Here is a 251,192-nt window from a genome sequence, read left to right on the forward strand (position 1 = left end):
AAAACACCGGAGCTGAGAAAGTTGGGTTTTTATTATCACATTTGAAAATGTCTGCTTTTGAGAAAAAAAAAAAAAGCAAAGGAATGCTGGTGTGAAGCCCTTCTCGCGAACAGTAATTTCACGACTCAGTAGTAGCGATCAACAGGAACGCATGTTTCAGTTTCCACAGAAAATGTTTGAGGCCAAGAAAAAATGTAAACTCTCTAGAGCAAGACTATTTCCTCTTTCTTCACTTTCTGCAGAGATAAACTCGATATTGATTCATTTTGAACAGTACATGCAGGAAACCTAATGAATTCTTGTGCACGTAAATAAAAACTGTTATAGTAATTTTTTACTTTATGTTCTTCTCTAATCACTTCTCTTTTATTTGTAACTACAAGTGGAATAATTCTCATTCTGTAAAGGCAAGAATTAATTACTGTAATTACTCCCAATGTGGATAAAATATGTAATGGGTAACAGTAAGTTGTGTGTGGGCTAATAAATATATTGAGAAGATGGCAATGGTAAATTAGGACCTTTGGAGATACATAAATAATGTCAGACGAGAATCCTCCCTTCGTCTGATAAGCCTGGCAGGAGGGATGCATTTCTCCTTGACAAGGAGCCAAACTCTGCAGCCAAAGCAAAAAATACATTCCAGAGAAAAATGTAGACTGAAGAGTTAATGAACTGAGAATATCTTTCAGCAGTCTGCATGGCTGCATGACGAAGAAAACCAAAATAAACAAGAACACTCCACACTTTTAGTGGAAGAGGAATATTCAGATTTTTATACAAAAAATCTCAGCTACCACTTTCCCTGGCTGCTGTAATTTGGCTTAACTTTATTACATTGTATAACTATGTAGATTTGATTAATGTTGTCATGAAAGCCAGATAATTTGTTGTTTAGAGTTTTATATATGACAAAAAAGGCTTCCAGAATAGGTTGTCAGAAAATTTAGGCTTTTAATTGCGTTTTAAAGTAATATTTCAAACTAATTCTAACTGTTCTTTTTGTCAGATTTGAATGTCTTACAAAGATAACCGAAGCAAATACAGAAATAAGAAATTGAAGAAAAGAAGAAGAGTCTTCGACATCAGACTCAAAAGGGATACAAGACTTTGAGACTCCAGTGAATCATGGTGAAAGATATTATCTAAAAATGGCGGACAATGATGCCCAGCTCTTTCATTTACACTCTGAATGAGTGTTTGCTGCTGATGTATATTTCTGACCACGTTATAATAACTTAAAATAGCAAATAAGGTAAATTTGTTCCAGGGACTGTGTATAAAGAGTGACATCTGCTGGCCAGAAATCAGTATTGCAGTTCTGTTGCTCGAAGGGAAATTTGAATCATGGAAAATTAAAATGCATCACATGTGCAATAATATTTCATCATTTAACTCAGAATAATATACATTTAAACTGGTAAAACATTTTCAAAAAAGATTAATTGGTCAAATAATTGAAAGGAAATAGAGAAATCTATTTCTGTTTTGTTTGCTAATCATAAAAAGATGCCTTCCTAAGATTTATTAGGAGCATTTTAAGCAATCTATAATGGGTTAGTTTTATTAAAAATGGATTTGTAACTTACTCACCAATTCAATTCAGTTAAAAAAGACTTTATTGATTGCAAAGGGAACTTTGGGATGAGTAAAGTCATATTAATTCAAATTCTTCGAAAAGGTTTTGTAGATTGTTACGGCTTTTGGCAGGACGGATCTTTTGCAGCAGTCTGTATTACAGTGAATCTGGAGAGGCCTCTGACTGAAGACACTGTTTTCCCATGATAAATAAAATCCAAAATTGTTCTCTGTTTTACCAGTGTGTTCATATTAGTTGGTGGAAATCATAAAGTTGCAGACTTTAAAGTAGCCGCCTCAAACCACAGACGGGTTTGAGACGGTGAATGTTCTTCAGCGTTTAAGTGCTTCAAGAAACTTCAGTAATTAGTCTTTAGCTGTATGCTGTTTAAGTAGTTGAGTCAGATATGTTGGATTAAGGACACATCGCCCTCGAGGAATAAAGATTAAGACACAAGTTTCAATTAAATTAACTTAAAATCTTTTACAATACCTTGTGAAACATTTTAATGCTTTTATTATGATTTTATGTCAAATGTTAAATAAACTCCAGGGAATCACATAAGTTTAACTGGCTGGTATAATAAGGATACATTAGATGATCCACTGGAAGGTGACTGGAGACACAGTGGAGTAAATAAGTGTTTTCCGCTTCCTAAAGGATGAATATGTGGAAAAGTTCCACATTCCCTTGTTAAATATGGTGATTCAAGAGGATCGTCCTGTACGCATCTCAAATACATGTCCAGCACAAACCTGCTTGCTGCATGATACTTTCTCTCTCTCTCTCTCTCTATCGTTGAGAAAATAACCATCTGGCTGTAGGTTGACCACTGCTCTGTGTTTGATCCAGCATTTATTGACATCCTCAAGGTCAGCCATGGCAGCTGACTGCTTCCCACACCGGTGTTGTCAGGTTCACACAGCCCTTTTCTTCTGATCTCTGCTTAGGCATGGATTTATTTATGGGCTTAGATAAATGGTAATAAGAGTTTGTGGATAAGAATTGTGCTCACGCTGCGATTCGTCTTATCTAGACGCTGTAATACAAAGTGGAATATTATGCAAGATATTCAGATAATTTTATTACACCTCAAGAGATAACACAAGTTACATGAGTGCAGGATTTGTACCATTCACAGCCCCCAGTAAAAACACATGTAGGTTAAACGGGACCCTGGGGGCTGCAGAGTGGCGATAGTAGAAGAGAAGCAAGTAAAGTTATTTGGGTTAATGTGTAATTTTGGCGGAGCCAGTCTTGATAATAGATTGGTAGGAGGGTAATGTACAGCCCAGGTGTTGCTGCTCAGTCAGTTCATCAGCCTCACAGCTCGCTGGCTCTCATCTGCACAAGATGAGAGCCTTCATGAGGATCAGCAGCGCTGGACGACTGCAGGTCTGATCTTTAGATTTTATGCTTGTTTTCAGAAAATCTTATGCTTGGGTAAAGCAATGACTTTGTTACTCCTCAGGTGACGGCATGCCAGAGCCGATGCGTCTCTGACCCCCGGGTTCAGTAACTGGAATCTGTCCCTGCAGGGTGAAAGCGTGCAGGGCCTGGCTGGTTACTGCACCCAGGGGCCAGGCTAATCTTCACAGGACAGACTCCCTTCAAATTCTGACTAACTGGATTTTGCAGGATTCACCATCTACCTTAAAAGCTTTGGTCTGTCCCACTTGCTGCCGAGCTGCAGTGGTTCTGCTTATTTTCTGTCGATAAAGAAAACACTGTCAAGTAAAATATATTCAAAATGAGCAGAGTACAATAAAACAAAACAACTAATACATAAAAACAATATACCGAGTACCGCTTCAAGCTATGGTAGAAACAAAGAAAAGAAGATTAACAAATGTTTCTCTCCCAGGACCAGATGTTAATTTTGATAAATTGCAATCTGCATTTGACCAAAAGTGGCTTTGCGTGTGTGCTACAGTTTATGCTAGACAACTTGACATCACATTCATCTGACCACTAGGTGGAAGAATGCGACCATTATTAAGGCTGCTGTCAAACACAACACCCACTAAGTGCACTTAGAAAACAGTCCGGGCACCTGGGAATTTAGCAACCAGCTTTTCTACCAGCACACAGGAAGTGTGCCTCCGTTGAGACATTTCATGCTGTTCTTATGACTTCTCTATCCTCAGAGCTACAGAAGAGAAGTAGGAGTATCTGTGTGGGCAGAAACCTGAGGGTGAAAGCCCACAGGCATTCCCACCACTGACCTTTAAGACGGATCACTGTAGTGAGATGATGCATTTTACAGCCCTCTGCTGCTGATTAAAAGTAAAGAAAACCGACTGCAGATAATGAATGTGCATAGTTCAAGGATAAACAAGGTTACATGTGGGAGTAGGAGAACGCTTAATGTTTTTGATCACTGCTATGTAAAAAAATGCTCAACTTGCTCTCTGACATGAAATCACAATCTGTTCTTAATGTAACCAAAACACACTGCCTGGAGTCATAATTTGTAAAAACTGAATCATGAGGATGGTCTAGAGCGCCTCACCTCTAACCTTTAAGTCACATTTCTAAGATCCCAGGAGGCTAAAGTGCTAGGAAGCATCGTTTTTTTAACAACCATCCTGCCTCGCTTCGATCATTGTGATGTTTACATAAATGCACCCACCGCCTGTTTTTACATATGTTGGATGCTGTCAATCATGGTGCATTAAAGTTGTAAGGCTTTTTTACTCACTGTAATTTATATTTTTTGGTAATGCATTGGTGCATTTTTATCTATAAAGCTACCCCAGTCACAGGCTACACTTTCAGCTCTCCTTCGGTTTTCCATTAGTAAAGGTCAGAACTTGGAAAAAAAAAAGAAAAAAAAAAAAGAAGCATTTTCTCACTCTGCTGCTTTAATGTGAAACACTAAAGCAGGATCTGAAACTATCCACTTTGATTCCTTTGGAACAACTCAAATTTCTTAAGACAAAAAGAGAAATCTTCTCATGAAAGCTACTCTTGTTTTTACCTAATTTAATTTAACGTTTTTATCAAAGAAGGTCTCTCTTGTAAATGAGAGCTTGGATCTCAATGAGATACCGTGTATAAGTAAATAAAAACACACATTCAGAAAACAGCAGTGCACAACTCACAGAGCCCATTTATCAAGTCTACATGGTGAAATAATTTTGATTCCTTTCCCCCTTGGGGGCTGTTGATTCTGGTGTAAATGCTCTTCGCAGCTGTTCGGTTTTCACACCGCTGCAGCTGTGGGAAATGTTTATCCCTTTTCAGCTGCAGCAGATTGAAGGCAGCCTTCACCAGCCTGCTCAAGTGTGACCATGCTTTTTCCACCAGTCTCGGGAAGAATGCCACCTTAAACTTTTAACATCTTAAATCGCACCACACACTTATTTAATGAAAATAAGATTTTTAAAAATTATTTTGTAAGCTTCCCCTTTGTCCATTATGTATTTCTGGTACAGTACAGCCTTCATGGTTAAGATGTGCAAAAATTGTCAAACTAAATTTACTATTCACCACAGTTGCAAAAATAAAAAAAGACAGAAAAATACAACTTTTGAACTAAGTATCTTTAATTATTTGGGTAAAAATACAGCAATTTCACACACACACAAAAAAACGTGGCTGCAGTTGCACTCGTACAACTTGTGTTATATAAACATAAATTTTTCTAATTTTTTTCTGTTAACTTGGGGTATAAATACATTTTCTACGTCACTTTTCTAAATGAGCAATCCAAGAGAACATATTCCAACAAGAAAGATGTGTAACACTCATGTCATGAATTGGTTACAACAACAAAAAAACCTGACCTGCATACATTTATTTGGACACCTGAATATAAATTACTTTTTTTTTGTTTTCCTAGGTATTCTGGTTTTTGGATGTGATACTTTCTTTGTTTTTAAAATAATAATAATAATGGTTCATTTGTATTAACTTCTGGATAAATTGTTGCCACTTCTTTCTTAGATATTTTTTTGTTTGTTTTTATATAGTTTATTTTCTTCCAGTTTCTTTTTAAAGTCTATTTGGCAGTTAGACCTCAGTCACATGAAATAAATATAGATTTTGCTATAATTGTGTTTTTTTTCTCTCGAGATTTGGTTTGTCTCATATTTTCTAGTAAGAGCAACAATTAAAACATTTAAAATAAATTTAACTGTTAAGGGAAGATGACCCATTTGGTGGTAAAAAGGTTCACTAGCAGAGAAGCATAGCAATAAAAAGGGATTTATTTTCAGGCTTTGCAACCAGGTATGTCAGTGAATGTGTCAGTGAAATGATTTCCCATCCTAAATTCATGAGTAAACTGTTAAAATGCTGTAAAATGTGGTACTGAACATTGAAATGTTCCATGTATCTCTACATTGTACACACTAGCTAGCTAGCTAGCTAGCAGTCCCGTGGTACCTCTTTAAATAGCTTCCGCCTTCCTCTGAGGAATGTGTTCCAGATAATGAAAGAGGTTCGGTGGCTCAGGGTTGTTTAGTCTGTACCAGGGCCGTCCACCTCCAGTCCTCAAGGCCCTAAAACACTGAGTCAAGGCCTAGTTTTACGTACCTGCTGCAACACAGCTCCTTATCGGACTGCCTTCTCACGGAGCTGGTAACGAGCTTTCATTTGATTCAGGTGAACCAAGGTAATATAAACGATCACTGGTTTAGTTACAACTGTTAGCTACGTAATAAAATCTCTTTTTTGTTTTAAAGGACATGTGTTAAAGTTAGGAAGTTTACACTAGACAGAGGCATAAATACATGACATTAGAGTTTGTGTAAACTTTCAAACTACAAAAAGTATGTCAAATGTTTCATGTAGTGTAGCATAATTCAAGTTTACATATTAGCCAGCTGACTTTATGCTAGCCACCAGATAGTGAAAGCAGCTCGTCTTCTTCCAAGTATTAAACAATAGAAAGAAAATATCTATACATTGATTTCATAGAAAAATGTATTAGATAATTTGTAGATGGGGTATTTCTGATTGAAAATTTAAAAAAATATACTTAAATATTGCCTCCAACAATAATATTAAAAACCAAATACTCCCAAACTAGACATAATTAGTAATAACTTAGAACTGCTTTGTACACTTTTCAGAATTTGAAGGATAAACTATTTTTAAAGGTGCCATGTTTAAGATGTTAACTGAAATAGTAATGGGAATGAGCAGACGTTATACCGCATTGCATTGTGGGATTGCTGATGTCTTAGTTTCAGCTCTGCTAAACAGGAGTCCATAGGCAGCAGTCAGAGAGCCAGACAGTGCCTGGATAAAAATAAATGGATGAAGGGGAGACTTGAAGGAAGGTGGTTGTATTTATCCTAGGGGAGACTATGGGCTGTAATCATGACAAAATTAGACTTTAAAAAGGTTTTTGGGTCCAGGATTTTCCTCCTGCAGTTTTTGGTTCTGTTGACATTCTTAAGGGATTTGTCTATTAATATATAAAAAATGAGTTAATATAACTCATGGAGGGCTGATGTACACCCGTCTTTGTCCCTTTCAAATTTAGTGGATTGTCAAAATACCTGTAGGACACAAACTGGCCAAAGTCCTGGCATCTGTAATAATTTTGTGGAAGAGTATCTATTTTGCTAGCAAGGCTGAAAAATGAACAAAAATCATTTATAAACAACAATTATCCATGATTCTCTTCATTTCTCTGGAATCTCACTGAAAATGTCCTTTTGTTAATGCAATCTTATTCTCTAAACTGGTTTGTATTTTTGTTTCTGTGGTGTACAGTCATGACAGTTTGCAACAAATATGTCGAAATGTTTCCTTCAAACAACACACATAGAAATATTTCATATTTATTTGTAGATTTTATGGGACAAACTACGGTGATTTTTTTTTCCAGAGGCTACACATCTATAAAAAAAAATCTAATTTACACTTATTAGATATGTTTTAGTTTAAACAGAGGGGAAATTTACACTGAATATCAGGAAAGAGAGAAATTATGCCATAAATACACTATAAAAATAAAAAAAAGGAAATGTGGAGATCAGTCAGTCCTGGTGAATAGTCAGCCCCAGCACATTCAGGTCTGTGTCATTTCTAACAATAAACATCCTGGAAACGTCCAGCAGCCCGAGCCAGTCCAGAAAACTCTGTGCTTTAGTGTTGCCACCTCGCCCCCTCCACCAAACGCCACCGGCAGCTGAGTGTGACTGCAGGATGGGGGTGGAGATCGACTCTCGCAGCCCTAAATAGCACCTTCACAACCTGTCTAAAAATAACAGCAAGAGCAAGACAGGAGGCAGAAACAAGACATGGGGTCTGCTCACGTACAGGCCCTGTGCAGAGCAAAGAGAAGTTTCTGTGGGTTTAGGTTTGCATTTCAGCAGCGCGGCAGGGATTTCACTAGTACATGGCATCCTCGTAAATGTCCGTCCGCAGGCAGAAGAGTATCCCTCCGCCCAGCATGAAGATGGTGGCTCCCCAGCCGAGTCCGTAGCCCCAGTTGAACTCGTGGTAGGTCTGTAGAACCGTCCCGTCAATAAACTTGATTGGGTAGAGCACCAGGGCACAGGCCTGCAAAACAACTGCAACCAGAGACGATCATGAGATTACGCTCGTTAATAAACAAAGATTTTACAAGCAGCCCTTCACGTTGCATTACTCGCATAAACTGAAATGTCTGAGCTGATCGTAAAAGTGTTTTGTTAGTTTTTTTTTGTACCGTAAAATAAGAAACTTATTCACCCTTAATTGTTAATAATAAGTAACACATTGTTATTTAGTAGGATAAACATCCTACAGCCAATTAGTAGGCCACAACTGCACTTTCTGTGCTTTATAAAATCAAAACTAGTGAAGCTAACTGCTTCTTGCAGCAGGATCTGCACCAGACAGTATTATATGAAACAGACAAAATTCAAAACCTAAACACAAACATTTTCTATTTTCTATAAAAATGGTTTGAGAATCAAACTTTTTTTTTTCTGAATTTGACAAATTTTTGTGTTGCCAAGCTAACATGTAGCAACAAAAATGTCTTCCTAACCATATATATTATTGGGGTATTGAATATTCTAACCAGAAAAACAAGACTCATTGTTATGAGTCAACGCCTGCAATGTGATGGGATTACACAGGGAAATGCAAACAATAGCACATTCACAGCAGCATAGATTAGGAGTCAAACTGTTCAAAGTGTGTTAGAGAAAACGGAAAACATGAAAAAACCAACAACGGTTGTTCCACGCAATGTAGAGTTCCCACATATGTGGTTTAAAATAGGGGGAAATTTTCCTTAAAGTGCTCTGCTAACAGCATCAAAAATTTTAAAAATAAGCTTGTGAGCAAAATTGGTCAATTTTCTGCTCCACTGGCCATGATTGGTGGTTGAAAACCTTTTTTTTTCCCAGTCAGTGAACACTGACTGGTTGTGTGTGGAGGATGTTGGAGGAGGAATCAAACTCCAACTTGGGCTTTTTCAAAAAAACAGTAAGGAATGAAATCAGAGGAAGCACAGCGACGTAAAAGGATATTTAAAAGGAAACAGTGTTATGTAAGATGAGTCGAGACGTTTCTGTGATTCATTAAGCAGAAAACGAACCTTAGTCAAAGGATCTACATTCTTTAGAAACAACAGAAAGCTGATTTATTAATACTAATAATAATTAATTACTAATTACTGACATTTCAAAAACAGTTTTAAGCAGCCATTTCCACACTCAATCTAGAATATGTGCTCCACTTTTTCTGTTTCACTGAAGTCTTTCATTTGGCTTATTCAGATATTTGCCTAATTTGTTTGATAGTTTTCCTTTCTCTCTGCCTTTATGCCTTTTTTCCAAATTCAAAATCTAACATTGGTTATGGATTAATCCTTCTTTTTTTGAAGTTTTTTTTCCTCCCGTCTTTCAAACTAAAACTCTGTAACATGTTAGCGCCGTTAGCAGTGGGAAGCCATTCGATGTATAACAATTCTTGGTTTAAACAAGGAAATGTGATATTAATGAACCTGAACATGAAAGCGAACACTAACAGCTTCCAGGATGAAATGATGATTAAAAGTTGGCAGTTTGACTTTAAACGGGACCCGATGATAAAACCGGTCGGATGTTTTTCTGCATTTTCAAAATAAACTGAACATAACATGCTTATACAATGAATGATTGATTAATGATTATTAACTTATTTGTTCTGATGCTTGAAATGATCATATTCTGATGTACTAAATATTTAGTTTACCTTAAGTCTTTTTTTCTTTTACATTTTGTCTCAGAAACTTCAATGTATTTTATTGAGTTTCATGGAAAACCAACACAAAGTAACTCACGACTATTAAAAAAATGATCCTTGGTTTTCTGCATTATATATGAAAAAATTAAGAAACGCTGAATAGTGCGGCCTGAATTTGGATTCATCGCCACAATTCAATACTGTGTAGATTATTCATTTACCGCTGTCAGTCCCATGTAGTTTGTCTTCAACAACTCTCCGTATTTAAAACCACAAATTTCACACACGGTCCTTAATATTCATTCATTAATGTAATGTACCATTACCATGTACCTTGTTCTCTGATGTAAAATGAACTTAATAATAAAAAACATGAATATTAATGCAAATTTTAACCCGTTCTTATCCGTAAAATATCAAAGACAGTCAAGATTCTCGTTATTTTCTTATGGTTTTAAAAACTGCAGCTCATGATTCATTTTGTCCACTAACCTTCTCAAACAATTATACATTTGTTAACAATTCTAGGATTACTGTACACAGGTGTAAAAAATGCTTCTAGTGGCAGCTGGTTTTATTTCGGGTTAAAAGAAATCTGATTTTAATATATGGTAAGAATAAAAGAAAATACAATCATAAATCAATTCCCTTCTGCTTCACTAATATGCAAAGCTTCACCTTGGTTTGTTACCTAAAAACCCAATAAAACAGGGCTCTAATGTGAAAAAAGATGCCAATACTTGCAAGGCACAAAGCAAAAAAGGCCTTAAGAATTAGTTAGGTGTATTGTGAGTTATTACTACTCATACCTTACAACTTCACAGATAAAAAAGGTTTTCTAAAGACGGTGGATTCTGCGGGTTTCTCAGTGGAAAGTGAGGCCTGGTTGAAGTGGCTTCTCCCCGACAGCGACAGACGTTTAGCGCAGATGTTAGCACCCACAACATAAGGCTCCTTCAGCTCTTTCACGCAAAAGAAGTGCGAAGAGTCGCAAACATCATTCTCTTAATCTCCGCCTCGCATGTGGACGAAGGTTTTTGCGGTAACGTCTTGAATCATCCTTTCCTCCCCACCATTCACACCCAAAATAATTCGCACTACGCTCGCTCCTTCGCATGCACGCTGCGCGACACTTGAGGACTTTAAAGGTGTTTCCACCTTTCCTTCCTACAGGACGCAGCCCTGGGTGTTTGGGTGGAGACCCGGGCCGTGTTCACTGAGGCCCGACGGAGTGAGCTGAGGTCATATTTCTGGAAAGAAAATAAATACCAGAGAGTCACAGTCCTCCTGCCAAGAGGCTTTTAACAATCCAGCCCTTCTGCTGAGGACTCCTGAGTCTGTGTGGAGACATTTTCTCTCCAGGCTCTTAAGGCAATTACACACAGGAAGGAATAACACGGCATTCCCACGCTTGGCAGTAAATGTGTAACAGGGAAAGCCACAGCCACTGACAGGACTACAGTGCTCCTTTGTAGCAGCTGTTTGCAGAGAGGGAACAATACAAAGCTTCCTTTTCAATGCCAGTCAGTGTTAGAAAGTTACATTTTGCTCAGTTTTACAGTGGCTTGAGAAAGTCTGCTTTCCTTTGACCACTTTCACATTTTGGAGGCCCGTCGCGATAAACAATAAATCAACGAATTGCATAATATATTTGAACAAGCTCAATAATTTCCATTTGCATGATTTATCGTTTTTCCTCTTTCTACCAAAAAAAGGATGATAAAAGCATTAATTCTGGCTCTTTTTTAGAATGATTAATTTATTCCATTTCTTGTTTTGGATATTTAAAATGTCTTCCAGTTCCAGTGTTAAATATTCTTTAGAATTTAAAGTTTATTCATCTTTGAGAATGTGTTATTGCATTATTTCGCTATTGCCTTTACGTTACTTGAAAACGGTATAAAAAAAATCAATATTATCGTTTATTGCAATAACAATTTATTGTCCAGCAAATTCTTATTGTGACATTTATTGAGTATTTTATTTATTAGTAGTGAATAATTGTAAACCAGAATGTAGATGATTTGTGGTTTTAAAAAATGTTTTGCAAGTAAAAATCGGAGAAGTTTGACATGAATCTGTATGAAATCTCCCTAGATCCACTAGATCCACATTTTGCTGGACTTTTGAGGGAATCACAGCTGCAAGTCTTTTTGTTTTTGGGGATGCTTCTCTTTGCACATCTGGAAACTGAGAATTTTGCTCATTATTTCTTGCAAAATAGATCATTGGATTGTAAAAAAAATAAAATAAAAATCTGCAACTCTTGTCACAAGATTTCAATTTGATTTAAGTCTGGACTTTGACTGGGTCATTCTGAATACGGGTTACTTACCCTGTCGTTGTAGTTGTATATTTGGAAATGCTGTCATTTTGAGAGATAAGCTTTTTGCCCAGCCTCAAGTGTATTATGGCAAACAGGTTGGCACAGTTAAACTAATCCATTGAATATGAAAGATATTATAGGGTTCCTACAAATTTTCATGAATAAATTCTACACCTTTGCAAACGTATACTTCTAAATTTATCATAAATTTGATTATTTGTAAATTACTCTAAGAAATTAGCTTCATTTCAAATATAGTTTGTACTAGTTCAATAAGCAAGTTGAGGTTAGACTAAATGTAGACTATTTAAAACATGATTTGTGAACTTTGGTACCTTTTCCTAAATTCCTTACCATCCACTGCTTTTGGAGCAACAGCCTAGATAAAAAATTACATTTCTGAGCTATGACTAATTTTATTTCATCAATTAAAAGCTAGTGGCCATTAGCGCGTACTAATAGTTAAAAAGAACAAACGGAAATCCTTTCTTTGCCAGTAACAACAACCATGTTTTCCCAAACATTACCCAACTGAAGTGGTTTTGAGTCTTACTGGCAAAAGCAGTAACTCTTGAGTAAGAGATGCTTGGAAGCCTAAACACTCATTAACTAGGATCAGTTGTGGGTCTAGCCCATCAATTAGATTTCATTTATTTAGAAACCACCCTGTCTTTCTTTTTTTTAGAACAATTGTTTTAAAACCTGCTTTCTCCAAGTTTCCTGCATGTGTTGCCACGGTTACGGCCATTGTTTACTCTCCAAGATGACCACTGGGTACTTGTTGTGATGCCATTGCAAACACCCCATTAATTGTGGTTGATCAAAAGGAAACCAAGCTCGTTCGGGCAGCAAAAGCTGTTTTTTTCCCCCTCCATATTTATGCTGATCATGTTTCTTCACAGTTGTAGTTTGTTTCAAACTGTGCCAAATGTTTCTGATGAGTGATGGTCTGAGCTCAGGATCCAGAGCGTTTCAGTGCAGACTCGTGTTGTAATATGTGAAATATGTGGCGCGAAAGCCTGGAACGGCAGAAATTTGATCTCAGCCTCTGAGCTCAGATCACTGTGAAAGTTCAGTGACCAAATGTTTTCATAGTAAAGTCAAAGAAACCCATTTAATTTTTAAAACGTTGCCTAATTATTTCAGTTTGAATTCTCTACAGGTTTTGTACAAACACCACGCTGGAGTCCATGCTGGCTGCAAAAACATTTTGAAAGACAAACAGCCAGGAGCGTCACGATGGCCCCTTCGGTCCAGCTCGCTAATTAGGCTAAGTGTTAACAGGTCAGTAAACAACCTCGGAGTAATGTCATAAGTGTAAAATTGCCAAGAATTTGGGAATTTCATCATCAGAAGAAGTGGAGAAAGCTGTGATATCTCTGTATGCATGGTGGAAAGCTGAAAAATGGTTTTATGTTTGCATCATAAACACCGTGGAACAAGGCAGGAAGCTCAAGGGGACGTTTAGAAAAAACCTTTTCACCGCCTTCACACTCGTAATTAAAAGAACAGAAACATTTTCAACAAATAAAAATCTGAGAAGGATGGCCTCCACTTGTATTCAGCTCCCTTTAATCAGATGCCCATAAATAAAATGAAGCTCAACCACGGCATACGTGTAATTTAATCTCACTATAAATCCAGCTGTTGTGTGAAGGCCTCAGAGGTTTGCTAGAGAACATTAGCGACCAAACGGCATCATAAAGACCAGGGAACAAAGCAGGAAGCTCAAGGGGACGTTTGAATCAGGGCTAGGATATAAAACATCCCAAGCTTAGAAAAGCTTTCAGAGAACCTAATTTATCTGAAAATGGAAAGAGTTTGCCACTGTTGCATATGAGCTGCTCACCTAATCTAACAGGCTTATCCCATGGTTACTTTAGAAGAAATCTGCAGCTCAGATAGAAGAATTGGTTGTCATGGCAGCCATATTTGATACACAGCTAATATGTAGAAGAAAGAGGTTCAGGAGAGCAAATATTTCACTTACGAGAAGATGTTTCTCCCATATTATAAGCTAATTTATCTGCCAATAGAACAAGTACTTTTTCATCAATATTAAAACATTATTTACTTAAAACAAGTCTCTATATCTTGCTACGTTACTCGTAAGTTAGTTTTGTCTTATTTCAGTTTTACTAAGATATTTGCACTAGAAACTAGACCAAAACTACTTGGTAGCATTTTGTGTTTTTGCAGTGTAGAAATGGGGGAATTAATAGACTTTTGACTCTGGACTTAATTTAGCACATAATAAACGTGTCATAAAGTCTCCATGCTGAGAAGCATAAAGGTTTCTTCACACTCTGAAACCGTTGAGGTTTATTTGTAGTGTGCTGGACGTCTGTTTCTTGTATAATTTGACTTTATTTTGGAAGCTGCCATTGCTTGAAGTCAGTGTGAGTAACGTGCTGTGATAGTGAGTGGTTGGGGTTTCACTACTGCTAAGCTAAATGAGGCTTGAGTTATGACTCAGTCATTACAGTCTCTATATTCTTCATGGAAGAATGTGTCTTCATGATTCTTCCTAATTACACGTTTCAGATTTAGATCCTCCCTCCTCCGCTACGGAGTTTGGTTTGGCCCAAGAGATCTTTCCACAAAGCAGGACTCCATCTTATGAGGCAATGCTGGCTGAGCGGTCTCTAATGACTCCCCCCGCCCCGTCTCAATGTGACTTTACTTTAGCTGGTAAGGTTGAAAATTCTGCGGCTGCCGTTTCTTGGCTCAAGCAGCAGCAGCAACTCTCCAGACTGAACCTTGCAAAAATATGAGCTCAACCACCAAACCTCATTCTGACGGTTTTCTTCTTTCCATTTCTGCATCGCCTCTGTTTAACGGGAGCATAGAAAAGAAAACGTGCGAGCATGGAAACTATTGTGGCGAATGCAAATCAGTTTGGCCCTTCCATCCCCAAACGCGCTCACTCAAAGGGAGTCGTAAAGGCCGACCCACCTGCAGTGAAGAGGAACACCGCCACGATGCGGTAGTGCTGCCTCTTCGTACCCCAGCAGAGGGAAATGAGGGCCACCAGGAACGCCACCAGAGTCGCGACGGCGCCGGCCCCCAGGAGCACCAGGGTGGCGATCTGCCAGTCTGCAGGGCAGGAAACAGGCAGGTTAGAGAGCAGCATCCCACTCCGACAACAAAAAACACCTGATTCAGAGCGCAGCGCGGCTGAATTGAAGCGTTGTGTCGAACAGCACAAAGGAAGTGCTAATCCTACACAGAACCGAACAGAGCAGAACAGACTCAAGCCTGCAGGAGAGAATCAGGAACATGAGTAACAAGCCGCAAACACAATGCATTACTGTGGAGAGAAGGTAATGATACAGGGTTCTCAACATTTTACTTCAATGCAATTAAAATATTAGGAAAACAGGATATTGGGTTTATTTGAAGGGGTGGGCATAAGACTGATATGAGACTGTCATAAACATGACAAAACCTGTCATGGACATGAAGGAGTCTTTATGAATGCTTATGCCTGTTGTCATGAAGTGTCATTTGGTAAATAGTGACAGACTTTTAATGCAGGTTTTAATGGAACAGCAGTGCTTTTAGGAAAATTTTACGCTTCTATTTTCGCCGTAGAAGTCTGAATATGTATGTAGCAGAAATCTCTGGAGAAAAATCTCCACTGCTGTTCTTCATCCAGCCAGGTAGAGTCCAAATGTTTCCTCTAGCAGGAGGAATGTGAACAGTTTGCTGAAGCTTGTTTAGCTCTGAACCTGTGGAGGATTGTGTATGGGCGGGTGCACAAAAAGAATTGTATCTTTTGAGATGGCTCTGAAGGGGTGAACGTGGGAAAGTTTCACGTCTGTGAAAACGTAGCACAACTGTAACTACCACATGGAAATCAGCAAGTTTAGGACTTTCTACTTGAAGATTTTGGTTCTCTAGTGTCTGGAAATCCTTGGTGACTTTTAAAACAAAATTTCAACGTCTGCTCCACACCAACTGCTGTTGCTCCTTTCAGAAAAGTACAACTCAGACATTCTTTCCATCGTAACATATTTTTCCTGAGAATCCCTCCACAACCGCAGGCGGATGAAGCTGCACGTTTACCCTATTTTTCTTCTCTTTTTATTTTAAGACTGGGCCATAACAATCTAACCAAGCCTTGTGCTCTGACCCAAACCATAAAAGGATAAGTTGACTTGTTTTTACATCCTCCTGTTGTCCTCCAAAGGAACATTTTATCACTGCTCTCTGAACGTAGTTTGCTGAAACTCCAGAAGATATTTTTTCAGCATCTTTACTCTATTAAGTGGTTACATATTTGCTCAGACACACGGAGAAACGATGTTCTCACATTACAAGTATGTCTCTCTAGTCCTTTCTAACATTGTTTTTAATCAACCCAGTCACCTGCATGCTATTTCCTTTAGGACAACAACGTCACTCCAAAAATAAATAAGTCAAAGAACCTTTGAGTGAGCACGAGGACATGTGGATGATCACCCTTTGTTGCCTTTTGCAGATCTCCACCTTTGACCCCACTCCACTGTTGTTTTAATGAGCTCAAAGCAGCGGGCCCGCCTCCTATTCACCCCAACACATTCCACAGGGTGAGAGGGAAATCAGCCGCCACAGGCTGCAGGTCCCCGTTTGTTTCTGGAGAGGATTGTGAGATAAACTGGTGCTGGATGTTGACTTAGCAAGTCCAGGTTTGGGCCCTCTGAAGCCAAAAAGGAGGAGGATGTGGAATGTGATAATTTAAACGGTTTTAAAGCCTTCTGGTTGTTGGAGTTTAATGTGCCAGCGATGCTTATGGTGGAGTTTGTTTGTTTTTTGTTTTTTTAAAGGAATTCAATGTAAAATCAGTTAGTTATTTTACATTGTTTGTCTAATCTGTGGCTGTCCAGTCAGAATTAAAAAAAAACAACAATCAGCTTGATTAACTTGGAAATGGTGGAAAACTTTTAGATTTAAAATAAGGATCTATATTCTCCAGGGAGTACACACCAAGACAGCAGCTAAAGCTAATCATGCTAGTTACTAACATCAGATGCTGAATACAGTTTATGTCAATTTCAAATCCTTTTGTCTTACCTTTTTAAGTTTGTTTTTTTGCCTGTCACAAAGCAAAAGTTCAATTCAACCTTTACTGTCTCTTCCTAAAACCAGATAAAGCAAATTTCACCTGGCCAGACGAGCTCTTAGAAAGCAACTTAGTAGATTTCTGAGAGAAACAGCAAAGATGCTACTTGAGTTAAGACCTTTCCTTCTAACTTAACACTGAAATGTTTGGAAGAAATATTTACTTTTCTTAAAACTACACCAATAAGCTGACAGGGATTTCTTTTTCAAAATAAAAAAGGTGAGATTAACTATTTGTTTAGTAAATAACATCACACCAAATGCCTGCCTAAATGAGCAGCAAAGAGTTCACACCTTTTCCCATCAAACAACATTATTCAGGTCCTGCCCTAAAGTTTTTGGAGGCTTTTGCGCCAAAAATCTGATTATATCAGAAGCTCCAAGCCAGACCAGAAAATTAAAGACAACAACCTCCGTAAAATAACCCAGCAGGCGCGAGAAACAAACAACAAACAAAAGCCTCTTCCTCCTCCTCTTCCTCCTCCTCTTCCTACCAGATGTGAGGGTGGAGAAGCAGCTCCACGCAGCCTCCTCCGCCGCTTGCCGAGCCTCGGACTGGGAGCAGGACTCCCAGAGAGACAGGGAGAAATGCTCGGCGGTGACCCAGGCTGGGCTCAGCAGAGCCACCACGTCCAGGCACAGCGCCAGGAAGACGCAGAGCAGGGCGATCAGCTTGAAGGGCCGGAACACGTACACGTCGTCCACAGACATCTTCTCAGTCCCCGTCAGCAGCAGCTCTCCGGAGGTCGATGCGCTTCTTCTCCTACCATAACCCCCTCACTGCTTTGTCTGAGACCAGCTGGGAAAGTTGCCTGGGACACTTCCGGTTGCATGGGCTTTTCACAATAAACGTTCTCGTGGATCACGTGAATAAGAGTTTTTGTTTGTTTTTATTACAGCCGCCTCCGCTGAACAGTGGTGATGTTTTATTAATTTGTGAAATGATCGAATGATTTATGAATCATTTAGTAAGTAATTACAACTAAATGAAAAATATTTACTACTTCTAGATAATACTACTATTACTTCTAATAATAATAATACAAAATATTGTATTTGTAACATTTTCATCTGCTTTGTCAAATTTAGCACATAAGTAGAAATATTTGTAATTTAAAAAATGTAAGATCAAATTAAACAATTAATTAAATAACCAATAACTTATTGAACTACAGCCAGTATTCCTGCAAGAGACAAAATATCAACAATAATGATATTATTTTTATTATATTTATTTAAACCTGTCCAGTAAAAATGAAATCAGTAATCCAGAAATAATCCTGATGTTTTTCCAAAACAACTTTCCAGCATCAGTCATTCCAAATAACTTTGACTGAAATTAACGAAAAAGGTAATAAAAAATTATGCCAAATTGCATCTGTGCTAACTTAATGTAAAGAAAAAATAAAAATGCGAGTGATAAAAAGCAGAATCCTCAACACTAACCCTAAGGCATTGCGGTTGTAATATAATTTGATGGGTTTTTTTATTTGTTTTTTATTTAATTTTTTTTTCATTATGACAACAACGGCGCCATGACAAGCATTATGATGACGTGCTGAAGAAGGCGTGTCGGAAAGAGAAAACACTGTAGGCACAATTTCAAGGCGTCAAATTAAGAAGTAAAATTTCTTTAATTTCTTCTATTTGACATGTAAATATATTTCAAATCTATATGTAAAAGTGAAGCACGTTTAACAAATGAAGGTAACAAATAGTTACTTGACTGTGCTGTAAAACTGGACTTCACTGTCCACTTTTAAAGCTCGTCTTAAAACCCATCTATTTTACTTGGCTTTCAACTCCAGCAGGATTTGGTTTTAAATTGTATGTTTGTTTGTTTTTAAACTGTAAGAGTTTTTATTTTTTTATTATGTTGTGTTTTAATGTACAGCACTTTGTATCAGCTGTGGTTGTTTTAAAGTGCATTATAAATAAAGTTGGTATGGTATGGTATATGCCTGGAAAATGCATAACACCCATTTAAGGAACTTCCAAGCAGATTTTCAGTCAATAATTTAATTTTTATACAACTCACTAAATCAGAAACACATAGTCAGAGTAACCTCTACCATTTATTGTTAAATGACAAAAACATGAGCACCTTCTGTCTTCGGACAGGTTGAAAAAAAAAAGCTATTGGCTTTTTTCTTTAAATAAATAAATAAATAAATAAATAAACATCCAGCATGAATCCATCATTCTTGTTCGACTCTGAACTCCCTCTCGATGCAGCTGCTCTGCACCGCTGACAGCGTCCAGCAGAGGGCAGCCTTGTAACATTTTTTCACGCCTTTTCTTTTAGCAAACATAATTTACTAATTTACTAAAGCACCGGTTCTCATGGTCAGTGGTTGCTGAAAAATGTTAAGAAACTTCAGCAGGATATATATACACTACTACAAAAGCAGAACATAAGTCTTTTAAATTTAATGATTAAAAAAACAGATTCATGGTGGAAATGCACCCATATTCAGGCATAGGAGAGGGAGCCTTAATACGACATTTTATTTGAAAAACCTATAGAGAAAGAAGATCATGGTTGAGAGTCATAATTTTTATGAAATTAATGTCATGTTTTATATATATATTTGCTGCACCATAGTAGATTTGGATTGCATGAAAATGCATCAAAACTTTCTTCATTAAAACTGTCTTGGTGTTTTTGGCAAATATGCACAGAAGCAAGTTTAAAACAATATGATGATCTCTGATAATCTAAGGAGTCTGCATGGTTCTTACCTGATGAGAAGCTCAGAAATGTATTCAGGATTCCAGGTGATTTCTCCTGGTAGTTCAGTAATTGTTGATAATTATGGAGTTGAACAAAAACAAAAGTCTAAAATGTCACCTAATTTACTAGTACTAGAGTTTATATTACACCTTATTTGTACCGGTTGTTGCTCTAAATCAGGGGTCCCCAAACTTTTTCCTGCGAGGGGCCACATAGCTGTTCCTTTCTGTGGTCGGGGGCCGGTCTTAGTTTTTGCAGTAAAAAAAAACAAAGAAATTCTTGTCGACGGGGGGGGGTTGTTCTGTATTCGAAACTGTCGAGCGGGGGGGGGGGGGGGGGGGTTGGGTTCTGTATTTGAAACTGTCGAGCGGGGGGGGGGGGAAGACGACGACACATTCGCGCTTTTGGATAGATTTTTACCCAGAATGCAAATGGAAAAAACCGTGAGTGAAACGGTGACTGACGAGTATATATTCCATTGAGGGAAAGTAAGTTTCACATTTGCTCAAAAGCCCCCTGGTGGTTGAAGAAAAATCCACATATAAACCGGAAAATACAATATATGAAAAAAAACACTGAATGCTCTCTGGTATGAGCAGGCGGGCTGGATCCGGCATTGTTCAGGGGGCCGGACCAAATGACGTGGCGGGCCGAATCCGGCCCGCGGGCCGTAATTTGGGGACCCCTGCTCTAAATCCTGTTTTAGGGATTCAAGTTCTTTTCATAACTGAAAAAGAAAAGTGGACAAAGATCAAAAACTGCAGAAGTACAAAGAGAAGCAGAGGCCAGGAGCTGTGATGCTTTCTTGGGCTTCACTTTTGTTCTTGTTGTGCCCTCATGATGTCCCCAGTGCTTCTATAAAAGCTCCTTACTCTGTTTTCTATTCTTAGTCAAGGCAAGTCAATACCTCCCAGTATATCCACTCTGCTTGTGGGCAGGCAAGCAAACGGTGGCAGGATCTCTGTTTGCTTGTCTTGCTACCTTTTGTACTCATTATTCTTGATTCAGTTGCTTACACCTCGACCATAAAGCACAGCAGAAGACATTACACTCGACATTTAGGAGTTTCGTTGACCTGAAAGATTTAAACAGCAGTTGGGCAACACATACATAAAATACCTGTAACATAAAGGTACTGTCTGCTGAGATTTTTATGAGATTTCTTTTCTGTACTAAGCCACTAAACTTTTAGGGACTAATATTTACTTTCAGTCTCACTGTCACGAACACTCGTCTTCTTTTCAGTTTTGCTTGCAGGTTTAGACAAATCTCTGCTGCTGTTTCCTGTTTTTCTGCTGCTACAGAAAGGGACCAGAAGCTCCAGACTTTGTGCCCCATACCAAACAAAGAGACTCTGAGTCCTACAGCCTTGTTGTCGAGTTTTTCTTTCTTTCTTTTTTTTAAATCCTCCCCTATCATTTGGAGCCTGGATTACAGGTTTTCAGCGTATCTGACATAATGAGAGTTTCAGACTAATACCACCCTTCTCCATCCTAATACTGCTGCCAAGCTGCCAGCAGGGCATCTGAGTAGGGGGGGATCTGGCGTTAAGTGTATCCATGAGCAGCGCGTCGCCGGTTTATTTTGAAAGCCCCTCCTCCCTGACAGAGCGGACAGAGTGCCCTGTCATCCTCCTCCAAAAGCCCCTCATTAGAAAATCTGCAGAGCAGACAAAGCTACTTGAGACAGCAAAATGGTCGCTGCCCACATGGAGATTTAAATGAGCCATAAAGAGAACACAGGTCTTGTATTATGTTTTTTTGGATTGTCTTCTGGGCCACCCTCCTACAAAACCCCTGCCAATCTGAGGCACACTGAAATCATGAAGATAAATTTGCCCAGACTCCCACATGCTGCCACGTGTATCCCTGAGATAACTGTATGAATAAACAAATGTATAAAAGACAAAGAAGAAACCAGGAAGGAAGAGGAGAACTGGAATGTGAGAGTCGACATGTTTTAAGGTGGCAGGTTTACATTGTGTCTCTGATGGGGACCAGGCTTCACTATGAACGACTCATCACCTGATGCCATCCATTGTTACTCATCATGGATTTCCTGAAGTGGCTGATTACATGACAGTAAGCCTCTCAAGCCTTTTTTTTTCTGCCTGTGAATGAGCTTCCATGGTAACTGGTAAGGCCTTGTTTAATGATGGCAGCACATTTTAACACATCACTGTCCTGCTCATCTCTTAACATTGAATCACGAGGAGCCATGCTGCTATCTGGCTCTACAAACATATGTCCTTTTAAAAAAATACATATATAAAAATAGGTATTTCAAACTTCCTGTAACTCAGGATGATGTGCTGCCCTGATTTATTACTTGTCTTCCAATTAAACATCAATTTCATAAATCTTAGGTAAGACGTAATTGTAACCACTTACAGGAAAAAGTGCATACATTTTCCATTTACACACAGTAAATGTTCTGCCTGGTACTTCATTTATTTTTGGGCATAGATGCAAACAAAACCAAATGGATTTTGCTCGGAAAATGTTTATCAACAATATCTTTACATGTCCAAAACAATCCACTGCTTCAGGTGGAGATCATATCACACTTCTTATTGTATCACAAATCAGACATTATTATTGTTTTTAAAGCAGTTTGTTGTTTTTATATCAAATCAGTGTTGATAAACTCTGCATACATCTAAAATAGTTGTTTCTCGTATTGTACAGTCTAAACATAAGTTTGTTTTTGTTGTTTTTACTAATTGTTTTAGTTATTAAAAGTTGAAGTCTACACTCGCTTCAAAAATTTGGTTGTTGTATTTTTGTTGCTAAACAAAATGAAACTGTTTCATTTGACCTTTTATTTATTTTTTTAATTTAATCAATTACTACTAATCATCATTTATCAATAAGCTTTGAATTTCCACATTTTTATTCGCTGATCTTACAGTGGTGAGAGTTGGTTGTCCTGGATGTCCTACAAGGACAAGGATGCGTTTCAATTAATAAACCTATTTAGATAAATAAAGACATGCTTTAACAGACATGCAATATTTTATAGCCTCTCAACAGGATATGCCACCCTGGGCAGTGAGCCATATCTCCCAAGTCAAGAACCATAAGTTCATTGGAGTCCACTTTCAAAGTTTTATTTATTTTTATTTTCAGAGCCCAATGATTTATATATCTTGTACTCTAAATGTATTATTTGTTTCCGTCACATATGGATAGTGAGTTTAAAACATTTCACAGTAACATCTCACAGCAGCTGGGTTTGAAGTGCCTTGCTCAGGGTCATGTTGACATTTTTCGCAGAGGGTCGGCGACTTTGTGTCTCCTTGTCTTCCAGGACTCAGAATTAGCAGCTTAAAGGGGATTAAATTTGGTCTTGTTAAAGTTTTAAATCCTAACTTGTGACTTTGCTCAAAACGCTGGAGTTACGTCCCAAGAGCAACGGCGTAACTTTGATCAGAGCTGCTGGGATGAAGGAGTTTCTCACAGCATCCTGTCTGAGACCAGAGAGTCATGCTGAGATTTTGACAGGCAATTTATTTGAAACGAGAGTAAATGTTGCCATGATAAGGAATAGATTTTTCTCTGCTCCCACTTCACATATGGACTTTTTTCTGTTTGTCTATCCCAATAAATGACTGAAGTTTCATAAAGTGTAAAACAAATAAAAAATCAAGTGGTAATAAAACTTTTATTTTTCTTTCTTCACTTCAAAAACCATGACTATACTTACTTAAAATGCTCCTTTACAGTGAACAAAAGTGTCTGCATTGGTGGTTCGTTCTAATTTCATCTACGCCAAAACAAAAATTTAAATCTTGTTTATGTTATGTCCTCCAAATGAAACGGCAACAGATTTGTTTGTGAGAAACTCGACTGTTGCTGTTGCAGACGGGCGTCCATGTTGGCGTCGCTCTGCAGTCCCACTGTGTTTCTGGACGTCCACCTGTCTCTCAGTGGCGAGGCCACTTTGGGCCTGTCTGCCAGCTTGTGGACATCTGCTTACTTTCTCCTCCATCAGTCGCCATGGCTGCAGCTCCCCCCAGTCCTCAGAGCATCCACCACAGCCCCTCCCCGTGCCGTCCGGCCCTCCCCGCCCTTCTCTCGTGTTTCCCCAGACACCAGCTGTGAACCACTTATGCTTATCCCGCCTGCAGCCCACCTTATGCAGCTCGCCCCCAAAGAGGCGAGCGTGGACCCGGACCGCAAACGTTTTATTCAAATATGCACCCTGAGATCTGTTTCCTGTGGAAGTAACAGATAACTCAGGTTTAAATTACTGCTTCAGTTTGTCCTTCTGCTGCTACGATAGAATGACCTTTAGCTTTGACCTTTTGCTTATCGCCAACAGGATTATATTCTCTATCGAAATGCTTCTGTCGAGCAGCGTTTCAATAGCGTTACATGGATGTCTGCTGCAATACCTTCGATTCCTGTGCGCTCATTAAATGATATTGGTAGGGTCAAACTCCCTGAGTTAAAATGTCGGCTACATGCTGTCTCAGCGTCAGATAACTGGGTTCACGGTTGACCTGGATTGCTAATTTTAACGGATTAAATGTTATTATTGTTCTCTGTTTCTATTCTTCTTCAGTAGACAGAAGCAATTGATGCGATTTGTTTAAAATCCTTCTCTTTCCCTATTGAAGCATTTGTTTGAGCGTCTGTTTTACGTATTTATTGATTTATTGATTGGTTTTGAGTGGCTTTCCTTTGTTTACAGCCTCACCTTCATTTGTTGTAGGTTTAGGTGTTAAAAACTGTTTTGTTTCAGTTGCAAATGAAATGAAGCTGAAGCAGCGGTGACTTCTGTACCTTCTTAGATTTTCTTAATTACATAACAAGCTTGTACTTTAGCGTTTCCGTCTTTTTTCTTTCCTTGTTTTTTAAGTCCCGCTTAGTTGCAGCTCAAACCAAGTTTGGTTCTACTGGAGGCTTCTTCCTGTTAAAGGCGATTAATCTCCACATGCCTGCTCAAATTGAGGGATTTTGCAATCGAATGTGTTTTCTTTGATAACTTCTTAATTAAAGTACAAATATTGTCCATTATCTGCATCAACTTTGTAGCATTGTCATTTTACCTTGGGAAAAGCGTGAAGGCTTACATGGAAAAAATGAGTGGGCTAAGTATTAATCCTTGGGGCATGCCATAAAAGATGAGAGAATCAGTTGACACATGATATGTTCAGCCAGATGAACCTGTGGAAAACTGTTTTTGGGGAGTTGGTCTGAGTCAGCAGCTCAGTGTTACTCAGCGGTGATGATTCTGCTGTGAAGCCAGGAGGATTTACTCACCAGGCTTTTCATTTACATAAAAAATGATGATGTGTTTCCTCATAACAAAGACTGACAAGCAACAAGGAAACATAGAATCAGATTCTGGAAATTTCTGGAGCTTTTTTCCCTTCCAGGAGTCTCCAGGAAACGCAGCGCCCAGCTGAGAGCCCAAACAACAAGATCTGCTTTCTTCCCGCTTGATGCCTCCAGCCCCACAAGCTTCACCCAACTTCAGCTCGCAGAGGGAGGTGTGTAGCAGCCCGTGATCAGAGTGAATTAGAGCTATGTGTGACATGCAAAGGAGAGGCTGCAGAATGTGACAACAGCTGAGTTATAAAGTGAAGCTTTCCCGCCTGAGGGGAGAGCAGACGATGACAAAGAGGCCCCAGCCTGCTGCTGTGAACAGTCAGCTTCTTTTGTAGCCTCTTTAAAACTCAGACCTGCATGTGGGCTGTAAGTTAAAGCTACGGGACTCAGGCATGTTAAAGGAGAAAGGTTAATTAATGACGAATTATGATTACCGTCCTACAAATCAGATTGGCTCTCGACAAAACGACAAAAATCCTCACATCTGCAGTGGAGGACATCTCAGAGGTAATGTTGTAAAGCATAAAATTAGCAACTGCTGTCAATTTTAATGAAAAAATTTGGATTTCGATATGAAATGACTTCAGAAAAAGCAAAATTTCACCAATTTTAGCAAATAAACATAGCTTGTTATTGAAAATTTTGAAATTTTTAAAAGGTTTCTCAAAACTCAGTAAACACCACATACCTAATGTACGTTAATCTGAGTTTAAAAACAAAAACGTGGTTTATTTTTCATTCACTCAAATATCTTCCTCAGAATAAGAGAACCTTTTTTTTCCTTTCATGATCTTCAGGTTTTCACATTGTGCTGTTTCAGCCCCACAAATCATTTTTAGGCAATAACTTTCCTGACACAAGAGTTCATTTGTTTTGCTTTGTTTGGCTCACTGTTGCACTTCTTGCCACATTTCAGCCCATATTAGGTAAGCACTGTAAAGCGAACATCTCACCTTTCTTCCCCCGTGTGACTGACTGTGGAGCACAAACAGATCTGAGGTGATACCGCTCTCACATTGCCAGCACACACTTCTTTCTCTCTTTCTTCCTTTCTTTCTTTCTTTCTTTCTTTCTTTCTTTCTTTCTTTCTTGCTCTGTTTTTACAAGCCTAAGAGGGATTCCAGCAGAATATCTCTTGCAGTCCTCCTGAGCTGTGAAACACACAAAACAAATCAAAAATCCATAAACATATCAAAGAAACCTAAATTCAGAATTTACAGGAGAAACAGAAAACACTTAAATTTTAGAAAACAAGACAATAAATGAGGTTCTGTCAATTTGTTTTGCTTTTGCTTACGTCTTTTCATAAACTATAGTCGGGTATGTTTTTATTTAACATGTTTCTAAATAAAGTTCTGTTTTCCACTGACTTGGTTTTAGTTTTTATTGATTAATTTCAAATGTATTTTCACGTCTACAATGTTTACAGTTTTGTTTGACCTGATATCTTATTTCTGGCCAATGTCAGAGTCTTTTAATCCTCATGGTATTGTGGCTTTGTTTCAAACCTCATATCCACCATGAATTAAACCCAACCCTCGGTAAAATGTGAACAAACCTTAATAATATCATGATCGCACATTGAACATAAAGTACATTTATTCACAGGTGATAAATCTCTTTTTCCTGTCGACCTTTGCTGCGTTGGCTTTTTGCTCTTTTTGCACAGCACTCTGTCTTGTTATATCACATTTCACAGGTTTGGAGCTCACAGACAGATGGGATTTTTTTACACATTTTGTTCTGGACTCTTGCTTATTCTCTCTTCCCATCGGCTCACTTCACCGGTTTTTAAGTAAGATTTAGATCTGGTGACTGAAATGGCTAATTATGAATCCAGCCTTCCTACGCAATTCTTGATTCTCATCTCCCTCCTGTGCTTCGTCTGGAATTTATCCCATTGATCTCGATCAGGATGGATTTTCATCTCGACCAATCAGCGATCAGAGTTTCTGCGCCGTTTTTGAGTAGACAAAGTGGACGAAGTTGTTCAGTCCGTGTTTTCCACTCTTCCAGAAATTGAGTGATTAAAGTCAGGGCAGTATTCTCTATGTAGATATGGTTTAGCTGAGAAGAGTTTGTCTGACTTATAAACTTTAACACAGCTATACCTTAGTTGAATAACATGTTCTTTTGCCTTTCCAGGAAATTATTTCTTAATAACCTGAAATTAAAGGTTGACTTTTAATTTCGGTGTCTGGTTATGTTATGGCTTCTTATACATCTTTTTCTGAGATGCCTATAATTGCCGAGAGTTATGTATAATTCTCTTCATGTGGTTACCTTTGTGAGGATATTTTATAGCCTCATCTATACATGATATCACTTTGATGCGTCTTTTGTATTAACTCTTTCATATAGCCAAGCATAAACACTCAATCAGCCCTTCCATTGGGGAACTGGTTGTCTTTTCCCATCATTAATATTTCATTATACTAGTTGTTTCTGCAAGCAAACATAAACTCACCAAAGGCAAAACACAATAAGGTCCAGCTGAAGCCATGGGAAACATTTTCAGACTACAGAGCCCATGTTTTTGTGAAAAGCAACAATAAGAAAGCGGGCAGACTGTGTACCAGGAACAACTTTGAGGTCCTTCACAAGCTTTTGCCGGTAGAGGACACAAGTCATACGGACCAGTGAGAATGAAACGGCTCTTTAGTGCAACAAGAAAAGGGATGGGCACAAGAGATGAGGTAATCCGGCTTTCATGTGCTCCCAACAAAGAGCTCCGACAACGCTGTATCTATGTGTGGTTTTTATTTAAAGGGACGCACTACAGCTTCTCATCAGTCTGGTGAGTTAGCATGAAATCAGAATCTGAAATCCAAGAGGAAACGATGATTTAAGTAGCTGGTCTCTGCGGCGGACGGCTACGTAAAGGCTATTTATGTGTGTGTGGGTGTTGATAGGTGCATGAAAATAGGTCTGTCACAATAACAAATTCTGCTGGATGATAAATTGTCCCAGAAGATATTGCAATTAACAGGAATTTTTTTTAAGACAGTTTCCAAGTAATGTAATGGTATGATATAATAGAATTTAAACGTCCACATTTTAAATATCCACAATAAATAAACAAATCCACCAATAAAATGAATTATGAAGTCTTTGTAAACAAAATTGTCCTTCAAAATAAGAGTTGAGACCAAAACACATTTGTTGAGACTTTTGTCATCCAGAGTTTGAGAGAGAAAAGAGAAAAACGGCAAAATACACAAATTAAAATTAAGCTTGTTTTAATTTATCATGTAATTAACTAATTAATTGATTTATTGCTTATTGTGATAGGCCTACATATAAGTCACTAATTTTGACTTTAGTGTGTCACTTGATCCATGTGATTATTAAAGTGGACATCATGCATCACTGATTACATTTTAACTTTTTTTTTTTTTTTTTTACCAATAGTAACAAAACTACATTTTTCAAAAGTTACTTTTTTAGGTGTAGCCAATTATTTATGCTTAGGATACAACTTTCAGTTTTCGAGTAGTTCAGTCTTTTATGTTCTAAGAGATTCTGTATAGAAATATCTTTTTCTCGCTGTCTGACGTCAAATAAGACAGAATCTGTCCTCATTAGGTCAGATGCAATTACCAAAATTATTTCTGTTTGTTCAGTGATGGAATACGAGACAAACGTTTCAATGTAAAGTATGCGTTTTCACTCCAGAACAAAAGCAAGAGCTTTTAGAGAGCCGGCTGATCGAGGCTGGTGAAAATGTGCCACAACCCAAAGTGAAACCAGTTCTGTACCAAGACAAACAGCGAAGAAGCTTTACTCCAAAACCAAAAGTAAAAACCACACTAAAGATTGAATATGCACTCGGAAACGCTTCCGTTTTTGGTGACCATGTTCTGGGAATTGGAGAAACTAAATACAAGTTTTTGGCCCTAATGATCATTTTCATACTTGGAGAAAAAAGGCAACGCCTGCAAATCTTCCTAATTAGGAAATATGGAAGTGGCAGCATCAGGAGGTGGTGAGAAGGAACCTGTTTAAGTGAATGAGCCTTATCTGTCATTTTTCTAGTTGTACTTACAGATCTTTATTTATCTATTGATAAAAACAAAATTTTTGTTGTTTCTGTAGAAATGCTGTTAAAGATCAGAGATACTTTTTTTTATTGCACTGAATATTAGAAAATGGTAAAACATGTGAACCACAATTATCATTTTATAACTTTGTACTCGTAAGACCAAAATTATTCATACTCCTGGCAGGTATGCATTTGAAGTAACCAGACACACAATTTTCTGAGTCGGAGAAGGACATGAATAATTCATGATCTGGCACTTTAGAATAAAATTTAGATTTAAAAAAGTGCTAAAACCTGCTCCTATGTACACTGCTTTAGTTTATTTTGAAAACTAATATCTCATTTACTATCAGAAACAAACTTATTGGTCTAAATAACAATAAAAAAAAACATAATGTGAAATCTAAATCTACCAGTTGTGGGAATAATTTTGGGCTACAAATATTTTTTATGAGTGGGAAACTATTTGAAAATAATTTTTAAAAACTAGTCATTATTTTTCATGCAAATATAAATGAAAAAAAACCCCAAGAAATAATAATAATAATAATAATAATAATAATAATAATAATAATAATAATAATAATAATAATAATAATAATAATAACACTGCATAAAAGCCACTTTCATCTCCCAACCAGAACTGAACAAAACCTCTAATCCATGCAGGACTTTCCTGGTCAGACCGGCTACACCTCGAGCGACCCCTGACCTGAGCTCCACCCACTCCAGCCCACGCTCACTCGCACCTTTATTTCCACGGTGGGCGGCACCGCAGCTCTTTAGGACCCAGTGGCTGCTCCGGAGAGGCAGGCAGTGGGGCTCGGCTCAGACTGAAGCAGACAAAGGCAAAGCGGAGAGACGGCGTGCCGCTATCCTGCTGCATCGACTCGCAACACCCTCACATCCAGCTCCCCTCCCTCTCACACACACTCACACACACACACACACCCTTCCTTCCTTCACTCCAGCTGCGACGCAGGTGAGTCCGCCACCGGCTACTGGGGATTATGATGCTCTGATTTATTGAATGAGAAAACGTTAAATGGGGATGTTTTTTTTATTTATTTTTTTTACTTTGACTGGGACAAGTTGAGGTGTCATTGCAGCGGAGTGTGTTTGGAGTAGGTGACTTTCGGCTTCGCCTCGGAGCAGGTGGATTTGAGTAGGTGTGCGCACACCCAGCCCCCTCTTCATCCAGCCGGCGAGAAACTCACATTTTTCAAAGCTGCGGTTCTCTGCCATGTGGCCGGGCTCATTCATCATACATGAGACCAGAAACTTTTCTCTTTATTCCCGCTTTGCGCTTAAAAATAATCTCAGTGGTGGATTAGTTTTGGAAATTAGTTTCTTTGGAGAAAAGCCAGTGGATTGTCTGGGTAAACGTGTGTGTGTGTGGGTGGGTGTGTGTGTGTGTGTGTGTGTGTGTGGTCAGTGGGTGTTGTGTGGGTGGTTCAGCCAGGAACACAGAACCAGCCAAAAATATCAATGACATTCTGCAGTGTTACTGCAGTGCTGATGAGGATGGCGAGTCTGGCTTTCATTTTGGTTAAAAAAAAAAAGGGGGGGGAGGGGACAGAGATTTATTTCACTTTATTAAACTGTGTAATTGAATTATTTGTCTTTTAATGGTGATCATGTAGTTTAAGATGAAGAAAATCAGATTTTTCTTTCCTCTGAGAGGAGGATGCACTGGGTGAACCTGAGCCGGCTGCAGCAGCAGTGATGGTGATGTCACTCTGAAGCCAGGCTCCCTCCTTCAGACAATGGCCTGTCCTGGTTGAGTCTCCTCTGGGGAAGGGTCACTGTTGGCCCTGCCTATTAGTGCAGCAGATGGCCCCGAAACCTGGCCTTTGTCAGCTGAGGAGCATCCCCTTCCCCAGAGGTCCCACCCCTGTCACAGCGGTCCTGTCATAAAAGACGCTAGTCAGCAAGTCAGCCATGTGGTTAGCATGACTGGAGCGACCCTGCCACATGGTGACTGCATTTGTTCTTCTGAAAGTCCGAGGAGTGCTGAGGTGTTAAACGGAGACGGATTACAGTCAGAGCCGGCAAAAGATTATTTAGGACCCTGAGCAGAATTTGACATGGAGCCCCCTGTTGCACCGCATGTGGTTTTTGTGAATTGCTTTTCTAACATCTAACATTTGGTTTGGTATTGTTCAGAATTTAAACCAAAAAATTATTTGCCAATTTACTCATGTTTTTCAAATCTTCAATATTTTAAAGTAGATTGAAAGATAAAATTTTTTGAAAATTCAGTTTTTTTAATTTTATTTTTTATTTTAAATCTTCCATCAGTTTTAAAATTCTTTGTAAGATCTTTCTGAGGTAGAGATGATCAAATGTAATCCAGATTCCTTTAATAAAAATGGTAAACTGGCCCTTTAATTTAGAACAGAATTAAATGCTGTGATCATAAAACTATATTTTCTCACAGGGCACCAATTCCCCATCAATCGCACAGAAGAATGAAATTGACAAATGACTTTTCTTTGTAACAAACTCAAAAATGTTTCAAAATTATAAGCATGAAAAAAGCCAATTTAAGAGGATTATAGGTTTTGAAACATAAGGTTTCGTCTCGACAAATATCACTACAAAATTGAAGTTTTACAGTTTTCAGTGGATGAACTCACAGGCTCGCAGGGCCCCCTGCTGGCCTGGAGGCCCCAAGTTGCAGCATTTCTTCAATCTTTTGTCAGCTTTGGTTATGTTTAATACATCTTTGATTTAGTATTTGTCAACAACAAATTAAGAAGATTTAGAAAAGAACAAATGAGTAAAAAAATTTTTCCAAAAAATAAAAAAAAGTGTGATAATTTTTAGAATAGTGAAGACACGTTTGTGTTTTAATAATTTTGTGTGAAAAACTGCAGAAGGAACATGGACTAAAGCTTTACAATGTTTGATGTTTAGTTTTGACTTGCTCATCTGGTAAAACTCAACTCTGAAACAAACGGGAACCTAAAAAGAAAAAAAAAAACATTTTAAATCTTTGGTCTTTCTTCAAAATACAGATCTATTCACATGCAAAACTGAGCGTTTGGTGTTTTGGTTCACCGAAGACAACATGCTAAAGTTAACGAAAGCCAGTTTTTTGACTTCATATTGCTTCCTGTCAGGTTCTGTTGGGTCATAATGACCTGTAAGAGATACATGAGAGATTGTATTTCTAAAGTTAATCCCGGCTTAAAGGTTTTAAAAAGAAAAATAAACAGAAGCAGATGAAATCGTTGATGCGCATCGTTCATCTTTGCGCAGCCAACTTCCTCCTTCATGTGGTGGTAAGAGGGGGGCTGTGGGTGTTCATGGGTGTGCACCATTGTTTGATCATATAAACATGTGAATTCAAAAAAGAAGAAGTTACTTTTTTTGTTAGGAAATCTCTCACATTTAGAGATTTTGTTTTAGAAAGGCTTCCCCTGGCTGCTGCACAGGGGGATTATTGTTTTACTGCTTTAACAGGTGTTACAGGTTCTTAAGAGAGTTAGTTCTGGCTTTTTATGACTCGGATCATGTAGCATAATGTTGCAAAGAAAAATCTTTTAATGCCACAGTTTGTGCTCTTAAATATTTGATACAGCTTGGAGATTCCAGGTGTGTGTGTGTGTGTGTGCGTGGGTGTGCGCGCGCACGTGTGTATGCTGAGCCGTAACTGATATGCAACATCCATCTAAGTGGGTATCTTAAAAGGAGGCACACTGAATTGGTGATCATATCTTGTTAAAATCACATTTTAGCAGTTTAGAAACCCTCAAAAGAAGTAATTTCTGGATTTTGTTCTCTGAACATCCTTTTTTTGTGCGTGTTTATTATAAGTCTGATGGCGATGGGGTTTTAATTCCCGTTGAAATTTTTAGCAGATTTGAGCAGTGAGAGACGGGTTGGGATGTCCTGGTCCTTGTTGATCGGTTTCAGGTGTTTCCCTGCTTGTCCACGCTTGATTTAAAGGGTTCTGCAGAAATGTGTGCACACAGTGGAGCCAATCTAAGCATCAGACAGGACGGGCTCTCATCACGTCAATCGATGCTTGTTCTACCAGCCAGAAGGAAGCATGACCACTCTGATCATTGACTGATGTGTACAGGGTTTGTTTGCCAGCAGGATCTAAAGGATTATAGTTTCAAATAAAAATTATGGTCTAAATAATGAAAATCTGTGACTCTGCAGAGTATGCTTATTAGGTGGGAGATTGCACCTTGCTGTTTATATTTTGATGTTTCTTGTTAGTTTTTGGTGTGATGAGCTTGAATTGCTGTCATTGAAGGAGAGACAATAATTCAGTTATTTACTGCATCTAAAACATGTAAAACACAGAACCTTAAGATATGTAACACCATCATGTGGGGGTGAAAAATGAACCAGCCTGCTGTAACTTGGCCATCCTCACAGAATCTATCTAGTACTGAATATTTTCTGGTCTTTTTGGAAAAAGCTGACACGGCAAACCGTAAAAGTAAAATACAGTTTTAAGCCACATGTGTAAAATTTGCTTTATGCTCATTTTACTTGGTTCAACTATAAAATCTTTCATTTTAATGTTTGTATGCCCTGTTAGAAAAGTTATATAAAACACAGGTGTAGTTGGCAAAAGCTCCACAGACAGGAGTTGAATAAAATGGATGACAACCTGTTATGATCTGTAAATGTTTTCACTGATTATTGTTTTCTTTTTTAATCATCCTTATCATAAGATCTTTGCTTGAGTGAGACATTTATTTGGATAAAGATGTTTGTCATTTAAGAGGCTTAATTATGTTTCATATTTATTGTTCTGGCATCAAACACTTGTATAAATCAGTGGTGTAATTCAGCCTGTGTTAAATTTCAATAAATGTACTTGCAGTATGATGTATCACATTTTACTGTCTTCTGTAAAAGTGTCAGCTCATTTGAAAATTAATGACAGCAATGAATCTGCAGGGGAGCTGAAGTTCATAAAAGGTTCCTTAACATTAAGTGTCAGGAAGAAAAAAAAAAACTTCTGGTTGTTTTTAACATTTTATGATTTAATAAATGTTTTCAGTTGATGAAAAGAACATGATGGCCAGTTTCAGCACCAAGACTTTTTCACCACAAAGTTAAGTTTGCAGATTAGACTTTGCTGAAACATGTGAGGCCTGAAGGTGATCAAAAAGCTCACAAAGCTGAAAATGCACCAGTCAGGATTTCGGAGCCCAATTCAGGACCACAGTGTTTGTATTTTTACATTTATTTATTCATTTTCTTCAGTTTAAGAGGTACAAGAAGATGTGAGCGAGACACAAATGTTTTTTTTTTCTATCCTTGCTGTTATTTATGGTTATCAATGATGTTGTGTTAGGGGTCCATTTTTTTTTTTCAAAACAATGGCAAAATGTTTAGAATTGACATTTAAAATAGTGTTTTTAGCACTTTATTTTAGGTCTCGGTGTGTTTTCCCTACTATGAAACACTTCTAAATCCAGGATGTTTCATAGAAGAGTTTGGGAGATCAAAAGGTTAAAATAAATCAACTTTGCTGTTCTCTGTTCAGCCTTCCTGTTATCAGCTGGAATCTCGCTCTCTTAACGGTCTGCAGGCATGAATTGATGTAATAGAAAATGGTTTCCTTTAAATGATTTGTCTTTTCGTTTCATTTTAAACACTGAAAAGCCTTCTTACCTCAGTATGAATGTTGACAGCATTGTTCCAGTTTGTAATCTGAATTATTTCCTCAGATTAATCTTTTTGTTTTGTTAGTTTGGTGTTAAAAGAACTAAAAAACATACTCTTCCACTGTGCCGCTATTTTTCTTAAGATGGCATTTTTGTCTTTCTTGAAGATTATGTCATAGAAGAATCTTTTTACTAGGAGTAATTTCAGAAATGCATGTCCATCCTTGTAACTTTTTATTAACTTCTTGCTGCCATCAAATGTAAGATGAAGCCACTAGAGTCATTTAAAGTTAATCATGCGAACAGGAAACGGTTCAACCACATGATCTTTTGAAGTGGTTCGGTTCAGTTACTAGCAGGACTTTCATTCTCGTACATGAAACCAATTTGCTCCTGCTTCAAGACTAATGATCTATACCAACCCTTTACAAATGCCCACAGTGATTAAGATACCAACAATATTCTATGAATGGATCTTATTGTGATAATTTGTTGTCTTCGGGTCTCCAGGACTGATTTCCCCCCCCTGAACATCACATCATCCACGACCACCGCCGCCATCATGGAGCTGGACTTCGGGCATTTTGACGAGAGAGACAAGGCGTCCCGCAACCCGCGGAGTGGGAGGATGAACGGACTGCCCAGCCCCACGCACAGCGCCCACTGCAGCTTCTACCGCACACGCACCCTGCAGGCTCTCACCAACGAGAAGAAGGCCAAGAAAGTGCGCTTCTACCGCAACGGGGACAGATACTTCAAGGGCATTGTGTACGCCGTGGCCAACGACCGGTTTCGCACCTTCGATTCTCTTCTGGCCGACCTTACGCGCTCCCTCTCTGACCACATCAATTTGCCGCAGGGGGTTCGTTTCATCTTCACCATTGATGGATTGCGCAAGATCGCGTCTCTGGACGAGCTGGAGGAAGGTATGTTTATTCTTAGCTTAACGCAATGAGAAATTTATATCGCTTTGTCTGTTTTGGTTGTAATTTGGTACCCAGCAGTTCTATTTTCAGAGGGATTTTTTTGATTTTTAGCTGATTTAATTGTGTAATTCACCGTAGTGTATGGGCATAACCATAGAAGAGGAATATGGGACAGGAAAGCTGGTGAGAGTTTACTGGAGCAAGGATGGAGCGACATACAGGGCAGAACTGAAAGAAAACCTGCTAAGGGCATGAAAGGCGTGAGAGAGGGCCGACAAAGGCTTTGTGTGTTAAAATGGACTAGTCAAAGCAAAGTCCAGAAGAATATCGAAATGGTGTGACCTGCTGTTCAGATATTATCTGAGTCTGAGCTATTTTGGAAAGAAAAGGGGCAAAAAAAATCCCCCAGATGTTTACTTTTTTAAAAACTTAGAACAAAATAACGCATCCATTTCTGCTTCATAAATATCCACTACAAGTTTGGTTTTTATACGACTTTCTAATACATTGAAACAACTTTAAATGCATTTCAAGCTCAATGCTTCTGCAAGGTGAGAAACCAAGAAATGTGTAGTGACGAATGTTAGTCGTGTTTTCCATCCGTTCTAAACTTTAAATTTACAGGCTTGCATTCTTGTGGTCTGTGACATCAGTTTGAATGTAGCCGCGTTGGTGACTCGCAGATTCTTTCACAATGAAACTGCTGACTGGAGCCTGACTGCTTTGCACATGAGCATAAACAAATACAACTTCAACGGCATCGGCTGCCGGACGCAGATTTGTCTCTGCTTCTTTTAACGTTTCTCTGTCTGGTCATGCAGAGCCTTGTGGCATATGATGATGATCAACACACCATTACCACTTTATCATCTGTTTAATTGAATTATGTTTTTTTTCCAAGAAGAAACTGATTTTATTTCTAATATGTTTTATACTTTACATCGTGTGACTTTTCTAAAAGTAGGAGCTGAATTTGGTTTAGTATATTCAAAATGAGGCGGTCGTGTTGAGCGGCTTACAGTTTGCTGCATGTGTGGCTCGTCTGCAGCGCGTCGGCTGGAGGGGCCATTTCATTGTGCTTCCTCTTTGTAGAATATAATTAATTACTCGGCCTCCTCTGCACAGAGTAATCTAGTTTTCTGCTCTTTGTCTTAGCTTGAGTTTCCCCACATATAATGTAATTGATTCCTAATTGATTCCTTCCTAATTGGTTTCCCTTTTTTCCTGTATCATTGTCCTACTGAAATATTTTTTTGCGTAAAGATACCAGATGGGACTGTAAGAAAAAAAAAGTTCCATCTGACCATTAAATGCTGCTTGCTTGAAATTTGTGTAATTAAACAAAGTGACTTATGTGCACTTCTGGATTTTTGTGTGGCGATGTTGTGATAAGAAATTTGTGAGCGTCTGTTTTTTACTTTGACCAGTTAGTCTTGGTTTTTATTCTTTAGAGCTGTAATAAAACATAAGAACAGCATTCAAATGATATTTTTGTAATTTACATTAGCAGCTCAGTTATTGCCACACAATGTGAGAGATTATTTAGAGAGGCAACATTATCATGGAGGGGACATTTTAGACTTGCTTTACCAGCTTTTACTGGCATTGTGTGCACTGGTAGCGTTTCTAAAACTGCATCCTGAGATCACTGATCCTTGGTTTAACTAAGATTTCAAATGGGCTGCTAATAAATCCAAATCCAAGATATTGCAAGACAAATTGAGAGCTCATAAAGGTAAAATAGAGAAACTTTGCTGTAATGCCTTTAGCCTTTCTGTTTTCCGCTGAAAGTCTTGATCTCTAGTGAACCACAGACATGATTTGACATAAAAAATAGTTTCCTTTCTGAATGCTTTTTAATATGTTCCCACTGATTCTGAAATGGCAAAGTCTTCATTCAGTAATGGCATTTTTAGTGAGTCTGAATATCTGCTGAGTGTTTGCATGAGACGATCTTTATCGCTCTGCTTGTTTTCTACGATGTATTTTTGCAACGCTGACTTGCTTTTATTTCTAGTGACAGATGAATGATTGGAAACATGTCTGTAACAGTGAGCAGCTGTTAGTTTAGGTTATTTGATATAATCAAGACTCCAAAAAGCTCCCATTCGTCTCACATTTCAGTGTCACTGCACTGAACTGGATCAAACTCAACAAAGAGATCATTCCAGTTTTGAAAGTGTGAATGCAGAAAGCAGGCTTTTATTTACATCCTGACCAGTTACTTGCTGTCTAGTCTGACTTGAGGTTTATATTTGGCTCCAAAAGTATTTCACATGCACAGCGAGGGCAGATGGGGCCCAAAAGAAGATTTTGCCAACTAAAACAAGCTTTTAGTAGCTGCTGCTGTGAATTGCAGGCGCAATTGAAATCTCAAACAAATCCTTTCTTCTGAACTTGTTCAAAACATGAAAGCTTGAAACCCAAGAAGTTATTTCAGTAATGTGCTTCAACATGATGAATATCGACTTCCGCAGTTTCTGTAAATGAAGTCCGAGCAGGAAGCGGGAAATTTTTTGTCGTGTTGCTGCACATCTGAATTTAGGTGAGCCAAATATGCATATGGAAAATTGATTATATTTCAAGCTGCTGAGGTATCAAGTACTGAACATTTGTTTAGATTTAGGTGGAGTCCCTTCCTATGAGGAAAGATGAAATAAAAGTGGTGCGGAGTTGTCAAAGCGTGACAAAAATGGAAACGAGTAGTAAAGCTGTGGGAGAGTTTCACATTGGCTCACCTACACAGCGTAGGGAAATGAATCCTTCATCTGATTAAAAAAATGCCATCATGTCGATTTATCTGAATAACCAAATTATATTAAATATAAACCTTTGCTCTTAAATTTTTTTTAAAGGAAAGCAGGAATTAAATTGTTTTGGGAATAAAACTTCCTGCTTTAAAAAAATAATTCATGAACAAACACAGTTTCTGTGGTATTCATTTGTAAATCCCTTAAAATAAATCCACACTGGGAATATTAGAAATATATTTAACCTTTTAACTCAACTACATCTATATAATGGTGGAATAAAAATCTAAAAGATTTGTTTTAGTGAAGTAGTCGGGCAATTTTCAATGCTTCTCCAGCAAGTCACATCGATGCACTACAGACAATTAGTATTGAAAGGTTCCTAGAAAATGAAAGCATAAATTTAAAAAAGTGACTAAAATTGAGAGTAAAGATCTTGTTTTTAAATAGTTTGCTTGGAGCTTACAGATTAAGATTTTGCTACTGGAAAAGATTTTTAAAAGGCTTTTTACTAATTTTTTATTTGGGTGTTCATATATAACATTCTTACTGAGTAAGAATGTTTTTAGGAAGGAATTAGGACTATTGCCTTAAAAGTTGATGCACCAGTATGAGTTTTGTGATGACAAATCATAAAACTCCTATTGGTGCCTCCTTATTGCTATGAAATCAGAATAGAAATCAACATAGAGGACTGAAAAAGGAAACCCTGATTTACTGCAAAAAAAAAATGGTTTCTTTAAAATTAAATGGATGCAGATTTATTAAATTATGTAATTCCTCCTGGATGGCTCATTGGCTTCTCAGGTGTCAAATAGCTGAGCAAGCCTCAATACACTAACCCAATATTCTCCTTTCCCTCGCCAGGCGAAAGCTACGTTTGCGCATCCGAGAACTTCTACAAGAAAGTCGATTACACAAAGAACGTCAATCCCAACTGGTCTGTGAACGTCAAGGCCTCCGCCAGCCAGAAGAACATGCAGTCCCTGGCTGCCAAGGCCGCCGGCGATCCCAGAGAGGGCAAAGACTTTGTCCGGCCGAAGCTGGTCACGGTGATGCGCAGCGGCGTGAAACCCCGCAAGGCCGTGCGCGTCCTCCTCAACAAGAAGACCGCGCACTCCTTCGAGCAGGTGCTGACCGACATCACGGAGGCCATCAAGCTTGAAAGCGGAGTGGTCAAGAGGATCTACACGCTGGATGGCAAGCAGGTGCGTCACGCCTTCAGCAGGGGCTGCTTGCTTATTCAGAGAAATGGTTTGCATCGTGCTCTTTTCCCTGCAAATCTGAGCTGATTGGGAAGCGAGATTAAAGTCGGGGGGGGGGGGAGAAACTGCCACCTCCTAAAATTCAAATGCGAGAATCTGCAGAGGCGTTCGTCGCTGATGAGGAATGGAGCTGCTATGGTGGAGTATGTAAACAAAGGGAAATGTGTGGTCAGAGCTGGGGACAGTTTACCTTTCATTCACCTGCGTTCAGCCAGGCACAGACAGGCGTAGAGATTAAAGGGCTCCATAGGACGGGCAGACTGTTTGCTCATAACCTCGGTCAATATTGACCCGGTGACTACATGAGAATGCAGAGTGGCTATGAGAGCAACCTTTGTGAGCTTTACATCCCATTGTCTGCAGTTTTTGTTCTGACTTTTGGTTTCTAGCCGTTTCCTCTCCTGTCTTGTGGTTCAGGACATCATCAGGTCTTTTGTTCTGGTTTCATTTTAGGCCATCTGTCATTGAAGGTCCTGGGGTGTTCTGTCATCTTCCCACAGCAGCAGCGTACAAAAGACCAACCCTTTCATTGTTGTCTCAGCATATTGTCCCCACTGTCCCTTTATACGTGTGCATGGAAATGCACATGCTGACCTACTGAAAGGAAGTAAGGAGAGCGGGTCTGGGCCAACATTTTGTAGTTAAAGGGTCTTGCATAAAAAGTCCTGTGAACTTTTTAACATTTTGTCACATCACAGCCATGAGCCGCACTGTTTTACTGGGAGTTTAAGTAATAGATCAGCACAAAGTGTTTCATTCCTCTGTTTGTGTTCAAAAGCCGCTCAACTGGAAACAATATTTCACTGGTGTGTAGTTTAATAAAACCAACCTTGGAGAACAAGCGAAAAGGTTTGGGGGGAAAAGTTCTGAGAAGCTTTGAATATCCCACAGATCCGCTTAACGAACGATCACTAAAGTGACAAAGCTGGTGAGAGTTGATGGGAAAGCAACTACAGTGAAATGCAGGACAGCACTGAGGCTGCAGAAGACTTCAGGCATTCAAAGATGGAAACGGATGCTTTACATTATCAGGTTAAGCTAAAAGTTAAAATGTGTCGTTTGATTAATCAGAAGCATGAGAATAATTTACATTTTTCTAAAAGGAAAACGAAGTCTGTTCTGGTTTTGAATAAAATATGAAAAATATTGGCATGCACAGGAAGTGCACAGCTTCTGAATGTTTTTATGTTTTGATGCGATTGTGAGGCTGAGATAGCTACACCCTTACTGAACAATAATAACAGTTTCTTATGTAGCATTTAATCTGCTGAATGTTTATTGGCTTGAAGTTGCCAGAAACAAAATGCGGATCAGATTTTCCCACCAGTTTTAACCAGATCTGGCTGAAGGTTGTGAATTAGCAGAATGCAATAAATGTATTTATTTCACAGTTTTACATTAAATCTTTGTTTTAGGACTAACTAGCTTAATCAAATGTTCTCCAATCTGCTGTGAATTTCTACAAATGAGCCGAGACGGAGATGAGGTGGATGTGAACATCTGCTGCTCTGATGCAGCTACACGATCTTCTGCAGCTTTACTTTAGGTTGGATCACGTTTTGGTTGCTGCTCTGCTGTCCTTTTTCCTCCTTCCTTTTGAATTAAAGCCAGAAACACGTGTTCAGGAGCAGGGGAGGCGTTGTGAAATGATAGATGGGAGGGATTTGATTTTAATGCTCTCTCCCAGGGGTGCAGTCTGGCTGCATGAGGCCTTGCAGTGGCTTTCTTTGGAGATTCTAATTACTTCCTGTCATCGGATGGTAATTCCTGGTCATGCATTTTTGATAATGTGATGCCACTTTGAATTAAGCATATTGATTATGATGTCACGTTATTGGCGTCCGTCAGAATCGCTCCCAGTCGATGTTTGGTTTGACTTCAGGATTCGTCGGGTGCAGAAATGAAGGAATGTTGTGCCGGTTTTCGCAGCGCCTTTTGTCTGCAGAGCCACACTGCAGCTGCTGTGTGGTGAAGGTGATATGGTGGAGAGCTCGAATTGATGCAGTGCTCACCCCTCCCTAACTCTGCGCCGATCCTCCTCTTTTTTTTTTTTTTTTTTTTCCTCCCCTCCGTTTGGTTGCTAGGAGACCACATCCCAGGCACAAAGAGAGCCCAGCTGGTGTGGACCGGTCTGTCGGATCCCACATCCTGCAGCGGGTGGGAGAGCTTCATCGCCATCAATGCGAGTCTTTGGCGTTTTAAAAGAAAGAAGGAGGAAAAACGTGTGTCATGTTTACCTGCATACATTCCATCAGTTGAGGCTTGAATTTGTGATGCAAGCACTGAAGGGTTTTTATTTTCTTTTTTAAAGTGTCCAAGAATGCACTTCTACTTGCATTCCTGCGATGGCGACTCATCATGAATGGCGTTCCTCTTTTTCCTTGTGTTGTGTGGACTCCGCTGACTGCCAGCCCTCCTTTCTCTGCCAGAGTTGAGGACAAAATCACTGCCATTTTCCTCTCAAATGTCGGTGCTTCTTTGCTCAATCAACTCAATAGAGGGAAGGGTGGGGCCGCTAGATTCAGGGAGCAATTTGGGATCATTTTATTTTCACTGATGGGGCATAATTACTCAGGCTCTTTAAAAAAAAAAAAAGAAAAGTGTAAAAATCTGCTCCTCCTGCAGCTAAAGGCCACCTATTAAATTGCAGGGAGCCATTTTATATTCATTCCTCATCAATGAATGCATCTGGAGTGATACGAAAATGGGAACAACGTGAAAGAAAGTGGGAAACAAAATGCTCCAGTAGATTTAAACTCTAATCATTTCAAACCAGGTTTAGAAGTTGAGCTTTTTAGTAAGAAAAAGCAGAATTTGAGAAGTGTCATGTAAGCACAAACTCTGTCAGACAATAAAGGATTTGCAAAATTTCAGTGTTGATTAGATTGGTGCAAAAAATTTTTTTTTTAGTAGCTGCAGATTCTTTCGGGGCTTTTAGTGTCTTAAATGCATCCATTAACAGACGAGAAAAGCCATCTTTCCCCCCTGTTATCAGGGCTCTCGCAGTCTGCCTGCCTCTCACTGTGCTGTGGAAGCGGTTGTCATGGCAATGAGCTTCCCCGTGATGGATTCAGCTTGTGACAATGGCTGTGATACGCTGAGTGGGCTCTTTACATAGTCTTACCTGCCCTGCCCCCCTTAATCTGTCAGGAGCCCGCTACCTCCACGTCTTACTCACTCGCCCACCCACGAACGAACAGAGGCGACGTGGAAAGAGACGGGTGTGGTTCCCCCCCGCTGGAGTCCTGAAGCTTTCCCCACGCAGGCCTGTCCAGCAGCTCTGATTTCCTCCATGAACATCAACAAGCGAGCATGACCTGGAGCGAAGAGGAAGAGGAGGAAGCTCGATTTAATAAAGCTGAGGCCACATCAGTCAGCCAAATGGCTGCTTCCCTGGGGCTGGGGCGGGGTGGCCTGTAACCAGCATCGGGCACCAGCTGTGCACCATGACTGTGCAGATAACTCGCCTCCCTGTAAGTGGCTCATCTGTGCTCCAAATGCATCTGGAACAAACCTACTGAAATGCTGTGCTGCTGCTTGGGGGTCAAGTAGAGGGCAGAGATCTGGTCCAGATTAATCTCATCAGCGGTTTCCATCAAAAGATGTCAATCAGAATGTGTTCAGTTGTCCCCTACTTTGATTTTGATAAACTGGATTGACAAAAGAGCTGGTGCTGTCTGTAAAGTCCTGAAAATGACAAAAGATGTCTGGAAGAATATTCAACTCTGCATGTTTTGTTTTGGTTTTGTTTATGCCCAGGTAATGGATTAAAATTAAGGACCATCTCCTTCACACTCCTTTTATCGCTTCTTCAAACATAAGTTAGTTATGCCAAGACGGCAAAACGGACAATTATTTATCACTTTTCTGATTCACCTTGGATTTTCATGAAATGAAAATGACAAAAGAAGCATCCGTATAAAATGCTGCCATTCGCTGTTCGATGTGGGTTTTATGGAGGCACAACTGGAAGGAAGCAACTCTTCAAAGTCCCTAGAGGAAGTTGCTCTTGTTGGATGAGACCAAAACGGAGCATGGTATCCCAAACACGCCATCCGTATGGTGAAACATGGTGATGCGATTGCCTTTTCTTCATCCAACAAAGGTACTGGGGTTTGAAGGTACTTGGTCCAGCCTGACGGCAACCCGATGCATCCAGTCAGAGCTACAATGGAGGAACGGTGCAGACCAGGGTTTCTCTAATCTGATGTCCTCTAGGTGTGTCACTGGTCCAACACACCTGGATCAAATGGCTGAATTACATCCTCAGTTTATTCAGGGTCTCCTGATTCCTGATCATTCCCTGATCATTCGAGTCAAGGCTGTCATTACAGTCAAATGTTGTATCATGGGGAATCAAAGCCTCCATTTTGTTTTTCTTGTATATGTAAAAGGGAAAAAAAGAAATAATTTTCTTTCCTATTTAAAACAATGTTCTACTTTCGGCCCATCATATAAAATCCTTTTGCTGCAGTTTGTAACCGTGATGTGACATTTGAGGAACTGTAAGGAGCAGCGTGTTTGTAATTTATTTGATTTATAGTCCATCCTGTGTGGTTTGAAACCAGACAAGTGTAAAATCAATTAGATAAACTCTGCTGGTTAACAATTTGCTGACTCATTGGGGCATTAGGGGGAAGTCCATCACTCAGATGTTAAATGGCTGCATGGAGATCAATTGATATGGCTGGAGATGAGATCTAATCATCTCAGTATTTTGTTTGGGGTGTGCGTCCTAAAAGGATGATCAGAAGTATTAATCAGCTGTTGGAAGCAAAAGTGCCATTAAAGTCACAGGTTTCCACATTAGATGTCTTATTGATGCCATTTATTCATATGCAACAAACAAAAATGCACTTATTCTTCCTGCATGTCGTTTGAAATGGCAACAAATCTTTAATTCGCTCAGGATCAGTTTCATCATCTCGGCAACCTTTAGCCGAATAAAGGTTGAATAATTCAGTAACGGTAGGCGGATCGCTGTGCGTCTGATGGAGGGGCTGCTGGTTTTCATTGGGTCATGTGGTTCTGACAGCTGGTGAGGCTCAGATTAAGGATGGGCTCGGTGAGACGGAGGGTGGAGGGCACCCAGAGTCTGGACAGAGCCAGAAAAAAATTAAATCCCAAACCCCCTGCCTTAGACAAACACACCGGTGGGGTTAACGGATATGTTGACACTAATGTGTGCATCGTCTGTGTAACCTACTGGTGGATATGGCTGACAATATTCATAAGAGAGGACGCTTCTTAAATTAGACCAACATTTTCCACATGGTATTTCCTGTCACATGTCGGGTTCTGGCAATTTCTCCCAATCATATTCAAAACAGGTTTAACTATACTTGCAAATTATAGTTAAAAATAACCTGCATTTCTTGAATGTTGCATGGACTAGAGTAATGCCTTCTAATTTAATTTACGGTAGCACTTTATTTGAAGAGGTGTGCATAAGACTGGCATGACTGGCATGAACATGAACGAGTCTTTAAGAATGTCTGACTGTTGTCATTTGGTAAATAATGACTCTAGTAATGCAAAGTTGCATTAAAAGTCAATTAAAAGTGTAATTTACTTCATAACAGTCATAAATATTCATAGACTCCTTATTGTTTATGACGGTCTCGTGTCAGTCTTATTCTCCCCTTCAAATAAAGTGTTTACTCAGAATTAACTTTAAAAAATGTATTTCTCCTGCTATGATTTAATGTGGGACAGTTTACTGAAGTGATGCACCTTGTTGTAAAATATCTTAATCATATTACAAGTAGACGAAACTCTAAAGATTATAAACTGCAGCAGCCAACATAGTCTCTCTTTACCATGAAGTTTACTGGAATAGTGAAGGGGGGAAAATGTTTCTTTGGAAAATTCATGACTAGAGCCAAAAATCAAACCCCTTTAACACACGAGTTCATCTATGGTCTGACCTACAGTCACAATATTTTAACCTCAACTGGAAGTATGACAGCATCTGAAACTATAGATTTGATACTTGATTAGCAGAAAACGATCGCTGGTTGGTTGGATGACTGGATGGTTTCTTGTAGCCTTTAATTTATGTATTTGGCTAAAACCCTGTGATATGAAAGGCTCTGTGACTGTAATCTGTTTTGTTTCTGTTGGAGCTATAATGCAGGTAATTTGTAAACCTTTTGGCATTGAGGTTCCTTTCTGCAACGTTTCAAACATTGAACAAAAACTCATTTTGAAGCTGCAATTACAGTTTGGAAAGTTGGTTTATGAACAACCCTGATTTAAAAAAAAAAGTGCCGGCGTTGCAATGGAAATTATTTGTACAATTGGTTTCTACAAACTTTATTTCTTTCTAACTTCCTGCTAAGACGTCTGAACGTCGGTTCCTGGGTTTTGGTTCCAACGTATGAACCAAATTCAAGGCGGGATGTTTATGCTGAAGATTAAACGGATTGGTGAACAACTTAAACTTCGTTTGAGTGGAGATTTAGTTAATGAAGACGGTGCATGTTTGGATTAGATCTCAATCCTTTTAATCAGCTCTATTATTAAAGCTATTAAAACGAGCTGCTGTCTGCCCTCCGGCCCGTTTCCTTCTCCTCCCCTTCGCCCCTGGGAGGGGGAGAGCTCTTCTTCATGCCTCCATTTTAGGACGACCAGGTGTTTCTGTTGCCACACGATGCTAACCCCATCGCTGGTAACCTGCATCTAATCTCCTTACACTGAAATCACTGGATAACACTAATGTGTTGCCTGTGATTTGGGGTTGGCAGAAAACCCAATTAGCGTTTGATCCCTGGAGTCAAAGCAGCGTCTCGGTCTCCCAGCGTGGATCTGTATCCGGGGAGTTTATTGTGGGGGTGAGGAGTTTTTTTTTTGTACAGCTGTTAAATGCCACGCCAACAAGTCACCACCGCCACCACACACTTTTAGCTTGTCTTGCAGGACTGAGATTCAACATGGCAGCTGGTGGGGTGGAGTGCTCTCAAATTATCTGTAGCTCATAGTTTAGGTCCGCATCACAAAGGGAAACCATCTCGACTGGGCCTGGCATCCACTCAGACTCGTAGCCGTGATTCAGTTACATTATCGCTGCTCAATATGTCTTTATCTCGTAAGTTGGTATTTCAACAGGTATTGAATATCGACAGAGTTGCTCCAGTGAGAATAAAGCAGCTTTTTGATTGAACGGCTCCAACAGGCATGTTGGGCTGTATAATGGAGAGTGGAGGAGAAGGTGTGGCCCACAGACATCTGTCCACTAAGGAGGCCATATTGTTTCAGCAGCTGCTGATTGAATAGACCCAGGGGAAGGAAGCAGAGGCATTTAAACATTATAGAAAAGGTGAAGCCTTATCAGCTTTGTTTGTTTTGTTTTTTTTGTGCGTTTTGTTACATGAACAGAATGCGGCTAACGGCATGAAATGCAATGAGAACTGAAGCTTCTGCTCACAGGTTTTTACTTGAATATTTTCACATGGATGGACACTTTTTGTATTTTTACAATTTAAATTTATTGCAACATAATTAAATCCCACAATATAAAATGTATATTTTTCATAAAAACAAGATTTTGTGATCAAATGTTCTTAGATAAATGTAAACAAACATTTTGGGATTAATTATTTCAAATTTTATGACTGATAATTTATTGTACATGTTGATGATGGACGTATAAATTTAAATATTTTATTGATACTACTGTTGGGGCTCTACTGATCAAGTTTTCAGCATCATCCGAGGAATAAGACGAGTTCTCCACCTCTGTTATCTTTAGCAATTCAATTCCAATTCATTTTAACAGAGGAATGGGCTCTGGATATTATATAATGAGAACAAATTTGCATGTTTTGACCAAACATTTAATTTTGCTTCATAAATTGTTTTCTATCAAAATCTTTTCCAAACTATATTTCCAGAAAGGAATTTTTCCAAATGTTTTACAAAGTTTTTTTTGCTTTTTTCCCCTCAAGGCAAAGTTTCACAGTTCACATTTATGAATCTCGAGTTTAGCAGCATATTCTGTTTGAAAATGTTTGCAAATTTAAATGTAATCCTGAACATGCACTGTTAAAAGTTGCTGAAGGAATATCTTTAACTCTATTAAATGCGTAATTATGAATATTTGAGTTGACTCTAAGCTGGAGCTCATTTAGCCAGATGGATGCAGTCGTCTGCTTTGTGATTTCAAAAGGCAGTATGGATGTTGACTTAAAATATATCCAATAAAAACTCTGATTTTTGGGATTATCATTATGGTATTGTGAGAAATTGACATGTATTGTGGTATTTAGGTTTGTCAATGCGTCTTTTGTTTCGTTTTTCTTTTTGATGGTTTCCAAGACGCCCATCTAATGTCGTATCTTGTTCCTGTTTTCATTCCACTTGAGCTATCCAAAGCCTTCATGAGCCGTGTTTCTATCAGCATTTTTTAACACGAATTTTGAAGTGTTGCATTTGAAAGGTTGACGGAAACGGCAAAATTCAAAATAACCTAAAAGAAAAGGGAAAACAAAAAAAAGGATTTTAACACACTTGCGTAGTTTTTGGCTTTTCTGAAGGAGTTAATGCAGTAAAGGGGAGATGAAAACGCATTTGCTGAATAAATTGGATGTAGGACACTCTTTCATACATTGACGGTTCTGTTCTAGAGGCACAAAACTTGGAGAAATTTATAAGTCTAAACCTTTCAACCCGGAGGGGACGACTCTCCATTTTTCTGAGATGTGATCTGTACTAGTTGCAACCTTTGCATCTTGTTTATCAAAGCCATTTGTAGCATTAACGTCTGAAATTATCCCGCTCCATCTACTTGTTTCTAACCAGTAGATGGAAAGAAACCTAATTTGCATTTATTTTCTTCATTTCTTGTTTCTCAACTACCGTTTCCTCCCTTCAAAGGTTACCTGCCTTCAAGACTTCTTTGGTGATGATGATGTCTTCATTGCATGTGGACCAGAGAAATTTCGCTACGCACAGGACGATTTCTCGCTGGATGAGAACGGTGAGCCTTAGTCCAACAGGGATGTCGTTTATAATGCACTTTATTACCAAAGTTATTCACTTGACACACCATAACATATGGATTTTGTGTGCCATGACAGACATAATCCATAAAGTTTAATATTAACTCACTCTTTGAAGCTGAAAAAAATCTCCAACTCTTCTAGGAATGTTTCCCACAAGGTTTGAGTATGCTAACGGAAATCTTTTATTATTCTTGATAACAAGTCCCATAGGGTGCTGCAATAATCTATATTATCGTTTTAAGACTTTTTAAGGAATATCAATTGCATAATAAATCAAGAACACGTTCTCAAACATCAATAAACTTTAAATTCAAATGAACATTTAACCCTGGAACTGAAAGATATTTTAAATATCCCAGATAATTAAAACAAAACAGCAGAAATTACAAAATGAATTATGAAGTTTCTGTGAACAAAATTGACGCACAAGACTGAAGACTTTTGTCGTCCAGTTTTTTGGTAGCTAAAGGGAAAACAATAAATCATGCAAATGGAAATGATTGAATTTCTTAATTTTTAATGCAATTAATTGATCGCTTATTGCAACTGGCCTAATCGTGTCACATCACCAGTCCTGAATTTGATAAACTGCTGTTAGCAAACCATTTTCTGCCCGTCTACAGCTTGGATGTATTATCTGAAAATTTGAATTCAATCATTTCGGTGATTGATTGAATACTTTTGGCGGTATAGACCAGGTTCAGACGGTTGCATCAATCTTTTTCTCTCCCAACAGAAATGAATTCGGCGTTGGCAGGAAGTAAACAACAATCGATGCAGTAAATCGAGTTGGGGAAGATATCAAACGCGCTCAGAAGTATATTGGTCAGCTCAGTGAGGTTTATAAGCTAATGCCTTGGTCAGCGTGGTCGCTGATATTCAAAGCTAGGTGAGCGAAAAATGAGGGATACTGACGAAGAGGCGGAGAAAGATGGAGCTGAAGCAGAGCTTTATCAGCAGCGAGCAGCTTGGAGGGAAGCGGGCAGAAGTCAGAGAGCCATTAATCTGTCCAGTGACGGGTTTAGGCCAGCTGATCTGTCGGTGCTGATACCGCTGTGAAGTCGAGGAGAGGAAAAGGTAAAGCCAGTCGTCTTGCTGAGTGTCTCGCCTCCCTGCAGACCTGAAAGACCTATTTTTAAAGTCCCTGTTCTACATAAACTCCCCTCCTGGAAACGTGTGGTCTCTTCCTCCGAACACAGCGGTGCTGCAGAGCTGACTTCTTATGTTTTCCTCCATCCCTTCGCTTTGCCATGGAGATTCCAGTAATGATCTGTGTCCTTAATGTTCTACAAACTCCCCCGTGGACCTGAGCTAAATTGTTTCATTTAGTCTCTAACCTTAGGCCAATGCTGCAGAAAATGAATGGGGGTCTGCAGCATGCCGACATCACCGAGTCGGCCTCAGAGGAGCCAGGCGGGATGGGGGGGGGGGTTGTCTGCTGTGTATCACGTGGACATTAAGTCTGCAGACATCATAAATCTTCCACACGAAGACAAATGAAAATGCTTACATTCTCTGCATTAAAGGAGTCTAGGTTCTTGTCTGAGGAAAACCTGGAATGATTTGGTTTTTTTTGTTTTCTGACTTTTTAATGTCAAAAATAAACCCACACCTCACATTTAGTGGGGTAGAGCAGAACGTATTTGCACCCCGTTCACTTTTGTACGTCACAAACTAATTAAAAGTTGATTCTTACAAAAAGAAAATCCATGCAGATTAGCTCATAAGTGAAAACATGTTTCCATCTTCGTTTGGTACATTTACATTTCTGATTGTAAATCAAAAGTGCAACAGGCAGATGTGTGTCCATTTGTTGTTCACAGTTGAACTCGGGTGAATCCCATCAATGAAACGTTCAGTTGATTGCGTGTAATTTAGAATGAAACGAAGCACTCCACTCTGTATTGGCGCAGAAACCAAAAGTTCTCTGCTCTGAAGAAGATCAAGCGGTTTTCTTCACTATTCAAACGCATTGTTTAAAAGAAACATTAAACATTAAATGCAAACGTAATTTCAAATTTAATTTTCTTCAAATCTAATCTTCGTGATCAGTGATCAGGTCGTCGGTACCTCAGTCTTTGATTAAAAGCTGCTTTTAACAAACATGTTTAGAACCATCAGTTTTAGCATATTTTAGATTCCCATGTAGTTTTTTGAGTCAATGAGCAGAAGCTGAATTTTACCTCCACTTGTTCAGTTCTGGTCCAGTGATCCGAGAGGTCAAGGTTCAAACTTAATCAACTCAAATATATTTTGATGCAATATAAGAAATTTAAATTCAAAATAGTTTTCAAACAAACCTTTCATAATGAGGTGAACAATGAAACCAAAATACAAACTTTGTGACCTTAACTCCAAACGCCATCATTACTGTGAAGCATAGTGGTGGCAGTGCCATGATGTGGGGATGTTTTTCTATGACAAGATTTAAAATCTATTTGAGTAATTTTGTAACAAAAAAGTGAGGCAGTGCGAATAATTTCTGGTGGAGCCGTTTATGCAGCTGCAGCATTTGCAGAACCAGGAATGTGATCCGACTCTGGGCTATTTTGGGAGACAGACTGCCAGTCTGAAGTACTGTCAAAGGAGCGCTGGTGACACACTTGCCAAACAATAGCGCACCAGTTTTTACGTCTGTATCCAGCAGCGTGTGAAGGTGAAGAGAAAGAAGACAGATATGGTGCGATCCCAGGAGATGGAGGGAGGACAGAACGTATAATTAGCATCAGAGGAGGGAAGGAGCGCAGAGGAGGGGGAGGGAAGGAGGAGAGGAGAGAGACTGACGGTATAAACAGAATGGAAGATGCTCTGAGGGAGGAGCAGGAATGTCTGCAGCCTGTCTGCTCTGATTATTACACTGACCCAGAATACCAAAATGTACAAAAAAAAAAATCCTGGAATGTATTCTGTTTTTTACATATCTGAGGGACGACGCTACGATCCGACACCCTGACCAATCTTCAACCTCAGTCATTCAGTTTTTATTAGAGTTTTGATTTTCCTTTTCATCTGTCCCGTAGAATGCCGGCTGATGAAGGGGGCCAAGGCCCAGCGCGGTTCCGTAAAGAGTCCCGGTCCGATCAAGCGCTGCAAATCTCCTGCTGACTCCAGTGAGTAACCGCCACCCGACGCCGCCTTTCCTGACCGCGCCCCGCAATGAGCGCAGTCGAAGATCGGCAGAAAAACAATGAGGCAGCCTGCGGTGTTGTAAATGAACTAACATAACAACATGTGACAGCAGAGGGATTTAACTGACCTCTGACCTTATTCCAAGAGGCGTGGTGAGCATGTCAGATCAATAATGTATGAGGGAAAGGTGGCTTGCATCCAATGAGCAAATATCCAAGATGATTGGGTTTTAATGCATTTGTTGTGCTTGAAGATAAGTCTTCCTTTATCTGCAGGAAGGGAATCAGGCTCGACTGATGGATTAAACTACAGGATCAAAAAATCTGCTCCTTTATCTTGGATCGCAGGACTGGATTTAAAAAAAAACGCCCAGTTTAAATCCAGCCTTTGCTTATAAGTAATGATCTAGGATTTAGTATAATTGTGTTTAACATGCTCCTATTGAATAAGAGGGGGAAAAAGCATGAATAAATCAAGAAAAGTAAACAAAGACAACATGAACAGCTGTCAGCTGTTTGTTGGACAGACGGGTTAATATTTAATAGTGTCCACTGAAACCCCGGGCGACTGGCTTATTAATTGTTTATTAGCATTTATTGTGAAAAAGGGCCTTGATAAAACAGGATTGTGCATCTGTCTGAAGACATCAACATCTTTCTGTTGGGATAAATAAATAAAAAGTACAGCAGTGGTCAGAACTGAACGTACGCTTTATATTTATCATTCAAAATTTACCCGATTTATATAGACTTACAACTTGGAACAGATTTTTTATTTATTTATTTTTTTTTGGAATGACTTTAAGAAAATTTTTGCTAAATGTTCAGAAATTCTTGAAAACTGGAGGATCTCTTTTTTTTTTTTGACTCGGACGTGGATTGTCTCCTTTACCCATTCTTAAACCAGTTTCATGTTTAACTTCACAGTCCTGTTGGAAGACCAATCCCTGTCCTAGAGCCAACATCTGGTTCAAAGTTATGGATTTGAAGGTTGTCATCCTTTATCATCCCAACCATTTTATGGAGTATATTGACAACTATATAGAGATTCTCCTCGTCATTCTCTGCGTTTAATGACTGTAAAACCTTCACACATGGATAATTTGGGTAGATTTGGAAAGCTTTAGCCTCACTGAATCCTCGGTTGTTCTTGAACCGTTTCTTGCTATCTCAGGGTAAAAATTTAGTTCGGAAACGACAGAAAAATGATCCCAAACGCACATCAGGCTGGTTTTGTAAAACGTTTTAAGTCTAACATTAGTGATTTGTCATAGAATTTCTCTATGCACATTTAGAAGTGTATGGCTGTGAAACCTCTCCGTTTCAAAGTTCTGTGAGGCTTACAAATATTAAAATGTAAAGTCAAACTTTATTTGCCTTTGTGGAGAAAACATTACTGTGTCTCCTCTGCAGGCGACTGTCTGGTCTCTCTCTTGGCTTTTTGTCCCGTCTCTGTGGGAGAGCTGCCCATCTCTCGCAAACCAATTTTTAGGTTTTCCGAGGTAGAAGGGCTTTTGGAGTGAGTTTAACTTTTTACTTGCCCACTCTCCGTGTAGCCGAGCCTTTAAATGAAGCCAACGGGGGGGGAGAAAAGAGGAGCTTTATCCACTGTTTGTTTTCAACTCCATGGCTCAGACTCAAGCTGGCCATCTGCTTCGGCCTTTTCATCTCTTACAGACAAAACTCTTTTAAGGCACTTACAACACACAGCTACATCACCTCACACCACTCTCAGATCTAAACAGAGGTTCCTAGCAACGATTCAGGACACAGACTGCGAGAGTAAAATGTCGCCAAACTAAAGCGGCGGACTCGTCAGGCTCCCGGCGGGCCTTTAGACGAGAGCCAGGGGAGCCTATCGTTCAGCGCTGACTTTTATGGAGAGCAATGAAAAAAAAGCGGTTTGGATTGGTCTTGCACGCTATCTAATCCACAGTTCTCTCTTTTTTTTGCCCCCCTCCCCGTCTTTTCTTTCTGTCTGCTCCGTCGGATCCCTCAGCCAATGGGACCGGCTCCAGCAGCCAAATCTCCACCCCGATATCCAAGCATTCCCCCACCTCCACCCCCACCAGTCCGGGCCTGAACAACAAGCAGAAGGTAACGAAACCTTTCCAGTTTTAATCAGACTTTATATGAAAGACCAACACAGAGTGCTGTAGTGCATTTATGTGAAGAGGAAGGAGAATCACACATTTTTAATGATGAAATGACATTTAAGTTTGTGATTTCTGACAAAATGTGAGACTTTATTTCTTTTTTTGAAGAAGCTCCATCTTTTTATTTGCCGACGTCTCGACGCCGAGCTCACAGGTAACCATGCTGCGCTCTGCTTCCAGGATCTCTACCTGCCCTTATCTCTGGAAGATGAGGACTCTCTGGGCGAATCGATGTAACTTCCTTCCTGCAGCCAGCCTTCGTTTTGGCCTGAAACACAGAAGTTTTACACGTCTGCTGCTTTCCACCTTCACTCACAGTGCCACCAGTCGAAGAGAACCGCTCTTTGTTTCGCTCTCTCTCTCTCTCTCATTTGGGCCTTTGACACCATTTGCTGCTTGAGAATAACAATCGGTTGTTAAACTCGGTCTCATCGGTTCACTAATGTTCAGACACGATAACCACTTGTTTGCCGTTTATGGATTTTCATCAGAATAAGTTATTTTAGAGATGTCCACCAGGGGTACACATTTTTAAATTTCCACTCAAGCAGCAAATGGGGGAATTTTCAGCCACACGTTGAACAACTTTTTTTTATCCACTTTACAGTTTTGTGACTGTCCTCCTGTCCCTCCGTCCAACCGTTGAAGGTGTGAATGTTACTGGTTCCTTGTCTGAGGAGGAGGGTCTGTTAATGAGGGTCTTTCTAAACCTGCTGTAAATACTGTGTACAGCCATCCGTCCACCATAACCTCTCTGCTCAGTGTCTGTTGCTGTGCTTCCATTTTGTCACTACGATGTTCAACCTTCACTCAACATGTAACAGGGTCACGGGATTGGGTTGTTGGGATTAGAGGGATTATCCGTCAGAAATGTTTTAAAGTAAATAAAGTATAATTTCAGAAAGCGGTAAGCACTGAGGCTTCATACAGTGTGCAATAGAAATTTATTGGCATGAATTTTGCCCAGTCGGACCGAACGGGAAGATGTAAAGGCGTCGTCTCCTACATCTCAAAATGTTCATGCTTCATCTGCTTTGACCTTTAGACGGTAGGCTATAAGTGGTTCGTACCCTCCGTGTTTTTCACAAGATGCAGTGCATGATATTGTATGAAACGTTTTTAAAAAGCTGATTTCTTTGTTTTTTTGAAGGACCTAATGGTACATAAAAACAACCAAAGCAAAATCAAGTAGGCCCAGAATGCAGCTTTTATATCCTGAGCTGATTAATTCCCCTTTAAGCCACTTTATCACCTCCTTTTTGGTTCGACCGCAACTTCTGGTGATTATTAACAATAAATGGTGTCCGGTAGAAATATCAACACTTGGACTTTTTCCACTTTTTGTCATGTTGCAGCCACAAACTTGAATAATGCGACTTTTGGAACCAATGACAGGTTTTCTGCCCTCCATTAAGTCCATCCATCCCCACAGCCTGATGCTGCCGCTACCATGTTTGATGGTGGTGGTGCCTTCACAGACCCGCTGGGTTAAAACGGATTAAATTACTCATGGTTAGACTCTAGTTTACTAATTGGATCACACTTCGAAGCACCTGGTTGCACTGTTTTAGTAGCATCACTGTACACGTTCACGCCGCACATTTAAGATTTTAGTTTGTAAAAATGTTAAATATCAACTTGAAACTTGCGGTTTATAGTTTCCTTTCGCTTCACAAATATGCGGCGCGACTTTGTCTTGGCCCAACAGAAAGAAAGTTTCAGTTTTGTGGTTGCTGCGTGTCAGAATGCAGGAAGATTTGAGCATCAAAACCGGTGGGGGCTGGGGGAATAAATCTCAAAGCCAAAGTGTTTTGACCAAGAACAAACAAAACAGGAGGAAAAGTAAAGTTTTGATGGTATTGAAATACTCTGGAGCGAGCACACATGGAGCTGATGCATGTCGCATTGAAATAATAAATCATCTTCATCTAAGGCAGGTCGTTGCATTACGGCGCTAAAGCAGTAGTGGGATTTCTCCTCTTTTTGCATGGCTCGGCATAGTTCAGGGATCGTGGGAGGGTGGTGAAAATATGTTTGTCTAAATTTCATGTGTGGGCTTAAAAGTTTTATAAAGCTTATTAATTTGTATTAAAGGTACCTGTGTAGGATTCCTCATTTCCTTAGTTTAAACTTGCTCTGAACAAGTTTTCCCACGCTTCTGTGTGCAATTTTGTATCTCCATATTCCTATTTCTGTCGTTGCGACTTCTTACGGTGCGCCCACTCTAAGGTGGAGATGTGAGTTTTACTTGGCAGGGAATCAAGCCTGAGACGTCTCTGAATCGAATGACTGAAGCACAAAAGCAGGGAGCCACTAATTCATTTACGACGACAGATTTTTACCGGCCGGCCTCTCAAAACGCTTAACCACCGATTCTCAATAGTCATAAAATGCTGCACATGTAGCATATTTTCGATTAAGTACTATGCATTTGGATTCAACAGTTGCTGACGTTATTCTCTTTGGTAGAAATTGCCTTTTTATTAAAATAAGAAGTGTGATTAGAAAGGAGCCTAAAGTGAGCCTTTTTTTTTTTTTTTTTTTTTTTTTTTTCATTGTGATGAATCGTCTGTCTGGAAGTCCTGTCTTTAGATGTGACGCTGCGTCCGCCTGCTTGATGATCTTTGGTCAATGTTTTTTCTCGTCAGCCTCAACGCTGAACACAAGCCATCACAATCTGGTGCTGTGAACTCCACCTTTCTCCAGCAGGGAGCGCTGTTACGCCAGCACAACAGCTAAAGTCAGCAGCAGGGGATGCGTCCCTTTGACTCCTATTTTGTACCAATAAAAGGAAAAAAAACAAAATAAAAATAATTTCCTGTTGCTTCTGTTAAACCTCACCCGCTAATATTCTAGTTTCCTTACAACTTTTTACATCTCAACATATTTAAGCAGAAAATGTTTGTCTCGAATGAAGCGGCTGACACCATTGAAGATGACTGGTGTGATTTATCACCATCAGTGGTGCCTTTTTCTTTTTTTTTCTAGATAAATGTCTTTTGATAAAAACAATAAATGGAACGTAAAAAGGCTTGTTCTTTAGAAGCTATTTGTAATACATTTTTTAAATGTCTTAAACAAAGAGGCCTCCTACCACACTTTGTTTTGTAGAGATACAGGACACTTTGCCATGGTGTAAATACACTTCTTTCCTCTTCTTTCATAATGTATGCCTTTCGGATCAAATTACTTTCTTTCTCTCTCTAAAATTTACACTGTTGTTTTTAGTGGTATTTTGCAATGTTACCGTGGCTTGTTTCAGTGCTTCATTCAATGTATTAACTGGTATCCTTTTGCAAATAAAACATTGGTATTTCACGTCGTGTTTTCTGTCGTTTACCCAATAAACATCTTTTAATTCCATTTTTTTAATTAAAATGCTTGAGGTGAATCTGCAGTGGGATGATTACGCTCGGTCTTGGTGTCCAATTGTGTAAATGTTGAGTCTGAATATTTGATTTTAAAGTAAACACTGGTAAGAAATGGGGCTCAAATGTTAAGTACTGCATCTAAAAGGAAAATATTTAAATGTTTTTTTTCTTAAGTAATTGTTTAGTGGTTATATGTGATAAATATCGAAATCAAAAATGCAAACTTATTTAAAACAAAAAGTATGCTAGTGGTCAAATCCTGGTGCAAAGGTTTTATATGGGTAACTATTTAAAATGTATTTTTCTTCCTCCACACGAACTTTCAGTGGGAAGTCTCTATAATAACATGTTTAGCTTTAAATCTGTAGTTGTATCATTTTGTCAGATGTTGCAACAGTGAGTCGCCCCCTGCTGGCTCTTTCATAAAAGTTCGGTTTAGGCACAGCAGCTTGAAAAGATTGAAACTTCTGTCCTCTGACAACATAATCTGCATATTTAAGTTGTGTTCAGTTCAAGTCACTGCGTTACAAAATTTGCTTCCAACGCTTATCAATAAAAATTAAAGATACAAATTTGCAGAAGACCTGGCAAGGTCAATTAAAAGCAAAGTGTTAGCTTGGTTGCTCTGCATTTAGCTCCATTGTGATAATGAAATACAATTCTTCCTTCACCGTGTGACTTTATTTTGTTTTTTCATTCATGTAATCAGTTTAACCTGCCCGTCATGGCAGAATTCAGCCATTCAGGCTCCATTAGCCCCCTCTTGTGGCCAACTGCTGAAGTGGCATCTATTCAGGGGAGGGTGGAGCTCACCTATGGTTGCATTGTCAACTAGTAAATTACAAATCCAGTTGTTTCAGCATTTCTACGAACTTATTAAATATATAAAAAGGTCATTATTGTTAGAAGCAGCTCCAGTGAAAAGTGGGAGTCAAATCTAGTGACACAAAATCTGACCAAAGTGCCAATTTTGTCAAAAATGTGGAAGAAAGGGCTGAGGAGTTTGGCAAGATGGCGACTATTTGCTTATCAGTTTCTGAATCATTTAAAACATTAACGAAGTCAGACTAGCTTGTAAGATAAATTAACAGGATTTAATTTTATGATAAATATATTTTGGCAGAGACCAGCAGTATTTGATTTGTAATTTCAAAACATACAAAAGAGAGAAAAGAACATAAGCTACTACATCAACATGCTGTAAAAATATAAGTTAACCTATTCAAGAAATATGTGGTTAGCAAAAGTCAGGTGTAAAAATTAAATTGTTTCGATAGATATATTATAAATTTCAAAATCCCTCTGAGGTCATAGAACAAAGCTGGGCTCCAGCTACTGTTCTAAGCACTTTGGGTTAAACATCCACAGATGGGACTGCCCTATCGAGCGAGTCTCTTGGACCCATGCGGCTCCTCCAGAGTTATTCTTTTCTTCCTACTCCGAAGCAGAAAACACCAGTAAACAACGTTGCAGATTTTGATTTCAGGGGTACGGATACTTTCTGGTCCACTGTAAGACATGTGGACCAGAACGGGACTTCTCCGATTGCCTCATCATTGCTGAGTGTGACTATCAGCCTGTCGAGATGGAAAACAGTTTCCTTCTTGAGAACCATCTCGTTTTCCCTGAAATGCTCCCTCAGAGTACACTGCCGCCTTTGTTCAGGTCATCTGGTGAATTGTTTTCTCCTGAGGTGTAATCAGCGCTTCCAGCATTCTATCACAGGAAGTACATTCGTCACATCATGCATCGTGAATGCTTTCTTCCTGTCTAAACATAACGATGTCCTCTCTAAAGTCTGCTCGTGACAAAACTCTTCACTCGTATCTTCAACAGTTGATCCCCTGAATAAATCCCCTCATCATTGTTGGCCCTTTGGAAAAGAAGTCAGCCTCTTAGAAGCTGGAATTAGCCTGAGCAGATCTGATGAGGGTGAGGGAGTCACAGTGCCTCTGTGTTCCCTAACAGAGAAGCACAGATCACTGGGCGCCTGCCAGTTTGCTTCATTCCCACAGCTCACAGCTTATTAGCTATGTTTATTCAACGGTGCAGACCACTGGTGCAAAAAACATCTGAAAAACTGATTTAACACAGACAGGACACCACATAAAACGCATTTGTGAGGCTGATGTTATTACCAGAGTTTTGTGTGTTTTCAGACACGCTGAGCAGGTTTCTACTGGTTTTTACCTTCAGGGGGTGCTTAGTTTCGGTCGCCCCTTCCTTAAATACTTTCAGAGATCCAATCAGCCGTTTTCCTAAAGTGACACACTCTCCTATGCAGCGATGTAGCCGTCAGGCCAGTTTTCTGACCCTGCTGTTGGGAACTCCTCACAGCAGCAGAGCAGGAAATCTCATTTCATTCAGAGCGAGGTGTGGCAGACAGCTGTTTTGTGTTGTGGCTCCTGAAGCTGAAGCGTGGACTGACTTGTAAACACCTGACCTGGAGTTTGAGGGAAGATTGAAAGAATTTGGGTTCATCCTCACAAGAATAAGACTTTCTGGTTGGTAAGTGTTGCTTTTGAAATGTTTCTGTTCTTCATTTGTAACTTTTAAGAACATGTTACATAACTTTGGCTTAAAAAACTGACCACATCATGTTGAATTGTCTCATTTTGCTCCTTTCTGAACTTCAGTTTGATCTTTACTTTAAGTACGTTTTACGTTTTATTGCTCTGGTTGAAGTAAACATGAACATGTCTTTAAACCTATAGCTTCCCCTGATCTTCATGTTGGTTCATGTACGTCCCGTAAACACTGGGAAGTGCAGGTGGCGTCACCTGTAACAACCGGACAAAAAACAAACTTAATTTCCCGAGACTCATTTTCTGCTTTAATATTCCAATAAAGAAAATTAAAATCTTATAATTAAAAAAAGTGAGAAGAAATTCTCAGCCCATACTAACTAATCACTCATTAAGCCGACTCACCGTTCAGGTCAGCGGTAAGTGCAAAACAGTCGAACGTACAACAGAAAACAGAACTGGGGTGGGGCACTGAGACGTGTGGAAATAGGTCAGTATTGTGTGGGAGGGCGAGTCAGAGACAGGTACGTACACGACCAGGAAACTTCCTTATTCTGGAGAACGAAAGTCTGAGCTGCGGATATCACAAAGGTACCGTCACTGGATATCCTCTCGTTTCTACCCTTATATCTATTTGCAGAGAAGTTCAACCTTAGAGTTGGTTTTGTAATTTCAGATGATCTCTTTCAAAAGCTCTTCATGCATTTTGTGCTTCTCTGGCTTTTCTGCATATTTGGTGTTTATTGCTTCCTGTTGGATGCGTGCTGTTGTGTGATTCTTGCCCATGACTGAAGTATCAAGATTCTTATCTAAATAATTAGTCTGGCCAGTACTGTGTAAACGGAGCACTGAGGGGTCAGTGTGGTGGGAAAACAAGCTTAAGTGTTCCTCCCTAAAGAATCAAGCTACGTCTCTCATCACGACTCCCGTCATCACTTGACTTTTTCTCTTCAACAAGGTTTAATAAGGTGCTTTTCTGCTAGAGCCTCAACCAAACCACTGATCCAAGACCTGTGAGAAGTTTACATGACTCTCATGTTCATTTTCATGATGCATTTTAAATGTCATCACCAGGTTGGTGATGCAACATATGACATAAAATAACTGGTTGGACAACCTTGAATTCATCACGTCTCCACTCCCTCCTCAAAAACTGTAACTATTATACAAACAGGCTCAAATGTAAACATGTAGTCCACAAATATTTGATTCATGTGAAGCAGTTGCTTTTTATGAGTCACCAAGAAGCTTCTGGAATCATTTTCACTGGATATTCAATCACTCATAAATACTGGAGTAAATTTAAAATTGTTTGGGTTCCTTCCATCATTCCTCATGATCACAGCAGCTAATTTTAAATAACTTGCCATCATTAAATCTTAATATTAGCCAGGTGATTTTTCACAGGCATTTAGAACCATTATCCTGTTGCTTCGTCCATCCAGATATTAATTTTGAAGCATTGCTTTTTCTTTCTTATTCTATCCTCGCCGTGCATCCATTGGCAACAAGGTTAGCTCCACCATCTTTGTTGCGTTATTAGATCTAAAAACCTTTTTACTGCTCCTAAAGTATTTTTTTTTAAACGGAGGTAATGTTTTTGAAATGTTTTTAACCTTGAAATGTTTTTAACATGAAGTAATAACCACAGAGTCTAATTTGGTCCTTTATGTTGCTTTTCAAGTTTTTTCAGATTCCAGAAAATGCAAAATGCTACTTAGTTGAAAAAGACCTTTGATGTAGTCCTCTGTCCTGAGCCAAAATGTGGCAACAAACTACCCAAAATGTAGATTTTTAAATCCCAGTGATCGTAAAGGTTAGTATTTTGGTTTAGCAACTTTTATCTCTCAAACAACAGTGATTTAAAGTTCATGTCACATGGGAGAGTACGTGTTTGGGTTTCAAGAGTTTGCAAATTCATGCCAAAACATTTTCTTACTAGATTATGGTCGCATTTTTTTAAAGTCTTAAAATATTTGCACTTCAAACATAAACTCAATGAATTATGCTATGAGTACATATAAATAGTCCTGAAGTTCTAGACACATAGATTTAGTTTTGTTTCTGTATTATCTGTCACTTTGACTTAGCTATTCTAGGTGCTGGTTTTTTCTTTATTGGTTTTTTTTTGAGCAAAACTTTAATTTTTTGATCAAATTTCTTCTATGTAACACATTTGGTTTCTTCCATAACACTTGGAAAGAGCAAAATCCCAATTTAAAAACATCTATTTGAAAATATTTATATCCCGGAGCTAGTAAAGGTGAATGTGTCAAATCTTTTGCAATATCATAACATTTTTCATCCGTCCAGACAAACTTGATGAGTCCTCTGAGACTCACTCAGGGTCATGGGTCAGTCTGGAGCATTACAGCAATCCCACCAAGACTAAATTATTTCTGATTCCTCCCATATAAAGACCAGAATCCTCTGCTGTCTCATCTGCAGCTGTGAGGCCTCAGCATCTCCACCATGCCTGTTGCTTACAAGGATCAGCTCTACGCTGAACTGAAAAAGCAACACCACCACAACAGGACGCTGTTTGAAGACCCAGAGTTCCCAGCCACCAAGTCATCGCTTTATTTCCACAAACCCCCTCCTGGAGTTGTGCAGTGGAAACGACCCGGGGTGAGTTTATTCCATGTCAGGAATGTTAAAAGTGCCTTATGTCTCTATAAATTATCTTTTTTTCCCTTGTATTATTAAATTAATGTCTTTGATCGTCTCTGAATGGTCCTGAATGCAGACTCTTAATTTGAACAAATGAAATATTAATAGTGTTTTATGTCAAGTAAATGTCTAACTCGCATAAATTTTGCCACTTTATTGCTTGCCAGTTACTTTTAGGATTTATTTTAAAATCTGTGCTTAACTATGTTCAAGCCATGCACGTAATTTCAAAGAAGAAAAAAAAATTACAAATGTGCTACAAAACGTTTACAAATAAAATCTTACAAGTCTAGCATGTGTTTGATCGAGCCTTCATTTTCAAAACGTTCTACAACCATCAAAAAAAAAAAAAGATCCAGAGGTACGAATACTTCTTCTAAACCCTGTAAACAGATTGTTTTAATTTGTTGATTTTTATTATTTGGGCATTTGTAAAGTCTTGGAAAGTTGTGGTCATCCATGTATTTCTTTATAAAAGCCACCATCTTTTTGATATTTTAGGAAATATGTGAAAACCCACATCTCTTTGTAGAGGGCATCAGCTCTCATGACTTGAACCAGGGGATTGTGGGAAACTGCTGGTTTGTTGCTGCCTGCTCCTGCCTGGCTTTAAAACCAGACCTCTGGGAGAAGGTGAGTTTACTTTAAAAAAAAAAAAAAAAAAAAAAAAATATATATATATATATATATATATATATATATATATATATATATATATATATATATATATATATATATATTTTTTTTTTTTAGCACTTCAAAATATCAACATGAGAATATTGTTAGAATTAATAAAACGGCCAAGAGTCTGACAAGACAATAACTTGCTGAAATAATTTGAAAACTATGTGAGTGATCTGTTCCAACAACAATGCAGCTGGTTCAGTTTCATTCCTTAAAAATATTTCAACACAACTTCTGTTACTGCAAAGCAGACACAGGTTACCCATAATGCTGTACTTCAAATATATATGTAAATGAGACGTTTGGTAAATTTATTGTCTTTGTATGTTTCCAGGTTATTCCTGACTGGAAGGAGCAGGAGTGGGACTCAAACTATGCTGGGATTTTCCACTTCCGGTTCTGGATTTTCGGTCAGTGGACAGACGTGGTGATAGACGACCGACTGCCGACAATCAACGGACAACTCATCTACTGTCAGTCAAAACAAAACAATGAGTTCTGGAGCGCCCTGCTGGAGAAAGCCTACGCCAAGTCAGTAAACCAAATCTGTTCCTCAGCAACCTGTACATTCACTGGCAGCCCTGATAAAACTGCATGAAAAGCCTTAAAAGAATTCATGCTCTCAACATTGGCCGAATATTTTGAAGATGATCTCTTCTTGTTCTAACATGTTTGCACAAAACCGCACAAAGCAAGGTCTATAAAGACATATGAGTGAGTCTGGTGTGGAAGAGCTTGACTGGCCTGCGCATAGTCTTCAATCTGATGGGACATAATTCAGATGGAAATCAGGCCCGACTGCCCAACAACAGTGTCTGACCTCACAAATACACCTCAGAAAGAGTGGTAAAATAACAAACTCCAAATTGTTGTTGAAAGTGTTCACAGAAGAAAAGGTCACAGAGCAAAATATGGGCAAACATCATGTATAAACTTTATGTATTTAAAACAGGATGTCACTAAAGGTTGCATATGTGAAGGGAGATGAGTAAATACTTCCGGAAATATAGTGGAAATGTTTATCTTCTGATAAAGGGGATACATTTGTTTCCAAAACTCATTGTTAGAGAACAAAGACTTTTACACAAAGCCTTTGTTTCATCTGCGAGGATGTGGTTTTTATTCATCGTACGGTGAAACAAAATGTTTGTGTTATCTAAAAGTGTCTTCTTTGAAATAGAAAACAGAAACAGGACCTGAATATAACTGCAGTCATCTCTTAATCTGCTAAAACCTGTGTTGAAATTAAGGATCATCAACAACTGTTGCTAATTTTGAGTATTGTCTAACATCACATGAATATTTTAAGTTGCCAAACTATCTTAACTGCCTATCAACTCTTCAAATGCTCCTCCTCCCACCGTGTCCAGGCTCTTTGGCTGCTATGAGTCCCTGGCTGGAGGCAACACTGGAGATGCTGTGGTGGATTTCAGTGGAGCCGTGGCGGAAGCCATCGACCTGCAGAAAGAGAAATACTACGCGGATCAAACCAAAGAAGATAAATTTTTTGAGGCTCTTCTCAAGGTGTGGAATCGTGGAGGAATCATCAGCTCCTCCATCAAGGTAAGTGACCATCTGCTCCTGCAAGTTTTCTCTGTTTACGCCTCTCCAGAGTCTCTGACTACGTCAAAATTAAAACATTTTCTTTGAAATGTCACAGCCGCAGGGATTTGGGCTTGAGTCGAAGACGGATAACGGTCTGGTGCGAGGCCATGCGTACTCGGTAACTGACGTGAAACGAGTGCGTTTGGGTCACGGGCTGCTGGCCTACTTCAGGAATGAAACCATTCCACTCATCCGCCTGAGAAACCCCTGGGGTAAAACTGAGTGGACAGGAGCGTGGAGTGACAGGTGAGGAGGGGTCATGAGGGGAGTCATTTTCCTGTCACTGGGTCAGAAAGACATTACAACTGGCATGGCCCCAAAACTGTCTTTATAAATCAATTTATTAACTGAAAAAGATGCCACACAGAAAAAGCAAGACAATCGATTTCATTGTTCCAGTTTGCTAAAATATAACTTGGGTTTAAGTCTGAAAAATCTACTATACAGCTGAGGTCAAGGATGGCACAAAATGGTCTCACATCAACCAGCTCCAAATCCAAACAAGATTAACAACATTTTTTCAGGCTTAAATATTAATCTAAAAAAACTACTTTGGTGTTAACAATTAGTTCAAGCAATAAAATGAAAGTCTTATGTGTGATTTAAATGAAAAAAAGGAAAGCTCTCAAAAGGCATCATTAATATCTGTAGATTTTTATGGCACAATCAGAATCTACAACATATTTTATTGGGATATTGTTTTATACGAAGCCTAAAAGTGTTGTTTGCATTTGTTTTCGGCCTTTTTTCATCTGAAACCTCTACATGGCTTCAGCATAATCTAATTAGTAAATATAGTTCACTTTTAATCTCAGGATCTTTACAGCTGTTCTGTGAAGGCCTCAGAGGTTGGTTAAGTAGCAATATTTGTTCCTCTCTTTGTAAGTTAAAGAACAAATATTTCAGGCTCTTAACTATTTTACTGCTGTTAACATGAAACATATTGAACTACAAATGCATTTAGCTTAACTTTCTTTAGGTACCTTTCTCTCACCTTTGTTCTCAACAAACATGTAAACATATGAAAACTATGCATTATTTTCTTCCCATGTCAGGATCATGTATGTGAAACAGTTGTTTTCTAAAGTAGAATATTCTCTGTATACTTTGAAAGGCTCCTGCTAAATAACCACCTTAATGGCTTTGATGTTTGTCAGTTCTGAAGAATGGTCAAAGGTCGGTGACACAGAAAGAGGCAACCTCGGCATCACAGTGACAGACGATGGAGAGTTTTGGTGGGTCGGGGTCTCTGATTACACTCTGATTACATTTTAATTTGATTCCTAACTGTTCAGTATCGATGCGCTCTCTGTTTGGATCAACAGGATGTCATTCACAGACTGGTGCAAGAACTTCACTGATGCAGACGTTTGTCGCATAATAAACACCTCACTGATCAGCATCCATAAGACCTGGAATAAGGAAGTGAACTTTGGGAAATGGACTCGAAACAGCGACCCCCTGCTGAACCGCTGCGGTGGCTGTACCAACCACAGGCAGACATTTCTGCAGAACCCACAGGTGCTGACGGCTCTGGAGACACCCTGTCCCTCCATCTCTGAGAGTCTGTCTATACGTAATAAAAACAAATAACTAACAACTACAAACTAATGCATTTCCCCTTCTCTTCCAGTACTTGTTTGATGTCACCAAAGAATCTGACGAGGTCCTGATCTCACTGCAGCAGAAAGACAGAAAGATCTACAGGAAAGAAGGTCAAGGAGACAATCTAAGCATCGGCTTCAACATCTTAAAGGTAACACAAATCATCCATACAACTCTCTATTGTACAAAAAACAAGGACTCTGAGATTAATGAGGCAAAAACACAAGTTCACGGTGGTCATTGCAGTAGCAAGCTGTTTTTTCATATGTGTGGTATTGATTATATATTTGTATGTAAGGGAATTCAAGTGTGCTACTCAATGTACTGCCACCAAGTAGTGAGGTTATAATAAAATAATAATAATAATAATAATAATAATAATAATAATAATAATAATAATAATAATAATAATAATAATAATAATAATAACAACAGTAATAGTAATCATTTTATTGAGATGGACATCACATCAAATTTGGACCATCACTGTCACTACTAATTTCTTCAAAATACTTGAGCAGCAAGAAATAGAATAATAGTAATTGTACAGTTTATATAAAAAGTTATGTAAAAATCATTACAATATAAAAACAGTTAATATTTGGGGAAAACATGTTAATTTCATGTTTCTTATTATAAAAGAATTTGGTTTGGCTGCAGTCCTTTCCTACTTCATTAAACTATCAACAGATGAGTGTTTCATTTAGCTCCTATCTGAACCCAAGCAGACCTTTTAGCCAGAGGCTGAACACATCAGTTTCAAACTGAGAGGCAAAATGCAGCCAAAAACCTTGATGATGATTTTATTTTTCCTCTGCAGAAGTTGCAGACAGGTCTGGTTCCTCGGTTCAAGCCTGGTGTGTTGCACACGGGATATTTATATCTCTGGTGAAAGTTTACTTTCTGATAAAGTATTAACTTTCCTCATCATGTTGAATTGTCTCATTTAAATGAGGCCATGTGTCCACACATGTCTAAACTGATGGCATGTTTCCTCACAAGGGTCTTTAATGCCAGAGACCTGGAAACTTTCAAACGCACCACAGATTCTGTTATCACTCTGTTATAGGTGCTGCTGAAATGTGACATGAAGGGCTTGTGATAAAAACAGAAGAGTTGTGTGAACATGATATGTTAAAATACCAGCAGCACACTAAATTGAAACTTTGATTTGTGATGATTTTATCAGTGATTTGTCATGTTTCATCTGACAGAGTCAAGTTGGTGTTTTACTTTTGCCTATTACATTTAAAGAGCATTTCCTGTTTGAGATAAGCTTTGCATTTTTTCAGTCTAACCCTCTGCACTTACAGTACAACCACTTTCTGAGCTTCACGTAACTGCAATACACGTCCCCACCACTAAGAGGCGGTCATGCCTCAAAGTCCTGTAAAAAAATGTGGAGGTTTCTTTGCAAAGCAAATATCTATAAACACTTATAAGGCGTAGTGTCCTTTTCAAACGCCTATTTATTCTGATGTTATGTAACAGATCAACACAAAGTAGTGCATAAACACCCACTATGTGTCTTTCTTTCAGCATTTGTTTTTACACATAAAACTTTGATTTATTTTTAACCCATTTTAGTACAAACATGCTCTCAGACTGACTACAGGCTTGTAAAAAATATAGTTTTTCACAGTACATCAACTAAATATATAGAAATATGCTAAATCTGCAGTGACGAATGTACAACCGGGAATTACTTTGCAGGTGGAGGTGAACAGGAAGTATCGGCTGCACGACTTGGTGACGCAGCAACTTCTGCATACCTCCACCTACATCGACGCTCGGTCGGTGTTCATGAGATGTGAGCTGCCACAGGGCCGATATGTCGTCATCCCGACCACCTTCAAGCCTTTCACAGAAGGAGAGTTCATGCTCCGGCTTTACACGGATGTGGACAACGGCTGCCGGTAAGAAACTGATGGCACAGAAAATTCAAATGATTTAAACTAACCTTTGGGTGAACCTGTGGAAATCTAACATTTTGTCTCTGGTAAACCATCATGTATTTCAAAGCCTTGAGGGGGAAAAAAAACAACTATTTTAAAATGCTGATGTGGACCCTGAATGATGGATTATATTTTGTAGAAGCAATCAGATTTGTGTTTTGGGGAATAACTGAGCTTTTTCTGGCCTAAGATTATGTTTTGATTAACTTTATTTATATTTCTCCATTTCTCCATTCTTTGTTTTGGCAGCTCAAACAAGGGAGCATTGAGATCTGCCTGGTCTAAAACATCAAATATGTTTTAGTCAGACTGGCTGCCTTTTGATTGAAGTCAGAATATTAAGAAACATGTTTTCTATCCATGTCTTCCCTCAGGGAGCTAGTGAAGGACAAACCACAGCCTAAATGTTGGACTCCGCTCTGTGGATATCCTCAACTTGTTACTCACATATATGTGGACAGAGCTGAGATCGGTCAGCAAGGAGACCAGGCGGAGGGTAAGAGAATGTTTTCTCAAACGAGTCCTGTTCATTTATAATTCACAGAAATAAAACTAAATCCATCTTTTAGGCATAAACCCATATGTGATCATTTCCTGCGAGAGCCAATCAGTGAGGTCCACCACCAAGAAGAACTCTTTGACGCCGGTTTTTGAATTCAGCGCCATTTTCTACAGGAAGAAGGTCGCAGAGCCTCTAACAGTGCAGGTAAGTTGAAAAATCAGTGACAGTGATTAGTCTCAGGGCTGGTATTTACTGCCAAGGCTTACAGTTGTGTTTTTTAGTCATTTACTGTTTTTAGGGATGAAAAAACATCAGAAGGCAGAAAAAAAGACTTTAAATGAAAACAAAGCAGAGTCAGGATTTCTCTGAACAACATAAATGATTGGCTTTCCCTATACATATTTAAATAAACTAAATGCTTAAAAGCACATGTACACAAGTACTGGCAAGCCTGGCAACCCCACAAATAGGTGTTAAATTTATGTAACAATAATGCTTCCACATCACGGTGGTAAAATATTTATTACATATTCAAAAAACTGTAGACCAGGGTAGAAGGGCTAAACATGCAACACCTGTACAACAGCACAGTATGTAAAGTGCTTTTAATTACACGTAATTAAAAAACACTAAATTAATTGCAGCCTGGGCAAAAATTTCTATTCTAACACATCAAATCACCTCCTGTGTTATTTGATGTTGAACCTGTCTGGTCTTTTCCAGTTGTGGAGCGATGACCTTGGATCGGACAAATTTTTAGGCCAAGTCATGCTGTCCGGGAGGCCTGAGGACGTCTCTCACCCTCAGCAGCTCCAGCTGAAGAACAAAGGCAGTAAGAAGGCGGACAATATGCCTGGCAAAATCGCCTTGAGGCTCGTCACTTCAAACGAGCTGACGGCCTTCTAATGAGACATTTGAAACATACAGTATTAAGTGTCATCGATGAACTGAAACAGCTTGAACACCGTCCATTATTATTTTTAGAAAGTTAGGAGGAAAGCAAGATGATTTTGACCAGATTGTGGGTTCATTTTGACTTCTTTTTAGAAACATGACTTGACTACTATTTTTATATTTGTGTGTTTGGGAAAGTATTTTTTCATGAAACAATGAGTAAAACTGAAGTAACACTATGGAGCCTGTCAGTGAACATGACAGGATTATTCTAGCTTGGCCTTTGCCTTCCTGTGCCATTTTACTTGATTTAAATCTCACCTATAGCTCAGTCTGGGCTTTCTGCCATTTACTTGGATTCCCTCTGCAAGAATTTCTACTGGGCTATTACGTTGTGAATGATTATGTCAATTTTTAGTCTGCCTGTAGTTTTAGTAATGAGGAAGTGAATGAAATGTTTCAGATTGTGTTGGCCACGTTTCCAAATATTTAATTAGCATTAGCAGCCGCCTCTATCGGATCAATACCAATAAAAGGATAAAAAGTATTAAAATAATTTACTGTCTTTCTAATGGTTGCTTCTGATAAATCAAGTTTCTCCTCAACTTTTTACATCTCGACATATAAAGCCAAAAATGTTTATCTTGAATGAAGCGACTGCCACCATTGACAATGATTGGTGTGATTTATAACCATTAGCATTGCCTTTTTTTCTAGATAAATGTCTTTTGATAAATACAGTAAATTGAATGTAAAAGTACATTTTACATTCTATTGGTAATATGTTTTTTAATGTCTTAAATGAGGAAGCCTCCTGTCACTTTGTTTTGTAGAGATATAGTTTACCATGACGTAAAAAATGTCCTCTTCTTTCATGGTTTTCAGATTAAACAACTTTTTTCTTTTTCTCTAAAACTTACACTGTTATTTGAGTGGTGTTTTGCATTGTTACCCTGGTTTGTTTAAGTGCTGTATTTACATTTTAACACCATTTTATGCTACAGTTTATTTTTAAGTTTTTTCCTTAAGGTGGACTTTCACAAGCAGGCCTTGTTTAAATCATTACTCACCCGTTTTGTATGTACAAATGTGTCTGACACAGCATTCACACTCATCCTCATGGGCTTTATCGTTGATGTCTCTGTTGTTTCCCGCTAATAATCTTCCAGACCTGATTTAGGACTCCATAGAAAAATATCTTGCCCGAAGCCTTTGCCTCACTGTTGGCTGATAAGGCAGAAATGACTCAAAAAATGTATTGGGTAACACACTGAGTTTTATTATCTGTGCCATTATTTACTGTTTGTTTGTCGACATGCACGCGGAGCCTTTTTATTTATTTTTTTTTCTTTCAATTTTTTTCCGCACAAGTTCTTCTACTTCTACAGAAAAATATTTTGTAGCACTGTAAGTCGCCCCCTGCTGGCTATTTCACAAAATGCCGGTTTAGATGGAAAATTATGAAAATTAAGCTTCTGTCCTGGTAAAACTCAGTCGGAATATATTTAATTCCGACTGACCACTTAAAACTTAAAACTGACCACTTATTAAAAACACAGTTTTAATAAAAAGAAGGAAAATTCATCTTTTGATCCTTCTTAGTCATAGCATTCATAACAACACTCGTCTTAGGATTAAACATGACCCTAAAAAGAGGATCATGTCCAGTTGCTGTGGTGTCAAACTGGACACATAACACACACCCTGTGTAACAAGCCGACACTGTAGGGTTAAATTGCAAAGCAGCAACAAGTACAGCCTTCTTTCACTGTGTAACTTTATTAATTTTTTTCCTGCCTCTCACAGTTTGCATTGGTGAATTTCTCACAACAGAATTTAAATTCTCAAAAGTACTTGCATTCATTGTGTCACTGGCGCACATAAAAAAGCATGTTCTTATATCTTTCAACAAGTTTACTTTTTTCTACATTTTAATTGCTTTTGTCATGTTGATCAAACTGTATCATGCTGTTGAATAGTCTCGACCTGCACAATTTAAGGATAATTTCTTGTAAAAATGCAAAATGCTTGAACAAGTTATCACAATATGTCAATCGTATTGATTTTTTTTCTAAATCTGTGCTGAACTGCACTGCATGTTCAGTTTTCCTTGAGGAGATTGTCTTACCTATGTCCCTTTTGCTACTTTAGTTTTCTTTCTGTTTCCATAGTTTACATCAAAATATCCCTCCAGAGCACACCGCTATTGACAACATGACTAGTCAATTTGATTCTTATCTGAACTCAATGAAAGAAGAACTTGTAATTCTGAGACACTCTCATGTTCCTTGATTCACATATTTAATTTTGAGAGAAGAACTAAGGATATTGAGAAAGAAACTGATCCGTGGTGGTTAGCCTGACCAGATCTCTTCAGGTGGGAGTCACAGTGAAGTTCAGATTGATGGCGCCTGCCCGTTTGTTTCATTCCTACAGTTCAATTTATCAGTGGTGCAAAAAAAGATGAAATTTTTTTTTAAAATGATTTAACATAGTCAAATTTGTGATGCTAATATTATGATTAGAAGATTGAGTTCTGTGTGTTTCTAAACAAGACCAGCAGGTTCCTACCGGTTTTACCTTCAGGGGAGGCGGCAGTGTTTATTTTCTGTTTCCCCTTCCTTAAATACTTTCAGAGATCCAATCAGCCATTTTACATGACATACTCCTACACACTGGTATAAACGCCAGGCCAGTTTTCTGACCCTGCTTTTGGGAACTGATCACAGTAGCAGAGCAGGAAATCTCATTTCATTCAGAGCGAGGCGTGATAGACAGCTGTTTTGTGTTGTGGCTGTGGACTGACATGTAAACACCTGACGTGGAGTTTGAGGGAAGATCGATAGAATCTAAGTTCATCTTCACAAGAATAAGACTTTCTGGTTGGTAAGTGTTGCTTTTGAAATGTTTCTGTTCTTAATTTGTAACTTTAAAGAGCATGTTACACAACCATAAAGAGCAGCGTTTACCGTTTTCTAAACTTCAATCTTTACTTTAAGTACATTTTACTTTCTGTTTCTCTTGTTGTAATAAACATGAACACGTCTTTAAACAAATAGTTTTCCCTGATCTTTATGTTGGTTCACGTACATCCTGGAAACACTGGGAAGTGTAGGTGGCGTCACCTGTAACAGCCAGATAAAAAATAAACTTAATTTCCTGAGACTCATTTTCAATATTGTCTGCTTTAATATTCCAATAAAGAGAAGAAAATGTAAATCTTGACATAAAAATGGTAAACCCAAGGTAAGTGACAATAAACTCTCAATCAATACTGAATGATCAGTTATCAAGTCACCTCACCATTCAGGTATGGAGGTAAAATGTCAGCGATAAGCACATCCAGCGTAATACTTGTGAAGTAGAACCAGCAAAGGTGAAGGTGTCAAATCTTTTCCAATATCATAAATAAAATTTTTCATCTGTCCAGACAAACTCAATGAGTCCACTCAGACTCACTTAGGGTCATGGGTCAGTCTGGAGCAGTACAGCAATCCCACCAAGACTAAATCATTTCTGATTCCTCCCAAATAAAGACCAGAATCCTCTGCTGTCTCATCTGCAGCTGTGAGGCCTCAGCATCTCCACCATGTCTGTCGCTTACAAGGATCAGCTCTACGCTGAGCTGAAGAAGCAGCACAACCAGAACGGGACGCTGTTTGAAGACCCAGAGTTCCCAGCCACCAATTCATCGCTTTATTACACCAAAACCCCTCCTGAAGGTTTGCAGTGGAAACGACCCGGGGTGAGTTTATTACACTCTAGAAATGTTGGAAGTGTTTTATATCTCCATAGATTGTCTTTTTTTTTTTTTACCTTGTTCTAACAAAATATTGTTAGACGATCAAAAACAAAGTATTGTTCTTGATCGTTTCCTATGTTTTTGATGTATTTTGCCTTCTTGTATGAATACTTTCTACAAGTACATTACTTATAGCTGTAATGACAGCTATAAGTCTCTGGGGATTGTCTCCCATGAATCCTACAAAAAATACCCCATACTTTTCCAGATTAAACTTTCCAAAGTTCTCAAGTCCTGTAAGAAAGGAAGGAGAAATAAAGGACAGAAGGATGCTAGGTTGCAAGGACAAGTAGGAGGCATAATAGGAAGGGATGAACAAAAGAAGGAAGAACTGCTAAATACAAAATATAGATTAATTTCTGGAAATACAAACGTCTGCAAGTGTCATTGATTTCTTTTCCTATACTTATGGACAGTCGTAAAATACTGAAATGAAATGTCATACTTTTGCAGACTGTATAGGACATCTTGCTACAGATTCTTAGATGAATTAAGGTCTGGACTTTGATTGAGTCATTGTGAATATATTTTTTTTATCTAAATCTGTCGTCTGGCTGTTTCTTTATCCCAGCCAGCCTGACCAGCTTCTCTGTCCTGCTTAAGATAAACATCCAGTCAGCATGTTGCTACTTCTACCATACTTTACAGTTAGTGGTGGGTTGTAAACCATGTATGATATTTTTTCCCACTTAAAAATCATTTAAATCCCAGTCAAATACTCCTAATTTTGTGGTTGGAATGTGACAAAACGTAAAAAGATCCAAGGGTATGAATACTTCTTCAAAACCCTGTAAATAGATTGTTTTTAGTTGCTGATTTTTATTATTTGGTGATTTATAAAGTTTTGGAAAGTTGTGGTCATCCATTATTTAACAGTTATCAAGGTTGTCATTGATGTATTTATTTAAAAGGTATATAAATCTTTCAATATTTTAGGAAATATGTGAAAACCCACACCTCTTTGTTGAGGGCATCAGCTCTCATGACTTGAACCAGGGAACACAGGGAAATTGCTGGATGGTTGCTGCCTGCGCCTCTCTGGCGTTAAGACGAGATCTCTGGGAGAAGGTGAGTTTACTTAAAATAATTTGTTAAAAGTCTGTTTTAGCACTTCAAAATATTTATATCAGACTATTGTTGTAATTAATAAATCAATAAAGTGTCTGACAAGAAAGTAACTTGATAAAATAACTTATTTGTTTAGGTTTATACACAGATAATTAGAAAATTATACAATCTATTGTATTTTCAACAATCTGCTTAGATTTTTTTTTTTTTTTTGAAAAATATTAAATAGTTTGACTTTAAAACTTGCACATGAAGTGAGACTGGTAGTCTTTGTGGGACTTTGGTAACAATTTGTCCCCAAAACTGTGGTATGCAGTCTTCATTTTGAGAAGTTGACAGAAACGTAACACCAAAGAAGTCCAAGTAGCTTTCAGCAGTGGAATAAGTGGAAGAGAGAAAACTATGTGAATGATCTGTTCCAACAACAATGCTTCTGATTCAGTTTCATTCCTTCATAATATTTCAACACAACTTCTGTTACTGTAAACCATACACTGGTTACCCTTATGACTGCCCATTCTCTAATCCAATATTTAAATTGCTTACTACCATCATACTACGTAAAGATGTCATTCAGGTAAACTGTGACACACTCAGAAAATGTGTTGTCTTTGCATGTTTCCAGGTTATTCCTGACTGGAAGGAGCAGGAGTGGGACTCAAACTACGCTGGGATTTTCCACTTCCGGTTCTGGATCTTTGGTCAGTGGACAGACGTGGTGATAGACGACCGACTGCCGACAGACAAACACGGACGACTCATCAACTGTCATTCAAAACAAAACAATGAGTTCTGGAGCGCCCTGCTGGAGAAAGCCTACGCCAAGTCAGTAAACCAAATCTGTTCTGCAGTATCCTGTACATTCACTGGCAGCCCTGACAAAGCTGCATAAAAAGCATTAAAATATTTGGTAACACTTTATTTGAAGGGGGTTGAATAAGACTGTCATGACACTGTCATAAACATGACATAACACCTGTCATGAACATGAATAAGCCTTCATGAATATTCATGACTGTTGTCATAAAGTGTCATTCAGTAAATTATGACACTTTTAATACAAAGTTGACATTTTTCAAAATGTCTTTGTTGTGACAACTTGACATTAACCAAGAAATCATTACTGATATAAATTTGTTATAAAAGTATTACTGATTGCACTTTTAAAATTAGGTAACTTTATGTTATTAAAGATAAAGTTTAAACAGTTATGATTTCTTGGTTAATGTCAAGTTAATGTCTTGGTTCTATAGTGTCACTAAAAAGCTGTGAAAAATCCAAATTTTAAGCTGAGTACATTTATTTGGTTTGATTAAGAAGTATGCTACTTTTTTTTAACTTGTTCAGTAGTCCATAACTTCATGCAAAGACAAGAGAACATGTCATCTAAACAATACTGTTGTGGCTTATCTTCATTCATTATTTTGCTGAAAGTATTCACTCATTCATTAAATCCAGACACACTTCTAGAAACATTTGTGAATGAATAGATCAGTACTAGGAGCTCAGAGTGGCATCATGACACGATGTCACCTGTGCAAAACCTCGATCTAACTCTGCAATCAGCTGTTGGTTTGTTTCTAAGAAATTAGAAACCACAGCAGCTCAGCCACCAAGTGGTAGGCCATGTGAAATCACGGAGTGGAGTCACTTGATCCAGAGGAACCTGCTGCGCAGAGGTCACACCTTTCTGAGTCAACAGCTACAGATATCCACTTCATGTGGTCATCAGATTAGCTTAGGGACAATGTGTAAAGAGTTTCAAATGGTTTCCAATGTTTACCACCTGCATCCAACAATTGCAACAGCAAACACAATGCAAAGTGTTGGATGCAATGGTCTATACCAGGGGTGTCCAAAGTCGGTCCTGGAGGGCCGGCATCCTGCATGTTTTAGTTCTCTCCCTGGTTTAACGCACCTGGATCAAATGATGGTTCATTAGAAGGCCTAAGGAGAACATTGACATGCTAAAAAGGTTGTTACTAGCACCAGGGAGAGAACACAATGGAATCATCAGCTCCTCCATCAATGTGAGTGACCATCTTTTCCTGCAAGTTTCTTCTGTTTATGTTTCCTCAGAGTCTCTGACTACGTCAAAATGAAACATTTTCTTTGAAATTTCACAGACACAGGAATTTGAACTTGAGTCAAGGACAGATAACGGTCTGGTGCGAGGCCATGCGTACTCGGTAACTGATGTGAAACGAGTGAGTTTGGGTCACGGGCTGCGGACCTACTTCAAGAATGAAACCATTCCACTCATCCGCCTGAGAAATCCCTGGGGTGATTCTGAGTGGACAGGAGCGTGGAGTGACAGGTCAGGAGGGGTCATGTGGTAGTCATTTTCCTACCAGTGAGTTAGGTTTAGCTAGCCCCAATCTTTCAGAGCTTTATTCTTACAAAATAATTTGAAAAGTTGGTATAGTGCATGTTGTACAGTTGCAATCTGGTAGACAAGAATGTCCTTAGTTTAATGTGGCATTTCCATGTTAAAGATTAAGCAGTAGTATTTCCAGAATACTAAAGATATTCAGCGGCTTATATGACAATTAGTTTTACAGTGGAATAAGTGTAAGCAAGAAACTATTTGAGCAATCTGTCAACAACAATGCAACCAATCCAGTTACATTTCTTAGGAATTCTAACTCTTAGAGATTGTGTTAGGAATAATCTAACACAATCTCTGTCACTTGGAAGGAATCACAGATTATGATGTATTTACTCTGTAAAGACACAAATATGAAAGCTATGCATTATTTCTTCCATGTTACAGGGTGACACATGTGAAACAGTTGTTGTCTAAAGTAGAAAGCTTGGAACATTCTCTGTATCTTTTGAAAGTTTCCTGGTAAATAACCACCTTTTTGGCTGTGATTGTTGTTTGTCAGTTCTGAAGAATGGTCAAAGGTCGGTGACACAGAAAGAGGCAACCTCGGCATCACAGTGGCGGACGATGGAGAGTTTTGGTGGGTCGGGGTCTCTGATTACACTCTGATTACATTTAATTTGATTCCTAACTGTTCAGTATTGATGCGCTCTCTGTTTGGATCAACAGGATGTCATTCACAGACTGGTGCAAGAACTTCACTGATGTGGATATTTGCCATCTAATGAACACCTCACTGATCAGCATCCATAAGAACTGGAATAAGGAAGTGAACTTTGGGAAATGGACTCAAAACAGCAACCCCCTGCTGAACCGCTGTGGTGGCTGTACCAACCACAGGGAGACATTTCTGCAGAACCCACAGGTGCTGACGGCTCTGGAGACTCTGTTCCTCCATCTCTGACAGCCTATAGATGATGATAAATAACTAATGCATTTCCCCTTCTCTTCCAGTACTTGTTTGATGTCACCAAAGAATCTGACGAGGTCCTGATTTCACTGCAGCAGAAAGACAGAAGGATCTACAGGAAAGAAGGTCAAGGAGAAAATCTAATCATCGGCTTCACAATCTTAAAGGTAACACAAATCATCCATACAACTCTCTATTGTACAAAAACAAGGACTCTGCTGTTGGTTAAACTACATGCACAGAAATAAACTACATTTGCACTGACAAATGTACAATCTGGAATTCCTTTGCAGGTGGAGGTGAACCGGAAGTATCGTCTGCACAAATATGTGATGCAACAAGAAATGAATGAGTTCAACCACACCAACAGTCGGACAGTGTTCAACAGAATTGAGCTGCCACAGGGCCGATACGTCCTCATCCCGACCACCTACGAGCCTTTCATAGAAGGAGAGTTCATGCTCCGGATTTACACGGACGTGGACTCCGGCTGCCGGTAAGAAACTGATGGCACAGAAAATTCAAATGATTTAAACTAACCTGTGGAAATCTAACATTTTGTCTCTGGTAAACCATCATGTATTTCAAAGCCTTGAGGGAAAACAAAAAATTTTAAAAAGCTGATGAGGACGCTGAATGATGGCTTATATTTTATAGAAGCAATCAGATTTGTGTTTTGGAGAGTAGAGATATTGTCATAAAATCTTCATTGAGATCTGCCTGGTCTAAAACATCAAATATGTTTTAGTCAGACTGGCTGCCTTTTGATTGAGGTCAGAATATTAAGAAACATGTTTTCTATCCATGTCTTCCCTCAGGGAGCTGGTGAAGGACAAACCACAGATTAAATGTTGGACTCCGCTTTTTGGATATCCTCAACTTGTTACTCACATATATGTGGACAGAGCTGAGATCGGTCAGCAAGGAGACCAGGCGGAGGGTAAGACGATGTTTTTTCAAACGAGTCCTGCTCATTTATAATTCACAGAAATAAAACTAAATGCATCTTTTAGGCATAAACCCATATGTGATAATTTCCTGCGAGAGCCAATCAGTGAAGTCCACCAAGAAGAACTCTTTGACGCCGGTTTTTGAATTTAGCGCCATTTTCTACAGGAAGAAGGTCGCAGAGCCTCTAACAGTGCAGGTAAGTTGAAAGATCAGTGACACTGATTCGTCTCAGATGGATTGGTGGGGCTGAGGAAAAAAAAGACTTTAAATGAAAACAAAACAGTCAGATTTCTCTAAACAACATAAATCGTAACTTGTAAGGCTGTCTATATTGTCATTTAAATAAACTAAATGCTAATGGAACTTTTGTAAGGAAAATTAAAACATGTGTACAAAAGTATTGACAAGCCTGGCAAAGATGTGTAAAACCCCCAGAAATAGGTATTTGGTTTATGTAACAATAATGCTTCCAGCACATCACGGTGGTAAAATAATATATAGTTATTATATATTCAAAAAAACTGTAGACCAGGGAAGGAAGGGCTAAACATGCAACACCTGTACTACAGCACAGTATATCACTTTTACACGTAATTAAAAAACACTGTACATTAATTGCAGCCTGGGCAAAAGTTTCTATTCTAACACATCAAATCACCTCCTGTGTTATTTGCTACTGAACCCGTCTGGTATTTTCCAGTTGTGGAGCGATGACCTTGGATCGGACAAATTTTTGGGAGAAGTCTTGCTGTACGGGAGGCCTGATGACGTGTCTCACACTCAGCACCTCCAGCTGAAGAATAAAGGCAGTAAGAAGGCCAACAATATGCCCGGCAAAATCATCCTAATGATTGAGACTTCAAACGAGCTGACGGCCTTCTAATGAGTCGGCGCCTTCTTCAATATTTGACCCTTTCATGCATGAATGATGATCCTTTGCATCAGAATTTTTTTCTATTTTTTTTATTTTTATTTTCTTAAGGCATAAAAAATGGTAGGAAAAAATTTTTTGTAAAAAAAAAATTTTTTTTTTTTTTTTATTTATTTTTTTTTTAGGTGATCAATTATAATTTTCTCCAAATACAAAGTTGTTATTTGAAAAATACAACAGCAGTATTATTCTTAAGGGGCTATCGGATGTCACAATATTTTTTTTTACCTGCAGGAGTCGGCTATAGCAGAAGGAGGGACCGGGTCGGTTGGCATGCTTTTTTTGTCTGTCGGCCATATTGGATTTTACAAAAATAATTTCTTACATTTGCAGCTGATGGCCAGTAGTTGATAGTGTATTTTATGAAACATTAGTGTCCACTTCAGTGGTCTGTGTGCATTTATAACATAAATCCACAAGAAGCACAAGAAAATGGCTTTTATATAGCTGTCCACTGCAGTGACCACTATGCATGAAAGGGTTAAAACATATAGTATCTTTGTGTGTTGTCAATGAACCAAAACAGCTCAAGCACTGCTCATGTTGAGTTAATTTTTAGAAAATTAGAAGGAAACAAGATGCTTCTGACCAGATTTTGGGTTAATCTTTGATTTCTTATTATTCTTATTATACTTGGGGGACCTACCTTTTAATATCAGAGCAAGATGTAGAGAAACTGTGGAGAAAGATGAAGTACCACCTTCTGTATAGAATCAGACATGGAAAATCAACATTTAGCTTTATATTGTGCAAATCCAGAACTCAACCCAGAACAACTGGAATTAACATTTAGTTTTATACTTCACTAATCTTACCAAACGTGGAGAACCAACATCTGTTTTTATCAGAACAAGAATCCAGAGAAACTGCTAGTTTATATAGACGACTTCTTCTTACTCTTATTAAACAGGGGACCTATATGTAGTTTTATACTTTTTAACTTTTGTCTTTTGGTTTTGTTGTTGGTGTTTCCTTCCAATTCAGCTTGAACTGCCTTGTTGCTGAAAATGTGATTTAAAAATTACTTTACCTTCTTTTTATAAACATGTTCTAGTTTGACTGCTATGTATTTTTGTTTTTGGAAATTAATTTCTTCATGAAACTATACTGTGAGCAAAATTGAAGTAACTGTCAGTGACTGTTACATGCCTGCCAGGCTGTTTGCTTCTCTTTTCCCTCCCCCTTTGTCTTTTCACGGGTACTAGGGAAAGCTGGTGTCAATCTCCCCTGATTGATCCTCGTCAACCATGGGCCAATCAGCATCCAGGGTGGCCTTATTTAAGCAGCCCAGCTGGGGAGAACTGCCTTTGTTACCTGACGCATGTCTTGTTGCTCTTTGTGTGAAGGTTTGTGGTGGGAGTTCGAGGGCGAGGTAAGTTTGGGGTACCCTGTACATTTCATCACGTAGGTGTTTTTTCTGTTAGATACACTAGGTAAGTAGGTGGGTGCCACCCATGTAAAGTTTTGGTGGAAACTTTTGTTAGATTAGATAGGCAGGGTTTTTGTTTTCTTTTTTCTTTAGCACAGACGGTAGTTAGGCCCTGTTTTGTTTTATTTTCTTTGATTTGGCACCACCTAACCGCCCCTTTCTCCCCCACAATTTGTGTGAGCCTTCTGGGATTTTTGTTATCAATAAATCCCTCCTTTTTACAACATTCACCTGGACTCTGTCAAATTTTTGTGGCTGTCGTGTTACTCCCCTCCTCACAAAGGGGGAGACCGTAACAGTGACATTAAAACTTGATGCAAATACGCCATTATTCATAAAAAAAATTATCACGCATCATCGGTTGTGTAGCTTTTACCAACAAAGCAGGTGGTGCTTTGTTGGTAAAATTATGCAGGCATGACAACTTAAAAATAAATGTATTCTCCAGACTCTTGTTTTTCCTCTTCTTTTTATTTTCAGTCCAGTTCCCAAACTGCAATATTTTGTATTTTTACACTCAAGACACAGCCATGCACGATTCAAAGTTCAAAAAGTCTATTGCTTCAACCACAGTTAAAAATAGTTTATCCAAAACCTCATTTCTCTCCCCCGATTCTTGCTTGTCCTTTTTTTTTTAAAATTTATTTTCAAAGACAGGGAAAGGTCTGCCGAGGTACGCCGGATAGATCAGCAGTTTTACAAAGCTAGACAATAAGAGTAATATAATTTAAAAAGTAACATTTTTTGTCTTTGTTCCATTCTCTTGATACACATTAATAGAGGAATTTTTCACACCACGTGTACAGGTTTACACATTCAGAAGATGGGAATGTACAGGAGCAACCACAGAAAAGAGTGGGAAGGGGATGACGGGGGGCAGGTGTGGGTGGGCACGTCAGTGGCGTCTCCTGTCCCGAAGTTCACCTTTGTGCTCATAGTTCAGACCTGTACAAGGGTTAGAAAGGCCAGAACGTCCCAGGGCCGGGGAGGTTTTCCGACAGGCCACACGCAGCGACACTGAGGAAGAGGATGAAGAGGAGGAGGTCAGCCGCGCTCGGCCTGGACTGACTGTGTGGGCCTGCACACAGAGAGCCGGGATCAGCGGCTCGCTCCACAGGTGAAGAACTGTCTGCTATAGAGCCCCCTCCCCAAAAAAGAAAAAAAAAAAATCTGAGAGAGGCAGAGATGGCATGTAGGTTGGACTTTCTCTGTTTTTTGGTTGTTTTTCTGTTTTCTTGTTTTTTTCAATTGCCAGGGTGCAGAACATTTATCGGTACCATACGAGTCACCTGAATTATCAGCTTAAGTTGCACAGTTCTGAAAAACAGACGGGGAGGGCAGGGGGAGAGGACCTGCCATATTTACATACATTTCCTAACAATCCCAGCCTATGCGTTTCGGGAGATAACAGTGTACAGTTTGTTTTCACATGCATGGAATCTGCTGCGTCCTCAGGTCTGTCGCCTCTCCTGCATCTTCTGTACAGAGGAGGTACAATGTTTCTGAGCAGCTACCCTGCACCTCAAAGGTAAGGTGGAAAACAGGAGTGAGGCATCTTTTAGTGCAGATTGAGGCAGCCCCCTATCATCATCACACAAACAGACCCACACACACACACACACACAGGGGAGCTACAATGCCGGTAACAAATGTGCATCCACTCGTCATCGGCAGGAACGTCGTCGGTTTTGGTCGTTTATTCACTTCATTCTTTCTGTAGCCACTAACAAGGTTCTGACAGAACTCATGTCCTGCCATAGGTCTGGTTTCTAAAATATGGCCTGGGGCTGGACAATATGATTAAAAATCGTTCTACCATAAGAATGTCATCAGTTGACATCGTTAGTTTGTTTGTTTTCGTTATCTAAAATAATGTCAGACTGTTGATGTGACCGTTGCTGTTTCATCCAGTTTCCTCTTGAGCTGTGATTCAGGCTAAACCTGAAACTGCTGCAGTGTGTCTTAACAGGCTGTTGCTAGGTAACCAAAAAGTGAGTGAGTTGCTAGGTAACCAAAGAGCAGTGAGCTAGCTCATGCCACAAATTTGGTTTAGTTGGCCCTGAGAGGATGAGAGGCTAAAGCCTTTCAATCGCCCACATCTCCCAGAATGCTGTGCGGTTCTGGATCAGAGTTCAGTGAAATGATCAACATTTCATCTGATGTACTGATCAAATGTCTATCGCCATATATTGTTGTTGATTTATTGCTCAGCCCTAGCAAATTTCTGCAAGGTCCCCATCAGAAACATTCAGGTATGTGGCGACACTAGATGGAAATTCAGATTTTGTGGAAGTTTAATTTTTGTAAATTGCTCAACGCCACCCTGGGAATTTCGCCTCTTGCTTAAGGCACACAGGTTCAGTTATGGATGGATTAAAACATCTGAGACCATTTCAAAATTATAAAAAAAGTTCATTAAATTCTTTTGAAAATGTTTTTAAAACCAGTTTCTTTTTAAAAATGAAATCAAAGGAAATAGAAAATAGAAGAGCTGCAGCAGTGAAGTTACCGGCCGGAGGGGGCGCTATGGGGACGACATCCACCAAACAGCAAATAAAAAAAAAACCTTTAACACCAGACGCAGTGAGACAACCCAAACTCCAGAATCACAGCACACAGACGAGGAAGACACAGTCACCACACCAACACCGCCACCGGACCTCAGCAACTGCAAACAAAAACAAATAGTTAACCAATATAACAATATCAGCCCGACTAAAAAGACAAAAGGGCTGTGAACAGAAGTAGAAAAATAAAAATCAGACAATACAAGTTAAATCATTAAGACCAGGCGTGGCCCTGCCACAGCGGGAGATGAAACGGGCGCGCCGATGCCACACCCCAAACACCGCTCCAATCAGGGCGGATAACGCCGCCACAGTCCAACTTGAGAACAATTGTGCAGAAATCCGGGAGATTTATGTAGCCGGCGCAGAACAAAGCCGAACAGATCCGGGAAACGAACGTAGACAGAGCAGCAATGGTTCAACTGTGGGGAACCTGCTGATCCACAAAACATGCACACACACTCGCAGACCGAGGAAGAGAAGGAACGCAGCGCAGTGGCGTTTTACCACCAAAACATCAGCGCAACATGCACCAGCCAGCGATTTGTTGCTTTCCGCTGCCAGAGTCCACCGGACGCAAGCCACACAGTGGGAGAACAAAGACGACACATGCCTGAATGAACGCCGCAGCTCCCTTATATAGACCACGCCCACTTCAAGAACCGGAACTTCTAACCTGGAAACTTTTTGTGGGGAATTGTGTATATTTCTATACCACTACAGATAGGTTAATGTTAGCCTATTTTATTTATTTCAGAACCAGTTTCATGTGTACATGGGACCTTTGTGCTTTTGGAACAAGGCTCCAGTAAATCAGCTGGTGTCACTGAACTCTCTATACCAGTTTTACATGAACACAGACTGAGAGGACTCCATTTGAACACTAAAATGGGTTTGGAACAAATAAAACTGATCAACATTAAGCTTAAGGAAACACAACCCCAAAGTCTGGTTTTAAAAACTTGCTCCCAATTAGAAAACTTGACAGGATTATTCTAGCTTGGCCTTTGCCTTCCTGTGCCATTTTACTTGATTCAACTCTCGCCTATGGCTCAGTCTGTCTGGGCTTTCTGCCATTTACTTGGATTCCTTCTGCAAGAATTTCTACTGGGCTATTACATTGTGAACAATGACGTTAATTTGTAGTCTGTCTGTAGTTTTAGTAATGATAGCAGAGGAAGAGAATGAAATATTTCAGATTGTTTTGGCCACGTTTCCAAATATTTAATTAACATTAGCAGCCGCCTCTATTGGATCAATACCAATAAAAGGATAAAAAGTATTAAAATAAAATGAGGAGGCCTCCTATCCCTTTGTTTTGTAGAAATTTAGTACCATGAAGTAAATACGTCCTTCCTCTTCTTTCATGCCTTTCAGATTAAACAACTTTTTTCTTTCTTTTTCTCTAAAACTTACACTGTTATTTTAGTGGTATTTTTGCATTGTTACCCTGGTTTGTTTCAGTTATGCAGTGCAGTTCAGCACAGATTTAGAAAAAAAAAATCTATATGATTGACATATTATGAAAACTTGTTAAAGCATTTTGCATTTTTATAAGAAATTATCCTTAAATTGTGCCGGTCGAGACTATTCAACAGAGACCCTAAGCCTAACTCGCATGATACAGTTTGATCAACATGACAAAAGCAATTAAAATGTAGAAAAAAGTAAACTTGTTGAAAGATATAAGAACATGCTTTTTAATATCCCTCCAGAGCACACCGCTATTGACAACACGACTAATCAATTTGATTCTTATCCGAACTCAATGAAAGAAGAACTTGTAATTCTGAGACACTCACATGTTCCTTGATTCACATATTTAATTTTGAGAGAAGAACTAAGGATATTGAGAAAGAAACTGATCCGGGGTGGTTAGCCTGACCAGATCTCTTCAGGTGGGAGTCACAGTGAAGTTCAGATCGCTGGTGCCTGCCCGTTTGTTTCATTCCTACAGTTCAATTTATCAGTGGTGCAATAAAAAAAGATTTAAAAAAAAAGATTCAACATAGACAGACAATCGTATTTGTGACACTAAAATGATGACTATAATCTTGAGTTCTGTGTGTTTTGTTGAGAAAATAAATTTAAAATAAGCTAGTTTTAAAACTTAACATGTTTTGATTCAAATGGCCTAAATTGTGGTTTTAAATCAGTAACTTATTCTGGCCTATTGACCTTTATGTTACCTGTAGTTCCAGCAGATGGTTTGCTAGGATCGTTTGAATTGCCTTTTGTCTGTGGGAAAACAATACAGTGGAAGTTCTCGCTTTTCACACTCATCTGTGAAAGGCTGTAAACACGTCAGGGGTTTCTGGTCAGAGATAGCTCCTGGTTGGATGAGCAAAGATACGCCTTATTTGAATAAATTAAAGATAAGAATACGCCTTTTACTATAAAACTTTCTACACAGAAGTAACAGATCAGATTTGCTCTTGCAACTCTCCAAAGATGTCTTTGCACGTCTTTGCTTTTCTTCTTTCCATTTATGTCAGGTAAATGAATGTATGTCTCCGTTGTTCTGCAGTTTCTGGTGTAAGTTTATACATTGTCTTATATTGGATTAAACTCCGTAATTCTGTGACGTCAACACGCATTGTTGTTGCTTTCCTTGTGGCCACACTTGGCTCGCCGGGAGGACCTGGGATCCAGAGGAAGAGAGAGCCAAACTTTTTCCAAAGTTAATTAATTTAGATATTATTCTTCCGTAATAGTTTCTAAACAAGACCAGCAAGTTTCTACCAGTTTTACCTTCAGAGGACGCAGGGGTGTTTATTTTCTGTTTCCCCTTCCTTTAATACTTTCAGAGGTCCAATCGGTCGTTTTACATGACGCATACTCCTACACACTGTTAAAGCCGCCAGGCCAGTTTTCTGACCCTGCTTTTGTGAACTCCTCACAGCAGCAGAGCAGGAAATCTCATTTCATTCAGAGCGAGGTGTGGTAGACAGCTGTTTCGTGTTGTGGCTTCTGAAGCTTAAGCGTGGACTGACTTGTAACACTTGACGTGGAGTTTCAGGGAAGATTGAAAGAATCTAAGTTCATCTTCACAAGAATAAGACTTTCTGGTTGGTAAGTGTTGCTTTTGAAATGTTTCTGTTCTTCATTTGTAACTTTTAAGAACATGTTACACAACTTTGGTATAAAATACTGACTAAAGAGCAGCGTTTACTGTTTACTGAACCTCAGTTTGATCTTTACTTTAAGTACATTTTACTTTGTTTCTCTTGTTGAAATAAACATGAACGTGTCTTTAATCAATCAATCAATCAATCAATCAAATTTTATTTGTATAGCACATTTCAGCAGCAAGGCATTTCAAAGTGCATTACATAATTAAAATAAAAACAACACGTGACATTGAATAAACAGTGACAAAGAGAAAGAGATCTTTTTCTTTAAAAAAAGAAAAAGAAAAAGAGATTAAAAAGATAAAAACATTAAGACCTGCACCCCTTAAACAAATGGTTTTCCCTGATCTTTATGTTGGTTCACGTACATCCTGGAAACACTGGGAAGTGAAGATGGCGTCACCTGTAACAGCCAGGTGAAAAACAACATTTCTTGAGACTTTTTTTTTTTTTTACATTTTATGCTTTAATATTCCAGTGAAGAAAAGCAAATTAAAATCTTGCCATAAAAATGGTAAATCCAAGAAAAGTCTCAATAAATTCTCAGTCAATACTGAATGACCAGTTATCAAGCCACCTCACCGTTCAGGTATGCAGGTAAAATGTCAGCGATAAGCACATCAAGCGTAACGACATTTATGTTCTACAGCCAGCAAAGGTGAAGGCATCAAATCTTTTCCAATATCATAAATACTTTTCATCTGTCCAGACAAACTCAATGAGTCCACTCAGACTCACTCAGGGTCATGGGTCAGTCTGGAGCAGTACAGCAATCCCACCAAGACTAAATCATTTCTGATTCCTCCCAAATAAAGACCAGAATCCTCTGCTGTCTCATCTGCAGCTGTGAGGCCTCAGCATCTCCACCATGTCTGTCGCTTATAAGGATCAGCTCTATGCTGAGCTGAAGAAGCAGCACAACCAGAACGGGACGCTGTTTGAAGACCCAGAGTTCCCAGCCACCGATTCATCGATTTATTACAAGGACCTCCCTGATGTAATTCGATTTGTGGAGTGGAAACGACCTGGGGTGAGTTTATGTCACTCCAGAAATGTTTAAAATCTTTTATGTCTCCATAGATTAACTTTTTTTCTTGTTCTGACAAAGTAATATTCTTGATCGTGTCTGCATGGCCCTGAAGGCAGACTCCTAATTTGAACAAATGAAGCAACTCACATGAATTTTGTCACTTTTTTTTTTTGTTTTTTTTGTTGCTTTCCTGTTACTTTTAGGATTTATTTTTAAAATAAATCTGTGCTTAACCATAAACACTGCATGTTCAAGCCAGGCACATAATTTCAAAGTAAAAGGAAATGACAAATGTGTTTAATCTTTTTACAAATAAAATCTTAAAAGTGTGGGATGTATTTGCATCTTGCACTCATGTACCAATACTTTCTACAAACACGACTGGATGGAATACATACACACATATTCATGAAATTCTTTGATTAAGTTAATTTAAATTAAAAATAATTACAATACCTAAAAATTAAATATCAGGTGAGTCTTTCCTACGTGAGAATGTGGTCTGGTACCAGGCTGATTCTGTGCCTTCAAATAATTTTAATTGGAGAAGTTTCACATAACTTAGAAATTGATGTAGAAATGTTTGTTTTAGCCAGGTAAATTATCAAAGTTGCCATTGATTTATTTATTCAAAAAGTAGATATATACTTTTTTATGTTTTAGGAAATATGTAAAAACCCACGCCTGTTTGTAGAGGGCGTCAGCTCTCATGACTTGAACCAGGGGAGTATGGGAAACTGCTGGATGGTTGCCGCCTGCGCCTCCCTGGCTTTAAGACCAAAACTCTGGGAGAAGGTGAGTTTACTTAAAATTGTTAATTAAAAAGTCTGTTTTAGCACTTCAAAATATTTATTTCAGACTATTGTTGAAATTAATAAATCAAGAAAGTGTCTAACAAGAAAGACTTTGGTAACAATTTGTCCCCGAAACTGTGGTATGCAGTTTTCCATTTTAAAACTTGACAGAAACTTAACACCAAAGAAGTCCAAGTAGCTTTTAACAGTAGAAAAAGTGGAGAGAAAAATGTGCAAGTGATCTGTTCCAACAACAATGCAGCTGATTCAGTTTCATTCCTTCAAAATATTCCAACACAACCTCTGTTACTGTAAAGCAGACACAGGTTACCCATAATGCGGTACTTTAAAGATTTAGAAATTCAAATGTATATCCCGAGGATGACTGCCCATTTCCTAATCCAATATTTAAATTGTTTACTACCATCGCTTTGGAGGAGATGCCATTGTGGCAAACCGCGAGACGTTTGGTAAATTTATTGTCTTTGCATGTTTCCAGGTAATTCCTGACTGGAAGGAGCAGGAGTGGGACTCAAACTACGCTGGGATTTTCCACTTCCGGTTCTGGATTTTCGGTCAGTGGACAGACGTGGTGATAGACGACCGGCTGCCGACAATCAACGGACAACTCATCTACTGCCAGTCAAAACAAAACAATGAGTTCTGGAGCGCCCTGCTGGAGAAAGCCTATGCCAAGTCAGTAAACCGAATCTGTTCCTCAGCATCCTGTACATTCACTGGCAGCCCTGATAAAACTGCATGAAAAGCCTTAAAATAAATGAATATGTTATTGTGATTCTATAGTGTCACTAAAAAACTGTGAAAAACCTGACCTTTAAGCTGAGTACATTTGTTCGATTTGAATAAGAAGTATGTCACTTTTTTAACTCATTCAGAGGAAAACAGAATTTTTAAGTGTCAGTCCATAACTTCATGCAAAGAAAAGAGTCATCTAAGCAATGCTGTGGTGTCTTATCTTCATGGATTATGTTGCTGAAAGTATTCACTCATGCATTCATTCATTAAATCCAGACACACTTCTAGAAACATTTGTGAATGAATAGATCAGTACTAGGAGCTCAGAGTGGCATCATGACACAATGTCACTTGTGCAAAACCTCGATCTAACTTTGCAATCAGCTGTTGGTTTGTTTCTAAGAAGTTAGAAACCACAGCAGCTCAGCCACCAAGTGGTAGGCCATGTGAAATCACCGAGTGGAGTCACTTGATCCAGAGGAACCTGCTGCGCAGAGGTCACACCTTTCTGAGTCAACAGCTACAGATATCCACTTCATGTGGTCATCAGATTAGCTCATGGACAGTGTGTAAACACAACTCAAACGCAATGCAAAGTGTTGGATGCATTGGTATAAAACATGCCGTCACCCGACTCTGGAGCTGTGGAGACACGTTGCTTGGAGTGATGAAACTTAGTTATTTCTCGTCTGTCTGGTAATCCAATGGAGCCAGCTGTTGCCAGGAGAACATACACAGATAGATTTTTAGTATTTTCCACCACATGAATATTTTAAGTTATCAAATTATTTTAGTTGACTATCAACTCTTCGAATGTCCCTCCTCCCACTGTGTCCAGGCTCTTTGGCAGCTATCAGTCCCTGGATGGAGGTAACGCTACAGATGCTGTGGTGGATTTTACTGGAGCTGTGGCAGAAACCATTGACCTGAAACCATACAGGACAGATAACCAAGAGAAGTTGTTTGATAATCTAGTCAAGGTGTGGGAACACAATGGAATCATCAACGCCTCCATTGATGTGAGTGACTACGTGTCGCTGGAAGTTCTCTCTGTTTACGTTTCCTTAGTCTTCAGGAATGCCAAAATCAAACATTTTCTTTGAAATTTCACAGCCTCGAGGATTTGGACTTGAGTCGAAGACTGAAGAGGGGCTGGTGCGAGGCCATGCGTACTCGGTCACTGACGTGAAACGAGTAGATTTGGATAACAGGCTGCGGGCCTACTTTAACAGTGAAACCATTCCACTCATCCGCCTGAGAAATCCCTGGGGTAAAGCTGAGTGGACAGGAGCGTGGAGTGACAGGTCAGGAGGGGTCATGTGGTAGTCATTTTCCTAACAGTGAGTTAGGTTTAGCTAGCCCCAATCTTTCAGAGCTTTATTCTTAAAAATAATTTGAAAACATAGTATAGTACATGTTGTACAGTTGCTAGCACACTTACCTGGTAGCCAAGAATGTCCTTGGTTTGATGTGGCATTTTCATGTTAAAGGTTAAGCAGTAGTATTTCCAGAATACCTACATGACAAGTAGTTTTACAGTGGAATAAGACAAGGAAACAACTTGAGCAATCTGTCAACAACAAATCCAGTTACATTTCTTAAGAATATTGCAACAAAATCTGTCACTTGGAAGGAGTCCCAGATTATGATGCATTTACTCTGTAAAGACACAAATATAAAAACCATGCATTATTTCTTCCATGTTACAGGGTGACACATGTGAAACAGTTGTAGTCTAAAGTAGAAAGCTTGGAACATTCTCTGTATCTTATGAAAGTTTCCTGGTAAATAACCACCTTTTTGCCTTTGATCGTTGTTTGTCAGTTCTGAAGAATGGTCAAAGGTCGATGACACAGAAAAGGCCAACCTCGGCATCACAGTGGCAGACGATGGAGAGTTTTGGTGGGTCGGGGTCTCTGATTACACTCTGATTACATTTTAATTTGATTCCTAACTGTTCAGTATCGATGCGCTCTCTGTTTGGATCAACAGGATGTCATTCACAGACTGGTGCAAGAACTTAGATGAAGTGGATATTTGCCATCTAATGAACACCTCAGTGGTGAGCATCCATAAGAACTGGAATGTGGAAGCGCTTTTTGGAAAATGGACTCAAAACAGCGACCCCCTGCTGAACCGCTGCGGTGGTTGTACCAACCACATGGAGACATTTCTGCAGAACCCACAGGTGCTGACGGCTCTGGAGAAACTCGGTCAGTCTATCTACACATACTAACTAACAACTTAAAACTAATGCATTTCCCCTTCTCTTCCAGTACTTGTTTGATGTCACCAAAGAATCTGACGAGGTCCTGACTTCACTGCAGCAGAAAGACAGAAGGATCTACAGGAAAGAAGGTCAAGGAGACAATCTAAGCATCGGCTTCACCATCGTAAAGGTAACACAAATCATCTATACAACTCTCTGTTGTAAAAAAATAAGGACTCTGAGATTAATGAGGCAAACACCGGTGGATAGTTGTAATGGAAAGCTGTGATTATATATTTGTATGTACAATTAAAACAATACATTAAAAGACATATTTTTTTCTCACTGTCTGACATGAAATCAGGCTCTGATAGATTTATTGGTAACATCTGAATTAACTGGACTCAGATGACTAATAAGGCTCGCTTGTGTTCCCCAGTAAGTACTGGTTAACTACTCATTAGTACATATTAGTTCCTAACTACTGCAGTTTGGTGTTCCTGATCCTAAAGTGTTATCCCCTTACAAATTAAAATTATTTGGAAAGCAGTTTATCAAGTTATCTGTCTGATTTAGGTCAGACAAAAAATAAACTAAAACAAATGAAAGGGAGCAAATATATTCTAATCATAGTTAAACTACCGTATTTTCCGCACTACAAGGCTCACCTAAAAACCTTCAATTTCCTCAAAAACCGACAGTACGTCTTATAATCCGGTGCGCCTTATATATGCACCAATATTGAACCACAACAGATCTAGCAACTACGGTAAGCAGCCGCCGGCTTCATTTTCGCCCGTAGAAGAAGAAGCGCGCGGTGCATGCTGGGATAGTTGTCAGAACGCTGGTTTGTTAATAAAGTTTGACTGACCTATCTACCTACCGACCGTCTAGAACAGTGTTTCTCATCCCTGGTCCTCACCGCCCCCATGTCCTGGATGTTTTAGGTTTTTCCCTTCTGCTACACACCTGAATAGTATCTCGGGGTGATTAACAGGCTTCTGCAGTACTTGATGGTCATGCAATCATTTGAATCAGCTGTTCTGGAATAGAGACAAGCAGGGTAAAAAACAAGCAAAACAAGCAGGGGGGCGCAGAGGACCAGGGTTGAGAGACACTGGTCTAGAATGTACTTGGGTAATTTAGCACCACGTTCTCCACGAACATGCTGTGCGCGAACGGAGAAGGGTGACCATCGTCCGGCCACGCCCCGGCCCAGTCGCGGCTCTCCTCGCAGACCGGAGTCGGACTGTTTTGTTGAAATTCTTTATGTCAACAAAGCGGCTTTAGACATTCATCCGGGGTGCTTCGACTAGGGTTACCAAGGGACCAGCCTCTGTACATTTAAATCCGGGGAAGGCGGGGGAAGAGAGACAGAGACTGCGGCGGTAGCGTGTCGGTTGGTCTGTGTTACCCAGAAAGCAGTTGGGCACAATATCGCAACACCAACACCGTGAGTGAAACAATGACTGGGGCAGCCTACTATATAAAGTACCTAGGGAGGGCTCACTCATTCAATAGGGACAGGTGGCAACCCCAAACTGTACCGTCTATTCTATGCGTATTTTAATGCGGTATATGGGGGGGGGGGAAAGCAGTGTACATGCACAGAAATAAGCTGCAGTGACGAATGTACAACCTGGACTTCCCCTCCAGGTGGAAGTGAACAGGAAGTATCGTCTGCATAAACTAGAGACGCTAGAAATTATGCATGGGTTCACCTACATCAACGCTCGGACGGTGTTCAAGAGAATCGAGCTGCCACAGGGCCGATATGTCGTCATCCCGACCACCTACGAGCCTTTCATAGAAGGAGAGTTCATGCTCCGGATTTACACGGACGTGGACAACGGCTGCCGGTAAAAAACTGATGGCACAGAAAATTCAAATGATTTAAACTAATCTGTGGCTGCCTTTTGATTGAAGTCAGAATATTAAGAAACATGTTTTCTATCCATGTCCCTCAGGGAGCTAGTGAAGGACAAACCACAGCCTAAAAGTTGTACTGCGCCCTGTGAATATCCTCAACTTGTTACCCACATACATGTGTACAGAGCTGAGATCGGTCAGCAAGGAGACCAGGCGGAGGGTAAGAGAATGTTTTCTCAAACGAGTCCTGCTCATTTATAATTCACAGAAATGAAACTAAATGCATCTTTTAGGCATAAACCCATATGTGATCATTTCCTGCGAGGGCCAATCAGTGAGGTCCACCACCAAGAAGAACACTTTGACCCCGGTTTTTGAATTTAGCGCAATTTTCTACAGGAAGAAGGTCGCAGAGCCCATAACGGTGCAGGTAAGTTGAAAAATCAGTGACAGTGATTAGTCTCAGATCAGTGGGGCTGGTATTTACTGCCAAGGCTTACAGGTGTGTTTTTAGTCATTTACTGTTTTTAGGGATGAAAAAACATCAGAAGGCAGAAAAAAGACTTTAAATGAAAACAAAGCAGAGTCAGGATTTCTTTGAACATAAATGGTAAATTGAAAGGCTTTCCCTATACATACTTAAATAAACTAAATGCTTAAAAGCACATGTACACAAGTACTGGCAAGCCTGGCAACCCCACAAATAAGTGTTAAATTTATTTAACAATAATGCTTCCACATCACGGTGGTAAACTAATATATATTTATTACATATTCAAAAAACTGTAGACCAGGGTAGAAGGGCTAAACATGCAACACCTCTACTACAGCACAGTATGTAAAGTGCTTTTAATTACACGTAATTAAATAACACTAAATTAATTGCAGCCTGGGCAAAAATTTCTATTCTAACACAAATCACCTCCTGTGTTATTTGCTACTGAACCTGTCTGGTCTTTTCCAGTTGTGGAGCGATGACCTTGGATCGGACAAATTTTTGGGAGAAGTCTTACTGCCAGGGATGCCTGATGACAACTCTTCCCGTTGGTATTGGCTGAAGAATAAAGGCAGTAAGAAGGCAGACAATATGCCCAGCATAATCGCCCTGAGGCTCGTCACTTCAAACGAGCTGACAGCCTTGTAATGAGACGGCGCCTTCATCAATATTTAAAACATACAGGATCTTTGTGTGTCAGTGAACCAAAACAGCTCAAGCACTGTCCATGTTGAGTTAATTTTTAGAAAGTTAGAAGAAAACAAGATGCTTCTGACCAGATTTTGGGTAAATCTTTGATTTCTTATTGAACTTGGGGGACCTACCTTTTAATATTGGAGCAAGATTTAGAGAAACTGTTTGTAACCCACAAGACAGGTTACTTTAAATACCTTTAATAGTAGATGGCAAGTTAAGTTAATTTACTTTACTAATACCAACACTACAGAAGTATAAAGGAAGTTGGGCCTGATCAGGAGATTCTAAATTCGGGTGAGCCTAGGTGTGAACAACAGAGAAGAGCACACAATGTATATAAAAAAGTAGAATTTAACATAGACAACATTTGTGGATCCACAACAAAAATTGTGTGCTTTTTAAAAAATAAAATTAATAAAAGAAATAACACAGTCTTTTTGATGTCTGTCAAATGTTCTTTCAAAGTTTGTTTAGTCTTTCCAATGTGTCTGTGAAATATTTTTTAATGTTTCAGGGCTGGTGACCAGTCGGGTCACCATCTACCAGTTCACTCGGTTCTCTGGGCTGGGGCTCGCCATCCAAGTTCTTGTGGGGGTGATATTGATGTCTCTGGGCACGATGCTTCAAAAGTGCACCATAAAAAAAAACCTGACCTGGAAGAAGGTCAAAGTAAAGTATCTTAAAATTTAGGATGCTAATATCAACAAAGCTTAAGCAACAATTCAAATTTCAATCTAAAAGTGCCAAAGTACATCTATAAGACTAAATCTAACATTCAAAATGTGGATTAGAAACCCGCATTAGCTCTGACCTACAGAGAACAGAAAGTTCCTAAGTAATAAAAGCACATTACAGTACCATGACATTAATGTCGAAATATTAAAACATGTACTAATAGAAAAAGAAGTAAATTTACATAGGACAAATACAACATACACAATATTAATGATATAAAGTTTACAATACAATTTTATTTTTTATTAAATTTGAACAGTTATTAGGTATTTTAGCCCATTTTTAGCGAATTTACTGGGCCAACGGCTGAGCCCGTGCGATTACTCACCGATGCTTCAATGCTACACAACTACAGGGGGATTTTTCCGGACGTCAGCTGTTAGAACAGAAGCTTTCTGAGATCTAAGAAAAACCACATTCACTATTTTGAATTATTAATTCTGCGATACTATTTTAACATCGTCTTACCTATTTTCAGGATTCTTCGTAGAATTTAACACAATCTTACAGGGGATTTACGGAACAACCGTCAGCTCTCAGCTCTCAAGGGAGTTGTTACACGCAATCTGAGCTAAATCTCAGCGCTGCAGTTGAAGGGGCGGGACAATCAACCTGATTGGCTGATGTGAAATCTGACTGTGCCAGTTATTGATTGTTTAATCTGTCACTAAAAGCAATCACTAAAGGGATATTTCACAGGTTTTAAAGATTTTTAGCACTTTTTTTAATCAATATTTATGAACATATTTACAAACATATTCTTTTTTATACTTTATTACTCTTTAACCTCGTTGTAGAATAAGATCTTAAATCAACATCAATTAATTTTTTACTTGTGTTTTTAACACTGGTTTACATGTTAGTTTACAAATCTGGAACAAACTTAGAAAATGCCACCTTCTGTATAGAATCAGACATGGAGCATCAACATTTACCTTTATATTGTGCAAATCCAGAACTCAACCCAGAACAACTGGAATCAACATTTAGTTTTATACTTCACTAATCTTACCAAACGTGGAGAACCAACATCTGTTTTTATCAGAACAAGAATCCAGAGAAACACCTGCTAGTTTATATAGACGACTTCTTCTTACTCTTATTAAACAGGGGACCTATATGTAGTTTTATACTTTTTAACTTTTGTCTTTTGGTTTTGTTGTTGGTGTTTCCTTCCAATTCAGTGTGAACTGCCTTGTTGCTGAAAATGTGATTTAAAAATTACTTTACCTTCTTTTTATAAACATGTTCTAGTTTGACTGCTATGTATTTTTGTTTTGGGAAAATAATTTCTTTATGAAACTATATTGTAAGCAAAATTGAAGTAACTGTCAGTGACATTAAAACATGATGCAAATACGCCATTATTCATTAAAAAAATATCCAATCATCGGTTGTGTAGCTTTTACCAACAAAGCAGGTGGTGCTTTGTTGGTAAAATTATGCAGGCATGACAACTTAAAAATAAATGTATTCTCCAGACTCTTGTTTTTCCTCATCTTTTTATTTTCAGTCCAGTTCCCAAACTGCAATATTTTGTATTTTTACACTCAAGACACAGCCATGCACGATTCAAAGTTCAAAAAGTCTATTGCTTCAACCACAGTTAAAAATAGTTTATCCAAAACCTCATTTCTCTCCCCCGATTCTTGCTTGTCCTTTTTTTTATTTATTTATTTATTTTCAAAGACAGGGAAAGGTCTGCCGAGGTACGCCGGATAGATCAGCAGTTTTACAAAGCTAGACAGTAATAAGAGTAATAATAATAATAAAGATAATAATTTAAAAAGTAACATTTTTTGTCTTTGTTCCATTCTCTTGATACACATTAATAGAGGAATTTTTCACACCACGTGTACAGGTTTACACATTCAGAAGATAGGAATGTACAGGAGCAACCACAGAAAAGAGTGGGAAGGAGAGGACGGGGGGCAGGTGTGGGTGTGGGTGGGCACGTCAGTGGCGTCTCCTGTCCCGAAGTTCACCTTTGTGCTCATAGTTCAGACCTGTACAAGGGTTAGAAAGGCCAAAACGTCCCAGGGCCGGGGAGGTTTTCCGACAGGCCACACGCAGCGACACGGAGGAAGAGGATGAAGAGAAGGTCAGTCGCGCTCGGCCTGGACTGACTGTGTGGGCCTGCACACAGAGAGCCGGGATCAGCGGCTCGCTCCACAGGTGAAGAACTGTCTGCTATAGAGCCCCCTCCCAAAAAAACAAAAAAAATAAAATCAGAGAGGCGGATCCGGGAGTGTGCAGAGACGGCATGTGGGTTGGACTTTCTCTGTTTTTTGGTTGTTTTTCTGTTTTCTTGTTTTTTTCAATTGCCAGGGTGCAGAACATTTATCGGTACCATACGAGTCACCTGAATTATCAGCTTAAGTTACACAGTTCTGAAAAACAGACAGGGAGGGCAGGGGGAGAGGACCTGCCATATTTACATACATACATTTCCTAACAATCCCAGCCTATGCGTTTCGGGAGATAACAGTGTACAGTTTGTTTTCACATGCATGGAATCTGCTGCGTCCTCAGGTCTGTCGCCTCTCCTGCATCTTCTGTACAGAGGAGGTACAATGTTTCTGAGCAGCTACCCTGCACCTCAAAGGTAAGGTGGAAAACAGGAGTGAGGCATCTTTTAGTGCAGATTGAGGCAGCCCCCTATCATCATCACACAAACAGACCCACACACACACACACACACACAGGGGAGCTACAATGCCGGTAAGAAATGTGCATCCACTCGTCATTGGTAGGAACGTCATCGGTTTTGGTCGTTTATTCACTTCATTCTTTCTGTAGCCACCAACAAGGTTCTGACAGAACTCATGTCCTGCCATAGGTCTGGTTTGTAAAATATGGTCTGGGGGTGGACAATATGATTAAAAATCGTTCTACCATAAGAATGTCATCAGTTGACATCGTTAGTTATTTGTTTGTTTTCGTTATCTAAAATAATGTCAGACTGTTGATGTGACCGTTGCTGTTTCATCCAGTTTCCTCTTGAGCTGTGATTCAGGCTAAACCTGAAACTGCTGCAGTGTGTCTTACTCAACAGGCTGTTGCTAGGTAACCAAAAAGTGAGTGAGTTGCTAGGTAACCAAAGAGCAGTGAGCTAGCTCATGCCACAAATTTGGTTTAGTTGGCCCTGAGAGGATGAGAGGCTAAAGCCTTTCAATCGCCCACATCTCCCAGAATGCTGTGCGGTTCTGGATCAGAGTTCAGTGAAATGATCAACATTTCATCTGATGTACTGATCAAATGTCTATCACCATATATTGTTATTGATTTATTGCTCAGCCCTAGCAAATTTCTGCAAGGTCCCCATCAGAAACATTCAGGTAGGTTAATGTTAACCTATTTTATTTATTTCAAAACCAGTTTCATGTGTACATGGGACCTTTGTGCTGTTGGAACAAGTCTCCAGTAAATCAGCTGGTGTCACTGAACTCTCTATGCCAGTTTTACATGAACACAGACTGAGAGGACTCCATTTGAACACTAAAATGGGTTTGGAACAAATAAAACTGATCAACATTAAGCTTAAGGAAACACAACCCCATAGTCTCTGGTTTTAAAGACTTGCTCCCAATTAGAAAATAACAGACTATACTCAAAAGCAGAGTCTATGTTTTAAATGAAGTCTCTCAGTTCTGCTCAGAAAAATAATCAATTATCCAGCCAGGATTATGTCAGAAGTTCGTTGGTGGCTATAAAAAGTGTGAAGCAAGAACAGTTAACTTGTTCCAAAGCCCGATATTAACACATTAACGTTGAGGATGAGTTTATGCGTGTTTCTCACGGCATTGTACGTGGAGGAATGCCGGAGGAAGCTAGTGAATGCAACCACGGACGGATGAACTTTGTACTGGAATGAGTTTAACCTCTAAACCAGATACGAGAGGAATGGGTACAATCATAGGAACGGCACTCCTTAATTAGCTCAACGGATAACGCTCACCTGTCAAATCTGTCACGTATTTGAAAACGAACAACAAAATGTAACGACCTTATGAGAAACAAGTCAAAATACAAAACACATTAAAAAAAAAAACAACTAAAGCTTGGACGAGGAGCAACTTGGATTTTATGTGAGAAGGACGTGAAGTTTTTCACCTGACCAGGTCGCCTCTAACATCAACATTCAGAAGGAAAATTAAGATTACAATAAAAAGACATTTTGTTGTTTTTGTAAATGAGACGCATTTCTCCTGGATTTCATCTTTTGCTCACGGTTTAAGGTTTAAATGAGAAGCATGGACTTCAGATTGAATTCAGGATTATTATCTTCATTCATTGCTTTTCTTCTAATTTATGGAAACCATATCACATGTTCCACAGTGCTTTGAAAAAGTATTCAAACTTACTGAATCTGTTTTCATATTTGGTAATTTTATAACCACAAACTCCATGTTACAAATACAACATTGTAGAGCATGATTGTGGCAGTGGAAGGAAAACAATGCACAGCTTACAATTAAAAAAATATTAAAGGTGTAATCAATTTTATGATCCTACATAAAATCAAGGAGCCCAACTACTAAGATATGATAATCCAGCTGGACTAAAATGAAAAGGAAATCGATAAGAAGCCATTTTAGAGAGACATGGAGCTAAAAACAGGACAATCCAGGAAGTAAATCTGCTAAATGGCACCGATCATTTTCCTTCAACTTCACAATTATGAATCATAAATAAAGTCCAAATTCAAAACACAAAGCTGATGTTTGCAACATGACAAAATGTGGAAAGGCTTTTGTATCGCACTGTAAGAAAAAACAAGAACAAAAACAAAAAGAACATTAATGATAAAAATTTTGGAGTAATAATGTTTCAAATGATAGTTTGTGTCAGAAGGTTTCAGAAATTATATTATAAATAATGAAGACTCTATATATTCAAGAAGTAATTTAAAATAAACCAAATTTAAAAATTAAATTGAATTTATGTCCAGTGATTAAAAAAAATAATAATTGAACAAGAGGTTGAGCACAAATCATATAAAAGAACTGCAGAAATTGATTTTGGAAAAGGTAATTAAAGCTTTCGTGAGTCATGAAGAAATCATTCCTGAATCTCTTTTCCTCTTCCGGCAGTTGCATTCCTACATTCATTCACACATGTCAACACACGAAACACAGCAGAATTACGCCACAGCAGAGGAGGCGATCTGCAGAGGGTCAGCGGTGCTTCTTCACAGAACCACGGTCATGCAGGCTGACGTCGGGTCCAAACCGGGACGGAAGGAAGCCGATCCTGACCCGGGATGGGGAAGAAATCTTTGTTTCTCCGTTTCGCTGCTGCAGCAGTTTTTTATTTTCACTCTTGAGAAAAAGCACCTTTCCTTCTCGCTTTTATCTAAACTATTTTTTCCTTTGCCGCTTAGGGAGCGATTTGTCCCAAAACAAGACATAATGTGAACAGAAGTGCACGGTTTGTTTATACACACACACACACGCTTACACGCACGAACACACACACACGCACACACACACACGCACACACACACACACGCATGTCTGACATACTTCTGATGGACTGCTCTACATGTACAGTGCTGGAGAAGTAAACACGGAGGCAAGGTCTGTTTTTTCAGCAGCGTGGCCGAGAGGCTGCAAAGCCAGATGTCCGTCCCACAGACGAGGCCTGGAGGACGGGTGGTGGGGGAGGGGCTTATGTCCTTGTGCTGTCACTGTCAGTCACACAAACCCGCCCTGTTCACCCAAACCCCTGCTGTCATGAAGCAACGCGTCAGCGGCAGCGCTCCGGCCTTGGGCTTGGACAGGGAGCCCCGCCCTCAGCGACTGCTGTTCTTTATGGCTTCCTTAGCAGCTACAATCAGAGGCGTCAGGCTGGAAAGAGGCTTCGCCAGCTTGAGGAAGGAATGCTGCAGGCACAAAGGAGGAGATGAGAGCATGGACAGGAGAGATTCTGTCAACTTGTGGTTAAGATTGTGAGGATCAGGTGACACGTGTGCACAGATGGAAAATACATCTAATATGTAGCTCTATAAAAAATTAGGAGACCACTTAAAATGATCACTTTTACTCTGTATAGGTTTATGTTTGAATAAAATGAACATTGTTCTTTTGTTCTATGAATTACTGACAACATGTCTCTGAAGTTCCAAGCAAAAATGTTGTTTTTATATGCAGAAAATGAGAAATTGTCTCAATAACGAAAGCGATCCAGTGCTTTCAGACCTTAAATAACGCAAAGAAAACAAGTTTAAATTCATTTAGGAAAAACAATACGAATGTTTTAATTCAGGAAGAGTTCAGAAATCAATATTTGGAGGAAAATAACCAGGAGGTTTTCAATGGGGTTCAGTTCAGTGGACTGAGCTGAATAATTCAATCTTAACTTTTGAGGAAATCAGGACAACTTCAGGTTGTTCCTTACAATCTAATTAAATCTCTTCTCACACCAGCAGGATAAATCTGACTTTGAACCGCAAAAACAGAACTTCTTACCAATTAGTTTTGGTTTAGTTTTTAGCACAAATTTCTTAAGAAACTTAAAATAAAGAAAACTTACATGCACGTCACTTTTCAGCAAGAAATAGGAGCTTATGTCCAGGCAATAATTCGTAATGTTGATGAATATTTATAAGTGAAATACCTCCCATATTATAACTGCAAAAAGAAAATACCCAGAATTTGCTTAATCTTCCAAAATGTTTGTGGCGGAATATTTTATGGTCTGTTGAAACCAAATAGACCCAAATATTTGGGACAAAAACTGCCATGAAGTTTTAATTTTTATTATTTGTCTTGGACATTCACCTGCAGCAGCTCCTTGGCAGAGCCTCTGCGGTCCACATCCATCTCCAGACAGCGGTTGAGGAAGTCTCTAAACACAGATGAGAGCCTTTCAGGGTTCTGCAGCTCTGGAGTACCGTTGGTTGCTATCAGGTAAAGTGCCTGCAGTCAAACATAATGACACTTTTAAAATTTAAGTCCAAATATCTTGAAAACATTAAATCAACACGTTTTTCAGAAAAAAAAAGTCTAAACATTGCCTTAAAGTTTATCCACCAAACATTAATCTCCATTTTTTTCTGATCTATTAATAAAGATCAAATAATCTGTATCAAAAAAAGTTTGTGATGATCATACAGCGTTATGTTATAGTAAGAAGCAAAAGGGATTTTTTTTAACATCCGAGTTAACATCTATGTTAGATATGCAAGCTAACCAATACCAACATCAAAATTTGATTATAATATCTGATGTTTAGTTGCCTGATGTACTTTATAAGGTGAAGTGGCTGCAGCCCAAAAACAAATTTCCCCTGTGGGACAGTAAAATATAACTTATCCTCTGCTTTCAGTTGAACTTTTTAACACTAAACTTCCCTCTTATCAAAACTTTATGCGATAGGCCAACACAAAATGCTACAAAATTGTGGACAGGAAATGATGCATGATTTTCAGAAGTTTTAATTTTGGAACAGAAATCTGAAAAGTGTGGTGTGCATTTATATAAAGCAACCATAAATTGATACCTGTAGCTCTGGCTGTTTGTTACAAGCTGTTGCTTAGCAAAAAAAAAAAACTCTTTAGAGCTTTAAACAAATTTTGTTTTTCCAGGATTGTAATTAACGCCATCCTTCTTCCCACAGCATAATGCTGCAACCACCGTGTTTCACCTTTGTGTAATTGGCAGTAAGTTTTCCTTCATAGTGTTTTGACTCAAAAGTTCACCACCTTCCATGTTTGCTGTGTGGCCCACTCATAAAAAAATGCATCATTTTCTTTTTTCTTTACAATTATCCAAACCTCTACTGGATGTTAGAAGAAAAAAAAAACAACAAAATACAGAAGAGTTCATACTTGCGACAGAATGTTTTCAAGGCATTGTATTGATGCAGCTGATGCAGAATCAGTTTGCACCCAATGATGAAAAAAAAAACAACCTTTTCCTGGGCTGCATTTACCCTGAGTGGATTCTCGTTCAGATAAGGTGGCTCTCCCTCCACCATTTCTATCGCCATGATTCCCAGAGACCAGATGTCCACTTTTGGTCCGTAAGCCTTTCGGGTCACCACCTCCGGTGCCATCCAGTACGGTGTTCCCACCATCGTGCTGCGCTTGTTCTGCTCCGGAGTGATCTGGGCGCAGAAACCAAAGTCGGCTGCAGAGGAAGGCAGAGGAACATCATTTAGCTGATTACTCTGTCTCTACAAAATGTAACTTTTTGGTACCAGTCTTTAAACAGGACTTACTGAGCTTCACGGATCCATCCATCCCCAAGAGGATGTTGTCACTTTTTATGTCTCTGTGGATGACCTGGTTGGAGTGTAGGAAGTCCAAAGCTTGGAGACACTATGAGGACAAAAGTAGAGGCACATGCATTCAGCATCCATGTTCCTAGAAGCAAATTTGAGAGGTCTCTCTCTCCTCCTGACTTTCATTGGGCGACGCCGTGGTTGTCCAAACCTGGTTTCTTACCTCTCTGCAGACGGCGGCGATCTGGCCCTCATCCATACAGGTCTCAGTCACAACATCCGTCAGCGAGCCTCCGGCCAAATACTCCATCACCACCCACAGCTCGTCTCCTACCAGGTAGCTGGAGGACGCAGAGAACAGGAAAGGGATGAATCTTTCCTTCAACAATAAGCCTCATCAGTTTGACAAACCACTTGTAAAAACACGTTATAGGTCTACGTGGTCGTTACTGAGCAAAGACGTGACCACAACAGAAAGGTTGACGAGAAAATGGACAGCTTCAACTGTTGCAGCGTTCCTGCTGTTTTGAAACACTAGGTGGCAGTGTTTCACCTGAATACGAGTTCAGCCTACTCATAAAAGGAGAGAGAAGGGAATCTGTAGAAGTAGGACAAAATCCCATAAAAAGGAGGACCAGACGATTCCTCAATGTCACTACAGTACAAACTGAATCATGTTAACTTAGTCCATAGAGGCCAAGTTAAATGTTTAGGTTTTATAAATATCAATTTATAAAACCTAAACTGAATATTCTTAAATAAGCCTCATTGATTTTTTTTCTCTTTATATGAAAGAAACCGAAAATCTTTGAATTTGAATTCCCTGTTTGACAAAATATCCCTAAACTTTTGTTGTACGGGGAACGCACATTTACGGTTTCCTTGACAACAGCAAAACGTTTACATTTTAGAAACAAGGTTCTGGTTTTCAAACGACTAACCTGTCCAGGTAGTTCACTATGTTGGAGTTTTTGTTTTCCCTCATCACCAAGATCTCGTTGATGATCAGCTCCTTCTTGGGTTGTTGCTGCAGGTTCATCTGCTTGATGGCCACCTGATACCACAGATATTTACAGGTATTTACGTAGGTAAAGATTAGCAGGAGAAATTAGCAGAGAAGAACATTATATTTTACCTCTTGACCGGTTGCTATGTCGATGGCAGTGTAGACCGTGCCAGACGCTCTGAAGAAACAAAACAGCAGAATTAAAAGAGAAATATACAACATTAAAACAAACAAACAAAATTACTTTTTAAACCTAAAAAATACTGTTATTTGGAGAAAGATCTATTTATTACATTTGAATATTTCTGTTTTTTAGAAGCTGGCACATGCAACTAGAGTTAGAAATTAAAGTAAGACTTAAAAAAGTTAATCTGACTGCAATAAAATTAGATTTTGCAGCATGAATCAAAAATATCTTCAGCTAAAACTAAGTTGGTACAAAACTATGGATTACAGCAGAAACTCAAATAATTAATATTTCCAAATTCTTCATCAACACAGTATTTTTTCACCACAAACCTTTAGATTTGCTTTGTGAAGTTTTACGTTCTTTTTTTACCGACGAAAATGCTTAAAGTGCATTTGCGTAGAATTGTCTTTCGCTGATGTCAACTGCTAGCTATTCGAGGCATGTCTCAGTCAACTGTGCATATCTACAAACTTACATTTCTTCCACTTCTTTCTTTCAAAACAGCTCGATATCAGTCAGATTCAAGTCTTGCCACAGATTCTGAGTTGAACTAAGGTCTGGACTTTGACACGGCTGTTCTAACTATTTGGATCTTTGTGTTCTGCTGAACGCTGAACCTCTGCCCCGATCCTCTGTAGGCACTAGCCGCTTTTCTTCCAGGATCACTTTTTATTTTATCTCAGTACTGATTTAAAACAGTTTTTGCACATTTCAAATGTTCATTTAAAGCTCTGTAGACGATCAACAAAATTTAAAGTTCTAGCCTTTATGAAAAGGGAACCAGCACTCTGGTGTGATCGAGCTTACTGTTGTTCTTCAAGAATCTGGCAGCAACATTTTGGATGAGCTCCGACTGCCTATTTATCTTCACTGACCTGTACTCTTCTTCAAAAAGTTAATGTACTGAAAACTAAAGTTTGTACCAGATCTCGTGTTTCCCGTTTAGTCAGGAAAGCCTTCATTTTGACAATCTGGCTGTGGACTGATTTACCGCTGAACCTTATTTGGTGTTTACAGTTCAGGTCTGAGTACAGAAGCATCTTAGAAATTAAACCACATATTCTCTTTCCTCTCATCTCTCAATTATGAACTGCTTTGTCTAAAAAATAAAATTCTAATAGAATACATTGATGTTTGCGTCTGTAAAATGTAAAATTTCAAGAGGAATGAATGAAGTTAAGTCTCCATTTAACTCCCAGTTAAAAGACTTCTTCTGCTGATTCTTCCTCTTTCTCCTCTGTCACAGGGCTAGGAATTATGAAGCAAGAGTTTCTGGTGGTAATAAATTCAAGATAAGAGAGCAGAGAGTAAACAGACAACTACCCACTCTTCAGCTATCCACTTGATCAAATATGGAAATGTTGATCATGTTGTGAAGATTACAACCAGTGCATGTTTTTATCTGTTCAGAGGAGTCCTGAATAAAAAAAGCATTTAAAGATGCAGAGAAAAGTGGAGAGAGGCAGCTAGCTGGTGGAGCTAATCTGTGTCTCCATATTTTTGGGATTCAGTTTTCATTTCCTGTCCACTCACTTTTCTCACAGTTATCCAACCCTAGCCCTCTCTTAGTTCTCTTGCAGAGACTGATGCTTTAAAAAACAAACAAAAAAAAAAACTCATTTTGTTTGTCCGCCATGAAGAGACTCACCCTTGTCCAATTTTCTCGAAGCGTGTGTACTTCTTTTTGGGATCCCCCACGCTGACGATACTCCCTGAGTCAGAGAGAACAGATATATATATAATCAGCATCCCGGCTGCATATTCCTGTCTTGATCCCCACAATGGACCCCTGGTGATTCAAGTTGAAGTTATATCACAGGCACAAAACTAATCAAGTACGTCAATACACAGAAATTATTTTCCTTTTCTCATCATGCAAAGCACTTAAGGAGCTTTACATGATAGCCACGTTCATCCAGTCAATCTTAAGAACGCATAAACATTTATACACCAGTGCTTTCATTGTTAAGGAAAACGGGGGAAGCTGGAATCGAACCAACAACCTTCGGATTACAAGACAACTACTGTTGAGTAACTGGCATTTTGTACATATTGACTAAAGAGGATCGCAAAAAAATTACAAACTGACACGAATACCATCAGAGGAAAAATGTGTTGAACAATTTTTATCATCTAAACAAGAATAAATCAAACAAAATGACTCATTATATTTGAAAAAATTCCTCTCTGTCACCAACAAGTTTGTGGCAGGACATCTGACCGCTCTTCTTGGCAGTGAGCACATTCCTAAACTCATTTAAATTGAATGGTTTTCTGGTAAGAACCCGGCTTTCAAGAGCAGTTCACAAATATTTAATAGAGTTGAGTTAAGGGCCAAAGGCTTAGTGCTGGCCTGCTCATCCATTCCAAAACCAGGTTTTATGTATTCTGGGATCATTATCCTCTAGAAACACTTAATTGTGTCCATGTTTCAACCATCTGACTCAAGCTGTTCATCTGTGATGAAAGGAAATTGGTCAGAATGTTTACGGAGAATCCAGGAACCAGTAAGGCTCAAGGCTAATGCATACTGGAACCAGCAGCAAAACCAGTAATCCAAGTTGACACAAACATCGACTGAATAGATACCAAAATTTGGCCTCTGCTTTGAGCTACGAGTCATTTTTACAACAAGCGGTACTGGTGAATTGCACAAATAGAGCTTCGCATTACATCAACAGCTGAACGGTTGAAACTTGTACAACTGCTGTGCCAAATGCAATCCTATTAAAAATGTATACACTATGATTAAAAAAAGCCAGTCCAGAGCAATATAAATGAGCTCCATCAATCCTGGTGAGAACAAATGGCAAACATCCGGCTAGAAACCTAAACTGGAAGCTTTTTGATAGCAAAGGGAAATTTATCCAAATATTTGTAGGAGTGCATGTGTATAAATGAAACTGTATGTATAATTTTGAAGACTTTAATCCTTTAATACCCAAGTCTCAAATCTACTCCTGGATATTTTTTGCTTATTTTAATTGTATGCATTTCTTTAAATGTTTTGTGAGTAAATATATATTTGCCAATTTATCCTTAACAGCTGGAGCTTTCAATATCTAGCAAGTGATTTTTGCAATTTATCTTCTTTTAAAAGAGCGCCCCTCAGATTAAGTTCACTCCCTTCTATGGCGGGGGTGAAATTACCGTAAAAATCCGACATTGGCTAGAAAGCGAATCGTCTCCCCTTTTAGGAACCTTTGGGATTTTCCAGATAGCGCAACGTGTGGCGGAATTACGGTACTGCAAATTTAACTGGATCGTCGCCCATCAGTTCGGTCTGGAAGGGTTAATCTCATATTTAATGTTTTTGTATGAATACCCTCAATCACACTCCACAATTATAACCGCCAAAGGTTTATATAAAGTAAAGAAAAATATACATTTATTTATTTCTCTCAGATTTGTCTATGTAAGGAGTAATAACCCATTTTGTTGAAGATCTTTAAAGACATACTGAGTCTTTCCAGGATCTCCTCATCTGTCATCTTGGACTTCTTCCTCTGCCGGTCGGTGTGGCGGTACATCGTGTTGGAGGTGTTGTCAGGCTGAACCTGCGACTCTGGTGGAGTTGACTCCTCTTTGACCGGGGCGGGGGGCTTTGGTGGGTCCATGACGGAGCGCGTGTAGATCTGCATCAGAAGAGTCAGAATGTGTTACAGCAGCCGAGTGATCGGACCAACCGGTGGCTCCTGAACTCACAGATTTGGTGTGCTCAGGTCGAGGGGCGATGACCGGGGGCTGCTCGTCCTCGTCGTCCTCGTCTTCATCTTCTTCCTCCTCTTCCTCCTCCTCCTCGTCCTCCTCTTCTGAAACGGGCGGAGCAATCGGGGGTTCTGTTGTTGACGTTTTGGCACCCTGGATGGGGAGAGATGCAAGTCGGAAGAGGTGAATGTAGCATTTAATTAATGCGATATGTCTAGATGCTAACATGCTCCCCAAATGTAACACTGTTTTGATCTGTTACCACCAGGAATAAACGGCCTGCATTCTCCAAACCAGCCATGTTACACGTTCAACATCTGTGTTTTCTTGAGTGAAATGCAAAAAAAAAATAAAATGGGTGCTTGTGGGAACCACATTAAATAATTTAATGATTTACATAAACAAATCATCATTAGAGATGCACTGAGATGCTGATTGGTGACCACTTTGAACCAATTTTTAAACTCAAAATTCAAATCTTTTTCCTGACAGTGAGTGCAAACTATTAAACACTAACAGTTATCCATATATATTATAGTCTGGGGTTTAAAGGAAGACATGTTTTATAATTGAGCATTATTATAAGACATGTCTAAAACTCATGTTGAAGGAGAGATTATAGTTGTTTCCCAGCAGCCGTGGTTCACCGTTTGTAACAAACACCTTGACTAAAGCCAAGCTTTCCATGTATCAACATAAAAATAAACTATCCGTCATCGATTGGCACTGAATCATTGGATTAAGACTTTAAATATGTTTCTATTTTAACTCAAAAGTTAAAATGTCCAAATTCATGTTGGAAAAATAAAGATAAAATCGAGTTTTAAATGCTACAATTAGGGAGCGTCTCATCAATCACAGCCTTGCCATCCAATATCGTTTTCTATCGTATAAAACTTCATGATACCCAAAATAATAAAAATAAAAAGAAACTCTTCATCAGCATTTTCATTTTGACAATTTAGACCGCACCAAATCAATAGCTGGTTCTACACAACCTCATTTAGTTTAATTGTAGCTGTAGAGTTTCAAGGTTTATGATCTTTTATTGTTAGTTTCTAATGCTAATCGTAGTTAGCCTGGTCAGTGTACAAATCAGTCAGTAAATTACAACTGGAAAATTACAAAATTAAGTAAATTACAACTTGAAATGGGTTTTTCATCATTCCAGGATTGAACATCTGCTAAACGAGGCAATGCACACGTCGTCACACATGCTTGTTTTTGATTCACTGTTCAATGCTGGGAATTATTTTGTTTTGAGGACTCATCTCATTGGCAGCTCCAGTGCCACCAGCAGGTAGCAGTGGTAAAGCAGCTTGAGAACGATTCCTCTGGAAGATGCTTTTAGAGATCGCTGTTTTGTAATGCTACCCGTAATAACCTCACTAATCTCTACCATAGAGTCAAAACCTAGTTTAAAATTTAAACTTTAACCATTTTGTCTTCATGGCTGCTCTCTCCCCATAAATGTTATGATCTTGTTTCTTTTTCGTAGATAAATATTGAAACGTTAAACGGTCGTCAGAAATCGGCCACGAATTTTAGATCGGTGCATCTCTAATTATCATTCAACAAAAGTATTCAAAAACTAAATAAAAATTTAAAAAAAGAGATCATCGAGATCAAAACGTATTTGAGGTAAAGTCAGGGAAAAGTCATGTTTATGGCACGAAGAGCATTTATGATTCAAGAACTAAAAGGGAAAGTGAGGTTGCATTCAGTGCATTTCTCTGTGGGCTCTGGTAAGGTGTGCCATGAACCAGTGATGGGGATGAATTTTTAAGAAGCAAAGTGTTGCATCTTTTACAGCGCTGTGAGTTCTGACATACTTCAACCCGGTGGTGGTGGGCCGCATCTAGATGAGCCGCAGACACCCTGTTGGTTCCTTTTAATTAGTCTGATTAATCAGGCATATTTAACACGCCGAATGCGCTGCCATTTTCTCCTTCTTCTTCCTCTTCTTCCATCCAAGAACATTATTTGCCTTGGATCATCTTCCTCTTATGGAATGGAAACACTTCATCCGCTCTCGTCATGCATTAATGAAAGCGGTGCAGCTTAGTTCTGGTGATTAAAAGCAAAGTCCCAGTCCTTCATTGAGACAGACTGGGCCTCTGACTCGCTTCGAGGAAGACCGGGCCAAGACTGCAGTGCAGAGAGGAGTGCTCGGTGCATGTGTGTGTGTGTGCTCCTTTTTTATTGGGAGCCATGCAGTAATGTCTAAAATGGTGATGAGTTTACAGGCAGATTATTGGCAATGTGGATTAAATTGCTAAAATATGAGCTCATACATGCAGATAGACAGCCATTACAGTCCTCTGTGGAATATGCGACTGTCCTGCCATTTCAGAGACGGCAAGTCAAAGAAAACCACAAAAAATGATCCCCTTTGTGATGTTTCAGAAGAAAATGAATCTGGTCAAGACATCAAAAGCTACTGGAGCCAATCAAACCCCCATGAAATATCAATACAAATTGATATTTGTACTGCAAAAACAGCCGGACGGCTCCGTCAATGTTACGCCGTCAAATAGTTGAATTTAGCTTCACAGCCAATGTAGAGGTACATCATGTGGAAAGTAATATGGAGGAGTTACCTTGTCAAATAATGCGCTGCAGGTTCTAAGGCTGACAGGAGGCCCAGAAGACAGCAGTCGGTTCTGAATGTGAAGGTTGAAAATGGGAGGATTTACTTAAAACAAACCCATACAGTGCGTGAGACTAGGTGTATAGTATAGAGGAGGAGGCAGGGTGGGGAGCAGAGAGGGCTTCATGTCCACATCATTATCCCCCAACACACAACATGAGGGCAGGACGTGGCGGGAAGAAAATATGCTACCTGCTCAAAACAGCATTTCCCTCTCCACTTCAAGATGTGTCAGCAGATGCAGGTGTCGAAATGTTATGTCATCATTTGTTTTGGAAACTGCTAATAAAAATCACTTGAAGGTATGCAGCAGCAGGTTACATCCCAATTATTGGTTCCAGATTGTCATCACACTCATCCTGCTGTCTGTATTTTACTGCTCAATGAAGACATTTCATTTAGTCGCAACGATCGCGCTGCTCGTCCTCACTGGGTCTGATTTCTGCCATTCTCGTAGTTAAGTATACCTTCTGGACAGAATGATTCATCTGAATTAACTTTCAAAAAGAAGTCCTGATGTTTGGTGTTGTGAAGGTGTCAGGGATTTTTCGTTTCTATGTTTAGCAGTTCAAAACAGGTATAGTGGATCTTTTGCCATTTACCTTCTCGTATTTAAAACATAGCTAAAGTATGTTTTAACAGAATTTCTTTCTATGGATGGCGGTATTTTTAAACATTTTTACAGGGTACATAATCATATAACCCAACATGTACTTCAAGATATCTGTACACTGCTTTGCAAAAGTATTCAGGCTCCCACTTAGCAGTGCTTTGCAGAACCGTCTTACACTGGAATTACTTTTGGACTCTATGCTTCATGTGGGTCAAATAAAGACCATATGAGAATATTAGAAAGCTGGAGTTTTTCATAGGTCGTCTCTAAAATGAGACATTAAAACTGGCAGCACCTCTGTTTCTCTAATTTTTTAGCCTTTTCATTAAAAGTAGTGAAAATCAAACTTGAGTGAAGCTAATATCTGACAGCAACCAACAGAGAGCATGAGCAGACACCAAGCACAAAGCTCAAATTGTAAATATGCTAAAATGAAATAAAAGCTTTGGTGTAACCAAATCTTGGACTTCCCTGTAACACAAAGTGTAATGTTGCATTCATTTCACTCTGAAATCTCATATTATGACAATGTCATAGTAAAGAGTTAATGCACAGCAGAACGCTGTATTAGTTGGTAAGTTAATGCAAAATGCACATCAGTTTGTCACATCCACCTGCAGCTGACCATCAGCAGTGTGATAAGGGCCTGCTGTCTGTCTTTGGTGATCATTTCCTTTACATTAGCTCAGGATTTCAGTGACAATGAAGCCAATAGCTGAGTCACCTCTCGATGCTGCCAAACACTGAACTGCATTTGAAAGCTTTCCTCCCTGACTGACCGCCACACCCTTTTACCCTTCACTGGCCTTGCATGAAGAGATCCCAGTGGATTTTCCCCTGGGGCAGTATATTCTGCTTCTTCCTCTTCTTCCTCACCCAGTGAATGCAGGCTGGGCTATTCAAAGCATAGATAACTGAGGTCAACACAGCAGGAATCTCTCTACATGCAGCTGAGCCTCCAGTGACGCTTTTGTCTATGTTCGTTTTGAATTTGGGAGTGGATCGGGGAGGGGGAAAAAAAGCAATAGGCAGCACACCTCTCTCTGCAGTCACTTATTTTTCTGCCGTAGTTGCAAAATTGTTTGGCGTGAGTGCAAAATGAAGAGAACTGTGCCATATATTCAGGGAAGAAAGCCCCTAGATGGGAACACACAGAAATATGTGTGAAAGGGATTCATCTTAAGGTGTGTTTTGCAGAAATTCCCCAGAAAATGTCAGTGAAAGAAAAGTGAGAAATGACATATAAAATCATTTGTTGGAACTTACCTGGTAAAGTTGTATTTACAATGAGATATTTTATCATTTACATCATGATATATATATTTTTTAATTCTGCATTCACAAATGTGAAATCATACATATTACTGAGTCTGGGTAAGAAAACCCAACACCAACCAAAGTAGAGTTAGGTACACAAAAACTCACCAGAGTGTTTGCTGCAATGTATCCATGCGCTGTCTTGTCTAAAATGAAATAAAAATCACAAAAATATTTTTGCATTCTGTATCATTTTAATCTGAAATACTTTTCTGCAACGTTGGTTTTTGGTGTTTTATTACCTCCCGAGGTGAAGCTCATGTATTTCTGGTTGTTGACGGTCTCTTTGGAGTCGTAGAACTTCAGCACGTCGATCACAGCTTGTGGATTCTTCTTCTGCTCCAGCTTGGTGATGTTTGAGGTCTGTAGGAGCCGAGCCCACTGCTCTGGGATTCCCTGAAGGGGTCACGCGTTGACAGAGGAATATAAGTCAATGTGTTGCAGTACGTGCGACCTTCCTCCCGTCCAAAAAGTTCCACCGTAACCCAAAGTTGTCCATTAAAGCTTATTTATGCTTTCTTTACTGTAAGTCCACCAATTTCTAACATTCTCAGGCGTCATTGCCTGCGTTTTAAATTTCCGTGGCTGCCACTGAAGGGTAGCTCTAAGTTTCTGGATTCAGAGGAAAATAGCAAACATGGAAACTTTAGAGGAAATCTTAATCATGTACATTCCTGAAAAACATGCAAAGAGGCAAAGGCAACTCTATAAACAGCTATTTTTATCACCTTCGTTGTTCCTTCCACTGATCACACATGAACTCTACTGAGCTACACTGCCCCCATGAGTATCGGAGGTATTACTTCACTTGTTCCCGATATCTGTGCATTAGGCTGTTTTTTTTTGTTTTTGTTTTTTTTAACAAGGGAGCTCTTTGAGATGTTGACTTAAAATACATCCAATGATGCCTCAAATGATTTTAACGAACCTTAGTGTGTGTAGACTTCTTAATTAAAAAAATATTTCTTATTATCTTGGTATTTAGCACATGCAAACTGTAAATGTTGAGCGTTGAACGAAGTTCAACATTTACTGCTCCGGGTCACTTTGAATTTTTATGGCCTATTTACAGTAGACATGTAGAAGAGTTTTATATATTTTTGGAATTGTGTCTTCTTATGTATTTTAATCCATTTGGGAATCCAGTTTTTTTAGTGCGGGTTAATGTCATTTACCAGTGTCTCATCACACTCTCTGCACAGTTTTACACTTAAAGCTTAATCTCTGCTGAAAATAGCCACTGCTATATAACTGGTGTCAGAAGGGGCTCAGGAAAAATGATACTCGGATAGCGATCCAGGGACGAATCAACAGTATTTCACTCTGTTCTCTTGGAAAAGCATGAAATGAGCTTAAGTGAGTGTTCAGTTTAAAACAGCTAAAATGGAGCTCTGTTTGCCACCAGCACATAGCTTTCCATATGAACAAGGAACTAGTTGTCGCTGATGTCACTGATGGCATTACCCAAACATTTGAAAGTCAAATAGAGCAGAACACGTTATCCTCAGTGCAAACGTTGTTTTTATAGGGGGCTGAAAATTAGATTTCAACTTCACACACACGCCACTCACATTTAAAGCGAAATAAACCAAGCTAAAAGAAGATAAAAATGTAAAACCTTAACTATGTAAGACTGCTAATGTCTCAATTTTTATGCATTTTGTTGAATTATTTAACGCAAAATGTTAATTTCACTCTTCATTTGCATTATGCATATGTAGATACAGAAAAACAATTTCATGAAGTCTGGTTCCCTATTAAGAATGTACATACACAGTAAAAAAAAAATAAAAATCTGGAAAAAACAGAAAATGTCCTGGTAATTTTCTGCCAGTACATTTTCTGTTTTTATTTTTTACAGAATTTCCATCAATTTTTTTTCCACAATTTAATTTTTTTCCCCCCTCATAATTTAACAGTTATTTATGATTTAAAAAAATTAACATGAAAAACTGTTAAATTACGGAAAAAATTCTGACGGAAAAAAACAGAAAATGTTTTGGCAGAAAATTACCAGGACATTTTCTGTGTTTTTACTGAATTTGCATAAGAATTGTTCCTAAAATTTAACAGTTTTTCATGTTACATTTACCAACATTTCTGTTAACCCAAAACTGAAATTTTCCATCTTTTTACAGTACATCTTCCGATATGGTCACAAACACTTATTTTTAAAAGCTTGCACATTTCCAAATATTTTTGTCTTCCAATATTGCTAGGGCATTACCTGTATACCTTTTCAAATAACTTACATTGTTGTTGTTTTTTTTTTCAGAAACAGAAATACGTACTTATTTAATGACCTGTTTTTATAGTGAAATGAATACTTACTGTAAATTCTCCTGTAACAGCATCAAAGCCGACATGGATTGTGTGTTCAAAGTCTGAGGGTAAGGATATCTCTGGACGTTCTTTTTCCTTCTTTTTGTTCGCTGCAAAAATATAAATAGCAGCACATTTCTAATGTCAGTTTCTTTTTAATTACACAGACTAGTGCAACTACACGAATGAGCAATAACATGGAGTGTAAAAGGTGCAGAACGATGCTCACTTTTGTCTCCTCCGGGGAAAATGGAGCGCAGGCGAGCTTTCTTGTTTTTTTCCTCAGGAGCCATTGGAAGTGGTTTAGATGCGTGATTCACTGATGAAGAGTCTCTGGAACTACTGTTCATTCTCAAGGGGGGGGCTGGCGGCTTCTCTTCAATATCGACACTATCAGACATCTTTAGTAGCACTCACAAGATCCTGAAAGGAAAAACAGAGACAAACAAGGTCTGAGTGAGGACAAAGAGACTTTAAATAACCAGCAAACAAAGGTTAACTTGTGAGAAAACATAAGAGAAAACCTGCTTTACTGTGGGATTTAGAGTTGAAAATTGGAATAGTATTTTATTATTTGAGAGTAACAGTTTGTTTTAATAGCTTACAGTTGTTTTTCTTTTTTTTTTTTTCATTTTGGACATGAAACATGGTTAGGCTGTTTGTTTATCGCTGTGCACCAACAATATGCCAACACCACGTTTCAAGTTAGGAATGGTTTGTTCAGGGGAATACGTGATGTTATTTTGTTTCATACGTTTGTGTAAATAGGTCAAAAAGTTCACTTCTTACACGTTTGATCATCCCCGATTTGGATAAGAGAATAAATCCAAACACCAAAGCTGTTTTTATTATTTAAATTTCACTCTTTAAAATAATTTAGGTGGGTAAAAAAAAAAGCCGAAAAATTGCATAAACAGGCAACATTTTGCTATGTGCTCTGTAAATGCCGGGGTTTCTCGAGCTGTGGTGGCGTGCGCTGTCCAGTGAGTCTTTTCAGCTGTGAAAGTAACCAGGATTTGACTCTAAGATAATCTGGCACGAGGAAACTCTTCTATCATTCTCTTCTCCCATCTACCCATCCCTCCGCCATGTTACACTCCTTCACTGCTTCACTGCTTCACCCTGAGGCCAAGCCTATCATGTGATATGCAGCACAGCCGTCCCAGAAAGCGGGACATCCAGGCGGCCCCCTTAGTGGAGACCTACATTAGCAGACAAAGACACACTCCCCTGGTCTACAACAGTGTGCGCCGTCTCTGAAAAATTACACATTTGGTTTCACAGTAGCCTGTGGGATTTTATGCAACCATGGCTCAAGACAACAAAAATCTGACAGGGCACAAAAGACTCCGTTTATTTCCAAGTACGGCGGGTTTGGAGTAGAGGAATGGGATAGGTAGGAAGATGGAGCATAACAAAAAGCTATAACTCAATCAGATTTGTCTCCAAAAACAGCAATATTATGCAAGAAGCCACTGCATGGAGTGAAATGGCTGTAAAAACATGAGTGAAATATAAACAAATTATGGGTCATTTCACCATAAAAACTTTCCTTTCAATTCCACAAGAATGCTTATGTAATTTGATATTTATCAGGGCTGATGTGGAGCATATAGAAAACAAATAAACAAAGAAATTTAAATAACAACCCAATTGTACATTGTCTTTCTCCTCGGCTTTTAGGAACTTTTATTCTCTTCAGAAGGTAAAATGAAGAGATTATTGTGAAAACAGCATCAGGATACTTTCATTTTGGAGAACTGTTATTAAAGGACAGCTGTAAATTATTTGTGGAGGCCGACCAGTGACCTGCTGAGCTGCAAAACGGAGCAATAAATGTTGGACACAAGTTATTAGCAGTGTAATGGTACACGTAAATCATTGTGTGGCATGCAGCTTGGTTTCTGGGTCACAGTTCAGTACAGGTACTGTGCAACAGTAAAAGGAAACAAACACAAGTCCTAAATGTGAGGCTTGTTTTCACTTCTTTTAAGCAAAAATCTTTACAGATACAGGGACATAAAAGCAAAGCGGTTTACGACTTCTAGGAGTTGTATACTATTAAATTCACTTTAAAGTTAAAACTTTAAAATAACAGCGGCAAGCAAACCAAATGGCAACCAGATATCTGAATATATCGTGTAAGAAGACACATAATTATTTTTTCCATTTAATGACTGATGTTAAAACTAAAGTTTAACAATGTAAAACACATTGTGAAAATGTTTGCTAAAGGTGTTACAATCCACAAACAACCAGGTCCTTTACTAACATGGTCTGAAGGGGAACCGACAAAAATGAACTCAACTGTTTAGTGGTCTGACACAACTACAACTCAAGCAGGGATTCACCCAGTGTATTATAAGCCTGGCGGGCCACCAGGCTTTACTTGCACCCCCAACAAGCTTATTTATTTAAGTTGTTTGTTTTTTTTGTTTTGTTTTTTTTTATATTTGCATTGCTCTTAGGGTCCTCTGAACTTTATAAAACACTATACAAGTACAGGTTATTTACCATTTACCAGGGAATATCATTTCAACATCATGTTATGTTGCTGTTTTAATAAAAGAGTGATTGGCGTACTTCATAAATAAAATACCATCATTAGGAGAAAAAGACGTGTGGAACCATTAATGCAACATCTCCAGAGATCTGTCAGGACATCAAAACCTCGACACCATTTCTTTCTCCATTTAGTGAATTCCAGATGAGCCTAAAACAGATTTTCTCAGGTTGATGTTGGGCATATTTACAGAACTAGTTATTTCTGTAGCAGTATTGAGCAACAAACAAAACTCTTGTCAAGACAATAAGTAGGACCTGTTGGGATGACATCATGCCTGGATGAGCTTAAGTACAAATGCCTTTAAAGGTGATGTGCATAATATAACAACAGTGTATCACCCCAAATACATTGGAACGACTATGTAAAGCCGCCATAAAGTATTCAGTTTTGTTTTGACAGAACACAGAAAAGTTTGAATGTTACTTTTTAGTATTTCAGAAATTAGAAAAAGAACCCAATGATTTCCTAACACTCCTGGGTCAAAGTCCTTATACTGAAAACACATCTTCTATCTGGAGTTTAACATTAGCACACATTTATTTTTCCATCAAACTGGCATAAACACTTTCACAAATTAATTTTTCAAAAGGTCTCAGCATGTTAACAGGTAATATAAAACATCACAAAATTGATTTATTTTCTAGCATGCATCAAATCAAAAGGAAGGAATGGTTGGCCTCAAAATGTATTACTCAACATGACAAAATATTAATGAGAATATATAAGTATAGCAAAAAATTTACTTAGATCATCGGAAACAGGTAAGTCTCCTGACATACATGTAAACCATGAACATTAATAACTAATCATTTTTGTTTCTTAAGCATTTGGTCTTCTTTCTTTTTCTTAAAAAAAAGAAAACAAATAAAAGACATGGAACTGAAATTTCATCTCAAATATTAGTGCCATTAAATTTAGGAGTATTAGTAATTATTCATAAATAATATTTTTGCTTATTGTAACAATACACATACCATGTTTTAAAGCATAAAGCAGATGTAAAATTAATATAAATTAATTTATCACTATACTAAGTACTGGTTATTAAATAAGTGACATCTTCAAGAGTGTTAAAAACTAATTAGTTTTAAAAACTAATTTTAGATGGATTTCAATGGGTATAATTAGAGAAAATGTGTTTAAACAATAGTAATGTCTCACACCTTTTGCATCATCAGTAATAAAACATATGATAGTCACAAATTCTTCCCACTCTCAGAATAAAAATGGCCAAAAACTCAGTCTGAGGCTACGTTTGCTTTACTTCTAAAACTTTTTCAAGTCGACACATATTTCCTAAAGATTTATGCTGCCATAGAAGCCCATAAAAAAACAGAAACAAACAGTTGTTGTGTGCGCCTAGTTTCAGTTTTGCAAAGTTGGAATCCCTAATGTTAGCTACCATGCTAATATTAGCTAGCATGTTGGTAGCAGCTAACATGCTCAACCAACATGCTGAATATATTACAAAAATGCAAAACATGATATATTGAGAATTGAAATATAGTACACACATAATTTTTTTGGGAAGTCTGCTGAAACACTTTGCACAGCTCTACAGCAAAAGTAAATCAAATCTGCAGCCCTGAAAGCCATGAGTCCGTTTTACTAATAACATGCCTGACAGCTGGCTCATGAAGCTGCTGGCTGGTGTGCGGGCCTGACGGCTAAAAAAGGCAGATTCATGAAGGCTCAGACATTAGTGATTCTTCACTCATATAAAACACTGACCTATTTACTGTGCAGACTGACATGCAGGGAAGGCAGTCAGTGAGAACGCCGTCCCTGAAACAAGCTAAATCTCTTTCTAAATCACACATAAGTTCGTCTCTGAGCATTGTGCACTGCAGGATACATGCTCCTTTTCCTTGAAACTGAGGGAAAGTTAAGAACATCGCACTGCAATCCACAGAATGATAATTTATCAAAATTCCACCTGCAGCCTCCATCTGAAACCCCCATAGGCTTTAGTAGCTACCACAAAATATAAAAAGTACAAAACCCCCACAAAACAAACCAGCTCAGTTCAGATTTTACTGTGAACATTTTCACATTTCCATCCCATAAAATATTAAATTATCCAAGAGGCAGAGGAATTTTCTGCGCCCCTTAAACATTAATGCTGATTTGAATGGCAAACATATGAGGAGGCTCCAATCTTGAACCCCTGGCAGTCCAGTAATGGCCCGGCAGTGGGGGCAGGGCTCCATAAGCCCGGCTCTCCCTGTGCCTGATTAGGACGCGCTCTCGGTTTGCCTTGGCTTTAGCCGGGCATCTTTGAAGGATGCTGATTACTTGGATGGGATGGACAGTTCGAGGACTTCCGAAGGATAAAGAGAAATGAAGGGAAACTCTGCTGCAGCAGCTTTGACTATTGTTATCTCTTTTTATCTTAAAGATCTCCGGACAGCTCATTATGACCACTTTTGTGCCACTCTTCAGACAGCAATCGCTCGCTTTTAACAAACACACTCAGAAACACCAAATAGTAAAAAAAAAACCCACAGAATCAAACCGTGTGGGGCGATGACACTGCTCACATGATTGGATCCTCAAGGTCAGGATGAAGCCCCCAGAGTCGCAGCACAGACGCCACAGATTTAAAAATACAAGCAACGCTCGCTTTTTGGAGGGGGAATCGATCAAACAAGCCACAAAAGATTCTAGAAAATCCCAGAACTTTGTTTGTTTCAACTTTATGTTCATTTGATTTCGACTGAGAATAAATAAAGTGTGCCCTCTTTTTACAAAAAATAAAAAATACAAGTAATATGCAATAAAATCTATGAGGTAAAGAACTATTACTGTTTTGTGCTTCAATGTACAAAACAATTAAGCACAATGAAGAAGCTATTAATGAGGAAACTATTTTTATGAATGTTTGTTCATACTTATGAAACAAGCATAGATGAAATCTGTAGGAAATAACAAGAAAGTGCAAAATATAGCAGTTGCTTTCTCTCTAAACTTTTTTTCTTTTAGGCTGTGAAAATTTCCATCAGGACCAAACCTACTAATACTGAAATCACCACCACCCTTAAACAGGTTTTAGGTTTTGTTTACATTTTTATGCCTCCTAAATTACGTTATTTGATAATGACTCAAAAATATACAGTTTCAAAATTTAATCTCATAAAACACTTACTGGATTTAAAATACTCTGACTTGTTCAGGTGAATTTGCTCCTTTACAGATTTCTTGTGTTTTGATGATTTCATACATTTGGGCAGGTAAAGAAGCTTTTTTGAGATTTTACTTCATGTTGTTCGACAGGTTCTGTTTCAGTGATTTCTTGATTCTAACGTTCAGTCAGAAAACAGGTTTTGCTGTGACTAGTGAACCAAAACATTTGGTTTTAATCACATTTAATGTGTGATTTGACATGGGGATCGCAGGGGTGTTACTTTTTCCACATAGGGTCAGGTTGGTTTGGTTTTGTTTTTACTTCAGTTCTCATGGCCATCTTAAGCGTAACTTGATTTTTTAATTTTTATTAAAAGGTGTGGAGGGGAAACAGACATCTGGGTTTGCAGTGGCATGGTCACAGATCCAACTCCATTTATCTGCATTTGGACAGAAAACATGGTGGAATCCATTCGTCTCCCAGCTGATTGAATGAAATGACCACCTCTGAATCAGAAAAAAAGTATTTTCACGGTGCTGGAAAGGAAAGTTTCAAGGGAGGCTTAGTGTAAATAATATGTTAAGAATTTTCTGATAGATGTCCCAAATTCAGCATAACTACTGTAAAATTATTTAAATGTTCCTGCAGAAGTTAGGAAACTCATAACTTATCTTCTGTTGCTTTCTTGCAAAGTTCACATCATCTTAAAGCATCTTAAAAAACACACATATAGTCTCACTGCAAACACAAATGCCAATGTATTCTGATTTTTTGTGAAAAATGATCAATTGTTTTCAACTTTTTTCCTACAACTTTGGCATGCATTTGTATTCAGCCCTCCTGCCTTCTGGAAACACTTTCTTTTGGGGTATGAGCCATTTTATTTTTACCTATTCGTCTTTCCAAAAGCTCAAACTAGTAAGACTGGAAGGAGAGCATCTAGAAAAGACATTTTTCACCTAAGGTTCTCATGTGAATTTAGATCTGGAATTTAACTAGGCCATTCTAACATATAAACTTACTTTGATATAAACTATTTTTTGAACCTCCTGTAGAATAGAATATTCCTCATAGAAGGAATAGAATATTTGTCATATTATTCTATTCTATTCTATTCTATTCTATTCTAGGTTGGTATATTTTGGTGTGTTCCAACGTCTTCATGATGCCGTTTGCTTTCTGTATTTTTGTTGGTGAAAAAACAAAACAAAAAACCTCATTATGTTATTTCCACTTCACCCCTGTGTCCTACTATCAGTACATCACATAAAAACCAATAAAACTCAGTAAAGTTACACTTATTCAACTATTTAAGAAGTACAAATACTTTTTTCAAGGCACCATCAACTACAAGGAACCTTAAGTAGCCTTGAAGTACTGCAGTCAACTGAAAGTACAACAGCTGATAAATAACAGTTTCAGTGTTTGTTATTAGTTCAGACAGTAGCGCTCCGGGGCGCTCTACCTTATTTGGGTGAGAATGTGACAGAGGAGAGTGAAGATGGATGAATACCCGTATTTTTCTGGGCTCAGACTCAATAAACTCTGGTCCCGCTCAAAACTGGGCCTCTGTTTACGTTTTTTTTTTTTTCTTTTCTTTTCTTATAGCTTAGCAACAGCAAGCCAGTTTCTAACGTAACAAAATTTGTATGCCTGAATTCAATCTCTCATAGGTTATCTATAAGTGATACATATCCTCCATTTATTCTGCAGGTTTAGAAAAAACCTCGAGGCACATGTTGGTTGATCAAAGTAATATCACAAAGCCAGTACGCAGGCGGCGGCTGCTGCATGGTGGTTGGACTGGTTGAGCAACACCCTGTATGCAGGCATTACGCCCTTTTTGCAACCGGCTAAAGTTTGTGTCCTGGCTTCCGGCCATCCGCTGCATGTCGTCCCTTTTTTCCTGGAATCTCCGTTTTCTGACACAACTACAACTTCAGCCTGTTGCTCACACTAGAATGAAACAGCTGCCAGTGTTTAAGTAATAAAGATTTAATTGTAATATGAGGCCTGTGAGAACCAGAGCGCTTTGTTTACCCTCATTTCAGTTTGGGCTCTAGGCTCATATTTAATGGATATGGGGGAAACAAAGAATATTGAGACATTAAAACACCCCAGAAACACATTTAGCTGACGAAAAAGCAAAGTTTGAAAATCAACTTATTGGTGAGAAACTCTAACGATACAGAATGACCAATTACTTCATTGTTAACGTCTTGGCTTCCTTACATGGTAATATTTAACAATAAGCACACCATTGTATTCTAACCAACAAAGCAAGCTAAATATGAAAGCGCCGTTTTCTTCCCCAACCAGTATTTTTGGGAGATGTGTGCACCTCAGGGGATAACCAAACACATCTTTTAATCGTGGTGGCATAAAAGGCTTAAATCCAATAATGACATGCCAACTAGAGCATGATTACACAATATCAAAGGCAGAGCTAAATGAAAGCAATAGCTGCTCTTGCACTATAAATGTCCATTCACAGAGAGACACTGGATTCTTCAGAAGTTCATCAGAGCGCAGACTCACACTGCTTACATTTTAAGATTATTTCACTGATGTAGAAGTTGAAAGAGTAATTTTTTTTCCTAAATATTTTATCATTCTATTCTCACAGAGCACCTGTGTATAAAAACCTCCAATCCAATTTTAGTCACCATCTATATCTTTTGATAAATTCATCTTTTGACAGGTTATGCTAACTTTAATGCCAGATTTGTCATTAGTGTGATTTATATAAATCTATGACAAATTTGATCCCGATTTTTCCTATTTAGGTTCTAAAAGTCCCATAATTAAAACAGGTTTACTAGAATTAATCAGGATCTATTTAATTTCACCCTAATTACATAAACGCGTTGCACTTTTGATTGAATGTTAAGCTCCAACACATTGATTTTGTCCATTACTAATTAATTAGCATCAGCCTAATGAGCCTAGCATAGCATGTTAATATTAGCCTGCATTAATGTCATACCAGTAGCTAATTTGTTTCTCCTATCAAACACATTCAATAACGCTGACTCACAAATTCCCCCCTGGTTGACACAGATTGTATTAAATAAACCACTGTTCGCAGGCAGCGGTGTAAGGTTCCCCATCTTCAAAACAAGGCAAAAAAAAAAAAAAAACAGGTTACTCCACACTCAGGGCCTTCTTAATCCCCACAGCCTCTCATTTTACCAGGCATCATCCGTTCCTAAACTCTCCTGCTGGGAAGCGTGAGAGCGCGCTCTGTCATTTAATATTTAGTTCAGCTGAACTTGCTCTCTAATGCGCAGACACAAGCGCTTTCTCATTTCACATATATGTATGTTTGAAGGAACTCTGTAAATGGATGCCACAAATAGCATTCACAGTGGCTAACATAATAAAAATGTATGAGCTACGTCTATTAGCTGGGAAAAGCTTCGTCTTCTGAAACTTTGAGCCATCAGGGAAAGAAACTGAAGCTGGTTATTGTCTGGGGTTCAAAATCTTTACTCTATTTCACTAAGAAAAGTATCAATGTACAAGAAAATATATGTTTGATCCTTTTCTTAAGATTTTCCTGCATTTATAAAGGCTCTACACTGTTTACTAATAACTTACTAAATTGATTCTGTTAATCTGCTAACGATGATTTCACTGGAATTTCCAGGTTCTGGATGTTTATTAAAATTTCTGTGATCTTAGATAAAATAAATGGAAATAAACTATAAAACGACCTATAATTTATAACTCTTTCCAGACTTATCCTTTGCTCCTAAGTAAAATAAATTAAGGTTTTTTCACTGTAGCATGACGTCACTGTCAAATTTGGAAAAATTTCACATTTACCTTAAGATTTCTTTTTTTTTTACTACTACTACTACTTCTCACCCTTGCTGGTAATACTTGAACCATTTTTGTCATGATTTGGTCAAATCTTTTGGACAATCATTCTGCTGCAGGCTAATGGTGAACCATTTAGATTTTTTTTTGACAGTTAACTTTAAAAAGTCTTTAGGTTTAGCAAACGTGAATCACTGATGTTTATAATGGTTGGACAGAAAAAGCTTTTAATTTGGCGAGCCTTCCACATTAGACAGCTTCTTTTGTTACTATGGAGGAGTAACAAACTAATAAATCACTCTTCACTACAAATGGCCAAATGAACACAGACAAATGGGATCTTATGTCAGATCATAAACACCTAAAAAAGCGAGAGGTCAGGTACTACTAATTAAATATTACTAGATACTCTCATCACTTTAAAGCTGCAGTAAATAACTTTTATAAAAATATGTAATGACAGTGCAATATGAGACAGATAATCTGTGGAAACAATCCTCCCTGTGGTCCTACAGCCACCCACAGAAATACAACCAGTCACAGTCAAGAGGACGGTCTTAGCGCTGTCAATCAGGCTCATGTACGCGCTTGCTCTTTGCTGCGCTATAGCTCCTTCCCCACAGTGTGGGCTAGTACACTGTGGGACTACCCTTTAGTGCAGCTGTAGCGAACCGCAATCTTTAGCTTGACGTGTAAAGGAAGTTGTCAACAACACATACGCATGATTGACAGTGTCAACACATAATCCTTCAAATCTGACCAAATGTTGCATCAAATCAGTCATTTCTGATTGCACTATTTTATAGGGAATAATAACGGTGCCAATAAATGTGGAATTCTAAATTATTTCCTAACTTCCGTTGCTTTCGCCAATGAATAAATGCACTCAAATTAAAACTTGGTTAGAAAAGAAATCGGTGTGAGAATATGCTTCTGCAATAAAAGCTGAATGTATTTTAAGAGTTTTTCCACATCTGACCAAAGTCCCTCCATCACCACAAAGTAATCATTCTAATTTTATCAAAATGAGTTTTTATAAAACTGAGTTCTTTGAATTCAGGGAATTGTTTTAGGCCAGGGATTTCCTCAATGGAAAATTCAAAAAGCTGCATATCAGTCTGACTAAAATGTAAACCAGTGTTGTTAAATTCGCAGCAACACCGTCACCGTCCACAAGCTTTAATCCTCAGAGCAAAAATAGAGCCTGAATAAACAAAAGACAAAAGCAAAGTCATTTAACTTTTCATCACTGCCAGAATCTAATTAGGTTCTGCCTTCGTTAGCTGCATCTCAATGTGCTTAGTCAGTGAAAGAAGCAAAGTTTGAATGAACTCAGTGATAAATGAATCAGAGCCCTCCATCTCTCTGTGGACTGATCTGAACAACCGCCGGGTCCATCTGCGGTGCCGGTGCGGCTGAACTGGTTTGTCATGGCCTGTCTTGTGAGATAAAAATGGATTTCTACTGTGATTGTTGGTGCATTTTTGTATTTGTGAAAGGCATTTTAAGTATTTGCTGTTTTACTTCATTCTTTAGCTTTGACTAAACAAGATCTTAACTTGGCTCCCTTATAAGACTGACACTAAAGGTGTTAGTGTTAACATAATCTTTTACACATTAGCTCCTTAAAAGTAAAAAAATATATATTTATTTCATTTTAAAACATGGAAACAGATGATTTATAATTTAATCATCTGAATAAACATCCTATAGTAGATATTTATTTTAAAAAAGGGGTTATCTAACCTTATTAATTTAACTGAAAATAGGCTGTTTGGTTGTAAACATTACAGCAAAAAGAACAAATCAAATCTACACTTTGGTCAGGGAATTTTAAATAAATATATTTATCAACTTTTAAAAAGTACAAAACTGCTGATTATTGTAGCAGCAGTGCTAAGAAAAACAAAACAAACAAAAAAAACACCTAATTGTATGAAGGATTTTTTTCCAAAGTGAGAAAATGCACTCAAGTTTGAAAATTTTAACTTTTAATGTTGCTCTGCTGCAGCACAAAAACTTGATTTTTTTTTACTCAGCAGGTAAAACCAAAAAAAAAACCAAAACAAGTATTTCCTGAACTTTAACATAAAAATGAAGTTTTTCCTGTTTTGCACCAGAAATATTTTTGCCATATTAGCCTGCGTTATCTACAAGTGAAGTATTTTCTTTAACAGTGTGGCGTCGGTAGGCCTGTTGGAGAGCCAGCTGGAGGCGGTTAGGGGAGTGGATTCCCTCCTGCCACGCCAGCTGGTCCACCTGCTTATAGTCGAGTTGAAAGGTTTAAAACGGGCATTGTAATGGATCAGAGGACGGGCGTGAAAAGCCTGCAGATCTTGTAGAGTCATTTTTGTGTCAACAAGTGGATAAACAAAGATGTGGACAGTTGCTACAAACTGCATTGGCACCTGAACGTAGAGAGAAGGGAAAACTGAAACGGTGAAACAGGGTCGATGATATTCAGTTGTGTGGCTAATGGATTCCTTCTACCTAAACTAATTAAATTACATGGACATAAGTATGACTGAGCTATTTGTTTGTCTAAAACCTGGGGTTTTAAACACCTTTGATGTATAAGCCTCTTACGGTTTTTGTCAAATCTTAAACAGTATCAGGGATTTCAGCCTCCAAATGTATTTATGACAGAATTAGAAGACGAGAAAAAGTATAAGCAAAAAACCAGATTTATTCAAAAGGCTCATCTTTCAGTCATCATTTTTAAAACTTCTCCAAAAGAATTACTTTTAACATATTTTGTCTTTTGTTACTGTGTCTTTACGCCGCTTTCTGCAGTCCTCTGAGCCTCAGTTAACGTATCATTTGTTCCTTTAAAAATCAAAAATGTCTCCTGATGGTTGGATCAGGTTTTACTTTCTACTGAAATCCTCCCACAGGGCTCCTACACATTTTCCAGGTAAAAATGAAAGGAAGGAAGAAATGAGAGAAAATAAATGCACAAGGACGAAAGGGACAAAGAGAGAGAAAACACACGAGGGAGGAAATGAACAAAAGAAATGAGGGAAAGGTAGACAAGGAATGATGCATGAAAGGAAAGATAGAAAGAAAGAGGAAGTAAGTAAGGAAGGGAACAGATGATGTAAGGGAAGAAAGGAAGGAGATGAAGGACAGAAGGAAGCATGTGAAGAAGTGAAGACGCAAGGAAGAAAAGAAGAACATAAAAAATTTAGACAATGAGGTAGAAAATAATAAAATTGTTTTTTCCATACTGAAATCAAACTGCATAACTTTCCAGCCTTCGTAGGAACCCTGCCCCCAACATACGTCTTGTCCTGTCCCTGTGTTGAACGTCAAGGTGAGGCGACATGGATATCTATGGAGGAGGCGACACATAAAGTCACACATGCAAGTAAACCTGCTGTAAGTCGCAACAGACATCAAGCGGGGAGATTACAGAGGGAGCTGTGTCAATGTGTCAGTGTGTGAGTGTTTCCTCTGTCTCTCTTCATCCATCTCCCTCGCTTACTCCCCCTCCTCTATCTAAGACAAAATGGCCAGATGGCTTCCAATCCTACATGCTAATCCATGACACACAGACTGGAGCTCTGAAACACCTACTGCAAGAACTGCCGTGACCTTAAAAACACACAGAAGGAGCAACCCGCACGCGGGGCCACAACAAGAGCCCGAAACGATAACCCGTCTCAACGTCGGCACCGCAGCCCTCAACAGATGGAGGTCTCCTTGTATGCGTTTTCTGTGGCCCGATATCATGTTTCAGGCCGGCCCAGTTAGCAGGCTGCAGGCCAAGATGAGGTACTGTGTCTGCTGCTTTTGTTAGCTGGGCTGAGGTAAGAGAAGCTGCTTGTGTTGGGTTACGGTGACAAGTGGAAAACGTAGGAAGAGCACGGCTAATACTCCTGGAGACAATGAGGCTAGCGTGGAAAAAGAAACGCACATTGTCTCAGCGCACAAAAAAAAAGTCCTGTTTCTGCCATGTGTTGTCAGGGATACCTTTAGGAATAAATAGAGCACAGTTGGAAGCTACTTCTACTATGCACTCACTAATCAGAAATAGGCCTGGTCCAGGCGGCGCGTATAGTAGTGGTAAAAACGAGCGCCCCATGTACGAGGCCGCTAGTCCCCGCAGCAGCTGGAGTTTGATTCCTGACCCTTGAGCCTTTGATGCAAGTCTTTCACCCGTCTCTCTACTCAATCCTTGTGGAATTTACAGCAAATAAAAGCAGCTAGTGTTACAAAACCTTAAAAAAACAAAGAAGAAGAAACACCTATAGCAAAGCTTTTAAAGAATACCGTTCCTAGAGTTCAAGGTGACCTTGCTGACAATGTTTCAGGCTGACCTGATTTTTTTTTTGACAGACAAAAAAAATAAGTAGCTGCACACTGCTGGTCAGCTGGTTGAAAGAAGGCTACCACTCTTATCCCCCACTCAGGAAAGCAAATCTAGCTGGAAAAAAAATTTTAGTTTGCAAAAATTATTATCTGTAGATAGACATTATCTGCAGGAAACTACGGGACAACCAACCGCCACTTTTATCAACCCTTTAATGTGTGATTCAAGAAACAGATTTTAGAAAATAATCATTCTGCCTTTATTAAACTCTTTACTAGATGCATTTAACAAAAATTAAAAAAAAACTCCTATAAGCATCACCTGGGTTTTAATGTATGGTTTTGCATTGTATTTATACCTACAAAGATAGATGTAAGCATAATAAAACACCTGATACAATGGAACAACATTTTGTATTTTTATAGAGAATTTGTTAAATTTATTGAAAGAAGTGCTTGACTGTAATAAAAAGCATATTGTTGCTAATAAGACAATAAGTATCACGTAACTATTTTACTTAAAAACTGTTAGATTGTGCGTCACATCAGTTATTTGTTAGCTCATTAGCTTAGCTGTTTTAAAAACTTCAGGTTAGATGACATGAGCCAAAATAATAGATTAAAACAAAAATTTAAAAAATGTTCCAGTCAAGCAGTAAGGAAAACGGCACATTTATGATAAACTATAGAAATAGTTTTATGTACTTAAACTTGTTTGAACCATAAAAGTGATTTTGAACATTAGCGTGAAAACCTAAACCACAATAAACCGCTCTATATTCACCACAAGCACTACACTGGGGGTCGCGACTGTACCTGTATTTCAGTTCCAGCATATAAATACACACAACTATTGTGAGATGAGTCTCTTTCATTTTTCTCCAGAGAGGCGCATTTAACATGCAGAATAACTCAGAACAACCTTTTACTGAACAGAAAAAAGCCAATTTGCTCGTGACGGACTCCTATAGAGAAAGGTGTGATGAGAATATGATGAAAGTGACATATGGAGTATCACAGGAGAGCAATGGAGACTGATTATCCAGCAACAGCCTCACAGATCGCTGAATAGCAGGACGCATAAGCACAGAGTAATTCTGCTCTAATGGCATACCATAACTTTGACTGATTGTCGACCTGTCTTCTGATTAAGACCCTTCAGTAGATTGACAAAACTGAAGTGGCTGCTTCTCCGTCAGTCTAAGAGCAGGATAAAGAGCTGCACTGAAACACAGTGTTTAGTTATAAGACAGAAAAAGACACAAAGCCTTGTGTTTTCTTATTGTCTGATAAACCTCTAGAATAAACCTTTGTTGTTGGAGGTCAGTTGTTATGACTAATTCATTATTTATATTTGGTCAATTAAAGATTAATGAGATAATTATTGTTAACTGTACACGTATTGCCTTTATATTTGTTAAAAATGCGTTAAATGTTATAACTTGGGTTAATTGTTTTTGGTTCCTTTCCACAAACTAGTTGTGGTTGATGGTGCATTTTTAGCACCACAATGGGGGGTGGGGAGGTTTCATGATGCCATCTATATGGTGCACACAAACTATTAGACACAAGCCAGGGCCTGATCAACCCTGACTGGGTGAGACCCAAACCACCCAATGATCCAATGATGCAGCACTGAAGATGTCTGGGTTGGATAATAAGTGTAAGTTAAGAAACATCCATGCTGCCGAGTCCATAGCTTAGCAAGCTCCTCCTCTTTTTTTCTACAAATAATGGATAAACACTTCAATTTTAGTTTCAGACCAAAATACTCTAATAAATAAGGTTTTTATCCTGTAGTGTATTTACAAACTCGAATCTGGTTATTTTTCAGGCAATGGCTTCTTCCTAGCTGAGTGCTTTTTCAATCAATGCTGGTGCTTGACTAATTTCACTGCGGATAATGACATGCTTGTAGTATTTTCAGCAAACATGTTCACAAGAGCTTTTGCTTTGGGGTTAATTAGTCCTGTCACAATAATCAATAAATCAACTAATCGCATGACAAATTAAAACAAACTCAATAATTTTCACTTGCATAATTTATCGTTTTTCTCTTTTTCTACCAAAAACTGGATGATAAAAGTCTTCGGTCTGGTGATCTGGTTTCAACTAGCCCTTATTTTGAAGGACAGTTTTGTTAACAGAGACTTCATTTAACTTTTTGTTTCTTTTTTTTAATTATTTATTCATAGTGGATATTTAAAATGTCTTCCGGTTCCAGTGCTAAATGTTCATCAGAATTTAAAGTTTATTGATCTGTAAGAATGTGTTCTCGCATTATTATCACTTGAAAATGGTCCAAGCACAACAACATCATCGTTTTTTGCGATAACTTCGGGGGACAATTTATCGTCCAGGAAAATTTGTTATTGTGACAGCGCTGGGGCTAAAACACACATTTCAAACCAAAACACTTTTATTTCTATGACACAGGACAGTCTGATGGCTGAACAGATCACTGTGTCCAACATGCGGAGGTTCAAAACTCTCTTCCTCATTACTTGCTTTATTTTCTCTGGTTTTTCCATGATGTCAGACGAGGAAGCAGTGTTTGAGGTGTTGCCTTCAAATACATCCACAGATTTGCATCCATTTAACTCAAACATTTACAAAGCTGTGAAATCCTCACATGGCCACTCACAAAATGCTTAAAGTTTCTCAGTAATCTGGGATTTAGTAAATATTAACCATTTTGGTAATCCCCACTGATGGAAAATAAGTAAAGTTCAGTCTGATACAAGTGAGAAAAATATGGCTAAATGTATTTCTGTACAGAGTATGCAAATGGGTTGCTTCTACTTTATATAATGACGAGTATTAAGCAGGAGAAATTAAGCTTAGAGGGCAAAGTCTCTGGGAGAGAAGTGTAACGGAGATCAATGTTCAAAGAGAGCAGCACCTTCACTAACCCATCCCCCAATTCCCCTCTATGATCATCTGGCGCTCCCTGAGTCGCTGACATGACTCCCTAATATTTCTCCTCACATCAGACAACAGGTCTCCCATCAGGCCCTGCTCCTGCTCAGGATGACTGCGCTTCCTGCGAGAGGAATCTCCCACTCCCTGCACGCCGGCGGCCAGGACACAACCACTGCAACACACAGAGAGAGAGAGGCTGCAGGGGAGACAGATTCAGCTGGCTCTGCAGTCATCTCCTCCATCCTCCTCTGCTGATGACGGCCGGGGAGGAATCCGAGATAGATCAGCTCGGTTTTTCACAAAACCCACCCCCACTCCGGTCCCCAGTAAAGTCAGGTGACCAGATGTTGTATATCTCTCCCTGTCACTACAGCCGCCATGAAGCTGCTGCTGCTGCTGCACACAACCATGTTTGAAGCCAGGACACGGAGGCGCGTCTCCGAGTGTGTGTGCATCCCTTCCCAGAGACCATAAGTGAGGCGGTGCAGAGGAGAGCTCACATAAAAAATAAAAATAAAACAAAAAGAGCATCCATCAGCACATAAACCATCCATCTCCAGCCCATCCACATCAGCATTTACAGCTCTGATCCATCCAGCAGCTCCCAAAAATAGCATTGCTTCTTTCTAGCCACTGCAGCTGCTGCATTTCACACACACACACGCACACACACACTTTCACTGACACAAGGATTGCTCAAATGCCACCGTTGATTCCAAGTAATAAGGATGCTATATTTGTGAGGTGTAAAGGGGTGCACACAGAGGTGATGCGATACAGGGTAGTGTGAGATGATATAAAACGCATCCAGCTCCTCCAGCGGGGCCATCTATTCCCATCTCAACCCAAGACACGAGAAGGACTGCTGAGGAAACAGCTGCCTGATTAGCAGGCCAGAATGCAGAGTGCAGGAAGAAAAAAGGAAGGCTACAAAGCAACCCCTACATACACAGCCTCTCCCCTCCTCCTCCAGTTCTCCTCTGCTCCCCCCTTCCACATCCCTTATTGCATTACACACAGAGGGAATTACCTGAAATATGTCTTCACATTCTCCTGCTCGGTGTCTCGCCTTTGGGCCTGGAGTCCCGCTGGATTCATCGTCAGCCGTACAGTCCTAGTGACGGTTTAAAGGCAGGACTGCCATTCTCTTGTCAGACCAGTTCCTGACCCTAAAAGCAAAGCTTGTTCGGCAGGCTGGATGCTTCACTGGCTGTTCACTGTTCCCTAGCCCGTGATGTCATCCACCCAGCTCGGCTGATTGGCTGAAGGGCTGAATATTAATACGGGCAGCAGGTCCAGGGGCGGAGACAGCCGAAGGGCAGACGCGGTTGGTTTTCCGTTTAACAGACCAAACCTGTAAACGAGAAACAGGAGGGAGTTGGGTTTAGATTTTACAGTTTTGAATGTAACCTAAACATTTAGTTATATTACACACACACTCACACGCAGCTGTCAGAGAAGTTTTCATTAGTTTCAGTTTAAGGTCATTTTCACAGGATATAGAAATATGAGTGAGCACTGACGTGTATGTAAATTGAGGCTAACAACCCATATGAGTGTGTGTGGGTATGGATGTATGGATGCATTTATGTAAACCCAAATAAAATGGAAAATTAATTAACCCATTTTTTTATTTGATTTAATAATGAGGGTCGATCTGAAAAATTGTTATGAGTTTATGGGATTTTTCCTCCACCTTTTCAAGAATGTTAAGATTATTGTGGTATAAAAATATGTCTTTTACATTCCTTGTCCATGTGTGTGATTTTATACTCATATCATGTTTGAAATAAATAAAAATAATAATATAAAAAAATAAGTTTTACATTTCTGAGTATAAGACAGTATAAGAAAACAAATTACTGATTATTACATAAAAACTCACTTATCACATCATATACTATAATTATCAGGTATATTGATCTCTCTTTCTAATAGTATAATTTCTACAAAATAATTTATCCCTGGCTTTATGTTGTTCAAAATGTCATGTTTTTTGTGTTTTTGCACCATAGTTGTGATTCTTGCCAATCAAAAATAAAGCCCTTCTTTGATCTTGTCAAAAAAACATCACTGTGTATCTAAAAGACAAACCAGAGAGAGTAATGTCTGATCACACAGACATTTCTGAGCTTGCAAAAAGTTGAAATTGATTCAAAATGCTTGTTCTGCATTGGCTTTGCTTCCAAACTTGATTTGTTGAGTATTTCTGGTTGAGTTGTACAACTGGCAAATATCTATTGTAAAACAATAATGCATTTAAAAATAACTTCAATAACATTCAGAAAAAAACTAAAAGTTATTCCTAAGGTTTTAAGAGACATTTCAAAACACATGAAATAGCAACAACTGGACAAGTCAAAACTGTACGCAAGACTAATTATTTGTGGATGGTACAAAACTTAAATATCAAATCCTAGCACTGTCAGGTCACATCTTAGGGGGGATGTGGAAGTTAGTGTGTGATGAAAACTCAAAATCAGTTATTTTCAATACAGGGGTTTAAAATACAGTCAGAGGAGGCACAACATAGGAAACTGTTTGAAGGAAAACTGCATTTGGAAACCTGAGTAGTAAAACTGTACAGACAGGGAGGTTTATAGTTGTTAATGTTAATCATGATGATTGGCCTAATTGCTAATATTTGACATTAAGGTTTTTAAGAAGTGTGGAGACCCACTTGGTTGTGTTTGCCTTAAATTAGTTGGACCCTTTTTTACAGTTACTACACACACATATAAGGAAGAAAGTCACATCTTCTCCTAAAATTGATAACATGCTTAAAATAATTGACTCCTTATAGCAGGAGGGTTAAAAAGAAATATTTTGAATGGTTCATCTGTAGCTTTACAAGAGGTACCGATCTGAAATTGACCAAAAATCTGTGAACATGAAATCTCTAATCTAAACCTTCTGGCTTGGACTTCAGATTTATTATTACATTCAAAAATATTTATTTTAGTTTTTTTTGCTCTAAAATTGTCATATATGATGTGGATTTTCTTTTATATCGTGACAGGTAAAAAGCAGAAATATTCAACATCAGTCCATGGTGGTTGTGTTTGTAAGCAGGCGGACACGGCAACCACTATAGTTTCCACATTTGTCCTCATTTGCCTATGATGTCATCTTTTTCCTATGTCTCACCTGTGATTGGCTGACAGTCCCAGCATCTGCTCGGGCTCACGGCTAAGGCTTCCACCCCAAGGTGGAGGCCTACCCGCGGCTCCCTGAATCATGGCTGGTTGTCCTGACAACCCCTGTAATGTCGATTCGCAGCCGGAGAGTAATATGGCTGTTCAAACGGAGACCACAACGAATACCCAAATACAGCATCCTGAAGCTACACATGGTGCGTTGTGTGACCTTTATAATAAATATATTTATTTATTTATTTTAAAACTCTTGTGAAAAATCCTTCTTTAGCTAAAAACAAAAATAAAAAAATAATATTCCCATGTATACATTTTTCTCCAGATTTACAGGAATGGATGTTTAAATAAATCCTGACTGCAAACCCATGACGTATGGAGATGAGGGGGGATGAAGAAAAATGTAATACTGAACACTTAAACTGACTGAGGTAAAGCGTCACAGCTTCGTTTCATTGGCAAAAGAAGGAAGAAAAAGCGTAACTTGACAGAAAATATCTGCTATTTATGTTTGCCATTATGATTGCAAGCCTTAGCTAATAAATTAATTCCTACACAAGTGACATTTATTGTAAATAATTAGGAAACTGAGCAAATCTGTTTTTTTGTCACTGGTCCACAAATATAACTAGAGAATAACAATATTCCACAGTTATTACTTTTTCCTTCTAGCTTTACCCTCTCCCCAAAACAAATAATGGTCATAGCATTTCCTGCACAGTTATAAAGTTTTCTTGAAACATTTATGAGGGGCTGCCCTGAATCTAGACCTCCTGTTAACAAGGTAATAACCTACATGCACGTTGAAACACATTATCCGCAAAGAGGCAATCCCTTACCTCTTTTCAGGTGAAGCAAATAAATTAAAATTGACAGTTTTGATGCAAAAGTACGACAATTTGGCTCCAGTGAGTCATAGAAATTTCTTTAAAATGTGGAAAACGGACTAATATTCAATAGAGCTCACTTATGAGATCAGATCAGGCGCTGACAGAAGAAGCTGGATTTCCGAGCAAGACATCCATAGACTGCTGTCACTGATCAGATTTATATAATGAATCCTAAAAATATCCTTAGAGGCAGAACAAATTCCTGCAGTGACATTTTGTAAGAAGCTGAGTCTGGAACTTACCACTTTGGTGGGCAAAGTTAAGGAAAAAAGGCTCTCAACGATATTTCTACAAAACCTGCATCCATAGGGATGAATCCCGGTTAAAGGTATGTTCATTCTTTTTTTATTCTAACCAGTTTCTAAAACAACTGTCCAGCAATAAATATTACAGTAATTTGCAGTTCAGATGCACAGATTAAATTTTTTTGGCCAATCGCGCTTCAGATCCAGCTCAGATTTGATGGCCAGTGATTCCAAGTCTAGTCAACTGTAACAAAATGTGACCATGTCACTAAAATGAATAATATCTAACAGTATTTATAGTTATTTTGGTTTGATCAGGGATCACAATCTGTCATATTCCATTACTCACTATCTTTTTGTGAAAAAATAAATATCACCTTCTGTAAAATCAAAAATTAACTGTGATTTAGCACTTTGGAAAGCTAAGACCAGCTGTGAGTCTGCTGTGCTCATCATACAAACTCCTTCTCAGCACAACTTTCCTAAGTAAGGTTGTAAATGACAACATAACTGAAATGCGTTGTGTTGATGACGGGCTCAATGCAGAGTGCTGGAAAGAGCAGGAGCTTCTTAAAGAGACAGAGGCCAATTTCACGGCATCAAGTTGCGAAGACAAATTTCTTTGAAGCTATGCTTGATATATACAGTATTTTCATATCAACTGAATTGTTGCTTGATTGTGCTATAAAATGGCACAGGAGAACATGGAAAACAAATAGTATCACCCATTTTCACATGCACAAACACCGTCCCACATAGATTCTGTCATGGATATAGTTTTCTATTATGTTCCCGTTTATCTCGTTTGACAGCACTGGGAATTAAACGACAATTTCACTTGGAAAGCTAAATACTAACCAGTGTTGGAAAATTTGGGTCAGCCCTCAAATTTCTGTTCTTAAAAGTTTTCTTTTTGTCATTGCAGTCCAATTCCATGTTTGCATTTGGTGGTGAATGTCTGTTTACCAACCAGGAAGGTCCGGTCAAGTCTTAAGTCAACACAAACACAGTTTAGTTAGCAAAATTATGTTTGCCGTACATCGATGCTTCTGTGCTGCTTTGTCCTGAACAGCCTGAACAAGACGATCAGTCCAAGAAGAAAACTGTGGTTCTGTAAAAAGAATGTAGGAAACAGGAGATGATGGGTTCTTTGGCATAGAATCAAATAATCACAGCACCGGTCAATCACCAGTGGATAAAACATATCGAATTATGTTTCAGATGATCACATTATGGCAGAGCTCTCTGCGCCTTGGGAGTAGAGGTAAAAGGGAATAGTCAAGCCACACAGGAAATGACGATATACGAGAAGAGGTAAAGTATGTGGAGGTAAATCCTGCAGAACTTTGCTTTTTGCTTCTGGCTTTAATAAAATTTCTCATCATGTACGTAATCTTGTTAAAACAAGTTTATGTTTTTAGCTAAAGAAAGGAAACTATAGACATAGGATGGTATAATGCTTCATTTTACAAATGAAAGAATGAAAAAGTAGTTAGATAATAATGTTGATGCAGGTGGAGATTTTTAAACAAAGTTATTCAAGAAATGATTTGGTGGTAATAATGTTTACTTGATCCTATTTTGTGTTTTTGAGCAAAGTGGTAGTTTTTGGTAGTTTCAGATTGGCACTATTTTGTAAAAACACAATTTGTAATAATATTATTAATCATAATTTTGAATATAAAAATTATGATTTCATTTGTGATCATGTTTTTTCCTCATCTATTGCAATATTTTCTCAAATATTTCATTTAGCACCTGGGTCAATATTGCCAGGCAACCAAATTTGACAAAATAAAATTGTATCACAATACACTTTAGAATGTTTTTAAAGGAATATGTCAGGCTTTTCAAAATGAAGAAGGAAGTTTCAAACAATTATAATTTCACCTGAAGCTGTAAAACCCCCATTAATTAGTTCTGCAGGCTAAAGCTAACAGCTGGTTAGAGAGGAAAACCACCATTTTAAAAGAACTCTAATCTACAAAACATAATATATTTTTTAATACAATATTATAAACTTTTATACTAGACCAGATAAGAGTTACTTGTAGTTTAAGTGGAGATAAGAAATGGTGCACTAAGAGTTTCCTTCCTACGTGAAAAAATGTACAAGATCTTAAGAGTTTTCTGGTCACAGTTACTCAGAGTTGTTTGTTGGGTCACCGTCTAAATTCCCAATCTTAAATAGTTTTGTTGTAAAATAGCCACCTAATGCAAATGTGACAAGAGTTTAAACACTCATAATATAATGGCATAGCCAGCTATGATGTTTTTTGATTAGAGTTGCTTAAAGATTAAAACAGTTTATGGGATTAGCCATTAGCTTCAGCCTTTGGGACCAACTAATCTGGGTTTATATCAAATGAATACGCAAAGAGAGTTATCTAGTGCAGGCAAGATTTGTCATCTTTGTAAATAAAACTGATGTCAAAAAGCTTTTCTCTGAAGCTGTGCAAGCAATACCAATAGATACGAAGCTGATATGAGCAGAGATTTCTTTCCTGTTTCCCCTCCTCCTATATGGCTCACACATTTATCTAAATGGCTTAATGGGCTTAGATGATTTGTGTGATAAATTGCAAACTAACAACAAGTGAACTGTTGTTTAATTGCAGAAAAATGGCCTCAAACTGAACATCAATATCTTATTTGTATGATTTAATCCACAAAGTGCATTTGTTAAAATCTAAACATTATAATTTAGAACTTGGTCAAAACCTACAAACCCTAACGTGATAAGATGTCTCCTACTTTCTCCTACTCCTGCTTTCTATGACAGGATTCAGCATGGCATGTATTCCAGTCTCTAATATAGTCTTTACAGCGTGCTCTTAAAAAGGTTGGTAGACATTTTTATCTGGCATTTATGTAATACAATCTGCAACATCCAAAAATCCATCTCATTCTGAAATCTTGGACTTTAAACAAAACTGGAGTTTGTGCTGATAATGTGGTGTGAAAAGTTGCTGCGCAATAACTGCGTGATCCAAAACAATTTCCTTTGTCAGTAGGTGATAACGCTGAGTCTTTACTTCTTCAACATTAGTTTAGAGCAATTCACGTTTCTCATTAGCGCAGCAGAGCGGGCCGGCACATTAGTTATTTAAAACCCTCAGCAAGGACGTAAGCTCAGATACTGCCAGGAAGACGCTCAGAGACACATCTCTGAATGTAAAACAGGTGTGGGGAGGCAAATCGGAGGCCTCTGGGGATTAGAGAGAGGGGGTTTTGTGTGGCTGTGCATTTAGAAAGACAATGTAAGAATCTGGTGTAACGTGGTGTTACAGACAAAGTATCTGCGTGAAAGACCGGTCACTGAGCACATAGGTGTAAGTGTAACTGAACAGGTTTAATAATTCCACCTGTGCCATCTGTGGGACATTGTATTCTGAAATACAATAGTTTAACTGAAATCTCTCCTCATATATATATTCACAAACCACAGAACATCCATATTCCCATCACCTTTCCTGGCCTTTTTGTGTTGCGTAAAGCCCCCCGTGCATCCGTTTCCGCTGCAGGCTCGCTAGATATCAAACGAGCCTTGAGTCAATATTAATCAGCGCACAGCAGACCCGAATAGGAGCACCTATTAGCTCTGAAAGGACAACTAAAAAAAATAAAAAATGAACACTACCCATGACAACACTGGTTTGGACAAGCCCCACCCACTGACAGCTGGCTCATTGTGTAGTGTGGCTCTGAGGCAGCCTTGTTTCCCTTTGCTTGGACTGTTCAATAACTAATCTCGGTGCTGCCAGCAGCATGTAGCTTTGAAAATGAAGAGGGTGGACCCGATAGAAAGTCATAATCGGCTCATCAGTGGTGTGGCGGTTAACTGGTGGATCAACTTACCAGCTCTTTCGTGGTTTTTAAAGAGAGTATAAACACGTCCACTGAAAAGAACGTGGGAACAAAATATTTTTTCTAAAATCTAAACGATATTTCCTTATAATGTTAGGAAGGCAAATGCTAACTTTTGTTTGTCTACTTTTGTTTAATTTTTTACTAGTGAACAATGAATATTGGAAGAGAATCTGAACTCCTTTTTCCACTCATGCTTTCTGCAGAATGATTTGGCATATATAAAATTCTACTTATTTCAAAGCACAATATTCTGGTATCCTTTTCATTATACATCCATTTGGCACACTTAATTCTGACTCATTTCAAAACGTAACTAGCTTAAGAGCAGCACTTCCTTTGGTTTAAATTCGTTTCAAAATGACTTGCAAAAGTTTCTCATAACACTACCAGCCTCCATGTATTTTGTTGGTATTTTCTGTGATAGACCAACACAAAGTAGCACATAATTGTGAAGTTGAAGGAAAAGTTTGGTTTTCAGGAATGTTTGAAAGGTCTCTCTTTGTACATCTACAGAGTAACAGTTTTTCCCAGTCAAGTCTCAGTCAGATTGGACTTGCCACTGATTCTCAGCTGGATTCAGTCTGGTCGTTGACTCGGCAATTTTACCACATGGACATGCTTTGCTCTAGACCAGTGTTTCTCAACCCTGGTCCTCACCACCCCCCTGCTTTGCATGTTTTAGATGTGCCTCTTTTCCAGAACAGCTGATTCAAATGATTGCATGACCATCAAGTACTGCAGAAGCCTGTTAATCACCCAGAGATACAATTCAGGTGTGTAGCAAAAGGGAATTACCTAAAACATGCAGGGCAGGGGGGGCGGTGAAGACCACGGTTGAGAAACACTGATCTAAACATTGTGTAGATCAGGCTGTGATTTTAAGTTTCATTGTCTTGCTGGAATCTTTAGCCTAATTTCAAGTGATAATTTTACCCAGAACTATTCAGCATTAACCTCCATCCGTCGTCCCATCGGCTCGGACTATTCCCCGTGGAAGGTACACAAGTATCCGGCACCATAATGTCACCACTATCACTTTGACCCTGCATTTTGCATGCAGGGTCAAAGGTTTGGCCTCATCTGATCAGAACCCCTTCTTCCACATTTTGTTAAGTCTTTTGTGTGGGTTGTGACAAACTGCTAACAGATTATTATTTTTATTTTTTATTTTTTACATTCTTTCAAGAATTGCTTGTTTCTTGCTACTGTTAAAGATCAGACATATATAGCAAAGCAAAATGTTCTGTCAATAATTCTGCCACCTGAGCTGTGGATCTCTGCGGCTCCTCCACAGTTACAGTTAGCTTCTTGGCTGTTTTTCTGAGAATTTGCCCAGCCTCTTGTCCTGGATTTTTTATTTAGGTACACCGGAGTAAAATGGGTTGAATACACACACACACACACACACACACACACACACACACACACACATATATATGCAGGTCACATTTTCAGACTTTCAATTTACTTTTGAAATTGAACTTTACAATCAGGCTTCACACTTCACTTTCTGTGCGTTACATATCAATTAAAATCTCCCCCAAAATACATTATGATTTATGGTCCTAATCTGACAAAGTTCAATTCTTTCCTCAGTATACAGCACTATAAGTCTTCTTTTGATTGTTCCTGTGCTTGTGCAGCTTAATACCCATGTACCCCTGCAACACTTGCATGTTTACTTTGTGCAGATAATGGCATTGAGAAGTTAGAATCATTTTTCTTCTCATTTGTTTCTCCATCTGCTCACTGCGCAGCATGACTGGATACTGACAAAACTGGAACAAATTCTGCTTTAAGCTCAGCTCAAAAAGGGTCAGCCAAAAGGACATCGCTCACAATCACAATATCCCAGTTAAAACCGAATTATTTAAAGGAGATTTCCAATAATATGTTGACCTGTCGAGTTGTCCCTCAGCCAACGGTCACTCACGACGACATCCCACATAAAACGTGAACATACACAACAAGAATGGATTGGCCTGAAGTTGCTGCATACGGGGCACGCGAGCTGCCCCCTCCTGCATCACATGCAGGCTAATGAACAGTAGGCTCGTGTTCTTGATGGACGAGCCTATTTGGCCACATGAACCATGTGTACTCACCGCTTTCTGCTTGGACACACACAAACAATCAGACACGTCTGGAGAGCTTGGGGCCCAAAACCCTAAAGAAGGGCAGATGGTGCCCAGGACTGAGGACCGCACCCACATTAACATGAGAAAGAGCGAGACAGGCGGGGGGAACAGGTACCCTCACTCCTATTTTTTGCCTTTATAGAGATTAAAGGGGAAGGGGTGGGGGGACTCATTTATCCAGCAGAGTCTGTGGCACTGATCTGGAACCCAATTAGGAGCATGATGTCAACCCAGTAGTGGAGAATAATGGATTTGGAGGTAATGTTTTTGAAGGACACCTCCCAAAAGTTTTTTTTTTCCCTACACATTCAAGTTTGTTTTGCATTTCTCATGTTATTGTGTCTGTCTTTTTAATTTCAGCACAAGGTTTGTGCAGAAAATATATGTACTGTAGAAACTGTTACCTTGAACAATATACAGTCCTGTGAAAAAGTATTTGCCTCCTTATAGAGTTCTTGTGCTTGTGCTTGTTCGTCACACTTGAATTTCAGGTCATCAAACAAATTATAATATTTGATAGAGATAATCTGAGGAAATGCAATCAACAGGGTTCTATTAAAAGTATTAATTAAATCTGGATTTTGCTTGTGAAACTCAACTCAACTTTTTTTTTTTTTTTTTTAGAAATGTGGGTTAATCCCAGTTAATTCATGATTTAACAAAGGGCCATTTACTTAAACCAGTGCCAGGTTGGTTTGGATAGCTTTTGTATTTGCTCAGGTTTCTTCATCAAACATTAAAGCGTGTTTGACAATCCGAAACTGAAAAAGTAGGAGAAATATGTAAGTGGGTAAACACAGCAATATCAATTAACAATTTTTGAGTCAAGCATTTATTTAGATTTATTTTTTTATTTTTTATTTTTTTGTCGTCGACTGATAAAAATAGACTCTTCTTTTAAAAAAAATTAACATCGCTATTGAGGGTAAATGTTTGCGAAGTACTAATTGTTGATTGAAATTAGTACAGTCTACAATACTCTGTGTTTGGTTAAATGTGGTGTTAAATAAGGTTCTACTGTTGAAGAGCGACTGAAAAGCAGGACAGGAAAGAGCTGTTTGAGGTTTTGCTGAAGGAATTCAAGAAGGTTTCAGAACAAATCTAACTAACCTATAGCACCGTTTAACAAATAGTCTACAATATGTCTGTAATGTTCTTAAACCAATAAGTCTAAAATGTAATCCTTTGGACACCAGAAAATACAAAACCGAACCCTGCAACATGACAGTGACCAAAAACATACCAATTAATACATCAAGTACTAGTTAAGAATTAAGAAATGGAAAGTCCTGGACCAAGTCAAAACCTGGACCTTGGTTTCATTGAGATGCTGTGGGGTGAATTTGAACAAGCCGTCCATGAAAGAAACCCTCAAATATCTGACAGCTGAAGATGAGGAGTGGGAGAAACTTTACTCCAACACAGAGACTGCAAGACTGATGGTATTTCAATGAAAGGACACAAGCTACTGGAAGGTACGGTGTTAAGACTTTTTCCTGAATTAGAATATAGATTGTTGTTAATATATTTTGATTAATGGGTTACATCTAAATAAATCACCTACTTTTACAAAATAATAAAAACATACAATCTACCATGATTAGGGAGAGTTGCTTTGGACATAAAATATTTTATTTTCTAACTATACGTTTAAAAGCAATGATCTGTTACGTAATAGTTGTGTCGATGTCTCTCAATTGGACATATTATCTGTAACATAAACCCTCCTGGTGCCACGGTTACAAAATACGGTGCTCTCCTACTGGAACGAGGCCGCTCTGTTGTTCTGCGTCATAAATCATTTGTACGATGCAGGTACCATCAGGTATTTTATGCCTAAGAACCTCAATTTATGGCAAAGCTATAATCTGCAGAGGTTTATGATTTTGTTTCTGACCTGCAGCAATGCATCACGGCAGAGAAAATGATCTTTTTTTAGAATAAATGGACTTGCAAGAAATATGCAGAGGGAAAATAAAAGTGTCTTGTAGGCAAGTGTAGAGACATGGACATTTTTAAAAGCATATTTGAGCTCCCTCTCGTGGCTGTTGAGGGAATTGTTACAGCTCCAGAAATTGGAAAACAATCTAGCGCCACCTTCGGTTTATTATTGATATATAATTAGTGTGTCTGACATTTCAAAAGCAATGCATTTTTTTTCAAAACAGGAAGAAAAACTCCATTTTACTCAGGAGTTAACATATTACAAGATTGAAGTCAAAGTCAGATTTATATTTCAAGTCAGAATATGTGGGTCACATTGGCACAATTTATTAAAGCAGTTTTGTGAATTCGAGAACAAGTTGTTATACGCTTCCATTTAGCTGATCAAACAGTGACTGCAAAGAGAGTGTTTTTCAAATGTCATGTTACAACCTCTAACGTTATGCTATTTTTTATGACTGACAAACACAAAGTATTACATTGCATAATGCTGAAGTGGAAGAACCGTTGGTTCTTATGTGGGTTTTAAAATGCTGTGCAAATAAAAATTGCAGCATGCATTTGTATTCTGCCAGTCTTTGCAAATCCACTGCAGTTTTGTGGGAAATGTATTTACTACCTTCTCACGTCCACACACTAAATTTACCCATTCCTTTTTGCAGAATAGCTCAGGCTCAGTGACACTGTTAGAGTATTGAAGTAAAGGGGTCTCAATATATAAACCACACTTCACATATTTTACCTGCAGGAACATTTGAAAATCATGTTACATTTTCCCAAAAGTTCCCACATTATGAGCTTTTTTGGTGTTGGCTGATCTCAATCCAACATATTGAAGTTTGTAGTTGTAACATGACAAAACATGAACATTTTCAAATACATTAGCAACACACTGTATATTTCCACGAAGAAATGCACTATAAGAAAGAAACAAAAGCCCAATCTACTCAGATAAAAAAACAAAACAAGGTGTGTTGTTTAGGTCTGATTCTATACTCTTCCCATGTATAAATAATTATGCTTATTTATCCTCTTCCTTTACACTAGTGAACGTAAACTGTCAAAGACACATTTATTTTATTACATACCGTAACTCAGAACTATGGAGGTTAAAACAAATGTAATTAGATAATGGCATATTTGCATGCCAAGAAATTGCTTAAATCTCGTGCTAGGGTAACCCCTTGTCTGCGTTCACACACGTAGGAGCTTGAGTGGCAGCAAATTCCTAATCCAGAAGGTTTAATATGATGTGAGCCCACCCACTGCAGCCATAACAGCCTCAACTCTTCTGTAACTGCTTGCCACGAGGTTTGGGAGTTAGTTCATTTGTGGCCATGGAAGATATTAGAACACTGAATCTAACGATTTGGAGGGCTGAGTGAATACTTTTATTACTGTGCAACTTTAAGACCTGAAGCAATAAGATGGCAACGCACTGTGATTAAAAAAAAAAAAAGCTCAGATTTCACCTAAAGAAATTTGCACTAAAGAAATTTTCCTATAGGGATTGCATACTTGCATCATTTTATTTTATTAAAGGGGTGTTATTTGGGAGGGGGTCGAATTGATTTATAAATATTAAATATTCAAAATATTTACATTGCTTCGAAAATAGTCAAGGCAATAACTTTGAGTGCACAGAAAAAAAGAAGTCTGTTTTTGTCTGATATTGATGTATGATATTCTGGAACTTTTCCAGACATGACTTACATGGGCGAAGAGAAACTAGCGCCGTTTAACAGCAGATGGTGGAACTGCTGGCATGTTATGGATTATCAGCAGACTCTTAAAGACCCTTGCCGATTACTTAATGGTTGCTTGATACATCATCTCTCATGAGCAGTTAACACTAATGAATTTGTTCAATGCCCTTTGATTCTCTTTCCTCTTTTTCTATTCAAACTGGCTACACATAAGGACTAAATTAAAGTTAATTAAAAAAAAAAATTAAATGTTCATATTAAAACTTTGTGAGAGCCTGAAATCTCAATTATGGCAGATTAATAGGATTTCATAACAATCTTGTCTTACTCATTAAATAATATATATATATATATATATATATATATATATATATATATATATATATATATATATATATATATATAAGGTGTGAATTCTAACTGAGGAAAAGGTTTGGACACCATACACTAATAATTAGGTTATTTTCCTGAAATGCTATATTTGTTTCAAACTAAACATGTTTTCTATTGCGATTAAAAAAACACTATTCCAGAAGTTCTTAGCTATGTTCTGCCTGCCAAGCTTTGGCCTGGCTTTCAAAGTTTTCCTCTGGCACACATATAAAAGCTAAATCTATTTTATTTTATCTGTTTCTTTCTTTCTTTTCCAATAGAATTCACTTTCACATCAACAATGATGCTTGTTGTAAGTCCCATGATGACATCTTAGAGTTTTTTGGACATTTTTTTTAGCATCTTTTGGTCTTCTTTCAGGGTAAACCTACTTGCTTGTGACTTGGGTAATTTGGCAGTTGTTTTGAATGTCCACACAGTGGATTTTTAAATGTTTGTGTCCCATTTAAATCCCTTCTTTCTGAAGACCACAGACAGCTCTTTTGATCCCAGTGCTCACTCTCACTTAGGGTCAACTTAAGATTTAAACATGGCGTTCTTCAAAATACTGATTAACAATGTTCTAAGTGCACCTGATTAGATACCTGAGTGTAATTTCAGCCATTTTAAGGCAGAACACAAGGGTAGTGTCATACATTTTAGATTTAATTGTTTACTAATCCATGTTATTTTAATTTGTCCTCATTATTAAAACTGACATAAAATGATTGTAGGGATACGGTGGGCCACTAATAACTTAGCAGCTAACCACAAATTCACTGCTTCAGATGCTCTGAATACATCACAAACATAAGTAACATTTGTTTTTGTCAAACGCTTGAATTCAGTCAGAAATTTGCGCTATTGCCACTTTAAAGTTCTTATTCAATTAAACTATTGGTGGCATTTCCTTACTTTATTTCATCACTAAACTTTCCTGAAACTGAAATTGCTCTGGGGAGCTTGCCTTTATGTTTTAATCAACAATTAAATAAATAAATACATACATACATACATACATACATACATACATACATACATAAATGTGGTTGTTATTCTCCTAGCTATAAATGAACAACCACAGTATTCCTCCCAACTCTAAACATATGCGAAAATGTGAAAAGTTTAATTATTGTGTTGTTAAACCGCTGACATTTATAACTTGATAAAGAACAAAACCGTCCAGGAGGAGGAAGCTGACACTAACAGCAACAGTGCTCACCACCTTGCGGCTTCTATAGTCTGGGATCTCCGCCCCAGTCACACTTGGCTACAGCTCGGAGCCCGGATGCGCCGCCATGCCGTCTCTTTCTGCGAATGGAATCATTTATTCACCAGCCTGTCTGTTACTGACCGACTAGAGTTAACTGAGGAGCTCCACAAGACCGTCTGAAGAGACGGTGGAGCCAGTGTTGTGTTCAGACCAGCGCCGTGCGTGTCCGTGGAGCTTCCCACTCTGGTGTTGATACTGAGACAGTTGTGTGCTAGCTATGCTAACGTTAGCCTGAGCGGAGGGAGCGCGGCGGCGGCGGCGGCGGCGGGGTAGTGACAGTCCGGCCGGAGGCGGGGAGAGCTCAACAGCGAGGTGAGACTGTTATTCTGATGGGGACTACACGCGCGGGTAGGTGGCCATCTGGGAGATAGTATCGCTTTCATAACAGCGAGTGTGGGTTTTAGCAGCGCCCAGGCAACAGCACGTCGAGGTAGGTCCTCCGGTGCTTATCTATTACCGCTGTTTGACCGGAGCAGAGCCGAACGTTTACTCGACGTTTTGCTGCTCTGGCCCGCGATAGAGAAGCTAGGAGCTAGTAGTGAGCTAACACGACAACTGTCCAACACGCACTCAAACTTTCCAGGTCTATAACCCCTCAGCAGACATGTCACGTCACAAACGTGATTGTGGTGCAGCCGTAGACACTGGCAGCTTGTAAAATAAGACAATTTATGCAATTGTGGTATTATATTGGGAAAGTAAATATTGTTTTTATACAGAATCCGCAGTAAATACAAACTCATTGATTACAACAGGGATCAAGCTGACTTATGTACTAATTATAATCTTGATAAGTTTGGAAAAAGTTACATATATATTTGTATCTAGATTCCTTCAAGTAATTTGTAGACATTCTCCTTTTGCATTAATGGTGAAGTGTATAGATGTGATGTTGACCATAAACTTATCCACTGTGATGGATGGCTGCAATCCAAGAAAGCCTGATGTCATCAAACTTTTTAGTATTAGTTTCCTGTATAGTTGTATTAGATATGTTTAAGCTGCAGTAAGTACAATAGTCTTCTTCACTAACGGTGGTTCCCAAAGTTTTCACTTCAGCAAAGATATTTGAAGGATATTTAATATATAGTGATTTTACAGTGATTATTTTTGTTATTTATTTGGTGATTTGCGGCCTCCAGTTGTATAGTAACAACCCTAATATAGAAAATAATTGTTTTTGAAAGCTCTAGGCCAATAGAGCCTAGAGCTCTATATGCTCTATATATGTTTATACTCTAAATATAAACATATATTTAGAGTATATGTTTGTTTAAAAATCAACAAATAAATCTCAAAGTCTGGAAAACTCTAGGATTTAAAATACAGTATTTGAAGGAAATGTTTTATAAAATAATTTGATAATATATAATAACGCATGTAAAGATATTAATTATATTAAAAAAATAAACAGATGTCATTTAGCCAATTTCGAGAGACATTATAAAGCATCACATACTTAATAAGTATGTATGTACTTTTACCAGTTTTCCTTTCCAGGATCTGTAATTGCCAGGTAATATGGCTAAAGTATATATAGCATGTACATTTTTGAGTTAAAGAAGACGTATGCTCTGTTACATAAACTCTTACATCTGTTCTGAAGGAGTCAAAAAGTACCTTTACTAAGATCATGCTGTATGTTTTTTTCTCTTCATAAATAAAATGGAAATAGGTCACAAGCAGTCAGGAATAACTTATTCGGTGTATCGCTGTTGTACTGTGTTGTGAAAAGTTATTTATTTTGTTTTTGATGTCTATAAACAGTCTTTCAGATCATCAAACACATTATTATATTAGAGTAGGATAACTTGAGTAAATACTGCAGGCAGTTTTTAAATGTGGAATTAATTTATTAAAAAGTGTAAAAGTGATTATCGCAGAAACGTTATTGTTGTTATTGGAGCGTTTGCGGTAACTGGTAATAAATGTTTTAATTTGTTGTGGAGGATATTTGGCCTACACTTTTTACAAATTACCTTTAATTCTGCCACATTTAGCCAGATTGAAGTCCAGACTTTTAATAGACTATTCCAAAACCTTATGCCTAGACCCTAATATAGTAAAGACTTCCAAATTTTCTGTGGCTTGTTTGTGCTTTTAATCTAACATATGTTTTCTGTGACTTCCAGACCCAGTAAAACATCAGTGTCTTTCTAGCTGGGAAAACTAAAAGAAAATGTCTATTGAAGAGCAAAGTGCAAAGGCTGGGAGTCCAAAGGCCAGCTCGGCATCTCCTCTTCAGCTTTCAGACTGTACTGGAGGCTACAGCAGTGTTTCCGTGATGATGGAGGAATCTGCGGCCACGCCTGACTTTGCAGCCGCTTGTCCCGTCCCTGACACCGCAGCCTCACCAAAACACACGAGCACGGACAGCGCGGGACAGAGAGCGAAAGGAAGCGAGAACAGCATCAACCGCAGGAACAGCTTCCATCACTCTAAGCAACAGCAGCAGCAGCAGCAGCAGTCGAGGCTAACGAAGCGGCGCTACACAGCGAGTTCGAGCTTCAAATATCCCACGTCAGGGAAGAGGAGGCGAAGGGCCAACTCTGAGAGCGACTCCGTCCTGCCAACCAACTTCCTCCTGGGAGGTAACATTTTCGACCCGCTGAACCTCAACAGCCTGCTGGACGAAGAGGTCAACAGGGCACTCAACGCGGAGACGCCGAAATCCTCCCCGCTGCCGTCGAAGAGCCGAGACCCGGTCGAGATCCTCATCCCCAGAGACATCACGGATCCGCTCAACTTGAACAGCGGGATGACAGACAGCAGCTTTTTGGTGTCTCCCTATAAAAGCGGCGGACGGAAAAGACACCGCAACCGACACCACGGAGGAGGAGCCGGAGGGGCGAGCGGGATCTCCACCACGCAGATGAATCCGTTGGAAACGGAAAAAAGTGACATGAAAGCCAACACCTCCACAGAGGCTGGAGGCATGCCAGGTTCGTCCTTCGCACAAGATACCTCCAAAGAGTTGAACAGTTTGTCGACCGTCGCAGGGGATTCCCACGATCACAGCGCTAATAGCTCATCCAGCTGCAAGGATGACGTGACATCTGCCCCTGCGGAGGAGGCAACACCCATCTCGTCTGCAGGAACAAACCACCACGCGAGCAGACGCAAGCGAAGGCGCAACTCTGGCAAAATGGAGCCCCCCGTCACCCACTCGACCCCCGTTTGCAAGGCAACATCTGGAGACAGAAGTTGCGGCACAACGGGGCAAAAAAATTCCTTCCACACGCCAAGAGGGGATGGCCCAGGACTTCGTCAGCACCAGCAGCTCCACAATCAGGTAAAGGAACATCAGAAGAAGTTCCAGTACGGGAACTACAACAAATATTACGGATATCGCAACCCGAACTGTAGTGAAGACCCTCGCATACATGTGCTCCGTCAAGAGTGGTTCAGAGGTAAAGACGTGCTGGACTTGGGGTGCAACTCCGGCCACCTGACCCTCTATGTTGCCAAAATGTTCAGACCGGCGCGCATACTGGGTCTGGACATCGACAGCGGTCTCATACATGCAGCTCGTAAGAATATTAGACATTATCTGTCTGAGCTTCAGACCCAAGAAGCCAGGCGTGCGGTGCAGGAGAAGAAGCCTGCCAAACAGGAAGACTGTGAGGCAGGGACGGGGAAGAAACACGATGAATCCGAGAGCAGGGCTCAAAACGGGGAAGAAGACAAAGGACAGCGCGGCCCTGCGAGTGCTGGAGCTGACAGAGACTCCTTTCACACAGACGAGGCCGCAACCCAGAGGCAGGACGGTAAAACGGAGGAAATGGAGCAAAAACATTGCGATGCGCCCTCTGCTGACTGCTCTGCGAGTTGCTCTTTCCCCGTGTCTCTGCGGATCTCCAGGGGACCCATCGCTGCGCCGCCAATAACGGAAACATGTACCTCTCAGCCCGGACAGTTCCCTGCTAATGTGTCCTTCATCAAGGTAAGACTTTGCTTTTTGGAAATGCCTCCCTTATGTGGTGACATCCAGTTAGACAACAGCTGGTAAATCCTAGGGAAGATTAGAGACATTTAGTGAAAGTGAAATAAATGTTATTGGCAAATATAAAAAGTGGAAATGTACCATTCAGAGTTTAATAATGTCTGATCTCTACTTTTGTAACCCTCTGACCAGCATAAACAGTTTTCACAGAACTGCTTTTCTAACTATAATAACTATAATCTAAATATTTCCTTACCTCTCATCATGGGCTAACATTAAGTAAATTATTTATATCAGGAACAGAGGTGATGTTACTTTGTGAGATCAGCTGCTTTAATGTAACATGGTCATACAGTTGTGAAACAAATACAAAATATTATTTATTATTATGCAGTTAGCACTAACTAAAAAAAACAGCTGTTTCTGTGTGGATTTCACTAGAAAGACTTTGATTTTTAAAAAGCAGCATGTTGCATGACAAACAGCTTGACACCGTAAAAGTATAAACTCTTTCCTAGTTAAAGTAAAGCTCTGAATTAGCAGAAAACTCTCTGTAGAACAAAGTTTAAATTTAAAGTGCCCCTTTGAGCCCTCTGTCATTATTTTAAACACGTCACCGATGATAAAAACAGCTAATTTTGAGTCACCAGCTAATATATCATGCTTCTCTTAAAATTAAATTCTGGTACGTTTAAGATGTCAGCACATCAAAGTTATGTGTTTTGTTTTTTTTTTCTTTTACTTTGTCGGACACACATAAATATCCCTTCCAAAACATTATAAACACAGTGGATTATATAATATCTCAGCAGATGAAGGAAATGAATCAGTTGACCTTTCTAACAAAGAAGTGTCTTCACCCGGGACCTTATCTGATTTGCTTTGTTTGCAGATGTTTGTACTTTTGAGCCCAACAGGAAAGAGATTCATCAGCCATTGGGGACTAACTAACTTGTCCCTTTACTCTTCTCTCTGCAAATGAGCATTAATTTAAAAAAATCAACATTCATCTGGAATAACGTTAGTTGCAAAACTGGCCACCTCACATTTACTAAATAGTGTTATTATTTGATATTTTACAGTTTTTGTAGAATCACAACCGTTTCTTTTTTTCATTAAAATGGCAGCCTGCATGCTCATGAACACTGTTGGCTTTTTAAACCAAATTGACTCAGCAGTTTACAACCTTTTATTACTGTCATTAAAATTGTTCCTGTCTTCTGCTACAGTCATTTGTTTTAAAAAGCTAATGAGCTGAAACTGAAGTGCTTCTGTGTTGATGATGTTTTGGAAGAGATATTTATGCCTGTCCGACAAAGTAAAAGAAAAAAAAAAACACATAATTTCCCCTACGATGGAAAATGAAAAGAGGATGTCAGATAAAATCATTTAAGGTGGAAAAATAATATGAGTCAGTCTCAGTTATTTTCGGTGGAGTTTACAGTCATGTAAAATGTAAAAACCAGGTGAGCCTTTGCACTTGGCTCAACTGAATTCTTGATAGTTATGATCAAGACAACAAGGAAATTAAGAACGTCTTATTTATTTTGGTGCCTTTCACTGACCAACATTCTTCACAAGACAAAGCGTAACAAATAAACCATGATTAGAAACAGAATATTCGAAAGGATCATAATAAAAGGCATACTGAATTAGAATGTTTTTTTAAATGAGTTCAGATTTTAAAAACAAAAAAGAAAGTCCTCACCACAGTCGGTCCAACGGTTTGGAAGGAGTTTTATATCTCATCCTTGGGATTACGAGTCGACTGCCTGGAGGACTTGAGTCCTCGAGTTTCAGGACGTAGTTCTAGTTACGAGTCTGGCCGCAGAGCTTTGGACCTGCTGTTGGCAATCAGTAACTTTTTATTGTTGATCAACATAAAAAGTGCAAATAATTAGTCCAGATGGGAGAAAATGAAGGCATTAATAATCATCCCAAGTCTTTGTTTGGCACCAACCTTCTTAGTTTGGAAACTAATGAAGTGAAAACCTTTGGTCAGGGTGTTTTGAGTGACGTTAAAGAGACCGTTGTTGGTGAAGACACAACACAGTCACTCTTCATAAGCTTTATGAAGTTGGTCCCTTAAATAATGTCACTTCTGGGGCTAAAGGACAGTGATCTAAGTATAATTGGGAAGTAGATTTTTAATGTATGGCACCTAAAATATTGTGACATACTAGATTTAGCTTCCACAAATTGATTTCTGGAATGACAAGTACGCTCTAATTGTCAACAATTGTCCCAAGATATTTTATGATGGTATTTTCCCCGAGTAACGTCTTCTCAGTATGTTTTTCACCAGTTTGCCTCTTCCTACACAAACTGTGTTTGAAACAAAAGGGTCACCAGATTTGATTCAGCCATAAATTCTTGCACCAAAGCAGTGATTTACCCGGGCCGGGGCAGAATCAGTTCATCAACGCTACACCCAGTGCTTGTTGTGGCAATGAAGACACAGAAAAACTGGTGCCAAGTAAGCTCTAGAAGCCAGCTGGAACCAGTTTGGTGGGGAAAACCCTCTCCCTTATGACGAATTGAACAATGGAAGGAAGATAATTTCTATAATTAAAATTAAAAAACAGTATTGGAAATTTATATGTTTGGGTAGTGACAAATGCGTAGTTTGGTAATTGTTGTTTCTTTTTGTCGCAAAGTGTCACTAAATTCAAAAGGCCTTGTTTTTGTCCTCAACATGAATTGGTTAGATGGAGACAAAACAGTTTTACTGAATAAAGTCAAAAAGCACCCTCCTCCACTTGTGTGTGTTTGAGTGTGTGTGTTACAAATAACAGCGGCAGCAGTCATTTGGTAAATCTCTGACGCGCCTGTGGCACCCACTCAGTCTACAAAACTAAACGTTTGGCTAAGGTAACAGAATGAAAAGTGTCTGTTTCGGAAAATAGACTTACTAAAATCGAGCCAAAAATGCATCAGTTGCATAAATATAAATAAATATAACGAACAGAGGAGGAAGAGGCTTTAATGCCAGAAGAACTATATTTTGCACACATAACAAATGTGGATCAAAACATTAATTGCATCAAATTTTGCTTTTGCACATATAACTACTTAATACTAAATGTATTCCTGGAATTATGACGTTTTCAAATGATAAATGTAATTACATTGTAGTTAGAGCGGCATTACTCACAATATGCTGTGAGAGTTTAATATGTAACAGATATTATGTAGAAAAAAAAACATACAGATATTCTGTGGTCCTACTGCTATCTGCAGAAATACACCATTTGGTCAGAAATGCACCACAAAATTCTGCTTGTTAAGTGTTAGCTGAAGCAGGTTTTAATCTCAGAAATGTTGGAGTTGATGTTGACATTACAGCACTGAGATTAAGTTTGTTTAGAAAAAAATCTGAGAATTAAGCAGTGATTAAGATAAATTTGTGTTGTGAATGACAAAAATAAGATTGATTTCATATTTGCATAATCTTGCAAGTCACATTTCCTTCCCCCCAAAAAAACCATCCTGCATCACTGATGTGCTTTAGCATTCAGTTAAGATTTCTTTAGAAAGAAATGAAAAGCTCTGTATGGAAAATCAGTGTTGCTGTTGTCTGCTTTGCAGTAAACACCAAACAAAAAAATAATTACTTCTGCATTTTGTTTATTTTACATGTCAGCTTTCTTGCCTCCAGCCCCCCCATGTCAGCATCTTTTTACAAGCTGTAATCTTTTATGGAACACAGCTTCACAGAAATGTTTTATCCATTTACCAAAACAGTGTTTTTTTGTTTTTTTTCTTTCCTCCCGCCTCTGCTTTCCTTCAGGCTAACTATGTTCTGGAGAACGATAATCTCCTCATGACTCAGAGGGCAGAGTATGACGTGATCTTGTGCCTCAGCGTTACCAAATGGGTTCACCTAAACTGGGGCGACAGCGGTCTGAAGCGGCTCTTCAAGAGAGCCTACAGACACCTCCGCCCTGGAGGCTTGTTCATCCTGGAGCCGCAGCCCTGGGAGTCCTACGTCAGGAGGAAGAAGCTGACAGTAAGAGGATTTTCACTGAAAAAAAAGTTGTTCCTTTATTGTAAGAGTAAAATCTCACATTGTGAAATTAGCCTTTTAATTTGAGTTCATTTATTCAGCTTGATCAAATCCCACTTTTTCTTTTCTACGAAACCACCAGTGTCACACTTGTTGGCATTGCATCATTTAAGGCCATTTTTGTTGATAGAACAGCATTCAGTTTTTTTCCTCCAGGATTTCAAAAGCAGTTAAAGAGGCCATATACCAGGGGTCCCCGGATCCGGCCCGCCTCCACATTTGGTCCGGCCCCCTGAACAATATCAGAGAGCATTCAGATTTTTTTTTTCATTTATTGTATTTTCCGGTTTATATGTGGATTTTTCTTCAACCACCAGGGGGCTCTTTAGCAGGAACTGTGGGTGTTTGGATTTTTCTCTTTAGCAGGAAGTGTGTCCTGTAAACTTTGGGGCGCATTGCTGCCATCTGTTGGATTTTTAGGGAACTGCTTGACTTTTATGTTATTTAATCAGTACGTTGTTTGCTAGCGGTAGAGCAGATGAACACACGTGTCTGTTATGAACGCCACATTCCAGGTCGAGTTCTTCGAAGCAATGCCTGTAAGTAAGTAGCTTATACTTCAAAACGAGCCTTTATGTTAACATATGAGAAATTAATATGTTAAAGTTACATTCCCTCAATGGAATATATACTAGTTAGTCCCAGTGACCGTTTCACTCATGGGTTTTGCCCATGTGCTTTATGGGTAAAAATCAATCGAGAAATGCCCCACCCGCGACCCCCCCCCGCCCCCCTCAACAATCTCCGGCCCCCCACCAGAGAAGGGAAAAGTTATGTGGCCCTCACAGGAAAAAGTTTGGGGACCACTGCCATATACGATGGGACGTTCACACCAAGCATGTTTCGCGTGTCAGGTTTATATTCAAAGTTTATGTGGAGTTGCAGTGCGTCATACGTCTCAAAATCGCTCTGCCTGTTGCTTTCCATTGTCGGCCTATTTGTCAGACATGGTGGACACGTCAAATGCGCCGCAATGGGTCCTCGATGCGCCTCCACATAGACTTTGAATGTAAACCAGACGCGTGAAACTTGTTTGTTGTGAACGCACCATGACAAGTCTGCCAGGCTGTCAAAAGGGCTGCTAAAATGTCCTCAGTCTGGTCTAAAATGAGTAATGAAATGTTTTCTTTGTTGTGATTTTAGTTTATATGAACCATTATTTTCTTCTTCCTTCCCCCATCAGGAAAACATTAACAGGAATTATCGCAGCATCAGACTCAAACCTGATCAGTTTTCATCTTACCTCACAAATGAAGTGGGCTTCACAAGTTTTGAGCACCTGGGGTCTCCTAAGTGTTCAGTAAGAGGTAATGGTATGCTGAGTTTCCTTCTTGCATAACACATAGCTGTTTTAAGATCTATTAACATTTTTTTTTCTCATGATGTAGGTTTTCAGAGACCAGTCTATGTTTTTCACAAATGACCACCTCTGCCTTGAACAACAGCGAATGTGAGTAGCTGAAAGCCACCACCTTTCATTCAGGCCAGCCAGCTTCACTGGACTGTGACGCATCATCCTTGGCAGATCGGGTTTGCGCTCGGTGCTGAAGATCAAAGTCTAAAGCAAACGAGCCACAGGGACCAAAAAGTGGAATTGATTGCTCTGTCAACGGGACGCCTCTTATCAAAAAGACGAGTGGCTGTCAGTTTGGAGACCGCAAAAGAAATGCTGATGCGATCACTCCCTTTGAGCGGTAATGATCCCCCAGACTGAAGCGTGGCCATAAACTGTGTTTGCTCAGATGTCATCACGTTCATAATGTTCTCTCTTGCCACATCAACTAGACTTAAATAGACCAAGGGTTTCTCAACTAGTTATTATCACTGTTTTAACAAGCTTTAGATGTTTTAGTCCTCACATGTGGGTTGTGTCTGCAGAGCTGAGGTGTACCACGAAAACGTGGGGATACTGAACTGACTTCATGCTCAGAAGAAGCCTGTTGAAATGCAGGGACTTTCCTTGCATTTCAGCAGGAAATGGCGTTGTTGTTTCAACACCATGAAAGACATGGCGTTGAAACAACAACCTATCGGTTATGTTTTTCCCCCCGAAAAACAAATATATGCACACGAGTTGCTGTTTTCAAAAGCTCATCTATTTTCCCTATTGTCACACACTATTGTCCAAGTTGTTTTTGATTTTTTTTTTTGGAGAATGTGGCAAACTTAAAAGTCCTGTGTAGATCAAATATGACAAGCGAGAAAGTAAATTTGTTTTCTTTCATTTTTAAATTTCTTCTCCAATAGAGGCTAATTCAGGAAGAGTAGCGATGCACATCCTTAACAGAGTCATTTGATTTTACCACCTTTCATCTTCCCTACATAGGTGAATAGGACTCATAAATAGAGACGCACCGATCAGAATTTTGTGGCCAATTTTCAACTTTTATACATGTTTAATCTGAACCAGTTTTAGTCTATTTTGATTTCTCTTGAGAACCCAGTAGGTATAAGAACAGCTTTGAAAATCGTTGTCCTGCTAGCAGTCGTTTGACAAAATGATCAGAGTTCACATCTTTAACCCTTCACCATCTTTTATCAGCGATTAGCACAGACAGCTTTACTTATCCAGGAGTTTCCACATGTATAATCTGAAGAACGGTACATCCTTACCTCTAATTTTAAGTTTACGAAAAGAGACCAACACTTCCAAGGAATTGCAATCTCTAAAGGATGAAATGGCAACTTTGCTGTAATACTTTCGGCCTTCCTGTTATCTGCTAAATGTCTCACCGTCTCCCCCTCTGTTCCAACCTGAATGGGCTGCAAATAATTCTCAACATGTCAAAGTATGACCTCATTTTAACCATCTCTATTATACACAGTAACAAATTATATACTGAAGAATGTTGTCAACTTTAGCTGTTAGTATAAGGTGGGCTATGTTTCTAAGAGGCAAAAGATCAAATTTTCTTGTGAAAAACGTGCCTTTTTCTCGGTGCATTTCAATAACATACAATCAACAATCGTAATATTCTGACATGTAAAGAGAGCTGGAGAAGGTTCTTAAAGCTGACACAAAATGGGCCTAAACAGCACAGTTAAGGTTTTGCCTCGGCGCTAATATGCTGGGTAAACAAATCAGCTGTGTGATTATAAAGCATCAACCTCTGTTTTCATTCTCAGCTTTATTGATCACCTCCTTTATCATCATCACTCTCCTGTAACATCCATCCAGCATTATCTTGCTCTATGAGACTGAGCAGCTATTTTTATTGGTAGAACATAAAACCTATTTTTGCAGGAAATGTCCCATTGATTTCTTTTTTTAAATCCAGTTTTCAATATGATGTTTGATTTGATGTGCTGCCAAAACAATGTCTGATAGATTCAGGAATTATGTCAACAATGTTTCGGTCTATGAGCAACACAAAGTCTAAACATTTCTAGAGCTGTTGTAATTGTTCACTGAGCGCCACTGATCTGTGCATCCAGGACAGAAAACCATCAGCTTTTCAGCAGCTGCTCGTTGATCTCTTTTGGAATATGTTAGCCAGTGAATGTTTCTGATTCAGCAAGAGATCACTGTAAATAATTCCCCCTTTTTTTTCTTTTTCTTTTTTTCCTGTTAATATTTAGTTCCCAATTAATGCGTTTTAAGTTTTCGGATTTTCCTGTTTTCAGATGTTTGCTGCCAATTCATGTGTGGAGTTGCAGGTCTTTTTGTCTTTAAAGATTTGATGATCCAGCATTGTATGTACAAATTAATCTGGATATTCTTACCATTGTTTTGCTTTGTTCTGCCCTGCAGGGCACGTGTACTGTTCAGTTTAGTGCTTTTTCTTTGTTTTATTAATGTCTTTTTTGATTTGTTTGTTTTTGATAAAATGTTTGAAAGGAGCAACAGCATGAGTGCACTCTCATTTTCTTTCAATATTTCTGTTGTGTCTTATTTACTCTTCTACACATCTGGTCCTCATCAGAATTAATTCTTGGTTTTTAATGAGTTATTAAGAGCCAAGGTTAATTTTAATTTGAATTTCCTCTACATCCCACACGGTCAGTGTTGTTTCTTCAAGTGGAACAGAATTGCTACAAAAGCAATTTCTGTTACGGTGGTGTTTCTGATTCATTCAGTTATATAAAATCAATTAAAAGTACTATTAAAGTATATATATATATATTTTTTTTAATGGCTACCAAAATAAATTGGTGTATAGGTTTAAGTGACGCCTTATGATTTTATGTAGAAATATATAACTTATTGAACCTTTTTTTTAATATATATATTCTGAAAGCATCTTAACATTTCATTTCATTAAAATTGGTTGGAGATTTGGTGAGATGCTATTCACTTCAAATTTGACCTAAGGTACAAATCTCAAAATATGTGAATATCTGTGGCAGTAAACATGTTGCATTGGAAAAAGTAGGAATAATTGTTGCTTTTCTGTTTTAAATAGAAGCAACTTGGTCATATATATTAAAAAGAGAATAATAGTGAAAATCCAAAAACCATCCTCAGAGATATTTGACCTTCCAATTCAACACGGCGCAGACAAAGCGACAATGAATCTGCATCGCAGTCCTGACTGGTGTATTGTAGCGCTGTCCGTCTGTTTCCCACCAGCGTTGTCCAGACAGACCGAATGAACGGTGAAACAACATAAACACAGATGAGAGACATAACACTTCATTCACAAAAGCTGTGCTCCATCCCAGCTATTTGGGTCAGTCACTTGACTGTTATTGTCTCCTGTCAGCACGGCAACCAGCGAAAGCATGCCAGACCCAACTCGGACTGCTTTCCACACTGTTATTTCAAAGAAGCGCACCAAAGTGGGGTGTAGCTCAGACAATGGTAGTAAACAAAAACATTGGTATGTTTATTTTAATGCATTTATTGGCAGCAAAGCAAATAAGCTAGACAATTCCAGTCAGGGCAGCGTAAAAGTGTGGTGTACCTATTATTCTACCCACTACAGAAACTCTTATGATGGATCCAACTTTATTGGATACCAAAGTGGGCTGATGGGAAGCAGCAAGTCGGCCATCTCTGCAGAATTTTCCAGAGGTTTGAATCCTAGCATCACGTCGGCATCTCTGGACCATCATCAGAGTGCTATGAACGCACAGCACAACACCTGGAACAAAACAAAAAGTCAAAACTTTAGCTCTTCTTACACCTTCACATAGTGCTTTCTTCAGAGAGTAATCCTAAACTTTACCTGTATCTTCGAGGACAACCATGGTGTCCAACAATATACTCTTGGGCATAGCAGAACCGTCTGCAGAGTCCTCTGTACCCACAGGTCCAATACTGCATCTCTGGATCTTCTCCTGATGACAAACGTGAAAGAAGAATCATCCCTTCCATTAGAAATTAAGTCATCTTTTTTTTTTAATTGTCACATTTAAAATGATTAATATCGGAGCAACACAAACAGGTGAGACTGCCAATATAAATTGCTTTATTTTGGCTTTACAACGTAGCAAAACATATTCATCCATTGCTCACCCTTCGCAGTCGCGAACATCAGGAGAAGAACGAGGAGAACCAAGCTCAGTCCTTTCATGTTTGGGCACCAATTAACGTTCAGACTGCTGGTGACACACTGATGCTGCATTTATACAGCATTTCAAGCACGACGGGGGGGAGGAGTCCGTCCTGTCTGTCCAAATCACAACAAGAGCATCACTGAAAGATGTCTGGGGCGTGGAGGTCACAGCTGTCATGTTACCCAACAAGCAAAAATCACGAGCTACGTTTCCAAAGTTCTCAGAATTCATTGAGCAGATTTTTTAGCTTTCAACATCTGCTGAAATAAAAAGGGGTTTGTTGTGTCAAATTATACTTACACGTAATACTTTGGTTGAACCGAGGAGTGGATCACAGCAAAGCAAAAGTTGAATTTCCAGGAGATGTTTGTTTAGCAGTGCAGGTCGGGGCGCTGTCTGTGTTTTCACAGCCTGGCCTTCTGCTCATCCAGGCCTCTCTCCACATCTGAATATGGCTCTAGTTCTCAGTTATTGCTGATGCTGTGAAACCACAATCACGCTTCACAAAACATGCCCCAGTGACGCAAGGGAGAATTGTTACCTTAACAATAAAAAGGTATGAACACATGCACACACGATTGTGAAGCTTGCCCCCCTGTTGCTTACGTAAAGATGTTTATTTGCATGTTTATCCTGTCTTCTGTCTGCATCAGTGAAAGCCAAGAGATTATCCACACACTACCACATTTTAAGAAATTATAATCAGCTTTTACTTCATAAATTTAAAACAATTGCAGCAACATATTCTCACACTGGATTTTTTTCTTTAATCTAAGATTTATTTAGTGAGTGTTGTCATTTAAAAATGTACATCAATTCTTTTAACTTATCAGAGTGTCTATAAACTAAAATTAGTATTTAACAACTTTGTGTATCTCTTGGGTTTATATCTGACATATCACAGCAGCCCAATTCTCTTATGCACTCTTCAAAATGGGAAATATGAGACAATATGATACAAGGCAAATGGCCACAGGAGAATAGCCTGAACAGCTAAATTTGTGTAAACTTGCATTGACTTTGTGCAAAATATTTATTTTCTGACAAACACAACACAATTTTACTTATGAAGAGTGAGAAGAAATATGATTGTATATACACACTTGTGCTATAAATTATTCATTCCTGTGGCAGATTCAACATTCCAGCACGCTCGTTCTGACAGGAAGAGGCCGAGCCAGAGCCACACTTAAATCTGATCAAGAATCTAGAAGTTAAAGATTAGGCCAAGAGACTCTCCAACCTCAAAGACTTTGAGCTCGAAGACAAACTGTTAAAATATCAGTGGAACCATACCAAAAAGCAATTTATAGTTTTACAATTCATTATCTTTAAATGCCTGTCTTATTTTCTATCCAAAACTGACCTAAGTCATTGCTTTAAATCTTCAACAACCTGAAAAATAAAAAAAATGTGGGATTAACCGCAACGATATTTTAAAATCTTTAGTTCTTTCTATTATTTGTTGAGTGTCTTGGGGTGATTTTTACAATTAAGTGCTAATAAGGTTCAGATTGAGCTTGTCTTGTACAACTTGTATTCTCGTCACATTAATGTGTTTATTTGTGTGTGTATTTCTTGTAATCGCAAACAGAATATGGAAAGGAGGGAACCACGACCTTAAATCAATAAATATGTTTAGCTCGGCTTTCACTGCAGCAGCACTACAGCCCTTTGGGACGTGGTGGCAGCACATTGTTTGAATGCAGATTTTCTTTACAGAGAAGAATACGAAGCCCTAACACGCATGCGCACCGTGTTCGGCAGGAGAAGAGGTTTATCATTGCAAGATGGCGGACCTCCTTGGTTCTATCTTAAACTCGATGGAGAAACCTCCTACAGTCGGCGACCAAGAAAGCCGACGAAAGGCTCGAGGTACGCGGCATGCTGTTTAGAAAAGGACTCGCTTCATCTTTGCGTGAAGTGGGGAAATGGCGCCTAAAAGCGGGCGCTTGTGGAGGTCTAAAACTAAAGGACATGCTAAGGGGGCATTTGTTTTGCTACTAATGGACATTTGAGCTTTCAGTTTCATGTAAGCTGTGTTGACCCGAGCGTGGCACCGCCTCAGCTTATCATTTGAGTCTGTAGCATCTGGAGCCAGGCTGCTGCTGCTGCGGCACTGTAAACAAACACCACACTGTTCATCTGGGTCCTTAAAAATAAATGACATCTTCCTCAAATTCATATCCTTTTATCTGCGCTTTAATTCTGCTACATTTCCTCCCTGACAAGAGATTATCTATTAATAGTTAAACTATTAGAAATAGCTAAATAAATATGACACATTTACAAAGCCCTTGCACTAATGAAGGCCAGAAGCCTGATAATCTTACAAATAATTTGGAAATAAATATGTTAAAAGTATAAAATAAAACTTGAATGCATACATTAAATAGAATAATCCAAATATTTTTATTAAATCCCAATTCATTTCAATCTGTTATAGAATAAAAACATCATAGAATTATGTTTATCTTTCAATTTTTAGTTAACTAAGTTAACTTATTTTATTAATTTCACCTGTAATTATTTCATTATTTATGGGTTTATTTTATTTAATTAATATTATAATTTGAGATATGTTTTAGTAATTCACAAATTATTGATTTATTGGGATTTTTTTAAAATCATCACATAATTAGTTTAATATTGATTGAAGTTCTAGGAATTGAAGGGCACAAAAATATTTATTTAGGTATAAATTGTCGTGTTCACTGTGAAAGTTGTTGTAAATAGAGAGAAGTCAACATTTGTTTGATCAGGTACGGTGTTGCAAGCCATTCACATGAAATGTGGGTCTAATTTTTTATTTTTAAACGGCACAGTCAAACAGTACATAAATAATAAGGCGTTAACACCAGCAGTGGGATTTCTAACACACATCTTTTCTGGGGGGAAAAAAAATCGATCCTGTGCGAGGTCTTTCCTGAATTTATTTTATTTTATTTTGTAGGCTTGACACGTACTCTCGTCCTCCACTTGTTCACTTTTTTTCAACGTTGAAGTGCGACTGCACAGTACGTCGTCAAAGTCTGGAACAAAAACTGACCGGAAAATTTTGATTGATTTTAAACTTTCTTTTGTATTTATTTGCAACTATAGTGTGTGTTAAACAATAAATCAACTAGCACTGGTAAACCTGAAGGTATTTGGTGAAGCTAATGTATTAAAACATTTTTCTCCAGACATAGTGACATGTCATGATGTAGCGTTACATGAAAGAATGTACATTACAAATAAAATATCAGAAACTCTACATCCTGGATTTAATATTTAAAATTTGTGTCAGTTGAAATATATTTTTCAGAGATTGAAGCAGGGTTTTCCCCTGGCGGGCCACCAGGCTTCATTTGTGCCTCCACCAGGCTAAGCATTATCTAAGTCTTTTTTAAATGTTTGCATTTTTTGAGTCTTTATACTTGGTGTTCAGGTATTAATCTTTCAATAACACATAATTTTCAAGTGATATTTAAAAATTTCCTGTCAACTTTAAGCATTTTTTAATTGAAAAACGCAACGGGCCGCTAGATGAATGACTGCCCTGGCACCCAACCACCGGGCTTAGCAAGTTTTCTGGGAGAAACCTTGTTGGAGGATCTAAGTGTTAGCAAAAGCTACAAGTCTGTCCTCTATACCTCCATAAAAAAACCTTTTTTTTTGTCTTAAAGAGCAAGCTGCAAGACTAAAGAAGATGGAAGAATTGGAGAAAAGAAAGAAAGCAGAGTTTAGGAAGAAGGTGAGACCTTCAAGTAAAAGAAATGTTTTTCTAATCCTCCTACGTCCCACATGTGGTCGCCGTTTCACAATTATTTATCACCTTAAATCTAGATGGAGAAAGAGGTGTCGGATTTCATCCAAGACAGCTCACAACAAAAAAGAAAATACAACCCTATGGGAAAAATTGAAAGGAGTATACTGTAAGAAGTCATTATTTTATTTTTTGCCGCAGTCTCGGCCCTTTCGGGTGTATTGATAACAAACTCATTGTGTGTTTTCATAGGCACGATGTTGCAGAGGTGGCTGGTCTCACTTCGTTTTCTTTCGGAGAGGATGAGGAGACTCGCTACGTCATGCTGTTTAAGAAGGTATCGGGTCTTTGCTCTTTCCAAATTGTTGGATTTTCGAAACAAACTCTCAGTGTTTAATTTAGCGGCTGATGCAGGAGAAATGTGATTGTTGAACTCAGGAGTTCGCTCCGTCGGACGAAGAGCTGGAGGCGTATCGCAAAGGAGAACAGTGGGATCCGCAGCTGGCAGAACAGCGACGCAGACTAAAAGTAAGTCTGTGGGATTAAAACAATGAAATAATGCATCAGGTGATATCAGCGCACTTAGAAATCAAATGCTATATTTTGTTGAAGTGTGTTCTTATTCCTCAGACCAGTTGGTGGTGAGTTATTGCAACTTTTACAGAAAGAATGTTGACGTTTTACCACAACATGCAATAAAATACCAACAAACTGAATGGGGTTTTTAGAGACCTGCTGTCAAGATATATGTAGCTTAAACTCTTTCTTCTGACCTTTATTTGAAGTTTTGGGTAAATAAATATTAGAAATGATGTTGTTTTAATAAATGGACAAGCAAGAAATATCATTGTTGTATCTGATTTGGACAAATGTCTGATACAGACACAGTATCTGATCTCTACACCTACAAAAAAAAAAGCTGGGTGTTTTCTTTGATGACGTTCTTCTGTTCTGTCAAGCGTCAAGTTTAATATTGTAAATCTGATCTGTGCCGTCAGCATATCCCAGTATAGTCTATACTGAATCTGTTTTTCTAAAATTACCTATAATTACCAGGTTGTGACTGGAAACCAGATGCTCCCCAATACTCTGCAGCTGTTTGTTTTACAGAGACATTTATGCTTTTTATTGAGCTGTTCTAGCATTTTCCATAGTTCTTGTTCAAAACGCTGACGGATCTGTTGTGCAGTTTAAATCCAAGTGAGAATCTGTGACAATCCACAGATTGCACAGAAATTATTCTGCACATTTTTACTGAGGCTGCAGCGTTGGTACAAACGCTTAGCAAACTTTTTCAATTTATTCTTCCTGAAGCATTTTTAAAACCAATTTCTTGGCCTAAAACTAAAAGTTCACAAACATTTGTTTTTATGGTGAAAAGGTTAGACGTAGAGTCCTGGAAAGATGAAGAGTCCTCTGCACTGAACCCCATTGAAAACCTGGTTATTCTATCAAATATTGATTTCTGAACCGAGTTAAAACATTAGTGTTGTTGTTTCTAAATGAATATGAACTTGTTTTCTTTGCATTATTTGTCTGAAAACACTGGATCTTTTTCATGATTTTGACCACTTCTCATTTTCTGCAAATAAATACTAAATTTTTGCTTGGAATTTCAGAGACATGTTGTCAGTCGTTCATAGAATAAGAGAACGATGCTCATTTTACTCCAACGTACCTATAATCAGTAAAATTTAAGTGGTTTAACTTTTTAAAAGACACTCTGTCGAATACCTTCCACCTTTTATTTTATTTTTTCCCCGAATTAATTTCCTGTTTTCTCCCCCTCACAGGAACAGGCTGCACTAGAAGAAGCAGCATCCACTCAGACAGAAAAGACACAAGCATGTCCCAACTCCAACTACAGAGACAAGTACAGTCACCTGATAGGCACCTCGGCTGCTAAAGACGCAGCTCACACGCTGGAGGCGAACCGGAGTTACGGCTGTGGTGAGGACTTCCGCCGCCGCACGTAAAACGGGTAGATACTTCAGCTGTGAATCCTTCTCCGTATTCACGCTGCGGTTGCTTGTCTCCCTCTCTGTCGGCAGTGCCGGTGGCCAACAAGAGGGACACGCGCTCCATAGAGGAAGCCATGAACGAAATCCGAGCGAAGAAGCGGCAGAAGCGCGAAGACGACACGGGGGCACAGAGCAGCAGTTTCTGAGTTCCCGCTGTTGCTGTCGTGTATGGATGCGTGTGTTACTTTGTGTGCTCAGTTTGATTCTTCTGTTGATGCAGTTTCCCGTACTTTAGGATTTTAAAGTATAGCTTGTTGACTGGCCAGGCTTTACGTCTGTATGAACATCACTGTGACCTGAAAGCCTGCCCAGTGGACGATATTTAGGATTATTTGAACATCTTCCTGCCATGTTCTGTTAGTCGTCGGATGCCACATGCCATTTTAAACCGTAACAGTATGAGTCAATTGTTTGGAAAGTGTCTTGTCATTCAGAAAAACATGACGATAGATCATCTTTAAATAAAATCTTTTGTTGCTTAATTATAATTTTGATGCAGCTGCATATTTTTAAAAAATGTTAGGAAAAGTTTTATTGCTTAATATCACTGCTAATTTTGTACCTTGGCTGTATTTTTAGCAAGTTGCAGCTGCAGATTTCCATCGATAATGTTTAAAAATCCCCAGTGTATGTAGAAGCAAACTTTACCTCTTTACCAGCTTCTTGTCAGTTAGTTTTTAATTAAGGGTCGATCTTTTTTTTTTTTACTTTGAAAGGTTAAACCTTGCTAAATGTGTCCATCACAGGAGTAAGCCAGTTTTATCTGAATTTTTAAATGTGATTTTTGCTTTGTTTCTACACACGGGCACTGACTTGAGCGTGATAGTTTAAATTTTTTTTTTCTTTTTTTCATTTTAAGTCAGGCAACAGGTGTCGTACCACTAAAATGGAGTAAAGGTACAAAACTCCTTTTAGCGTTAAGATTTATTTAATCATCAACAGACTTTGAACCCAGGAGGAATAACGCGGCGTCATTATGTCTTTTTAAACAGGATAACCTTGTTTTGTTTCCATGTGTGTTAATAAATGCTGGTTACAACTTTGTGTTACCTTTACTTTTGTACACTCCTGGCACACTTCTTATTTTTTAGCATTTTAATACACTAGTATGCTTTAGAACCACATTAAAAACATGCTGTGTGAAATATATTGCAGAATAAAAGATTTGCACTACTGGATCCTAAGTGCACTGTTACAGCACTATATGTTTTATTCATAATCTATCCCTAATATATTTTTAGAATAATTTAGAGAAACAGCAAAAGTTACTTTTTATAATGTAGGACTGAAGATTTTTTCTTAAGTTTTCAAAATGTGTATAGTTTTTAACCCCAAAACTATATGAGAGATAAACTTGCTTTTTATATTTTCAAAGCTTAATACCAAACTGCAGCTCCAGTATGTCCTGACTCTTATGGAGAGTGAAGAGAGTCAAATGACAATAACTTATGTAATAATTATTTATGTCATTTATTTATTAAAACTCTTCACTGTCCCATGGATCTGTTTTTTCATCCGATATTAAATAATATAAATGTATTCATAAATTGCTTATTTAAAAATGTACAATAAAGTTTTGTAAAGTACATTTTATTTTTCTTTATCTTTGATTAATTCATGCAAATATAAATCCATATAAATCTTAGTTAAATCTTCAGCTTGGATTTAATTTAAATGCAAATCATGACGTTTTAACATCATGTTTTGATGTTTCTGAACTAAATAAACTATTTATTGGTGAGAATCCAGATCTGCTCAGTTCATTACCAACTTCAACGGTGATCTCCACAGAAACAGACGCTCGGCCTTCAGCGAAACCAGCAGTCAGATCCGCTTTTCTGTCAAAAAATCAGCTTGTTTCAACCATATTTATTATCTTTCAAGTCCCTTACTTTGCTGTGATCCATTTACTTTTATAAAAGTTGTAAAATTGCAAAATAAAAACAGACTTTTCCTCCTTTTTTCAATTTTCTCTAATGTGTTTTGAAAAAAATAAAAATCAAGTTAAAATAGCAGTAAAGCTGAACTGATAATGTGCAGTAGTTGCATAAAACAACATAGTGATCAAACTGTGTATTAACATGCAAGACAACAGCTCAGTGTGGCTACAGCCCCTAAGAACTTTCTGTCAGCTGTGATCCTGAATTATGCCACAGTGTCATGGCAGCACAGTACTTCCCATACATGGAGGGGAAAAAATCAGCAGTCTCTCAGTCTATTGAACAATAAAAAATATAAGCAAGCAAAAAGTTTATTTATTATATTTTTACACCATCATAAGCCACAAATAGTGTCAAAATGTACATTTTCTGTGTCATATTAAAACAATTCTCTTTCATGCTCAGTCTTCAGTGAGAGACAGTTCAGGACGCCCCCTTGTGGACTTAAATAATCCCTTCACTCTTTTCAGAACAGAAGTTTTCTAAGTACAACCACGAGTTTCAAACAAAATAGGAAGATTTCTGAAATAAAAGCTCCTGTTCCATCAGTTTTCTGCAGGTAAATACGTAAATGGAACCATCAAAAGCCAAATAACAAAATGATATTTTAATACTCAAAATACACGTTTCACTTTACGCTGACCCAAAAGAAGAGCTGTTGAATATAGTCATTTCCGGCTATGAGCTCTCATTCATTTTTGCAACATTTTTCTGTTGGATAATAAATTAAGGAACAAAAGTTTTTATGTTTTTCTTGCTTATAGTCGCAGAAATGCAAGGTAGGTTTCTGAATTATGACAGGAATTTTTTTTTCTTTCTTTAAATAAAGATACAAAAGGAATGAAACCTGTGCACAAAACAACAGTTTCTCTGTTGTTCCACATGTAGCACTGTTTAATGTGCTGTAAATTTGAATTGAAAAGAGCTGAACCCCATTCTGTCCACATTGGAAATGAATCACGCATGCGCAAAGCTGCTTCTCGTCAGATTGTCCTACCATAGCATGGATAGATAGCTATGTACGGAAGAGGATTAGAGCCACTGGAAAAAAATAAAATAAAATTCTAACTTTAATTTCAGAATTTTTACTTGTTTCTCAGAATTCTGAAATTAAAGTTTGATTTTTTTTTCCAATGGCCCTAATCCTCTTCCGTAGCTATGTCTATCTGTCAGTGCTAATGCGCAGGTAGGATGTATCTGCTGGGTAAGCAGTATGTGACGTAGCATCAATGTACGCATGCGCACTACCACAAGGTAGGACGGTTTAATGGGTAGCACAGATAGTTAGAACACCTGTTCTTTTGGCTCCCAGTGTAGCTCTTAGTTTGTCATCACCCGTAACCTCTTATTTTAGCTTCACCTGGCGAATATGAATGTTTTCAAAGCCCCGAACATTTCCACCGAGAGCAACAAAATGGTAAACAGTTCTTTATATAAACATTGCTGCTTTCCCTATTTGGACTTTGCCTGCACAATCCTGATGTTCACTCCACTGTCATCACAATTTGCCTCCTGAAGAAGGCGCCATAGAATAACCTAGACAAATATTGGATTTTTTCCCCCCCTTTTTCGTTCTTCCTCTAAATCTTTGTTTCACACTGTCCTGCAGTTTTTTTTTTACGTCTCACTGAAACGCACATGTATTGTGCACTGAAGACTCAGTCACGCACATGTGGGGAAAAAAATGAAGCCTATGTTTTTGTTCTTTTTCATCATGTGGTTTCCATCCGCGGAACTGAAACCTCGGAGAGGTAGGAGCCGATTCTGTTGATGACTTTTTATCTTTTTTATCCCGATCAGACGCGCGGAGGCTCTTAAAATGGGAGGAAAGAGACAAAAAGTGGGGCTTCGCTCGGATTGTGTCGCAGCTCTCTGATCTGAACCACACATATGGTGTTTTGTTAAACCTATTCTGTCATAAAAGTTCAACAATAACAATAAACAGTGTTTGTTTTAATTGCGAAAAAACAAAATCGTGACGAGATTTCCGTTTTGAGGGAAAATGTTGATGGTTTATTTGTGACACTCAGGCTCCGGAGTGGTTTGTACTTTTAAAGACAAAACCTACAGACCAGGAGACAGCTGGCATCCCTATCTGGAGCCTTTTGGATACATGTTCTGCATGCGCTGCGTCTGCACAGAGGTACTTTTCCCAAACAAGGGGGATTCGGTCCGTAAAGGACGGTGGGTGGATGAAGGTGCTTTTAAACATATCACCTCTTCCCTCAGACAGGCCATGTGAAGTGCAACACTATCAAGTGTCCTGCGCTGGCGTGTGAGAACCCCGTGACAGAGCCTCAGCGGTGTTGTCCAAGGTGCACAGGTATGCTCCGGCGTTGGCACCTCCGGGCGCCAGAGAGAAGCGCAGTGACGGTGCATGTGTGTGACGTGTCCTCCTTCCCCTTCCTCCTCAGATGAGCCCAGGATCCCCGCAGGGCTGAGGGCGCCAGTCAAAACCTGCAGCCACAACGGGACTGTCTATCAGCCAGGGGAGACCTTCACCATCCAGAGCCTCTTTTCATCCAGGCAGAGCAATCAGTGCGTCATGTGCACATGCTCAGTAAGTTCCATCCAAGTCTAGGAGAGTCATCAAGATTTTTATTTTTATTTTTAATGTTCTGGTTACATATACATGTAAAAAGACAATAAAAAGTAATTATAGAGGAAAACATCCAGCAGCATTTTCAGGTCCCCGTGGAAACATAAGCCCAGTTATGTTAGTTATTTCCTCTTCAAAGGGGAATATGGGAAAGTGCAGTGAAGAAGCTGCAGTTATTCATGTAGCACTACTGGTAAAAATGTAGATAGAGCATTAAAAATTAATCTTCCCTTTTGTATTATTAAAAAAAAAACACATGATCCAATTCATATCTAGAAATATGTGATCAAATGAATCCAGTCATAGACAGAGATTAACTTCAATCCGTTGAATCTATTTAAAATCTCGCTCACTGGGGATTTTTAAAACCATATTTTATATTTTGCTTTTTTATATTTTGCTTTTTTGAAGTTGTGAATCACTCAGGATCGAAGTTCGGCTTGAAGTGATTCAAAGGATCGATGCGTCGAGAAGCTTCTTAACTCCACTGTACGGTGGAGGAGTCATGATTCTGTGGGCCTGTTTCTTTTCGAATTGGTCAGTAAATGTCTACATGGACAAAGCTGCTGTCCTTAACAACCAAAAACAAGTTATTCAAAAGTTGAAACAACAATAATGAAACATACTGTAAAATGTGTCTGTGTCTGTAAAATGCCCTGAGATGATTTTTTTTGTAATCTGGGACTGTTAGCTAACCTGAATTGTTGAATGATGTGGTCCCAACAATTTTTTCTAAACATAAGATTTTTATTTATTTATTTTTTTTGCTCAGGGAACAAATGTATTCAACATAGATTAATTTATCTGCTGCAATAGAAGATTAATGTTTTTTTGTTTTTAACCAGATGTATCAACAAATAAAGAAGGCATTGTAGAGTAAACTAAAAACTGCAAGTAAATGAGCTGTAATATCCATTTTTGACACAAGAATCATCATACCGCTGAGATCTCTGCACTGCCACTATTTCTAAGTCATTTATGCTCAGGTGGTTAAAATGTAGAACGTGATGTGAAACTGTGCGGAACAACTTTAATTTTGCACACTGTTTCTTTTTATGTGGTTGCAATTGTATTTTTTTTCCACCGCCATCTGTGCCCGCCATTGCTAATGCTGCGCACTGCAAGTGGAGGCACATTGTGAAATCACATTAACAGCATGCAGAAGGTGAAAACATCTCACTGTAGCCGCGCTCGGTTGTGATCACCAGAGGAAAAGCAGAGACGTGCAGCCAAAGCCGAACTCGATGTGGCGCTCTTCGCGAGGCCACCTGATGTGAGAAGTTAATGAATCTGAAAATGTGCAACCATAAACTCAACACCAACAGCTTCCAGTCATATATTTTGTACAGCAGAGAAACTGTGTCACATTTCCTCCATCTGTTGGATTTCTCAATGGCAGTTTTGTCTTTGCCACAACCAAACTGAACATAGATCATGTTTCTTTTGTTTTATGCAATATGCTTCATATTACTAAATGGAAAAAAAAAATCAGGTTATGATGGTTATTTCAAAGTTGGACGCTTTGGTGATGATTATTTTCTCTTCTCTTCTTTTCTTTTCTCTTCTTCTATTTCCTTTTCTCCTTTTTCTTCTCTTCCCTTTCTGTTCTTTCTTTTTCTTTTCTTCCCTTTTCTTTTCATTTCTCTTCTTTTCTTTTCTCCTCTTTCCTTTCCTTTTCTTTTCTCTTTCCTTTCCTTTTCTCTTCTTTTATTTTCTGTTCTCTCCTCTTCTCTTCCCTTTTCTCCTCTTTTCTATTATTTTCTTTTCTCTTCTTCTCTTTCCTTTTCTTTTTCCTTCTTTCCTTTCCTTTTCTTTTCTCCTCTTCTCTTTTCTTTTCACAGAATGGAAACATCTTCTGCGCTCTGAAAACATGCCAACCTGTCACCTGTCCTTCACCAGTTTCTCTCCCAGATTCCTGCTGTTCGGTGTGTAAAGGTAGCCAAACTCCTCCAGTCGAATAAAAAAAATGCACTTTTTATTTCTGTTTTCATCTTTTAAAGTATCTAGGTGTAACATTAAGACAGGGAGAATTATATTTCTGATTTTTGATTGTAAAATTCAAGTTCTTTAGTATTGAACAATAAACTGGTGTTGAACAAAAGGAGTGCATAATAACGGAAAGTAAAGAAAAGCTGCACTATATGGTAAAAATTAATCATGCATCTACTACAAAGCATACATGGAAAAAAATACTTGGAATGGACCAGCAGGAATAACAAATATTTCAATCTGAATGAATGTCGTTTCAAACTTAAATTACGTTTTTCTTCTCAGACCACAGCAGCAGCAGCGGCTCATCGTCCACCGAGGATGGAACCCATCAGCTGAACAGAGGCGTCGTACGTATCGTATCTTAGACTTTTTCACATTTTAATCGTCTCATCAACAAATACATCATGTAGGTTAGATAGGCCAACACAAAAAGACGTGTGTTGGATGAACTGTGAAGTGGAAGGAAAGTGAAACATGAAACCCCGGAGGCTTTCACAGATGAGCTGAGACTCTATCACACCGACGTGAACCGGACCGGTGTATCAGACTTAAGGCGGCTGTTTACATATGAACATCATATTTTTTATTTATAAAATACATTTTAACGTCACTTTCTTTCTGCTGCATCATTATGCTCTTCTTTGTGTTTTTCTATCTCACAAGATGAGCTAAAAATACCCAAAAGGTAAATAGTTGTAACGTGATAACATATAAAAAAGCTGGAACTACAGATGGAATGAAAGATGCAGTTTAATAAAAAAAGAACATTTAGTTCCTGACGAGGATCCTCTGTGTTTTTATCGGTTTCTACACTTCAGATTATGTTTTGAGGCATTGGGTTAGATCCAGTGATTAAAAAGCAAAGATTTCAATTTTTTCCCCCTTCAACTTCCACAGACCGTTTGGCCACAGCGACTACCCTTACTGCCAACGTTTCTTCCTTTTAAAATAGCTGGAAAAGCGATGAGATGTCAGCTTTTCATGATTTAGGACATGATGTGACGCTCCCGCAGCTATCGGTCAGATAGAGGGGAAAAAAGCAAGCCGAGCCAACAGCTGAATAGATGACCAAGTGTTTTTTATTATGTCTGCATTCACAACAGAGGCATTCAGTCGACCAGTGTTCTGGCGAGCAGAGCAGGGTGAGGTCGGACCGTGCCACCAGGATGAAGGCCTCTGCCAGGGCTCTGAGCCTCAGCAGGCTCAACCTCAGAGGGGCCCCGGAGACCACGGTGAGGATTTTACTGCAGAGGAAACACCAGCGAGGTGAGGCTTTTATGCGCAAACACGAAGATAGTATGTAGCCGTTTGAATTTGTTGGCACGTTCCTCACACGTTTACGATTGTTCCCGTATGCGCCTCACATGTTTCCTATTTGTCTCAGTGTGTTTATACAATGGCAAGACGTACTCTCATGGAGACATGTGGCATCCAGTTTTGGGGAAGGTCCTGGAATGCATCGTTTGCACATGCATCGATGGCCTCCAAGACTGCAAGCGCATCACGTGTCCGGGCCAGTATCCGTGCCAGCATCCAATAAAATTGGCTGGTAAATGCTGCAAGACTTGTCCAGGTAAAGGTACATGTGACTCACAGGCACGACGAGGTGACTGCACCGATAACCATGGCAACATTTTATCCTTTAAATCTCTTTCTCTGTGTTTTTTTTTTTTTTCCTCTGCAGAGAGAAAAGCTGAAATGAACCAGACCCAGTGCTACCCTGGGTATAAAAACAACCTTTTGGTGTATAAAGTAGAACGAGTCTTGAAAGTTGATTCTCCCAACACGGTTAGAATCATCGCTGCTCAAAGACAAAGCACTGCTGAGATTGAAGTGCAAGCCTGGAACACAGCAGAAGGTATTGTGGACTATAAAAAAAATTCATTTAAAAAATATGTCTGTGAAAGTCAGAAGACAGGATTGTATTAAACTGTGTGTGTTTATTCAAAGATTTTGTTTTCACTTGACAGAAAAAGCTAGTAAAGAACTTGTCAATACGAATGTTGTGGGAAAAAGTATTTGCTTCTTATTCTCTTGTTGCTTTTTTGATTGAGTTAACTGTTTCAGATTGAGCCCATTTTAATGCCAGAGAACCTGAGTACATTCAAAAAGTAGTTTTCAAGTCAAGTGATGATATCATCAAAAGGAAGGGGAAATGCATAAAAATCAACTTGAGGGATGAATGAAGTGAATACATGAAACAAATCATCATCATCATCATTTGAAAACTGCATTTTGTTTTTGCTCAAGTTTGTTTGACATGTTTAAACATGTCCAATGTCCTCGTCTAGGTACTTTACAAATAATGGAGATTGGCGACGTTCAAAGGAAAGACATCACAGATCATCCGGAAAATTACACTCTTCTTACCGCTCTCGATGAAGGTTTGTGTTCTTCTGTTATTTATGCTTTTAAATACATTCACATTTTATTGCAGCAGCATATTTTTCAATAATAATTATAGGTTGGATAAGAATCCAACCTAAAATCTGAGTACATCCACCAAGAATATATCAAAGTAATTAGTGGTACATTTATCAGCATCCCTGTCTACACACAAACACTTCTTAACATCTTCTATAAAACTTCAGATACAAATCTTGTGCTTTTCCTGGGTTGCTTCCAAATAACCAGTCAGCATGCAGATACTGTTGACTTGTTGACGCCGAGATGAGATGAGGAGCCGAAAACCAAGACCAGGAATCCTGATGCTGAAAAGCTTTAGAGCTTCAGCATTTGATTTTTACAAATAGATCCAGCTGATCCGGATTCATGAGCAAATCCACCCACAAAAGACGGGAGGAATGGACTCACACATTTTAAGAATATCATCTTGCTTGTGTTTTGGCAACGGCAGAAAGGAAAAGCATCTAGAAACCAAATAGTGGATTATCACATTATGAGACCATATTTCTCTGTTTACTTGCTTTATGTGACTTATAAGTATTTTGACACATTTTACTCAGTTTGTGTTTATCTTATTTTTATCTTATTCTTATTTATTTTTTTTTTTAACTTTTTTTTTTCAGACACGTGGAAAAAATTTAAAGAGTTGGGAGAAAACCTGAGCAGAGCTTCTCAGACCACCATTTGTGGAAACGGCATTCAGGAAATAATGACGTTCTTGAATCCAAAGCAAACTGAAGGCCTGTGTTCACCATAGCAACCACTCATGATATCAGTATTCACACTCAATTGTGTATCAAATGACATGTTATTCATACAAGCTGCACTTGTTTTATTTTATTTTATTTATGCAAGTGAACTTTCTTACTCTTAATGTTTTTTATGCATCTTTGCCATTTTTGTCTGGTATCGTCAAACAGCGGTGATGTTGACATCCATCTTGGTTGTTTACGATTCTTGTAATAAATCTAAACATTATTAGATTTGATAAATTAGGTTTGAAGCTAGAACCATGATGACAGTAGGCATATTGCACTAGCTGCATACACCTGTCGCTCGTTACATTATGACCAGCGACAGGTAAAATGGAAAATGCCGCTTTGCAGTTGCGGCTGGCAGTGAGTTTTTTAATAGCACAGGATGTTAGCATGGGGATAAAATGAATGCTAGCATTGTGTATGTAATGCTGATGTGTTGGAAGAGAAAAAAAACCTACGTAATTGTAAGAATTGAGGCGATTTTGACAGATGACAGATCATGATGGCTGTACAATCGTAACATGTCCGCAGTGGCAGCTCTGGTGTGATGGCTGGTTGTATTGGTGTTTGGGCCTTTAGCAACACCAGTTTTCTGGTCTTAATTCTCCCAAGACCAGGACCACTGGCAACACTTAGGCCATCAAATGATAACTTCTATAGCACGTTATCAAATCTAGAGGACCCCAAAGTGCTGCAGACTACCTTCAGTCATTCACCCATTCACATGCTGATGGCAGTGAGCTACTGGGTAGTAGCCACATCTACCCTGGTTCCCAGTGACAGAGACGAGGCTACCGGACTCTCTGACCACCGTCAGCAGAGGTGATGGTGGTCATTGTGTTCAAGGGCATAATGACAGAATCAAACCAGCAACCCACCAATTGAGGGATGATCTTCTACTATCCGTTGCCACTGTCGTCCCTTATACTTTTACCCTGTCATGTTCATTACTTTCTCTATTTTCTCTTTCAGTTTGTGGTATTTCTCAGATTTCTCACTTTGGATTGCTAAGTTTTCTTCTTCTGCATCTTTTCTGGTTAGCCATCTCCTGCCTCAGACTTATCATTCTCAGCTACTCTTGTTGGTGTTTCCCATTTCGACAGCGAAACCTTCAGCCCAGACTTAGCACAGATGTTCATGTGTACTATTTTAGCCTCTTGGTAATGACATATCCTGTTTACTTCTGTGGTCAGAAGTCTGTTATGTCGTTCAGTGGCGTCTCTTCACAGCCGAACTCTCTGTTCCTATCTGACGCGGTAGAACCTGATCTTTATTATTCCTGTGCTGCCATGAGTTTTGTCTTTGTGTTTTCCTTCAGCCATTGGTAGCACTTTGTAGGTAAAAATCTCAGAGATGTATCTCCCCATGATGATTCCACTTGGAGATACTCTTGCATATTGAGATTTTTTTGGGGGCCATATTTCAGGATCTTCGATGTTTCGTCCTGCCTGATGCTCGCTAGCCCCTCCTTTAGCTTAGCATACACTCTCAGGACGAAAGCTAAAACCCTGCTAGTGCAATGAAAGAAGTTTCCCTGCCTTACTTTATATCCATTCTGGAGTTGAGCAGTTTAATCAGAAGAGTGTTACTCTGTTCACATTACCAGTACGCTGGTAGAGACCAGCTCCTTGTTCTATGTGATTCTGGTTCTGGACCCTCAGCTGTTGAGAAGCGACAGTCGCTGGAAGTCCAGAGTAATATCAGATTATCTGATATTGGAATCTGTTTGGTGATCTGAAACTTTTAGGCAAAAGTAAAACCAGAAGGAATCTGTAAAGAGGGAAACCACATTTTGTGGTTATCAGAGGCCATCAATTAGGATTCCCTTTGACAGATTTCTGGAGATGCCTCTGGTATAGAGGAGTAGTGAATTACTTATGACTTGTGTAAATTGTAGGCTGTTACATTGATTTTAAGATTTTGAGAGGAATTTTGCTTCAGCAAACTATCTGAACAATTTTTGTTTGGTGTGTGTTTTTGCATTTAATGGTTTCTGGCTGTGCGTATTTGACTGTTGAATGTTTTTTTTTTTTTCATGAAGTTTCTTTTAAGTGTAGCTTTCAAAAAGTACAAAACTGTGCAAGGGGTTGTAAGAGAACCCTCCCTCTCTCTGATGTTAAAACAGTTTTTATGTAGCAGAAAGATCTGGGTTATTTTTAAACCTTGACAGCTTTCACATATCTTCAGTAATTATATATATTTTTTCCTGTGGGGCGATATATCTGAACGCACTTTGTACTTCACGCCGCGACTTCGAACTATACAGTGTTGCCTGATATTGTACACCATTAAAAAACAGTGTTTGACTGCTCATGGCTGCTGCTTGTATGTTTGCACTTCAAACAAGATGTGCCCTCTTGTTCAGAGCTGTGTTTAGCAGAGACTCGCTGATTCATCGCAGACCTGCACTCTGTCTGCTGCAGCACAAAGGGCCTAGCAGCACTATCGCCTCAAGGTTTCTATTAAGCAAAGCTCTGGAGATCTGTGTAAGCCGTGTTCTTGGTAGAGATGAAATATTTTTGGTGACATTGAGTTGAAACATTCAAGAGAGGCACAGCTATTAGATCATTGGCATGAGTGTCATATTAACCTCACCTTATTACTCATTTATTTGAACAGTTCTTTTGCCCAGAAAACGGCTTCGATGATTTTTTTTAAAACCAAAAGATTTTAATTTATCATGATTCTCCTTTTTTTTTTTCTTTCTAAGCCAAACAGGGATTTTGAACTAAAACACACACACATACTTGTGGGCAGCTCTCCGAGAAGCTTGCAACACAAAGTCTTCAGAAATGAAAAACACACAGAAGTTAAAACATCAAATGAAATCTTAAGCCGAGAACAAACCAGAGCTAACCAAACAAGCTGGCAGGAGATCGTCAAAGTAAGATAACCTTGACTAAAACAGTCACGGCATTTACACACACACACACACACACACACAAAACAATGAAATAACTTTCATCTGTTGTTGTTTTGGTTTGAAAGCATACATCAAAACAGAACCACAAAGCCATGGTAAATAATTCCTTGAATTACTGCAATAAAGTGATCGAGAACGGATCACCTACATTATTAAATAATTATTTTTTACTTTAAAACTTTGGCTGAGGAAGAGAGATATATGCATAAGGAATTGCATTACTGAGTCAACAAAAATGTCTACAAAAAGAAAATGTGCATTTATTAAAGACAGTCGCATCTTTAAACCAGTCAAGTAAAAGCGCTCCCATTCTGTAATGTTTGCAAACAAATTTGGATTGATAAATGGAATAAGATGCAAATAAAATTCAGAGGATTATTAGAGAGTTTACAATCTTCCCCATGAAACTTGAGTTCATCTAGATCTCTCTCTGCTGGCTTGTTTGAAAAGTCTTCCTTTGGTTTAAAGTTTTGTTTTGCACCACCTTTAGCGCCTTTATTTCAGGGGTTAATGACTGCTGTGTCTTATCTGCCCCCTCAACATGAACCAGCTGAAGTCATATTTTTTATTTTTTTTAATTAAAGCGATGTCCTAACCTTAAAACACCATTCCTGTGAAGCGAACAGTTTGCACCGGAGTCGGATCTCTGCTCAGAGCCGTCTTTCTGCAGCCCCGGCTTGATCAACAGGTGTCACTTTATAACTGCGGTTCCCATGAGTCGGTGCAACTGCAGATTCTGTCGACTGAGCGGTTCAGAAAAACCTTGCTTCCCTCCTCTGTGAACTTTCGACATGCTCTCCCTCCCTCCGCTCGCCCTCCTCCCTCCTAGACAATGACCCACTGTGTTTCTTTCACACTTTGCACCAGACAGCTCTGTCCAGCTCTCACTGAAGGCATGGACCAATATTTTGAAAATGACGCACTTCCCCTCCACGGCTTCATTATGTTCACGAAAAAAAGAGAGCTTTCATATTATCTTGTGCTTGCTCTCTGACCCGACTGATTGCAGCCATCTCGCCGTCTCGCTGCCCAGAGAGAAGGAGCTCCGGCCAAAAACTGTGAGAACCAAACAAAACAACTTAAGCCGAGAGTGCTAAACTCTTAGCTTTTGTGAAAAGATCAGCATTTCTTAAGCGAGGCTCCCTATGAGCAGGCAAATGCTATCCTTGCATCTACATTTTGCATAAATTCAGCTGATGCTGGAGGCTGAAGACAAGATAATTTTACATCCAGTGTTTTAAAACAACTCCAGTTTCGTCTCCTCAGTAAGGTAAATCATTATAAGTTGCTAAAAATCACCAAATGATGTCATAACCTAAGTTGCATCAGCATCTGTCTCCTTCTGATTGTAGTAGGCGCTACGTGGGAGATGATTCATCTAGCTGGAGTGACAACAGGTGAGTCAAAAAAGGTATAAATATGCTTGGAAGTGCAAGTTATTGTGCGTTTAGTTTTTTGGTTCAGTCGTCATGAATCTGGTTTGATTCTTAATGGTCCACTTAGGATTCAGAAAAAACAGGGTGTACACAGTCTGCAGTAACGAATCAAAATGAATCATGACAACTTAATTGAACCTAGCCCAATAGACGATAAAAATTATGTGATTTATTTTAGAAGACTGATTTATTTTGGACTAAGATATTTCTTTTCTCAGTACTTTCTTCATTTCTTTGTTAAATACTTTTCTATGCCAGTACTTTTATACTTTAACTACGTGAAAAGAAATGATCTCACGCATCTCGCTGCTGTTAGCTTCAGCTTCTGAAACCAAATATTGTGAATTCGTTGTGAAAGAAGACGCCAAGAGAGTGATCTGCCGCAGGTAAAAGGTTCACACCCTTAAAACTTTTTACCCAAACTCACCTCAAAACTTCTGAACTATTCCCTTAACAAAAACGCATTTATTTTGTTTTCAATCAGACCAGCTTGACTCAGTTTGCATGGATCAGACGGGCTATGGTCAGTAAGCAAGTTTTGTAATATTCCAAGGTTTTACAAAGTTACGATCACAAAGCTATGAAAATGTTGTATCATGCTTTTTAAATAAAGTTTAAATAAATATACAGAGAGTGACTGTATAGAGATTAAAGTGATGCTCTATACATGTGTTTCTGCAAACTGTTGCTCCACTTTACAAAAGAAGACAAATACACAAGCGCTCATGACGTGGAACATGAAGTAAATGCCACCCACCACTTTTATTTTGTCAATAATGCTCTGAAAGTAAAGTTGACAATCTACAAGCCGCGTGTCTGTTAAGCAGCAGCTGTCAGCTTGTCTTTTTCACCCATCTAATTTCAGTCATGTAAAAAACCTCACTCCTTTAGGTGTCAATTCCCAGTGCGTCCCATCAAGGTAAACAATGTGCAAATTTGTTTTGTTATCTGTCGTTTTTGCAGAAAATCCCTCCAGTTGGCATTCCGTGAATGTTTGAATAAGTCCTGTGGGCCAATTCAGCTATGCATGCTTAGTCTTGGCTCAGGCAAATAAAACAGCCGGGGGCAGTCAGTGGGTATAAATCACGCACTCTGTGTATGAGTTCCTCACCCCGCTTGCCCAGATCCAGAGAGGAAAAAGCAGAAAATGTTCGAGTCGAGGCGATAAATTTCTGCTTATATTGTAAAATTCACTTTTATTTTTGCATGCGAAGTCCAAGGCGAGACAATCAGAGGGCGTCACGCAGAGCGAGGAAAAGATCATGTTCCTTACTCCTCTGCTTCTCGTTGTTTTCGCAGCAATCATAATCTTGCAAACAAATGCAAAAATGCTCAGCTCAAGTTGTTCCTTGCCAGGGTTCGAGAGGAACTGAAGCATTCAAATCAAGCGGGCAGTCTTTTGATTCCAAGAGGGCCAAATTGTGTTAAGTTAATTGAGTCTGATAGATGTGTTTGCTTTCATGGCTGAGAGAGGTGCTCAGCAGAACCCCTGAGTTTATACTTCATCAAAATACTTACGAAATATATCAAGAGCAGATTCCCCCCCCCTACCTCCCCAGTTCTTATCCACTCGCTAATTGAGCTGGCTCTGATCACTTTTAGCTGACGGTTGGAGTCTGCCCAGGAAATCGTGCACAATGGCAGGGCACATATTTAAGACATTTCAGCCTTCCTCCCCTCACACAGGACGAGAGGCTGAATTATGATGAACGGCTTCACAGTTCTGGCCTGCGCTTCATAAAAGGCTCCATTCAGAGCGTCCGAAGCCTTTCCAGCTCGACACGATAAGCGTGTTACAGTTCAATTGTCTCTCAAAAGACATAATGAGTGGGTCCAGCCTGTGGTGAACTCATTTGGCACTTTTAGTAATGAGGAGTGTCGATGAGGTATTTGAGCCTTTTCTCTCCCTGGAGCCAAATCTGATGTCTGAGCCTCTGCTGGGTTTTTCTGAAAGCTGCCGGCTCTCAGTCCGAGACTCGGACCCAAACATTTTCTCAGTCTTGATCACTGCGACAACTGTCACATGTGTAACACAGATTTTAAAAATGAAAATACTTTTAAAGATGTTCCTTCCTGAAGCTCAGGCCACCTTTGCTTTTCCTCACCGTGTCCCTGTTGTTTTTGCTCTCGGATGGAGTTTCCAGTTCCCCTGCCAGGTTTTGTTATATCACAAAGAAGCACGGATAAAAATGTGTTTCCAGTTATTAACTTGTCTCATCATGTCTTCATGCTAAAAGACAAGAGGGGTAGAGAAAGTTCAGGAGAGGCCTGTTTGTTTCCATGTAGCATCCGCTCCAGTCTGACTGAGCTTGAACTGGTTTGCACAAAAAAAAAAAAAAAGTATCGTCTCCTCATGCTGAGACTTTAAAGCCCAAAGGACTGGCAGTTGTAACTAGTGGTGGTTTTCCAATCAGTAGCTGCCATGGGCGGCTTACGAGAAACGGGGAGACGCATGAACCCCAGATGAAAAACTGCAAAGTATCAGTCAGTCGTTTCCCAAACTGAGTTTTTATCGGTTTAGTGACTGCAGTCAGAGGAACGTTGGTATCCCTGTTTATTTCCTTTATTCCCTTATTTCAATTGGTTATTTGGAAGGAGATCATCCAAGATTCCATTAATGCAAAAAAAAAAAAAAATACAAAAAATACAAATCTCCAAAGGACCATAATTTGCAAAGAAAATTAGATAAAAACTTTGAAAAATAATTTGCCTTCCACTTGACTCTTCAATCTTTCAGTTGGTATCTCATTTAAAATCTCCCCAATTCTACATTGAAAAGTTTTAGGTTTTTTTATAGCACAGCTAAAATCAACAGAAGTTGACCAAACTGATTAAATTCAACCAGCAACATGTATTATACAGGATTTAAAAAAGAAAAAGAAATATGACAACATATAAACAAGTAAAGTTGAATGAATAGCCAAGTTAGAAAAGTGAGTTTTCCAGCGGGATATAAAAAACTTTATTGACTTCACTGAAAACCATCATCCGCTGTGTGGTTTAATTTAAGCTTTGGCTCCGTTAGGTTGTCTGGTTTTCAAATACGATGACTTCAGTTTGGTTTTTGTTTTACTCACTTTAGAAACGTTAGTGGAACAGAAGCATGACAACAAAATAAAAACCTTGATGAGATGAAAATATTCAAGACGCGTGAATAGTTTCATGTGACATGCGTGCAGTCAGAAACGTTTTAGTTTTATAAATACATTTTGAGATGAGGTCTAATATGAAGCTGCGGTGCAGGGCGAAGAGTTTTAAAAGCGTCATAAAGTCGTTGGCCTTTGTTCTGCTTTTAAAGATTTACTGTTCAGGCTTTCTCTTTTCTCCAACCAAACAGTTTTTTTTAATCTTCAGATTTTCTTTTATATCGGCAACACGGGAACATTACTGGAAAATCCCCTCAAGGTGGCAAACAAACCAGTCGCAAACTGAAACAATGTGCGTTTTCATTTATTACATCAGAGGACATTAAATCCCATCCATCTGACAGTTTGCTGCAAGATGGGGATATAATGGCAATTAAGTGGCTTCAATTTTATTTGCAAAAATCCACAAATGAGGTAATAGATTCAGATTCAGGAGTGAAATATGTGAAGTTTCATCTTATACTTCCAAACATTTCCAAAGGATTAAATTTGTTCAGCATGATTGGAGTTTCATATGTTCTCTGGTCCTTTTAATGGGTTTAGTCTTCTAGCTGAAAGTGCTGATATATTGCAGTGAAAACGATAACTAATGCTTAGGATTGTTTGGAGGATCATCTTGTGCTTTTTGGCCTTCACTAAAGAAATGCGTCAACTCTTAGCGTCGACACATTGTGCTGACAGATTCCTTTACAATTCATTTTTATTAGATTCTCAAAGATAATTTTTCTCAGGTTTCCTGCCTTAAACCCACCTTTAAAAAAAAAAGAAGATGGAAATGTGTCTGTTTTGCACTGAACAGAATAGACATTAACTGTTTGCTGGAAGTTTAAAAACCGCCTGGTGAGGGTCAAAAAGTGCAAATAAAGGCGGTTTTGTGTCTTGCCACGTCATTTTAATGAGGGCACATTTAATTCCTGGAAGGTTGCTGCGGGGTTTTTGTATATTTGAGACGAGGAGCGCGCTCGCAAAATGAAACCATTTGTAGAACCGATCACTGGCCAGAACCGAGAAGCTCATAAACGTGCACAACGACCTCTGGCACAAGAGAACTGCAGAATGTAAAATGCAGCTTTCACACAAGAATTAAAGCGTTACATTCTTCGTTATTATCACTTTAGAGCGACAGCTTGTTTGTCTTGTAGATTGTGTTATGAGCTGGACTCACTGTGTGGGGAACAAATGCATCTTGTTCGTGAGCGTTTTCTCAAATGGCTTTTCCTTGAGTGGTTTTAGAATCAAAATGTTGAAATAATTTAGTAAAAATGGGATCTCCTGTGGGCTGGAGCGCCTGGTGTCTGCGGCTCGATAACTCTCCTCATTCACAGTAAATTTACCAATAACGAGCTCAAACCGCAGGAGAGCGATTGTGCCCCTCTTCCTGCCTTTTAAACCAACCTTCTTAGGTTAAAATATGCCATAAAAGTCCAAATAAACCTTCTTTTTATTCCCAGAATCAGAGGTACAAACGCTGGTAACTGAGAGGTTTTCATTTTTAGTTTGACTCATCCTCAATAAACAGTTTACAGCTGAGAATTTCAAACATTTGTCCTCATTATGTCCCTTTTTTCTTTAATTTCAGGACAATAGTGACTTTAAATAAATCATTTTAGACTTTGTGCTTAGATTTTTAGTTTAGTTTTAGTAAAAAACATAATTCAAGCTTTTGGTCGTATGAATTTGACTGACAACTTATGAGACGTTTCCAAACTGAGGTGAACTGATGCGCCTGATTGGGTGATGGACACTTTATCTTAAAGTTTACTTTGTGTTTGCAGCTCATTTATTATTCATTGCAAACAGGAGGAGATAAATATCCCCGATATGAACGTAAACATGCAAAACTCCCCACTTGAAGTGTCCCGACGCTGCGAGCTGATTCATCCCGCTGAGGCTGGATGTGCATTCCACATCTGCAAGCTGCTCAGAAGACAAATAATGGAAATCATATGAGCAACAGAGCCGTGAAATCAAACGAGCGAGCGAACAGCGCGAGCAGAACACGACTGGAAATCTCAGATAGCTGCAATCAATGGCTGTTGCAACAAGACGCATGAGGTTTTGGTTTTTTTGTAGTCGTAAGGCGTCTTTGTTAATTTTCCAGAACCCAAAGTGGAATTGTTTCGGTAATGTGAATCATAAATCATACTGAGCTGCGCAGAGGTCTGTTCAAAGTCTCGAGCTCCTCCAGCTCCAAAGTGCTTGTGCTCCTTCCTGATAACACGGGCTGTAAATAATTAGGTTAGAGAGGATAATATACAACCAACAAGACATTTTAATCATAACAAATACCAGATTAGAATCAACTCGAATGAGTCCGCAGACCTCGAAGGAAGGCCTTTTCCGTTTTGCCACGATTCGAAAAATGCATCAAAGCTTACAAATTGAACTCGCGCTGCGAGAAATAAAAAGCAGCTCTGGCCAAAGTGAGTTCTGCTCGATGCATATAATGCACATTTAGAGGATTAACTGCGATCGCAGACGTGGTGCAGGCAGCTGCCCCGAACCGTCAGAGAAAGACAGCTTAAGATAAATACATTTTCTGCAGATGAAGTCACAACTGCAGACACATTTTCTCTACAGATCAACCTGGAACTGTGATTCCCTGGATGAAATCTATGGCTTTCGTTCTCAGGGTCTCTTGTTAACAGATCAGAATCTACTTGCTGCTAAATCAAACATAAATAAAAGCTCAACATGACTTGTTGTCTATGATGTGAGATTGATTTTACTGCACTCCACTCACAGCAACGGTGTCAGGGTCCAGATCTGGTCAAAAATTATATTAAAAAAAAAAGACGCTACTGCATCAACAAAGCATGTATTAATGTGGAAGTTCAAACTGCAGTCTGGCTTCTTGTTCCATTGTTCTGTCATGGACCATCCTGTGTGTTTTCTTCATGTTCCTCAGCAGAAACAGAGCTTCCCTGTAGTCCTTACTGTTTGCTGCTCTGTTGTGTAAAACGCTGCCTGCACAGAAAAGACACATCGATAATAAAGTGAGATTGAATTGGGTAAGTTATTTCTGCCACCATACGCTAAAAAAATATCAACACTTCTTCAAATAAGGCAGGAAGTACGTCTTATTGGCAGGAGGCAGCTGTGTGAACGTTAAACTGCAACGGATGCTAAAATATGTCGAGAACTCAGAAGATACCTAAGGAAACAACTTTGGCTGCTCTACTATGTTTTATTTCCTTGATCAGCTCCTCAACCCTTTGGACCGGCTGCATTATTGGTCTCAGAGGTGGCAGCTCCTTTATCTGCTCCAGAAAAGCAGAAGAAGGGAACAGCACGTTGGTGTTTCTTTTACAGCATTGGAAGCATCGACGTGCATGTGAAGAGATTATCTGTGGCAAAAAGAAAAGGAAACTCAAACCCTCTTTTTCATTTCTGTGTACGGCGTCTGGATGCTATCAAGCCTGGGTTTGGAGTCTCTGTAGATGTTCAGATTCCTCAGTGTTTGATCCAGCATTCGAACAGCTGTCTGGATTCCTGTCGAGAGGAAAAGAGCAAAAGGCGCATGACGATTCCCTCCGGGGTGAATGTATGGTCAGAGTTTTGTTTTCTCAAGATATCACACAGCTGCAGAGGGAACCGTATCCGTCCCTGCACACCGATGTTGGGAAGTGGTTCTACATCCATTATCACGTCGTAGCATATGGGTCGTCCCGGACGGGCTCCGTCTTCTGCAGATTCGTCCTGAGTCGACAGAGAAGCCAGCTGAAGCTGCTCGGCTTCATCTTCTGACTGTTAACACAACAGGAAAACGTGAGAAGGGGAAGTCATTTGACATAACCCACCGGGAGCTTAAGAATTTGAACTCTTAAACAGCAAATATGCACAAACCTGAGTAATGAAGAAGAGTTTTGTGTTTTCCTGACTCTTGCCCTCGGGCTGTATTGTTCTCGGATCACTCGTTGTTCTTTTGTTGTCCTGAAAGAGTCTCTCAGACGTCGAGTCCGACTCAAATGGCTTCAGTGGGAAAAAGAAAATCAATCATTATGCATCTGCTGCTCATAGTCCATAAACTCAATCATGTCTCAGCCATTAACCGCAGCACAGCTTACTCAGTTTTAATAAGATCTTCCAACAAATGTTGTGAAGTGGAGGGAAATTGAAACATGGATTTAAGACATCTTGACAAATATGAATGTGGAAAGTATGTCACACGTTTTGCATCCAGCCCCTCTTAGAACCATGATTAAGGACAAAGACACAAAGTACCAGCAACAGCTGAATTCAGGTTTACAGGATTGTTGAGTACAAAACATAACTGATGGGAAGATGAATGGATTTAGATTAGGCAATTGAAGAAGTTAGAGAAGTGATAGAGGCTGCAAAAAACTTCAGTTTGGGCCAAAGTGAAGGACGACAACCCCTGGAATGAAGCCAGAGCTGTAATGGAACGGTGTGAATTGTCTCAGAACGGCCTAGTCCAAGTTCAGACCTAAATCTAATTGAGAAATTGTTGCAAAGCTCGAGATGAGAAGAAAAACGGACATAGGTTGTTTCTGTATGAAGCTGGGAGAAACGGTGATATTTCAGTGACAGTCGTCTATGACGCACAAACTCAAGTGGGCTGAACACAAATGCATGCCGCACTTTTCAGATGTTTATTTGAACTTAATTTTCAATACAGTGCATTGAAATGCGTGGTTGTAACATGATGAAAAGTAAAAAAAAAAAAAGTCAGTCTGTCTTCATGAATCCAAATATTCAACGTTCCTGTCAATGCAGAACACACCCCGCCTCCCGTCCTGGATAAACACACACCTGAAAATCTTCATGCTTCTTTCTCTTTATCTTTATCCCAAGCTTGTCTTGAAGGAAATAAGTCAGTAAAGACGTTTCTCCTGGGTTCAAACAAAAACACGAGAGTGAATTTGAGCAATCCAACAACCGCCTTCGACAACTGTCTGCCAGAACGCAGGAATACTTCCGCTCCGTGCGGTCACAGGGTTGCAGCCAATATCCAATTCGCAGAGCTTTGGAAAAAGAGCAGCAGCAGCCACGGCTTCCTCCGAGGCGATCTGACGGCAGAACGCTGATGAGACCTGGCCGACGACCAGAGACGGTTTGAAACGCCGGCACGTCGCTCACCTCGTTGTTGGCCAGATTGAGGCACTGAAGCTCAGGCAGAAACACACTGGGACGCCTGCAGCCGTCCTCCCTGAGCGCCTGAAGCATCTCCATCATCTGAATGCGGTGGTCGATTTTAGACTCAATGTCTAAAAAGGGGAGACATTGTGAGATTTTTCTGACTTATTTGAATGATTCAGCACCATCCACGTTTTAAGTTTTGTTGTTTTTGTGTGATTGACCGGTGATGTGTCCAAGGTGCGCTCCACTGATATTTCAAAATAGCTTGAGACATGTTGCAATACCTATGAAAATAACTTTTGTAATTTGTTTGTTACATATTTAAGTTATGGGTTGAGCAACTTGCCAGAATTTTACCGCATAAATGTGGTAAAATTCTGGCAACCACAGCTGCTGGTATTTTACCATAAATTAGTTACAACGTAAAAACAAAAGAAAACCAGACAAAGGATTGTGTTTATCCTCCTCACAGTCATAGAGCGGATGATGATGATGATGCTGATAAAAATCAATCTCCTAATCTCATGGATTGAGAATTGCACTCTTTACCTTCCTCTTCGTCTTCCCTCAAAGCAGGTTCTGAACTCTCCATCACTTCCTTACAAGGTATTTCTGTGATACAGTTATCCTCTAGGTTTAGATGCTTCAGCCTGTGCACAGTGTACACCAACATCAGTAGATGACAAGAGGAGTTTGCATCAGGTATAAAATAAACACTGAACCTCTTCAGGTTGGTAAGGCTGTAGAAGACACTAGAGGTCAGTCTGTTTTCGTCAAGCATCAGGACTTCAAGAGCCTCAAACGGTTTGGCTCCCTCTTCAGACAGCCTGCAAGCACAAAAACAAAAAGAAAAATGTTCACAATTTGTTTCTGTTGTAAGATTTATTTATGCCCACATTAACAATAAACAGTAAATTTAAATAATGTAGACAAGAAGGTTGGTAGTGTCAAGTCTGAGCAGTTTCAAAGCGTATCAGAGTCGAAATAGAAATTTGGTGCACTTGTGCGCCACCTTTTGGTCAGATTTAGAACTACTTCAGAGGTTGTGGCCAGTTTACTAGTATGTTCAGTGTGCGGGGTTGAAAAATATTGCCAGAGTGGATTTATTTTTAGATTTTTGGCATAAAAGGATGTCAGTGTTGACAGAATAACATGCTGCAGAGCAGTCAGCAAAAAAAACAGCAAATTCACGACGTGATCAAATTTAGACAGGAACATTTAGTTATTATAAATAGACTTTTTTGTTTCTGATGTTCTTACATGTCAGGCCGGTCGCTGTGTGAGGGACCAAAATTGGGAGGAAGACTCTTGAGCTGATTTCCGGTCAGATGAAGAGTTTTAAGACGTGGAAACTGACCTAACAGGAGTAAAACCTCGGCTGATAAGAGGTTGAAGGACAAATTTAAGACCTGTGGGAATTAAAGCACATTGCATTAGGAATGTTCACATCCTAAAACCTTCTCGGTTTGTCTCTTTAAAACCACAACCTTTGATCTATGTAGGTTTTTTTTTTTTAGTATTTCCCTACCAGCTTTGACTGGATGGGTGGATGGATGGACACTGAATTGTGTCAAAAAATAGCTCAAACTCTGAGCTATTTTCAGACAAGCATCTGAAAATTTTATTTATCAAGATCCTCAATTAGATTCAGTTCTGGACTTTGACTATGCCTGTTGAGAAAAAGGCATCTGCACAGGATGATGCTGTCATTTTTCACTTTTTTCAGGGTTAAGTGTAGTTTATTTTTCATCACACGTAGCATTTTGCATAAAGGTAAATAAAATGCCATTATGCACAAATTCATGTTCATCTATTACAATAAATTGGAGTTTGTGGTTGTATCAATACAAAATGTGAAGAAGTCAAAAAGACTTGAATACTTTTACCATCAATGATTATTTTTCCACATCTCCAGATTGCATTTAAGGCGATCTTACCTCTAAATGAGGGAAGTCAGCAACATCAAAATCCATGTTTTTGATTCTATTTAAAGTCAGATCGAGTTCTCTCAAAGACGTGAAGCAGCTGAATGATCCTGCAGAGGACGACCGGGATTTAGACGGCAAACAGAAAAGGAAGAAAATCAACCTGAAGACGAATCAGTGTGAAATGAGTCACCTAAAGAGAGGAAGTTATCAGACGCATCGACGTAGGCTACATTTACAAAGTCCCTCAGCTCTTCTGGCTCAACCTGTGTGAGTTCAGGGGATTGTTTAGTCGTCGTCGTCACTAACAGAAGATCAAATGCAAAGTGTAAAAAAATAAAATAAAATCTTACAGAAGTCAGATTTTGCTCACTGATGTTGAGAGAGCAGAGGTGGGACGGCTTATGTACAGAGTGTAACTGGAGATACAGATGAAGACAAAAAACTAACTATGATCAGTGCAGCAATTTTAAATTATATAAACAGTGACATGCTACTGTTTCTCACCAATAAGTGTCCATGTAATGTGGTCTGAACTGGAGCATCAGCGTCCTTGTTTGCGCCTTTCGTTTGAGGCGTTTTCGTCAATATCTGCTTGCTCTTGTTCTTCTGCTGTTTTGGTTGTATGTGTGTGATAAGCCCATAACTGGCTTCTACAAGTTGGAGAAAAAAAACAAAAAACAAAACTTAGATACAGATATTTTTTTTATTTTCAAAAAATTGAATCTATGCAACATTAAGAATGAAAATGTATGTGCAAAAACACTGTAAAATTAGTCGATAACATATCGGAAGTGACCCTGAACAACCTTTTATTCCTCCAACAACATCTAAATATTTTTGTTGAACCTTTAAAAATTACTGAGAAACATTTTCTGATCCAGGCTGGTGGATGTTTTTTGTACTGACAGAAGTCCTACACCTTGTTTGAAATCATCAAATAGTTGTTGATATTAGTTGGAGGAGATAACCTGAGTGAATACAAAAAGCAGCTTTAAATGTTTCCATTAGGTTCAAAACTACAGCTCCCTAGTCATTATAACGGCTACCATCAGCTTTTTGTGAAAACTGGTAACAAGTGTTTCATTTTGCTGAGGAGGACTTTTGGTCCAAGAGATTGCTTAAAATGAGCCACACTTGATCTTGACTTTGACTAAACTACACCAAAGCTTTCACTCTGGGTTCATTAAGAGGTCGATTTGCTGCTGTACTTCACACCATTGTTGTGCTACATAGTCCCTTCAACACATAATTGTGCTTAAGTTTAAGGTCAATTCAGTCAAAGTGGCAACTTATTTAGGCCGTATCATTAGTATTTTCTCAAAGTTTTTTGGGATCAACATTGAGATGTTCTTTGGAAATATGTGACAGGCTTTTATGTGGTTTGTATTGGTGGTTTTTGTCTTGAAACTCTCCCACAGACACCATTTCTCCCCAGTCTCTTGGTTATTGTTGAATCGCAACCATTCAACAATTACTGGGTTCTTTCTGGACGGGTCACTGTTACACCCTTGCTAAAACCTCAGACATGGCTTTGTAATCTTTTCCTCACTGAAAGATGTACAATTTTGTCTTTAAATTGAGACATAATGTGTTGCTTTTTAAGATATTTTAAGCCTACTGAATGTTTTCCTTCTTGCTCCAAGGCAGCACCCAAATGCGCCACTGTGCAGTCACATGACATTGCTATTTTCTCATTTGCTTATTTGAATGCTAGACAGAATGTGTGAAGCATACTCTGGTCATCATAGCAGTTTTTAAAAATAAATAAATAATAATAAAAAAAATAATATTATTGTTTTCACCTTTCCTAGGAGTCTTCTTCATCCTTTTCTGTACGTTCTTGTTCTTCTGTTGCTCTGGTCTTGTGTGTTCCTTCTCTTTATTTAAGGAAATCCAGATCCTGTCCTTGTGTTTTTCCTGTTTTCTTAGCAAACTGCAGAGTCATGAAATCATAAAATCAAAAACATTGTGTTGCTTTCGAGCAGCTAATTAATATGACTTAATTACCTTACTTTCTTTCCTTCCTTTTTGTGGTCTCCTGGCTGTAAAAAATGTGTTAGGTAAAGTCTTCCCGTTTTCCTGTGGTCAAACAACTTTTTACGCCTGTTTTTAAAGCTACCGGATGTCTCGGTATAGTTTATGCTGAGTAGTGTAGCGCTCTGTATCCTAGCAACAGACTGAAATGGGAGAATGTGTCCTCTCATCCAGCAGGTGGCGGTAGCAAAAAAGGTTTACATGCGGAAGAAAGACTCATCAAAGAGTAGCTAAATTGTTAAGATCTTACCCTGCCACATCAATTTAACGGAAAGCGGGTATGTGCAGCAATATTTGATAAATAAATGTAAAATTTATTTCCTCGTTACTGATTTTTTCCCCAACCAGGTGGCTTCAGTTGTTGTTGTCATTGTTAGCAACGCTTAAACGTCGCCTCCTCTGCGTTAACAAAATAAACACAAACCGAAAACCTCACGCGTCCATTTAAACTCGACGTCACATTCAGAGCAATCCCGGAAGTGACTGTCAATGTACTTCTCGCTTCGTTGCCGTCTTCGTTTCTGCATGAACCTCCAGCATCACTGTCGTGAACATCATAGGTTCCTGGTTTCGCAGCCAAATGGACTTTGTAACGCCGAGCCGAGGCTAGAGGCAGGTCAAGAGCGACAGGTGAAGGTAAGGGCTCCGCTGCCTGCTCGGTGTTTACGCTCTGCGACGTGTCTGTGCGTGAGGAGGAAGCACTGGAGTGTGAACTCTTCCTGCGAGGCTGAGCTTCTGTCAAAGGTTGTTGCTGCAAGATTCTAAAAGACTGGTGTGCGTGTGAAATATTTCTGTTGCAGGAACTCTAATTCGCCATGGGGAACAAATCATCGAAAGGTGTGAGCGTCGAGGAGCCCCCTAAAACAACTTTGTTTGAGAGGGAATCATGTGGGATCACATACAGGATTCCAGCTCTGCTCTACCTGAGGCATTGTCACACATTCCTCGCCTTTGCAGAGAAAAGAACCTCCTTTCATGACTACGACGCCAAACGTCTGGTTATGAGAAGAGGATTGCTACAAGAGGATGGATCTGTTCAGGTTGTTACACCTTTGTATTCATACGCAACACGTCTTTTCTCTCATTTTTCGTTGCAAAAACAAACTTTAAACGATTCAGTGAGATAGACCAACAGGAAAATGATAAAAAGGTTTTCAAATGATATAGCTCAGACTCAGATTGTTTGGAGGACAGAAACGTTCAAGTCTTGCTAGGAAATCTCAGCTCTGGAATGAGGTGTGGACTTTGACTAGGTCATTCTAACACGTCAATAAAATTTGATCAAGATTATCCTAGTGTAATGTCTGTCTGCTGGAAGGTGAACCTCCAGCAGATGAGTCTTTTGCCACGATTTATCCCTTTTATTTAGCTCAACTTATCTTCCCATCAATTCTAGTTCTGCTGTTTCTCTGCTAAAGGAAAGCATCTCTAAAGCACGATGCTGGTTCCATTGTTTGCTGCTGTGGGGACGATGTGTCTAAGCCAACGTTCAATGTCAGATTTCTGCCACAAAATACTGGTTTGCATGTTGATTGTAGATGGTTCAGTTTTGGTCATCTCTGAGCACTTTCTTCCACGTCTCATAAATTAATTCTGGGAATTCATTTATGAAGACTTTGGTTTCTTTCCTATGCATAAAGCTGCTAATAAAAGTTAGCTTCTTCTTCTCCTTCTTCTTCTTCTTCAGTGGTCGTCAAGTCAGGAGATTTCGACTGCATTTCTGCCAAACCACCGCACAATGAATCCCTGCCCTGTGTATGAGAAAAACAGCAAGACGCTCTTCCTCTTTTTCATCTGCATATGGGAACACACCACAGAAATAAAGCAGATCGTGACAGGTAAGAACAAGGCCCGTCTTTGCTGCGTGAGCAGCAGCGACGACGGGCAAACCTGGAGTCAAGCGATGGACCTTACAGAGAGTGTGATCGGGGAAGCCATACACAAATGGGCCACTTTCGCGGTCGGGCCTGGCCACGGCGTTCAGTTGGAGAACGGCAGGCTGATCATTCCTGCGTACGCCTACTACATCCCGTACAGATGCTGTTCTTACCCACTTCCTTGTACGGTGTACCCACGCGCGCTGTCGATATACAGCGAGGACTTGGGACAGACGTGGCGTATCGGGAAGATGCTTCAAAAGAAGTCATGCGAATGCGAAATGGCGGAGATCATCGACCACGAGGGAAGGAGCCACCTTTACTGCAACGCCCGGCACACAGGAGGCCACAGGTGTGAAGCCCTGAGCGAAAACAGCGGCGTCTACTTTGATAAGCCCCACATGGCCAGGGAGCTTGTCGAGCAGCCCTCGGGTTGCCAGGGCAGCGTCATCGGCTTCCCTGCGCCCGAATTCGTCCCCAACGACGACGCCGAGAGCAAGGCCTGCGGCACGTCGCTTCTCTCACCAGACACTCAAACCTGGCTCCTGTTCATGCACCCGACCAACAAGTCCGACCGGCGGGACATGGGCGTGTACTTGAACCGATCCCCCTTGCACTCGTCCGGGTGGGACCGGCCCAGGATCATCCACAGGGGGCCAAGCGGTTACTCGGACCTGGCCTACAATGTGGACAAGGATCAGTTCTCCTGCCTGATGGAGTGCGGGAAGGAAAGCGAACTGGAGCAAATTGCCTTCATGACCTTTTCCCTCAACGACGTCATGCAGACGGGTGATAAGAAAGAGAAGAAGATGGTCTGAATTTGGCCTGTTATTGACAGAGATCTCCTTATATTATCCCACCACTAGAAGAAATCCAATCAAAACACCCCTGACGTGCCGTGCTGTAACATTCATCTGTGTTTACTACCGTTTTACATTCTGGAGATAGTGATGCATGCATGAGTCATGTGCTTTCTGGTCTCCTTGAGTGAAGTAAGTCTTATTATAATTATGCATCAGCATAGGGTTGTTTTTAATAGGTTTTGTGGTTCATTTACGCATGCTGTGTTTGCAGTGTCATTTTTAAAGCTGGTATTGTGTGTTGCATGTTTGATGAGCACTTCAAAGCCGTTCCAGCATCTTATTGAAGTGTCACTTTTTCTTCTCAGCAAAGTTAGCCTACCTCTTTATTTTCTTATGAAGATCATAGGGGGCCTTGCAAACTAGTCCGCAGATTTCCCTCCATACAGTCCTCTCCTTTACATTTAGTATACTCTAATTCACATATGCCTTCTGCTGTATTGTTTTATATGGAAGCTGTGCAGCAGCGTCGTCAGTGGATTGCCTGTGAAGGTCACAGGGAGGGTCATACAGCTGTCAATAAAATAGGAGAGGGGAGGTAAACATGTGCATCTGACATGCAGTTCATTACTGAGGAGACCAAACGTGCTGAACCACATATGCGAGTTGTTTTTTATTTTATTTTATTTTTTTATTGAAGCAGCTCATTCAGCTGAGCTCTTGGACTCAGTCTTATTTTAGATTGTCACTCGGAAAGTGAGGTACTCCTTCGTACAATTGTTTAAGTATAATGAAGCTGTAAAGAGCATATGTCATCTTTTTTACACTATTTTTTCTTTCCAATTATGTCCTGGCTTTTAGCCCATGAGATATAATTTTTATGTTCTTTAAGGAAATATTTAAAAAAAGAAAAAAAAAACCTCCCCAGGGAAGACGCTGTTCACTTGGCAGCTGTGAGAACACAACTGAAAGTTATTGATCAACAAAATAGCTACTAGCTTGAATTTCAGCTTATAAAGGAAAGATGTATATTCCAGATAATCTGGGAGAGCTAGGAAACCTAATAAACCAGCACCCTAAGCATGGATTTAAGCGCTCCGTGTTGTATTTTCAATACTCCACGGTAGTGAATAATCACTACAGTTAGCAGTTGCTCTGTCCCTAAAGTCATGTGGCAGAGGGAGGGGAAGTTAAGCTACTGATAGACACTCAGTCTGACGCTGCAGTGAGACGCGTGTTCATTTAGCTCAGACACAGAGGAAAAAAAAGCGTTGGGATCTTAAGCTGATTATTGACTGAAAATGCAGTTTAGAGGGAGAGAGCTGTTTTTCTCTGTCAGTAGAAGTTTTGCTCTGTGACAGAACAAGTAAGTAGTAAAAAGCACTTTTTTATCTGATAAACTCACAAACGACTCCATTTTTAATGTTTTTTTGTGTGCATGAAACAAACAGATGACGCCTCATCATCCACCTATTGTACTCACTTTCTGTTTTTAAGACATGTAACTACAGCGCTGTTAATTTTTTAAATCTACTTTAAAACAATAATATGCGATAATTATTTTTCTCATAAAATATTATATCTGCCCTTTAAGCATTTGAAACTCTGTCATGAATTTTTACATGGAGCCAGTGAAGAACTGCTGAAATTCATTTTTTTAGGTGTTGCACTTCCACTGAGAAGAATTATTTACCTGATAAGAAAGAAATGAATGGATTCTTTATCTTTGTACATCAAAATGATAACGTGTATTTTATAGTTTCAGCTGTACTGCACAGGAATAATAGACTGTTCACATGTGAGTTAAAGACTGTCGTGGTCAAAAATGGCTCACAGTTGCACTTAAACTGCGTTAGTAGAAACTAGATATGTGAGTGGTTAGAAAATGTAACTACTACAGTTTGGTCTGAAATCAGAATATTTAAAGCGTTCTCAATATTTATTAGTACGCCTCATAAAAGATGTGCAAAAAGTCTTGAAAGTTAATTCTAGCTGTACATGTAGGATGGCTTATTTATTTAAAAATCACATCAGATATACTGGGAAGGTGTGAAAGTATAGAACAGTGGAGAATAATTTCCCACAACAGAAACTATGACAGGATTGATGCGTCAAATGTGAGCTATTGAACATCCTGCATGCTGTTGTACAGCCTCTTTAAGGGCCCAAAACGCAACTTGACTGGAGGAATTGGGAGAATCTACCAACCAGAACGAGAGCAGTGATGAATTTTACTTATATTCTTTATTAGCGCTGACATCATATTGATAATCTGGCGATTGTTAAAGAGATTGGGTAAACTTCAGAGAGGCCCTCAGTGCTGTGATGACCAAATGTGATTTTAGTTATGGGTAATTTTTATTCTGGAAAATTATTCACAGCAACAATTCAGTTCAATCTGCGTGAAATGCCAACAATTTGACTTTCATTCATTAGAATAAATCTTAAAAAATAAGTTTATTTGCCAGCTTATTGTAATTATTACTGTGATTTAGGCTAAAATGTAATTCCAACCATTATTTTAAAGTTATAGTTGTTATTCTTGATGACGAACTGCCTTCAGCTGGGATTATTTATGGTCACGACTGACAGGGAAAAACTTCTATGTCTCTAATTTGACATAGAAGAATTAAGTGCTGCTTATTTATGACGTTGCCAAAAAGCAAAAATCTCAATGGTACCATTTTTTTTAATTTTTTGCCAAAATGTAAATGCTGCTTATATTTGCATCAGTGGCGACTGGCTAAACGGTTTTATTATTTGAAACCAAACACATGAACATCTCTAATATGCTAATTTCAGCTGATCACACCAGATAAAAATAAATTCATTGAGCTTTAATATTTATTTCTAAAGCAATACTTTATTCATTCCTTGCACATCTAACCTGATTTTGTGAACAGGCCTTTTTTTTTTTTTTTTTCAGACTGAATTTGTAAATATGTGCAGGACTGTGATTGAATAAGCTCGGTTCTCTGCAGTAAAAACTCGTGACGGCGGACGGAGACTCACTTGTTCGTAGAAGCCACTCAGAATTTGCACAAAACAAAATACTGTACCGACCTTAACATCTCATTTGCCTATCGTCGTGAGGCAAAATGCCTCCAGGTCGTTTTGTTGTGTTTCTCTTCGCTGTTGTGAAAAGTGATTAAAAACCTGCATGGGATGTGTGTTTTAGTAGAAAATAAAATTAACTTGTGAGCAATTGGTTCATGTTTTGTCCTTTGTTTTTCTTGATGTTGTTGCACTGATGATAGAAATTCATTTGAAAACCAGCGAGACGTCACAGCTGCTGATTATAGCGAAGCATCAGACTGTGTATTTTATGTACTTTTTAAATTGTTTTAGTAAAAAAATCAAATATATTTTAAGGTTTTGTTGTTTGAGCAGGTATTATGACTTTACAGTGGTTCTGTATTAATGGATTCACTGTGAATAACAAATTATTCACAAAAAAATCCACCCATTTGCCAATTATTTTCACAAGACATCTCTAAAATATTTATAACATTCAGTTTGGGAAGCTTAATGTGATCGGTTTCTCTGATTTTACTCTTTATAGGTATATGTTTGAGTGAAATGAACGTTGTTCTTTTATTCTATGAATGACTGACATGTCTCTGAAGTTTCAAGCAAAAATGTATTTATTTGCAGAAAATGAGAAATGGTGAAAATAAGGAAAAAGACGCAGTGCGTTCAGACCTCAAATAATGCAAGGAAAGCAAGTTCATATTCATTAAGAAACAACAAAACTAATGTTTTAACTCACGAAGAGTTCAGAAATCAATATTTGGTGGAATAACTGGGAGGTTTTCAGTCGGGTCCCTTAAATCTGTGGTGAACTTTTACATTTATTCTGTAGAAATCAGTTTAATGATCTTAATAAACACTGAATCTGGAAACATTTGTAATTCTGACATGAACAACATGCAGGTCCATTGTTCTAAAATCAGATACAGGTTATATACAGATTTTTATAGATGTAGATTTTTGTTCATACGGGGTTTCATTCCCTCAGCTGTGAGCAGAGGCTGAGTCGGTGCTGCAGACTCGTCGTGAATCCATCTGGGGAATTGAATGGCACTCGGCAGATGTGCAGGCTTTGGGGACACATCAAGGAAAAACACATTAGAGAAGAGACTAAATGTAGAGATTCATTTTAAGATAAATTACCTCCACGCTTTCTCTGCTCACACTAAAACATGTACGTTAGGATGTGTTTACATCCTAATGGGAGAATAGTGGTCTGTAATTCTGGACAGCAGATTTTTTTCTTGTTTTATCACAAATTGGGTAAATTCTCAGGTGCTCTCTCAGCTTGGTTTATCTTGCTCTAAAAAAATCTAGCTGTAAGGAAATTGCAGAATCTGTCTGTGCCCTTGGTTTGACAGCAGCAGCTACAATCTGCTCTGGATTTCATTACACTGTCTGATCGCAAAAAATAATCCCTTACCTGGCAGAGAGACAACACCTAAGGATAGTACGAAGAGTGGTTTATTAGATGTGGGAGCTTGTAGATCTCAGATGTGCTTATCAGCCGGCTGCCTGCTTCTTCGCTCTCTCTCTCTCTCTGTGTGTGTGTGTGTGTGTGTGTGTGTTTTTTTTCTCACATTGTCCAACCTCATTCCTCATGCAAAGGATGAATCATGTAGCAAAACCTGTTTGTCTACGATGCTGTTAGGCGGTGAGGGAGTCATCGTTTTCTCAGCACATATGCTTCATCTGCTGCTCCGATGGCACTGGGGATCCCAGTCACAGTGAGGCTTGTAAGTGTCGGCGTCACAGATGTTTTCTGTTTGCCGTAAGCGCGCGTGGCGTCCTGGCACAGACAGTGCCGGACACTCCGCCGTGGTTCTCCTGGTGGCTCACCTGAGGAAAAACTTTTGGCTCCTTGAATCATGGGTACAAGAGGACAAGCACTGGCTTAAATTAAGATTTTCTTAAAGGCTTGAATTGAATTGTTTGGAAGTACTCTCTGTTTTTAACAATCGGAATCGTCCAAACCTGCTTCCAAGTCTGTAACTTACGGAAACAAAAATGTAATATGGTGTTCAGAATCTGTATTTAAATGTAAGCCACTTAGTCACATTTTAAGATTTTACTGATAGTTTTGAAAAAGTATTAGTAAACCTTGAGCTTTTTCCACATCTGTCACATTACATATTGTTCATGTGATAAACCAATACAAAATACTGCATGATTTTAAAATGGAAGAAAATGATGCATAGTTTAAAAATTAATAAAAGTGAGATGCATTTATGCTCTACCTCCTTTACTTTGATGCTTCTAAATAAAATTCAGCGCAACTATTTCATTTCAGAAGTCAGCTACTTAATAGTCGGCGTGTAATATCAGGACTTTAAAGCAGGGTTGGGTTAAAAACTAATAAAGTCTCCCAGAGTGTTCTTCTGAAAACGCACTGTTTTCAGTCCAACACCTGGAAACGAAACGAGTTTTCAGGCTTGGTTGGGAGAATGTGTTTCTCTTTAACTTTATTTATATATTAGCACAACTTGCATTTTCTTTTCACATAAAACCTTAAAACGTACTTTGTAGTCGTAACGCCACAAATTCTGAAAAGGTTCAAGCAGTATGAACACTTGTGAAAGGAACTGTGCATTCCTTATCTAACTAACTTTTGTAATTAAACTATTATGACATATTTGCACCATATTTGGGCCGGGAAAACAATCCCGGCCTTCTGAATAAAAGATGACCACTGTTCCCACTGACTCCAGCTGCCCAGATGTAATATTTATGTTTCCACTAGTTTACAGAAACACAACAAATGTTCCGACTCAGAAATGTGTCGGTGGGGATGTAAACGCTTTTAGGATTTCACTAAAACATTCACAACAAAAAGGTAAGCCAGTTATGACAATTTAAGTAGAAAGAGTGTGTTTCCTGTGTTTTGCGCTTTAAATGAAACAAAGTTCAGTTGTCAGTAAACTCCAGCGCAATAATGCTTCACGTTCAGTAAGTACATATTATCATATTCAGTTAATATTTTCTACAAAGCTTTTTTTTTTCTTAAACAACATAGAGCCAGCACACACGTTTTCATTTTGGTAACATGATGGATTTACTAAACGGACCTTTCTGTGGGTCATGCTGAAGGAAATTATTTAAATTTACATAAAATAACCTTTTACTGGTTGCTAATTATTTTGTTCTGTACTTTTCAAATGTCCTGAACACTTTCTCCCACTTGTTCATCGTTGCATAACAGACGGTCTGTTGAAGATAGTTAAGTTTTTTTTCCACCTTTTTTTCTCAATCCTATCAGTTATTTTTTGGGGGGATTTGGGTTTTTGTAAGATATATATTTTTTTTATTTTATTCTGGACAATAAAGCTGTTTTTAGTGAATATTAGAACTAAAAATGTACAACAAAACTAATTGATGAAATTTCTCTTTCAAGAAATAAACTTTAGGGAGGTTTTACTTTATGAAAAACAGGCATGAATGTCACATGTTCCAAGTATTTCAGCAGCTTATTGTCTGTTTCATCTGAAATGTTACGCAGAGTCGAGGGATTATTTCTGTTATGATTCATGTCCTGTCCATGCTGTGTTAAGCACTCATTCAGTTCACCTGCCACGCCTGATTGCTTACCTGTTCCACCTGGGCCTGGCCCTACTTAAACACCCCTCAGCCTCTGCTTCCTTGCCAGATTATCGACAGCCACGAGCCAGTAGAGATCCAGCGTTTCCTTCCAAGCCTTCAAGTGTTTCTTCGACCCCTCTTCTGACCACGGATTTTCCCCTCCTGCCAAGCCCCTCACGGATCCCTTCTATTCTGGATTTCTGGACCCTGACCCAAGCTCTGCCTCTTGACCACCGATTACTGCCTGCCCCTCAAAGCTAAGTTTGCTCTCTCTGTCCTCCTGTGTATGACCTCAGCCTGTTATTCAACAAAGTCCCTGGGTGTTGCATTTTGGATCTCCCCGTGGAGATCTTCATTGCCTCCTCAGAACCCTGTTCCATTGGTTTCCTGCATCTCCCTGTCATCGGACCCTCTGTTCCTCTGCTCCACCCGTCCACTGCTCTACAGGTCAGTTAAGCTGAACATTTCTCAGATACCCCTCCTTTATCCGTGCATCACCAGTCTTCTCCCCTCTCTCCTCAGTGCTGTGTTGATGACCTCTCCTTGAGCAGAAACCAGTATAAGAAAAAATAAACTCTTTCCCTTTTTGTATACTCCTGTGTGTGGTTGAATTTCCGGGTCCCCTCTGAGTGTCCTTACAGTATAATCTGGCCACTATGGACCCGTCACCCACACAGGAGTGGCGTTCCAGTGTTGAAGGCGCTATTAACCGCCTGGAATCTAACATGCAAGAAATGATGTCTATGCTTGATAAACTGTCCTCCTCTCCTCCTCCAAAGAGTGCCTCTTCTCCTAGCCCCAAGGCTTCTAAGTCTGGCTACCAGGTCTCGCCCATTTATGAGCCCCGTCTGTCGCCTCCGGAGGTGTTTAAGGGTGAGCAGAGTCAATGTCGTCCTTTCATTACTCAATGTGAGATTGTCTTTGAACTTCAACCATCATCTTTCCCCACTGAACGTGCTAAAGTAGCCTATGCTATTTCCCTTCTCTCGGGGAAGGCCAAGTTATGGGGTACCGCTGAGTGGCAGAAGGACTCCTTCATTTGTTATCAGTTTAAGGACTTTTCCAAGGAGCTAATCAGGGTCTTCGATCCCGTTCTGCCTGAGAGGGAGGCTGCACGTGGTTTGCTCAAACTCAAACAAGGCAGGAGGCGAGTCACAGAGTATATAATTGACTTTCACGCTCTTTCTTCAGGAAGTGACTGGAACGATGAGGCACTATGTGATGCTTTCTACCAGGGTCTCAGTGAGGAGGTTAAGGATGAACTGTCTACACGGGATGCTCCCAAGGATTTGGAGGAACTGGAGACTCTGGCCGCAAGGATCGACATGAGGCTTCATGAGAGAAGGTTGGAGAGGAGTTCTTTCAGTCGTACTTACCAAGTTGAACGTGTTCCCAGGCCACAGCCGTCAGTCACGCCCCCACCTTTGAGCTCATCTCCCACCTCTCCGGCGGAGGAGCCGATGCAGATTGGTCGATCACGCTTATCCCCACAAGAGAGAGAGCGGAGACTTAAGAGAGGTCTGTGTTTCTATTGTGGGGGAGAGGGTCACCTACTTCGTCTGTGTCCAGCAAAAGGCCAGGCTCAGTAGGAGGTAAGAGGCTCCTGCTGAGTCAAAAGAGATTAAAATCCTCTTCTTTCTCTGTTCAGGCCATTCTCCAAGCAGACCGTCTTACCAAACACCTATCTGTCTTTATTGATTCAGGAGCAGACACTGAGTTCATGGACCGTGGCCTTGCCGAATCCCTTGGTATCCAACTCCTACCCACCTCTAAGCATCTTGAAGTTTTGGCTATTGATGGCCATGTACTTCACCGTGTCACCCACGAAACAGGTCCCATTAAGTTTAGTATTTCCGGGAATCACCATGAACTCATTTCCTTCCTGATAATAAATTCCCCTGGGCTCCCTGTCATTTTGGGGGCCACTTGGTTAAGAAAGCACAACCCCCACATTGACTGGGTTAGGGGCGAGGTGTTGGGCTGGTCACCATCTTGCCATTCCACCTGCCTCTTAGCAGCTTCGGTCCCCAGTACTGTCCCTATCTCGGGACAGGAAACCTACCCTGACCTATCCAGAGTACCTGCTGTTTACCATGACCTTAGGGAGGTCTTTAACAAGCATCGAGCCACTGCCCTTCCACCCCATCGGCCCTATGATTGTGCTATTGATCTGCTCCCTGGTACCTTTCCTCCCAGAGGTCGTCTTTTCCCTCTCTCTGGCCCAGAGGATAAGGCCATGAGGGATTATGTCAGTGACTCACTCAAGGCAGGCCTCATCCGCCCTTCCTCCTCCCCAGCTGGTGCAGGTTTCTTCTTTGTGGGCAAGAAAGATGGTTCCTTAAGACCCTGTATCGACTACAGAGGATTGAATGACATCACAGTCAAGAACCGTTACCCACTTCCCCTAATGAACACTGCCTTCGATCTTATCCAGGGATCCACTGTTTTTACTAAGCTAGATCTTAGAAATGCCTACCATCTGATTCGGATCAAAGAGGGGGATGAGTGGAAGACAGCCTTTAACACCCCAACGGGTCATTATGAATACCTAGTAATGCCCTTTGGCCTGTCCAACGCTCCTGCTGTGTTCCAGGCACTTGTCAATGATGTCCTCAGGGACATGGTTGGTCGTTTTGTTTATGTCTATCTGGATGACATTTTGATTTTTTCTAAGGATCTCACAGCCCATCAAGCCCATGTTCGTTCAGTCATTCTCCGCTTGCTGCAGAATAACCTGTTTGTCAAGGCAGAAAAGTGTGAGTTTCACAAACAGTCAACTTCATTCTTGGGTTTCGTCATCTCTCCCGACAGGATTTCCATGGACCCCAGCAAGACGGATGCCATCAAGAATTGGCCCCACCCACAAGACCGCAAGCAACTTCAAAGATTTCTGGGGTTTGCAAACTTTTATCGCCGGTTCATCCGCAATTTCAGCTCTGTAGCCTCTCCACTTCATGCACTTACCTCATCCAAGTGCAAGTTTGTTTGGGGTAAGGCTGCTACTGAGTCCTTCGAGCACCTTAAGAAGGCTTTCACCTCAGCTCCTGTCCTCCGCACACCGGACCCTTCCCGCCAATTTATTGTTGAAGTGGATGCTTCTGCCTCCGGGGTGGGAGCCATACTCAGTCAGAGGTGCACTGATGGAAAGACTCACCCTTGTGCCTTCTTTTCCAGGAAACTGTCTTCTGCAGAGGCCAACTATGATGTTGGTGACCGTGAGCTACTGGCAGTCAAACTGGCACTTGAGGAGTGGAGGCACTGGCTTGAGGGAGCTAAGGAACCTTTCGTGGTTTGGACTGATCATAAAAATCTGCAGTACCTCAAGTCAGCAAGGAGACTCAACCCCAGGCAAGCCAGGTGGGCCTTGTACTTCAGTCGCTTTAATTTTTCACTGTCTTACAGACCTGGGAGTAAGAACGCTAAACCAGACGCACTCTCCAGGCTTCATGAGATGATGGAGGAGGGTCAAGAGGTAAAGGAGGTGGACTATGTGCTCCCCACGTCAGTACGGCTAGCAGTTTCCAAACTAGAGCTGGAGCAGAGAATAAGAGAGGCCCATCATCTAAGCCCCATCCCTGAGAACTGTCCTAAAGATCGACTGTTTGTTCCGGAGCAGCTAATACCTGAGGTACTGTCATTTTGTCATGAGTCTAGACTCTTCTGTCATCCAGGAGTCACTAAAACCCTATCTGTGATCAGGAGTTGTTTCTGGTGGGAAACTATGCTACAAGATGTTACAGAGTTCATCAAGGCTTGCAGAGTTTGCTGTCAGGCTAAACCATCCCGTCGGCCACCCTCTGGGCTTCTGCGACCCCTCCCTGTTCCACACCGCCCATGGTCCCACATTTCCATGGATTTTGTGACTGGTCTACCCTCTTCTAATAACCACTCTGTCCTTCTCACAGTCGTTGATCGCTTCTCCAAGATGTCCCACCTGATACCTCTTCGCAAACTGCCTTCCTCCAAGGAGCTGGGAGAGATTCTGGCCCATGAGGTGTTTCGCCTGCATGGGTTGCCAACTGACATTGTTTCTGACAGGGGACCCCAGTTTGTCGCTAGATTCTGGAAGGAATTCTGTGGTCTCCTGGGTATCACAGTGAGTCTCTCATCAGGGTTCCACCCTCAAACTGACGGACAAACAGAGAGGATCAACCAGGAAGTGGAGACCAAGCTTCGGATGCTCTGTGAACATGATCCCTCTTCTTGGTCACAGAACCTACCATGGGTGGAGTATGCACTCAATTCTCTCCCTTCTACTTCTACAGGGTTGTCTCCCTTTTACACAGTTTATGGATACCAGCCTCCTGTATTGTCTCTTCAAGAAAGGCCCACTAGAGTCCCATCTGCCCATGCCTCAGCCTTGAAGTGCCAGCAGGTATGGCGTCAGGCCCGCAGGGTCCTTCTGAAGACCTCCGCTGTATGTTGCAGATTTGCCAATCGTCGCAGAGTTCCAGCACCCACCTACCTCACAGGACAAAGAGTCTGGCTATCCACCAAGGACCTCCCCTTGCGGGTTGAAAACCGTAAGCTAGCCCCTCGTTTCATTGGACCCTTCCCGATCTCCAAAGTGATCAACCCAGTGGCTGTTCGGCTCCGCCTCCCCAAGACTCTCAGGGTTTGTCCCACCTTTCATGTGTCCCGTGTCAAACCTGTCTTCACTTCACAGTTGGTACCCTCCTCCAGACCCCCTCCTCCCGCCCGGATGATTGATGGAGGCCCCGCTCACACTGTACATCGTCTCCTTCGGTCCAGACGTTGGGGCCGGTCCATCCATTACTTGGTGGACTGGGAGGGATACGGGCCTGAGGAGCGCTCCTGGGTGCCGGCCCGGCATGTTTTGGACAAGTCCCTTATCAGGGAGTTTCATCGGTCCAATCCTGACCAGCCTGGTGGTCCTTCTGGAGCCGGACCTTGAGGAGGGGGTACTGTTATGATTCATGTCCTGTCCATGCTGTGTTAAGCACTCATTCAGTTCACCTGCCACGCCTGATTGCTTACCTGTTCCACCTGGGCCTGGCCCTACTTAAACACCCCTCAGCCTCTGCTTCCTTGCCAGATTATCGACAGCCACGAGCCAGTAGAGATCCAGCGTTTCCTTCCAAGCCTTCAAGTGTTTCTTCGACCCCTCTTCTGACCACGGATTTTCCCCTCCTGCCAAGCCCCTCACGGATCCCTTCTATTCTGGATTTCTGGACCCTGACCCAAGCTCTGCCTCTTGACCACCGATTACTGCCTGCCCCTCAAAGCTAAGTTTGCTCTCTCTGTCCTCCTGTGTATGACCTCAGCCTGTTATTCAACAAAGTCCCTGGGTGTTGCATTTTGGATCTCCCCGTGGAGATCTTCATTGCCTCCTCAGAACCCTGTTCCATTGGTTTCCTGCATCTCCCTGTCATCGGACCCTCTGTTCCTCTGCTCCACCCGTCCACTGCTCTACAGGTCAGTTAAGCTGAACATTTCTCAGATACCCCTCCTTTATCCGTGCATCACCAGTCTTCTCCCCTCTCTCCTCAGTGCTGTGTTGATGACCTCTCCTTGAGCAGAAACCAGTATAAGAAAAAATAAACTCTTTCCCTTTTTGTATACTCCTGTGTGTGGTTGAATTTCCGGGTCCCCTCTGAGTGTCCTTACAATTTCAGCCAGTTCTGCAGCTCCGCCTGGAACCAAACTCTCGGTTCGGGCAGAAATGGAGAAAACAGATTTGGTGAGCTTCAGAGGAATGCACTGTGCTCTGAATGTTATCAGTCTGGCTCAGTTAGAGGAAGCAGAAACCTGCAGGTGTTTGTTTTGCTTGATATCATGCAAAAAAAAAAAAAACTTGAAAAGAATCTGAAATATTTTAGTGATTAGGCTGCTGACTTCTAATAAACAAGCTAAAGTTCATGAATAAACGTTTTTACTGAAGTGATTCAGTAGTAGAGCAAGGCCAGCTTCTCTCTGTGTGACTCCCGGGTCTGGGTCGATACCGTTCTTCCTGTCCAGCTTCTCAGGGTCACAAAAACCTAAAAACACAAGATTTTACTTCTAATCCCTCATCTTTGCTTTACGTTTTTAGGTTTTAACATGAAAAAACCATGTCGGTTTTCGTGAGAACATAACCTATCGACCTAATCAGGATATTAATATTTGTTTGATTGTTGTTCATCCTTTTCACTTCCTGCTGAAACAATAGACACACGTTTAGTACTTTGTTGATGCCACACGCCAATAGAGATTCAACTTTGCAAAACCTGCAGAGATCATCTGTAGATTTTCTTCAGGTTTTAGCTGTGAAAGCTGAAGATGGCCAAGGAAGAACGCTGATCCTTTTCTATGCTCAGATGCTTTAGGTCATTATTCAGCTGAAAGGCTCAACAGGAACACCTAGATAGATTTTTATTTTAAATAGTGTTGTTTTAGACTTTAAAATGTTTCCAGGGGCTTTAGAAGAGAAACATGCCAACATGCAAGGAGCATCTGAAGGTAGTCATGAAGACTTTGTGCTGTAAAAACAATAATTTTGTAATTTCTCATTCGTTTCCTCTGTTCAAAGAAAAAATTGGGTTAAATTAGAGCTTATTGAGAAAAGAAAAAAAGCATTGTGTTAGCCAGAACAGCTGCTTGTATTTAATTTAATGTTGCTCTGTTCTTTTTGAAAGATTACTAAATGAGTAAATCTTTACGCCATTTGGAAATAAACTCAGCACAAAGAAGAAGAGCAAAGAAAATGTGTGTGTGTGTGTGTGTGTGTGTGTGTGTGTGTAAGAGTCAAAGGGATACAGAAGTCGTACTCTCAAGAAATTTGAGCAGAGAAGATATATTTTAAATTTCAAGAAAAAAAATGAAGAAAAAATACATTTGCTAATTCTTACCCCGGGGCTCTTTGTGTCATATTAAATAAACTTTTTTTTCTCCTACGGTTGGAAAAGTACATTTTTACCACAGTGTGTCCAGAGCTGTCGCCTTCCCACTCTTCAGCTACCGCAAACCTTTTATTTTAGTACAGTCTTTACAGTATTGACACTTTTCGCCTGCACTTTCCTGTACAGTTCAAGACAATACAAAGGGTATAGGTCAAAGGTCAGATGGACACGGCCATGTCCCAGGATTGCGGGGACTCGTTAAAGCGAGGCCCCAGCAGCAGGGTGCTGGATCAAACTGCAGGACTATTCGAGAAAAAAAACGAAAAAAAAAACAAAACATTGGCTTACAAGGGCACTGCAAATCTACATAAGCCATAAAAGCCATGCCACATTTACGCCCGACTGGGGCTAATTCTCTCTTAAAGGGACATGCGCACAGTTTACAAACAGAGGAGGCAAAAAGACTTCTGGGAAAGCAGCAGGGCTGGGAAAGTCTTCATAAACTGCACCCACTAATAATATCTGTTTGCATTTTTTTTAAAGTGACTTTTGCTAACCAAAATAAATGGTTAATTTTGTACTGCTTGATCATTTTTTCTTAAACTAGACTGTATGATGATTTTTTTTTTGATTTCACAAGTAACTCAATGTTCCCAACCCTGTAAAACAGTGAGCGTTGCAGACCAGTCACATGCACATGATGGGAAATGTTCAGCTAGACTCACGGGTGCTAACCTCTGACTCTCTGGCTGCTTGCTAAACGTCAAACCCCACAGCAGGCTGCTGCGAGGGGGAGCAGACCCACCCGCACGTCCAGCGATAGCACCATTTAACCAGAAATGTTGCAAAAAGGTGGGGTTTCTTTTCCACGTTGGGCCGTGTCCTGTGCTTTGACTGCAGCTGAAAGTTGCGAACGTTTCTCAGTTCCTGCGGACAGCAGAAGCTTGTCCCTTTGCGTCTATGAAGTCTGCGAACGATTGACAGTGAGCAATATGTGATCCTTTTTGTTTTTTCTTTTTACAGCTGAGAGAAATTTTCTTTTTTTTCTTTTTTTTAGTTGTTGTACATAATACGATTTGTTGCGCAAAAATGTGTATGCGCACAGACTGGAAGCATAATGTTGCAGAGAACATGCAATTTGAGTATACAGCAGAGCAAAAAGCGAAGCTTCCCACGGTTTTCTTGTCATGAAACGTCATCTGTCACTGTTTGTTTCGCTTCTTCAAGCACGCGTCTCTTTCTTCGAGTGCGGTTTGTTTCCCAGCAGGGCGTCGATCTCAGTGATGGTCTGTGGTGTCATTTGGGATAAAATCTGGTGGGAGGGGGGAAAGAAACAGCGCAGTTTGAATAGCACTCTAATATTTATCTGTTGCTTTAAACAACTGTGTCTATGTGTATGTGCATTGCCTTGCAGAGAAGCTCATGTGACCTGAACCTTTTCAAACATTGACACAATTTAAAAAAAAAAGTGATGTTAGCTTATTAAATAGTTCCCTGCTAAATACATAAAATAAAGCATATCAGTCTAATTAAATAAAACAATTAGTTTAATCAGCCTCAAACCCTAATGAGTCACTAAAAGATAAATCATTAAACTATTGGTAATCACACTAAAGGGATATTCGCTAGCAAGAAATAAATGAACAAATATGAAAATCCAAAAAAGACTTAAAGAGGATTTTTGGTTGGGAATGAACGTTCAGGTTTTCCTGATACAAGTTCTCTCTTTCTTTTTCTCTCTCTGAGGTAAACTCATGGTTTATGCGCGTAATTTGCATTCTTCAGTCGCCCTTTTCTGTCTCGGAACCGGCTCTGGCTTCTCGCTCCAGGTTCTTTCGGGTCTTGGCCTCGATAATCACCGGCGGCTCAGACAAGCCGCGGTTTGCCCGAGGAGGTTTCCTCGAGGCCGGAAGGCTGTCTGCTGCGTTGTAAGAAATGCGAGAAAGAAAAGTTCCTCGAAAAGAGTTGGGAGAATGAAAACAGCACAGCCAAATTTTGAGCTAGTTCGGATTTGTTCGTTGACTGGACTGAGCTCTTCCTCATCACTCTTCTTTGCACTCAGACTCCCGTCTCCAGAAAGGTGTAAGGAAAAATAAGCAGTCATATTTAAAAAAACAACAACCATTTGTTCAATTCAGTATAGAGAATTCATAACGTTCCCGGTTAGAGTACCGCCCTCCGGACCGGCAGGTTCCTTCAGAGTCTGAGATTTTACATGTGAAAGATATTCACATGTGTTTTTAACATTTTATCAAAGCCCCTCCACTGCATGTTGGATAATCTCCAGAACAGGAAATAAAACTTATTTAGTTTGATACACAGAATGATTTTTCTCAGTTGCTTTTCTCGAATCATTTTTGACATTAGCAAAAAAGTAAGTTAATTTTTCAAAACAACTCATAAAACCAGCAAAGCACCGTGGATTACCTACAAATTGAATTGTTTTTTTGTTGAGTTGATGTTTTTGTTTAGTTTTTTCTTTCTGTTGCCTTTCATGTATATTTCCTTCTATTGTATGTAATTGTTTTGTTTTTAACGAAATTAATATCAAACTAAAAAAAGAACAATTTCCTCTATCAGTGAGCATATCAGAGCCTCAGACTGACAAGTTCAGTTAACTCAGTCAAAGTGATTAATTTGTCGTCAATATAATAGTTTAGTATACAGAGATATATAGTTTTTCCGCTCTGCCTCTAAAAGCTTTTCCTGGATAAACAAAAAAATAATGTGACAAAATCTGGAGGTATTCAAGTGGTATCAGCATTTTTGCGAGGCTCAGCTGAAAGAATACAGAGAAAAAAAGGAGAAACGTTTTACCCGGAGAGCGCCGAGGTTCTCCAGTAGCTGGTCAGTGTTAGAAACACCCAGAAGCACAGAGCTGACACCCTCACTTCGCAAACACCAGGCTGCAGAAGATAAACACAAAACCATGAGCTGCTGACGTACTTTGAAACACTTTTCCTTATTCCTTCAGTGCGCAGGATCCGAATGCCAAATTTGCAAAAACTGGCCAGAGTTTGAGAAAAAGCTAAACGATGTTTGCATTTGGTGTGGCGATGATGGCACAGCTGAGAACATGCTAATGCAACTTTCCAGAGGAATATACAGAGTAGATCAGATGAGATGATCTGATGAGGAACATCACAGTAAATAGCTACCAAAAATAAAAACAATTAATGAAAGTGCACTTTAAATAGATACAGAACAAATCTTTGTCTTGACAGCTTCTGAAGATCAATAGGGGGGAAAAAAAAAAAATCTAAAAATACCCAGAAATGTTTTCAGAATCAAACATTTAAGATTGTAAGATAATGCAAAAAAAAAAAAAAAACTTATCCCGAGGTCTCACAAATTAAAATAAGAAATGATGAGTAGTGAAGTTAAACAGCAGCTTATTATGATCATACTAATAACAAGTCAGTATCTGTCATTGGATGAGAGCAAATAGCCCCAATAAACAACTGCTTACCTAAACCTGACCATGTCTAACCTGAAGGAAGGCACCTGATGTAAAATCTACCAGATTTCAGACACGACTTTCTTCTCACACGTCACTGACATGAAAGTGGACGTGTTTTATGTTGTCAACATGAAACCAGACCCTTTGTCGTGGTACCTATGGCTAACTGTGCGGCGGTGCAGCCCAGTCTGTCTGCCAGCAGATGGAGCTCCTTGATTTTCGCCAGCTGCCTTCTGCCTTCCTCGCTGTTCACTCGCTCCTTCAGCCACTGGTATCCCTTCAGCAGAGGCAACATTGAGGAAAATCAGTGACCTTTGCATGGGCATACTGCTGAGGTAGAGAAACATAACCAGGCTTATTCTGAGCGAGAGAAGCCCCCGACGAGAGCCGCTTAAATCAAACTGACCTTCATCGCTGCTCTGGAGCACTCGGGCACGCCGTCGCTGTACTTCCCTGTGATTAATCCACAAGCAAGCGGAGACCAGGTCATCGCCCCCACACCTGAGAGAGAGCGAGAGAGAGAACAGTGAAACAAAACGAAGCCTTTATTAAACTCATCCGAGTGGCCAAAGCTGCAGGACCGTGGACGCCTCACCGATCTTGTGGTAGAGTTCAGGAAGCTGCACCTCCACTTTGTCCCTCTGGAAATAGTGATACTCTGCCTGCTCACACACAGGTGGGATCAGGTTGAACTGACGTGCCACGGAGTACGCTTCCTGGAGGCCGAAACAGAGCCAGAATGAGCACAGAGGAGAGCTGAAAACAGTGAATTAGTATCGACTGCGGTTTTCTGAGTGTGCACCATGATCTCCATTGCGCTCCAGCGGGAGGTTCCCCAGTACATGGCCATGCCCTGGTTTATTACAAATGTCATGGCCCGAACAATCTCTGCAAAAATCACAGCATTAAGCCGGTTATTAAAGAACACACCTCTTGAAGTTACGCTTTATTGACAAATATGTTAGATGCGTCTAAAACGGACCTTCCATCGGACTGTTCACGTCATTTCTGTTGGCAAAAACTAAGTCCACATAATCGAGTTGGAGCCTTGATAAGGATCCTCGTAAACCTGAAAAAACATTTAGATTGATACACTTAATTAGGCACAAATGTGTTTTAAGAAAAACGTTTTAATTTGCTGCTGATAACCACATAAGAGCAATGTACACAGGTAGCTGTAATGTTCACATAGATCTTTAGTAAAACTGTTAATTGAAAAAAAAGGGGAAGTTTCATGAAGAAAAGCTCTGAGATGAACATTGATCTCATCATTCAAAACATTTTGAATGACATGCAAGTTGCTACATTTTAAAGAAGATGCAGCCTCCCAGGTTTTGGAGAAGACATTTTACTTTGACTAGAATTAGTGAAAAACCGGGAAAAAAAATTCAAGAGATTAAATTGTTTTCTGCAATTGATAAAAGCATAAGCACCGATATTTAGTGTATTTTTGTCCAACCTAGCAGCTAGCCAACATCAACATTCATCAGTTTTGTAATACTTAAAAAACAAACACGTGTTACTGTGTTTTAATTATTAAAAATACATTAAAAAAATGTTAAGGCTTTTTTAATTCAACTAAGAAATTTAGGCAGGCGTGTCGCGAAAGATGCCAAAACAGCATAGAAGGAGAATCTAACATGGAAACTGCTTTTGTGAACATTTTATGAAAAATGGCCTTTTGAAAATTAATTAGAACCTTACCAATATTTATTAGAATTTCTGCTCATTTTTTGTATGTTTTTATTGAGATTTTGATCATTTCTCTGGTGTGGAGATCCAAGTGTTCGAGGTCGGAAGGCCACCTTCCCATCACCCTAATTTTTAGACTCTTTGCTGGAATAAAGCCATGATTCAGTCTAATCTTAAAACATTAACATTATGTCCAGTCAGAAGAAACATGTTGATTGAATTTAGAAATTAACTAGAGCCCTGTCCCTTATTCTTATACAGATTATTAAAAGTCACATGTAGTTTTTATCGTTCAATTTAAACAAAACTGAACTCCTTCCTACTGGAGGAAAGAAATGAATTTCCTTATATTTGTTTAGATTATGTTTTTTAGGCTCTCTGACATTTTAACACGCTGACATACTGTGCTTTATATTTCTCCTCTGCTATTCAGTATGTTCTAATTTAAGCGTAATGAAAAGAGAAGAGACTCAGACGTTCTTGTAGGTTAAAATACTTGAATGCTAAGAGCAGAATGTGTCTCACCTTCAATGATGTGCTTTCGGGAGAGTCCTCGCTCTGTTTCTGCTCTGTGCAGTGATAAAAACAGACAATAAGGTTATATGGAAAGTATTGAAGAAACAATAAATCCTTAGAGTTGGACTTACTGGCCTCCCCAGTAGATTTTTGTTGTGATGACAAAACTTGAGCGCCTAAAAAAGGGACACAAATGTGAGTTTTCATCTATAAACCCTAAAGAAAGAGAGCAGATTTTAACTTGGCTTATTTCTTCTCATCAGGTGGAATAAGAAGTTTTAAAGTTCAAAAAGGAATATTCCCTCTGTTCACTGTGTTGCAGTGAAACTTGGGTAACAAGGTTCTGATCTGGGAGTTTATTCACATATTGTATGATGTTTATTTAATGGTTTTATAGTTTGCATTAGGTCAAAGCTCTATAGTTTTCTAAAGTGCATACATTTCCCTTGAGATTGGGTTTAAAAGCAATGTGATGCATTTAGAGGAGGGATTATCAGCAAATGTTTAACGTGAATTAACAACAAAAACAACATTTGTAGGCATTTTACATCTATGTGAGTCAGACAGAAAAAAATGATCAACATCACCTCCACCCTTTCTTTTTGATAATGTTCCCCAGGGTGATTTCCGCTCTGTGGAGAAACAAATCAGAGATTAGTCTTTTCTTTTTTTATTTTTTTAAATCCTGCGCTTGCTTGAAACCATTCGGAAATTCAGCATATTTTTTGCACATAGATGTACACTTTTCTTGGTTTGTTTTTCACAAAAAAGAATGATAGATGTATCGATTGCTGAAAAGATGGAAGAAAAGAGTCTGACCTTCCAGAGGCGTAGACTTCTGCCGTGTCAAACAGGTTGACTCCATTTTCATAAGCCAGGGCCATCAGGTTCTCCGCCATCTGTGGGAACGCAAGCAATCAGGAAAGTTTGGAGACAACCGACACGTTCACGGCAGCACATGAAAGTTATACAAGTAGAAATAAAATCCCTACAGAAATGTGTTAGTTCTGCAAAACCCAGTGGGAGAGGAAACAGAAACCAGCAGAGCTGCGCTCACCTCATCAGAGATCTGAGACCCAAATGTCACCCAGGTGCCTGAATAGCAGGAGACGGCTCATTGGTGTGGAGGATTTTAAAGAGAGATTAATTTTTCAGTGCCTTCAAACCAACTTACCTAACCCAAGGCAGGATACACGAAGGCCGGACTTCCCCAGGTTCCTGCGAAACAAAACAGAGACAAACCACTTCATGAGCAGGCATTTAGTTTTTTGATCATTTGTTTGTCTTAAAGCTAAACTCAATATATCGGATGAACAACATGAAAAAAAAAAGCCTTAAAATTTTTATTGCAGTGAAAAAAGTACAAAGGCAGGTGCAGAAAATTGAACATTATTTAAAAGAATTATCATCAGAAAGTGAGACTGCCTGTTTAAACCCTGTATTTGAGCCTTCAGGTACGGCAAATTGATGCCAAAAAGCAGTAATCTTAGAGAAGCAAATGTTGTTGCCAATCAATCTGGCAAGGTTTCTACATCCACTTCCAAAAGAAAAATGTTTGTATCCAGCAGTGAGAAACATTATTCACACCTGGAAACCAATCAAGACAGCTGGACAACTATCTGAAGCACGAAAACAAATCCACAGAAGAGCTGAGAAAGGAAGAAATCAGGGCTTTTTTTGGATTTACTCAGTCAGGGTGCAAGTATTAATCAGGCTCAAATGTTGCATCTGACCTAAACAAAGTAAAACCCTTCACAAGGGACAATGACCGCTGACTGATGAACTTCACTAGATGAAAGAGACAGAAGAGAAAAACACTTAAAACTATTTTAAAAAATGTGACATCTGCATAATTTTAAAATGCCATGGGCGATTAAAGGATCAAAGCAACAGTCCAGTCATGATTTTGACGAGGGAATAACATTATAACATCACTTAAACCTCAAAAAAGTGGATTTTACATAATACTAATGCTTAACGTCAAAATTAAGAGATACTTTGTATCAAAGTGACAAAATGAGGAAGAGTTAAAAAGGTGTAAGAACCTTTGCATGGCATTGAATGCTATCCCTATTCTAGGCATGAACTCTTCCTCTGCAGCTAAAGTGAAAGTCTGTTCTGCCCGAGGTTAAGTTTGATACCTCTGCCTAATTATTTTTGAATAGGCGACCTTTATTCATTATATGTGAACAGTTGTGTGGGTCACTAAAACCACTCCGGGGGGAGCTGGAGATCAGCTCCTGCTAAAAGATTCTCTGGTCTTTACTATAAATGACCCAAAATGCCCCCATAAGCTATAGAGGAGTCCATTACCCAGCTTGCCACCTCTGATTATCCAGACAGCAGAGTGTTGAAGGCTTTGGCAGGGAGAAGCAGAGAGATGCATCTCAAACAGCAGCCTGTGCAGCTGAAGCTGACGTGGGCTTCATGCTTGCTCTCCTCCTGTTCCTCCTCCTTTAAGCTCGCTCTCCCCCATCCCAATTAGCCGAGGAGCCAGCTGGAGGGACAGCAGAACTGCGGTGAAACTCATCGCTGCTCGTCGTTTCATCTCCTCCCCTCCTCTGCCTGTCTGCCTGCGTCCGCACACAAACGGCCAAATGCAGACAGACAGACTGTCAAAGCATTTAGACACAGCCAAACGAGTCCCGCTTTTATTGTCCCGGTCTATTTTTAAATGCTGGACGTGGAACTATTTTTAGGCCCCCCCCCCTGCATATGTAAGCGTTTGCGTGTGTGCAGCATTTGTCGGTGTATGTGCGCTGCGCGTGTGGGTGTCAGATGCAAAGTGTTTATGCCATTGCATTAAACCACGTCAAAATACGGCGCAGGTGAAAGGTCGGGGATGACAGATGAAGTGAAATGTGTTTGCGGGCCTGGTGCGTCGCTAAATCCTTGTATGGTGATCTGGCTCTGGTTCATCAGGCAACAACAGCTCTGCTCCTTTCACACTGAGGGAGTTAATGTAAACAAGTGGCTTTTCTTTCAAAGCACATGTCAGATCAGTTATTTATTCATATTTTCACTTGTTTTAAATCGGTTTATCTGTCTTCATTTCTTTCTTTTTTCACATAACGGTATGATGCGAGGTCGCTGGCTTTCTTTGCATGCAACTGGCCGCATAGTGAGCCCAGTAAAATAAAATACTTTCCCTGCCTGCGTGGATTTTAAGCTAAACATTCAGTTCTTCCTGATGGAAATCAGCGGATTCGTTTGCAACAAAAAGTTTAGTTAGGGAGCCAGCAGCACGCCAGTCAGAACATGTGTGTTTAGGGCCATCATCCTTTACGAACATCCTGTTGGGTCCAAGGATGTCCTGCAACTTTTAGATCTGTCTGTCCGTCTGCACACCTGAGTTAAATAATGAGGTCGTTATCAGGACTCTGGAGAACTTGACTTCATCCTGAGGAGGAAATTCAGACATTTGATAAATCTGTGTTGGACCAGGGACATCTTGAAGTTGCAGGACGTCGTCGCATAAAGACTGAATGTAGTTTTCTTTTTCATTGCTCCATCCACTTAAAGCTACCAAAATACTGCTCACTGCTGCCACCAACAGGCTTAACAGGTAGTGCATTGTTTTTTTTGAAACCCTTAAATTAACTTCTTCAAACATATTTATTGTCTTAAGAAGCTCAATATTTGCCTCATTTGACTATAAAGACCTAGGGATAAACAAAGCTGGCTGAAAATAAGAATCTGGGATGGCCCAATCCCTGTTGTAAATTTGAAGGGGTATTTTTATGATGTTTGGGTTTTTATAAAAGAATAAACAACCAATAAAAATAAATAATACCATTTATGATAAGAGGACAGGACAGAAGTTCATTTATACCAACAAGAAGTGCATGTTTCTCTGCAATATTTTGAGAGTTTTAACACTTTTTCAGTTAGAGAAACTGGAGTGTATCGTTTCTTCTTTCCAAAATTCATTTGCAGTGAAATCACTTCACTGTTGGGGGGGCGGAAAAAAAAGTTGTTCAAATGCATAATTAAAAGCCTACATTATTATCCCTGTAGCTAAATTTCTAAGCTGAATGTGCGTGCAGTCGCTCTGAGAGAAACTTTCAGGAAAACTGTAAGGTGTGTTCCATTTTCTCAGCCTGTTATTTAGCCCAAGGCCGTCTTCCACAGGCGAAGCATAACAACACCAGCCTCTTTCCATACTTTCCTCTTCAAACCGCTCCACAATGACAAACACAAAGGTTATTATGTGCGACAAGCACAAAAACAAAACATGAGTCAGCATTAGGAGAATGTCAAGCATCCAAGAGAGCCGTTACACAACTGCAAGTCTGTACGCTAACATCCAATATGCCCGTTAAGGATGGGAGTGCGTGATGCGAGTGTGTGGCGTGTTTTGCCGAGCGTTGCGAGTTATTGCATTGTTGCCGGGAGCAGAATGCAATGGCGTGCAGAACTGGGCGAACTGTCCTGATTGCCGTGTCCCATAAAAATCTTATTTTGTTTGTTTGTTTCTGGGCAGCAGAGGACGTCATTGTTCCTGTGTGTGACAGCTAACCCTTCCACCGCCTTCCCCCCTACACACACACACACACACACGCACACACACACACACACACACACACACACACACACACACACACACACACACACACACGCACACACACACACACACACACACACACACAACCATCCTCTTCCTCCTCCTCCTCCCACTCTTAACTCCACAGCTCTCTGCAGTGCTGCAGTCTGCTAAATTACTATCAGAGAGTCTGGAGAGACACATGCTCACTCCTTTCCTCTCGCCACCTCCTTCATGCCTCTTCCACTGTATCACCAGCGCACACATTCGCACACACGTCAGCAGACTGCTCAGCCCATATTTTGAAAAAAAAAAACCCCCAAAAAAACAAACCAAAACGGACAAAATCCTTAATGTGCAGGCTGACAGTTGTGAACGTTCACGCTCAGTGGGAATTGCGCTGGAACGCAGGGACAGATCTACATGTGGACACACATGAATGCACTCGTGAGCAGGGCACACAGATGCTTCTCTGTGGCCTCTGAAAGTGTGGCTTCCTGCATTCTCCTCCTGTGATTGTTCGTTCATTTCTGCTTTCCTGCTGAAATACATCACAGTATCCAAATAAGATGATTACAAAGACCGGGATCTTCCATGCATAAATTGTTAATGAGGGGAAAAGGAAAGAGACACAGGGAGAGAAGTAGAGACACACACACACACACACACACACACACACACACACACACACACACACACACACACACACGCACACAGGTGCGTTGTCATGGTGTAGTCAGCATTTTAACCTGTGCTGACATTTAAACTTAGTTCTCACCCCACACAGAAGGAAGGTGCTGGATACAGATGGTTAGGTGCAGATGATGGAGATTTTCTTTTTCCCCTTGCAGTTGTCATAAAATGCCACACACATGCTGAGCAGGCTTTTCTCCAGAGGGAAGCACATCTAGATATTAATAACAACCGTGTGTGTGTGTGCGTGTGTGCGTGTGTGTGTTGTTGCTTATACGAGCATTTTCTGAACACTAGCTGTGGGAAGATGGTAGAGAGTCTGCTGTCTTTTAATAACGCCGTGTTCCAAGCTCTAAAGGGTCAGTTCGCCCAAAATTAGATTTTTTTTCTCACATCCTGAATGTTATTTTTTAAAATATTTTTGCCACCTGTTCATGGTTTTCAAACTTATTAGCTCCACTCAGAGATGGGAGGAGGGGAGCCATCGCGTCGGTTCTGTTCTGTTTATTCTGGATTTGGACTTCTCCACATTTTTACATCCGCAAAACTTCACTTTATTTATTTATGAGATTTTATGTGATAATACTTTAGATTAGTAGAAAATCAGAACTATCTAAAAAACTGTGGCATGCATTTGCATTCAGGCCCCTTTTAAGCCAATTCTCAGATATAACATACAACACAGCACCTTGGAATCTATTAGTGTCATTTAATCACAGGATAAAAACATCTGAGATCCCGTATTGGCTGCTTTGAAAATGTCAGCCACTAGTTTTCAAGTAGTGGTGCATTTTTCTGTGGAAGTCCAGAAATATGTGAATTTCTTTCAAATAATTTGGAGTTACGTTCGACAGAAAAATACGAAAATTGGTGGGCTTGTAGAGAAATTAGATAAAATAAAATTAGATAAGAAAACCCGTTAGAGGGATTAAAAAACTTGACATTGAGTTTTAGGTTCACAACCCTAAATCTACACCCAGAGCATATAGATTGGAAAAGAAGATATCATATTATGCACATGTGCCATCTTTAGTTAAAGTCTGGTTTTAAATCAGAATCCTCTTCAGAATTAGGTGCTGGTCTAATACATCCATCTATCTATCCATCCATATAATACAGTTAATACCACAATTCCTAAAAAGTAATCTTCTTTTTTGAACACATTGCAGCGTCAAAATTAAACAGACAAAGCCAGTCCTTCAGTTCTTTAGCAGATTCTGTGGGAACATATTTTATTGGCTGGACTAGACTGTTTAATTCTGACATGAGGGTTTTGTTTAAAACTCAAACTATTTATAAACTGTTTGGCTCAACACTTGTTTTTTTTTTTTTTGCGTGTAATGTGAAGATATTTTACTCTGAGATGTACAAAAGACAGTTTTACAAGTGGGTCTGTACTATTTATAAAATACACATGCTGAGAGTGAAGCAAGTGGGAAAAAGGCCAAAAATCGCTCACTTTCCCTCGCATGCAGCCATAGACACACAATCTCAGCCGCCCTCCTCCGATTCTACAGTAACCATAACATTTTCTCGGCCGTCGTGACTCCTCTCAGCTCAGAACACATTTATTAAAGCCGCCTGGCATTGGGAGATATTTTTATGGTAATAGACCTTTCAAAAAAAAAGCATATTAATAAATGCGTGTGTGGCTCCGTCCCTGGCTGAAGACGGGGACGGAACATCAAGTCAATTTCAGAGTCATATCCACAAGTTCAAGAGTTAATAAAATTGATTGTGTGAGAAGGTCACCACCCTGGACAGAGGAAGACAAATACATTAATGTGTCGTTTTCCCTAGACGGCTACCTCGTATATGACAACTCAATGAATTAAAAACGATGAAAAATAGCCAGTGGAGTGGAGTTTATCCTTCACTTCTGTTGTTTACTGAAGCCTCACTGATCTAAACAGTTCTGCTGCTTTGGAGTCGTTTTATTTTAAACTCTGTGTTTATTTTGAGGAGTTTAAAGTCGGGTTGAATTCAGACTTTGCTTAAGGTTCTCAAGAGGAAAATGTTTTCTCAAACTGCCACGCAAGGCGTTTCCTTATGTGGTGCTCAGAAGACGTAGAGTTTCCTCAATTGTTCAATAACTTCATATTTGTGTTTTGAATTGCCTTGTGGCTGAAATGTGCTATAAAATAAACTTAATTGATTTAGGAATGTACAATGTACAAAGATAATGCAGTCAGGATATCAGGATATTCTGTTAATGTCAATTGCCTTTTTATCTTTGGGAAGGAAAAAGATGTAGGTCTGTTAGAAAAGAATATTTTAGTAACCAATATTTTAGTAGTACAGATTATTGGTCTACAGATTATATTTACGATTAATCGAGTAATCAGAATAATCTCTCTCTCTCTTTCTCTCTCCTGTTTTTATCTGCTCACCTGTATAAATACACTGGCATCGTTCTTCCCGCCGTTCGCTTTCACACAGTCGCCTCGCGGAGGACAAAAGCTGCAAAAGCTGCCGTACCTCAAGCATTTCGACAAACAATTTAAGATTGCTCACCGGTCCCCAGAAATCGATAAAAACCCGTAAAATTCGACGCTACGCTGCTAGCACTTAGCAACAACTTACAGGTGGAAATGAGAGCGCTCCCCAACGCAAATAATGACCCGGCCATAAAATGGTGCGCTAAATACTAAAACATAATTTGACAAAGATAAATTTTCCTTGAGGAATTTTAATAATCGAGGTACTCGAATCATTCGAGGAATCGTTTCAGCCCTAACAAGGAGACTGTTAGCTAGTCCTTTTTCGTTGGACTAACTTCAGAGAGAGCTTTCTCTCGTCACAATCAGTCAGTCTCTGAGGAAAAGGTTGCTCTTCCTCTCTTTCAGTTGTGAGATGTTTGAGGCATTTCTTCAATGGATATCCAGCTTGAAGTCACCCAACACCCTCTGATGGTTTCCTAGGTTCAGGACATCCCCATTTCTTAAATATAAATCAGCCGTTTGTGGATTCATTGGTATGTTTGGAGTTCCTGTCATGCTTTTTACATACTAAATCTCATTCATGTGAACATGGCAAACTGTCTTCTAAATAAATGATGGACGCTTCATTAAGTGGAATAATTGAGGGGCGTCACGTGGAGAAGTGATTAGGGCGGGTGAAACATCCCGAGTTCGACTCCTCATCCTCACTCCTCTCTGCCCACTGCCTGTCTGATTACCGTTTTAAAAAGGCCACAAAGTGCAAAGCGCCATCCAGATGCTGTCAGCGTGTGACTTAAGATAAGCGTTCGCTATTAATATAAGTCTTCAGCAGGGAAATAGTGCTTAAATTGGTGCTTGTAGGGTGGCACTTGGTTCTAAAAATATTATTTGGGACAAAAACAGTGAAATGCTACTAATATGCAGCCACACAGAAGAGCAACTGGCTAACGATGCTAACTTTTTGAAATTAATACATTCAAAAGCTGACTGTGTTAATGTAGGTTGTACAGTAACATTACAAGAAGATTTAATGAAATATAGACCAAAGGAAGTACAAATAAATGATGTATCACTGCAGTATTTACTACATTTTAAATATCTGGCAGCCATATTGGATTCTGAGGTGAGAATAATGACTCTCTAACCTGGAGTTATGACTTCAGGAGTCCTTCCTGTTTACTTTTCCAACCTTGAACGATTAAATTTTCATCCTTCAGCTTAAGAAGCAGATGTGAACTTTTTAAAACATCTTTATGAAACAGACAGCAGTCACCTACAACATGTTCAAGGTTAAGCTGATAAATAAAGCGTTAATCTTCATTCCTACATCTATGAGCCCATCCGGACTCAGAGGAACACATCCATGTCTGACTTTGACAAAAACGCTAATTCAGTGGAAGTGATGAGTATATTCTGGCTCTGATTATGATGGTGGCGGTCCAGAGCAGCCCTGCTGACGACTGCAGCCATCAGCAGTTAATTATTGACGAATCCATCCCTCGTCAAACAACGCTGACCCAGAGGTCGCCTCGCATTTTGAGGGGATTAAGTTATCTGCTTTTATGTACTTCTTCAAGTACACAAGCTGTTAAGCACAAGTAATTAAACTACAGTTCAGGTAAATGATTTAAAATTAGAAATTTCAGGATTGAGATTAGGATTTAACTGCAGGTGACAAAATAAGTGGGCAGAAAAAAAAAAGAAGAAGAAAAAAACGTCTCATAAGTCGGGTCCTTTCTTGATCACGTGCCAGGCTGAAATGAAGCAAGTGAAGATACAGTGGGGGCTTCGCCTGAGACATGCTGGCCCTCATGGTGAGTCACTAATCTGTTCATCCAACTGGAAACTCGGCTACAAAAACCCAGAGACTGGAAGAGAGAGGAGAGCTGAAGGTCAGAGCTCCAGCAGCTGCACTCTGTGATCTGTGAGCCACACGAAGCATTTGTTTCCCTCTGATTATTAATCACTGGAACAATACAAGGCCAGATTGCTTAATTACAATTTAATTTATAATGATGATGATGATGACGTCTACTATATTAAATGAATCTGTTTTTTGTTTTTGTTTTGTTTTTTTAAACAAGTGCTTGGGATTTATTAGGTTACAATCAGGGCTTGTAAGTAAATGTAAGTAAATGAGTCTTGCTTGAACCACTTTTACTTATATGTGTTGCCATATATAATGTAGCGGTCCATATTATGACTAATACTAACGGTTCACATGTACTTTATGCAATGCAAGCGACATTTCAGTAGACACTTCTATCGAAAATTGATCAAATTTTACTTTAGTGGTGATCTACTGCCAGATGACACTGAATATATAAAGGTGAAATAGATGAGATATTGTAACCTTTGTAAAATTTAACTATCATGCAGTAAACACAAACTTCTATTGTTTTCAACATTTAACTTTTCAAATAAAAATGTGGTGTGTGTGCATGTATTCAACCCTAAATTTAAAAAAATGACTTCAGAAATGACCTAAATTCAGAAGCTTATACATTTCACCAGTGGATAATTTAATCTCAGCACCTGCAGCTTTTCTGTGTAGACTTCAGAGGTTTGTAAGACTCCATTACCGTCATGAAACCCAAGTAATAAAGTTATGGCCTAATTAGTTGTGCATTTCCACAGACACTGGAGACATATAATTGAAGGTGCTCCAGTCAGATATGACATGATAATTAAACTTTTTTTTACCTACATCCGATATGCTTTGTGGTAGGACAGTAGCACTGCACTTCACCCATCTCACTGTGACACACGGCGGTGGTAGAATCATGCTGTGGAGATGAAACTCCTCAAATTTGATGAGAAATACCTGGCAGAAACTTGGCAGAGGTTTTTAGAGACTTTGTAGTAAGATTTGAAGCTGGATGTGTTTGTGAGTGAAGCTAGTAGAAGTCTATCACTTCCTTTAAATGTCATGTTTTTATGAACAGAACCTCTCATTTTAACCCAAAAGACTTGGAGCTGTGATAACACCAAAACGTGGTGAATGAAAATACGCAGCGACATTTTAATCCACTGCTTAGTGTTTGTTTGGTCTGATCATAAAAAGTTCAAGTAAAAACCGCTGAGGCCATAACCTGATAAAATGTGAAAAGTTCCAGGGTTATGAAGAAGCCTTTTCCCAAGGAACCAAAGGTTCAAATGTCAGAACGTGTTACATTGTGATAGACCACTTGGAGGCAGATTATTCAAAAATACTAAAATATTCATTTGAGAAACTGTGAGCAAATTTTGCTGGACGGAAGGCAAAGACCTCACACTTCAACGCAGCAGGAGGATGTCCGTCTGTCTGCCTGCCTTTAATCTTTCCTGATGTTCTGAAGTTCTTTCAAACATTATTTACGCTTGAATTGTGTTTGACTTTTGCTTTTTCTTTGCGTGGTGCAATGTTGAATGCTTCGCTACTCACATAAACTCTGTGTTTTTCTCCTGCATTAATGTAAAGGCATGCAGATGACTGCTGCTGTGACGATTTGCCCGGCAGCCATGAACTCACCAACATCTGTTTGGAACCGCGGCACAACAGGAATATTCTGCATATCGGCAATTTACAGACAGAGGAAAAAGATGTTAAAACAGGCATTACTAGCAGAAGTGAGCAACAAACGTTTTTTTTCCAAAAAATTTAAATTAAAGTTTTGCAAAAAATGCTGGAAAGAGTTGATATCTTACTGGATATCTAAAATCTAGAGATTAAAGCTGATGCCAATATCAAAACCAACTCCAATCTGTATACCATAGACGTTAACAGTTTGTACTATCTTACAAACCTTTAAAAAACATGTCATGAAAATGGAAATAATCTCCAAAAAGCCCAAAACCTTTGTGGTTGTAACGAGGTAAAATGTGAAAAAGTTTAAGAGTTATGAACATGTCTTCAAACCACTGCTGTATGTGAAAAAAAATAAGGTCTACATAGCCCAGTTTCCCTGTGAGGAATCTGACTCAAGAACATCACAAGAAGACTTGAGCACACAGAAACACCAGAATGCCGGATTTCTCAGTAAGAAAGCTGGAGTCAAGGGCTTCAGGGAGTCATGGGAGTTACGGCCAGACAGCAGGGCCCGTCGTCTGTCACCTGCCGGTGAGTGACGAGTAGCGAGTTTAATCAGATGTAGGAAGTGGCTTAGAAAACATGTAGGCAAACAGGGCGAGTGGAGGCAAAGATGTGAGCCATCTGGAAAATGGGATTAGATCAAAATTCACTACCAACTGTTCACTTCTGCTCTCGTGCAGCACTCATTTGGCTTCAATCAGTGCCATGCTAGGCTGCCCTCCCAGATCAGCTCAGAAATAAACTGTCTCATCCGAGCAGTGCGCGGACATGTTTGGGCGCTCTTTGTCGGGGAGATTTTAATATCCACCTCATCTAGAATACAGCCTGATGATGCCGGAGTTAAGACCGGGCTCAGTAGCACAGAGGGCTGATAAGAACGACAGCCACGCTCACTGATTAGAGAGAATAAGAGAGGGGAAAAAAAAACTAAAGGCAGTGCCTGGGGAGTTGCCAATGGCAACCCTAGCTGTCCATATGCTGTATAGACTTATTGTGCCGCTGCGCTCCCTATTAGTGACACTCCTTTGAAGAAAGCAGAATAATCTGACGACATCAGAAGTGCGAGTGCAGTTCTAAAAAGGACGAGCCGCTAAAGGAGACATCCCGGTTTTGTTTTGAGCCTCATTCCCTTTTTAAGCATCCAATTAAATGAACCAAATTGCCTGAAGAGAATGGCAGGAATTCAATCAACCTGATTACTAGAAAAACAGGTCATTAAAACTCTCCTCCGAGTTCCTGGCTGTTCCAGTCAAACTAAACGAAACACATGAACTGGGTTCTGTATCAAACTGCATGCTTGGGGTTTTTTGGTACGACTGGGTCTCACAGCCCTTTAAGAATCCCCCTGAGCGTCAAAGCTGCATGAGCTGCTGTTCTTATCGCGGCGAAGGCTCAAATCCGTCAAACCGAACCGAATCAGACACCAACAAGGCTTTCCGTGCTGGTTTATCTCGTCAAAATTTTGTTCCTCCTTCGTGACTCAGAGCTGGATTCTGCAACTAAGGTTTTCCGTCGCTCAGTTGAAATGCTGTTTTATGGGAAAGGAATGCTTTCAAAGCTGAGTGACCCGGAGAGATGCTGCAGAAAGCTGTTACTGCTGTAAGGATTTGTATTAATCTGCAGCAAGAGGCCAGGGCGGGATCTGCATTAAGTCAAGAGGGCTGTTTGCTGTGGATTATGCTTTTACGTCCATCAGCATAAGCATTTCTAGGTTTTCATGTCATATTTTAACGCTAAGAGAAAGTGCCCACTCTGAGAGCTGCTTCTCATCCAGCTAATGGATGCATGTAGGTGCCGCTTGCAGGTAATCAGAGGCAAATTGGTTACATTTCACCTCACGCTCACCTGAGCAAAAAGACCGATCGAAATGGAGACAGAAAGGCTTGAGCTTATCACCTGTAAGTGTGATTTGGTTGGAGCAGGGTCTAAAAAATGTCTTAAATGAAAAATAATTTGATTTTTAGACTTTTAAATATCTTAAATATGCTCTGACCTTTTTATGCCATGTTTTATGTTGTCTTTTATTGGGATTTAGACTATTAATCCGATTGGTTTTGGAGTTTCTTTGTTTTGTTTTTGGGAGAAATACTTTGGTAGGATTCTTTCATTGTGTGAGTTTTGTATTTGGACATTATTATGTCGCTTACTAAACTAGGAAACAGTAAATAGCCCTACAGGAAGCAATTTATAATCAGGCAGGCAGCACCAAGACAAAGTGAAAAAAATCTCCTCCTCCTACCAAAACTGATTTATTGTAGTTTATTTTAGGAAATCAAATCAAATTTGTCTTTATGCAAACTGCTTTGTCATGGGAAATTAGTATTTTTGTTCAGGTTTGGTTTAAAAAACCATACCCACTTGCAAAAATAGCCAACTGAGTCAGTTTGGAAGTGGAGGACAAGGACAATTTAAACAACATTTATGATTGGTTTGTAGCCAAAAGGTCCCACAATCCATAAACAAGAGTGTGGAGTTATTTGGTGTCTTTAAATTGTTTTGCAATTATGTGCGTGGACGGATGTTTGCTCTGTGTGTTGCCTGGTGATTGACTGGGGACCTTTCCAGGGTGTCCCTCACTTCACAACCTCGAGCTTGGTGTCTGAAAGCTTTTTTGATTTTACAAAATGGCCACATATTTTGATAGAAAAAAGGCAAAGTGACCAAAAATGGTTGCCTTACAGCTTACGAAGCAGAGCAATACAGAATCAACCAGTATAAACAAAGTAAAATAGACGTAACTTGGCTGAGAAAAAACTGGCATCCCTTCCTGTCAACTCTTGTGAAGGTGTCAGTAGTTATTATTCAGATATGAACACCAGTCAAAACACCAAAGATAGTCATACAGTTTCCCAACAGTACCATTTTGATGATACTTCTTGGGAAGCAAAGGGTCTGTTGCTCACAATTCTTTTACTGAAAAATGTATAAATGATAAATATATATTTAGGCTGCTTTAGCAGACTGGGTTTGGTCAGGAGAGTCGACGTGTAAGAGAAAGTACTGATGGATGGACTCACAGATGGTATTCAAGCATTAAGTGATGTGGCTTCCCCTTGGATAAGTAAATGGTCTGTATGGCACTTTATCAAGCCCAGAGGACTTGAAAGTACTTTAGACGACATTCTGTCATTCACCAATTCACACGCCGATGGTGGAAAGCTACTGGTTAGTAGCCATAGCTACCATCTGACAGAGGTGGAATTGAACCAGTAACCCGCCAATTTAGAGATGAACTCTTACCACCATTGCCATCATCGTAGTAATCAACGACTGCCCACAGAAGGAAGATATTAAGATATTCTGAGTGGTGGCAATTATAGTTTTTTAAGAAAAATGGGAAGTACTGTCAGGTCAAAGTTAATCTGTAATCGCTTCCTCTGTGTCCAGCCCCCAGCCTCTGCTCCTGTGGCCCGTACTCACCTGTACTTCATGTTGGTGTGCCGCCCGATGGCCTCCTTCATGTGGGCATGGCCCTGTGGAGTCTGCCGGGACCCAGGGCCCTCCCTGTTCTTCACCGAGCCTTGGGAGACGTAGTTACCGTTACCCCCCTGTCCACCACCACCTCCTCCGCTGCTACCTCCTCCCGATCCACTGCCGCCACCTCCTCCTCCTCCACCTCCTCCACCAACTCCTCCGCTGCTTCCTCCTGGAGGTGGGGCGGTGCGAAGGCCACAGAGCCGGTCCTCACTGCGGCTCTTCAGGTTGTGCTCAGTGCATGCGAAGGAGACCTGCATCCTGACCTCTGCTCTGTCCTGCACCGACAGTCAGAGACGTGGAGGGGGGGGCCTTTTTTGTTGTTGTTGTTTGTTGGAGGAGCGGAGTAAAAGGCCAGTAATGTCTACAAACCACTGGTTCTGTTGTGGCAGCGCAGAGATGCTCATACAAAGGGCTCAGACAGGGCAGGTCAGAGATTTTGGCAGGGAGCTGGTGCGAGCAGGCAAGAGTCCAGCCTCTAACATGACACACACCGAGTTACCGTCTGCTCTGTCTCCTTTCTGTTGATGCAGAGCTGGCAAAGGGGGGCTCTGAGAGCTTTCACACGCACAAGATGCATCGGGGCTGCCCTCCAACAACCATCAGGAGGGGGTTGTAATCTCTCAAAAGTCTTCAGACGAATGTGGGGATGTGGCGGCTCCCAGGAAGCCCCTGCGCTGTGCTGTGATGGATGCCCTTCCCCACATACATGCACCGGCTCCTTCGGCTTGTGTTGGGTGATACAGCACTTGCCAGCTTGCTGTTTTGCTCTTCAGCTAAGGCTACTTGAGTCTGTCTTGAGCTGAGGAGCTGCGGCAGCAGGAGAGACACAATCACAGCCACTGGCATCCTCACTCCAAGCGTCAAAAAAAGGCATCTTTGTTTTTTTTTTATTGTTGTCACTGTAATTAACGTGGAGCTGGGGGGGGATAAAAAAAAAGAGACTTTAGTGGCTCCAATTTACATCGCGAAGGAGGAGAGTCCCGTACAGGATTCACACATTCAAAGCCCGCCGATGCAGCATCATCCTCATCCTCACCATCCTCATCATCACCATCGCTTCACGCAGCACCAAATTGATGCAAGGAAAGGAAATCGGCAGCGAAATTCAGCGGCGTTACCTTTAGCGCATCAAGTTGCTCATATACCGGCAGCAGCGGCTGCTGTGGGGGGTTCCTGCGTGGCGGCAGAATCTCACGGCGCACTGATGAGAAAAAAATGCCGGCATACTGGCCTCTCTCTCCCTCCCCACCAACACCTCCTCCAAAATAAAAAAATCAGCTGCAGCAGGCGGGTTTTTTTTTTTTTTTTTAAGGCGTCGATCCCGCCTGTCGACTCTCCTTCAGTTTTCTTCTCAGAATTTTTTTTTTTCTCCGTTTGCAGAAGCGCCAAAATGTTCACGACACAGAAGCAGTGTGATGGTGTGGTGGGTAACTCTGTGCGTGCCGTGTGTGTTGCTCTCTCTCAGTCTCTGTCTCTCCTCCCGGGTGGACTCTCTACATTTTTCATCACAATCTGTGTTGCTACTGCTGTGACAACACTTCTTTCTTCACATCTTGGAGCCAAATTAATGGTTCCCAACCGTGTGCGTCTCCCCACCCCTACAAAATCCGTCACATTCACTCCCAAAGGACCTGACATGGCATTAGTTATTCTGTTTTTACCTCCTTTTTTTTTTTTTTGCTCTCCTCCTGGTTTTTCCACACGTGGCTCCCTGTTTTTAATTTTTCTGCCACACCCATGCTCTAAAGCAAAACAGCAGGAAGATTATTGGATTCAAAGAAATAATCTTGTTATAGTGGAAAAATCTTGTGAATCTATTAAATGTAAGAAAAAACAAGACCTTGTTTTGATTAGTCGAGTAAAAATTGATCAATTAAAAATTTATTGTTTTTAACAATTTTTTTTCCAATTCATTTCATAACTACTGCCACTCCTACAGTTCATATTTTCCGATAACATTTTAAAGGCTTGGAGTAAACTTCTCTACAGATAGAAGATGTCCAAAATGAGGTCTGCAGGCCATTTGTGGTACATGGAATGATTTTTTTTTTTTTGGAGGCAGCTACCACAGTTCGAAAATTACATAATTTTTTTTCTCTAGGAAGTTATCCTACTGCAGTAGAAGCTAAGTTTTTAAAGGCTCTACACGTCTTTATTTGAAGTGCATTGTCTAAGCTTCACATATCACTTTGTGTTACTGTATGCGTCATCAAATTAATTCTCAAACCGAAAGGTTATTAGCTGCCCAGGGAGAGGAAGTAGTCCCTCTGAGGCTGTGTTTAAAGCCTTGGCTGCTAAGTCCTTGGGGGAAAATGTAAATCCTGCATTCATTAGTTCCTACATTCATGTTTTAAATCAGTTTGTAGCCCCAGAGCAGATTGTGAGGCACTGAGCAGTCAGCTGGATGTAGGACGCTGATCGACTCATTTGAGGACGAGTAGAAGCTGGGATGGCCAGGTTTCCAAGTGTGCAGACCTCATATTATGATGGTTTTAGAAAAAGTTGTGTCTGTTCAAAGGTCAAATAATCGCCTGCAACCTTCATCATCACTTTGTTTCTTCCTTCCATCACTTCATGCAGCAATAACAACGTCTCCATTTCCAACAGGGCTGATTTGAGGAGCATCTCACAACAAATTATAATTAATTCACAACGTTTCACCCAAAGTATGAAAAGTGCTCAATAAATAAAGTTTGATTGATTGATCGTTTGAATATCGGGATTTCTTTATGCCCTTTTGGTCCATTTTAAGGTTGTGGATCTGCAGAGAAAATATATTTGACATGCACTAATAGTCTGTGAAAAAACATTTCATACATAGATCTGCATTATCTGTATGCAGAAAAATGCATGGCTTACAGCAGGGGTGTCAACTTATTTTTCATTTAGAGCCACAGCAAAACGGTGAATGTCCTCAAAGAGTCAGTTGTGGCAAAATGTACAAATAAAACTACCTAAACTGTTAAAATAATGCATATAGTTCACAAAATAGAAATATTATAGCTTTCTATGTATTCAATGAGTACTTAAAATATTTATTAATTGCTGTAATTTGGCAATATACAAGTAAAAACTGATTTGATTTGATTTGACAGATGAAATATTTACCCACACAACTGTTATCTTGAAGTTCTATTTATGTTTTTAAAGGACCATATAAACAGCTGTGGTGGACCAGTTTCGGCCCACGGGCCCTGAGTTTGACACATGCGGTGGTGGAGTGTTTCGTAATGTGGACAAATGTGTGTTATTAATGCATGTATCCAGGCTGTCTCAGCATCAGAGCTCATTACAAAGGTGTCTCTTTTTTAGCTGTTATTCTCCAGGAACTTCAAAGTCTCAACGAGAGATGAAAGGCCGACCTGGAAGGCGAGGCTGTTTCTCATTCGCAGGCGGACACAACCTGCACCAATCAAATGCTCCAGCTCTGTTTTTCATTTAAGGGTTGATGGCCTCTGATTAAAAATAGAAATTGTGTGACATGTGAGACAAATTTCCTGATGAGCGACATTTTGTGCGGCTTTTCTGATCTGCCTCAAAAATAAATCGGTACTTTTAAGCCTCTCTAGTGATCATTAACTGATCCATACAGTCAGAAATGACAGTAAAAAATGCTTTATAGTCATAAAAATGTCCAACTTTCAAAGATGAAATGATGCATTAAGACTTGTTACTGTTGGTTAAAAATGTAGGTTTCCTGAATTGACTCTTACCAGAGAGGATAATAATCAGTATCTGTCTTGCGGTTTTCTTTAAAAACGACTCACCTTTCTGTCAAGTTATGATTCAGTGCAGAAATAAAAACGATTCCATACTATTTGATGCCTCATCCATCCTGAATAACCTGAAAACAAATATGAAAAATATAAGGGATGGCTGCTTATATTAAAGATATAAAATTAATTGTTCCCCTGTGTGTTGTCAACCATGGCTAACACTGCCACCTAGAGGCGACATGACAGGCTTCCAAGTGTTTCTGTTAACTCTGAAACTCAAAGGCTGGGGACCTTGGAGGCCTCTTCCTCAGATATTTATTTTACTTTAATGGGATTTTCTCCAATTGTCCAACACACAGCAGTGCATAATTCTGAAACAGAAGGAAACTGATTTACGCAACTAAAAAAAATGTAGTCGGATTTGTGTTCAGTCCTCCTTTATGCTGAAATCCTGAAATTAAATCTCGTGCAACATATTACCTTTGCCCAATTTAAAGCATAGTAGAGGCAGCATCATGCTTTGGGGAGGTTTTTGTTCAAGTGGGGAACAGGGAAGCTAGTCAGAGGCAATAGGAGGAGGATGGAGGTAAATACTGAGAAAGACTTGAGACCTGGAGGTGGAGGTACACCTCCATCCAGAGATTATTAGTCAGAATGGCCCGGTCAAAGTACAGGCTCAAATTTAATTGGAAATTTGCAGCAACATCAATGCTAACAGCTACTCTCCATCTGAGTTAGAATAAAAGAATAAAATAGAAACAGACCTGAGAAATTCAGGTGTAACAACAGAAACAGATTTAAAGTTTCCCACAAAAAGTCCTTAAAGTATTAAAAACAGTATATAAAAAAACAAGATTAACAATAGCAGCGATATGCCGTACAAGACTACAGTGTAGAATAGTGTAGAGTTATGAGCAATTCAGTGTCCAAATGTGCAAAATTGTTAGAGACATGCCTCAAAAGACTTGTAGATGTAATTGCACTGACTTGACAAAATGGGGAAACATTTTTGCAGGATGTGAACACTTTTGCAAGGCAATGTAAGCAAAACACACCAGAGAGGTAACATACGCCCTGCTGCCGTGGATCTGTGTCCTCTAATCTTGTTTTTCATTCCAGAGCGACACAGAACTGCAGGCTTTCACATCCCATTTAATCTGAACACTTTAAACGGAAAGAGCCACGTAACGAACTAATCCCCGTCTGCCGCTGTCCAACGCACGCATCATTAACAATGAACTTCTGCACCGATGATATTGACCCCACGAGGCCGTCGTTGGAGGTCAAAATTAGACATTGACTCATGCGCGAGTCCCATTAGTGATCCACAGCAGCCAGAGTCTTCTGTGGTTCCAGCTGCATTTACTCAGTGGCCTCTCTGCTCTTAAGCCACATCAAACATTTCTTTCTAGGTCACCAATGAAGAGAGAGAGAGAGAGAGAAAAAATCTGCAAATATAGTTGTTTTTTTTTTCACTCACTACAACATTGATGTCTCAGTACTTGTCCCTCTCACCTGTATGGCATAGCCGAGCGCTCGGCCTCACACTCAGCCAGGGACAGGCCACACTCCCTGAGGAACAGCTCCAGTCGCCGTCGCTCCACCAGCCGGTGGGCTGCCTCCAGGATCTGGGACGCCAAGGCCTCCGACTCGCTCTTCTGCCCTGGGGTCTTGCTGCTCCTGGTTCCGGTCTTGGCGACGATGCTCGTTGAGGAAGCGGACGCCTTGGGCTTCTTGCTGATGCCGTAGAGGTCCTCCACGGAGTATTTCCCCCCTTTGCCTCCTCCGCTGGCACCGCGGCTGGCGAACATCGTTAATCCGGATCCGGGCTTCCTGAGTCGGACTGATTAAAACTGCTCTTCAGCCTCTGCTCTGCTCACTTTTTTACCTGCTTCCATCGTCTACCTCTGAGTTTGAAAAGAAAACAACAAGGCAGTGCTATTTTTGAGAGACTCTCGGAGATCTGAAACGTCCGGCCCGAGGAAGTCTGGCATCAAAACTGCTAAAAAAACCAAGATCTTAAAGCTCTTGGAATATGTCAAAACGCAATGATTCCTCCTTTGTGGAGTTTATATCCAAAATAAACCAAAGCCAGTCCTGAAAAGTGTCAGGCAGCGGCAAACAGCCACAAAGAACAACTCCTGCTGATTTGAGCTTTTCTGAGTAAAATGAAGGGGGATGTAATCAGGATCTTTCTCTCTTTATCTCTCATAGGAGGGACATTGAAGGGATTTGTGAGCTTACATTTGTTCAGATTAAGAGCGCCTGGGTGTATCTGTTTTTCTGTGGCTACTGTAAAATCAGATGGAGGCTGGGAGGGCCCGGCTCTCTGACCTTTGCTGCGGATATGAAACGCTGAGATTTTTCTCCTCTCTCTCTCTCTTTTTTTTTTTTTTTTTTTGCATACACTATCACTTAATCTGCCAGTGTCATCACAGCCAACGCTTCATGCTGCCAGCAAAGCCTAGTGGACGTGGCATCCTCTCAAATGCTGGGTTATGGGACTTGAGGCCAGTGGAAACCCACGTGAAACCCAAACCTCACACTGACTTTAAAGGACTGCAGAACGTGAGACGCTTTCACTGCTAGAGGGCAGAGAGGAATTTCAGATTTCAAAGCGTCCTGTTCGGAGGAGAGGATCTGGCTCAGCAAAATTAAAGAGAATAAAAATAATGACAAACAACAGTCAGAAAGAGGGAGGCGTATGGTAACGCACATGCACATCACTTTTTCCACATCGCCTTGAATGCCTTCGCTGAACTTTAGACTCAGTCAAAACAGGCCTTCTTCCAAAGAGGGGAAAAAGATCATGAAAAAGATCTTTTTCATGTTATTATTGTCCCATATGTTTATATGAAAGCTGCTATGAAATGTGAAAAGCTAGAGAGAAAATTTTATATCAGTAGATGTTCTCAGTTTGTTTAGAAATCCTTCAAGATGATCCACAATGAAGCATAAATATCCATATTGACTATTAATGTGTGAAACCAGGACATATTTGAAATGGTGCGTGATATTTAAATATTTCAAAGGGAAAACGGTTGCAGTCTTCAGAGTTATCATGGTAAAAAAAAAATCTGTTGAAACAATTAAAACCAAGAGGAGTTTCTGTCATCTACCAACAGATGGTTTAAAGAGAGAAGTAGAATCCATTTATCTTGAGTTGTTTAACGTTTGCCCCCGATTGGCTGATCGGGCCTTCCTGATGACTCCTCCTCCGGATGCGCGTCCATCAGAGGAAGTGTCGCTCAGATTCGGACAGCACTTCAGAATCAACTCTGCCAGAGTGAGAAATGACAAACCACACCTTCAAGATTCATTTGTGATAAATCTTCTTGGTTTGCATTGTGTGCTAAACAACATCCTTCTATTTTTGTAAAATTACAGCATGATGTTCAGAAAGATTATAAGAACAAAAATTTTATAAACTTTAAAACAATCCAGCATGATTCGTCACGGGCGTAGTGGAGGCGATGCAGAGGCCATCGTCTTCGTCACAGTTATCCCGAGTCCGTTTCCCATCCTCGGGACTCTTGGCGCATATTTCTCCACTTCCTGTTAGAATAAATGGGAAAAAGCCACCAGTGGCAGCCAAAAGCAGATTATTATTAAAAAATAACAAAAAAACAAAGATAATAATGTGGCTTAATCGTGCTACACAATTAAACAAACAAAGCATCTCAAAATTGATTCTGCATGTCACAATTTAAATGTTATAATAGCAGTTCTAGTCCTGCTCACTATCTTTGTTGGGTATGGCTGACAGATAATATGGATAATATAGTGTTTTATTCATTACATTTTCCCCCCCATAGAAAAACAAGAAGTCATGCAGAGCAAAAAAAAAATCATGCTATTGCAACTAAAAGTCAAAAATAAATGTATATCTCATGTCTAAATTTTTCATTGCCTTTCTTCTACCTCATAAGCATCACAAAACATAACAATTTTTGTTCAGCTCTAAAAACACCAAGCTGCCATCATCTGCTGTTCTATCAATCATAAACCATTAAGTAACAATCAAGACTTCACGGACAAATAAAAGTGCATCAGTGCACTGATGTTGGGCTCGTCAACAGTCTGATGGTCCAATCATTTCTCTGATTAAACGTCTCTGCTCCTTCATGTCCGACCCATCAGGCTCTGCACTTCAGAGCTGCAGTCATTCATTCTCCCCCCCACCCCCCCACTCCCTCTGATGCAGTGGCTTTTAGAGACAGAGATCATCTGGGATTAAGCTGCTATAATCACTCTTTCAATTGACCACAGTCCCACAGGCAGCTGGCGGAGGTCAGTCCTGATCTTCCCACTGTAAATTACCGACGCGCGCTGCGTCGCCAGGCTCAGGGTGAACGCGTAGAGGTCTCCGTCCGCTCTGAGTGGTGGATTATTCTGATGAGAGGGGAGAAGGTGGTAAAGAATATGTACGTTTGGATTTCTGTGGGCACTCCCGGTGTCCGCATTGTGTAACTGCTGGATATCTGCGCTGTTTTTAGTCATTTGTTGTGTAACGGCACAAAGATAGACACAGTTAAGTCCGGCAGTATAGTAACTCACAGGTGGAGAACACAGTCCTGTACATACTGTACGGTGATGAGTGGGTGGTGTTCTCCACTGTGTTCGCTGCAGATGCAGAGATTCCCTCCCTCCTTTAATCACAAACGTGCTCACCTTGTTTTCATTGCCACCAACCAAACAGCGAGCTCTCGTCTCTTCAATTACGAAACGTCACTGACAGATCGAGTCCGTCCAAAATAAACCAGTTAATCTGTCTTTTTTATTTACCAGTAGAGTCTTTGAGTTCAAGTTAGAAAACAAGCACAGACATGATTTCATTTAGAATAAAAAAAAAAAAACGTGCTTTGTTGTCTGCAAAAGTGAAAAATAAAGAAATAACCTTTCAAATACGGCAAAATGTCTACAAATACCATCAGTGAGGTAAAAGTAACACATTTATGTACATTTTGCACACTAAACAGCACAAATAAAATATAAGCAGTGCAAATATAGCACAGAGAAAATTATTTGTAAATATGTATCAGTTCATAGCCTGTGAAGTGTGATGGCAGTGGGAAAGTAAGAGTTCTTAGTTATTCTGCATATTCCTCTGAAATACAGACATTTAGTGACATCAGTGGGACTTTTATCGTGATTTTCCCGACCACAACTAATGAGCCCGTTACTTCAGACTGTGTTCAGAACTGAACAAGCCTTTTGGACGAGAGTCTCCAAGAGAACAAGCCCAGTTTTCCTCTTCTTCGGTAATGCTTCCTTTGTCTTTTGCATCTGTTTTAGCAACACAAGTCATCAGCATAGTCTTACTAAATCTTCTCAAATGAAATATATTTTGTAATCTAACACTCCGGTACTTTGGAAGTAATTAGTAGTGCTACAATTTGATGCCTTCCATACATTAAAAATGGTATAACTTTATGTATTATCGTACCAACTCAATAAAATCAGAGGTGAAAACATTGCTGGAGTCTGACACAGTTTGAAAAAGTTTGGATTTTGATAATCAGCACTTTACATGTTTGGATCAGAATGAAAAAAAAAAATAAAGATGAGAGATGATAGGCTTTCAGGGTCAGAGGAAAAGTACCTTCATAAAGCTATTGTTGAGATATTGACCTTTGACCGCTGGTAATGCAGTCAGGGGCACATTGTTCTTAGATTTCAGCAGTGATTTATAAAAACCTATCCATCTGTCAGCCTCAGAATAAATAGCAGATCCATGTAATAAGGTTGGGAGTTCAATTCAGCGTAGCAGCCCTTTCATCTCAACCTCCTGCACACATGCTGAGTATTAAATGACGTTACAGTGAACATCGTTGCTACAGCAGGCTTTGGTAGTGTTTGGAAAAAAAAATTAAAAAAATTTCATCTTGAAGTTTTCTTAAAAAAAAAAAAAAAAAAGTTGGTCAATTTCTTCAAGAGATCATTAAAAAAAACTCCAGAAATAAAACAAAACAAAACAAACAAAAAAAAAAAAAAACAGCAAACTTGCTCTTAGAAGGCTGTATCTTTTCAAACTTCAAACTTCACCATCCAAAGATAATGGAACATTTGTATTGAAAAACATTGAGTTCTGCTTCATTGAGCCGCAGCTCAAAGATGGACCCGTGGAAAAACAAAACAGCTCAGCTTAAGTTTGACAAATCAAAAATTTAATTTCCTGTGTCTTGTGCAGTGAAGGACAGAGGGGCCATCTGGCTCGTTACCCATAAACCCTCAGCACCTCTGACAGAGGGGGTATTAGTGCAAATGACACCAGCACCTCCGCACATCTGTGAAGGCTGCATCATTGCTGCATTTTTGTTTTGTTTTCATAGGGAAGGAGTCGACTTTCACTGCCAAACCGTCCTCAGAGCACATATCACTTTTACATGCAGCTCTGTGAAAAAGTAGGGATGCCTCTTCAATTTTCTGCATTTGGTCACATTGCAAAATCATAATTCAATTCAATTATTGGGATTTAATTTGACAAAACAACTCAAAGTACATAATTGTGCAGTGGCTACAAAAGGAGACATAGTTTTCTCTTAAAAATAAAAAAAAAATCTAAAAGAAAAAAAAGAAGCAAAATTCTCTAAATACAATTCTGTGCAACTATTTGCTTCCAGACCTCAGTTCTAAAACAACTTCCCAAGCTTTTAGTATTTCTGTTCAATCCATAATTTATTAAAGGAGTATGGCAATAATGATAATTCTTACTTTTGTTGTTTTCTCCTAGCCGACATATTGCTCGCTTTTTAAGATTCAGATGCAGTGACGCTATTAAACTTTTTCAGGTGTTTATTTTCTTTTCACTGTTGGTGCCACAGTCTGACCACAAGGAGGCGCCAAAAAAAAAAAAAAAAAAAAAAAAGAACAGGTGAAAAAAAAAAAAAAGATCCAAAGTTAGCATGCGGTGTGAAATCCAAGCGATTAACACAATTTTCTGCTCGGAAATGAACAAAATACACGTAGAAATTAAAATGTTAAACGTGTCAGCCTGAAATTGTGGAGCATGGCGGCTTCGCGTCGTTCATGTCGGCAGAATGGACGGATAGATATCTGCAATGTGTTTGACCTGTTTACAGATGAGAGCTGCGCACCGCCGTGTCACGCTGTCTGTCCGCCCAGACTGTGGCGCAGGCGGCACACGGTAGTTTTTGGAGAGCTCAGTGTGAACAGGCTGTGCTGGAGAAAGACACTCAGCCACCAAAACGGGCTGATTATTGTAGGCGTGAAACAAGCTGGTTGCTGCAGAGAGATTTTCTGATTGTTATTCGGGCCGATAATGGATCACAAAACGGTCATCAATTCTTGGAACTGCTGATTTTTTTTATTTATTTTTTTTTCAGTCTCGGTAGCGACAAAAGATATGAGAAGATGTGTTTAATGCGTTATGCTGCCCTCCTCCCCCCCCAACTTTACCAAACCCAAAGGCTGCTCTCAAAATACACGAGTGTTTGCTGATGGACGGGGCACTTTCTGACCGCTAGAGGGAGCTCTTAACCCAGTGGAGTGAGTTTTGTGCCTCTGCGGGTTTGTGTTTGTGTAAATTCTTCAGTTCAGGGTGTAAAATACACCAATTTCACTGTGCCTGCTGGTCAGTGCTGTTTTATCCAGGTACACAGCCACATATTGTGGTGCACATTCAACATTATATTTATTTATATCTCTGATCACGGAGCTGCATTCACCAACTCACACACTTTGTGCCGTTTTTAAGCTTGTTGTATTGTGTCCAGATGCTGTTAAATCATAACCATATGCTCCCTTCCTCAAATTTCCAAGTGGGCAACAATCACTTAAACATGACACACACATACACACACACACACGCATACACACGCACTCACATTCAGAAACAAGCCTTCATGCCCTGCAGATTTCCAGAATGTGAGCGTTTTAAAACACGCTTGTTCGCAGGGTCAGCTCTAAACGTGAGCGGTCATGTTTTTACAGTATAAACAACAGCTCTTCTGGACTGTCGCTCCAAAAACTGGCTGAAACGTCGTGTGCAGGGCCACATGAGGGGAAAAAATAAAGAAGGTGGAGGTGGTGGTGGAGGGGGTGGATGCTCTTTAATCTTTTGTCCTGCTGTGTGGGGAGATGCATTTATCCAACTTTTCATTTAAGTGCAAAATATGTCCTCTGCACAGTGGGGCCCACATGTGGAGAGTGTTTATTTGGATTTTAGGCCTGTAAACTTCTGTGAAAACAGCACATTAGGGCGACCGGTTGCCAAAACTGTAATTACGATGTAAAGAAAAGCAGAGGCATCCAGTCAAGGTAAATAACGACGACCACAATACAAATATGAAGCACTGTAATCATGGAAAACACAGCAAAGAGGCAGTGGAAAAAAATGATGGATTTTATTGCAGTACAACGGAAAAAAAACAAGTCTTTGATGTTGTTTAGCAGCTTCTCTAAATTTCTGAAAGTTCAACAAACTCGAGATCAAACCCTGGTGGTCAGCATGAAAGAGGCTGCTTCCCTAATGACGAGGTGGCTTTTGGTGGACACGCATTTCCATTTTATCCCCCCTCCTCCCCGTCTCCTCTCCAGAGGACGGTAAAGATTTATTCTGGTGCAGCTCGGCAATGTGGAGGAGTGGAGTTAAAAGGTGAGGCCTTCTCTAAGAGGTTGAGCACAACACTGGAGGAATAAACCCATCCATCTCAGCTTGCCTCGACAAGTTCACACAGGCGATCAATCACGCTGATCAGAAACATCTCAGACATGAGACGCTTGCCACTTCTGATCATGGCCTTTGTGTGAACCTTCCTCTCCTTCACACACAAATCCTTCTTCCCCGCACGATGCCTCACCGCCTCCCTCTTTTAGAGCAATCTGATAGTTTCTCCCTACTTTTAATTCCCTGCCAGCGTAGCGGCCTTTGATGCATGTGGATAAAGTTTCAGAATATGGGGTAATTCACATGGAAAGGATATAAAGAGGGAAGATTACTCTTCTTTCATTTCTCGACGCCAGGCTGGGAGCACGGCTTTGCAGAGGGGAAAACAAAAGAGTGCCACAGGCGAGATGGATGGCTGCTGAAAGCTAAGACAGAGCAAGAACCTGTCGGCACCTTCAGACGGGCCATTTGCACGTCCTGGAGGTGTTAATGTCCGCATTCAGATTCTCAGGTTCTCACTGTGACATATCCATCAAACATCTGATCCTTTCAGAGAAGTCTGATGATGGAAACGTACAATGGCTTGTAAAAGTATTCATATTTGAAAAATAACAATAAATAAATAAACTTTTATCACATTGCAACCAAAACAATGTCAGTATAATTTGTTTTTATATTGCAGACTAAAACAAATGCAGTAAATAATAGGTGGATTTCAGAAGTACTTACAAATCCAATATGAAAAGTGTCTCAATTTTGTCAAACTCCCCTTTACTCTGATACCCCCTAAAAGTTCAGTGCATCTAATAGAAGAAGATAAGGTTTGTGTTTTATTTTATTTGATGGAAGTACGGGACAGTCCTGGAAGACAAACTGTGAAAGACTACAGAAGACTCAGGTAGAGTTTCACCTTCTAACTTTACTGCGCTTCGGGTATTTTATGGTGAAGAACGAGCCAAAAAAAAAAAAAAAAATATGGTGAGTAGATTTTGAAATCTGGTTTTGAGAAAAGACCTGCAGCTGTAATTGAAGTGAAAGGCGGCTCTCCTAATACATGCCACACTTTTCAGATTTTCATCAAACAAACAGCTTTGTTTCTGTCCGTTTCACATTTATGATGAAATGCCATGAGGTTACTGTTATAATGCAATAAAATGGGAAATTGTGCAGATGGCAAATAACAGCTAACATACATACAATAGTTGGCTTTCAGTTTTGTTTACTAATAAACTATTTTACTTTTGCAATAATGGAGAGGAAAAAACTGCAAGCAAATCACATCTGGGTTGCTGAGAATAGTAAATAAGGTGGAAACAAAAACACAAAGCATCAACGCCCCGAATCACGAAGAGACTCAGCTAAAAAAAAAAAAAAGTCACTCTGACGGCATATTAACATGAGAAAGTTCACATGCAGTCACGTTTACCACTTAATTTTTCCCCGTTTTCAGGAACTCGGGACAAACCTCATGGATCATCATAACGGAAACAGTTTTCCGTTTTGTGTTACGTGAAATTCCACCTCATTAACAACACGGGGGTTCGCTTTTAGGTGACGTTGCTGCTAAAAAAAAATGAGGCAAGGGTGACAGGTCTGGAGTGCAAGCAGGCCAGTTCATCCTGAATGTATCCTTCAGTATTAATGGAGGCTCCATATAGATGTGGAAATTACCCACACCACTAATGCAACCATAAATCAGCTTCAAAACGAGGTCAGCTCCGCAGAGGATGGAGGCCTTCCTGGATCCTTTTGTAGTTCTGAGCTTTAACTTTTTTATTTTTGGACAAACTGTGTTCACTCAGACTGATCTACATAATGTATGTGCTCCTGAGTCCATGCAAAGGTTTTTTTTTTCCTTATATACTAAAATGTATCTGATTTTAATGCAAAGCAGCCCTCTGGCCCATGTTAAGGCACATATTGAATTTCATAATTTTCTAGTTCACAGGAAAAAAGTAAGAAAAGCTTCTTGCTTCTTATATTTGAGTAACTTTAATCTTTACAGCATGTTTTTTTTTTTAAATCTATAACAACACCAGGTTTAGCATAGAGTCAGCCTCTGATGAGCAACGTTATGTGGGATTATAACACATTAAACCGAGTCATTAAATCCAAATCTACTGCTTTAAAATCAAATAGATGATGCCCTGCGGCTGCTGATCATTAAATGCTTCTGATGAGCAAACCATTAGCAAGTGCAACCAGCCTTACAGGAGTGGCAATGTCTTGTTTGTTGCTTCGTTGCCACGATTCTAGAAAAACTGCAACTAATAGGCAAGTAATAGGCTATTTCCAAAGAAGCAGAACAAGAAACAAACAACAAAAACTTATTTCTAAAACCTTGCGGACTTCAATGAGCATGATTGCTGTCGAAGTTAAGTTAACACAACTAAAAAGGACTCAATTTTCACTCAGAGATCTGCGTGAACTGAGCAAAGACTTTTGGAATAAAGTCATTTGGATGGAGTCGACTAAATTTGAAACCTTTTAGGAAAGTTTATAATAGAAACTCGGCTCCGCTAAAAATCCAAACACAGCAGCTAAGAGTCAATTTGGCCGTCTGCCTGCACATGTCCCCCATTTACCCACTACTTACAAATTTGTTTCTCTTATCTTGTACTATGTACTTATAGTATTTTAATGAAATATGGGGTAAAATGTCTTATAATAATCATAATTATAAATGAATCAATAAGTTGTCTACTTTTTCTTAAACATTTCACATTAAACCTTTTTCATTTGATTGTGGTTCTGATCCCGGTTTGAGCGACAGATTATCACCATTCATCAAACTAAAATAACTATGGTGAACCTCTGGCTGGTAGAAATAAACCATAAGATCCATGCAACCACGCTTTCTTACAGTAGATGATAAACGAGCAGCTTACATGTTTGAAATGTTCCCAAGACGACTTTTCGCAGTTTGTTTCAGAAACTTTTTTCTCATAGATGGTTTCTCTATATAGTTTTGAAAAGTGAGGAATGAAACAAGTGAGACTATAGAGGTTTAAAATAGTAAAATAACCAGCAACTTAACAGGAAATACATCCGAAACCCAACATTTATATACTGCATAAAAAGACACACAACCTCTTTCTTTTTCTCTCAAGTTGAAATTAAATCAGATTTTTATGTTTTAGGTCAGTTAGGCTCTTATGTCATCTCTGTCTGCTAAATGCCAGAGTCATAAGAAAGATAATTTTTTTTTAAGATTCGTGTAAAAATGTTCCTTAAATTCAAGCAATTCAAATAAAAACTTGATGTCTGTTTTGCAGAGACCACCAGACGCTCCTGAAGCTAAACACCCCCACATCATGCTGCTGCCACCTCTGTGCATCACAGCTTACAGTTTGACCATAAGCTGCTTCAAAAGCTTCTTCCATATTCATGTAACAACGGTCGTCACGGCTAAACAATTTCACCAGACCACAAGACTTTTTTTTTTTTTTTTTTTAAAGAAACATTTCCTGGCTTTTCATGTGGCATTCCAGTCCCAAGTCGTACATGTTCTCCTTTGAGATGCAGAATCTGTCTTCCCACTAGTTGTTGTGATGGCTGGAAGTTCCCATGATGAAATTAAACCAAAGGATGAACCAGAAGATACACGTTTTCTTGACATCTTGATTTCTTTTACTTTTTCAGAAATGCCACATAAGGAAGTAATGTTTTTTTAAGGGCTTCCCTAAAATACTTCCACAGGTGTGACGCCAATAAATTCAGATGTTTCGAAGCTTACAAAGCCATGACATCACCAGCCGAGCTTTCCTCGATTGTTTAAAGGTGCCGTATTCACAGTTTATACAAACTTCTGACATTCCTCTCTCAGCACAAAGACTTCACTCCAGCTAAAAAGCACACTGGTTGGCGATGTGAGCCCGCTCTGCAGTCTGTCTCGCAGCCATTTTGAGCGGTCCAGAAACTCCTCTGTGTAAAGAAGTATTCTCAAGTCAAATGTGAGGCCATGTGTGTAAAAAGCTGAAATCAGTAGAACAGAACGGGGTCAAAGTGTAGCTCTGGCCCCAGTCTAAGTCCAGACCTCCAACCAGTTAGTGGTGGGAAGGCAAAAAAACAAACAGGACACAAGTCAGGTCGAAAAAGAAGAGTGGGCCAAAATTCCCCCGCAATCATGTGGTTGTTTCGGAGCATCATGTGGCGAGCTCGGCCTTTTCACACAGCCTTCCTCCACTTTATTTGAATCTTTTTTTGTTGTTGTTTTAAAAAAAAGACAACACATTGTGACATGTTGCTCTTCCGCTGAAGTTGTATTTACTGGCAAGGATCAGGGAGTTTTAACTGTGGGAATTGGCAACAAAACTTCTTTCCTTATGGCCTCCATATACAAGACACCGTTTAAAACTTTTTAGTGGTGTTAATCCAGAAACTTTTTAATTAACTGAGCTTCAATAGACAGATAGAAAGGGAGACAGACTGTAGTATTTGAATACGGCAGTGTTAGGCGCTTGGACAGCCGGGCTTTGTTGACGCTGATTAAGTGAACTGGGTCCATGATGAAAAACTCCAGACTATTTCCACATTTAAGTGCACTGCAGCCTGAAAGGAAGATTAAAGTCCTAACACTTCTATTTGACCAGGTGGGTCAGCTGTGAAACAATTCATATTTACAACTTTGGCCTGGCACAACCTCCTGCAAAGTCAACAGACTTGCGGCGGGAGCAGCTAGGAGTGCAACTTTCTCAGTGATGGGATTTAATATGAAACAGAGCGGGAGCGCTCTGCTGAGCAGTGTGCCTTCCATCTTTCAGCACAATCACGCTGCGTACACAAGTGAAAAATAATCTTAGCGAGGCTGTTTGGTGGATTTGCTCGGAAATACCGGGCCATTCTGATGAAACTGTCTGTGAGTCATCTCTGGGAGAAAAATCTGGAGGAGTCAACGCGGCGCAGGAATCTAAAAACTAAATTTTCCATCTTCAAGCTTGCTGCAGCTGGGAGAATCAAAGCAATGCTGGCAATCATATAAAAAGAGAGAGAGAGAGAGACTGGTGGAAGACGAAATTAATCAGAGGTTGGAAGTGACGGCAAGTATTTCATCAGAAATGCTTTTTTGGCCAAAGGGGAGACGGGGGTTTGCTTGAAACTAATTTAGATGACGAACCGTTTGACCAAAGAGGAAAGTCAAAGTTCCTGAATGTTTGGGCTTAACTGTGAAGAATGGGAAGTAGTAATTTCTACGGGGATACAAAATGAACAAAAATGTTTCAGGTCAGCTGGTTAAAATACTCGTAATGTTAAAGAAGCAAAACACTAACAGAGAAGATCTTTAAATACTCAAACAGAGCCTAAAGCATTAATGCACTTTGAAAAAGCCTAAAGCAGAGTTGGGTCATAAAACGATATCCAAAGCCTTGAACATTGAGTGAGGACTGTCCAGTCCTTTCTCAGAGTATTGGTGCAACTGCAAACCAAAGAAGACGTCGATGCCCGTCAATTAGAGAAGCAACCAAGTATCCCATGATGACCCAGGAAGGGCTGCAGAGATCCGTGGTTCAGATGGTAGAATCATTCGACAAGGCAACCTTTGACCTCACAGCGCAAAACCCTCAAAGAAACATTTACACTGTTGAATTTTGAAAGAAAATCAAAAGAATACCTGGAGCCACAAGCCATGTACGAAACACGGCGAGGAGAGAGGAGGTCAGACGAGAACAAAACTCAGCTTTTGGAAACACCTCAAAAGACCTCCAGCTGTACCTACAAAGTACTAAATCAGGATGGTAAAAACATAAGCAGGCATACCCTTTCAGATATTTATTTCTAAAACATTTTGAAGACAAAGCATCTTTCTGCCATCGCCAAACCCGCGAGCAAAAAATCCCAGTAAATCACACTGAAGTTTATCACTGTTCCATAATAAAATGTGGAAAGTTGCAGAGGTATTAACAATCTTGCAATGCACTGTTTGTTCCCCTGCTGCTTACCGCTGCAGAGAGTGAAACCATTTCAACTCATCTTCCTTCCATCCACCCCACCGTCTCGCCCTCATGTACCTGTCCCTCTGGTTTACCCCCACCTATCTCAGCCATCTCTCTCACACACAACCTCTCCACACTTGAATGCACAGAGGAATGTGAGGGGAATGACACAATCCACCAAAAAACAGAAAAAAAAGAGAGAGAAAATGGGGGTGGAGGGAGGCTGGGGAGGTTGCTGGCCTGGTCTGCTCTCTGCCTAAAAGCAGCCCTAATGAATGGCCATTCAGATGTGCACACAAAGCCGATGCTAGGTTTGTACTATACTGAGGTCAGGGGTCACTCAAAGCACCGACAGAAGTAGAAACTACAGATGAATGCAAGTCTGTCTTTAGAGAAAAATAAAAAAAAAGAGGGTGAGAGAGATTTATGCACACCAAAGCACTATGCAGTAAAAAAAAAAAAAAAGTGCTTCCAGGAACAGTTACTCATCATTATTTCTCCATGCTTATGCAGGTCAAATGTTTACAGGGGCATATGAGGGCAACAAAACAGGAGAAATGAGTCAGCAACACAAAAATAATCAAGGGATAATAATCAATGAAGCCCAACATTTTTAGCAGGCCTGTCAGCTTAGCCTGGGTATGGTAGCTTTAAAGATAAAAAAAAAGGGGGAGAAGGGAAACAAAGTGTGTGTGAGAGACAGTTTAAGCTTATTCTGCGCTATAAGCTGCTCTCAGCCCAAGGCACAAGAGAAGAAAAGAACATCTCTCCATGATTAAAAGGGCTGAGGACCAGGAAGGGAAACAGAGGAGAGGACAAGCTTCAGGGCCTCAGGGGTAAAGGTTCGCTGCACAAACAGACGAAACGCTGCGAGAAAGTTAAGCCGGGACATGCAGAGGGAGGGAGACTCAACTCAAGACCTCGCCGTCTCTTGTTTCTCGTTATTAAAAATGGGAACGACAGGATAGACGAAAGACAGGTCTGTTACATGAGCCAGAGAGAAAACAAAAAAGAAGAAAAGAAAAAAGTTTGATTTTTTTTTTCCTTCAGTGATCTCAGCTTTATTTAACCGGAGAGAGAGAAAAAAAAATCCCAAAGAGGAACAATTTATTTCTCTTACATCCACTGGCTGTGGAAATAAAAGCACACTGGAGAGTACAGCCGCCCAGACACACTCAGAAAGATGGAGCTCTTTGCTGTGTGCTGATTTTCCTCTGAATTCAGGTCAGAGGTATCATGGGTCACTGGAACAAAAAACAGCCTGTTATCAGACCGGAGACAGGTAAAAATCACGGATTTTCAGTTCAGGTCCACAGGGATCCCCGTGACGTTCACACAATGTCATCCGTGCTCCTGTATGCAGTTTTAAGGCTTCACTAGCTGTGGGGATGACTTCAGAGGCAGCTGAAATGAACAATGAGTATTACAAATACTACAATATGACACTGCCTTACTGCACTCATGGTAAAATGATATTACCTTATCCAGACTTTATTGTCTGCAGAAATATTTCAAGTATCACTGCTTGTAATAGTGATGCAAAAGAGAAAAGGTTCAGCTTAGAAACCTTTGTTGAAGTAAAGCTAAGATTTTTCTTTTCTTTTTTTTTTTTTTGCAGAAGCCCATTTTTATGAGGTTCTTGTTTATATTGTGTTTTGGAATGTTTTATAAGATAAATTGAACTTTCAGCTTAATAAAACCCATAAAGTAGATGCAGCAGAAATGACCAGACAGTACAGCTGCACAATATATTGCAACATCTCTAAAACCCAAGATATCAATATTGCAAAGAATTGCTCGAACCGCCATAGCCTAAGCGTTAGATAATGATGTTAGTGCCATGCATTAAGGCTCTGTTTGCCAGAGATATATGTGGAATATTTCTTGTTGACTGCAGTAAAAAATGTTCCTGGAGGTCGTTAAGATGTTCTGGTAAAATCACTAAGAAACTTAAACCAAACAGGGAGAAGAAGTAGAATGAAGTAAATTTTTCTGTAAACCCATGTGGATGAGATAAAAATATTAAACTACATTTTTTCCCCATGTGCTGATCAGATATGAGGATTGGTACCATTTTAGACCCCAAATACTAGCATATTACAAACAAAAAAAATGCAAAGGAGTAAAATGGCAAAGGGGTAAAAAACTATGTAGGTTTTATAAGCCAACATAAAATTAGCTTAAATATAACATTTGATCATTTTTATGACCACTTGTTTTCATTTTTCCTGAATATAATTAACTGCAATCACAACTAAACTCACATGGCATGACTTAAGTAAATTGGTGCGAAATGGGTTGTTTACAGGACTGAAATGAAAATAGTAAAGGAAAAAATGGAAATAGATGGGTCTTGATGCAAAAAGGGAGAACAAAATGACCAGTAACTAGAAGATAAATGTCAGAAAATATATAATCAAGCTAAACTGTATATGCATTACATGGTTGAATTACATGTTACCCTTCTGAGCAATGAAACATGACCTTTAATGAAATGGACAAATGTTTCTAAAATACCTACAAAATTCTTAAAAATCTGTCAAACATTTACACCTCATGTTCTTAGCTGGTTCTTTCCAAATACACCATCAAGTATTGGAATTGAATGTTTAAAGCATTTCTGACTAATTTAAAATTAAACCAAGCTGTCCTCCGTCCTGTTTCTTTCTTTTTTTGTTGTTGCAAACCCTGCTCTCCCCCTAACAATTGGCGAAGTCTTCTCTTTACACAGGGTAAATTATTCACGACTTAAATGTCAAAA

General features: G+C 39.4%; 13 protein-coding genes and 2 long non-coding RNA genes across 21 annotated transcripts; 8 read left to right on the forward strand and 7 right to left on the reverse strand.

The window, feature by feature from the left end:
* Window positions 1-7,358: 7,358 nt before the first annotated feature.
* Window positions 7,359-17,992, reverse strand: LOC106916669 (transmembrane protein 47-like). Its single transcript, XM_014985113.2, has 3 exons — window positions 17,678-17,992; window positions 15,036-15,176; window positions 7,359-8,109 (listed from the first exon to the last, which is right to left on the reverse strand). Exons 1-3 carry the CDS (start codon window positions 17,892-17,894, stop codon window positions 7,928-7,930), a joined length of 540 nt encoding a protein of 179 aa, XP_014840599.1. The 5' UTR covers window positions 17,895-17,992; the 3' UTR covers window positions 7,359-7,927.
* Window positions 17,993-30,043: 12,051 nt separating this feature from the next.
* Window positions 30,044-57,479, forward strand: LOC106916672 (neuronal migration protein doublecortin). Its single transcript, XM_014985114.2, has 7 exons — window positions 30,044-30,277; window positions 35,445-35,860; window positions 39,478-39,818; window positions 48,750-48,852; window positions 51,898-51,987; window positions 54,005-54,102; window positions 54,342-57,479. The coding sequence occupies exons 2-7, from the start codon at window positions 35,497-35,499 to the stop codon at window positions 54,396-54,398; spliced, it is 1,053 nt and encodes a 350-aa protein (XP_014840600.2). The 5' UTR covers window positions 30,044-30,277; window positions 35,445-35,496; the 3' UTR covers window positions 54,399-57,479.
* LOC106923496 (uncharacterized) lies at window positions 54,169-60,544 on the reverse strand. Its single transcript, XR_001419431.2, has 4 exons — window positions 60,463-60,544; window positions 60,124-60,312; window positions 59,723-59,975; window positions 54,169-54,429 (listed from the first exon to the last, which is right to left on the reverse strand). It is a non-coding gene; the product is annotated as an uncharacterized LOC106923496 (long non-coding RNA).
* Window positions 59,901-70,891, forward strand: LOC106923491 (calpain-5-like). Of its 3 annotated transcripts, none has more exons than XM_088012619.1 (13): window positions 59,901-60,040; window positions 62,506-62,685; window positions 63,229-63,360; window positions 63,746-63,942; window positions 64,782-64,974; window positions 65,072-65,262; window positions 66,174-66,251; window positions 66,342-66,537; window positions 66,650-66,772; window positions 68,335-68,537; window positions 68,951-69,072; window positions 69,146-69,282; window positions 69,802-70,891. In XM_088012619.1, exons 2-13 carry the CDS (start codon window positions 62,530-62,532, stop codon window positions 69,982-69,984), a joined length of 1,911 nt encoding a protein of 636 aa, XP_087868745.1. In that variant the 5' UTR covers window positions 59,901-60,040; window positions 62,506-62,529; the 3' UTR covers window positions 69,985-70,891. The 3 variants fall into 3 exon arrangements, with proteins under 3 accessions (XP_087868745.1, XP_087868746.1, XP_014852023.2); XM_088012620.1 differs by having other exon boundaries at window positions 59,950-60,040; window positions 62,477-62,685; XM_014996537.2 differs by lacking the exon at window positions 59,901-60,040 and adding an exon at window positions 60,579-60,648.
* A 142-nt stretch (window positions 70,892-71,033) lies between these two features.
* On the forward strand, window positions 71,034-81,898 carry LOC106923490 (calpain-5-like). Its single transcript, XM_088012588.1, has 13 exons — window positions 71,034-72,858; window positions 73,538-73,717; window positions 74,711-74,842; window positions 75,468-75,731; window positions 76,774-76,872; window positions 76,969-77,159; window positions 77,731-77,808; window positions 77,898-78,093; window positions 78,183-78,305; window positions 78,432-78,634; window positions 78,957-79,078; window positions 79,152-79,285; window positions 79,790-81,898. Exons 2-13 carry the CDS (start codon window positions 73,562-73,564, stop codon window positions 79,970-79,972), a joined length of 1,881 nt encoding a protein of 626 aa, XP_087868714.1. The 5' UTR covers window positions 71,034-72,858; window positions 73,538-73,561; the 3' UTR covers window positions 79,973-81,898.
* A 3,826-nt stretch (window positions 81,899-85,724) lies between these two features.
* LOC106923493 (calpain-5-like) lies at window positions 85,725-97,214 on the forward strand. The gene is made up of 13 exons (XM_014996541.2): window positions 85,725-87,088; window positions 87,992-88,177; window positions 88,841-88,972; window positions 89,471-89,667; window positions 90,566-90,746; window positions 90,841-91,031; window positions 91,552-91,629; window positions 91,720-91,915; window positions 92,004-92,126; window positions 93,593-93,795; window positions 93,904-94,025; window positions 94,099-94,235; window positions 94,770-97,214. The coding sequence occupies exons 2-13, from the start codon at window positions 88,016-88,018 to the stop codon at window positions 94,947-94,949; spliced, it is 1,902 nt and encodes a 633-aa protein (XP_014852027.2). The 5' UTR covers window positions 85,725-87,088; window positions 87,992-88,015; the 3' UTR covers window positions 94,950-97,214.
* Window positions 97,215-97,217: 3 nt separating this feature from the next.
* On the reverse strand, window positions 97,218-133,771 carry LOC106923492 (serine/threonine-protein kinase PAK 3). Of its 3 annotated transcripts, none has more exons than XM_014996538.2 (16): window positions 133,540-133,771; window positions 115,994-116,187; window positions 115,774-115,874; window positions 113,685-113,838; window positions 113,551-113,588; window positions 111,463-111,525; window positions 108,860-109,015; window positions 108,615-108,789; window positions 106,803-106,866; window positions 105,094-105,142; window positions 104,900-105,012; window positions 104,182-104,299; window positions 103,956-104,055; window positions 103,668-103,864; window positions 102,515-102,652; window positions 97,218-101,616 (listed from the first exon to the last, which is right to left on the reverse strand). In XM_014996538.2, exons 2-16 carry the CDS (start codon window positions 116,163-116,165, stop codon window positions 101,527-101,529), a joined length of 1,728 nt encoding a protein of 575 aa, XP_014852024.2. In that variant the 5' UTR covers window positions 116,166-116,187; window positions 133,540-133,771; the 3' UTR covers window positions 97,218-101,526. The 3 variants fall into 3 exon arrangements, with proteins under 3 accessions (XP_014852024.2, XP_014852025.2, XP_014852026.2); XM_014996539.2 differs by lacking the exon at window positions 133,540-133,771 and adding an exon at window positions 128,504-128,628; XM_014996540.2 differs by lacking the exon at window positions 111,463-111,525.
* Window positions 133,772-147,932: 14,161 nt separating this feature from the next.
* On the forward strand, window positions 147,933-159,952 carry mepcea (methylphosphate capping enzyme a). The gene is made up of 5 exons (XM_088012624.1): window positions 147,933-148,411; window positions 150,232-152,042; window positions 155,833-156,051; window positions 157,292-157,415; window positions 157,497-159,952. The coding sequence occupies exons 2-5, from the start codon at window positions 150,279-150,281 to the stop codon at window positions 157,529-157,531; spliced, it is 2,142 nt and encodes a 713-aa protein (XP_087868750.1). The 5' UTR covers window positions 147,933-148,411; window positions 150,232-150,278; the 3' UTR covers window positions 157,532-159,952.
* A 981-nt stretch (window positions 159,953-160,933) lies between these two features.
* Window positions 160,934-161,995, reverse strand: defbl2 (defensin, beta-like 2). Its single transcript, XM_088012625.1, has 3 exons — window positions 161,567-161,995; window positions 161,277-161,388; window positions 160,934-161,192 (listed from the first exon to the last, which is right to left on the reverse strand). Exons 1-3 carry the CDS (start codon window positions 161,673-161,675, stop codon window positions 161,171-161,173), a joined length of 243 nt encoding a protein of 80 aa, XP_087868751.1. The 5' UTR covers window positions 161,676-161,995; the 3' UTR covers window positions 160,934-161,170.
* A 1,346-nt stretch (window positions 161,996-163,341) lies between these two features.
* Window positions 163,342-168,415, forward strand: spag7 (sperm associated antigen 7). The gene is made up of 7 exons (XM_014996532.2): window positions 163,342-163,482; window positions 165,276-165,343; window positions 165,436-165,524; window positions 165,608-165,692; window positions 165,794-165,883; window positions 167,149-167,305; window positions 167,407-168,415. The coding sequence occupies exons 1-7, from the start codon at window positions 163,398-163,400 to the stop codon at window positions 167,520-167,522; spliced, it is 690 nt and encodes a 229-aa protein (XP_014852018.1). The 5' UTR covers window positions 163,342-163,397; the 3' UTR covers window positions 167,523-168,415.
* A 2,123-nt stretch (window positions 168,416-170,538) lies between these two features.
* Window positions 170,539-179,382, forward strand: chrdl2 (chordin-like 2). Its single transcript, XM_014996530.2, has 11 exons — window positions 170,539-171,067; window positions 171,347-171,459; window positions 171,546-171,639; window positions 171,731-171,876; window positions 173,757-173,850; window positions 174,190-174,254; window positions 175,011-175,173; window positions 175,292-175,480; window positions 175,592-175,765; window positions 176,199-176,291; window positions 176,937-179,382. The coding sequence occupies exons 1-11, from the start codon at window positions 171,001-171,003 to the stop codon at window positions 177,068-177,070; spliced, it is 1,332 nt and encodes a 443-aa protein (XP_014852016.2). The 5' UTR covers window positions 170,539-171,000; the 3' UTR covers window positions 177,071-179,382.
* A 7,448-nt stretch (window positions 179,383-186,830) lies between these two features.
* xrra1 (X-ray radiation resistance associated 1) lies at window positions 186,831-194,279 on the reverse strand. 3 transcript variants are annotated; one of them, XM_088012631.1, is made up of 17 exons: window positions 193,612-194,279; window positions 193,407-193,537; window positions 192,109-192,254; window positions 191,955-192,020; window positions 191,795-191,867; window positions 191,614-191,711; window positions 190,937-191,085; window positions 190,399-190,503; window positions 190,226-190,326; window positions 189,677-189,804; window positions 189,513-189,606; window positions 189,326-189,429; window positions 188,423-188,509; window positions 188,191-188,323; window positions 187,953-188,068; window positions 187,731-187,836; window positions 186,831-187,543 (listed from the first exon to the last, which is right to left on the reverse strand). In XM_088012631.1, the coding sequence occupies exons 1-17, from the start codon at window positions 193,806-193,808 to the stop codon at window positions 187,398-187,400; spliced, it is 1,980 nt and encodes a 659-aa protein (XP_087868757.1). In that variant the 5' UTR covers window positions 193,809-194,279; the 3' UTR covers window positions 186,831-187,397. The 3 variants fall into 3 exon arrangements, with proteins under 3 accessions (XP_087868757.1, XP_087868756.1, XP_087868755.1); XM_088012630.1 differs by lacking the exons at window positions 186,831-187,543; window positions 187,731-187,836 and having other exon boundaries at window positions 187,957-188,323; window positions 188,423-188,548; window positions 189,350-189,429; XM_088012629.1 differs by lacking the exons at window positions 186,831-187,543; window positions 187,731-187,836 and having other exon boundaries at window positions 187,957-188,323; window positions 188,423-188,548; window positions 189,350-189,804.
* Window positions 194,185-199,520, forward strand: LOC106923486 (sialidase-3-like). Its single transcript, XM_014996531.2, has 3 exons — window positions 194,185-194,274; window positions 194,439-194,678; window positions 195,326-199,520. Exons 2-3 carry the CDS (start codon window positions 194,454-194,456, stop codon window positions 196,331-196,333), a joined length of 1,233 nt encoding a protein of 410 aa, XP_014852017.1. The 5' UTR covers window positions 194,185-194,274; window positions 194,439-194,453; the 3' UTR covers window positions 196,334-199,520.
* Window positions 199,521-199,941: 421 nt separating this feature from the next.
* LOC148155435 (uncharacterized) lies at window positions 199,942-200,904 on the reverse strand. The gene is made up of 2 exons (XR_015765313.1): window positions 200,769-200,904; window positions 199,942-200,415 (listed from the first exon to the last, which is right to left on the reverse strand). It is a non-coding gene; the product is annotated as an uncharacterized LOC148155435 (long non-coding RNA).
* Window positions 200,905-209,698: 8,794 nt separating this feature from the next.
* On the reverse strand, window positions 209,699-232,684 carry LOC106923483 (voltage-gated potassium channel subunit beta-2). The gene is made up of 14 exons (XM_014996526.2): window positions 230,097-232,684; window positions 216,603-216,646; window positions 216,486-216,523; window positions 216,248-216,327; window positions 216,016-216,060; window positions 215,560-215,604; window positions 215,438-215,481; window positions 214,203-214,289; window positions 214,023-214,108; window positions 213,816-213,936; window positions 213,627-213,721; window positions 213,377-213,497; window positions 212,578-212,666; window positions 209,699-211,072 (listed from the first exon to the last, which is right to left on the reverse strand). The coding sequence occupies exons 1-14, from the start codon at window positions 230,408-230,410 to the stop codon at window positions 210,983-210,985; spliced, it is 1,299 nt and encodes a 432-aa protein (XP_014852012.1). The 5' UTR covers window positions 230,411-232,684; the 3' UTR covers window positions 209,699-210,982.
* Window positions 232,685-251,192: the final 18,508 nt, after the last annotated feature.

The sequence above is a fragment of the Poecilia mexicana genome, unplaced genomic scaffold (genome assembly GCF_051168715.1).
Source record: "Poecilia mexicana isolate PSO_F unplaced genomic scaffold, ASM5116871v1 scaffold_14, whole genome shotgun sequence".
NCBI classification, from domain to species: Eukaryota; Metazoa; Chordata; class Actinopteri; order Cyprinodontiformes; family Poeciliidae; genus Poecilia; species Poecilia mexicana.

Excerpts from the sequence above, each read along its gene's own strand:
- LOC106916669 (XM_014985113.2), bottom strand. The coding sequence starts at position 17,894 with ATGTCTGTGGACGACGTGTACGTGTTCCGGCCCTTCAAGCTGATCGCC. Across the intron at positions 15,177-17,677 it reads CTTCTCCACCCTCACATCTG|ACTGGCAGATCGCCACCCTG; the intron begins GTAGGAAGAGGA and ends CCTGCCCTGCAG. Across the intron at positions 8,110-15,035 it reads GGTGTTCCTCTTCACTGCAG|TTGTTTTGCAGGCCTGTGCC; the intron begins GTGGGTCGGCCT and ends CTCTGGTTGCAG.
- LOC106916672 (XM_014985114.2), top strand. The coding sequence starts at position 35,497 with ATGGAGCTGGACTTCGGGCATTTTGACGAGAGAGACAAGGCGTCCCGC. Across the intron at positions 39,819-48,749 it reads ACACGCTGGATGGCAAGCAG|GTTACCTGCCTTCAAGACTT; the intron begins GTGCGTCACGCC and ends CTCCCTTCAAAG. Across the intron at positions 51,988-54,004 it reads CAAATCTCCTGCTGACTCCA|CCAATGGGACCGGCTCCAGC; the intron begins GTGAGTAACCGC and ends CGGATCCCTCAG.
- LOC106923491 (XM_088012619.1), top strand. The coding sequence starts at position 62,530 with ATGCCTGTTGCTTACAAGGATCAGCTCTACGCTGAACTGAAAAAGCAA. Across the intron at positions 63,361-63,745 it reads AACCAGACCTCTGGGAGAAG|GTTATTCCTGACTGGAAGGA; the intron begins GTGAGTTTACTT and ends GTATGTTTCCAG. Across the intron at positions 69,283-69,801 it reads CAGAGCCTCTAACAGTGCAG|TTGTGGAGCGATGACCTTGG; the intron begins GTAAGTTGAAAA and ends GGTCTTTTCCAG.
- LOC106923490 (XM_088012588.1), top strand. The coding sequence starts at position 73,562 with ATGTCTGTCGCTTACAAGGATCAGCTCTACGCTGAGCTGAAGAAGCAG. Across the intron at positions 77,809-77,897 it reads GCGGACGATGGAGAGTTTTG|GATGTCATTCACAGACTGGT; the intron begins GTGGGTCGGGGT and ends TTGGATCAACAG. Across the intron at positions 79,286-79,789 it reads CAGAGCCTCTAACAGTGCAG|TTGTGGAGCGATGACCTTGG; the intron begins GTAAGTTGAAAG and ends GGTATTTTCCAG.
- LOC106923493 (XM_014996541.2), top strand. The coding sequence starts at position 88,016 with ATGTCTGTCGCTTATAAGGATCAGCTCTATGCTGAGCTGAAGAAGCAG. Across the intron at positions 88,178-88,840 it reads TGGAGTGGAAACGACCTGGG|GAAATATGTAAAAACCCACG; the intron begins GTGAGTTTATGT and ends TTTATGTTTTAG. Across the intron at positions 94,026-94,098 it reads GCAAGGAGACCAGGCGGAGG|GCATAAACCCATATGTGATC; the intron begins GTAAGAGAATGT and ends TGCATCTTTTAG.
- LOC106923492 (XM_014996538.2), bottom strand. The coding sequence starts at position 116,165 with ATGTCTGATAGTGTCGATATTGAAGAGAAGCCGCCAGCCCCCCCCTTG. Across the intron at positions 111,526-113,550 it reads ACATTGCAGCAAACACTCTG|AACCGACTGCTGTCTTCTGG; the intron begins GTGAGTTTTTGT and ends CTTCACATTCAG. Across the intron at positions 102,653-103,667 it reads TGAACGAGAATCCACTCAGG|GCACTTTACCTGATAGCAAC; the intron begins GTAAATGCAGCC and ends GTTTGACTGCAG.
- mepcea (XM_088012624.1), top strand. The coding sequence starts at position 150,279 with ATGTCTATTGAAGAGCAAAGTGCAAAGGCTGGGAGTCCAAAGGCCAGC. Across the intron at positions 156,052-157,291 it reads TCAGGAGGAAGAAGCTGACA|GAAAACATTAACAGGAATTA; the intron begins GTAAGAGGATTT and ends TTCCCCCATCAG. Across the intron at positions 157,416-157,496 it reads TCCTAAGTGTTCAGTAAGAG|GTTTTCAGAGACCAGTCTAT; the intron begins GTAATGGTATGC and ends CTCATGATGTAG.
- defbl2 (XM_088012625.1), bottom strand. The coding sequence starts at position 161,675 with ATGCAGCATCAGTGTGTCACCAGCAGTCTGAACGTTAATTGGTGCCCA. Across the intron at positions 161,389-161,566 it reads GATGTTCGCGACTGCGAAGG|GAGAAGATCCAGAGATGCAG; the intron begins GTGAGCAATGGA and ends GTTTGTCATCAG. Across the intron at positions 161,193-161,276 it reads GGTTGTCCTCGAAGATACAG|GTGTTGTGCTGTGCGTTCAT; the intron begins GTAAAGTTTAGG and ends GTTTTGTTCCAG.
- spag7 (XM_014996532.2), top strand. The coding sequence starts at position 163,398 with ATGGCGGACCTCCTTGGTTCTATCTTAAACTCGATGGAGAAACCTCCT. Across the intron at positions 163,483-165,275 it reads AAGCCGACGAAAGGCTCGAG|AGCAAGCTGCAAGACTAAAG; the intron begins GTACGCGGCATG and ends TTTGTCTTAAAG. Across the intron at positions 165,693-165,793 it reads ACGTCATGCTGTTTAAGAAG|GAGTTCGCTCCGTCGGACGA; the intron begins GTATCGGGTCTT and ends TGTTGAACTCAG.
- chrdl2 (XM_014996530.2), top strand. The coding sequence starts at position 171,001 with ATGAAGCCTATGTTTTTGTTCTTTTTCATCATGTGGTTTCCATCCGCG. Across the intron at positions 171,460-171,545 it reads TGCGCTGCGTCTGCACAGAG|ACAGGCCATGTGAAGTGCAA; the intron begins GTACTTTTCCCA and ends CTCTTCCCTCAG. Across the intron at positions 175,481-175,591 it reads ATGCTGCAAGACTTGTCCAG|AGAGAAAAGCTGAAATGAAC; the intron begins GTAAAGGTACAT and ends TTTCCTCTGCAG.
- xrra1 (XM_088012631.1), bottom strand. The coding sequence starts at position 193,808 with ATGAGAGGACACATTCTCCCATTTCAGTCTGTTGCTAGGATACAGAGC. Across the intron at positions 191,868-191,954 it reads GTGAGCAAAATCTGACTTCT|GTTGAGCCAGAAGAGCTGAG; the intron begins GTAAGATTTTAT and ends GAACTCACACAG. Across the intron at positions 187,544-187,730 it reads AGCCAAAGTTGTTTCCTTAG|GCAGCGTTTTACACAACAGA; the intron begins GTATCTTCTGAG and ends TTTTCTGTGCAG.
- LOC106923486 (XM_014996531.2), top strand. The coding sequence starts at position 194,454 with ATGGGGAACAAATCATCGAAAGGTGTGAGCGTCGAGGAGCCCCCTAAA. Across the intron at positions 194,679-195,325 it reads AAGAGGATGGATCTGTTCAG|TGGTCGTCAAGTCAGGAGAT; the intron begins GTTGTTACACCT and ends CTTCTTCTTCAG.
- LOC106923483 (XM_014996526.2), bottom strand. The coding sequence starts at position 230,410 with ATGCAGGTCTCCTTCGCATGCACTGAGCACAACCTGAAGAGCCGCAGT. Across the intron at positions 215,605-216,015 it reads ATCAAAAAGAAAGGGTGGAG|GCGCTCAAGTTTTGTCATCA; the intron begins GTGATGTTGATC and ends TCCCTTTTTTAG. Across the intron at positions 215,482-215,559 it reads AAAATCTACTGGGGAGGCCA|AGCAGAAACAGAGCGAGGAC; the intron begins GTAAGTCCAACT and ends ATCACTGCACAG.